The sequence below is a fragment of the Athene noctua genome, chromosome 12, assembly GCF_965140245.1.
Source record: "Athene noctua chromosome 12, bAthNoc1.hap1.1, whole genome shotgun sequence".
Classification (NCBI taxonomy): domain Eukaryota; kingdom Metazoa; phylum Chordata; class Aves; order Strigiformes; family Strigidae; genus Athene; species Athene noctua.
The window spans coordinates 11535062-11823419 of NC_134048.1; the positions used below are offsets into that span (position 1 = coordinate 11535062).

At 39.6% G+C, this 288358-nt stretch overlaps 6 protein-coding genes across 19 annotated transcripts in view; 3 read left to right on the forward strand and 3 right to left on the reverse strand.

Moving 5' to 3' along the window:
- The window catches only part of C1QTNF2 (C1q and TNF related 2), a 10419-nt gene extending 5997 nt beyond the window's left edge, over positions 1–4422 (forward strand). Inside the window, exons 2-3 of the mRNA XM_074916000.1 lie at positions 712–960; positions 2276–4422. Coding sequence (XP_074772101.1) covers positions 720–960; positions 2276–2889 — 855 coding nt within the window. The 5' untranslated portion in view covers positions 712–719 and the 3' untranslated portion in view covers positions 2890–4422. The remainder of the gene's footprint in view (positions 1–711; positions 961–2275) is intronic.
- Positions 4423–12569: 8147 nt separating this feature from the next.
- CCNJL (cyclin J like) lies at positions 12570–37523 on the forward strand. Its single transcript, XM_074916217.1, has 5 exons — positions 12570–12659; positions 23497–23707; positions 34812–35111; positions 35908–36067; positions 37076–37523. Exons 1-5 carry the CDS (start codon positions 12597–12599, stop codon positions 37521–37523), a joined length of 1182 nt encoding a protein of 393 aa, XP_074772318.1. The 5' UTR covers positions 12570–12596.
- A 4986-nt stretch (positions 37524–42509) lies between these two features.
- FABP6 (fatty acid binding protein 6) lies at positions 42510–87941 on the reverse strand. Of its 7 annotated transcripts, XM_074915957.1 has the most exons (9): positions 87420–87636; positions 86741–86819; positions 85970–86057; positions 71273–71391; positions 48934–49091; positions 46611–46715; positions 45582–45757; positions 43724–43813; positions 42510–42634 (listed from the first exon to the last, which is right to left on the reverse strand). In XM_074915957.1, exons 6-9 carry the CDS (start codon positions 46675–46677, stop codon positions 42581–42583), a joined length of 387 nt encoding a protein of 128 aa, XP_074772058.1. In that variant the 5' UTR covers positions 46678–46715; positions 48934–49091; positions 71273–71391; positions 85970–86057; positions 86741–86819; positions 87420–87636; the 3' UTR covers positions 42510–42580. The 7 variants fall into 7 exon arrangements, with proteins under 7 accessions (XP_074772058.1, XP_074772059.1, XP_074772060.1 ...); XM_074915958.1 differs by lacking the exon at positions 71273–71391; XM_074915959.1 differs by lacking the exon at positions 48934–49091.
- A 45-nt stretch (positions 87942–87986) lies between these two features.
- Positions 87987–129718, forward strand: PWWP2A (PWWP domain containing 2A). Of its 7 annotated transcripts, XM_074915950.1 has the most exons (6): positions 87987–88491; positions 88585–88754; positions 101504–102471; positions 103621–103633; positions 111726–111743; positions 114062–114249. In XM_074915950.1, exons 1-6 carry the CDS (start codon positions 88069–88071, stop codon positions 114234–114236), a joined length of 1767 nt encoding a protein of 588 aa, XP_074772051.1. In that variant the 5' UTR covers positions 87987–88068; the 3' UTR covers positions 114237–114249. The 7 variants fall into 7 exon arrangements, 5 of the variants coding, with proteins under 5 accessions (XP_074772051.1, XP_074772049.1, XP_074772048.1 ...); XR_012634408.1 differs by lacking the exons at positions 103621–103633; positions 111726–111743; positions 114062–114249 and adding exons at positions 126589–126691; positions 128767–128848; positions 129505–129718 and having other exon boundaries at positions 87987–88754; XR_012634409.1 differs by lacking the exons at positions 103621–103633; positions 111726–111743; positions 114062–114249 and adding exons at positions 126589–126685; positions 128767–128848; positions 129505–129718 and having other exon boundaries at positions 87987–88754.
- A 2156-nt stretch (positions 129719–131874) lies between these two features.
- Positions 131875–165804, reverse strand: TTC1 (tetratricopeptide repeat domain 1). 2 transcript variants are annotated; one of them, XM_074916326.1, is made up of 8 exons: positions 165767–165804; positions 164835–165167; positions 153404–153464; positions 151459–151571; positions 149456–149492; positions 147576–147724; positions 140539–140593; positions 131875–132524 (listed from the first exon to the last, which is right to left on the reverse strand). In XM_074916326.1, the coding sequence occupies exons 2-8, from the start codon at positions 165156–165158 to the stop codon at positions 132391–132393; spliced, it is 873 nt and encodes a 290-aa protein (XP_074772427.1). In that variant the 5' UTR covers positions 165159–165167; positions 165767–165804; the 3' UTR covers positions 131875–132390. The 2 variants fall into 2 exon arrangements, with proteins under 2 accessions (XP_074772427.1, XP_074772426.1); XM_074916325.1 differs by lacking the exon at positions 165767–165804 and adding an exon at positions 165281–165506.
- Positions 165805–180625: 14821 nt separating this feature from the next.
- On the reverse strand, positions 180626–199009 carry ADRA1B (adrenoceptor alpha 1B). The gene is made up of 2 exons (XM_074916106.1): positions 198037–199009; positions 180626–181423 (listed from the first exon to the last, which is right to left on the reverse strand). The coding sequence occupies exons 1-2, from the start codon at positions 199007–199009 to the stop codon at positions 180861–180863; spliced, it is 1536 nt and encodes a 511-aa protein (XP_074772207.1). The 3' UTR covers positions 180626–180860.
- Between the last annotated feature and the right edge of the window lie 89349 nt (positions 199010–288358).

Consider the following 288358-nt stretch of genomic DNA (forward strand, 5'->3'; position numbering starts at 1 on the left):
GTCAGCATGGCAAGAGGTTAGAAAACCACCAGTGGAGGTTGCAGGGGGGCTGATCATGGCTGCAGGGGCAGCTGCACCCCAACACTGAGCCAGAGACCTGGCAGGAGACAGGGTGCAGGTTGTGCAGTGCCATGCAGCCGAACTGCGATGGGGAACGGGACAGTCTCAGCCAGCCAAGGGGCTCAGTTCATACCGCCAGGCAAAACACAGTAAGGACTGCCTTGACCCAAAGCCTCCGCAAGCTCCTTCAGTCCTGCATCACACGAGGTTTTGTGCTTGGTAAGAACCCCCAGTACGCAGCCGCAGAGCAGGTCTCACTGGGGAAATTTACACCAAAACTCTTTCTCCTTCCTCCACTCTGGTAGTCCCAAGCAGCTGCCTGCTGCACCACTATGCCATTGCTACTTGTGATTCGGGGGAACGGAGGCCCAGGGAACAAAACAAAATGAGGGATGGTCACAGACACGGACTTGGAGAAGGGCAAGTTTGAAAACAAAAAGATTGATCAGACCTAGAAAACTCCATGAGCCAAATCCTTAAATTCATGTCACACCAAATCAAACAGTTCCCCCACCCTGCCAAATAAAAGCCCAGTTATTTCCCATTTTCACGCAAGTCTCTACAACACACCATCCTGGTGGAGAGGACACTGCTGCAGCCACACATGCTGGCTACCACACGTAACAGCCATGTCCCATCTCCTTCTTACAGGCTGCACCATGATCTCCGCTGTCCTCCTGCTCTGGACTGTGCCCTGTGTGGCAAACCACATTCTCGGGGGCTTTGCCAAGGGAGCGCTGCAGGAAGGTCCCCAGCTGGCGTGCAGCCTGCCGGGACCCCCCGGGCCACCCGGCCCGCCCGGCGCACCCGGGGCTCCGGGGACAGTCGGCAGGATGGGCTTCCCGGGCAAAGATGGCAAGGACGGCAAGGATGGGGATAAAGGCGAGCACGGCGATGAAGGTAGGAGAAAAATGCTTCTTACCACAAGGGTTAAAATGTAAAAGCAATAGTACAACAGCTGAGTTAACAACAACCTGTCACCCCAAATCTGAGCCCCAGGACAGACAACATCTCATTGGGAAACTCTTCTAGAAATTTCCACTCTCCCACCTTCAACATCTCATGCTTGTCAGCTCCTGCCAGGGTGGTTCAGACTCACATTATTCGCTGAGAGCATCTTAATGCTGTACGCAAATCCCGTTGGCTACATTTTAAGAAGTGAGATTTTCCCTGTTCTGATAGATGCTCTCTAGATGAGACAAAGCGGTGGGCTCTGATTCCTGCTCTCAAGCGAAAAAAAGTCAGGTGAAAAAATTAAGTACTTGCTCCCCAAAGTGCTCTAGCTGGATGACAGGCACTGCTCTGACCATGCTCAATCTAAATCAAAGCAAATAACAACCCCTCTTTAATCCTGAGTGAGACTCTGCTTTAGATCCAGCCTCACAGTCAGTAAGCATGGGGACCAGCTCTGTTGAAAGCAGCCATTTCCCATTGCCACACTAGAGTGCACTCCTGATTCAGCATAACGCCAGCTTGGCAAAGCTGCATCTTACTCTCTTCTCCCACACCCAAAAGAGGGAATCTGGAGAACAGGTTTCCACCCACAGCTGCATTTAAATCTAGCCTTGCTACAGCAGGTCAAGAGACAGGGTACGAAGCTCCATTAATTTGTCTTATATCAGACACTACCGCAATCAGCAACATGCAGGAGTTTCAGCATCACTGTGACGGTCCAACTGGCTTCCCACCTCAAGGCAGTCCCTGCACTGGGTGTCTTCTGGTTCATGACTGGTTCATCCACTAGCTAGGCTGGGCTTTTTACTACACCTAGGTTTTTTTTTCTTATAACAGTTTCATGTTAAGTGTAAAAACGAAAAAGAGAGAGAGGAGATTACAAGCACTCTATCATCTCAAACCTAGGTTCTAAAGTCTTCACAAACCCGTCCCACTTCTAAAAAACCCAAACATTTAAAGCTTGTTCTTGGCTAGGTTTATAATTAATTACTCTTTTTTCTCAAGTGAACCAGACAATTAAACAAGCCTTTAGATCCTTAAAAGGACTCTCCTGCTCCCTAGTCCCACTGTTATCATGCCAACTCCCTACTTAACATGCCTAGTCAGACCTGGTGTCCAGCTCCAGGTGGCATTTCATCAGGATTCTCACCAGCAAGGTTTTCCTCCTAAATGATAATATACTGCTACAACGATGCAACCCCTTTCCGCTTGCCATATCATCTCTTTCACTGAAAGATTTACAAGGTTATTTGTCTTCTAGGTCCACAAGGCAGAACAGGAAACCCTGGCAAACCAGGACCAAAGGGAAAAGCAGGAGCAATTGGCAAGGCAGGCCCACGAGGGCCCAAGGGTTTAAAGGGTAATCCTGGAAAAAACGGGGCACCGGGAAAGAAAGGGCCCAAAGGGAACAAGGGTGAGACCGGGATGCCAGGACCCTGCACCTGTAATGCTAACAAAGCCAAATCTGCCTTCTCTGTGGCAGTCTCAAAGAGCTACCCAAGGGAAAGACTGCCCATCAAATTTGACAGGATCCTGATGAATGAGGGAGGACACTACAATGCTTCCAGTGGGAAATTTATATGCAGCATCCCAGGTATTTACTACTTCACTTACGATATCACTTTGGCCAACAAACATTTGGCCATCGGCTTGGTCCACAACGGGCAGTACCGGATCAAGACTTTTGATGCTAACACTGGGAACCATGACGTTGCCTCTGGATCAACCATCCTTTCTCTGAAGCAGGAGGATGAAGTATGGCTGCAGATCTTTTACTCAGAACAAAATGGGCTCTTTTATGATCCCTACTGGACAGACAGCTTATTTACTGGTTTCCTGATATATCCTGATCAAGATTATTTCAATGAAATATAGGATGAGAAACAGTCCGTGAGAAAAAATAGGAAATGCGCAAGACCTCAGTCCAGCAAAGTGTAGCCTGTACGTGGATATGTGTGGGATTATCATACAATCCCACATTTTTGGCACTAACAGCCTGTATTGGCTATTTAGATATTTACTTGATGTCATCAACTAGTCCACAGGGTACCAGGACCAGTAGGACTCACCTTTAAGCAGCCTCATGAATCTCTAAGTCTCGAAGTTGCCCATTATGTTTTCCATGAGGATTCCAACATGCCATGGACATGTAATTCAAATACTGGTGTGGAATGCTTTGAATATTATAAAGCATGAAAACCAACAACCATTCCCTGAAAGCTGAGCGCAGAAGTGCCACTGATGCTGGAGACTATCACTGCACCTCCTCCCCCTACACCCCATAATAGTTATAATCCTATGCCAATTACCAGCTGTTTAAGAGTCAGGAAGTTGTCAGCTAAAGTTGTAAAAGTAAGAGTGGCTCTCTGCCTCATCAAAGCAGTACTAACAAGTAAAAGCCTCTGGTCTAAATAGCAGATGACACAAAAGAGAGATCTCATTTTTAAAGTTAAAGGTAAGACTCCTCATAAGACACAAGATGTTGCACTGAGCACCACTGGCGTTTCTCAGATTTCAGCTTCAATATACCAGCGCTGGTGTCCTGCATTTGGTTTCAGACAAGCATTGGTAAGCTGTGACCAGAACCTAAAGTGGACTGGGGAAGCCAAATACCTGTGGGCCTCGAGCTACGGTGGAGGCTGAACTTTACAGATAAGACTCAACTGGCAAAGACAGCATGAGCCTTCACTCCAGAAACAGGTTCATTAAAAACCCCCTGCCTTCATCCCCTCCAGTTTTTGCTGGAAAGAGATGCTTGTGGTGCTGCTGAGATCCTCCTTGAGGGCTTAATGCCACAACTAGACCCTATATCTTACTGCTGTTTTGCTTTTCTGATGTTGTATATCAAATATTAACGGATGCCACGAAATCAATGTTGCGATTCTAAACTGTATGGAAAAAAACCCAGAAAACTAAGAAGCTGAACTTTTGCTCAGCTGAGCCTTTTGCTTTTGCTAAACAGCTTTGCAACTTTTTGTTTTCTCCTCTGTATCAGCTAATACAGGGACATGCTCCAAAAGGGTTCACTATTACCAGAGCAAAGAGTTCTTCTATAAAGCCACTCAGTCTGGCTGCCGTGCCCCAGGGCATCCAACGTTCAGCAACACAGAGGCCTCTGTCGCAGTAGCCAGATGGAAGGAGTCTCTTCCCCACTATCAGCGGCATCTTCCTGGTTTCCAGTCATACTTCACATCTTCTTTATCACTTGGTGAAAACTCTCGTGAAATTCCAGCTCCTCTGATCCTCATATGTAGGCATTGAGAGGATAGCTCATAAGAACAATTTTTTTTTTAATCTTATTTTTACAAGTCAAAATACTTGCATGATTTTCATGAACTACAATAATTGTGTTATATCTTACAAAAATCCTTTCAAATACATTTTATAAAATAAAGCTGAACAAAAGTACTGCTGGAATAGTCTTGACATATATAAAAGTGGTTTCCCAGAAGGTATTTCAAAACTGCATTACAGATTCCACAGACACTGCTGGGTTAGCAATGGATTTTGTAGGGGATGGTGCAACAGGAGTATTTCTCCCCTCCCAGCCCAGCAGGCTGGGGAATGCAGAGAGTTTTCTGCTCTCTGTGCAAGAAAAGCTGCAAGGTGAAAGAATGGGATCCGTCCATCGCTGCTCGCCCAGACAGCAGGTGCCCTTTCCTTGACAGTGGTTGCTCAGAGAATACATCTCTTATTCCAAAGCTCCCTCATTTAGGGTGTCCTGGGGTGCATTTGCAGGCAGCTTCCCAAAGACAGCAGCAGTTCAAGAACTGCATTTCTCCCTCCTTGCCCAGCCCCACACTCCCACCCTGAAAGCCCCAGAGCCCCGAAGGGAAATAACCGCTCTGGGCTGGGCTCTGGGCAGGTCTCTACACCCACACAGCTCCCTCAGCAACCCTACACATTAGGGGCAGCTCAAGGGAGGCGGTGGGACACATGGGAGGCAGTGGCCTCTCCGCACCATCACCCAGCTGTGCTGCACCCAAGAGGGAAATTACGTAGTACAGCGTTAATTAATCCGGTAGCACTCACAGCCCACTCTGTCAAAACTCAGAGACCCTGCTTCCTCCTCAGTTCTTTCCTCTTGATTCAGTGCATTACCCATCCCCAGAAGTGAGTTTTTTGGGGGTGAGTTTTCCTATTGTTTGGGGTTTATTTGCAGTCAAGTTAGTTCTCCACTGATTTTATGAACTGAACCCACTTGGCACCAGGCAGGTACCAGAGCTGGGAGGGGATGGGAGAGCACCACAGGGAATAAAACCTGAGGAGTGTGGAGGGGAAGTAGCAGTGAGCAATTAGATCAGCTCAGTCACTTGCCTTCCCTTGTTATCTCCAGAGAAGGCCCCAGCAGGGAGCGTTTCCTCCCAGTGTCAGCCCTCTCAGGGGGACATGAGTTGGTTTCCCCAGATGAGAAGCAAGGGAAGTTATAACTGTCTGGCAAAGCGTCCTTTTTATTCTAGTGAAAGGAAAAACCTGCAAACGAGTCTTTTAAATCTGGAATATCAAAATGAAAATTATAAAGAGAACCACTGATGCCTGCTGAGTGCTCAGTGCGAGACTGTTTGATTTCAGTTTGGGGCTATGAGGTCCTTCCCTCGGGAGCAGCACTGTGTGCTGCACAGCTCAAACCTCAGCCCAGGCATCTGCTGCCATCAAGGACTCCAAGCAACAGAAAACCCAAACTAATAAAATATAGCAGGCAAGAGGGAGAGGAACAGATTCTCCAGATTGTTTAACCTCCCACTGGGCTGAAGTCATTTAAAGATACCACATACTGTAAGTATTTCTGTGAAAGAGGCATGAGCATTTAAAGTGATACATGTGGGTTCCTCTTGCACAGGTTCCTCTGAAAAAGATTAATTTCCTCTTATGATACCTTAAGAGCAACTTGCATGCTGAACAAAGTGTCTCCACTCAGCCCAATCCTGCAAGAAGCATCATCTCAAGGAGCTGGGGGCTTCCCTCCTCCTGCCTTACCCAGAAGAAGAGGGAGGGAAGGGCAGCTGGCGAAGTACAAGCATGCCTGGGTCACTACAGGGCCAATCACTGAAATACTAAAAGTGGGGGAAAACCCTGCACAAAATTCAAAATGACTGGCTCAGACTTTGGAGAATTTTAAAAGAAGAACACATTCTGGCTTGCTCCTGCATCTTCAAGCTGCATTTTGGTTCAGACTGCCATTGTCCTCCAGCCAAGCAGTTATTTACTTTGTTTTAAAACTAAGATTTACATAAGGTCTCTTTATTCAAGCAACACAAAGTTTCTGGAAAAATCACCAAATACAGAGCTGTGGTTTTCACAGCCAAGCTGTCCCAAGAGAGCACCCACTCCCACACAGTCTGCTCACCGCAGTGCAGGCAGCTGCCTGCACCTCGGGTATGGCAGGAGAAGAGCTGGGAATGGTGGTAGCTGGGCGAGTACATGGGTAAATGCCATCAGGGAGGAAGGACAAACATCCTGGCTGAACAGGATGCCATCCACATCTGCCACCCTCACGCAAGACCTGTTATGCTGCGGCATTCTCTATCACCGCAAGTGTCAGATCTGTCCCTTGCACCACATTTTGGCACAAGCAAGTCCCTTGGGCACATCCAGCATGCCAGGGCAGGGAGGCAAGGCAGGAGCACCCACCTTCAGTATTCTGTCAGCAACAGAGAAAAGGCTCAGCTGGTTCAGCTTGTGGCTCATTAGAGACCAGCATGGACATGGCTGTGAACACTTGTGCCTGCCCAGGTCCCCTCCAAGGCAGAGGAGGTTTTCTCTGCCGCAGGAGATTGTCTCCTCTCCATGGAGCCTTCTCCCTCCCACACCCATCCTCAATGCCACGCAGCGGTGCACTTCCAGCTTGGGTGAAGCTGTGATTTCACACTGTCTGAGCACTCTGCACAAACATCAGCAGGGTGGGAAGCGCTCAGCACTGGATAAGCCCAAGGACAACTCCTACTTCAGCCTCCTAAAGCGCTTTTCCTCCCCTTCAGGGCTGGTCTACACAAAAGGACCTCAAGGTTTTTTTGGTTTTTGCTTTTTTAAAGCATGCATTTCAATGCTAACAGTGAAAAGAAAAATATTTTTTTTTAATGTTTATTTTAACTGTGGAAAATTAACATAACCATGAACTCAATGTGCATGTAGCTCTGGAAAGTAACAATATCAGAGCTGGAAACAAAGGGAAGGCAGCAGAGCAAGGCAGCACCTCCCCTGTGCAGCCCTGGCCATGTGCTGACAGGCTCCCCGAGTGCCTCACCAAGCAGACCCAACAGACCGATGCCTTCAAGTCTTGACCACATCTTCCTTCTGGGAGACTAAGCAGGATCCAGGTCACTGGTTTGCCCTGCTCCCCAGGTGAGCCCACCCTCAGTTACACCAGTTAACATCCAGCAGTCAGGAACCCAATGCTAAAAAAAAAAAAACAAAAAAACAACAAAACCCCACAACAAAAAAGGGGCACAGGGAAAGTCTATTTTTCTCTTCTTCCAGGTTTTGCCAACGTTGCCTCACTAAGTAGCACCATGTCCCTCATGTCCCCGAAAAGCATGTTATGGCAGGCCCACAGTGACATCACACAGCCCTGGGGGCCACATGATTGCTGGCAGCTCTCTGCACTGTCCCCACTGTCCTGTCCCCTGGTAGCCATGTCCCTGCTCCCAGCCCCTTCCCACTGCCAAGGGCCATTTCTGCACTTGAAATGAGCCAGGTACAACAGTAGAAACCACAGAATTACATCAGGATGGCACAAGCCCATGACCCACAGCTCCCCACTCCATCACTGCTGTAACCCCCATAATGGCCCTGTGTTCCTCCCTGCATTTTTAGCAACTTTGTGCAGGAGAGGCTGAGTCCCCTGAGTCCTTGACAGTGGGCCAAGAAATGAAAGACTTCTACAAGGAAGGGTAGTACGTTCATAGAGTTTCTAGTTTCCACATAAATCACAGGCTGAGAGGAGGAACAAGGAAATTAGTGCACAGGCCAGGAAGAAACAGGGATGAGGGAATGGTGTGCTTGGAAGGGAAAACCAGGGGAGCTGACTCATGCATCATGCTAGTTCTCAGGCAGGAAGCTCAGATATATCAGGGTGCTGAGCAACAACAGGCCCACGAGCCTCCCCTGGGGGCTCTCGGTGCCCAAAGGCAAGGCATGAGCATCCCAGCTCAACTCACTCAGCATCAGCAGAAGACTAGGAACTGCAACCATTTTAAAGCCTTTGAATAAACAGACTCTTCAAGATACACAGAAGTGCAACATTATTTTCCTTAAACCCTAGAATACCACTTGTACTATCGTCCTTTCCTTGCACCATCACAGGCTTAGTCTGGCATGGATACACACCCAACAGCAGCTCACTAGGGCTAAAGCCCTTCAGACTAGCCAGTCAGGCTTAATGATTACAGCTCCTGAGAACAGTCCTGATCCTGTAACACTGTCTTAAAAAAAAAAAAAAAACAACCCAACAACAAAACAACAAACAACTAAAAAAACACAACAACAAAAGACCCCACAAACAATCCATAATCATTCATATCTTCTACCAACAGCAGAGCAAATAAGGTTGCAACTCTCCAGACTCATGAACCCCTCATGGAAAGGGACTACCCTGCTCTCTCACCTCTGCCACTGCAAGGGCACTAAGCTCCCGTGCCTCTGATCAGCTTGCTGATAGTTCTGTGTTAAGTCTGACCCAGCTAAGGCAGCAGAGTGAGGGCACAGCTTCACATAGCTTGTAAGATCTTTCCCTGGGCATTTTTTGCCCAGCTCCCTGAGTACTGGCTCTTGCAAGGAGTAGGACAAGCCAGATTTAGACACACCTCCAAAAATCACATCATCCCAGTTTAACACTACTGAAAGAAGAGGCCCTACTTACCTCTTGCTGCTCAGGTCTGTGGCTCCTTGCTGGCTTCAGATCCCTCTGTGAGCCAATATTACTCTCTAAAATTAGAAAAAAACCTAATCCAGTAGAAAAACTAGGTTCAGTATGGTAGATCAGATAACAAAAATGCATGAGGAGTGATAGAGAAACCATACCCAGGACAGTGAAAGGTATGGGTGAACACAGAGACCCAGAATTGATGAAGCTGTTCTTCCTCAGCAGCAGGAAAAAATCACAGGGTGTAAAAGCACTCAAATTGACTTAAATTAGTGCTCAAGCTGTTGCTGAGCTAGCTAATCTAGTTTTGGGATCCTGGTGAAATGGGAGGTACCTGGGCAGTAACAAGCTGGGCTGCTCACCTGGGGAAGGAGGAGCCTGGGGGGGGGGTGTTGGGGTGCTGGTGCGGGTGGTCCCTGTTTGCACTGGCATCCTTGCTGGGTACGAGGGAAGCTCCTCACCACATCCAGGAGCAGGTGGGGTTGAGGAGTGCACAAGTGGCCTCTCAGTGTCTTCTTGACATCAGCCTCCCTGGTAGGAGCACATGCATGAGCAGGTACTGGTCCTGCCTGTGTTATACTGAAACTTGACTAAAAAGCCTGTTTTTTCCACCCAGGCTCAGCCAAGAGAGGCTCAGCTCCTTGCTGACACAAGCACAGCCCCTCTCTGCACTTGGTGCTGTCTCTTTACCGCAGTATTTCTGCTGTGTCGCTTCCCCGGCTGAGCCCCTGCCTCTTCTGGGCCCTCCCCGCCGGCAGGCAAGATACAGGTTGCCAGAGCCACTTTTTGGTCACTATGCAGTTGGTGTCCTCAGTTATTCTCAGATAGCTTTGTTGCCTAAAAGCAGTTTTATTGCCCCAGCACTCAGAATAGTGGCACTAGTGGTAAAGATGTTCATTTGCTTAAACTGATTTTTAAGGGGACATGCCCCCCCCCCAGCATTAACAATCTCATTGACTTACAAAGTTAACTTGCACCAGTGAAGTTTTACTGGCTCTGCACCCAGCCATAATTTACTGATGAAAGAGTAGCATAAAACTTCTCAAAGTTAATATAAACTCTGTGCAAGCCTACGTTGGGAATCTCCATGGGATTTTACCTTTATCTCCCTCAGTGTTTTTTAAACACTTGAAAATTTAATCAACGCAGTCCTGTTGTGGCTAAAGCCTATATTTTAACCCAAACTTTACCCATCATGTAAGAACCTGATGAGGATTTGAATTATCCCATCTGGATGGAAAAATATATACTGTAGCTGCAGTCAATTTTTACACTATCAACAAGTTAATGATAATGTCTGTGTTTCATTCATTTGACTATCACATAAAGCAGTACTGGATTCCCTGTTTTATGTATGTGGCCCTGCTGGCACTCCCTCCTTCAAAATAAAGCAATTCCAAGGTTCAAGGCTAGTCTGAGCTCTTATCACGTCCAGAATTACTGCTCTCTCTAATATGTTACCGTGAATATTTTATTATATCAAATACACTGTTGGTTGGCCTTTTTAAAATCAAAGCAATCTCTTTGAGCCCTGCTAAGAGCCATGCCACAGAAAAGACAACCTTATTCATTATTTGTTTGCGTTTTCAATATCAATGCAGTTACTGAAGGAAATTTTCGCTACATCGTACTTGGAACAAAATGGAACAAGTGAAACATAAGGACCATATTCAGGAAAAATAAAATCTTTTGGCTACAGAATTAAAACCAACATTATATGGAACAGTTTTTGATTTCACATGGAAGCTCAATATTTTTTCAAGTAATTCAGATTTTAAAAATACAAGAGTTTTCAATCAATAGATGCTATGGACATGATCTTTAGAAATCCACACCATGTTCATATTAGTGAAACTTTATTTCAAAGAACTGATACTCTTTCTTTCAAATAATGCTATTGGTTTGATTTACACTGTAAAAAATTTGAGAACTTTATTGATATAATACATGAATGTAAAAACTGTTAAAGAAAATCAGTATATTACTGTATGAACCGTGAAGACTACTTGTGAAGAAACTTCTGGCTGTTATTCAACAAAATAGTTAAGCACATGCTCAGTTTTAAGCAAAAAGATAAGGTAGGTTTTTCTTTGCCTTAAGGCACTTAAGTACTTTGTTTAAGAGATACTGGGATGTACTTAAAAGAAAATAGCGGAAAATTATTTCTGATGGACACTTGGTGGCAGCTTTTATCTGTAGGCTTAATAGCTGTTGCCACTTCTTCTCTTTTATAGCAGGGGACAAGACAGAAGACATAGACTGTAAACAACTGGGGTATGTTTTCCCCAGAAGATTTGGTCAACAACTTTCTTTGATCACAAAAATATTTTCCCAGGAACACTAAAATCAACACAAATATTTATTTTGACTGAAGCAGGCAGATTTTTGTTGTTTCTCTACTCAACAACTCCTCTGTTGTTCTCCTCAACACAGGGACAAAAGTTTTGTGAGGCTCTGCTGGTAATTTGAGTGAAGAACGACCGGCAATTCTTTCGAAAAAAAATGTATTTTTAAAAATACAATTCTAAAAATGAAATTGTTCTTTACACGGGAAAGCTGTTGCTAGGCCTGGTAAACTTTCTCATGAAAAGTCCTGATCTTTAATGGATCAACGCTGAGATTTAGGTATAAAACATGTTGCGTGGTGATTTTTTTAGCTCCTGGAATTGACGAGGTGGAGCGATAGGACTTGTTGAAAGACTTCAGTCTGCTGAAATATCCACTGGAAGTATAAACATGTCCCTCAGAGGCCGGGGAATAAAGCTGTGTGGTGCCTGACAGTTTCCTGGGCTCCTCGGGAATAAAACTTGGGAAGGATGCGGGTCCTTGGGCTCCCAGTGTCTGACACCCAGCCTTGGCTCTGATGGCCAACCAGGCATCCCCCGCTCCTGGGGCACCGCGGCAGGGTCCCGCTGTAGCTGGTGCTGTGCAGGAGGGATGGGGCCCGTCCGAAGACGCGAGCGGCGGGAAGAGGGGCCGCGCAGGCTCCGCGCAGCCCCCGCTCAGGCTGCCCAGGGCAGCGCTGCCCTCCGGCACTGCGAGAGGGAAACCTTGACATGTGGCCCGAAAGGGAGCTGTGCTCCTGCCAAAGCTCACGCTCGCACATCCCCAAGCGCTTCTATCTACGGCTTTATGGCAGCTTAAAATAAGGCGTCTGGCACTGGGAATCACAAAACAAGGGAAAAGTCCATTTTTTGCCCGTCCCCCTTCCCGTGGCATCCCGCGGGGCAGGGGGCTGCAGGCGCCACAGCCGGCGGAGCGCAGGGGCGCGGAGGGGAAGGAACAGCCCCTGCCCGGGGCAGACAGCTCTCAATTAGCGCCAATTAACTCAAGAGCCGCACCGGCGGAGCGGGCAGCGGCATCCACCCGCCCGCCCTTGCCCGGCGGTCTGCGGGCTCAGCCGGGGCCGCCCCGCGGGCAGCGCTGCCCCTGGCACAAAGCGCCGAGCGGTGCCCCCCGCCGCCCCCCCTTCCCCCCCGGCTCCGAGGGGCGGCGGGAGCCCGCGGAGGGGCCGCGCAGCGGCCAGGGCGGCCGGCGGAGAGGTGAGGGCAGGGCAGGGCGGCGGGGCCGGCGGGCGGGAGCGCGGGGCCGGGCGGGGGCCGCGGGGGGGGCGGCCGGCGGAAACGGCCGCGGGGCGTCGGGCGACTTGTCCGGTTTGTTCTCCCTCCCCGCAGTGCCGGCCCGTCTCCTCCAGACCTTTGTCTGGGTGGGAAGAGAAAGGATGGAGGAGCAGTGGTGGAAGGGGGAGCTGGCAGCAGACATCCATCAGACCCTGAGGACGAAGGTTGGGTCCCACTTTGTTCCTTTCCCTCCTCCCTCCCCCCCCCCCCCCCCCCGCGCTCCCCGGCCCCCGGCGCAGGGCTGGGCGTCGGGAGATTCGGGTTTGCACAGAGCTCTGCCCTGTACTCTGCTTTCTGACCGAGACTTAGTCAGAACCAAACCCGTGAATACTACCTACAAATATCTGCCCGCGACTTCTCGGTAGCTTTAACTCAGCCGGGGCGTTGATGACTCGCTGTATTAAATGCTGAGAGGATGCTGATGTTAACCTGCAAAAACAAAAAAAAACAAGCGTATTGTAGGATTTTGAGAAAATGTGCTGCTTTCACAATAGATAAATGCTGAAGTTCGAGTAAAAGGTAGGATGCTGTTCCCTGGCAGACTGCGGATGTACAGACGCAGCTTGTAATGGTCTGTCTAGAAGCTGGTGTATCGCTTACACGTGGGTTGGAAGACTAGTAAAATGTCCTGCAATAAGCGAATAGCTGTTTGATTAGCTGGTGTGCTCGTAGGAGAGCAGGTAGAGCTAAGGCTGTTCGGTTACTTTTCACGTTTCCCAGCTTCGGAGAAGCTCTAGATGCAGCTCGCTGGGTAACATGAGAGCGTGTCCTCAGCAAACGCTGGCTACCTGCACTTGTCAGAGCTTTTAAGTCACTAAAGTTATGGCTCCCAAAGTTAATGCTTTGGACATTCTGTTCCCGTCGTTTTTTGTTTTGTTTTGTTTTGTTTTTACAGGCATTTCGCTATGAATTATGTCAGGTGAGTTAATTGTTATCAAGTTTCTGCAAGGGGCTGGTTTGTTCTCGCGTTCTCCAGCCCAGACAGGTGTTCCCGGCCCTACAGCCGAGGCAGGAATAGCTGAGAGAATCCCGTTGACAGGGTGTTCAAAGGTGGGAGAAAACCTTGATTTTTATTTTTTTAAAATTTGTTTACTCACTACTTTTTAATCCACGATTTAATTCTTCGGCCTGCTTTCTGGATGCTTCCGATGACTAGATTGCTAAAACTTCTTCTGTGGGGATGGCTACTAACCTAGGCCACCCGAAATGACAAGAGTTGTTTGAATTCAGAGAACCTGCGAAGAGGGAGAAGGGTCTCTGGGCTGCTCTGCTGCTTCTGCTCTGAGGAAGGTCTACAACTCCTGCTTGGACAATTTTAATCCTTATTCTGCCCACCTTGTAAGGATTCACTTTTTTGAGTGAAGTTCTACATGAGAATTCAGAGTGATTTTTTTTTTTTTTTTTCCAAAAAATGTTCAGCATAAACAACTCAAGTATATTGCTAAGGCTTACATTTTTGATGTCTGAAGCATCAGAATTTACCCTAGAGTGTTGTGGAACTTCTCAAAAGGATTCGTCAGCAAAGTTTGGGAAGATAAGTAGTTTTGAGGTACTGAAGTCAGTTTTATGAGCATGGACCAGTTTTAGGGATGCCTATGGCCACTACATAGAACAAAATAAGCTTCAAGGGTGGCATCCCCAGTAGAGTGTTGGTGTGTTAGTGCATTATTGGTGTATTGGCCTGTTAATACTGATATCCAGGAAGTCTGGGCAATGGTCCCCTCAAGCCAAAATGACCTCTCTGATTTAAGATACTTGCTGAAGAGTTCAGGTCTGGGAAAGCATGTGTCTCAGGTCTTGGGTGAGAATAAACAGGTCTTGGTTTTAGCATGTGAATCTGACAGGAAAGTTACTTAAAGATGCTTGTCCAGGAGGTTCAAGTGCATATTGCACACTATCCCACTTCTTTTGAAGAACACAGAGTCTGGCTTTAAGGTGAGGAATAACATGTACATTTTTAAATAACATAACTCTTTTCCTGAAACAACTGAAGGATCTTTAGAAACACTTTCCCAAAATAATTTAGACACACAAATACAGGAGATGTATGCCTACTCTAAAACAACCCAGGTCTTACGTTAACAACTGGAAAAATTGTTACGCCATCCCCTTCCCATCCCCCCAGTTGGATTTGGGAGTTCATCTTAACCTCATTGAAAGTTGGTGTCCTTTGTGACAGATGTTGAGTGCTGTATCTGATGGATATGTTCTGCATGACAGCAGATACTGAATGCGTGTGGTATACCTGGCTTCTAATTCAGAGAGAGCTGAAAGATGCTGTGAGGCTTTGTGACTTCCCAAAGGCTCCAGCTCAATGCGGAGGAAATTAATAGCCCCTGAATTGTCTGACTAGTAAAATATCTGTGCTGTGATTATTGGGATGTAGTGTTCAGCTTAGCAGGACTGTATTGTGTTAGTTATTGAGCGTGCTGACCTAGTGGAGCAAAACACTTAAATTCCAAAAGTGCTACGCACATCCTTAGACTTTAAATGAAAGGTGGAAGTATTCCCTTGGATTAGGCCAGAACATTAAATCTGAGACTGACCCAAGAAGGAAAATAAAAGTTGGAGCATGCTGTGTGTGTTTGTACTAAAAGAGTCTAACACACACCGAATGAGAAAAGTGCTGTGTGTATGCATTGATATTTTCTGGTACTTCAGCTCCTTCTGCGATGCCCCTGCGTTACTGCTGATGGAAGGGTACTGGTTGTGCCCAGCAGCTCAGTTTTGAGCCTTCCATCTCAAAAACCAGAGACCTCTCAGAATGCATGTGGAACTACTGCAACATCTGCTCAGAGCTCTTCTGTCTGCTTCAGTAGCCCTGAATACTCTACAAATGTGGCAAGCTGAATAACAAGTCAGTGTTGGGGTGTTTTTTTTGTTTGTTTGTTTAAAGTTGAGGAAATACTTTGCCTCAGAAGGCGGTCTGAGTGTCCCAGAAATAAGTGATGTCTGTTTGCGCTTCCCCATTTTTGTGCTTATGTTGGGTTGTTTCCTTCCAGGATATGTTCATTTCCTGCAATTAATGAGAATTACTAGATCTGCCTGCATTTCTCTTTTTATTTATCTTTTGCATAGCTTCTCAGAGCAGGGCCAAATTTTACAGGACTTGTAAATTTAAAAGGTTAATAATTGTAACTTGATTTTTTTAAAGGCTGTCCAAATTACTGTCTGCAGTTACTTTCAGCCAGGTGAGGAGAGCTCATCCTCTTTCTGCTGAAAGTAAACAGTGCTTTGCTCTTAAGTGGTAAAAATGTCCGAGTGATTTCTTCTAGGTGAAAGCTCCTCTACACCTGTCTCCCACCTCCTCTTGATTTAAAGATCTTAATGAGGAAATGCTGTTTACCACCACCATGTGTTTCATTCTGTTTTGACGTGCAGCATTTCCCTCAGCTTTGCCCATGGTGTCAGTTTGGACTGCACTCTCTGAAGCAGGAGTGTAATCCATACAGGGTTTGTTATGAGGGGCCCTTTTCTTCACTGGTCTTGAGTACTGTCATCATGCATTTCTTGAAGTTTCAAATCATCCTGTTAGAAGTAGTGCAGGACCCTGTTACTAACTTTGTTCGGTAAAAACTTCAATAAAAAAATCATGTCCCCTGCACCCAGTGTATGTCCCCATGTTTTCTGTAGTTGTGCCAAAGCACCTGGTTTACTTGACCTGTTGGTAGCATGAAAGTCTTGAGGTAACAGGTACTGTTTTAGCTTTTAGCCTGTAAGTCCACTCTTGTCCTTGTTATTTTAAAGAACTGGTCATTCCTTCAGTGCTTCATTAATTAAATGGTAAGTTTGATATGTTCAGATCAGCCTGGTCCAGCCTGAAATGCAGACTGGTGCAGACTAGACAGCTGCACTCTCAACAGAGGGAAGGCATTAGGGTGTTGTGTAGGTGCTGCTGCTGGGTTTTGTTTTTAAAACAAAATCTGGATGAGAACTTCGGGGGTCCTGGATACCTGTAGACATGTGAAAGGTTTTGTGCTCTTTTCCATTTTGTTTAACAGAGAGGATAAAACATTGACCTTTCATTCTGATGGACCTTTCCAGTTTGAATCAGCTGTGAAATAAAGTAGGTGTAACAAGCATTGGGGTATGTTAAAGGCAGTTTTTTATTCAAGACTGGCAGCCCAACAACAAAAGCATAATCTGTTCACTTAACAGAAAACACACACAAAAAATCCTAGCTTTTGGAAATCAGCAACAACAGCATTACTGCTTGCTGGCTGCAGTTTTCTTCTGTTCTAGATGGCAGCATGTGTATGAAGCTGAAAGGAACAGGTGTCCTAATAAAGTACATGGTTATTCATGATCACTCTTCTTTTTTTCCTTAAAATTGGAACTTCAATTTTCACACTCCTTTCTCTGATCCTTCTCAGATTAGCCACTGAAGTTCTGAATGCTTTGAAGTGTGTAAGAAGAATTTAATGAAATGCTTGATAAAATAGCACAGTGGAACATGTAAAGTAATGAATTTTCAAACACAATACTAGTTCATCTTTCCCACGAATTCAAAATGCCTGGGACTGTTGTGAGAATGTTGAAGGGAGGAGTGGATTCAAGCCCAAAAGAACTTTTACGTAGAGTTGAAATATTGTCGTGGTCCACCACAGTTTTTTTTGTGTGACATCTCAGTAGTATGCCTGAAAATTAAGTGTCTACTCCAAGCTCAGATCTCAATCTCGACAAATGGAGTTTGTGTTTATCTGTAGATATTTTGAAAGACAGAAGTGGGTAGTAGGGAAGATGCATCAAGAGCACAGTACTCTGAGATGGCCTTTAATCTAGGTAAAGGGGGGAAAACTTTTGAAGGGTCTTTGAAAAAGAGTAAGTGTAACAACACTGTGTAAGCCAAAGTCATTGAGTAGGTTGGAACTTGAGGTTCTGTTTTACGTGGCTGGAGTTCTCATTCTTTGTGGGAGTTGGACTTAAAAATGCTGCTCCGTTGGGGTGTGCAGGAACAGTGGTAACACAGAAGAAAATTGTAATTTATAGTGTCTCGTTCACGCATCAGTGGAATGTATTGTAAATCGGTAAGGGTAGCTGCTGGCAGCACTGATCTAGGCAGTGTAGAGTATGCTTAAGCTCTGCCTCAGTCTACCTGATTGGTCACTGTTGAATGAGGGGAAAAATAAAGGATATATTGCCCACATATCCTTCCTATTAGAAAATCCCTGGATTTTAAAATTTCACTGGAAATAATGAGAAGAACTGTCAGACATACTTTTTGAAACGTGATTCTGTCAGGTTCATCTCTTACTCCTACATACTGAATCCAGACGCTGTGCAAGACTGGCAGTTCTCCTAAAATCTGATTGTCTTGTCTAAAACAGCTGAAGGTTGCCTAAATAATTGGAAATATTTTAACTTCTGAGAGATATGGTTATGGCAGGGCTGAAAAGAGGAGTAAGAGATGATGCAGAGAATCCTAGGCTGTCCCTTATTGCTCTGTCTTCGAACAGGTATAATCACTGGTCTCTCTGTGTTGTGTGGCTTGTGCTTGCAGGCAAAACGAGCATGGCTGTTTCAGAGTTCCACCACGGATTTCTCCTCTGTGAGAAGATACATGCTGCTGGCCGTACCCAGAGCACTGCCCTGCCAGTTATCTTTGCCCTCCCCTTTGAGTTTGCATGGCCAGTTTGCATTTAGCTTTTACTAATCTCCATCAGCTGTGCTTTGCTGTGAGACTGTTCACAAACACTAACTCGTAACCTTTTTGAGCCATTAATTAAACTGCAGTCAGCTGCCTAAGCATAGAAACACTTCCCAGCGAGTTTTGTGAGTGATTTTGTTACTGGAAGGCAGAAGGACAGTTTCTGGAGAGTGGGAGAGAATAGCAAGATGTTAGTAGCAGCTTTAAATTGGTAACATGCTACATAGTCTACTGCTAAGAAGCATGCGGAGTGCTCTGAATTTTCAAGCTCCTATAAAAAAAGTATAGTCTAAATTTTTCTTTGTATGTGATCATCTTGCCTTCATAAATCATGTGTTACAGAGCAGTTAGCTTTTAGTGTTTTCTCATGTGTGGTGCAGTAATTGTATCTAAGAGATCAATTTGTCATCTTTCTTCCACAGCTGGAAAACTCTTTGGTTAGAACACAAAACAGGAAGGAGTTTGTCTCTTTCAAAGAACAACTGTTAATAGCCTGCTAGATAAGCTTTCCCTTTATTTTTCATCCACAGGCATTTCTTTTCCTGTTCTAATGCCAACAACTTTGTAGTATCTGTTATTCTTACTATAGGCATTCTTAAGAATCCAGTGGAGGTCACGTACGTGCTATTTTTCTGGAACATGCAACATACAGAGAGCTAAATTATTGCCGAAGTCACCGTGGTTTTTACTAGTTTTCTGACTTAAATACTTGGTAGGCTTCTCACTTTTTTTAAATTTGAGTGCCTTATATTGACACCACACAAGATGTGTCTTTGCGTTTATATAATTTCCCCCTGGATTAGTGAGAATCACGGAGAACGTGTTGAAATTTAAGTTATACTTCACTGGGTATCTTTGTTCATCACTTGGAACCTTTTTTTCAGATTTTGGGTTAAGGTCAGTGTTGAACATCTGTGAGCTGTGGTAGCAGGGGCCGCACACTGGATTCTGTTTACATATCCAGAAACAGAAGTAGATAATAAGATTAAAGAAGAATGATAATGAGGTAAGTATGAAGTTCATAGTGAATGAAGCCGGTGTTTCTGTAGGGGAGTATTGCATCAGCTGTTCCTAGACGTTTCTAGGCTTTACTGATCCTGAGTAGCTCTGGCTTAGGTGCCTCATTTTGCTCCGGCGAAGGGAAGGGGGGTTCCCTGGCTCTGGCCCTGCACAGGGGGTGCGGCGGCGGGCGGGCAGGAGGAGACACCGAGCTGCTGCAGGGGGACGGGGGATGCAGCATGTTTGACCTGTGGCACAGAACAGATCCTGACTGAAGTCCAAGTTCTCTGACATGGTAGAAAACCAGATTCAGTTAACATCTCCCTGAATTTCAGAACCCGAGGCGTATTTGTTACAGCGTTTCATTTCCTTGTCAAAAAGCCTGTGAGTTGTTCTAAAATACCTTGATGAATTCCATTTTTATTCCGAGAACAGATCATTATTAGTGTGACTTATTACCATAATGTCACATCACTTGCTAACTTTTCTACTGATAACTTTTTTTTTCCTGACTGCTTGTCAGTTCATTACTGGCTTTGTATCAGTGGGAGAACAGTTTTACTGAAAAGAAATTGGACAGGAAAAAAAAATGTATGCGTGGAATTTCTTGCCATGTTGAACACCAAACCATCTGGTGTGGTACTCTGATGAAGGTAAGTGCTGGCCTGGGCAGACTGACCCATACCAGCTGCTGCTTTAAGGCAGCTGGAGGAAGCGAGCCTGTTACATTTTCTTCCTCTTCAATCCCGGTTTGGCTGATTTAGTTCCAGTGGCCAGTGAAAGCCGAACTTTCGTGTGGCTGCTCAGCTTTGACGTAAATCTTATTGCCTGGTGGCTCCTTTAGGGATGGATTCTGAAATGCATTTGCTCAGCCCAGTTACAAAACCATCCAAACCAGACGAAATCTTGTCTCCTGAGCTCAGGTAATGAATGGTGCCAGCTGAAGTGCTCTGGTTACCGGTGACGAGCTGTGTCTGCAGTGAGGGAATGGCTCACGTCTGGAGCCTTTCAGATGTGATTGCTGAGGAAGATTTGTCGTCTTTAACACCACTTAAAAAGGTTTACAGAGGTTCTCTTCTTTTGGAAGGTCAGGTCTTGAAGCTGGTAGTAGGTGGCAGCTTAAAAATTGTCTTCACCCTTAACGCTGACACTCAGTCCCAGCCTTACTTTGCAAGTTTTGAGATTAAGTGCTGATCCATTTAAATGCTGCGCTCTGACTTTCTGGAGGCTTTTTGTGGAGAGACACTAATCAATATGTTGAGCAAAGCTTGTTAAGTATTTTCTAAGACACCTGTGAGCCTCTTCTGTGCTGCTGCTTTTAGCATTTCAATGTGGCAATTGCTCAGTAGCCCGGAGCAAAGTTGTTGAAGTAGGTACAGATGAACAGGTCAAAGATAAACAGAAGCAGCATATGAAAGGGTAATTCCAGCAGACATCAGGACTCCCCGTTTCTTCTCTGTTGCTTTACTGGAGATAAGAGGAAAAAAAATAAAGCAATGGAAACGATTTCTTTTATTCTTGATCCCCCAAAGTTCGTTTTTTTCTATAGAATTGTATTTGCTGATCCTGCATCACTATCACCAAAGCAGCAAAGGCATTTTTTGAATTCAGAGGAGTAATTTTTTTTTCTTGATGAACTTATGCTAAGAACCCTGTGGGGGGTTGATGGAAAGGGGTGCATACCCGCAGCCCTGTTGATAACTGTAAGCCTGCTATTTAGCTCTTGCATTGTTACACTATGTACCACTCCCTTTCCTTTAAAAGAAAATCTCATCATTTAAGGCTGATTTGTCAGTGTAAAAGCAGTCCTGTTGAACTACTTATTAGCTGCTTCATGCTATGTGGTGTAGGGCAAGGCTCTTGCCTACACACGGATAATTACCCTGGATCAATTAATACCTAGGAACTTGATCTTGCAAGAAACCACAGCTCTGTTCCTCCTAACATTAATCCTGAAGTTGAACCTTGTCTGTGCTGTCAAGTCTTGTTATACGAAAGCCCACGTGGGGTTTTTTGGCGAATAAGATGAGAATGCCTTTCGCTTATGCCCTTTATTAGTAATCGATTTTCAAAAAATAATTAAAAAATATATATATACACATATATAAAGCCGATGTCTTACAGGGGAGTGAATGTCTGTGTTAAACCAGTAGAAGAATAATGCTCTTGGCTTAAATTCAGTGCTTTGACCGGTCTTTGAATTTTCTAGCACAGTGGGCTGAGTATGAGTTGTTCTGGCTTCTGAGCATCTGAGGTTTGCATGCAAATCTCTGGATCTCTGCTTTCATTCTGAGCCTCTAATGCTCGCCCACTGAACTGTAACATTTAGACATGTCAAATTTTTTGACTAGATGTATAGCTGGAGTTATTGTTTATTTCTTGCATTTGTTGTTATGATCTAAAAAGCAAATTTCACATTAAATATGTATGCTGACCTCAGTATATAGTGTATACTCTGCCGAGACATAGGAAGGACATTTCAAAAAATAAAACCTGAAGATCCTACCAGTCATCTAGAAGAACAAAATATTTCAGAGGTAAACTTGCTACCTGAGCTTATGATAGCTTGAGCTTCATATAGACATATCTTTCTAAAATGTAGTTATTTTAACTGATGTAAGCACTGAGCTTGAAACCATTTCTGCCAGAACATTCGTGTTGTGGGTATGCTATGAATTCCTGCTCTGCACCTCTGTATGTCAGTTGTACTGATGGATTGAAATCTCTGTATGTAAGGCAATCGAAAAATCAAATTTATGGGGGTTTTCTGGGTATAAAACAATGGGGGGGGAACATGTTCCATTGTCTCTCTGCTTTATAAATTGTTACTGGTGGGCGATTTCTTTATAATCCCCCAGTGAAGGCTGTCCCAGGTTTCAAAGGGCTGTTTGCCTGTCCACAGCATGTGTCTGTTCAGTCCGGAATGTGTTTTTTCACTGACTTTCTTTAAAAAGGCCTGGGAAGCAATCATCCGTAACAGTGCTCGGCTTGCTGTCTTTGTAAGCTGCTTCTCGTTCTGGAGCCTCCCTGGTTTCCAGTTATGTGCTCCCCTCTGAGCCTGATTGTGTAGCTATTTTTTCCTGATAAGTTGAACCTCATCGTGGAATGTCTCCTTCCAGGGGATGAAAGGAGCGTGGGCAGCCACCGCACCGGCTGTGCAAGGTGGTGCCTCTTCTGTAAATGGGGAAGCCAGTGCAGATCTTTCTTCTGAACACTTTTTAAAAAAAAAAAAAATTCCCCATTTATTTAGTAGAATTAACTGCTATGTATTGCTTTGTATCGCACTATGAAACACATCTATCTTGCAGCACTGTACTACTTCTAATTTATTTTAAAATATATGTAATAGAAAAAATGACGTATTACCTCAACGAATTACTGAGAGAGTTACCTTGCTGAAACAGTGCTTTTCTAATCCATGCCTATCAACATGTAGTTGGCTCATTTTAATTCAGGTCTGACCATGGTAACTGCATTAGTGTATGACAGTCTCTAAAGTGATAAAGTGTCAGCTTTTAAGTGACGTTAGCTTGTTGCGGGTATTCCCAAGGATCTTCACTCCTTCCTTTAACCTGGTTTTTGCATAGTGGCTACAAACTTGTGTGTAAAAACCCTTGCAGGTGAAGATCTAGCATAGGTAGACCAAAAACTTATATAATTCTCCCTTTAAAATTTGTATATTACATGTGAAATACAGTCTGTCAGTTCCATAACTAGCTTTTATAATGCTGAAATAGGTTACTACAGAAAATACTGGAATGTGATGGAAAATAATTGGAAAAGTGTAAAAAGTCTTATCACTCTCCCGTGTTCTTTTTTTTGTTAATGTCTATTGTTGCTTGCTACAGCCATGCACCATGTGATTTTTTTATTTTAATCTTAGATAGATGTTATTTATGCTAAAGACCCATGCATTTTTTTGGCACAGGATGTAGTATCTTGGGCAACTGAGGAAAGGGCAATACAGAGAAACTTATCTTGCCCTTCTTGCTTATAAAATTCTGTTAAAACCTTACTTAGCAGTCCAGTTTGGGTGAACAAATTTAAAAAGGAGTCCTTCAGGAACAATTTTCATGGCCAGGAAGTCTGGTGTTCTGTAGAAAGCAACAGTGAGTTGTTCCTGGATTAAACTGTAGTTTACAGTGTTTGATGCTTGAAAGGAAAGTGTGTGGATGGCAGAACTTGCAAGGTAAGTGACTGTTAAAACATGCAGTAATGCAGCCCTGATTTCCGAGTCATTGTGCTAAACCTTTGCGATAGCAGGTGGTGGGTGTTGGTTTGGGATGCCAGACACTGAAATGGCATTTGTTTCAGTACCAATCTTTCCTCCCCCTTTTTTTTTTTTTTCTCCATAGGAACTCAAGCTGCCTATGTACAAGGCTCATTCACCACAGATTGGGATGCGCCGATACTTCATTGATCTTTTGACTGTTCTCAGCAACCATTGCAATCTCTGCCCTGTGGCCCGGCATCTTGCTATATATTTACTGGACCTCTTTATGGATCGCTATGATATCACTGTCAAGCAACTGCACATCATTTCATTTGCCTGTCTTCTCCTAGCAAGTAAGTTGGCTGCTGTCTATCAAGGCCTTTTTTTCTGAGCAGATGGTTGTTTTCCTTATATATCATGTGCTGTTTTCTCTGTGTTAACAGTTTCTACCTACTAAAGGTAAGGTGTAATGAAGTCCAAGTCAAGGCATAAAGCAGTCCGTAAATGCTGCTCAACTGTACAGCTTGCACTACACGTCTACGTGCTGGTGTTAATCTAGAGAAGAAATTTTGGGAGCTGAAACTGGGTCAGTGGAAGGGAACAATGAAGATTGGGGTTGATGGGGGCGGGGGAAGTGGCAAGACTGGGAGATGTTAGTTCCAGGGAAGAGTGAGTAGTAGGGAAAGACACCTGTGTAACATGCTGTGGGTGCGTATGCCAGATCATGAACTTTCTGCATACACTGACAATGTAAAAGTATCATCAGCATTCGGGTTAGAAGATTAATGACATCTAAATTAATGACGTGCTTGGGTTAGAAGATTAGCAGTGTCTAGATTAATGACGGCTAAAAGCAAAAGAATTTGTGCTTGTTAGGTAAGAAACAGATAAGAAGGGATTCTTTAAAATAACAAAGCAGAAACTTATCTACCGGCTGCGCGCGGTTAGTAGTATTTGTCGAAAGTGCTGAGAGGAAGTGTTTTTTTGAAATGAGTATGCGCAAGAGCAACATACGGATTTGTTGTTATTTTTAGAATGTATAAGGACTTGTTTTTCTAATAAACTTAGGAGCATGACTGTTAACCATATTGGTGTGTGTCTTGACTCTGGCCTCGTCCTGCAAAAAAGGGTTCCTGTTACAACATGCAGCCTCTCCTGGAGATCCATCCTTGGACAACCTGTGCCCCTGTTGTGATCACTGGGCATAATCAGTTCCTTGTAAATCAGAGCTTTCTTATACCGGGGACAAAGGAATATTGGCTTCTTGAGGCACTTAGTGGATGTGCTGATGCTGGAATGCATATTGCTTGTTCTGGGCTCCTATCAAATAGCTAGGCATTGCTGTGTAGTATTAAAGTTCCCATATTGGCATCCATTTAGCACATGAGCTTGAACATTTGTCATTAGTGCTTTCTCCAGATCTTCTCTGCAGCCAGTGCTGTGCAAGTGGAGGAAAGTGAGACTGGTGCCTCAAGAAATTGCAGTCTACCCCTGCAGACTTAAGAACTCTGTGTCTAGGTTACAGAAGAATTATCTTGCTGTATGCAGAGCAGCGCACTACTGTGGACAACAAAAGTTATGCAAACTCTAGCATTAATAGCTGAAAAGTGCAAGTAGTCATGTCAGTTAAGGTAAAAAACACTGGCAAGACAGAAGCTATTGAGGAAAGAAGGTGATGCTCTACATTTATCCCAATACCATTACCCCAATGGGATTGTTACTGCTTTTCCTTGCTGATTGTGTTCTGGAGAGCTTAATCTGCATTAAAATAATAATAAATAATTTGGTAAGATAATAATAAACCCCCCCATACACTTAATGTATTTAAGCACTGCTGTCTATATGACTTCAGAGAAGATGGTGAATTGTGTGGAGCAGTTACTGGTCCATGTTGCAAAAAAGGCTGATATTAAAATTGGAACAAAGAAAAACGTAGCTGGTTGCTGTAGGTGCAGTCTTACAGGAGCCCAAGGGACTCAGATATTCTAGTTCTGCCAACCTGAACTTTTGGCAAGATCCTTCAGAGCAGTAGGTTGGCAGAAAACTATTCTATCTGGGGAAGTGTTTTCTTTATTTACCAGAGAGGTATTTTTCTGAGGGCTCAGACAAGTTTCCACCTGGTGCAATGGAGGGGAGAGGGGCTAGGGCTGATTTGTAAATTGTTAGGAAACTCTACCCTTAGTTTTGAACACATTGGACTGAAATACCAGGTTCAGGTAGCCTGGAGATTGATGCCTGCTCAGAGGTATACTCCTTCAGCTTTCAGACCATCCCTTTTTCTTTTCTTGGGTAGCTTCATAACTGCAAGATGCCTTGCAGCATTGCTAGTTTTTTGGGTTTAGGTTTTTTATTATTTTGCCAATTGCATGGATGAATTTTACCTTCAGGAAAAGAGAACATAATTTTCTTTAGATAAATCTGACACATTCAATTACACTCCTCCTCCATTTTTCCCCAGCATAATTGATGCTTCAATAATTCTTCTAATAACTTCTCATTTGGATTTAGAGGAAGAAGTTATAGCTATAGTTCAGTGCTATGCAGATAGGATGAAAATGGTACCATCAAACTTCGTATGAATATGGTTTGCCAGCTGCATCAAGAGAAGTGTGGCCAGAAGGTTGAGGGAGGGGATTGTCCCTCTCTGCTCTGCTTTTGTGAGACCCCCCTGCAGTGCTGTGTCCAGCTCTGGGGGCACCAACAGCAGAAGCACACGGACCTGCTCGAGTGGGGCCAGAGGAGGCCACGAGGATGATCGGGGGCTGGAGCACCCCCCTGTGAGGACAGGCTGAGGGGGAGTTGGCATTGTTCAGCCTGGAGCAGAGAAGGCTCCGGGGAGACCTTAGAGTAGCCTCCCGGTACTTAAATGCGCTGCAGGAAAGCTGGGAAAGGACTCTTGATCGGGGCAGGTAGAGATAGGATGAGAGGTAACTGTTTTATCTGAAAGAGGGTAGATTTAGGTTAAGTATAAAGAAGAAATTCTTCCCTGTGAGGGTGGTGAGGCCCTGGCACAGGCTGCCCAGAGAAGCTGTGGCTGCCCCCTCCCTGGCAGGGTTCAAGGCCAGGTTGGACGGGGCTGTGAGCAACCTGGGCTGGTGGGAGGTGTCCCTGCCCATGGCAGGGGGGTGGGACTAGATCTTTAAGCTCCCTTCCAACTTCCAACTCAAACCACTCCATGAACTGTCAGAGTTGGTATACTGGTAAGATCTTGGGCAGAGGCTGTATGAGATTGGGAGAGCTGGACTGTTGACTTCTGTAGCTTCTAGTACTTAAAAAGTGAAAAGGCTTTCAAGATTTTTCTTTATGTAAATGACTGAAGTAAAATGCAACTTTAGGCCACCTCTTTGCAACTGTGAAGCAAAAGGAAGTTCACAAACTGCCCTATGATAGCTCTAGTGGGAAATGTCTTGCAACTTCTGCCTGCTTAACAAAAAAGCAATTTGCTTAAGAGCAGGCCTAAGTCTAGTGAGCTAATGAGGGTGAGAATCCTTCTAAAATTAAGATTACAGGACTGTACATCCTGATCTGGAATTAAATCATCCTTGACAGGAAGGGAAAAAGGCCTATTACTGTAAAGGCAGCTTTCCTACTAAGATGTGGAAACAAAAGATTGAATGCTGAACCAAAGCAGCTTTGCACAGAATGTCTAATTAAATTGTATAGATAAGGTTTAAAATGCTAGGGCTCAGTTTGGAGAGTTTGGGGAGCATAGTAAGCTCTGTTTACTGTCTGTGCCGTCCTAATGTGCAGTAAGGATATTTTTTTGGTACATGTAGTTCAAAGTGATGCAAGTCAAGTCAGGAAAAGCCACTTTACAGTAAGTGGGAATTCCTGTGTTTAGCTTGTTACTTTCAAAATTATATGAAATGGAAGAAAACTTGTACAATATATATTTTTTTAATGTTTTGAGTAAAAGACTCTGAATAAGTCAGAAGTATCAACCTGAAGTCACTTTAAAAGTTCTCATTGTGGCAAAGAATAATAAAACTTGTCTCTCGACTGTTACTGCAAATGTAGTAACTGGAACTTCCTGCAAACTGTTCAGTAACAGTTTGAAGTTGCATGGTTTTGCAGCAGAGGATTGCGGCAAAAGTGCTCTTCAGGCTGTGTTGCAAGACACTTGTACTTTTAAAAATGTATATACCTCTCATGTAGGGAGCAAAAACCGTCTCTTTTAAACTAGTTGTGGTGTTTACATCGTATCAGATGAATGTTTAATGCAGACTGTCTTTTAGTAATTGTTTAAAATGTATTTTGAAAAAACGCTGTTTTCTTCCTGATTGCTTGCTTAGAAAAGAGATTAAGGGTAGTGTGCAGACCACAAGGAAAGTGAGGTGTAGTTAGAGGCAAGATTACTTATTCCCACTAATTACTGTAAGTGTGGGCGTTTTCGGGGATGGGAGGGGCATAATAGAGAAGCTTTTAAACCCACAACTTTTGAAATGGAAGAAACAAACTTCTAAGCTAAATGCAAGTTGAGGAGAATTTTTAAGCTAAGATAAATTGTTAAAAACTTGAGTTTAGCTTTGAAGTTTGTTGCTTCTCTCTTGGATCTAAAGTATCATAAAAACCTCTCTCTCCTTTTCCTTTAACTACAAACATTGCCATGGCCTATTTTTGATAGCATCCAACAGCCATGCTCTCTTGCTGGAGAACATGGTGTTGTGCCGGATGTCCTTCACTTAGCTGGAGCTAATTTGCTGTGTTCTCAAATGCATTTGACTGGCTCATTTGTTTCCCTACTGGATGATGATAGTGCTTCCCACTTAGTTAATAACTGTGAAAGAGATGGAGTGAGTAGATAATACTGTTCCATAAATTGCATTAGCAGCCAAGTAGTGTTCATCCTGGACTTGCTGCAGCTGAAAGTGTCTGGGTGTGTCCCTCTAATCCTCCAGTTATCCGCTAGCCAGAAGATGTATGTTGCTTTGCAATGTATGTGTGACAACTGGGGATAGTTTAACTCCTCAGAACAGCTATAAAAGCTTTGACGTTTACTAATGTCATCAGTGGTTATTTCCTCTGAATCAGTTCTGTAAAAGAATGGTAAAAATTGTTCACAGTAATCTAGAGGTGAACTGAAAGCTACTGGGGGAGGGAAGGAAAAGTTGCTGGAAAAATTGATGTCACAGTTACTTTCAGAATGTATTTAGAATAGTCTGTCTCCCTTGCATTAAGGGGAACTTTATGATCTAAATCAGAATCATAAAATAAATACATGTCTGTAATACAGAAAGACCTGGTCCATATGGGTGTTTTGGCTAGGTACAACTGTTAGAGGACAGAGGACCTCCTTTTGAGGTCCAGCTGTGGTAATACAAGAGGTTATAAGTTCCTGCTGCTGAAAGATCATCAGTGAAGTCCAGTGGCTTTAATTGCTGAAGACAATCCATGTGTCCTGTGCTTGAAGTTAGTGATTGCTTAGGTTGACTGCTGTTAAGTTGGGAAGATGCTGGCTTTTGGTGAGAGGTAATGCTGGGCAGCTGGGACCGGTGGTCTTCAGGCAAGCCAGCAGGATCTCGAGCAGGATAGTTACCAGTTCAGCTGCACAGAAGCCAGGATTGCTCCCTCTGCACCAGGCTATAGGTGGGCTGTGTTCACTTGGCAAAGAGGTAAGTGACTGAAAATATTACTGCTTTCCTTTTCCCCCAGAGCACCCCAGTTGTTTGAGTAAGCTCTGATTTTTCTCCAGACAAAATCAGCTGGCTGATGCTCTCAGTAAGTGGATTGATCTAGTTTAACTAACACTTTGCTTGAAGGGAATTAAGGAACTTTCAGTTTGCCTCACCTGGCAGCTGAGGAGGCAGCCCCTTGTAGAGCAGCACTGTTGAGCAGCAGCAGGTTGTAATGTTCTAAACTGCATCTTCATCGGGCAGTTTATTACAGAAAATGATTTCTGATACTTTAAGGTACTCTATCCCTAAGTGCTTTGTTAGAAAAAAGGATTGTGTAAAGATACTCCATCTGCTTCAGTGTTAGATATTTGGCTCAAATTGCCTGCGGAAAGCTGTGCAAACCAGTTGCCCCGAAGTACCTGAGATGTGCTGATACAACCCATTCAAATGGTCCAGCTGCAAGAGCAGTAAACTCTGGGGAGAGAGCAAGCACCTGGGCAGTAAGTCTTAAATTGCTGCAACTGTCTTCTGTGAGTTTTGTAAATGATATACTGGGGCTGTACTAGGTGTATCAGTATAGTTAAAGCAGTGCAGGTTTTGCTTGTTGCTGTAAAATCCTAGCTGGGTCTTAAAAGCTGTTCCTCTCTTCCCTGAAGAGCTAACCCTCTTCTGTTGCAGGTGCTTCAGGACCTGATAAAACCAACATCTCTCAACCATTCAGTGGCATTGAATGTTCCAGCAATTCTAGTTCTTATGGACTCTCTTCCTCAGGAGGGTTCTGCTGCTATGGAGACATGATAACAGTTTTTAAATTTGTTTTAAGCAAAGCTAGCTTACTGTTCAGCACATCCAGTGATGCATTGCTTCAGAGTACTTGGGTGCTTCTTGTAGTTTTCCTGGCTTTATTTTGCCCAGCTCCTTAATTTGCCAGTGGATTCTCAGCAGTTGAGTTAACTCAGGACAATGAAAGAAATTAGAACAAGAAAAGATGTCTGTACTAAATGGGCCGAATTTAAAGCATGGGTGATCTGATACAGAGAAATGATTACTTGTTTTGAGATTTATTTACTTATAGAAAACTGTTTAGCTACTTATTTACTTACTTAGAGTGTTTTTAATATTGTTAAGAATCCTGCTTGCTCAGACTGTTCTGTGAAATTTTACCAAGGACTACAGTATTCATCAAAATAAAACAGTTTACTGTGAAAATCTACCAGGGGCTACAATGTTCAGCAAAATATTATGCTCTGTCCTTGAGAAACAGGTGGCTGACACTAACTCGTTGGAATTTTGCTAATGAGTAGAGATAGTCATAGATGCATGGTAGAAGTTCTATTGATTCCCTTAGATAAGATAGAAAAATAAATCAGCTGAAAACCACTTTTGTTATTCAAGAAATTGGCCAAGAGAATCTGCGCATGCTCCGTGGAAGAAACAGGGTGAGAAAGACTACGAGCCTTCCTCCCAAAGACCCCCAAAGACGACCACCAGGAGGCAATGCGCAGGTGCAAAGAGAACATAAACTGCTGACACCATGCTTTCTAACTAACCCAGCCCTACTCATGCATATGTATGTTTGTGTTATGTAGCCCAGTATGGATATCCACACTCTATAAGTTTTGGTAAAATGTGTGGTGGGTGTGCAAGCTTTGTGGAGAAATCTCCTTGCACCCCGGCTGGAGTAAACATACCTGCTGTATAACTCTATGTTGTAGAGTCTTTTTTCCACAAATCAGTTCCTTTATCACCTAATTCCCCACTGACTATGTGGAGCTGTTGTGAGACTTCAGGCAGCTTTTCTATTGGACTGTGCTTTGTGATCCATTCTCCATTTATTGTCCCACTTTCACAAGCAGGTAACTGTTCTAAGACAGTTGAGCTGTTTTCGGTGAAATATAATAGTGGGTTGCAGTCCAGGATATAGATTAGTGCAAAATTTAGTCTGTAGTCTTAAATTTATATTTTTAATTATTTCCCTGTTGCTGTAACACATGGAATATTTTCTTCAGTAATTAAATTTTACTATAGTAAGGCATTAAAAACTTGGGTGCCTTGAGCTAAGTGGTTTGCATGTTTGCTAGGTATTGTACAGACAGATGAAAGACACTGCAGAAAAAACAATTAAGCAGGCTACCTCTAAAATAGCCTCTTTCTTGCCTTGCTTAGAGGACAGTTCGAAGCTGTGTTTGTATCTGGGAGTGACATCAGAGTGAATCTCAGAAGTCTGTTGTACCACCTTCTGGAACAATGTAAGAATAAAAAAAAGTAGCCCTTCAGCTTTGTAAGCAGCTGTAGGTCTTTTCTTTATGCTGGGCTAGATGGGCTTGATAGGTTTATCCTTCTTTTGGACTGATTTTAATTGTTTGTAGGACAAAAAGTACTTACACTTTAATGACTCCTTAAATTGGCAGTCCTTTTTGTTCCTTGGTCTTCTCAAAGACTCTGAAAATGTAATAAAACAAATTGCCTGTATGTCCTGTTTTTGTTTTGCTACCCATGCAAAACCCCAGGAAGATCACATCACCTGCCCAAGCCCCAGCATGCTGCCTGGCTAGGTGTGCATAGTGACTCGTGCCTCCTACAGTGTCTGAATCGGTTCTTCAGGGTACATTTGATAGTAGTGATGCTTCTGAGACCTTTAGTTTTTCCAAATGAAAAGCTGGCATGGGTTGGTAGGCTGTTTTGATAATGTGATGAATGTACTAATGAAATGTATACTTTAACTTAAACCCGTTTCCCTTGACAACAGGACTTACTCTGGCTTTCATTCATCAAAACAGAAGTGAATGTGTAGCATAAAAAGCACTCATTTTTTTCCAGGGGAGCATCTGATTGTAGAATTCAGAGTATCAAGTAACTTGGAAAATCTTTGCATCGTTAATTGCAGTAATAGCACACACTCTCAGAAATGTCCCAGGATGCCCTCATCTCTTTAGAGTTTACATGAAATGTTGGTAACAAATGTAAAACTACATTATGTTCATCTTATTTTATTTATCCTTTTGACCTCAGTAGGCTTCCTTGTATAAAAATTTGCATCATCCGTATCTTAAATTAAGCATTGCTTTAAAGGCTGAGATTCTGTTACCTCAAAACAAAACTATTTTTGAGGGCAGTGGTGACAACTAAATGGTTTTATCAGTAACTGCAGCTCAGAACACAACAGCGAACTTTTAATCTGAAGTGTCTACAGTGGCATTTCAAGAGCATGTGAATGACTCATACACAGTTCTCATGAACTTCTAACTACAGGCTCCAGGTGATAATGTAGCTGAAACAGCTTTGGTTTTCTTCCCAAAGAGTGATGTTGATTAAATCAATCAGTATTATTTGTTTGATTAATACTAGACTTACAACTGTCTTGTCTGAGTCTTTAATATTCTTGCAGCAATTGTGTTGGAAGCCCTGGTTCTTTCAGCATAAATGTGCTTTGCATAGAATCTCAGTTTCTGGTGTAACTGGAGGAACAAAAATAATATATACCAATATCTTTAAATTAGGGAACTGGAAAAGGACACAGTGCATTTTAAAAACATCTTAAACTTGTTCTTTCCCAGCTTGCCTCTGATTTCTTTGGTCTGATGGAATTAATTAACTTTTGCTCTTTTGCAAGTTTCAATTTAAAAATAGGTGGGAAGTGCTTGATAAACTTGGAAGCAAAGGGTTTAGGTCAAGGTGGAATTGGGAAAGAAAATGTGGTCAAGGTGCTTGTATATTGCTTTGGAAAGTAGCTTATTCAAATTTTAGTTCATTTGAAGCAAAACTTCTGAGTTGATTTCTCTCCCTCCATTCCCAGCTCAGTTTTGGAGCCTTTTTTCAAATTAACTAGCTACATTTATACTCAGTGTCTCCAATCTGCTGCAGTGGCTGCTGTTATCTAACATTAAAGCTAGGAATTAGTGTGTTGAAAAGCAGTAGGGGAAAAAGAATAAATAACTAGTAATCTAAATCACTAAATTTAGCTGCTGTCAATTTTAACTTTAAAAGAAAAATTATCTTGATCCAGTCAAATAGCTTTGCCCTCTGGTATGATACCTTCCCAACACTCTGTGCAGCTAGTCTGCTCTCCAGACTATAGTCTAACCTCTTGAAGTTTCCAAGGTTGGGTGTGAAGAAGGAAGGAACTAAACTTGAGGAAGCCAGAATGACAGGTCTCATCCTTAGTATCTTGGGCATGCAGTGGTTTCTCCAACTTCTGCTAGCATACTCCTTAAATTCCTTATCAGGCTGTGACATCACCTTGGGAAAAAACCAAAAGGCTAGCTTTTCTCTCAAATTTGATTTTTCTTTAACAGTTCTAAATTCAGGTGACAAGGAGATTCATGACTGTGTATACAGACTCCTGAATTTTACAGGCTTTTTTACTGACAGTGTGCCCACAATCCTTTTCTGTTCTATTTCAAATGATGGATGAATTTTGTTTTAGATTGTTAACGTTACGCTCTTTCATGGTAGGGTGGCTTCTATATTACATTTTAATGCATTTCATATCTGTGATACCTGAACAGGCTCAAAGATGGAAAATCCATTTTTAAATGTGTTAAAAAGACACTTAAGCTGCTAACAGTACAGAAAATTGTCAGGCTTTTAATACACTGGAGACACTTTGGATGGAACTGCTGTCCTAAGTGGATAGCAAGATCTTCCTTTTAAAATAATTTTCTAGTACATTACTTGTTTTAATTGTTTTTAGATTTGAGAATGCTCTGCTAATATCCTGTCAATTGGTCTGTGTTGGTAAAGGAGGATTCTTACAGAGGCAATGGAAGGACAACAGAAGCAAGAATCAATTGTGGAAAATATGCCCTCAAGAACAAAGAGGAAAAATAACTACAATACTTCCAAGTAGCTATGGGTCTGGATTTTGCAGCAGAGATGTTCTTTAAGCTGTATTGGAAACTTATTACTCATGATTGTTTGTTGCTAGGTCTTGAACAAGGAGTGGCTGGTAGACAGGTCATTTTAAACGAACAGTGTGAATTTAAGAAGACTAAGTTCCTTTAAGTTTGCAGCAAAGTAATGCTGCTTTATTACTGATCCTGGGAATCAAATCTGGTATTGGATGCTTTTTATGAAAGAAGGGTAAGATCCTGTTTTTCTGTACAAAGTGACAGCACTTTGTAGCTACTGGTGAAAATTGAGTCATTCTAGAGACTACTGCTGTTCTAGTAGGCTTGTAAATAAAATTTAGAAAAAGGTGCAGCTTTGCTCAGCTATCTTGGCTCTGAAAATGTATGCTCTCTCCTAGCCCCATAGGAATTATTTATGTTAATCATTTGGTGACAGTGTACTTCTCAGCCTTTCAGTGACTTAGCTAATAAGGTTCTCCAAGACCGGAAGGAACGAAAAGAAATACTGAAGCAGCAAGGGCAAAGGTGGTGTTGCCCAAGGGTTTTTAATGTCTTCCTTTTTGTAGCATATGCATTTAGCTTCCAGATTCCTCAGTATTAGATCTTCCTTTGCCATATTTTTCCCATACTGCTTGCCTGGCACTTGATTGAATGCCCTTCAGCAAACCACTTCCACTTATTGTCAGAAAAACTATCTGTAATCCTAATGAGTTTATAATCTTGGCTTTGGCATCAATACTACACAAACAATAAAAAAACCAAACAAACCAAACAAAAACCCACCGAAAAACCCCAAACCATGAAAAGGATATAGGAATATGTTGACCAGTCTGTTGTCTTCTTTTCTACTTGCACTGTTGTACATCTGTTGTCCCATCCTTCTTTAAAAAGCACTTTTTATCATTAGACTTTCTGGTTTGGGGAGTGTTCTTTGGCTTTTGGGCACTCAGTCATAATGATAAATCTTATCTGAAAACCATCTCTTCTGGCAGGTAAATTTGAAGAAAAAGAAGATAAAGTTCCAAAGTTGGAGCAATTAAATAACCTGGCATACATGTGCAGTGTGAATGTGGTATTGAACAAGAAAGACTTGCTTAGAATGGAAATGCTGCTTCTGGAAAATTTCAACTGGAACCTCTATCTACCAACACCTGCACACTACATTGACTACTACCTCCATGTGTCCATTGGCGAGAATGACCTTCACAATGGCTGGCCAATCACCTCACTGACCAAAATCAAAGATTTCCTGGAGAAATATGCATATTATTTCCTTGATTTCTCAGTGCAAGGTAAGAGGCTTAGTTTTATGCTAGAATGATCTTACATTTGGCAAAATGCAAAACTGAAAGAGATAAGTGCTTTAAAACTTGTCATACTATGAATTGCCAGAATTTCTGTGCAGAATGGTTTCTTTGCATCTGTTTCAGATGGCAAATGGTACGGTGTCCTTTCCTTGTGCATAAGCCTCTTGTCTCTTCATAAATGTCTAGATGAGATCAAATTTTTTCTTCAGCATAGAACACTAATTGGTGAGACTGGCAGAAATGGGACCTAATTTTTGATCTGCCACAGTAAGTACTGTCAATTACAGACCTGATACTATGCAGTTCAGTATAGGAATCTTTTTTAATGAATTTTTTTGCGAGTCCTGTGCTGCAAGACATGACATATTTAGAGTGATGGGGCTTTTAATGATTTGGTTTGCAGCACTGCTTGCAATATCTGCCTGTGTGAGAGGCAGTGAAAGCATCCTCATAAGCTGGGTTGAACACTAATGTAAATAGGTGTGTAATTTTCAATACCTAACTTTAAGTTGAGACCAGTCTACAGATTTCAGCATAGTCCAATTCATGGCTTTTTCTGAAATGAAAGAAAATACAGTGAAGCTTTGATAGTAGTTATAAACAAGTAGTACAGAGATCTTCAGGTAAGCTTCATCCAGTTTTGAGAGGCTTTTTCTTGTTATGAGTTAATATTCTGCGTAGAACAAATTTGTGCATTTAATTTGGTCCTGTTTTGCCATGTAGTAAGCTCACTGCGGTGATTATTAAGAATATAATTCTTGCTCATGTTTTTCTTTTGTAGATCACACTTTCCTCCATTTTCGTCCATCTCTGATTGCTGCAGCTTGTGTATGTGCCTCACGTATCTGTATGCAGATTTCTCCTGCCTGGACAACACAGCTTGAATTGCTAACGTGTTATTCCTGGGAACATCTTGCCCAATGCATTGAAATGATGCTTATGTAAGATGAGAAAGAAACCTGTTTGTGCTCTTAGGAAGATGTTGATACTTTTTTTTTAGTTGTTTGTCTAGAATTAAGATAGTACAATATTACATCTTCAGTTTGGGGAGAGGAATAAAAGGGGAAGAATGCAGGTCCCTTTACTAAATACTGTCAACAATATTTGCAGTGCAGAATGGAGTGCACAATTTAGCGTTCATTATGTTTTCTTGTACTGATTGTCTGTCTGATTGGATGAAAACATTTTCAGATGGTTGACAAAAGTTTCTTCCCTTTGTTTTCTCATTGTACCTGCCATATACTTGCTGCAATGAGACACCAGTGTATCTCTAGCTTTGAGAATACAGTAGGGAGACATTTCAGAACTGTTTATTTTTTTTTTCTGGTAAAGGACGTGACTGTGATGCATCAATACTGGTCTGTTATGTGAGCACATACAGTCTTAATAGAAAATAAAAGAAGTTTAATAAAATGGTTTGGGAGTGATGGTGGAGCTTTCAAATTCCTACTTAAAGCAGGGCCAACGGAAGCTAAGTCAAGTCTAGTCAAGTTTTTACTATTTCCAAGGATGGAGACTTCCTAATCTCTCTGGGCAACTTGTTCCAGTGCATCATCATTCTCATGATAATCAAAAGCGTGAAAATGTTTCTTTCTAATACCTATCAGGAATTTGCCTTATTCCTTTATAGCTGTGCACTTCAATACTCTGGAAATACTTACACAGACTATTTCAAAATAGATTTGTGTTGTGGACTTAGGGTTCTAAGATAACCAGTCCATCAGTAAAAACATACTTGTGATGCAAAAGGATCCATAAACCTGTTGTTAGTGTGTGAAGATTGCAGCAGGATAATTCAAAATTAATTGTGAAAGCAGCTGAGGATTACCATATACAGCTAGGGCCAAAAATCTGATTATGTACCCTGACTGGTGAAGACTTTGGGATATATGCGTGCTCTGTGAAATTCTCTTTGATAAATCTTACTTAATTTTTTTTTTTTTTTTCAGATATTATGAGAATGACATTAAAGAAGCCAGTAACATAAAAAAGCAAGTAACAATCCAATATCAAGAACAGGAAGCAGTGGGGAATCTGAGCCATCAAGCCACTACTCAAGTTCTCTTCCAGCAATCCAGTTATCACCCTTTAGCCCAGCATTCAGCTGTGCTTTCCCAGTTCCAGTCGCCAGTGCAAGATTTGTGCTCTGCTTACCGTGACTCCTTGCAGGCCCCCAGGCCCAGCAGTGTGCTCGCTGGGCGCGCCGGCAGCCCGCTGCGCTCCTACGCAGCAATTCAGGGCAGCCTTCGGCCGCCTGCCCACACGCTGCCCATCCAAACGCCCGTTGCCGTGCAGGTGGCATTGGGAACAGAGCCCAGACACTGCATTTCCGTGGCTTATGGCAGTAGTTACTTCAGTGGTCATCACTCGTATGCAGCTGGGTGTTTTGACGGGTAAATACTCATGGGAGAAAAGGGTGATGTGAAGAGCTGAAGAAGATACCCTGTGAGTGATACAAGATGTCTATCTGAATGAAACCATGAAGGAACAGAATTCTTATGAGTCATTCAGAGGATGTTGATCTGGATCTACTGATCACTGGAACCTCGGTGCCTTTCTGCCAAGGGTTTTACCCTTGGCTCTTAATGAGAGAGAAATAGAAATTAATTAATATACCTCAGTCAGTGTCAGTTTCAGGAATCTGCGTAGAAACCCTGTGGAGATTATTTCCTTCCAGTCTTCACTTAGTGACTTGTCAGAGTTGGCTGAAAGCTTGTGTTGAAGAGTTACTGGCTGGAGTGTTTGAATTTCTGACAAAGCAGCAGTGTACCTAGGGGATGATGTTGGAAAACACGGAGTGCTCTCCTTCTCTCCCAGTGATGTGTGGCTTGAATGAACAGTGTCGGCTTATACTACTGGAACCTTCTATTAAAATATACTGAAATTGGTATCAGTTAAATATGAACTTTTATGCAGAAATCTGTGTAGAACACTTAATTTTCTTTGAGCAGAAGTGATAGTTCAGGAGTAAGACTTTAGAATAAAAGGAAAAAAATGAAGAACAGACCAGAAGACTATCAAATTATTTTTGACTTAAAATTCTCTTGGAAGCTAAATGTGGTGCTGCTGAGTGGAACATCACTCTGCCTTCAAATATTTTAGAAATAAAACCAAAACCTTAAATCATCTCTTCGATCTTTAATGTGCTGCTGCTTTTGAGACTGGAGATTATAGTTAGTAAGACTGTTCATGAGCTTTATCAGGGATTTAATGTTACTTGAAGAAATCCTCTTGGAAGAACTGAAAGGTTCACTGCCTTCAGTTATTTCATCTTTTGGTCTTGGTGACTTGTGGCAGTTCAGGCTTGGGACAGAGGAACTGGTGTTAATGGGGGCAAGAATAGGGAACTGGTTAACTCTACTGTGAAATTAGAGTTTGATTGCAGTGCTAGACAATGACTGACCTATTTTTTTTTTAAATACCATCTTATCATTCTCTTGAAAAATGTAACTGGTAAATTGAAGATCATGTCGCTTCTTCACAACTAGATGCACACCTACTGTCACATATCCAAAGGTTTTTTTCTTGACTGAAACCAGGGATGATTGTTCAAAAAACTCTGTAGGCTTTTTTATGTTAATGTAGATATTTGCAACAAATGGACTTCTGCAGATGTGAAACTTCAGTTTTGATATATGCAACCACTATTGTAAGTTTTTTTGAAGGCAGTACTCTTGGTTTGTCCTTTCTCTGAAGGTCCTCAGGACAGCAATACAAGTGATGTGCAATATGTATGCTTTTACTGACTTGGGGCAATTTTTTAAAGTCACATGTCACGGTGCTGTTTTAAATTATATTTTTAGAGAATTGTTTTTAAGGGTGTTTTAGGGTGGAGGGGAAAAACTAGCCTGCATGCTAATGTGTGCTTGTGTAACTGTGTCTGAGAATGCAACTTTTGGTATTCATTTCTTCCATTCAGCAGGTTAGAGGAATCTTCTTGTTATTTTCTAAAAAATGCAAACTTTTAAAATAAAGAGGCAGTACTAATTGGAAATTAGTCTAGAAGTTTAGAGAACTTAGAATAAAAGATGAACTGTTGGCTCTGTATTTATATTAAACTTTATTTTCCAAATACTTTAGTGTATTTTTATGTCATTCAACAGACATAAAGAACAACATATATGTGGCGGTACTGTTGTGTGGTTTTCCTTTATTTATCATCCTTATAATTTGTGTCATATGCAGTGTTATACTTTGGACTGCCATCATGCTTAATGGTGAAAATAGTTGGTACATTCCCAGTGAAAGCTTCCAATAAACAAGCACACAGCTGAAGTACCCTCTTTTTTTTTTTTTTTTTTTTTTAAAGTGGTTTCTCCTTAGCTTTTAAGAGCTAGCAAAGAATATATGTCTATACCTTAAAAATACACGATCTGAGCACTCATAACATTTTACAAAACAGAAGAGAGGTAGGACAAATGTGATGGAACAGCCTTGCCAGATAACAAATTATGAAATATATTAGGCAGATAAGGAATTCGGTCACTGCACAAAAAAAGCCGAAAATGTGCAGAGACATGGTAGGGACATAAAATAATAAAACAGGTTGTTCCAGTTCACAGGGCCAGTGTGTCTTGGGGATGCTGTCTTACCCCAGGAAACCGGGAAGGCTGAACAGAAGAACACAGCTGCATTTCTTCTGGTGTCTGGATCTTCTAAGCAGGAATCGTCCATCGACTTCTAGGTCCTGTTTGTGCTGCTGTATCACGGGTGGAGTTGGGGCAGATTAAGTCCAGCAGATTTTGAAAGGGAAAAGATTAGGAGAATTTGAGTTGGCCCAATGCTGCTTTGATTGACAGTTCTCTCTAGAATGCTTTAAATGTTGGTGGCAATTCCACAAATTTAATTTTTGTATAAATACTCTTTTATATGGCTAATTTTTTTCTTTTTTCTCTTGTGAAAACATACTTCCTCAGGAAGAAGAAATGTAGAAGAGTTCAGCCAACCCTAAAGATGCTTCTCTGAAGACTTTTTGCCACAAATGCTTTTGGAGGGCACTGCAGAGGTGCATGCAATGATGAGTTAATTTTTAAACAAATGGATGCAAAACTTACCACCCTGTGCTTGTGCTGTTTGCTGTCAGTTGCAGCATAGTCAGAGATCAGAATTTTTACATGCTGATTAACTCGTACTTCCCTGGCAGACTTTGAATTAAGAGAGGCTGCTGCCAAAGCAAATGCAGTGAAACATGGCAAGGAATACAAAATGGAGTATGGGACTAGTTACCTCCTCCCACGGGAGGACGTAGCAGATGTAACCAAACAAAGGAGAAAGCTGACATTAAAAGTAAAAAACTGTATTAGTGAGTCCTGACAAGAGCTGCCGCACAGATACAGGTGGAAAAAAGTCTGCTAATGTTGATCAGGCATCGGAGGTTAAAATGATTTTTTTTTTTATTCTTACAGCTGTAGCTTGTTGCTTTTTTTAAACAGGAAAGGGAAACTACTACCCTCTCCCTATTTGTGAGAAAAAGCCACCACTTGGTGTTTGTTAAGTTGTCAAAGCCACTGTTTGATCCTCTTGTTTTAGCAAGTTTTACACACTGTGGCAAACAATTTTAAGTTGATATAATGCTCTTTGATCCGTATAATCAACTCATCAGGGAAGCATACAGGTGTTGCTTAATAAAATTTAGCTTAGTGCTATTTTTTACTGAGAAGTCATGATACTAGCAAATGTGGGCCAAACACTGATGGATTCTTAGTGATAATTTTGCACAAGCTGTTTTGAGGTTTTTTAAGGAGTGTTTCTTTTGCTCTCTATACTGCCATTTCAAGACAAGCCTAAAGAATGTCCTCTGGTTGAAAAGGCAGCAGTGCTTTTTTCCCATGTGAAAGCACTCCTTGCATTCTTTCTAGAGAGCCTAGATAAAAATCCCACCCTTCCTTTCAAAGCATTGTTGTCTGTACAATGGGGAGCTACTTAATCACATGCAGAATGTGAAAATGTGCCCGTTGCACAACCCTAAATGTAGTTGCTTCTAGAACTGGAAGGGGTGGCTGGTTCCATTTTGCTTTCAAATCAGGGAATTATCAGGTATCAGCATCGTCTCCTTCACAGCAGGTTCTTGTAGGTGTGAATGGTTCAGACAAACTGCCACCATCCCTTAATTCTACTATGAGCTTTGGTTTCATAGAACACTTATGTAGGTGGTTAATTTTTTAATGTGATGGGCACACTCTAAATACAGATGTTCTAAGATGTCACATTATTATTTGCAGAGGAATGCACTAGCTGACTTGAACTCAAATGCGAAGTAAGCCTGAAGAGATCCCTTATTACTTCACAATGTGACCTCATATAACTGAAGAGGCTGAATTTCAACAAAATTCTATTAAAGCAGTAGATCCGTTTGTTGCAAGTACCAAAATACTGTCTCAAGGTTGAACAAGTTTCAGATTTGACCTGTACTTAGAGATAAACATTATACTCTGTCTTAGAAACAGAATAATTAATATATTGAGCAACATGTGGTCATAAGACACGTACATCCTATTCTGGGTAAACTGATGGGGTCTGGATGAAGTTGTGTTGCAGCTGAAAAGCTTAGTAACCTCTATGGAAGGAAAATACAGAAAGGAATTAAAAGGTTTTTTTTCTTAATGCAAGAGACTTGAAATAATTTGAATTATCAGTCATGTACATAAGGCCTATCAGAAAATGAACTTTTGTGTTCACAAGACACATGCCCTGGCTAGTTATTAGCTTGGAAAAATTTGTCTGAAAAGGGAAAAGTTTTGTGAACCAGGTATTGTCCAGAAGTGATTTGGAACAGTAAATCCAAAACCTGTTTTAATTCCTACTGTGTTCAAGAAAAGAGGTTTCCACATGTACTCTATGTAAATAACAGGATTGCAATGAGAAAATAAGACTCTATGTTTTCCTGCAGGAGTCTGTTTGTAAAACCTTAAATTTGGGTCAAGAGGAGATACTGATGAAAATGAGAAAACCATGATAGCAGTATTAAAGCATATCTTTTAATGTGATAAACTGACTTTCTCATGTTTACAAGCTCCTAAATTTCTGCCCTCCAACCATTATTGCTATAAGGCAAAAGACTTTCATCATCTTGCATTTTGATTTAAGCTTTGGGCAGAGTATTGTCTTATTGTCTTATACTTCTTTAGTCAGAAGCTGAACAGAGCTTCTGTTAAGTAGGTGGCAGACAACATTTGAATATGCCAAGTATGTATCCTATCCTGAAATATTTGAACTGGATGGCATTGTTAAATGCTTTGTTGCATCTTCTGATTTTTGTGTTCTGATTTTATGAGTATTTCTCAGATCTTCAGGAATGAGGTAGGCATTAATGCTGAAGATAACGCTCTGAAAAACAATTTTTCATGTTTGTAATACAAAGAAATAGAGAGGGGAAGACAATCAGCACTACTTATTTTATTTATTTGCACAGTTGTTTGTTTTTCAGTGCACTGGAAGAGACTAGCTTTACTGCCTTAAGCAATCCTTTTGCTGGTCCTTTTGTAGACTACACCAGAAGCAGTAGAAATCTGGAAAAAAGAACAAGCCAAAAATTTGGTTGAACAGTGTAATTAGAGCTTCACTGTCACACAAAGTAAAGAGACCTACTGAGTGACTCTCAGAACCTTTCCTTTACTGAAGCAACATTTACCCTTTGGTAGGAGACACATCTAGAAAATAAGCTGAATGTCCTTGTCAAGCCTGAAATCCACAGTGCAAAGATATTCTTACACATAAAGCACAACTTCTGAACAGGGATTTGGGGTAACTTAAATGTGTCTTATGTTAGATGTGACTTTACCAAATCCAAGTTATCAGATTTTTAGACAAGTGAGATAATTGTTCTCCCAAAGCAATAAAGATTGACAGTATTAGTTTCAGGGAGGGTGAGTGTCCTTTCTTGATTCTCAGAGTAACTTCCTCCTAGTTAGTCTCTCAGACATATGTAACTGGCACAAACATAAGTCAGTTAAAGAAAATTTGTGAGAATTTGACAATCCTATCTGTTTTACAAGGTTTACTATTAGTATTGTAGTTTCACTAATCTTCCAAAGCAGTGTTGCCATTTTGTTTGGTAACATAAGATACTACTTGAAATCCAACCTGTTTTGTTTTGTTTTTTCTTTTGGTAAGATCAAGGAAATAGGGTTCTACAGAAATTCTGTGAGGAGTTGCAGCTAGATTGTTTTCAAAGAATGAAACAAAGTTAATGACAACCTACTGCTTACATGTTTCTGTAAAAAGATATATATATATATATATATATATACAAAATTTTCTAGAGGTGTAGGCACAGTGAAGAGTCAAAAGACATGACAGTTTGGGAATATTTCAGTCTGAACATTCCAGTTTTACAGCTATAAAACTGTGTCTGTGCCTAAGATGCAAGATCTACATTTCAAGTTTTATCAAAAATAATCTGATGAAAAGTTTCATTTAATTTTTGGATTAAACCTGCACAAAACCATAGAAGATTATCTAGAGTGAAGGAGAAAGTTACTCAATAGTTTCGCTTTACCCTAAAGATTTTTTTTTTAAACTCAAAATTTTAAGCCTGCTACTCTTGAGCTTTTGTTTGTTTGCTCTTTATAAACTAACCTGGATATATGAGAACTCACCTCTACTAGCTTTCCTCCACAAATCTCTGCAGTATGACGATAGTTGGGAAAATCAGCCACTATTTTCCCATCCTCCATTTTAACAGTTGCCTGTAATGGAGAAAAGTTTAATGTTCCGTGGGGTTACCGACATTTATTATCAATCAGACATTGTAAACATCTGTATATCTGATGCTTAAAGTTTTTACTTTTTTAAAAAAGTAGCTTCAGGAACAGGCCTAAAATCCTTGTGCTTTAGTTCTTAAATGTTCACAGTTTAAATAGAAAGGTGTTCATGTAACAATACATGCAAGTTCCATCTCTACACAATCGTCACTCATAGCTCTAAAAATGATCTGACAAGACACTTCTCATTCAGTCCTCGGTGTTCTGTGGAGCTCTCTTGTTTTGGCATGATTGTATGTAAAAGGCATGATTGTATGAGTTAATTTTGAAGTAGCATTCTTAGATACTAATAACCTGCCTGCAAGCAGCACAAAAGTCACTGTGGACAAGTGATGTGAATCTTTACCCTAGATCCAGAGTTTCATACCTCTAACTACACTAGAATTCATCTCGCTCATTTAAGGATAGGTGAACATGACTGCACAGTCTGCAGTGACACCTTTATACTGTAATATGTGCCAACTGCTCTAAGAGCTGCTTCTGTATGGAAGATCACAGATACTACAGCAGCTCACCTGACCACCAAAACTAGGTATGTAGTTCCGTCACAAAGTCAGTCTTGCCTATGCTTTTAGTAATACAGAGAAATGAGCCAGTCATCTTTAGAGGAGAAAAAAGTAATTTGCAAAATGAAGAGATAAGTGGACATTTTTTACCAGATACAAAGAAACCATCTCACTACTGTATGTATTGTTTAGTGACTCTATACTAAAAGGCAGTGGTTTCTCTCCTGAGAATCATTTACTCTGCCTCCATCTTTGGCTACTTAATAGTCTTTGGAGTGCTGCAGTGCCCAGGGCCAAAAAGAAGAGAATAGAATTTAAAAATTAAGTTTGCAATAAATTGACCAAGTAGAATTGTTGTGTTATTCTATCTGTTAGGTTTCACAAAGATTTCTCAAAGCCAAAGACATGAGTTTTTTTCCTCTCATAATTAGAAAGGTATGACTAAAATAGCATTCTGGAAATCATGCAATGCTTGGTTTGTCACAGTTCCCTGATGCAATTGATGGTTTTCCTGTCTCTTTATTATGTATAAAGCATTTACCCACTCATCTATTGTAGGGTAGGATTCGGGACACCTCACAAATGCAGAGTTTAGCTGTCCCAAACTGTCTTATCCCTTTAAATAGATAAAAATTTAATAAGGTAAGTAAATCAACTATTTTATAGCAGGTTTTGTATCCAGATTTTGTCCGTGACAGTTGCAGATCGATATTGTGTAATCTTCCATCTTGCTAGAAGCTGCTTAAGTTGCAAGTTGCTCTGTACTTCCAAAAGGAAGGAGGCTACAGATATTTTTTTCCCCTTCATTTTACAGAGTCTTTCATTTAAGGTTCAGGCACAGGTAACTTCAGAAGGTGAGCACTGCTGACAGGCATGGGCAGAGCTAGACCATAGCACTCCCCTCAGTGTGCTGCAGTTGCTGCATGGTGCTGGATGATGACATAGGTGCCAACCAGCTCTTCGGAGTTTTAGTTTGCTTGAGCTGTGACACCAGTAGAGGCTTGACACTCATTCTTTATTAGTAAGTACAATTCTGAAGCTCTAGCTCTCTTTAAAATCAGGTATTTTGCTATGTTTCTAAGCTGTGACAGATGAAAAAACAGTTCAAGGAAGATGTCCCTGAGGCAGATTTTTCACCCTAAATTAAAAAATAACTGAGACAGTGTAGAACTTAAGAGCTAAATTACCTTGAACTTTTTACCACCCATTGTCTCCATGTCTGCTTCCTTGCCAATTGTGAATGTGTTGGTTGTGGTGCGGCCTCCTGGGAAGTGCTGTGTCCAGGTGAAGTCATTTCCATTCTGTGCCACCTCAGTGACTATTTTGCAATTCCTTCCCATTTCAACCTTGTCACTGGGGAGACCTTAACCAATAGAAACATACGGTTTATCAAATCTCATAGTCTACCAGCTGCATTTGAATTGAAGCATGCTAATGGTATGTTTCTTTTCAGACACCGATGTCTAAGTGCCTGCTTTAGTTTTGGGGGTTTTTTTGGTGTTGCGTTGCTTTTTGTTTTCTCACAGCAGTATCAAAGCTCCGAGTTTAAATTACTGGTATAAAGGAAGATACAGGTACATCAATGCATTTACTAAAATAATAAGTTTTGGTCTTGCATTCTTTTCCCTGAGAAACAATACACAGAATAAATGTATAGATACAAAGTAGATATAAATATCCCCTTCTATTTAATCTACACCTGCAGATATGTGGAATGTAAGGTATATGAGTTTATGCCTTTGCTATATAGCTGCACATACGTATTTACTACTTACCATTAGCTACTGCTTTTTAAAGAAATGAACCCAAGCACTGACCTAAGAGCTTTTGCAGGGTGATCTCTCAAACAGGTTTGCAGTCTTGTGAAAATGTTCACAGAAACCTGTTCCTGTGTAAGATTTTGACAAGCATTTTCATACTAAATTTATACTCCCACCAATGAATACTAAGGACGGAAAAAGTGACATTCACAATCACCATACTGCAAACATCTTGACCCTTCATTCTGCTGCCACTGAAAAGGAATACTACTTCTGTAGAGCAAGACTATTTCCTCTTGTAAGAATGAAAACTGAAGCTCCCTGCTGAAGTGCAGAGCACTCCTACCAGTCTTAGCCCACTGATATCAGCACATTTCAGTAAAAAAACTTCTTTTTAAAAAAAGTATTTTTAACTAATTTATAAACTTTAGGACTTCTACCCCAAGACATACTTACCAATCTTCTTCACAAAGTCATCGTAGTTCTCATCGCCTTCAAATTCGTATTTGCCTGCGAATGCCATGTTGCCCTGGTGATGTGGCTGGTAGAGCAGAATAGCAGCTGGAACAAAGAAGAATGGATAAGTGCAGATGGCTTGAGGCCCTCGTTTTTATAAACCAGCCCAAGCTGTTCAGCCCACCTATACCCACACCCCTTGGAAATTACTTTTATGATCTATGTGAGTCATTAACATGGATGCCATTGACCTGTAGGAAAATCAAGGTTATAATTCAATTATACATGCTTGACAATAATCTAGAGCAGAAATCAAGGACAAAAGCTCAGTTTTCATTTTAGTGCATATTTAAACAAAGTTATATATTTTTACTTTCAAGATTCCACTGATTTTACATTCAGGATGAAATAATGGTAAAATATATGTTATAATGAAACAGGGAGGAAATGGCTTCAAAGCAGTGTCTTGAGATCACAGCCTTGCTCTATTTGGAAGCATACCCTATATTAGTAAACATTTTAAAATAAGAAACAAGCTGCATAGATTCCTAAGTAATTCTGGTAGGATATGGGCAATGACAAGATTCTGGGTAAATTACTGCCTGCACCTGTTTTACCTTATCTCCACACAGAAAAAAATAATTATGAAATATTTTACACTACTTGGATGTAAAGTACATTAGATTAGTCCACCACATTCCCATACCCTATTTAATATCAAGAGACAATAGTGCTTTGTACTTGCAAGTGTTTGCACAAAGTAAAAAAAATATAGTCATTTTGGAAAAGCAGAGCTCTGATTTATATAAAATAACTGTAAGTTAAAAGTCAGGGAGTCTGCTGGGTAATTCAGAATATACACAGGAGATGTCCTATGCCTAATCAATCCATTCCCACACACAGATAGCAGGGTAGAAAGTTCTCAGCTGCTGTGTATTGGCATAACTCTACTGGCTGAGAATACAGACTAACAATTTTTAATCTGAACAAAAACATTCCTAGGATTTATGTGAAAACAGTGTCATAGATTGGAATTTTATTTTGGTAATACATTTGGGAAGGAACAGAAAATCTATTTTTCCCTGGTTTTATAAAAGTCTGGAGACATATGTAAGTGTTCAACAGGTTTTGCTGTATGCAAAGTGGGTTCCATTTCTTAGATGCAATTAATTTAATCCCACATGCTAATGCAAGAACATGTCTATCTAGAGTCAAGAAACTGATCAGAAGAACAGGAACATAGGCTGGGTGATGAAAAACATGGAAAACAAAGATCCACTAAACTTCACCATTGCTCTCCTTGGTATACTTTCAAATTAATATATTCTATGTAACCATTTCTGTATTTCTAATTAATAGACTTATCCATACTCCACTCTGTCAGAGAATAAGACAAACTTCAGTAATGGGATGAAACTTCAGTAAAATGTTAAATATCATAAATCAAGGTAAAGCATTACTGTAAAACTACATAAATTACTACATCTAACAGTTTTATTACCAGTAACATTGAGTTCACAGAGTCAGTTGTACACTCCCTCAGCCTGTGCTCTAAACGGTGCATGTAGGAGAGTGTAGTGTAGTTTGCAAGCTGTTCTACTGAGTTGAGACAGAACGGTGCCTCTGAGTGACTCCTGCCGCGTACCGTCACATACTGGTTGTGTCATGCTGTAGCCTCACAGATTCGGGACTGCATGTAGATTATGTCATATCAGCATTAAATTCAAGAGGAGCTAGAAATAAGACAGCCTGTACCCAACTGTTTCATCACAGCATTATCAGAGTACACAATAATTCATTAAATTAGTATCTGTCAGGGGGGTTTAAGGATTTATTACATTTAAATATATTTGCTATATATACATATATATTTAATGGCATATTGCTTGTCAGGGTGTGTTGCAACTCAATGAAAAAAATCCTCTCTAGTTTGTATTAATTTTTTATTTTACTTAGTAAGCTGCTTGCTTTTATGAAAAGACTCTGCTGTCTAAGTTCTACAGCCTTACAGAATACGCAAGGCATATGAGGTCTGAATAGGAAAAGATTTCCTATCTTAGGAGAATTTTTGCAGTTTCAAAACTATTCCTTACAGGGGAAAAATAAGAGGGATTCCAGAATAACACTGATGGGTGAAAAGTCTGAATCATGCAAGAAGGGGACTTCTAATGGAAAAGAATATTCTGACCAGAAAAAGCTTCAGAAAATTCCAAGTCAGTTTTGTGAGAGATTATACCTGTGAACTGGAAAAGAACTTACTTCATGTTTATTAGTTAGGAATTTACATGATTTCAGGTTTTTTAGGTTTGCTTTTTTTACTTACTTCTTCTTCTGAAGTCTGAGAGAAGGTAACTTCAAAAATCTTACATCTTCTTATGCAAGAAAATAAAACTTTCAAATGGAGATGCAATTTTTGAAGTTGACAACAGTCTTTTTAAAACTATTTGTTTGGGTGTATGTTCCTGGCAGGAAAGCAGTTTTCTAGAACAGATGCAGAAAGTGAACAAGAGTGAAGCAGAACAAAATTATGGTCAGTTTGTAAAATAAAAATGGAACAAACGTCCTAGGAATTACTGCCTTCCCACCCCTAACCCTTCACTCTCCCCATATTTACTCAGCTTTAAATTGTACCATGCTGTGCAGTGGCTGACTATATTGTGCTGGAGTTCATGACGCCACAAAAGCCATACCATCTGCTGTCTGCATGCAATTAAAAGGATGTCTCCATACTTGAAATAGAAGAGAACCATATACCTTCCCTCTGTGAACATCCTCTGTGTCCTGTGATTAGCATTCAAAACACAGGAGTGTGGGAGAAAAGTACAAAACTGAAGGTTTCTGTATCAATTATAAATACATTAGGTTCAGGGAAGGAACAGGGAAACTTGTTTCACTACCAGTGTTTCCTTTGCACTTTTCATTTAAAAGTGTAAAATGATTCTGACTGTCCCGCAATCATATTTAACACTTAGTTTTTTAATTAAAACTCCTTCAGCTTAATCCCAAGATTGTTGAACTCAGTGACCAACTGTGCAGAAGCAGACAACTGCAAAGGAAACTTTCTTTATCAGCTGGACCCAGATGCTTAGGCCCTATCTATATAAAGAAAAACACCATTAGCATGGAAAATACTAAAGTGGTTGCACATACATAAAAGCCTTCTTACTGCTACAGTAAAGCTAAGTAGATACAAGTTAAGCTACAAGAATGTAAACTCTGCTGATAATAGAGGCAAAACCCTAGTAGTTTCAGTCATACACTGATTTGAAAATACCATTTAGAGGAAAGTATCATCAAGCCTATTTCATACATGAGAAAGCTGAAACACTGAGGAAAAAGTGACCTATCAGAGCTTATGATACAGTGAATGGATGATGCAGCCAGTAAGAAATTCTAAGTCCAGGCACCAACCCAGTGTCCACAGGATGGCACATTTATTTAAACATTTTTATAATAAACAACCCCTTAAAAGCAAAGGAGAGCTCGGAGTGACTATTTACTTTCAGACACCCAGGAAGTTTTTACACTTGCTCCACTGATGGGCTGTGAGAATCTTGAGAGCTGCTTAGCACAACTGGCTGAGCCAGTCCCTAGTTAAGGTTCTTGCTATCTCCATGTGACCCTGTGTATACTGAAAGATAACCAGTGTCCAGCCCCAGCTGGGCTTTGGAGAGCGGGTCACCGGTGAGACTGCCCTCAGGCTAGCTGAGTGCTGAAGGCCTCTGTCTTGCACTAGGCTCTCAGTGTTCCAGAGAGACATGCACAACCCTGCGAAGAAGGTAAATGAACTCAAGCCACAGACTCTTCTGTTTACATACAATTTATTGGGGGATAATACCACTGGCATAGTAACATCACATGGACCTTGGATGATAGAACAAACTGGGTAAGAAATATGCCACAGTTCTGTCAAACAGGAAAAAGACAATCAGATTAAATGAACTTGAGCTTTTATGTTATCTCTCTTTCTATAAAGATCAAATGATATTGATAGCTTTCTTGTGATATGATATAAAAGTGCTGACATCTATACAACTATACAATACTTCGGGCTTCCCTGCAGTGGGAATGTGGTGGGCACAGAGCCAGTGTGTACTACAGTAAATTCTCAGTGAATAACTATTTGACTGGGTGGGTCACTCTTGTCACACACTAAATATGAGTTTATTCACCTCCAAGGAGTTGTATGCTACACTGTGCATGAGAGTTCCAGAGCAGGTTACAAGCATCCATCCAAACAATAAAGGTAAGGCTATGCAGTCTTAACAAATAAATGTGCTTGCTCTGCCTGGCTGCTCAGGATCAGCAGAATCATTTTTGAACAAGATTTGAACAAATATGCCGTCATCTGAACCTGTCTGTGCAGAGGAGTTTTTAATGTGCATTGTGAATTTCAGCCATGTTTCTGCTTACTTATTCTGAAATAAATCCTTATTTTCATTCCTGCATTTTTTGCTATAAAATGTAAAATTTGATAGTGTATTGGAAAATGAAGAATTTCATTAAGGAGTCTTCCAAATACTGAGTGAAGAAAATGTTTATTCCAAGAATAAAGGAATGGAGGCCCTCTGACTTTACTGAAGTTACGGTCACTTGGACAATTGCTAAGGTTAGTCATCCAAGAACTTACCTCTTCAGTTTCAGCTAAAACCAGTTTCCATTTAATGACCTTACACTTTGCATTTACAGTATTGTAGGGAGAGGCGCTCGGAAGATCTCGCGATGTACGGGAAGAATAGAGGTGCATGAAAGATCTCGCGATGTACGGAAAGAACAGGGAACTAAAGATCTCACGATGTACAGAAAGGCATATATAAAGCAAATGCACAGTTAATAAATTGAGCAAATAGCAACCACCATATTGGCATTTGTGCTTTTGTTCCCGCGAAGGTTTTAACCTCCTGCAACGGTTAGCTGTGATCTGAACGTCACATTTCCGTGGCTTGGCAGGTAGAAAAAGACAGCTAATACCTTACCACAACACAGTATTTGTGATTTTCCTACCTCCTCAGAGCTGTAAGGATGTGATATCGCTTTTGTATACCTCTACAGTAGTCCTTCATCCTTGGTGGGCTGGTCATTGAACTAAATGGTGCAGAGGACTCTATAATTACCCAGTAAAATAAAGAATAAATTAAACCAAAATTACCTACATATACATGTATTTTAAATGCATTATGTGTATTTAATCCATTCCAACTACTACAGTGTAGAGGCTGCACACTGCTGCAAACAACCTTGGTTATGTTATACTTCTGCTTAACAGAACTCAGTTCAAATCCAACTGAATTAGCAGCTATAACTGAGACCAGTGGAAAGAGAAAAGAGACTTCCCTGGCATAGGTTGAGAATCATAACCAGAGAAAGGCAAAAGAATAAAAAGCTTCCAGTGTGAAAACTGAAAGTCGCTTTCAGAAAGTGCCCATTATCTTCAGCGTTCTTTGAGCTATTTATCATTTTCAATGGAGAAAGATGCAGCTGTTCTTTATGTAGGTCAAAGAAAATATTACTCTACAGGAGACTGTCTGCCATCTGGTGGCCAACTGTCAGGGCCCATACACCAGGCAGCACGTCCTACACCAAGCGCCCACCTCACCCATGTAAACCCCTGGCTTCAGTTAGAGCGTGCCAGGGTTTGCAACCAGCCCCATCCCACAGCTGAACCTGCAAGATGAATCGCCCACCCCTCATTCTCTAACACTAAGAAAAAAAAAAAATTCCCCCTGATCTGGTTATAATCAGCTCAATAAGAGTCATGTTAAATGTATCATTTATATTTATGTAATATATAAAAATAGTATTTATACAAGAAATTATCTTAATATGTTTCATTTTGGGACATAGTTCTTAATGAAGATGATTTCCTAAGCACTATGGCATTGCTGACCTATCACACAGTGTTCGCCTTTGCTTGAACACAAATACATTTGTATTGCTATCTTGGCAATCAGCAAGACACAGGACTGCTTCATACAGATTTAATTAAACATTGTAGATCAGAGGCCCTCAATTCAGTGGGAATTATCTACTGTTGAACTAACACTTCAACACAATTTAATGAATCTAACTTTATGTGCAAATGTTATTTGCAGCACACTGGCATTTGTGAAACCCACTGAGTGGATTCAGCTGTCCCAGAGAAGCAGAAATAAGGGTGTGCACGCTTAGGCAGAGCAGCACTGTTTGCAGACAGAATGCAAGGAAATGGCATTACCTTATTCTGCAAGGTCTAAAGTGTACAGGCTTTTTACGCCGTCTCACTGAGTGGAGAAAAACAACCATAATAACATGCATTCACAGTTGTGCTCACCTAACTTTGAAACCTGAGTCAATGATCTAACATGGACACATAGTAAATCTCATATTTGAATGCATACTGTCAGGACCATGGGCAAGAGTCAAACTACTACTTGCAATGAGAAGTTAGAGCTCAACACTGTATTCGAATTTATCTGGATAATGGCAGTTGCAACAGTGTGGCTGTTATAGACAGCGTAAGTTGTCAAAAAAGTAAAACTCCTGTGGAAGCTTATACCCAAAGGAAAAGTTCATCTAAAGCGAGCAGTTAAGTCCCCCAGTCTCCCAAGACAGCTACCTATGATATGCAAAACAGCTGAATCTTCAAATACTGATAGGAACAGAGGGAACTTTCAGGAACCAAATCAAAGGCCTTGGATATCTTTACTTTCAGACGTTTACTTGCCACAAAGTCATAAATAAAACGCTTTTGCATTCTTTTTGTCATGTTGGAGTCACCCTGCCCTTGAATGTCTCCCAGCATGCTTTAAAGTTTATTAACCTTTCAGATGTGTTGTATAAAGCCAACTGAGCTACACTCAAAGACAAAATGGAGATAAGGAACGTAATTCCATTAGTGAATGAAGTAGGCTGAGTGACTACCTTTGAAGTGCTTTTAGAACTGGAATGCAATTGAACAAGGAGTACAGATTCACAATAAAAGTAGGAACTCTCCAGTGAAAAGAAAGTTACACTTAATGATTCTTTCAGAATGAAACTTGATCAGGAAAGCTTGTAAATTCTTAAAACAGCTGTATCTGGCAATTATTCAGCAACCCTCCATAGTAAGTGGCTAATGATTATTAATTCCTTTGGTATTCAGAGTAATCATTCATGATGAATTCAGAGTGAACTCGTCTGCTGTTAATGTAATGTGTAATTCCATGGGAGTTCTATTATAATGTTGCCTTATTAAGTATCCATTTAGTATAGTACTAGATGTTACTATTCTAAACCCATAAGCAGTAGAAAAGCAATTACCAACAAGACGTGGTTGAATTCTTGAAAAGCTAATGCTTGTACAGAGTCCAAATATTTAACAGAAATGCACCAGCCAGCTCTACAGGACTCCTACAGGTGACACAGTACAGACTCTGTCCTTGCCCCAGATGTGACATTCTGATGGGGATCTGCCTAACAAAAACAGGAAAGAAAGGATCCTACCAGAAGCTCAGAGATAGAAATATCTGCAGGGGAGGAAGGCACCTAAAGGATTCTAAAAATCCAGAATTTTTGGGACTCCCTAAAAAGGAAATTGGATTATTTCCTGCCAAAACACTCTACCAGGAAACGCTTTAGTCTGTTTGGATTTCCAGAAAGGTTGTTTCCAGAGAGCAAGATAACCAAGTGATTCATTCAAGCTGCACAAGCTGGCATAGCCTGTGTAAGAAGTATTTGGTTCTGCTGTCCCTGACTGATGTTCCTTATCTTTGAGTGCTACCTCAGTGGGACTGCTGAGGTCTGGTCTGGGCAACTGACAGACAGAAAACTAAACAAAAAGGAAAAAAAAAAAAAAAAGTGCTTAGTTTTCAGGTGGTTTCATCAGTTTTCAGCTGATTTGGTTCTCTGAACTGCCTCAGTTGCATGGTCAGGCCCTGCCAGTACAACAGGAGGTACAAGACAGAGGAGGGGAAGATGAATGGCACCATCATCATCATCATCGTGTAGCCCTTTCATTGCCTAGTGGCGACTGCAAATCACAGAGCAACTGAGAGCAGCCTGAGGGTATGACAATGCTGCTTAAATTGCTCAGGTGATTCCTAGCTGTTCATGAGCCACCTCCTGCTTTGTGCTGGCACAACCATTCATGCAGTAGTGTAGCCACCAGAGTGAGGGCCTGATTTGAATTAAAAATACCAAAGATAAAATGAAAATATATTTTTCAGCTGGTTCAGCTCTCTGATCCAGTTCTTTGCATGATCACATAAACAGCTGTACTGGCATAATGCAAGTATTGGCATGGAAACAGGAACAAGTGGAGTATCTGCACAAGGTGGCTATTGCCACTGAAAAATGCTCACTGTAACCATGGTGTGAGTTATACTTCATGACCTATATTAAAAGAATAAAGAAGTCCAAACTGATAATTGTAAACAAGGCTCTGGAGAGGAAAAGCAGAAATATGCTCATGCTAATTGAGCTAGCAGTGTGTGTCTAGTTCAGGTTCACTGAACAAATTTTCTGCAAGCAGAAGGCTCAGTACAAATTCTCTGAACTCATTATTTTCTATTGTCTCTTCAGAGTTCAACACCCAAGTAAATCAAATCAGCACTCCTGGACTCAGAAGAACCAAAACACAGAACTGGAAGGGACATCTGTTATCATTTCAGTCGCTTGCACTTTATACAATTTCTTGTCTTTGTTACTGTAGTAGGCAGTTTACTCCCTGGTATGTAAAAATCTTCTTTCAATTTCTAGTTTAAATTAATGCATGGTTATTCTAAGCCTGTTTGTACTTGTGCCAGCATTGCCTCTTCTCTTAAGTAGAACTTCTTTCTCTGAGTTTTCCTCAAAGTTGTTTAGAGAAAAGTTACATCCTTTTTTTTTTTTTTTTTTGCTAGGGTAAATAAATGGGGCATGTCAAACTCTACTAGACACTTCTGAAATGACAGACTTTTTCTTCCTCTTACCATCCAAGTATTCCACTTACTTCAGTTGCAGATAATTTTTTTGGAACAGAGGTGACTATGACCTATAACATTTTCCAGCTCAGAAAAAAGTTTCATAGGTACACTCCCCACCTTTTAAACTAAGATCATTAATAGACATACTAAAATGTTTTGGGTTTACAATAATACCAGCAATTTATTAATCTAATTGTTCTTTTCTTTCTCCAGGATTCTTCCCTTTAATTAGTTATCTTATACTAAATGTTATCAATTACATCCGATTCAATGGTTATAGGGACTAACAGCAGAAACAGGAAGCTATGTTGATTTTTAAGTTTTAGTAACTACTGCAACAGAAGACTTGAAGATTTTTGTTATGTCAGTTTTGACTCACGTAATCTGAAAATGCACAGTAAAACTAATTTTGGCTACTATCAATTTGGCTCACATAAAACTGTTAAAACTTCCTTGAAATATCATCTTTGGAATAAGAGCCACTATGGAACATGTTGAACCTCAATGGTTTCAGTCTAATACACAATTTTTAAAAAGTTACTAAAATGAAAGATATGATTCAACCTTATCTGCAGAGTATTTTGGTAAAAGTGATTTAAAGATACTACATCTATATATTTCTTTGTTCCATGTATTTATACCAGAGGTCCCTAACAGAAAGTAACTATAGTTCTAATAAAAGTTAGAAACTGACAACCCTAAAGATAAGAATCATTACAACTACTGTTTCGGACTTTTCTGACCAAAAATCAATAGTCATCTCCCCTTTATCTACATAGTTCATGTGATGTGTTGTAAAGATTTTATTATCTGATAGTATCTATATGACTGTACTTGCTGACACATCAGGACAACATAGCTCCAAATGGGAGTTTATCTTCAGCATAATCTAGTCTAATCTGACGACTTTTGTCACATGGCTGTGGTCTTCTAAGCAATCCTCAGTCATCACCAAAAGGGGGGGGAAAAGCTATGTACCAATATAAAATGAATGTGCATTGTACCTGCATTTCAAAATATTGGGAACTGATAGCAGGAAGCATAACTGAGTGCAATAGGCTGTCACCACCACACACCAGCACCAAGAAAAAAAATCAAATTCTTTCTTGGCCACAATGTATTTGGAAGGTATCGTGCTCTGGAACCCTCCTCTCTACAGCTAGAATTACCTCCAAATTTGTACAGTAATATATTCAAATTAGAAGGCAGCAGGATGAATATGGGATGAAACAAGCACTCAAGGTTTCAGGAACTTATCCTGCTTCTTCTACAGCATAAACTGGAGTTCTGCATGGGTTCTGGTGGCAGCAGGCTTCTCACGATAGCTGTACAACTTGATGAAACCAGGCCTAGAGCTTGCATTTTTATATGCACTGAACTGACTTGCTTATTTCAGTTATTCCTCTTCTCACATACCCCTTCTGCAGCACCCTACGACTGCATTCTTGCAGGTAGCATTCACTCCACTGTAATAAGCACAGAATGCTTTGCTCTACCTAAGAAACTAAGCAACTGATGATTTAGTGTACATTGTGTTGATTTACGCTCTTTTGGAGAAATGCTGCACAGAGCTTTCCTTTAACTAAGTTTACTTAAGTCAATAAAGAACAATACGTAACACCATGTTTTAACTTGTTTTACTGTAGGAATTCTACAGGCTAAGACCTGCCCTGTTCCCTCCCAAACAAATCATGTTATAAAACAATAAATCAATTTTTAAGTGCGATCTGCTATATTGAAGGGAGAGGTTTTCAAAGTCTACAGAGATACAAGGAACACTGAAAACTGGAAGTTCTTTAAAAAAAGTAAATTATAAAGAAATTCTTTGCCTTTCTCAATTTTACTCACATTATTGGCTTGTTAAGCATAGGCTACTGCTGTGTAGCCTACGGGTAACAATGAAGTGATGGACTTTTAAAAACAAACATTATCTACTTAGTAAAAATACCATTTAGTCTTGTGAGACAACATATTTTGTGGTATTAATTGAGAATCTAACAGGAATTGAAGTCGTTCAGGATTTTGCAGAACTTTGTATCATATTTAACACAAAAGATTTCTTCACATCGGTAAGGAGTCATTTAAAAAAATTTACATATCTTGAAGCACAGGGACATATGATTTTTCCACTTGTCTCTGTTTCTGCCTTATACTGTTTAAAGGAAAACTCATTTGTTTTAAGTACTGTTTCAAAGAAGAACAAAGACTTTAAGAGCTTCTGTCTTTTCCTTGTTTTTCCTTTATTTTATTTTAAGGAATCAATGTGCTGAACAAGAGTGATGGCAATCTAGAGAAACATGTAAGGGTCTCAAATAACCTCAGCACTATGTCGAGTCTAAATTGATCCCATATCCACAGCCAACCTAGTTTTATCAAATATATAACTAAAGCTGCCTCCTTAGAAAAGACTTTGAACTTTTGGTGTAGATGCTGAATTATATTATCTCTGTTCAACATGCAAGTTTATACATAGTTTAGTTATTAAAAGTTTATATTTTTTTGTTGGAATAATATTTTTACATACCATGCTGCTTCAGGATTTTTTTTTAACCGCAGTTAATACTGAGAAAACCCCAAATATTTATTTTTTCTTTGTTTTAAAACAAGGGCATTTTAAAAACACCTGAAATTTTGTTTTCAAATCCATTAATACATTATATACAAGTGCCTTTTAGTAACTGTACCTTGATAGCAGTCCTACTCCCTTCACCTCTTCCCTCTAGTTTGGGATACTTGGAGCATTTTCTTTAATATATTGCAGAGTTTACTCCATGACAGGTATGATGAAAAATGTAGGCTAGCAATGGGTGCTGAGCAAAGGGTTAACTTTCAGTTTCAATAAGACAATTCCCCATTTAGAAATACATGTATGTGTTTGGTATGTTTCAAAAGAAAACTTTCTAGGTCATTCCAATAAACTGAAATACATTTTTTGGTTTTGAAACAGGCTGTTTCTACTGAAAATGCCAACACAATGTTTTCTTATTTCCAACAAGGAAGATTTAATTTTTTTTCTTAAGATACTGCAATTTCACATCTTGTTTGTTTTCATGCATCTTTACTTCTGTCAACATATCTGTATCTGGATCATCAATGGTCACTGAAGCAAATACACAAAGCTGCAGAGCTAAAGAAAGGCCAAATTCCCTACTTGGCCTGCCAGGGGAACTCCTTCTACTGCAAGGGTTACTCAGAGTTCAGTATGCATGGAATAAACACAGCATACTTTATTATGCATCCTGCTTTCCAGACTGCTGCTCCCCAGCTCTCCATCATTAAAGCAATAGTACTGTATTTTAAATACAGATTATGCAATTTGCCCCAGGTCATATGAGATGGGATTAATAGCCAGAAATCCTGATCCACTGCTGTCTGTTAAAACAATAGACACCACTCTATCTTTTAGATACAAATGGTTCTCCTGCACATTGCCCTGCATTTCCACCGATTTTCCTGAAGTGTATTAACCTCCATCTATTGCACTTGTAAAGCCTGCTGCTTTATTGGAACACATAAACCCCCTGCACAGTTAAATTCTGCTATTCCAGAGGATTCCAACAGCTGCAGTTCCTGAAGCTCTGTTAAAGGGAATATTACATTTAGACTTTTTGTTTTGAAGGCACATCTGGTTTTCAGTTGACTTTTTTATATTTTAAAATCAAGTTTACTAGTTCCTTCCCATCACCTTCACTCTCTCAAGATTTTCCCCTATTCTCTTCTCCTGCAGCTCACCTGAAGAGCAGAGCTACAGCTGTCCAGTGATGGTGATATGCTATTTTCTACCCCAGTAATCCAAGGATTTTGTCTTATAGAATCTCAGAGGCAGACATGGGAAACCAGTATTTGAGTGATTTTTTTCTTACACTAGTGCCACACTGAAAATACTGATGCAGGTTAATTGTGCAAGAACAGGAAGAGTTTGAAAATATCTAAAGCAGAGAAGGATGTTTCTTTTCCTGAAGTATGAGAAAAGACAGTTTTCATTGCATATAAGTACTTTTTTGGGCTTCATCTATGCTTTGATGTCTATGATTCACAGTAACATCTCGCTGCATATTTTACAACAATCTAAAATTGTTTATATTTTCTTAGATACATTTAACGAGAAATAAACACACTTCTGTAGCAGAGAAAATACATACATCTCACATGCCATTTCTTCACTATCTCCAAAACCAGCTGATATTTGCATCTACTTGTTCTATTAACTGCTTTTATTACACCTAGCCTGTAGTGTCCCTCTTCAACGGGAGTTATTCTCGGGTTAGTCAGCAATAAATTTGCTGTTATTAATCAGGAAACACTGATGTAAAACTGAAAAAATAAGACTATGCTGTTAACAGCTGCGATTTTGTCTTAAACCCTGGAATAAACCATATTTTTCTTATGGCTTCCTCCTGGAATCAGAAGGAAAGTCTGGAAAACACTTCAAAATCTGAACTTCCAATTGGAAGCTTCTTTACTTCATAGTACCAAACAACAGCTGTTTCCTTCCTAAACGATGAGAAAGCAGCAGGGAACAAAAAAACTGAACAGTGACAATTCTGTTGTGAGGTTGTGGGGTTTTTTTTAAGCTTAATTTTTAACCTAAACTTGCATTTTTGAATGGCTCAGTTTGGTAACATATACAGATAATTTATCATTCTCAGGATGCTTAAAAATGTGGATGTTTGGTTCAGTGAATGGATAGAGTGCCTACTTCCCAATATTCTGGTTCCTCAGAGAGAAAATGCTTTGACAAAATTTGCACAAAGTTTAAAAACCGGTTGCATCCACCGTTAATGCAGGATTCTAGTTCCAGGATTATCTCTGTGACTCCCCTGGTGAGCATGCTGAGGTGGTTCTAAAATCAGTTTGAATTTCTCTGAATGTTTCTCCAGAGTAGGCACAGCCTTTCAGAGCATGTTGAAAATCAAGGTAGACACATCTGTGTCATAAACCATGCTGCCATCTAGTGATAAACCTTTAATTCTGCTTCTTTGCTGAATAAATGTTCAATATGCCACAAATGGACTTCTGTGCCAAAATGTGTGGCTTATAAGGCTAGCTGCAGCTTGTGTCATAAAAGACAGGAGATTTAAAGAAAAGAAAATACTTAAGCTCTTCCTGCATGATACTGGAATTTGTCGTATTTACAAAATTCGAGATATAGACAGATTATTAAATATATTGATTGAAAATGCTACTCTGTGCTTGCTTAACAGCAAGTCTTTCACCCACCTTCAAGCACCTGATGAGATTCTGTAAACAAGCCACAATCATCTTTGCTTGAGTTTACTCTCTGTTACCAGAAAGGGGCTCTGGCTTCAGGTTGCTAAGGACTGCCTTGCAACACAAAGTCGCCTTGGTTCAAGGTGGGCTGCCTTTTGCTTTCACTGTGCTTGGTTTCTTCATTTTGCTACTTGGTAGAATGCAGAATAAGTCATGATAATGATTCCTGCATGCAAAGACGGCAAGATCAGGCTTTATCATAAAAACCCCTCTCAACTTGCTAATGCAGAGAGAAGTGTGATGAGGACACGCCGGTATTGTTTTGAACTGCAATGTCCCTATTCCAGAATTGACGTGTAAATTTCTTCAGTCCTTTGTGATTATTAGTTACTAATTCTTACAGTTCTAGTACACTTTTCTCTTGAAGCTGTCAATGTTCTTTACAAATAATATGTTGCAAAGTCCAGAGGAATTGAGCTAGTACTTCTCTCAAGGTCAGAGAGTGATGCCTGTAGGTCCACTACTGCTTAGGACCTCTGAAAATGAGCTCTCACTGTCTCTTATGATTGTTGAGTTTGTTGTGATCCGTTGTGATTATGGCATAGCCTTCAAGGGTATGCTGGATATAAACCACTATCCTGCTGTATTCTGCAGCCTGTAAAATAGTCAGACTGAGACAATTGTTTGAAGAGAAATAAATACAATTTATCTTGCTCTATTTATCTCCTTTGAATGTTAGGCTCAGGCAAGTCTGTGACGCATTACATACTGATATCAACTATTTCATGACTTTCATTTTTGCAGACAGTATTGAGGAGAAAAAAACCTGCAGGAACAAGAGAAAAGAAGAAAAGATGGCTAACATACGGAAAAATAGAGCTAAGAGAAAACGGGAGCAGGTGTCCCACTGAGCAATACTGGAATCAGCAATAAAACACTTCATAATTAACAGCAACTAAAGCTATACTTAGAGGATTAAATCTCTGGTTTGCCTGTATTTTATGCCTAGCTTTCCTCTTGCCACCTGTGTAAACGCTAATACTTAAGGGTACTATGTGTGAGGAGAGGCTGAAAGAACTGGGTCTCTTCAGCTTGGGGAAATGATGACAAAGGGGAGACCTTATTACACTCTAGCACCACCTCACTGCAGGAAAGAGGGAAGATGGAGGTAGACACTTCTCAGAGGCATGATGATAAGAGGAGGAAGAACGGACACAACTGGGAATATGAGAAATTCTATTAGCTATTATGATATATTTTTTTAAAACCATAAGGTTGGTGAAATATTGTAACAGGTAATCCAGAGAGGATGTGGAATCTCTATCCTTGGCACTAGAGATGGCCTTGACCATCTAAACTTTAAGGCATTATGCCTTTAACTAGACATGTTTTGAGTGGGGGCTCAGACTAGATGACCTCTGGAGGCCTCTTCCAACATAAACTATGAGTCTACGACAATATAATCAATTATTTTTACCTTGGCCACTGAGCCAAATGAAAAATGTCTTTTGTCCACAAATGAAACTCACAACATAGTAGGAAAATACAAGCATGAGACAGATTCCACTTCTTTGCCCACCTCTCAAAAGTTATACTTGGCACAAACCTGGAAAATAATTTTCAGATGTTTTAAACCACTTATAAAGTTATTTCCTTTACCAAGGATTCAAAATAGTGTCAATCACCTGACTTTTTTGTTTACTACTATGCAAATAAACTTTGACAAAGTTAATTTACCAAAACTCTTAGCTTACTAGAAAATGTAGTAGTTAAATAATGGCTTTAAAATAGTAATTTGGTACAATGATAAAAATCAACAAAATCTTTTGAAAATATTGTAGAAAATTCAAAAAAATATTGGAAACCTTAAGAAAGTATCAAACAGACCAATAAGTCAAAATTTTTAAAACGTTTTTTTTTTTTGCAGAGGAAGATCATCCTCCAAGAGTGTATTTGTCTCAAAAGTCCTTATCTTTGTGGAAAGATGGTTCACTACAAAAATACACCTCCACTGCCACACAGTGCCTTAAAATTATTGCTATCTCTGGGGTCTGGCATAAAAAAAACCCCAAACAACAATTTGCTAATCACACATGCATGGACAAAATCTGGGTGCATAATCTTGATTCTAAAGCCAAAGGGAATCTATTGGTTTCCACTGTGGATATCTAAAACATCAATCTGCACTTCTATACAGCTTCTCTACAAGTGATTTGTACTCTTAGGCCCAGTTTATACCTTGGGTTTGTGTTTTTTTTTTTTTTTATATGCACTGTTTTTACACAGCATTACTATTTGTAACCCAGGTGTCACTAAGAGCTCTTTGGCCAAAGGCATTTAGACCTTCTGTGCCCTATCACTGCCTCCAGCTTCCTGTCCTAGAAGAAATGCTTATTAGATTATTGTTACAGGCTGCTGTTCTTGTGCTTGCACAAAGGTTGACCAGAGGGCTAGACAGAAGATCTGCTTTTCCCTCCAGTTTTTAGGCTCCTTAGAGCTGAAAAGTAGTTTGCTCAGAAAAGATGTATGGACTATATAGGTCCCTGCCTAAAGGAGTAATTTTTGCAAAGAAGCACAGAATCACTTGGGTGGCCATCGGCCACTGAGTGATGTTCATAAGGGTGAAAGCAGCAGGAGAGGGTTTTGTCCAGACCCTGTAATTAGGGACTGAAGGAAAACAGAAATGTAGACTGGTGTGGGGAGCTGCAGTGAGAGGTTTCATATCTTCTCTTTATCCCTGAGGAAGGATGATCAAGCTAGAATTTATTTATATGATGTCATCACAGCACAAAAAGTCAGGAGGAGAAATGGCTTGGAACCAGCTTCATAGCATCTTGCTGCCGTGCTCAAGCTTACAAGCAGGAGACAAGCAAGCTGAGAACACAACCACTACAGGTCCCCCTCTGCTCAGTCCCTGGTAACATAACTGAAATAGCAGTGAACAGGGACATCCTTTCACTACTAATGTTCAGTCTTCTGTTTGAGAAAGAATCCTCCTCCTACAACAGTGGTATTTTTTGGAAAGGTTTGGTTTTGTCTGGTCAGTGTCTTCTCTTTTAAATCATTGTGACCTACATACAGACATGATCCAAATAAAAAATTAAAGAGAGCTTTATGTGACATTGCTTGGCTGTTCCAGCTCTGGAATTGCTGCAGCCTCTGCATTATTTTTTCACACAGGGTCAGATATGAGTTTATATAATTTATTTTTGTTTTTTTCTTTACTATTATAATGACTGTTCAAATATCTCTCAAAAAAGCTATTCAGAGTTTACTTCACTGAAGGTGGCATTGACAGACACACCCTTGATAGTGTTGTTATCCTGATGCTAAAAAAAAAAAAAGCCTAGAGTTACGCCTCTATCTGAATAAAAGAGAGGATTGAGGTACACAATAGAGTTACGGTGAGTTAACACGTTACCACTGAGCCACAGTAACTGATACACAGGTTCCCTTAGCTGCTTGCCAACACGCGGTACAACGTGTTAGCTTAAATCATTTTCACCAAGACACTTTGATGAGGTTTGGATGGCACAAGAAATTACTCTAGGGATATGGAATCCAACCCCTGCTATAACTTACATTTAAATCAAGATTGGTAGGATCATTACTACCTGATGACTGTTCATTAAGCCTGGGTGAGATAAATTTGGTAGTCAGTTCAACTCCCAGTGGCTGGAGACTTGCTGCAAACTGATTTCATAGCACAAAGGTCTATTCCATTTGGAATAACTCAGGCTGTGAACTGATCTCTGGCTGGAAGCAGAGTTGTACTGCTGTTCCAGAACATGCAATTCACCACCACAGCTGGCACCATTTTGACAAATAAAAAAATAACCAAGAACTGAACTGCCCTGAAGTATCTCCTCTGTTCTGTGATTTCTCCCTGCAGGTCAGAGCTGTATCTCACCAGTACAGCAAGGGGCACTGTCAGGGCTCCTGACATATCTGCACTCTGCCTATAAACAAAGAAGTGCAGATCCCACTGCTGTCAGTCTGGCACCTTTCACTAGCCCTACATTACTCAGCAGTTAGCAGAAACACCAGGCATTTCAGCATAGTGAAGGAGAAGCAGCTGGCTAGAGGATGAAGGAATAGAAAGAAGCAGTTATACTATTATGGCTATCAAACAAGCCCACATCACTCTTACTTATACTTGGGGGTGCAAGGCCAGCTCATATCCACCTTTGCTGCTGATTGTTTTTTTGACAGAAATCGCTCCCTAAACAGTCATGTTCAGTGATTATTTGTCTCCTTCCTTCTTCCTCTGATTACAGCCAGACTGGGATATCCCTGATCCGCATAGAAATGAATATTTTAAAAGTCAGTGCTGTCCTCAAAGGGGCTTGTGCACCATTAGGTCTCTAGATTTACTGCACTAGCAAAGAACAGTGTAGTAATGAGGTAGCAGCAATAGGCTACAAATGAAAAGACCTAAAGGAAAATGATTTTGTCCTGGTACATACCTGACCGTAAATTAAAATTACATTGAGGTCGTGTCTTTATATAAGGAATTTTCACCAAATTTTGTAACTGCACTCGGAGAGTCAACTCTGTGTTACAGTAACTCTTCTTGATTCTTGACTCAGCACATGCACTGTATTTTTCCTATGATAATGAGCAGCCATGAAGCACTACTATCAAAAAATAAAGCACATTTAAACATGACTTTTGATGTGTTATTGTGTTGTGTCAAGTTCTCATTTTCTAGGTCTCTGTATGAGAAGTTTTCCCACAGCTAACAGCAGTTTGTGCAAAATAGTAACTATTCCCCATGGTATATGACAGTAGCACAGATTTTCCCAGAACTACTGAGAAAGCAGTTATTAATTGCAATATGTGTACCCAGGCCAATACAGTTGGCAACAAAAATGCTAATGAATGCAAGGAATTGTGTTCTCACTGTGTAGGATGCGTCACAGCCTCATCACCTGCCTTCAGAGTTTTAAGTCCGCTGCCTATTTGCATGTTGTTAATTATCCTTGTCTTCCCTCAGAAGAATGTTGAGGTCCAAGCCACAGCTGAAACCTATTCCCTTCTGGGTGTATTGCTTTACATTAATCTAAAATCAATTGCATAACACAGGTATTGGTCCATTTTTCCTCCCCATTCATAGCTCTCACAGCTCTCTGGCTGTTCACCAGCTCTGCTAACAGAAGAGCCCTGAAATCCAGTTGTATTCAACCTTGACTCACTGGGTGGACCTTCTCTCCCATTGAACCATATAAAGCTTTGTGGTTGCTTTATGCCTATAATGGCTGTCCCTACTTGTTTAGCTCTCTGAATTGACTCATTTTTTTCCATCATTTGGGAATGATTCAAGAGCTTATTTTGGCTTGACCAGATCTGACTCACCCTGGGTGACTTCAGAAATTAGAATCAAATTGATTGGTGTAGAAAAAGCAAAACTATGGTCAAACTGTAACTACAGTCTCTCTACCGATATGACAAAGAATTCCTGGTGTCCAATCTGAATGCAGAAACAGTATTGATCTGGTCTATCACTGGTCCAAGATTGCATCAATGAACCAGTTTGATTTTATTCTGATGGAAAATCTTAATGAGTATTATGAATCCTTTTATATTAAATTTATGCCATAGAGAAAAAGCCCTTACAATTACAAAAATTCCAGTGCACCACAGAGACAAAAATTTAAGAAACTCATTCATACATATAATACAAACCCATGATGAAAAAACAGAAATAGCATCAAATTTCCCAGTTACCATGTATTAAAATAGACATCAGTGTTTTGAACTATAAAATACTACTTTCTTTTAATATAGTGGCTTACATGAGCATTTAAAACTTTCATATTTCATACATGAGACAGTTGCAAAGTCTGTGCTATGCCAGACTTTAGAGTAGACCCATTAGGACATAGACAGAAAGGGACACTGCCAGGTGAAAAACATTGCGCAAAATTCCAAGGGCTTTACTGCCTACTTCTTTGCTGGGCAAACTCCTGTTGAAACTGATGGGAATTTTGCCTGAGCAGAGAACAAGTAATGTAATAGCCAAAATGAAGCAAACAAACATAAAATATACTACAAAACTCTTGGATTATTAAAAATACAAAATGCTACAATACTGAAGGCTAATTAATGTACTAATGATTATGTAGTTAATGAGACTTGTGTAATCTCTAGGTTTAGGTTGTGAAAATAAGTGTTTGGGTTTTTTCTGTGTTCAACATTTGATAAGATGCTACCATTGTGAGTGGGCTATCAAACGTTTCTTTATTAAAAAAATCAACCCAAAATTTCTCTTGAAAAAGTAGCAATGGATTGGAATTAGGTTTGGAAAAATTTACCATGCAAATCCTAAAGGAGCAGAATGTGATTGGAGCACTTCATCAGCTAAGGGTGGTAATGCCAAATGATTGCTGTCTTTACTCATTTCAAGGACCTTAAGAACTTTCCAACTTTTTGTATGAGGGCAACCCTTTGGAAAAAAAAAAAAAGAAGTTACTTAGAGTAATGCTGAAGTTTAGATGGGTAGGTTTTCTTCTGGAGCCATCAGTAGTTTAGCTATCTAAGCTAAAAAAAAATGTCTTTTTTTCAAGAGACCCTAATTTGATAGCACAAGGCAAATTAATAACTCTGTCAGTCATGTTATAAGATATCCTCCTTCCTTATTCTGTTCCTTCCTCTGTACAGCTAAGATATTTGGCTGCTTTAACTTTTACGCAGAATCCTAACTGCAACTTCTCCATTATCTTAAAGAGAGAGCATGATTCCATTCGGTTAATTCTTTTGGGACACAGATCCTTATATTGCATTGTGTGATTCACCGTATCTTATTTACTATAGAAGTGTGTCATTTGACAGGATGCATCATGAAATTCAGGTTGTATTTCAGAACATTTTTGTTATTCGAATGGATGCCAAATCAGAACAAACTGACCACCCCCAGACATATACTAGATTGAAGTACAAGAACTGGTGATGGGAACATTCAGTAAACATAACATCTAACTGACATAGTAATCAATGACAAGGGGGTGAAAGTAATACTAAATGCCAGTGGTGCTTGGACAGGAATTATCTAGACTACAGACCTCAAAACCACAAAGAATTAGCCTTGTATGAAGGGAAGATTGCTTCAAAGCAGTATTGGCATTTAAAATAATTCTCAATCTTTCTCCCATAATAAATAGAACTACACGGTACAGTTAATTTGTTTTTCTAACAGTTTTCCCTCTCATTTTATTCCATTAGTTAGGTAGAACCTAAACAGAGGAATCCTATAATCTTGCAAAAAAGCAGTCATTAATATGTCCTTCCTTTTCAGAATGTATATCTATTGTGGTTTAATTTCTATATTTTTCAAACTAGTATAAAGTATGCTGGGAAAAATGAATTTTTAAATCAGTTTTCAATGTTTTTGCAGCCTAACTATGCCTACTAGAAGCACAAAGAAAAACAACCACACTTCTAACTAATCATTCCAGTGAATAGAAATAAATCCAGGCTGTCAAAGGTATCTTTTCCTAGTAGATTATGCACTATGCAGCACAGTGGTTTAGGCTGTAAGTGGGGAAGGAACTCCATCTGTTAAAAAAAAAAAAAAAAGGGCTATACAGCTACCTCAGCATATCCTTGGTACTGTGAACTTGGCCCTTATTCTGTGACAAGCCACTACATGGGGAATTAGATTGGTAAAACTATAGAGAAATGCAGCATAGTTACACCAACATATTTCCTCACAAGGATGGTGAAGGCTTGAATTCTTTTTATTATTTGCTGGGGGGTAGGAGGGGCGAGTTTCAGTTAGATAATTCTAGAAATAAGAGAATTTGTGCTATAAAAGATACTGCATTGTCCTTCATGTGTAATTCAAGATCAGACATTACTGATACTACCTCTGTGAAATAACGTAGTGTGCTTAAACATTCTGCACTATTTTCATGCATCCTACTACCATTTAAGAATCTGTGTACCTACTGAGCACCGCTGCTCAAGTTTCCTTCCCCAAGGCAGACACATTACTTCACAACTTACTCTCTAGTATTTAAATTAGACAGTAACAAAAAAAAAAAAAGTAAAAAAAAGTGTGGTGACATTGAGCATTTGCCTAGAAAATACAATGTTATATACTTTAATTACAGGATTGAAACTCCTGGCCTATAGATACCACAAGACAATTTTGTAGAAAACACTGTAACAGCCTCAGTAGATTCCACACGAAGAGTTGATAGTAACCAGACGGACAAAGACAGAACTTTGGTAAATGACAAAAATGCAAGCATCCTGATAATCTCAACTGTATAAAAACTGGCCTTTTGCAGTTTTAGAAGTCACTTGGCCAATGGAAGAATTGCAAAAAACTGAACCACCTCATTCCAGCTTTCTGACAGAGGTACATTCACAAAGTCCTGAATTCAGCCTTGCTGTCAGACTCCGTGGGCTATGAACGCTTGAGAACTGCTTGAGGTGGGTAAAAACATTCTATGATACAACACAGCCTTCCTCCTTAGGTCTCTGTAATTCCCACCCCTACATGCAGCAGTTCAAAATTCATTGAAACGTTCTAATATTCCAAATTGTCTGCTCAATGTTCCCAAATTGCCTGTCAAAACTCTTCACGGATTCCTACTAACAAAACTCTCTGAATATAAACAAGAATCTAGTTCTGCTTATTGTACTTTGGCAAAACTTCCATTGACTTCAACTGTCAAGTAGAACACAGACAATAACCATGACAAACAACAAATGCAGGAGCTCAAAGGCAAGATCCAGCCAATCTTATCTTACAGAATGCACTTAAAAGGACAAAACAATGTTTTGCAAATTATCAAGATTAGTTCTAATTACATGAATCTTCTGTCCTTAGAGTTGCCAACAGATAGACATGCAGAAATCACAACTAAACACAGGCTGAATGACAGTGACAGAGGTGTCATTATACCTTGGCATTTGTAATTTTACAGACTTGTCTGTGACAGGAGCAAGGAAAAGGACTTCTCAGAGTTTCCATTTTAACTGAATCACCCCAACTCTACATTCCCAAAACTTCTGGACAAGCAACATTCACCATCTTGCAATTTTTTCCACTGATCACCATGTGTCCTTATTACTGACAGGATAATCAAGTCTCTTGTGTTAATCATCTCTGATACGGTTTTGTGGACCAGCTTCCAATTACTTGCCCTGACAGGGCAACACAATTTCCCAACAACTGACAATCCAGCACACTCTTAGAATATAACAGAGCAAGCTTTTAGCTTGAAGGATTCTTTCTCTTGATGTGCAAACCAACTTCAAATAGTGTTTTCTCAGACTTAGAAGTTACAAGATAGCTGGGTAAGACCAATTAAAAGGTGACCTGACTTTATGAAAGGAAGTGAATTGCCAAGGACCATGCCGGGTATTGCTGATGAGCTCTGACAGGAAGACAGGCTGAGCCTGAATACTCCATAAATTAATCCTACCTAGAATTAGATTAGGTAGCAGTAAGAAAACATGCATATCAGATATGCATAAAATACAGGTGATACACTTTTCCTTGTTTTGAAACACACTTAGCACAACAGGTTCTACAACTTAAAGTCCACAAGAAAACAGAACATGAGACACTGACAAGAATAAAGATTTGTTAGAGAAGACAATGTGATATATTGAAAAGAGCAAGATGGTTTAAAATCTAGCATGAATTAGAGTGGTCAGAAGTGCAGATATCTTAGTAATCAGGACATAATGTTCACATTGTCATTTCACTGGGTTAACAACTGAACTCTGCAGTCTTGTGGCCAGACTGTGTCTTTTGAGTGCTCTTATTTCAGGCAGGACTGAACGTCACTGCATTCCAAGCATATTTTGCTGTCAATGTGCAGGGGAATGTTTGTGTCCTGAAAGCAGTACAGCATTTTCTCCCTTGCATACTTAACGCTCATAGGGTTTTAGCAAAGAAAGGTGTCTACAGCTTTAGTCAAACCAAACCTGGTTAGACAGTGGCACAAATACAAAATTGCTGATGGAATGAAGGCATGTGACAACACAGTGTTATAACATAGCTATCCTTTATTAGTGAAGTAAGGTATTTCCTACCTGTACTCCACACATTTCTTGATCCAAACAAAAAGTTATTCAGCACATGGCAGAGAAATTAAGAGATTTTGCTAGACTAACTTCACTGTTACAGATAAGGTGGGATGATAGCACTCAGCTCCAGCTGCTAAGTGGTATATCCATATCCCTAGGCTACTGCCAAGAAGGCAACAATGTCCTCTGCTAGTCCTCACTTTGAGGAGGGAAGTGAAAGGGGGAGAAGAACTTTAATTTGAATAGCTAAAAATCTGTACTGTCTTCCAAAGAAAGTAGGGACATAAGGACACAACAACTCTCCCCTTCCACCCCACTCCTCAAAAGGCTGACTGAGAGCTACTCTGTAGTTTATTTCCCTACATATTCCCCCTCAATACATGTGATATTTTAAAATTAATATCTTATTTTCATCAAACATTCATTATTTTTAGCAAGAATGCAAAAATACATAGAGTAGACAGGGACACATATAGTCTGAAGTACCTTTTCAAGATCAGAATAGCTGAAAATACTTGTCTGTGATGATAGCATTTCTCGACTTTGTAAATCATGCACATCAGATGAGGCCTGAGGAAGTAAGAGGGTGAATAAAAGGGAACTCTCTGGAAAGACAGAAAGAAAAGAGAAACAGATAGACAAAGAAGGAATGACAACCAGTCGTCTAGCAAAATGTTATAAAAAAGAATTCCAGGAAAAAAAAAGTCTGGCATTGAAAATTGCTAACTGCAAGTTTTTATTCTAATTTTAGTCAGAGAACAGAGCATCTGATAAAGAGATGAAATGTGCACATCAGGCAGAGAAACATTAGCATACAGAAATGGGCCATGACCTCTCCCACTGCTGTTGGTGCTTTTTTGTGTGTGTGTTTGCAGACACCATGAGGGACAAGTTCATCCTCAGTGTAACTGGATTAAAAAGTCAGTAGAATTATATCAGAAATTAATATTAGCCTGAATATCTTTATACTAATGTGATTACATGGTATGAAGATTCCAGCCAGAGTGCCTTTTTGCCTCCCTCACATGAGAAATGCAGAACTCGGTTCCAGCTGGTTTGGTTGTTGGGTTTTGTTTTGTTTTTTTTTTTTTGGGGGGGGGGGGCAGTTGGGTTGGTTTTTTGGGGGTTTGTTTGTTTGATTTTTCCTTTGGTTTCTTTTGGTGTGGGGTTTTTTTTGTTTTTTGTTGTTGTTGTTTTTGGTGGGTTTTTTTAAACTAACAGCTTAACTGGACGGCTAACCAGTATGCTACAGCTTTCAGTACTTTTGTTTGACCTTTTTAAGCGATAGGGAAAAGCTCGAAAAACTTGGATACATTGTCATTTATGCCACACCCCTCTGCTTTGAACAGTTTCTAAAGTGTATCACAAGAGAGGCAGAATGAAGCAAGTTAGTGTGGAATCCTAGGCTCCACAGTGTCTCCACTTCATGACTTCGAAAACATCTGATAAATAGTAGATAACAAACTCAAAGGAAGATCCAATTACAAAACACAGCAGTTATGAATGGCATGTGACAGTAAGACAAGGATGCGAGACAAAAGTTACTCTTACTAAGGTAAGCTGAAGTCAAGGTGACTTTAAGAAGGACTGCTACATATAAACACACTTTTTAAATCTACCTAGAAAATCCCAATACAAATTTGTTCCATTTTGTTGACCTTACTGCAGTGCTTACCTCTGATTTGTAGCCAACCCATATATAATTGTTGCATTTAAGGCAAGATCTAGCCTCCACCAGTCATTTTACTGAAATACATCCAATTGGTCAGGTAAACCAATTAGCAAGAAAGCCAAATCTGTCAATAGCCTAAGGAGAGAAATTAATTTGTAATTTATGGGATAACTGGATGCATCTGGAAGACTTAACTACCTGGTTACTGTGTCTTTGTCAAGGATAACATTCAGCACTTACACAGCACTTTTCATTCTCAAGTTGTTTTTAAGCATTCACTGTAATTAAACCACGTTACACTTCAGTGAACAAAAAGTTATAGTCCATAATTCACAGCCAGCAAAGCTGAGGCTACAAATAAGTGACAAAGAGAAGGACACAGTGTCAGAGAGGTGCTGGCAGCTGCTTGCTTCAGCTCAGGAAATTTACAATGGCTTCCAAATGATTACTAGTCAATTCTATTTCCTCTATTGTCCCATCTTCTTAAGCTCTGTCAGCACAAAAACCTCAGTAAGAACAGACTATGTAGGATTCAATTTCTGTAAGTAATTAAGGTCAGTATTTTACCATTCCTGTTATTCCTACTTGACATGAGACTTATCTCCAAGGCACCACAGGTAAGGAAAAGCCACACCTCAACAGCTGTAAGTTAATTTGATCTTGGAGTCAACAGAGCTTGTCTACAGATGTAGAAGAGCTTCAGAAACACTACTGTGTTTCCACAACCAAAGAATAAAAGAGTTGCTTTGACATGTTATTTAAGACAAAGGAGACTTTTGTAATTTGCTCAGAAGACTTCTGTGAGAAATTCTAAATTAATTACCATGCTAACTTAGCTATACTTGAGCTTAGGCCTCACAATTTACCCTAGCTCCAGTGCTAATGTCACCATCACATCACAGACATGTCAGTATCATATGCATTTCAACCCACAACCTACGCCAAACCAACTAATTCTTGAACAATATAGCCATGCATTTGAGATGGGTATTTTTGCGTGGAGGCAGGCAGGGATCAGGATAGGAACAACACTGTAGTTATGAGCTGGAGGATAAAATGCAACACATTTCTATGTGATACAAATAGTCCTCCTGGTACCGCACAAAAAGCTGCACAGTTATTTGCATTACAGTGGCAGGTAAAGGTTGCAACCAGGGTTGGGCCCAACTGTTTTGTGTTCCATGTAAACATATAGAGATCTTCATGTACCTTTGCCGTCTGTGCATTTTTTAAAGTACTTTAATCAGAAGGACAATTAAAAAATAAACAAACCAACCAAAAAACTCCAACCTTGGGCAAAATACTGCCCCAATACAGGTTTCCGTCTCTGTACCCCTGTTTGGGAGCTTGTGTCAAAATGAGAGTGAAATGCCTTTGTGGAGCAGCCCTTGATCTCAAGGGACAGGTGCCATACAGGAAGAGAGCAATACTGCTGCCTGTTTGTGTCATGCGCTTCCATGGAAAACAAGAGCTAGTAAAGTTCATTTAATTCATATACAAGTACAGAGAAAATACTGCAGAAAACACAAAACTCAGGAACAATTTTACAGAGAAAACAAAGACTGGTGCATAAGTTTCTTCTCATTCAAACAGTGGTAATATTAACTAGTTAGCATGTTCCTAAAAATAAGGGAACAAGGGAACAGGTCAGAAAAAACAAACAAAACTGGGAAATAGAATCCCCAGCAGGCTCTTCAAATTGCAGTCCTGCCTCGGGCATTTTTTTGTCCTTTCAATTTTTGAAACACTACACACATAAGCTATTTCTTATAAAGACGCTGCAGTAACCAAGAGGTGTCTTGAATCAAGCAAGAAATGATTTCCAGAATAATTTCCAGAAGAGGGTTTGGGAGTTCATACTGTTGGGAACAACTTTACAGTATGAAAGCTCACATATCTATTTATACTGAACTCACTGCTGTGGTAAGTCAACTCATAGTAACAGGTATCTGATCCTAAAGAACATGCATGTATCTATAATTTTATCTCTTGTGCACTTATGATCTGATAAAATATTCTAATTTCACAGTCCCACAAAGCAAATCATCTGTACATCCACAAAATAAGTTTCTTTACAGCATTACATAAATGCAAGATAGTTTCTCCCTGCCAGAGGATTGCCACAGAGGATCTGTGGACCTGTCCATACATTGAGGTGGATGCAGCTGCATGTTTGTCCTGCTTTCCTGAACTGGACAATGGTCGGCCATAAATAAATGTCAATCTACAGCCTTTTAGACACCTTAATATAGAACTGCCTTTGCAGGAAATGAGCTGTCCCCCTGCAAGGCCCTTAATTAACATAGGCTAAGCTAATGAAACAGCATATGAGCACACCTATATAGACATGTTCTGTCAACAGTCACCTACTGACCAGCTCTGTACCCTGAAGAAGAGGTACCTTTTCAGATGCAGTTATCTTAAAAGAAATAGATGGCAATCTTCAACTCATTTTCTGTAATCATGCACTGTTCATAATCTTGTTCTATGATAAACAGTTCTAGGCTGAATTCAGAACCATCATGAGACGCATACTCCCATGTAAAATTTTCCACTCGCATGTAAAATTTTCCTGCACTGATGCTACTGCAGCTACCCACTGATCATTTTGCTTTGATCTTAGCTCTAACTGAAGACTAGTGGACAGGTCAGTGTGGCAGAGTGAATCGAGAGTTAATTTAAAGACAATAATCCTACTCTTCCCTCCTTCTTTCTCTCTCTCTTTGAAAGAATGTAGATTATGTAAGTCAATGTTCTGTAAAGCACTTTAAGAGCCAGTGATTGTATCAAGCAATTTCATTGCCAGCTTAATGCAATATTTAAAGGAGGAAAGATAATTACTAATAGGACTAAAAATTAAAAAGAATTGTATTAAAGGGAGAGTGTGAATAAACAGCTCAAGAATTAAGCAGAAGAACTAAATACACTTGAGAGACCTTGGTCAAATTATTTTCATTTAGAAAAAGGTTATCTTTAATGATTTTCCTGTATATTATTCATACATGGCTAAGAGAAATATTTATGACAAAAGGAACAAGATAGAACAAAAGCCTAGATGAAATAAGAGCTATTAATAAGGAAGAGGTACAACTGCAGATATGAAAGGATTCCATTTAATTGTCAGAAACGAAGTGGGTCTTCAATGCTCAGCAGACCGGACCTGAAGTGATCAGTGTAAGGGAGGTACTCTTAGGCCTGCTGAGCAGCTGCTTCTAGCAGTTACAGGAACATGGTGCTGTTTACACCACTGTCCATGATCTGCCATGTGACTATGGAGGAAATACAGTTCTAAATTTTCAAAATTATCATTTGCTTTGGACATTGAGGATTTCCACCAATTGATTTAAGGGTCTGTTTTCAAAGGCCCTAAATGCCTACAAAGACATTCTAGTAAATGGGTTTAATTCCTATCCTGAAGGAAGGAGGAGTTTGTCCATCACACCTTATGATACATTTTGTATTTTGATGTCAGTTGCTTTAACAGAGGGACAAAGTGTTTCTTCTCTGCTCTGTACCCAATGCACTAACATTTATGAAGGGGACATAATTAGAGAATTTATTAATTTGTTTTTAAAGTAATTAAAAAACCAACACTCATCTTTAAGGAAAGGTGTATCCTGTTTCATTCGGCAAACAAGCACACTGCATATAATTTAAAGGTAAATGTTCATGTATTTTACACTAACTACATAATACTATACACAGCAACACACGTGTTCAACACCAAAAATATTTCTGGGGAAAGGTTTAGGAATGGCACTGAAAATCCTGAGAAACTTTTCAACAGTACTTTCACTTACTGCAGTTTGGTCCCTTCCAAACAAAAACATTTAAAAATGGTTATGATCAAACACAAAACTTCCAGCAGTTTTCAGATTGCAACTAGTCAGCTGAACCACTGCATGAGGGATTGGGTCTCAGTCCTTCTCTGTCACAAAATTATTAATAATAGCTTACACAACAGCAAAATACACCCCCTTGTGAGGACTTGTAAAAGGACTTTCTGTTGTAGAAGAGGAACAATGTTTAAAAGTAAGAGTGTTCTACCTCACCCTTGGAGTGGAGTCATATAGGCTGCTACAGTAACTTGGGTTACACTGGGCAATGCATTAAAGCAGTGTTACTTAAAATGTATGTCCACATAATTTACAAGTTAATTTACAGGTCCCAGATGAATTAGGTAGTATATGGGTTTAGTACAAGAAAGAAATGGAAATCAAAAGGGGCAAGTAAAACTCTCAATCTTCTTTTCAACTTGTTTATCAAGATGGGGTTTTCTCCCCCTAGTTCAGTCGTAATACAGAAGAAAATTTCTTCAATACTCAGTCTTACATCAGCTAAGAAAGAAAAACAAAGTGACAGTTATGTCCTTTTGAAAACATTTCTTTCCACTTCCACAGGAGTAATTTCCCTCCCCAACATGTATGCAACATTAAGTAATTGACTGATTGACTATTCTCTCACAAAATCAAATGGAATCCAACTTGTAAGTAACAGTTCTGGCTACCTTATCCAAACAGGACATATTTTGTCCCTATCTTTGCCCCTTTACTATTTCTCTAAACACAAACTTGAATATAGATGGACTGTGTATTTCAAAAGGACAGTAAATCTCCTAGATATTTCTTTAACAGCAGCACCATAGACATCTTCAGCAACAAAGAATTAACGTCTAATCAACACACTGCAAACAACTAATATTAAACCAAAATACTCTGGGAATAATCCTAAGTACAGCTATGATGTCAAATATTTTAAAACAAGGTTAGTATAATAATGTGCAGAATCTTCTGTTAAATAATAAGATTTAGCACTTTAATTCTAAGTCTAATGTTTCAGTCACATACCAACTATTATTTGATTTTTGCTTTTTCCAGGTACCCTGACATTCAGTACAATTTCTTCCTCAAAAACACAGGTGACAACCAGTAAATATGATTTTCAAAGGTGCTGCCCCAATACTTCCAGCTCCCATTTTCTGGTGCAAAGAAATACAGTTGTTGTGCTCATCCCATAAGAAAAATCAAACTGGATATGATCTGCTAGAGACAGTCAAACCTACAAACTGTTAATAAACTATTGAAAGATTTGGTTTACTTGGAAATTTCCAGGAAATATATGTATACTGCATTTTCTTGCTGTCCTCTTTATATAAGACTTTAAAAATCTCATCTTTCATATTTCTAACATTTTAAATTAATATTAAACATATCCTTGCCACATATCTACTAATACTTGTTGCCTTGTTTATTAGACACAAACATACGAAGGAGCTTTTCCACAAACAGTATTCTTAAATAAAGGAGACTGAACAGAAATTAATGGATCAAGTTGATGTATTCATAGATAAAACAATTGTATTTGTAACAATTCAAAAGCAAAAAACCAAGTAGGTGCATGGGTCAGAATAGAAGAGTCAGGCAAAGCCAAAAGTAAGTCTGCACACACATCTTTTGTCCCTTAATATGTATTTGTTTAGATAGTGTTGAAGTACCTGCTGCACTTTTCAGTACCATATCTCTCATTTTTCACACCTTTAGCCATACAAATTTCTCCATTCCAAGGAGATATTCTGAAACTCACTTACATACCAAGTACTCATAAGATACATTACATTACTTAAAATACATTTTGTGATGATTTAATCGCACTGCAATTTTATTTTGCCAACTGGAATGACTAAGACAGAACTACAGAGTGTTTGGCTTTTGATAAATGAACCATTCTTTCATTTCCATTTATCCCCTCAATACTTTTCAGACAGAAATCTAGAAATCTCTCCCATAGGTGTCCCAAAGTAATGAGAGAAAACTAGAGCTTAGAATGTAAATTCTTACACAATCTTAGTTACAAACAGCACTTTTCATTCTAAAGAATACCTAAATGTCCATGCATAACACACAGAATTCATTACATTAGACATTCTTGACTGGAATTCAGAAGCTAAGGAAGACAGACATAGATCCTAAGAAGCCGGTTTATATTGCTCGAGGTATAAAGCGACATCAAATCCTGCAGAACCTGCCATTTTTACAAATGAATCTCTGTGTGAATCAGAAGTATCCTAGTGATTCTAAAAAACATCATTATCATGACTTAAAGCAGTACTTGTCATAAGATAAAAGAGGCATGATGGCAGGGAACTGAAGGCAAAAAGAAGCTTCTAAACCTGTGTCAGATGGGAAAGTCATTAAAACCCAACCCTGTTCCAGAGCAAAACTTAACACATTTCAACCACAATCTAAGGTTACTGCATTCAATTTAACAGGAAAAAAAAAACCAAACAACCAAAAACCCCAACACACAAACCACACCACACCACCACAGAAAAGAAAATATCCAAGTCATCAAGACTAATATCCTAACTCTTAGGAACAGTACCAGGAGAACTTTAGCTGCTTGTTCTGCGTTTCAAGTCAAAGACTTGAAACACTGGGCTATTCCTCAATCCCTATTCTGGAAAGGCATCCTTGAAGGAATAATTTTCTTCATTTCTTGGACAATTACTTTAAAAATACAGAGAGACAAAAGTGAGTTTAGTCCTAGTGCAGATCTTCAGTTTCAGAGACATTCAAAGGATGACATCTCAAGCTAAAAGGCTACATAAGATACTGGTATTAGCAACGACTGGCCCTTACAACAAATCCTGGAGTTGTTTCTTCTGCTATGCAAAGTGAAAGAAATAACTCAGGTAGCAATTAGAACTGGCACAACCACAGGGCTCTCCACACTGACAGGTCTGGCACCAATAAGCATCAAAAGCATTTCTACTGGTGCTAGGGCATCTTGAAGAGATTATGCCACAGCAGCGAGGGTATCTGTAAACCACAGTCACAGTTAAAAACTGCACTACAAAAATTACAAGTTGGATGCCAAGGCCTCACTTTGGAAAGCCTTATTCAATCAGAACAGAGTATCCATAACGGGAATTGTTCTGTAACAGTTTCTGGGAGCAAACTCTTCTGCTGTGTGAGCCATTACTCAGTGTAGGATGCTGATTTAGCACTGATTCAGGGAAAGACTTACTGATTCAATTAGTAAATCGCTTGAGTGTTTTGTTGGGATCTCCTACTGAAATTCAGGTGAGGCCCAGTCCTGCTTGCCATGTCAGAACTGTATCTCAATGGTGCCATAAACTTCACTGCAAAACCTATACATAAGGAATGAAAAGACATACTCAGAAAGTTTTCTCTTCAGTCTACAGTCGAAAGGGTAAAGATTTAGAGAATACAGAACAGGTATCTATTAACTAATTACTAGTAGAATGTACTAGGAGGTGGTATCATTACAGATCATTAAGGAAGAAAGCAGATAGAATTTAACAGCCACAGGGGAGATCTTTAAAAGACTGACAGTGTAAATTCTTAAATTAACATGGGAGACAAAACTAAACAATCTCTCTGCTAAATCAAGCTTTCGGCAAGGACTCTGAAGGCCATGACTGTGCTTTAGAGCAGTTAGTTATACCTAAAGAGAAAGAAATCTTAAGAACTACAGCAGAATTTCACAACTAACTGTCTACATAAGACACAACTAAGTGCCTGGCAAGACACGGTTGCTTTTCCATCAAACCTAGAGAGATTGGTTAGAAATATTTAGACACTTTGAGAACATGCATGACTTTCCTATCAATTCATCATCTTGAAACTGAAATGTAAGTTTTTACTTGCGGAAATCCACAATTGTGAAAGGATATGTGAATCAAGGTCCAAAAGCAGCAGCCAGATATGGTAGAAAGGAGCATATACAAATATTTAGGACAAATCAGAAAAATTAAAATATGTACATTATTATGTCACAAATTAGAAATAACTGACTATCCAAATATACAAAGACTGGGATTCCCACAGCAAAGAACACTGTATAGACAACTTGAAGAAAATGGTTTCCTTTACATTAGATTTTTTTATACAACCTTTTATTTATGCTAAAAGACTGTGAGAGTCTGGCTAAAAGATCATTTAAAACTTGACTAAAAATATATCCTATTCTGTTCACTACAAATCATACACAGGCAAATCTTTAAACAGGCAGAAAGAAAAAAAATCTGAAGAAAACCAGTTTTCAGTTTCCCTATATCTTAATTCAGTAACACAGCCCCCAGGTGTGCTGCTCTTGGCACTAACAGAGTCACCCAAACAGAATACACTAGCTACAGTTCTGCTCTTTGCAAAACATGGAAAATGTAAACCACATTATTTTAGAGCAGGAAAATTAAACTCTCCTAAAACCATGAAGGAAATTAATCAAAAATGGTTGAGGAAGAACACTTCTGTAAGTAATACTCAAGTCTGTTTAAAGAGTGTATATAAGTAATTTGATTCCTGAATCAAGTCAGAAATTGTATTATGTTTCATGTAAGCCCTGAAAACATAAATATTGCTTTAGCTATAAAATTAGTCAGAGAGCCTAAGGCCTTTATGCTTTCAAAAATACTTAGCCTTAGCACTCCAAATTAAGAATAAATTAAGCTAGACGTCTCAATAGATGGGCCACTTACTGCCCAAACAGACTCTTGTTAATATTTGTAGAACCTTCCTTACTTCTTGAGAAAATGGCAGTACAGGTGAAAATCTCAACTTCAGTGTTTGAACTGTGAAACTGGAGCACCTGTATAGTCAGAAGGTCTTCTAAGATCACTCCAGAGCCAGCTTAGCATCCCTTTATGAACCACTGTCCTAAGAGTGATTCCTTTCTTTACTATCAGGGCTCCTAAACTGGCCATTGAATCTGGGTACTTAAATTAGGTCTGGTAAATATCTTCCTCTATACCCAAACCACTATTGAAAAGGAACCTTTTTAGTCATTTAGGCCCATGTTAACCAATTAGCATCTCCCAGACGGAATCCACCTGCTGTGTCAGAGCAGGGAAATGGAAGAAGTACATCCCTGCCTGCCATGCTTGATGAAGCAGTGATCAGCCCATCATGAGGTTTGTAGCTCCAGCAAGAAGGACCTGGAGTATTTCATACCTGACTCAGACAGAAGGCAGCTCATGTGCTGACAGAGTGCTGTTTCAGCCCAGCAGCCTCTTGTAGGTACACAGATATATATATCTCTGGCTCACAGCACTATGAAGGCTGATTTGTCCTGACAATACTTTTGAAAAGGATACCCTGAAAACTTTGCTCTTTGACATCTTGGTCACATTTTAGACTGATTTTGATTTACTGAGTCTCCAAGACTCAATAAAATTGATCTAGCTGAGCAGTACAAAATTGTATCATATAAATAAATTAATTAATTCCACATCCACAACTTTTAATACTGATAATAAGTAACTGTAGAAGAGGACTACCATGTATGTGTGGGAAAAGAACTGGCATTTGAACTACTAAGAATTAGTCATAATCAATAAATTAATAATTTAATAACAATGGTCACAGTTTGAGAGATACAATAGACCTAGTTTTAGTGCATGATGAATTTTTTTATTTATACAAAAATAATGAAAGATCTTTTATTAAAACACAGTTATAATGTATGCATGCAAAATAGAGATAAGGTTTTAGATGCCAAAATATGAAACAATAATAGTATTAGCAATTTTGCACCTTCAAAGCTATTTTATCTGAATGAAAAAATTTGCGGAGATACAATATGGATATCACCAGTTACTTACAGATACACTAATTACAAAAGATAGCAGAAATCAGACAGATTACAAAATAAGACACGAAGCAGTTTCAGACTCACGTTTCTTTAAAATTATAAAATAAGTGTGAGACATGTCAGCAGTGAGCTAATGCCAGTGCCCTACCTCAAGGGCTCACTTCTAGTTGCAATTTTTTGTAGAGCAACCCCAACTATGGTAATTGATTTAAATCAATTCTCCATACAGACATTAGGTAAAGCCCCAACCATTGACTTCATCTCTTGCTCACAAGAAATTTTGCATATAATTAACTTTTCAAATTGCAGGGTAGACTTCTGGGGCATGTGTGCATGCAGTGAGATTTTACAAATCTTTTAATAATCATTCATAGATGTAAGACAATGAGCTCTACATTCATATGGCTACAAAAATCAGTTACTAAATATTACAGGAATGACTGATTATTTTCTCCTCCCATAGCAATTTTCTGTAATAAATCAATAATGAAGTTTCAAAACAGCTTAAATGTAATTAACAACTGTTTCAAGAGCATTACTTTCCAACTTCTTATAGAAGCAGTAAGTCTGCAGCACACAACCAAGACCCAATCTTTACTTCCTGCTCGTTTGCTTATATTCCTCTGCATTGCTTACATACATTGGCTTTCATTGGTTACACTTTTTAAATAGGAAAGCCTTGACAATTTCACAATAGCAGATCATGCCTTACAAACACTGAACAATGTTAAAATTAATTTGTTAACACAGCATAAAACTGTGGTCCCTAAACCCTGACTTGTGAGGGGTTTTGAGACCCTCAGACCTTCTCTGGGTCACAGGAAATTGTCACTATAGCAGTCACAGGAAGCTACTGCCACTATGATTCAGATTGACGCAGGGAGAAAAGTATGATGTTTCCTGTAGCACACTATTTCTCATTGTTGTTGCTGCTGAAGAGCCAGCAAAGACAGGAGCTTTTTTTATGTATATAAACCACAATCCCTTTAATGTGTGGAGTCACAAAGTCTCAGCAAGGTTGTTAGAACTTCATATTGTAAGCCTCTAATCTAATATTCTCATGCCCCAGTCTAGATGTTAGGAAAAATATCTACTATCCTACCAAAACACTACAAACCTCCCTATAAATCCAAACACATATGCCTACCCTAAGATAGATCAGTTGCAGCGTGAACAAAGTGAACTTACACATACCCAGCTGGCTTGGATAGCAGTAACACCACAAATTCTAGCTACTAGGCAATTACCAGGGTGCAGCCCTTTCTGGAGACTGCTATCACAGTTTCACTGTTATTGGTAGCTAAATTAGCTTCAAGGAAACTGAGTATTTGTAGATATGCTGTAATCATGCACTTTGGCTTCACTGCAACCCTGATTATACACTGTTTATGTATATTGTTCCAATACAACATAGCATTTTGTGTTGGCTCTTCTGTGGTAATGCACTTTTATGGAACCTGATGTACTACTATACATCATCTTAAGCTACAGACGCCCTAACCTAATGCACTTCTTAACTGAAACACACATACATGCTGTGACTACTCACAGACTTCAAGATTTTCTATTCAGTTCGGTCACTGCAATAATACATTTGGGTCACGACAGAACAAATCAGTATCACTAACGCTGAGCAGCACAAGCCTTTAAACAGTCAAGTCTGCCAGACCCAGATCCTTATCGCATTCCAGCTTACTCACACAGAAACAATTCTTTCACCCATGTATACCCGTGCATACAATAGACACGCTCGTATCTACTTCTTACAGGCATCATGCAACCACATCTCATCCGCTCACTCCCTCAACACAAACTTACTACAACTTCTTCAGCTACCCAGCCTGCTGCTAACGTATCTTCATAGAGCTTTGTTTTTTTCCTGCCATCAAAATACTAATTTTATTCCCTCCTATTTTACAGTTTCTCTCTCAAATTCATAGTTTCTTCTTTCTACTTCTGTCCTTTCTGCCACTTTCTGAATAGATGGCGACTAATTTTAATCTCAAGAAAGTATATTAGTGCAATTTGTTTCATTAACTTAATTCAATTTATGTTGGCAGTTTCTAAGCGTTCCAGGACAGAAACAAGGCCTCAACTATGCCAATCACTATGCAACCCAGCCACAGAAACACAAACCCTATCCTGAAGAGATTACAGGCTAGATTTTAAATAAACAGAAATTAAATGGTGATCAAAGGAATTTGGGATGGAAAAAAAATATATATAGTGAGCGCTTTTTTGTTAAACTTACAGGTTTCATCCTGCATCTACAGGCCTACTGTTAGTATACTTTCATTTAAGGGTTACCTATGGTATCATATTTCTGTTGACCATTAGAGTGGCATATAAATGTCCATATTTACCTCTTTTGAAAGCACATATAGCACCTCTAACATGCAAAAGAGCTGTTTACATTCTATTTAATACCCACCCCCCCAGTAGTTTAAACTGCTCTGTTATTGCAAAGAAACAGTTAAGAGTGTTAACACCCCGATTTGTTTCCTATGCTTAGCATACGGATTGTTGGGGACTCCAGGAGATGTAAAAGCTGACAGATCGCTTTTTAATGGTAACTGCCATAAGCAACATCTGCTGAAAAACAAGGTGGATTTCAGTAAGCATTAACCTCGCTGAAGTTTTGCAAGAGGAAATCTTCCATTTTACGGCCATCCTCTACATAAATCTGATCTTAACATAACAAAAAGCCTGCTGGGCTGAGCTATTGGATCTTAATGTCCCATCAGCTCGAGGGCTAAATAATCTCTTTGTATTAGTTGGTAATTTCTTGTAGGCTCAGAATTTACTGCCATCCTTCCATACCATGGCACAGCAGCACCCGAGAAATGAACTGTGGCTAACTGAACTGACCGGCTAGTACAATTAAAATCATCAACCGTACAAAGTATCTACACAAGCCATGCTGTTTTATAGTAAGGACCGTGAGCGCTCTGGCATGAGAACTGTCTGGCAACTTTGCTTTTGCAAACTTCCGAGTGCAAGTGCTAATAAACTTTTGAAATATAGTACTATGGCTCCTGAGTAAAAAGTAAAAAATAATTTAAAACCACATATCCCTGTACCCTGCCAGCCCTTATAACTAACGTGACGCATTATTTTCATCACAGTATTATTCTTGAAATGAAGAAATAGATTACTACCAGTGTAAAACAGTAATAAGGAAAACAGCATTCAAACAGATGATCATATCTCTATGTGCAGAACAGTCCTGTGCATGCAGTGCATGGTTTGGTCTATTGCTGAAATACAGTTGGAGTACCTCCAAGTACAGTTAAATTCTTTGCATAGGAGAGTAATGTAAAAACAGTTCTGGTGTTACATATGAGCTATCTTCACTAATATAGCTCTTTAATCTGTCCTAGGACTCATCTGAATAAGGTAAAGTTTCTAGGAAACAAATTTTCATTTTCTACATGTCATATGTTGTCAGAATTGCACAAAACAAAAATAATGAGCAGAAAGAACAGCAGAGTCCTTCTTCCACTCCTATAACCTTTTCTTTTATACATGGCTTCTTCAACATGAGAACTCATTACAAACCATTTGCTACTTCTGTGAACCTTCCAGAGCCACTATTGTATTCTCCTTGGGAAAATATACACAAACCCCTGAAATCTCAGATCTGAATTAAAACTGAAATCCTTGCACACAGATAGCTTTGAAATGAAGGTAACTCAGTAGCAACACAAATCTTCTCATTATTTTCCAGAATTCTGGCAAAGAACATATTCAGCCTTAGGGGTGCCTAGACAGTTGCCATCTTTCAAAGCATTATGGCCTCAGGATATGGAATACAGATCTTTTACAAATATGGTCTAACTAAACTGTTTCAAAATGTTTTGGAAGTAATATTAATGGTAGGTAGTTTTGGAAAAGCTTACCAAATCTGATTTCTTTTAAGCCACAGATCATACGCTGAATCCATCTGCTGTTTCTCTGTGATACAGACTGACAAAGCTGCAAGCATGGCTGGAAAGAAAAAGAAAAAAAAGAAAAAAAAGAAATTCTGTATCTATTACTCCTTCCCCCAATAAACATATTCTATTCTACTCACCCACACTACCAAACCATTGATTTAACAGATATGGTGGTAAAACATACAAAAATTTATTAAGCAGTTTTATCTTTAGCACATTTTTTATTTCCAATGTATGTCTCCAGAAATGTGTCTGGCTGTTCTTCCTGATGTTCCCATATGTTTCTTACACACTTTACACCACCAGTAATGCAAACATGTTCACCATGCAAAGTAAACCACTATCAGATACGAAAGGAGGAGTCTTTATGTCAGTTACATAAGTCAAACCACTATGATCGGGACAACAGAGTACGTTAATCATGCCTTTATTACTTACTAAAATCCTATAGCTAGCAGCTTGGAAGATGATGTTTTACTTGCATACAGTTATACATAGCTTTTTTACTGTTACAGAAGGCTATTTTTTCTATGTCCTCATTTATTATTACTAAAAAAATTTCTTTGTATTACTGTAGTCCTTTAACTACATATAACTCATTTTTCCTACAATGAAGGGAAAAAAGGTAAGTGTAGCACCAGGCCTTAAATCTGATCAAGGATTTTTTTTCCCCTCATACCCCTTGCAAAATTTCGTTAGTTCTTAATGCCCATTTTATAAAAATAAGTTTTTTACCTGACAACCCGGGGTGTAGCTCTGTTTCTATTGTAAGCATATGGTTGGTAGCAACTTTGAAGTCTGCCAATAAATGTCACTAACATGAAAGAAAAGGAATACTTTACTTTTAAAGAAAATCTTACAGATTTGACTTCTTACTTTTCAGAAAATTTCATTTGGTGTTGAACAATGTATCTCTCATAATAGAACCAGGAGGAATAAAACCATTCATGCTTTAAGATCACTTTTGTCTTTCTGTTTCCAGTTGCTCCCACTTTTCTTTCTCATCCATTCTTCTAACAAATCCCTCCTTTCTACAAAGGACCCAGCTTCCCAAAACGTAAAATCATGTACATGACAGAGTTAAAACCTTTCCTTTTTCATTAATTTCTGTTTAGAAAATACAAGATTTCCTACGGCGGGGGAGGGGGGGGGGGGGGGGGCGCAAAATGCCCACACGGTAGCAACTATTGATCCCACAGGAAGAAAGATCACTGATTCAGAACATCTTAAGGGAAAGTGTTAACCCTTTGTCTCCCCTTTTCAACAGTGCGCCTTTCACCTTTATCCGGTGTACCTAAACCATGCTACATACATCTTCTAAAGTGTCGGTTTACCTCACAAAAGACACCAGGCCCACTGCCTTCCTCACATTTTCCCTCTCCCCAGCGACCGCTCACCACTGTCTTTCACTCACCCCCCTCCCCTCAGTAAGGGGCCCGCTCTCCCCCACAGCGCAGGGGCAGGTAGCGCCACAGACCAGCAGCACCCCCGCCTCCACAGGCGCGGCAGCGGGCGCGGCGCTGTACAAGCTGGGAGGCAGAGACGACCTCCCCGCGGCAGGGGTGCCGCTCCAGGGCGAGCTAACCCCGCCGAGGGCCGCCCCCCGCCCTCGCCATCTTCCCTCGCGCCCTCTCCCGGCCACCCGCCCGCAGCGCGCATGCCAGCCACCACGCACACCCTGCCTCGCGCCCCCCTGACGGACGTCTGGCACTGCCAATTACCAGCCTCCCGCGGGAGAGGCTCCTCCCTCCACCAATGAGATGGCGGAGCAGCCCTAGAGGCTCAACCCCCCTAATCTGTAACGGCCTGTAAAGCATCGAGCCACACCCCTTCTTCCTCTTCCCGACTCTCCATTGAATGAAGTCGCCGCTGGCCAACGAGAAGTTCCCGCTGGGCTTGACGGACTACTCTGATCTCCAGTAGAAGCAGAAAGTTGCACCGCGCCCACCAATAGACTGCCGGACACGAGCCTAGGGGGAGGGTTCTCCCTCTCAGGCGGGCGGGGAAGGCCGTGGTTATCGATCCCGCTGCTGGAGGGAGGCGGCGGTGAAGCAGCAGAGAAAATGGCGGCCATGGCTGCGGAGGCGGCAGCGACTGCAGCGGTGCCGGGCGATGGGGGAGCTGGTGAAGCTGAGCCCGAGATGGAGCCTATCCCGGGCAGTGAGGCCGGTGCGGACCCTCTCCCTGCCGTCACCGAGGCCGTGGAGTCGGTGGTGCCTGATGGGGAGGAGGCCGATGGGGGGAAGATTGCTCCCGGCGAGGCCGAGGAGCCGCCGCCTGTGCAGCTCGCCCGGAGCCCGGCCGGGACTCGGGAGCCGGAAGCTGAGAGGACGGAGACGTTGCCGCCCTCCACCCCGGAGGTGGGCTCGCCCCAGGCCGAGCACCGGGGAGCACCCAGCCCGGAGTCCGAGGAGGAGCCGCAGCCCTGCCCGCCGCCTGCTGGGCACCCTGAACTTCCCGAGGAGGAGCCGCAGCCCTGCCCGCCGGCTACTGGGGGCTCCGCGGAGCCGGAGCCCGGGGAGGAGCCGTCCCGGCCGGAGGAGGAGGAGCCGGATGCTGCTGATGCCGCCGCTGTCGAGCCCAAGTCCCCGGTGCCCGTGGCTCCGGCCGGAGGGGAGGTGGAGGCTCCGCTGCTGCCGGGCTCCGAGGTGCGGGTCACCCTGGATCACATCATCGAGGACGCCCTGGTGGTCTCGTTCCGGCTGGGAGAGAAGCTTTTTTCTGGGGTCCTCATGGACCTCTCGAAAAGGTGAGATCTCACGGAGGAGCCGTCCCGAGAACCCCCACCCAGCGACGGGGGCAGCCAGCGCGCCCAGAGCCGCCTGCCCGCGCCGCCCTGCGCCTCTCCTGCCCTCCGGGAGGTGGGGCTGCCCCCGCCGAGGCCCTCGTGGGCTCCCCCCGCGGCGGAGAGCGGCCTGGGCAGGGGCCGAGGGGCGCGACGGCACCAGCCTCGCCTCCCCTCTTTCGTCCTGGGAGACCGGAGCCGTGGGTCGGGGGGCAAGCGGCTCCTGCCCCCGCGTCCTCCCCTGGGGGTCAGAGGCAGTAGCTCACGGGCATCCTTCTCGACCCTTCTAGCAGGGGCTGGAGGGAGCGCGGCGGGCAGGGCTCCCCTCCCGCCCGGGGCCGAGCCCCGCGCCCCCCACCCGCCCCCGGCCTCAACGCACGGAACGGGGAGCGGGCCCTTCCCGGGGCGCGGGCTGTGAGCCGTGCCCGGCGGCTGTTCGGCCACCCGTTTTACGGTGCTGTCCTTACAGAAGTAGTGGGAATAAGAAAATGGGGGAGCCGGGAGCGGGGTGAGCACATAAGTACATCCTTTTGACTCGGTTGGGATTCGCGTCGGGCCTCTAGCATCCCTGTCTGCCGGGGAAAACGGACCTGAGCTACAGATGTTGGCATTTCTTCCAGTCTTTGTACAAGCGTACAGACCCAGACGTGTGTTTTTTCTGGTGGCTTGTGTTTTACATTGCCTAGGTAACGTTATTTTTCAGTGCATACTGTTTTTCAGAATAATGGTTTTCAAGCCAGGCTATTAACAGTCCTGAAGTACAGTTATTAGTACTGATTGCTCCTTGTACCCAATGAATGGGGTGAAGTTTAATGGTTCTTAAATATCCTTTCTTCTGGGCTGTTACTTGTCACGAAATAACTTCAAGCCTTATTACACTGTGAGGGTTGGGGTTTGTTTTTTTCATTGCTTTCCTCTAGCAAAGGGTTCTTGGGAGGACAGAAGTCATCAGTGATACTGTATTATCTTATAAACAATCTAGCAGGTATTTACAGGTGACAATAACTTCTTCCTCTTAGTGTTTGTTTTCTAGATTTAAGAACTATGCAACTACATGAGAGAGAACTGAAATTTGACCAGGGTTGTTATTTAAAATAATTGGTCTGCAAAAAATGCAGCACTTTTTCCCCCTAAACTTAAACTGCATGTGTGGTCTGGTCTTTTATCACTCCTTTACGTTACTTGTAGCTGTTTAATAACTTCCTGTAATACCAGTATTGCCAATACGTTCTAAAAGGAAAGGTACTTCTGTCCTGGGTGTAGCTTTTTGGTTGTTTTTTGAAACAGAAGGCCTTTACTGAAACCCAGGTTCTGGATGTCATGGAAGTAAGTTTCAAATTTTTCAGTTGTGGTTTGAAGTGCTAAGTTACAAATTTGACTTTTGAAGCCAAGTACTAAAATGTGATCTGCAAACTCTATTCGCTTCTAGTGTGAAATATTAAAGGTCTCAAAGCAGGCCAGAAGGCATTACAACTTGAAAGTGTAATCTAGTTAACATCGATTCTTTTGTAGGTCTGAAGTTATACCCACAAAGTTATATTGTTGCCCTGGTTAGCAGGGTGACAGAGCAGGTGGTGCTGTATTTCTAAGGGTCTGTATGTGTGAAGAAAGAAAATACCAGCTTCTCCCTTACTCCTGAGAGAGATCATATCTTACTAAACGCACATTGACCACACATCCCCTCATTTGCCTGAGGTTTTCTTATGCACTGAAGATCCTTCTCTCATGCAGCGGATCTACTGCAGCCCTTTTCAGTAAAGGTCATCTGCAGCAGGAGGGCTGTCTGCTTCTTTTGCATTGTGGCTGCAGTGGAAGCATGCATCTCAATTTCCCTTGTTTTTAAGCACAGGCCCTGGGGCAAGTCTTCACAGCAAGAACTGTGGAAAAGTGATCCATGAAGGCTTGTGCTATTACTCCCAGATTCTCTTTTGCAGTGAACCCCTTACTCCTTTCTCTTCATTTCTCTTGGAGTTTCTTCAGAGGTGCTTGTTACATGGGAACCCAGAAGGTGAAATTTCAGTTCTGAAAGACAAGCTCTTTGGAGTGCCTGGACAAGAATAATTGAGTTTCTAGATATAAAGTCTATAGTATTTGGCTGATTACAAGTCATTTGTAGATGAATATGAGTCTCTGTTCTAATGTTTCAAAGGAGCAAATGCAGTGGTAGGCAAACTCTAGAAATAGTCCAAGTTGTTACCTGTAAGAAATTTAAGCATTATCAGAAAACAGGTGTTACACGAATGCCCAAGATTTAAATGTTATTCTAGACTTTGACTTTGGAGGTTAAGTGGCTGAGTGGTAGTACCGTTTAGGTAGTAGCTTTTCTTTAAATCTGTTTATTTTTGGTTTGTGTAGCAGCATGTGGACTTGTAGAATATTAACATTTTTCATTAACTTCCATCTATATCTGTGGCAGGCCCTGGAATTCTTATAGCAAGTTTTTCTACTGGACAAAAAAAAAAAAAAAGGAAGGGTAGGGTTAAATTAAAACCACCTAAATTCCAGCAGGCATTTGCATGAAAACACTGGGATTTCTAGTATGGAAGATGGGTGGTTACTGAAAGCTGTCTCCACTAGCTCATTCAAGTGGATGGGAATAATCTTACAAACTTTCCTAATGCAAAGGGGATCAATACCTTAAGAGTACTAGTTCTTATTAAATACAAGTGAAATTTTGTATTAGAATTTACTCATTGAGTAGCTTCGAACAGTGACTGATGTGTTCACTGCCCATGTTAATACTGTTTTCATCGTATGCTTGGAAGAAGTAAATTCCTGGTCCTCTTTGGATCTTAATTTCTGCTTTCCCCTCCAGGAAAATGAAGGTACTACTTCCATACAGTACTAAGGAGAGCAAGTTTTAATGACTGTTTTAAAAACCTGTCCACTGGACTTTTCTTAGTCTTTTGAAGTTATGTTCTGAATTACTTCAAGGTGAAAGAAAAGCAAAAACGTCCCCATATATTTCTGGTTTTAAAGTGGTTTTTGATTGGGTTTATTTTTTCTTTTTTCTTAATTCTGTTTCTATTGTTGAAATGATGCATTGCCTGCATTTTATTTTTGTGGGCTTTATCAAAGTCAGTGATGTTTATATTAAAGGCCTAGTTCCCTCTTCCTCTCCTACCCCTTGTAAATAGGGTTTCCATTTAGGAGTTTATAACAAACGAACACGAGCACCTCAGTGTTCAATGGACTTCATTCCTACATTTCCTTGAGGTAAGGAAGTATTTTCTCTGCCTGTACTAATGGCAGACTTGTGTGCTTCTCAGCATCTGCACAAGAAGTTTTGAAAATGAGCAGAAAATAGGAACTCACATCTACTGAGTTCCAAATCAATTTCTTATGCAGTAAATCATCATTTAAAGAGGGACATGTCCCCACTTTTGTTACTCTTAAAGGCTTATTGCACAAATTCAAAATGTGCTCCCACTGTTAAACTTTATTACCACTGTTGCTATTACCTTTTAAGTGTCTTATTGCATGCTAGGATAAGGTTCTGATGCAAGTTCCTCAGTGTATACCTAACAGAGTCTTGCTGGTAGGAGAGATGGGAAATGCAGCCAACCATCAGGCAGGCTGGTGCAGGCAAGTCTGTCTTTTGTCAGAGTGGATAGTGGAATGCTTCATGCACGACTGTAGTTAATTTTCCATGCTATTGTACAAATTGTCATTGAAAACTACTCATTAGGTATGGGGCTTAAACAGGGCTTGTAAGCTTGCCTGTGTCCAGTGTCTGCCTAACACTGTGTTGGGTTAGGGTAGATGAGATGTTAATGCCACCTGCTGGCTCAGAATTAGTGTGAGTCTTGCTCTGCACCCGGAGGAAGTAGACAGTAAGGAAATACCCGATGAGCCTAGCATTTGTACATCTTAAAACATAGGATTAAGAAGTCCTGGTTCTAGTTTGCTCTTCTGGAGAGAGGATCATTATTTCTGCATTCTTTTTCCCTTCCCAAAGATTAAGGAGAGGAGGGGGATTAAATTTATGTTCTGTTGTTTTGCCAGCCGTCAGGACTTGGACTTCCTATCGCTTTATCATTTGGCTAAAATTTTCCTTCTAATCCTACAGATGTGATGGGCATGTGTATTCCTACTGTCTTTCTCTAAGCTATTTCCCTTCTGTCCTGTGTGTGATCATAATAGTTCTTGAAGGGGAAAGGGAGAGCAAAAAGTTGTTTTGTGACTTAAAAGTGTTAGATATGCAAAAGATGCCCAGTGTATTATTGGTACAGGTGTTTGAAATGATCTTGATTGGGGTTTGGTTGTGGAAGATAAGGAAGGACTTCTTGCAGCAAGGTATACATGAACTACGTGATTAAAAAACTTTTATAGACAGATTCAAATTCTTATAATCCTAGTAGCTGTTTTCAGTTAGCATTCTTTCTTGGCAACTCTTGAATCCTGTGCTTTTCCTAATATTTTCACTAAATTTCTACTGCAAAAGAATAAGGATAAAACTCTTGCATCCATTCCCTAGATCGTGTTGTCTCATTCTGCAGGACATCTGTTAGATTTTTAAATCATTTATATTTAGCACTTTTTGAAACTTGTGGTCTATATATGCTCACGTTTTGTTGTTAGAAACTCCACAGGGTGGACCTGGTGTGTTGTAACCATATACACCAAGAAAGGTGGGAGGGGGAAAGGTACTCCCAAGATGAGAAATTCAAGATCTGCTGTGAGAAGGAAACAGCAGAAGTCCTGAAAAAAATGTGCCATGTTTATCCCTGCTCTGAAGTTCTTTTTTACTAATAACTTCATTTAATAAATAGGGACAACATTTGGTCGTCTTTGTCTCTGGAAGGTTTAAGTTCTGTAGAAGTACTGATGTTCTATGATACATGTTCTCAACAGTAAAGAGATGTCTGTTACTTGGGGTTGTGTGTGGGTTGTGGTGGCTTTTTTTTTTTTAAACACTTGGTTTTCAAGGTGTTCCTGCAATTCATCACCTGTTCTCGTTTGTTGTTTCTCAGATGTGTAAAGGAGCTTGGTGAAATTCTAGCATTTAAGGAACAGCCATAACACTTCTCTGATACTTGCTTTTATGCCTAGAACACTGGAAGTATAGGTGTGGTGTGAGTGTGTGTTAAATTACATGCACTTTTGACTGAGAGAAGTTATATTGAATGGTGTAGTGTCAAATTTAGCCTCACTTAGAGGATAGGGTTGGATCAGAAGATCTTGTGATACTGCTGTCAGCCTAAATTTTTCTGTTGATATGTAACATTTCAGCTTCTATATGAAAATAGTTCCTCTTGTGTCTCTCTACATCCAAAACTTTATTGAATGTTATTTGTGGTCATTTATCAAATGCTTTTTTGAAAAAACATACTCATTTCCAAGTTTCCACCTGGAAAGTGAAAATGGCTTAAACCAGACTACCTTTTAGGATTTAGCTACTGTAAGTATAAAGCATGTTAAAGCTACTGCTTCTACTGAAAACACTTGCCAATCTGCTGCTTGATTTTGAGCCAGTAGGAGTGCAACTTTTCCCTTTCTCAAACTAGTGAGCCCTAATTTTGCTGGTAAATAGAGCATCTGTGGATAATGCCTCAAACTTGCTTTTCCTAAAGTAGCTGTAGTCTTCTCCTGTTCTTTGTTGGACTGTGATGCAACAGATGATGGTTGAACTGTCATTTCTTATGGTATGCTTTTCTGTATTCCAACAGTGTGGGATGCCATTGCTTTCTAAAAGTAGCTTGACTTGACTTGGCTTGAAGTGTTGAGAGACAGGGTGGAGGTGAAATTTTCAGTATGCTTTAAATCTTTTTTTTTTTCTGTACACCATTATGGGACTGATGAAACTTGTACATCTTGACACTGAATTGGCTTAAAGTTCATCCATTAATAAATGGTATCATTCACTTCCATGTGTCTTGGTTCTGACTGGTATGTGGATGACTTGAAGTGTATATTCAAAGTGTTTTATCTTAATCATGAGGTTTTGCAAATGTATAATGCTTCTGAATATATCAGCAAAGTATCTTCTTTAAAAAGCAACTGACACTTGAAAACTAATAATGCCAGCAGATGTAAAAATTAAAAAATATTTCCAGTTTATATAGAGCTTCAGCTTTATAAGCACACCAGTGAAATTGTGGTAGTTAGCGGGAAGCCTAAACTTAAAGCATTCTGTATTTTAAAGCTTACTTTTATATCCTTGATAGAACTCCAGGTTACAGAAAACTGAAGGATATTTTGCAAATTCACTTGTAAATCCTTTCTGATGAAAGGTGAAGGGTACCTTCCCACTTCTGTGGAGGGAAGGCAGTGATTAGGGGATGGCCTGTGTACTCTTCAGGCTTATCAATTTAGAGATTCTTCTGTCTCTGCAGTGGATAATTCTTCAAAGTCTGCATCAGCATCCTGACTACATGGGCTTCTGTGATTCAGTTTCCTGGAAGCTGAAGTCTTTCAAAGGGCTTCAGACTTCATGGAGAAGTGTACTGTAAGCTAATACAGCCTTTGGTATATTTGCATATTGTGTGGTATCTGTTAGTTGGTTTCCCCTTGGGTAGTGATTGCAGTTGGAGACCTGGGTGACAGTGGTGCTGCCTTGGATACTTCTAACCAGCTCTGAGATACTCTTCCAAACTCAATTCTGCACGTACCCTGCTCCTGTCTTTCTCTGCATTGAAAGTGTGTCAGAAAAAGAGCTTGGATTTCGGGCATGTTCACCTTCTTGAAAAACACTAAGCTTAACATTGATTAGTAAAAGTCTGAGTATGTAATTGTCTGGATTGTCGTGTGTTACTTAATTTGAATTATCTTATCTTTAACAAAATTTTTATTGGTGCTGAGAGTTTGTGATGGTGAGGCAGCATTTATTCTTGAAGATGTGTTATTTCCAAAGAGTCACTTTACACTGCAGTCCTTTGCCATGTTTTTAGAGCTCTAAGTGAAATATGCATTTTCTAGTCTATTTATCCTAGTGTTACATTGCTCAGGAGGCAAGTAAACCATTGAGTTAATAGTTTGGGTTCTGTGTATGCTTTTTTCAGTAAGGTGCCTGCAGCTTAAAGCAATGTGTTCCATATTGCACTTTATCACACCAGGTAAATCATATATTAAAATATTCCATAACTTGTTTTGAATAGAGGTTATTTTGGGGAGTTCTGAAATACTTTGTGTTCAAATAGCTATGATCTAATTGTAGATTACATTGAATATTATAATTTAAACTCTCAGTTTAGATAGATGCATGACTTACGTATACTTAGCTCTGCATTATTTCAGCATATTATTATACTCCAAGCATTCAGAGTCTTTGAACTTTTATTCAGGCAATAAAAATTGCTTCACTTGTTGCTTGCCTTGGCTTTTGCAAAACACCAAGGATGATACTGAGTGCAAGAGCATAAATGCATAAAAAGGTAATTGGAGATTACGGTAGTCTTAGTGGTGAAGATGAGGTTTGATCATAGTCATTTACAACAGACTTGATTTAACACTTATCAAGAAACTAGAAGTTATTGTGCTTTGACGTTAATTCCGTGTGTTTGCAGACAAATGTGAAATACTTCTCAGCTGGTTCAGTGGGTTCTCCTTTGGCTCTTCTTGGTGGAACAAGGTGCTTTTTCATTTTGGTTTCTGTTAGTAGAGAAGTAAAAGGTAGACATTGGAGGCTAAAGATGAGAGCTTAAGACTTTACATAGTAATGTAAAAACACTTTGCCCCGGGGCATATTGTTAGATGCTTATGTATATGTAGTTAGGAATTTAAATGGCATTTGTTCCTTATCTTATGCTTATTTGATAAAAAATACTCTTTATGCTGTGTTTTGCATACAAATGGAGTAGCAGTATGTATTAATTGTAGTAATTCTGCTAGAAAATTTTTATTTCAAAAAAGTGAGGTTTTTTACTTTGTTCGAATTTGTATTACATATCTGTAATACAAATTACGTGGCTCTAAGTGACAGACTTCTAGGTTTTATACCCAAACAGGATTTTATTGAATTAAAAAAGATGCTATGGCTACTTATTCATTAGCTTGCAGATGATAAACTGTGGAAATAAAACCTGACTGTTTTTACCACATTTCTGTCTCTGCATACATATTAAAAGCTCTCTCAGTGTAAGATCTGGATTATCAGAATTGATCTCGTCTACCCCATTAGTCTCTTAAGTATAGTTCCCAGTGTTCCTGTTGCTATTTGTTTTTATTGCATTTCTATATTTAAGTGATATGTATAGCAGAAATAGCCTACTGATTGCTGTTTGTTTGTAAAGCTTCTTGGAGATGTTTTGTACAATGGGTCTCAACTCTCTTTTGTTTAGAGGTGCCTTTTCAAAGCAAAAAAGAGCCAGGACACCTTTACAGAAGAGGAAGTTGGCAACGTGGAAAACTGATCCTTAATTTTGAGTAGGTATGAAGCAGCAGTGCACTGCTTTCCAGAACTGCTGTAAATTAGGTTGAAATACCTATTTCTTACTTTGGTTTTCCTAAGACGTCAATTTTAGATCCCACATCAACAAATCCTCCTATTCTTTCAAGTCTGAGATAGAGCTGAGTTATGTTATGCATGAACGGGCTGTACAATGAACAGCTGGAACTTATGCACAATTGGATTTTTTTTTTTAAGCAAACAGTAATTGTAGTACGTCTTTCCAAGAATAGCTTCTTCTGGAGGAAAGTAATATAGTAGAGACAGGTGATACTCGGGATCAATATATGATAAAAAAAAGTAGTTTGTTGTTAGAATAAAGACAAGGCAATTTCTTGTAGTATTTAAATGTTCAATGTGACAAACAAAATATGTAGGTAGTTCTTCCTGATGCAGCATAACTGAAATGGTTTCTTTTAAGAGGTGATCTTCTACTGCCCAGTCATTGACTGATATGTGGATCAGTAAATGTCATGATAGAACTGAGTAATGTTGCTTGGATTTTTAAACCTTTTTTTATATGGTAGCCTTTTAGTCTGTCTTCATCTCTGTAGTAGATGAACCAAATGCTGTCTTTTGCAACTTCTGTATCTAACCTACATACGCATGGCACTCCTAGCTATTTCAAACATGTAGTTGGTATAATAAAAATTGTTACTGTTGTTGTATGAGAAGCACTTGTCTTTAAGATCCACCAACTAGATGTATGAAAATAGGGTTTGAAATTCTAGTATATGCAATAAATACTTTTGTTCACTGTTGAACTAATTAGATGCTGTGTCATGCCTTGTCTTGAATAAATTTAAGATCACATCTTCATTCTGCTGTTTCTTTTAAGAAAATTAGGCCATTCTTTGTTTTGCCTTCACTCCCTTACCTTGTTCTTTGTTTTCATTCTCTTCTGTATAATTTACTGTTTCATTCCTAAGTTTTTCTGCCATTGTTCTCTCTTCTTAATTTTGATATCATTCTTCCAAGTTGCATAGTTGGAGAATTTCATTCACCAAGGAGAAAAGAAAGATCGTCTAAGAACTGAATGTTTATGGACACAACCTGCTATTGGATGAAGCCAGAGAGAAGGTACCATACACTCAGCTGTTGAAAGTAATATTCAGTCTCTGGGCTTACCAAATTTACCTCGTACTTCAGGTGAACTGTGTCTTGACTAGTCAAGTCTTTCTGTATTGACATATTGTTTACAGGAATGGTGTCTTCATTTGCTCTTACATAACTGGCACTAGATGGTATTAATAAATGTTCTCTAACTCTATGTTTTAGGTAGATGGGGTGGGAGATACTAGTTCATTTGTTAAAACAGTATCTTTTATGAGAGACTCAGTCTTCAGAGGTTCAGTCAGTATTGGTTTTGTGTCTTACTGAAGTAGGTTTACATCTTAAAAATTCCACTTCGGCTGTCCTGTTCTTCAGCTCTTTGGCCTGTGTGTTATGCAGATGCTTGAAGGAAAGGATAGTTTTAACATGCAGTGTTTATTTTTGATGCCTTCATAGTATCAGTCATATGCTGAGCTTTCCATTAGGCTTTTTTCTGCATTTACAGTGCTAATTGTGCTGACTTTGCTTGTGAGGCAGTAGAATGAAAATCTTGGAAAAGAGATTAAGTACTTAAACGGGATCTTTCTGGAGAATCTTGCAGTCTACTTCTTCCTTGGTCACTGCTAATAATGCTTAATTTCCTAACATGGAATCAGCATAAATGTCTTCTGGAGGAACGGCTTGTGCTTTGGACTATGGAAATATCTTGTGAGAGGCTAGGAAATACAACTCTTTTTCACTGTCTCAGGAAGTGAAAGTGGTGTTCTTCTGCATGGGTTTGTCTGTTTGATATCACACTCCTGTCTAGTTCTACTTTTGTAGTTTTGGGATTGAAATTTGCACAGTAGAGATCTTGTCCTGTTTTATTCTCAATGCTTATGGTAAACTTCCCAAATCCTGTAATCTTTATCAGGGGGTGAAAGATGGGATCTGGATCTTACTGCTTTTAAAGAAGCTGAAGTTCTTGATGCAAGTAACACTGAAAATACTGTTAAAATAATTATTATCAGCTGATACGTTTTTTAAAGTCCTACTTGGAATTGAGTAACTCATAATCCTTAGTGGAAGGAAGAGTGTTTGGAAAAGCAATTTGTTTACACTTGGTGGACTTCTGGGACTTTAGGGAACTTAAAACTTAGTTACGAGTGAGTCCCTTGTGGTTTAATGCCAGACTGTAGGCTGGAGCAATGCCTGTATCAGCTGCTAAATGTTTATAATTCACTGTAGCCTTCACTAGTTGCAGTAGACTTCATTCAGTTGTGCCGCTCATTTCTGGAGGGACATTGTGGAATTCAACTGGAGTGGATCCGAACCTCAGAAATGAACTTCTGTGGGGTGATGGGATATTTTGCGGAGAAGAGCACTCATCAGCCCATGGATGAGGACAGAGCTGCTCTAGCTGCCCACCTGGGCTCCTGCCTCAGCAGAGTTCAAAGTTATGAATGTAGCAGTACCTAGGATTAGGGCAACAACAGTGCTCATACTGATACTAAACTGTAAACTGTTTTGTGTTCAACTTCCCTTCTTTCCTATGATGACAAAATTGTTTGGTTGCCCCTTGCTTAGGTTGTCTGCTATTTCTGTTCTCCTTTTGTAATGAAGTGCAAACTGGATAGATAATTTAATCTTGGATGAGTTGTTTGCTTCAGTTTCAACTTTTAAGTGTAAAAAGAGGCTTAACAGATAAGCAAAAGGACAACAAGTGATAGTTTTGTTTGCTGACAGTGTAAAGAATCTTCTAACACATGATGACTTTTTTCAAAACCAGTTTTGAAGAAATAAAGGCAACCTGTAGACAGCTGTATAAACTGAGTGTTTCTTTCAGGAGTACGAATGGAAAATAGACCGGTATTCAGCATTTACCTCCAGTTGAAAGGCAACCATAGATTGTGAAGAAACTTCATTTCAGTCAGTTAAGAGGATGTTGCAGTTGAGCAGCTGCAGTGCAACATGAACTAGTGTTGAGGACAAATCTTGGGCAATTACTTCATTCTCCTGTCAGGTGGGGTAGGATAAACATAATAGTGTTTGTTTAGTGATTCAAAAATGGATGATTTGGCATTTGAATTGCAACCTTGTCTATCATGTTGTTACTGCGTTAAGGTCAAACTATTAAAATACCAACTAATATAAGTCGAACACGTGTATGTATGGGAGCTGGAGTCAGGCAGAGCTCAAGAGCAGTGAGCAGCCTGATGACAGCTCTGTATAAGGCTGGTACCACAGCTGGTAGATTGTGCAGTGGAACAGAAGGAAGGTTAAACAAGCTTTTATAATCCCTCCTGCCCTGTTCTGGGGATTGAAAGGTACATTGTTGTGAAATGAATGTATTTATAATTTGATTTCCTCTCAGGAGAAGACAAGCATAATGCCTTGCAAACTGATAAAATGGGTCCTTTAGCAAGTCTTTTGCAGAAAGTATTGGTTACCTGTTAGGCAACATGCTACTTCTGTTACTACAGGAAATTTGAGCTAATGCCGAAGTCATACTGGGATTTTTTTGTTCTCTTTGAGCTGATTGAGCTGTGAGAAGTCCTGTGTGTGTCAAATAGGGAAGCAGAGATCTAGAGCTGTCTGGAGAAAAGTAGGGGGAGGTTTAAAATACTGTTTGCTCACAAAACAGGGAGGAATGGTTTGTACTGTGATGAAGTAAGGGTAGTTTTGTTGGAAGAAACTCAGACTAATAGGCTAGCACGTTTTGGGCTGTAATGCATCAGATGATCAAGTGCTAATCTTTTGTAGATGAAGAATGATGGCATGCTCTGTTCAGCGCAAGTATTTATGCAGTGCATATTTGCCTTGATTAAATCTGAAACATACTCGGCCTTTTGTGCTATACCAAAAGGAAGAAATTTTGTTAACATTGCTGGAGATGCCTTCTTCACATAAGTTGATTTTAGTATAGAAGTTAATCTTAGGTGGATTTGCAGTTGATGGGATGAGTGTGTAGTTTGTATATTTATAAGCATTTTCTAAAAGAACAAAGTTACTGCTGTCACTAGGTGATATGATTTTGTTACATTTTCAGGGCATCTTGTTGATGCAAGAGAAACTGATAATAAGTGAAGTTGTGTATATCATGTTCTCTACTGACTTTGATTTGGTGTTCGGCTTTTTCAAAGCTTATCATAAGGCTAGATGTGAAGCTTAATTTTCCTGGAACTCATGTCTTTCAAATGGTGTCTACATAATGTGGACAGGTTTTCAAATGCCTTTTAATAAACACAGTCAAAGCTCCCTCAAAACATTTATTTTTTGTTTTTTTCTCTTTAAGGTTTGGACCCCATGGAATCCCTGTGACCATATTTCCTAAAAGGGAATACAAGGATAAACCTGAAGCCATGCAGCTCCAAAGTAAACCATTCCAAGATGAGGCACAGGTGAAGTGTGAATCTAATGCTGCAGTCCCTGATGACTCTTCTCTCACGCAGCCATCAGAACCTAGCATAGCTAAAAGCCTATGGACTTCTAAACCACCTCCTCTCTTTCATGAGGGAGCGCCATATCCTCCTCCTTTGTTTATCAGGGACACGTATAACCAGTCAATACCTCAGCCTCCACCCCGGAAAATTAAGCGGCCCAAGCGTAAAATGTACAGGGAGGAACCCACTTCTATCATGAATGCTATCAAACTACGACCCCGACAGGTCTTATGTGACAAGTGCAAAAACAGTGTTGTCGCAGAAAAAAAGGAAATAAAAAAAGGTGGCAATGCAAGTGACTCTTCAAAATATGAGGATAATAAAAAACGAAGAAATGAGAGTGTGACTACTGTGAATAAAAAACTTAAAACTGACCATAAAGTGGATGGAAAAAGCCAAAATGAAAGTCAGAAAAGGAATGCTGTGGTCAAGGTTTCAAATATTGCCCACAGCAGAAGCAGAGTAGTTAAAGTTTCCGCACAAGCAAATACTTCAAAAGCGCAGTTAAATACAAAAAAAGTTCTCCAGAGCAAAAACATGGATCATGCGAAAGCTCGGGAAGTCTTGAAAATGGCCAAAGAAAAGGCACAAAAGAAGCAGAGTGCAACCTCCTCTTCCAAAAATGCACATTCAAAGGTCCACTTCACACGGCGTCTTCAGAACACCAGCTCAGGTTCCCTTCCACCCCGATTGCGTTTAAAGCCACAAAGGTATCGGAATGAAGAAAATGACTCTTCTCTCAAGACAGGACTTGAGAAAATACGGAGTGGCAAGATGGCAACTAAGCCCCAGTCTCGCTGCTCCTCCACCCGCTCAGCAGGTGAGGCCCCTTCAGAAAATCAGAGCCCCTCAGAAGGCCCTGAAGAGGCCAGCAGTGAGGTTCAGGACACGAGTGAAGTGCATGTAACTGTTGATCAGGATGAACACCAGACATTGGGCAAAAGAGGCAGCAAAAGCAATATAACGGTTTACATGACCCTTAATCAAAAGAAATCTGACTCTTCCAGTGCATCAGTTTGTAGTAGTGATAGCACAGATGATTTGAAATCTACCAACTCTGAGTGTAGCTCTACTGAAAGCTTTGATTTTCCTCCAGGCAGCATGCATGCACCTTCCTCCTCCTCCTCTTCAAAGGAAGAGAAAAAGCTCAGTAATTCCTTGAAAACGGAAGTCTTTTCCAAAAACGTCTCTAAATGTGTCACACCAGATGGCAGGACCGTATGTGTAGGGGACATTGTTTGGGCCAAGATTTATGGCTTCCCTTGGTGGCCAGCCCGTATTCTTACCATAACTGTGAGCCGAAAAGATAATGGCCTTTTAGTTCGACAGGAGGCTCGTATCTCGTGGTTTGGCTCCACAACAACATCTTTTCTTGCTCTTGCACAACTATCCCCCTTTTTAGAAAGCTTCCAGTTGCGCTTTAATAAGAAGAGAAAGGGTCTTTACCGCAAGGCCGTCACAGAGGCAGCTAAGGCTGCTAAGCAGCTGACTCCCGAAGTTCGGGCCCTGCTGACGCAGTTTGAAACGTGAACATGGAAAGTAAGGTAGGCAAGAAATCTGGAGGCTCCACAAAATTCATAGCCTAGTTAGAAAACTACCATGAAGGACTTGCCAAGTCAGAAGTTGCACTCGGTTGACTGCTCTTTTTATACTAAAGTTCCATTTGTAGCGGTTTCTTGACAGTTAAAGCAAATTGAACATGCAATCAAAATTAGCCTAAAGCGAGAACTTCAGTATTTTTAAGTGAGAATTTTTTTAAAGAAAGAAAAAAAAAAAACCTCCTCAAACACCCAATGCATAGGAGCCATAGCCTCAGCTGAAAGGCAGCTTATTTGCAGGGAATTTTTTAGTAGTTTCTACCCAGTATATAGTAGTTGCTGTGTGGCGAAGGGTTAACACAAGGGATGAAAGTAGTAGCTGTGACTTTTTTTTTTTTAGGTGGCCCATCAGGGAAGTGTAGAACTGTAAGCCTTGTCTAAATGGTCTTTAAAGATTATTTTAAATAGTCTCTAATGTATTTAGTCTGGCCAGTGCAAATTGGTTCAAAGCATGCTTAAACATCTTCAGGAGGCATGCCCCAATCCATATAGGCCAGTTTAAATATCATTAGAAGACTTGCTGAAATTTTTAAGGAAGAAGAATTCACGTAACTTAAAGACCAGATTAAATGGGGTTTTATTGTAGTGACCACTTAAACACTCAGCCTTTCTATGCACATGGGGGCACAAATATAACACTTCAGGGTCTGAGAAGCTGAGAGGGATGCCTGTAGCTCTAAGACAAAGCTGAGAAGTCGCTCAGTATTTGGGATCAAGGGCTGTTAATGCTGCATAGGTGTGAATCATAACTTCTGGTCTTTCTTCCTGAAGAAATCTTTCAGGCCATTTGCCTGGAGGTTTAGATTAAGAGAGGCTTTGTTTTGAATGTGTAAATAATTGATTGATGAAATTGGTCAGATTTTCTCCTGACTGGTTGTTCCTAAATTCTTAGGATACGTCCTAGTAAATTACACTTTGTGAATTGTCAGATGTGTAATTGTTGCATTTTGGATGTATCTAACTTCATTTTTTTTTAATATTTCCGTTTAAGGTATCTGTTTGCAGGTCAGAAAATGAGAATATGTAATTGTGTAATGCTCTGAAATGTAAAAAAACAAACTGTAAATAAAATTGACTAAATCTGAATTATTTGTGTGTGTTTCTCAAAAAGCTTTGAAAAAAATCCAGGATGTTAGAGTACTTCATATGTATGCCGTATTTAGAGGACACCTTTTTAAAAACCAAATTGTCCTTTTTCACGCATTCTTAAAGATAACTGCTTGATGTAAAGTACTATTGGTATACTTCAGTCTTAATTTTGAGATTAAGCAATTATCTGTCCCTTTTGTTTCAAAACTAGCTCTGTAGAGGGCTTTCTGTAAAGTTTATAAAATTTCTCCCTTAATTAGATTTTGTTCCATATATTTGAATAGACTGTGGATAATGTTACTTACACAGTGGGGAAATGTTTTCAGTTTTCTCCATCTATCAAAACCTAATCAGACCCACTCTCCACTGCTACTTCAGCTTTTCTTGCATGTCTTTTGCTCAATGTTGGGGCATTTTCATGCAACTGACTTCACTTTTTTTTTCTTCTAGTTTTGGTCCTTACCTGACCATGTGAATTACTCTCTCTTCTCTAACCCACTACTGTTTCAGCCTTGCAATACCTTGTGAAGAATCTCAACGTTCATCCCAAAGCAGTTTTCATCCTGTTTTTTTCATAATTGCCCATGTAGGCAACAATGACAGATGTAAAAATTTAAGCTTAGACTGAAATTAGACTTTAAACAGACATGAAAATGGGGATAAGGATTTAATTGTCAAACCCTTAATCTTTCTAACTTCAGATTAAATTTTGTATGTTCGTGACACTGTCTGGTCTTTCCAAAGCATTCAGTCTCTTTTTACCTTTTTTAATTCTTCTGTTCTGTCCACAGAACTACTAGAAGTCTAAAGTGTTAAATACATGGCTGTTCAAATTTTCCTCAATTTTACGGTCATCTGTTAGGTGCTAATTAAGCTTCCAAATATACCAGCTTTACCTTGGCATTCTAACAGTTACCAAAAAACCCCACTGGTCAATGCTTTTTGAATGTGATAAACACACAATAAATTTCATAATATTGAAAAAAAAAAATTGGAAAAAAAAAAAATCCTGTTTCACTTCTATGTATTCTTTCCTGCAAACAGAAACAGTTACTCTTAAGTAAAGCTGTACTTTGTTACTAAAGCAGACTGCTTTTTGAAGTCAAGAACACACAACATGGTTTATATGCCTACGCTCGTTCCTTGACGTTTAGAAGCTCAAACGGGTTATAAGTTAGTTCTGAGCCAAGTAGTGGTGAAATCAATAATTATGTTGTTATTTTTCTTTAAAAGACCTGGAAGCTTTGTACTCTATCAATTTATATCAAGTTAGAATAGTATTAAAGCATACATAGTCAAAGTTTGCTCAGGTGTTCATGGTAAGATGGGAGAGCAACAACTATGAGAGGGGTTTCTAGATTGTTTTGTGTTCAAAAGAACTGTTTATGAAAGGCATTTAAAGAGTCTTAGTTTCAATGTGTAATTGATCAGTCTTAAGAAGTCTTTCCTAAGTCTTATAGTGAATGTGCATTATTACTTCAGACTTAACAGGTCTCAAAACAAATAGAACACCACCACGTTACATTAGGTTGAAAATACCTTGTTTGTACCCATCCATGATTTTCCTTTCACTCTGAAGTAGCTAACACTCTAGATATATCTCAACAGACTTCACAGTGGAGAAAATGTTGGGCTTAATGTAAGTCTGGTTACAGTAAGTAACATTGGTTATGGCAGTATGAATGCTGCATGTAGATTAACTTTGAAGACTTAGATTTCTAAGTTTAGTGCTGTTTTACCTATAAACTGCAAAACCCCTCCACTTTTCTGTGCCTATCTACTCCCAGCAGTGCCTACACTTTGAGCGTGGACTACTGTTCTTGCAGTTGGGTACACAGCTACCAGCTTCCATCTCCGAGTTAGCCTGAGAGTTTAAGTGACTTCTTAAATAACTCATGACAGGAGCAGACCTGTACAAGTGCCATGATAGTGCATATGTGTAATTAAGCTGTGCAACTGTTGCAAGCAGCCTGTGTCTTGGGAAGACCAACATCAGTAGAAAGAGTTAGTTTTCTGTTAGCTTAATATAATAAATTTCAAATTATGTCTTTTTGAGTTAATTAAATTCCTCAGTGTAGTTGTTGAATATGTATGGTCTTTCAGTTTAGGGGGAAGACATGACAGGAAATGATGAGGTTTCTAGTACAAGCCTACTTTTCCTTTGAAGATCTTTTGCTTCAGTTAAAATGTTTGAGAGAGTAGTTATTCCAAAACTCATAAAGATTTCCTTTAACTGGAGTGTTTGAAGGTGTGATTGCTCCGTGAGTAAATGTGAAATCTTTGTATGTCTCTGAAGTGGAGTTCTACAGGAAACTGAACAAATACTTGTTATTTTTCTAATCAGAGTTGTAATTTTATGTCAACACTTAAATGAGATAATCACCTCTGATTATATGGTATTTTCTTTTAGTGCTATCTTCAGTTTGAAACCTACATAACTAGCAGCTACCTCACCAGGAGGGGTGTGTTTAGTTGGGGTAATTTAGGTCAGCTGTGCAAGGTTGGGAAGTCTTATTTCTATCAGCATCTTGTAAAATGCCTTTTTTTTAACAGTAGTTTCTAAATGAGATTAGGTTTAAGAAATAGCATATCAATAGAAGTGAGGAAGGGGTAAGAGTTCCTTTTTGGCATTGCTAGTCTTAGGTTTGTTTCTAGTTAACTCTTGAGTCTTGAAACTGATTTCTATTCATGTCTTCTATAAGCTCTTGCTAAAGTTGTCACAATAGAATAGGAACATGAATTTTGGAAAATAAATCTTAGTAGCTAGTTCTCAGTAGCATTATCATCTGTCCTCGTACATGTTCTGTGGAGTACGGTGAAAAAATAGAGCTGCCTTCTTGGCTGAAGAGTTCTGGAAAGGAGGAGGCTGACAATCAGTAAAAGGCTATTTCAGTTCATTTCTTTATGATTGTATTTTAATAAATGCCTACAGGAATAAGAAAATTCAGTCAATGCAGTGGGATCACTATGCTAACCTGTAGATAAAGACTATGAACTGGAAGTTGAGTAGAATGAGCTCATAATTAGAAGTGCAGTAAGGTGACAGTATTTTGTGTCATAAGCCATTTGGTAAAACTGTAGGTATACTATTTAAAAACAAACTTCAAAGTGATCTTATGGTAGAGTTTTTAGTGGTTAAAAGCTGAGGTGCTTTCTGTTCTTACTTTCAGTCTCCTTTTTAAGACCTTTAAATAGAAAGGTAATAGGGGAACCTGAAGGAAGAGAGGAACTTGGTGTAGTCAACTAGATGTGCTACTGGGAGGAGAGCTACAAGTTGGCAGTTTGAGTATAATACGTTACTCCACAGGTTCAGTAGAAGGGAGTAGTGCTCTCCTATTTTAGAGAGCCTGTAGGAGAATTTTGGTGAAACGTATGTTATTGTCCTATGGTCAACTGTTTGAACTTTATCTAGAATCTACTCCATTCCTGTGGAAATGGAGTGTCTTGCTACAGGATTTTGTCAGTTTAAGCTGTGCTTATATTAAGTGTGTGTGTGTGTGTCTCCTTAGGATAGGATATAGTAGCGTAGCTTTTGGGTGTATAGACAGGCTATACTGGCAATAATATAGTAAAATTATCCCTATAAATAAAGTATCAATAGCAACAGAGGTTTTGCATAATTAACTTCCTTAAAGCTTCTTCTGATGTCACTATAGTGATCAGAGATCATCGACGTTTAACATCAGAACAGACAGAGGTCTGTAGCATTGAAAACTTTCGTAGTAGCTGTCAAGCTATCTGAAGATCCATTAGAGCCAAGCTTGTGAGGTGTGGATGTAAGTATTCATCTCCAAATTACTCTTAATCTGTAATGAGAAGAACCTCTGTTTTGATACATGCCCTTAACAATTATGATGGTAATCAAGTTCCTATTCAACATTTAATATATCTCAACTACTGTTCTTTGCGACAACTTCATATTTGAGTTTAAAAAGTTACCTCCTATGGTGTCATCCTGTTAGTGTATTTATAGAGTGTGGCCATTTAACTAGATAAAATAAGATCTCCTTGTAAGATGACTTTTCTATTTCCTGCTCATCTTACTGGCATTTCTGTGCAGCTGTTGTAGTTTGAACTCATCTTTCTCTGACATTGATGTCAAGAACTGTTTATGATCATTTAGACACGGTTTTACAAAACTCCTATCTAATGGCAGTGATATCTTCCCTAAGTCAGAAATCTCTCTGATTATTGGTTTTTGATTGTTAGATCCTAATAGCAGTTTATGGTTTCCTATGATTTACTCATACATTTCTGTCTTTCTTCTGTAGTACCTGGGATGTGTATACCAATGCAGACTGTAATTTAGATTAATTTGTGATTTTTTTTCTTAAATTCCATCATGACACAACTGCCCTTCTGTGAACAGAAGGCAAAATAGCAGTTTCAAGGCACGGCTGTGGAGACAGTGATACGGTGACTGGTTTGCTGTCATGCTGTTTGCCCTGCACGGTTTTGTTGTTGTTGCTACCCGATTCAGCAGTGGGAGATAACTCTCCCTGGGGCAGCACTGGCAACAGGTGCTTGTTGCTGAAGGGAACTCGGATCCATGGCCCCTTCTTTTCCCCAAGAACAATCAGTGTTCTTGGCATGAAGTGTAAGGTAAGCAGCAGCATGGAAAATGAGTGTCATCGATAAGACCAGAGCTTTTATACCTTAGAAGACTTAAGCCACCTTGTACATCCAATAGGGAGGCAAATGGGAGTAAGAGCTGTGTGCCTGCATAACCTTCCCAGGTAGTTTCTGTATGCATGGGGGTGAAAACTGATTTCCTGTGCCGATGGAGATGCATAGTCTTTGATGTTCTCTACCTACCTACCTATGGTCCAAGGAGATAATGTTAACAAAGGCTGCAGGTATAAGTTGGTGCAGGATCCCCTGTTGCAAGTTTAAATTCAGGGTTTGCTCATTCAGTGCATGAAGAAAAACAGATCTGTGGGATTTATTTGGGCTACATCTTTGAGAAATTATTTTCAAAATCAGGACCATGCATATTTTGAACAACTGTAATGCAGTTTCTATGCCAATGATTTTATTCCTCAGTCCAGAGAAGGAAGAAAGGACTATTGGATATTTGAGGTCTGCGAATACTTGCAGGATAGGTGCGGAGGCAAAGTGGTTCTGTTTGGTTGCAACTAGGACAAGAAATAATATTTAAAATTACAAGACAGGAAGTTAAGATTAGGCACTAGAAAATTTATTCCAGTTGTTATAATGAAACCCTAGGTGTTGTTTGGAGAGTTGCATAGTTTTTGTAATTACAAGTTTTTAAAAACAATAGATTAGGCTAACTTCTGTCAGGAATGGGTTAAATTCATCCTGCATTTGGGTATGGGATAGAACAGATGATCTATCCTGACCCCATTTTATTACTAACAATTCTGATTTTGGAAAAACAGAATCTATGTAGATTCTGCCTCATGCATCCTGTTCCCAGTCTTGCAGGAATCACGCTTGGTATAATGGAATTATGGCCTCCTAACAGTAGAGTCTGAGCTTCCAGTTCAGGAGAGCTGCACTGCATCTCCTGCCAGGGGCCTCTTCTATGCAAAATCGTGTTTGGATGACATCAATTATATAACATGTCAACTTTAAATGAGGGTTTGGGGTTTTTTTTAAATAGGTCTAGGTCAGTTTTCATGTTTGCTTACTAACGATTTTGATGTCAAATATGTAATATGAATAAGAAATATTCTTATACGTGCCAGCCATGTGCTATGAATCTATGACTTGGAAGGCAAGCTGTGTTCTCACTAGTTTGTTACCATCACTAAAAGATTCCGTAACAGAAACGCAGCATAATTCTGCTGATACAATTATTCTTGCCTGGTTTTAACAAGTGAATAAAGAGGGAACTTGCTTTGTCAGTAAGGTAAGCAGATACAATTCCAAGAAAATATTTACTTAAATGCTAATCTTACATAATTTTTTATTTAGTAACATTTAGGATTTTTGTTTGGCTTTAGGAAACACTGGTGTTTAATTGTCCTTCTGCAGTGGTTCAGAATTTTAAAGCATGTGGTGCCAGTTTTGATAATTAGCTCTGGTGAAAAGGAACTGAATCTGGACTTTTCAAGGACATTTATTTAGGGTTAGAATCTCAAGCTGCTCTGTATGACCTGATTAAATGCTTCAATTGACACATCATATCTGTATGAATGGCATTTCATAAATAATTGTGGACTGTTTCATGTAATCTGGTTCTTTAGTCATCTAAAGTCATCTTGATACTGATTTTAGTAAGGGGCATATTGTGTCAGCTTTTCTTCAGATGTCACCACTAAAGTCAGCCCTAAAATCAGTTAGTGCTTCATACAGGAACGCAGATGAATGTGGTAAGCAATGGGTCTTTACGTTTGCTAGCACTAGGAATGGTCTGGTTAGTTTTGCTCTTTTGTTGGTTACTTGTAGAACCTCGATTGGAAGGTGATTAACAACAAAGTTGTCTTCTGCCATCTGTAGTGGTTTTTTAGTAGGTAGATATTTTGATTCTGACACACAAACTTTTTTTGTTTTGGTAAAAATACTAAGAAATGTGTCTGCTAGTGGTTGTGGCAGAAGTCTGAGCAGTAGGAGAAGGAAATTATCAGGTTACTGGTTTCATGATGCTCATTTAACTTGGATGTCATGAAAGACATTGGGAATGTGTTTGTGAAAGCTCCCAAATCACTCCTGATTTCTGAGACCTTCAAGAAAAACAAGAGAGAGAAGGCTTAGTACTAAAAATATCTTCTGCCCTCTACCTTAGCTTCCAAAAAAAGAAGAAAAGCAAGCCTGTTTTCCTGTATTTGTGCTAGGGAAAATAACAAATCAAACCAAACCCCAATTTATTTATTTTTTTTTCTCCCTACAAGTTGCTGTTAAAAATCATAGCTGAAGATTTTGAACATTGAATGTTTTTTGGTTGGAGTATCACATTAGCAATATTTCATTATTTTTTGGGGGAAAAAAAAAATCTTGAGATTTTTCAAGTGTTGAGGGATTTAGGGACCTAATCTTTTTTGATTCTTATTTATATGAAAAAGCTGGTTTTGGCTGAGTTTTAGAAATTCTTGATACTGTGTTATATATATGTATTTCAGGGAATTACACATGCAAACTAAAGTATGTTACGGCTCTTGGTTTTCCCTGTAGTTGAGGCCCTGCTGCTGAAGACTGTCTTGGGCTGTAGAGCAAGGCAAAAGTTCTGCTTGATTTTTAGTAATTCATCATCTGGAAGAGAAGCTGATTTTAGCTCTTCCTTACTAGTTAAAATTTGAATCTGTAGCAGTAAGATAACATGTGCTGTTACGTAGATTTTCATGTAGACAAAGTATTAGCCCCCTAAAGAAGTTGCATATATGTTACTGTAACTATTTAAATTTGGGCTTGTTACTTTAAGAGCTAGGTATCTTCTTCACAGTCTGTGATTGGAGGTACTGCTATTTTTACCTTCCCTGTCCTTCTGGGCTGCCTTTTCTTCCTCTTGATGGCTGCCTGTTTTCTGCTGTCTTTCTACTTTTCCTTTGAAGAGAAAACCAAATTATTTCAAAGGTAGTGCTCCTCTTTGGACATTAGTAAATAAGCAGGATTGTGAAAATTTTCACAATAAAAAAATCAGAATCCACATTACTGTGATAACTCCCAGGAAAAACGCTGTGTAAAATGCAGCTGAGTTGGGGCAGACGTTCACAACATCAGTGGTGAAAGGCCGTAAGCCGCATCAGTGCTTGTCCTAATACACATGCACGTTTATTACTGGTGGTAATTTTTATGATGGCTCCATAGTCTCTAGCATTTGAATGAAACTGCTTCAAAACAGAGTCCAGACTGCTGTGAGCATACTGTACATCAGTGGAGAGCCATACCCTCAGAATTAGGTTTTGTTATCACTCGCGTACAAATCATGGATTACACGATAAAGTGAATTAACTCACTGAATGACTGATAAAACAGACAACTTGCTGCGTTCATGAGGGTCGGGGAATTTAATGACATGGATATTGAGCCGACGCAGGCGGCTTGCAAGTGTAGACGTGCTGTCTGTGAGGACCCAGGGACACTTCATCCTTTGTGGCAATTCTGCTCTTTGTACCTTTTGTTCTCTGGGTTGCCAGCCCCTGCTCCGCATGGTTCACACCAGGGAAATCTGCAGGGTAAGAGACATTCGTCCACAATACAAGGAGAATAATATATGTGACTGCACGTGTGTGGCTTTATTTTTCAGTCACTGCATCTCAGAGGCCTAATCTTGTACACTCCTTCCTTAAACCTTTTCTATACTAAACACTGCTATTGATCCAAATAAAATGGTATAAACCCAACTATATTTTAACTGAGCAGATCAGACATCCCCTAATCAGTTTTCGTACCTTGTATCAATCCAGCCCAAGGTTATTTCTCACTGTTCTGGGCTACATCCACATGCAGCACTCTGAAGGTAGCTTCACTGTGACAATACAAAATGTTTCATGTTCATTAATTTTGCCAAACATGCAGGTAACAAGTGTATGGTTAGTGTGTATTGGCATAACGAGATTCTGTGGTAGTTGAATGCACTCTCTTAAAATTAATAAACCTTTATTTTTCTGATCTACGTTTTACCCTGGATTTTGCCTCTGAATTGTAGCATCTACGAGAGCAACTGGTCCATTTGGTCTTTCACCTTCTGTTGCCTCAGTTTTCTTCCATCCTATAATCATTTCAATTGAGATTATAATGTGACTGGCAAGGATTTGAATTTCAAGTTTGAAGACTGTGAGCAACCAAATGGGGACAGTTTATAATACTTTTAATAAAGAATGGGAAGCAAAATACAAAGAAACTCCAATATACTCCACAATTGTGACATCTGCTTCTCTTTTAAGCAAATTTAATTACTATAATAAAGAAATGCTTGGTAGTTTGACCATAAAGAAAGCAGTGTATACACACAGTTTTGTGTGTGGATACAAAGCCAAAAGAAGGTACAATCTCATCTTTATGGTTTTTACCTGAAGGGGAAAGCTGGTGTGTCATTTGAGGCATGCCCTAAAAAGGGGAGAAATAGTTGTTGGTTTTCACATTTTAGAAAGCAAGACAAATTTAAGGTGTGGAAGAAAGTAATGATTAACTGGATTTGGCTACCAGTTTACTGTCGCAATGGCAAGTTGTCTGCCTCACTGTGACATGTGTTTGCATTTTTCAGTATATGAAAAAATCTGTTTTTTCACAGGCTGCATTGCACAATGGATGTAATGGTATCAATATTGAATAGATAGTGCCCTAAGTTTGTATTTTAGAGCAAAAAAAGCAGAAAGGTCATGGTCACCATGAATTATGATCCATCGCTTCAGTTTTCACTTATTCTAAGTAGTTACTTTGTCCAGCAAAATGTTGTAGTATCACTCTGGCTTTGAGCACCAAGTTCTTCAGTGGGCAGTACCGTGTTTGCATAGGTGTTTGTATAGGTAGATATTTTGTTTTGCTGTCTGCTAGTTTGTTTGCTAAATTATGTGTAATTTCCCTTTAACTCTGCTGGTAAAGTCCAGTTTAAGCTCAAAAAAGTTGATACCTGATTTTTCTGTGAGTTTTTAGCATCTTTCCATGGTGTGCTGTTTTCTGGAAAGCAAAAGCTATACACCCAGTAAGAATTCAGGCAGGCAAGGAGGTTATTTTATTTTTTAAACCTTCATCAATTCTTTTCTCCTGTTAACTGGATTTTTTCTACCATAGGTCTCAACAAGTGGCAGCATTTTGCACCAGACTGACGAGTCCTGTTGCTCCTTTACAGTATCTGACAGACCACTGTGGATTCAGGTTGGGGGCACTGAAGTTATCAGTGAAATTGGCAGGTCTGTCTGGTTTAAGCCCTGCCTTAAGTGAAGGGTGCACTATGCTATCAACTAATCATATGCAAAGCAGGTTAGGACAGAGGTAATGAGCCACCTGTTATTTTATTTCCCTCTTCTATTTGAACACTTCAGATACAGCTGTTCTCCCTGACCTAATCTGATGTCAGTATTGATATATGTTTTATTGAAAAGATCCACACTGTTTCTCTCTAGGGCTTGTGTCCTGAAGTTTGCATCATGTGATCAGATTAGATAACTTGACAGGTATAATGTAAAGGTTAAAAAAAAAAAAAAAAAAAAAAAAAAAGATTTTTGTCTTCTAAACCAACAGTCCTCAAACAGCGAGGTACATCTAGGATGTACCTTGTGGGGAGTTCATCTGCTGCTTGTGACTGTAGGCACAGCTTCCTGCCCGGGCTGGTGTGTAAAAGTAAAACCAGGAAAGACTTTTTAATAACATTTTAGTTTTTTAAAGTAAGTTTAGTACCTAAAACAAGAAAAAAAATTGAAAACACAAGCAGGAACATCTCGGTGAGAAACTTGCAGATGACATACGGACCAGAGTTGGGGAGCCACTCTTCTAGGAAAATGAAGTTTGTTTTCTTTGTTCTTTTTTTTTTTTTTCTTTTCCAAAGCCCTGCTCTGAGGCAGTAACACTTAACAGGCATGCTTAACTTCCAGTGCATGCCTAAGTTCGTAAGGAAATTTAAGGTACATATTTAAAGCCAAGCGGATACTGAACATTACTGGGAATTCTAGCCCAAATATGTGTTTACTACTTAGATGTGTCATAGATGTATGCATGTCTCATATCTTTTTTTGACATGGAAAGGAAATAGGGCAGTGAGGAGAACATAAGTTGCTGTAAAGGGAGCTTGATTTACATGAAGAAGTAATGATTTTTTACTTTATTAATATTAAAAAGTTTGATCTGGTACTATATTATTGCATTAGGTCTGAGATTAGATATTGGATATCCATTGGTTTCACATTTTATAAACTTGAGATTTGCTGCTGGTAAAACAGATGACTGGACTATAATAGAGGATAAGACTAGTAATGTTTCTGGAGCGATGGCGTGTAAATGTCGGTGGGGGAAGCGAAGCTCCTGGTGTTTGCTCAAGCTGTTCTGGGATCTCTCAACTGTAAGAATCAGAGAGCTGTAGGTACTGCCTTGGGCAGGAACACGAGTGCCAGGTTTGCAATGAGCAGACTTTGCCAAGTATTGATTCTGAAAATCACTGCAACTGCATTGGTTGCTAAGTTGGTAGATGGGATGTGAAAAGTAAAACTCCCTGTCATCAGAATGAGGGAACACCCGTGTCAGAGTGAACTGGCCATTTCCATAGACCTGGTAATAGTGGTATGCCTGCTAAGATAATGGAACCAAATTTGTCTTGTTTATTCCTTTGTAGATTACAGAAGTTTGCTGGCTAGTAATGGTGTCCCTGAGGCTTGAATGTGGAAGTGCGTGTGTTGGGACATACTAGCTGAATGGTCACCCGATTTTTTAATGGGATTTTTGGTATTTCTGAGTAGAGTCTGGTTCTCTGACATACTATAAAAGCTTCTCTTTGCAAGACTTCATGGACACATGATACTGATTTAATATTAACCTTATTTTGGATAATTTCTTACTGGTCGTATGCTTTAATACCCAATATTGGTTGTTTTGCAGCCTGGAATACTGTGGTTTTTAGTAACCTGCACCAACAGTAAGTACTATTGAACACAGTGGAACTTTGTCTAGCATCCTTGTCTTTGCAGAGGCTCTTCTAGTTTATTTCTTGCATCTTGGACTGGTTCATAGCTAAAATAGGTTTAATTATATATCAGTTCTGAGTATCATACCCAAATGAGGACATAGTAGATACTGGAATGAATGACTGCTAGTCCACTGTCAGCATATAGCAGCCCAGTGCATTTTTGCCTGGATCTGTTAAATTTCATAATTAGCCCTGATTGCTTCTGTTTCAACTTTCCAAAATTTCCTTCCTATTTTAATTCTACTGCATTGTATAGGATATAAAATGAATTATTTTTGTGTGTTTTATGTTGTCGTTTTGTGGCACAGTGAGCAACTGAGCAATTGAGAAACTCCATAGTTATCCCCTTTGTCTTCCCTGCCTCCTCCTGTGGTAGGACCATTTTCACAAACTCTTCTTTCCTACTTCTCATTTTTTATATTTCTTTTGGATATTATTCAGAAGAGTTGTCTGTTTAGGAAGAACTTTAGGATTTTCCACTCCATGCTATGAGTCTTTTTTAAAATTCAGTTGTGTTATTCACCATGCTGTTGTCAGTACCAAAAATTGTATACAGACTTCTCCAATAATCCTAGCAGTCAAAAGCTCAACAGAATGGTAAAAGAAACCAACAAGACTGGCCTGTTGGAACCTTTTTTGTTCTCCTGTGTGTTTTTTGAGCAAAGGGGTCTGAGCAGATGATCTCCAGAGGTCTCCTCCAACTTAGGTTATTCTAGAATAATCTTTTCCCCATGCTACAAGGGAGGCCGGTCAGTGCAGACTGTGCTGACTCTGCACTACCTTAAATGGTTACTGACTGGTGGTGGTCTCATGCAGGAGTGGTTACTTGGACTGCTTCTATCTGCTTTATCATAATTAATATTTCAGTTCTGTGGAGCAAATAGGCAAACATAAGCAATAATGAAAAAGAAACATGATCAGCAGGTTTATACTAAAGTGCTCCCATGCACACTTAGGTCTTGCATTTAGATGGCATTTTAGTGTCAGATTTAGCTTTGTGTTGTGAACTACACATCATTGTATAGACTTTGTATATTAATCTCCCTTCTTCGTTAGCTATCTTTAAACATCTTTAAAAATTGAAATTCTCTCTGGATGCTGAAACGGGGTGAGATATAACATAGATTGGTACAGTAGCTCCTCTTAAAACTCCAGTCAACTGAGGAGTTTGTTCACTTGTGTATGTCTTGTGAAAATGTAAATTTCTTTTTTTTTGTCTTCTGCACACAATGCACAAAGCAGGTGAACTGGTAACCTTTCTGGCCACCTCAGATTTTGCTTACCTACTTTTGCAATATATACTGGAAGACATTTAACCATTTTCCCTTTCTCTCCCCTTTTCAGCTCAGAGACACTAGTCAACTGCTGTTTTTATGGAACCTCACTACACTGCCATGAAGAGCACCAGCTCATCAGGACTGAAAGAAATCTGAGACTGAATTGTCCTATTTTTCCTCTGATATCTTCACCAAGTAGTAAACATTTTTTGAAGGGGAAAGGGAGTAAATATGTTAAAGCTCCCCCTTGCACCCTGTTAGGGCACCTGTACCTAATGTACATTTTCTTTAAAATTTAAAAAGATGTTAGGAAATATTTTATAAAACTTTTTTGCAATAATTGACGCATGAAATTATTAAAGACTATATGACACTTACATGCAAGGAACCACTTGAATTATTAGTATGAAGAATCACTGCAAATAACTGGGTTTTTTTGTAATGTGACAGTCACGTTTGTATGTTTTGATAGGTGCCAGTGATGGAGCCAATTGCCTGGGAAGTTGACTGTAACTTTTGAACTTTTATTTTAATTCTTAACTTTAGCATTGCAATTTTCCATTCTATGAGGCTTAGTTAGTATTTAGTGCAGGTGTTAGCAGAGCTGTGATCTGTGATCAAAAGCATGTCCAAAACCAATTGTATTGTAAAATATGAACAGTCCTGCTATATGAGACCAATATTTCCCATAGAGGTGATGGAAAGGACAGTGACCACAACTCCATGTATCTCTTATTATGGGAAAGCTCCTTCTGTGTGAATATGGTTGCATTTTATTTATGCTATTGTAACACTTAGGGAATTGAGGATTGTGGAATAACATTAAGAAGGGCTACAACGCAGAGAGCAGCGTTTTGCTTATAATACTATAACACGATGGGAATCATGAATGGAGAGTGATTAAATGGAATGGCATTTCTATTGCAAATCATGTGTTAATTTTTCCTTTTGACATAAATATTTTTCAGATAGGTAACTAGTAGAGCAAAGGTTTTATTAGTGTTACTGATGGTTGTTGATCTGAGTTGCATTGACTTATTTGAATAGCTGTAAATCAAAAAAAAAAAGAAACCCAGTGGGCTTTATCCATTTTATTCCCCTCCCCCAAAGGTGCTTGGTAAGACTTATTTCAGTAGAACTTGTGAATGCTGGACACGCTGCTGAAATATTGAGTTATTAATTATTAATTTATTTGTCACTAATTATTTGACATTGTGTGCACACTTTCTCAGCAGTATCATTTCTTACAAAGTGCTTAGCAGGGGATTTATTATGTAACCTGGGAAAATAAATATTTGTTTTGAAGAAATGAAAATGTGCACATAATCTACTAGGCAAATTTTTGTTTCTATAGAAGTGAAAAGACTTGTAAACTTTTCCTCCTTACTAATATTCTGATTTGATTGGAGAAAATAGAGTGTCTTTGTCTAGGTCATTTAAAAACTGAGATACCTTTCTGAGAGGCCTCTGTATCAGCACTAAGGCAGTTTCACAGCCTTCGTGTATGGAGCCTGAATTAATCACATAGAATTTGAAGCTAGGACAACTCTACTGTTTGGCTTTGATATTGGCACCAGGTTTATACTTGTTAAACAATCGGAGAGCGGGGAAGTGAGAGGCTGGGACAGGCATCCAAACCCAGGATAGGCCTATCGGTGATACACGCATACTGAGGCAGTTCATGCTTTGTGCTGGCTCAGTTTCTATTTATCAGAGGTAAATTCCTTATTTACACTAGAAATTGCATACTTACTGCCCAGTTCTTAAAAACTAGCTGTATAATGCTGTACAGTAGGTTCAAATTGTGCCATTTTTTCATAATAAACTACAAATACTTTTTAAAATTTGAGACTAATCTTTGTTATACACTGCTTTTCATTTTTTACCAGCTGAAGAGGATCAGCAGTCTGGTCCTGCTTGTGACCTGAGATTTGACTACAACTTAATTTAAGACATGCAATTTGAGGAAAGGGGGGGCGATTGATGTCGTGTATGTGCTAGCCTTTCACCTCCAGAAACCAAACCCCGATTGTATTGACAATGAATTGAGGGTCTTGGCCTAATAAATTACATTTTTACCCACACAGACAAAAAAATCTAAACAAAAAAGAAGCCACCAAACAACATGGCACAGAACAGTTTCTGCTCAGGTAAAAGGCCCAGGACTGTAATAGCAGGGTTATTGCACATTGGATTGAAAACTGATTGATGTTGTAAGTAGAAGCCAGTAGTGCCTGCCTGTGTGACATCTGACTCGTAACCAGTGCTCTTATTTCCTCACCTTCATGAGCACTTGTACACAGCAGCTGAAATATAGAAAATACACTTAAGAGAGATGCAGGTATCTGCATTGGAGAATATGGGTATATAAGCAAATAGCATAAAAATAGACAAGGTAGCTATCTGTATTTGCATTTGTTTTCACAGAAAGTATTGCAGCCATTTTGTTTGAAAGCAGATTTTCATTTTGAAATGAAATTGTCAGGGATATTCTAATGTTAGACAATTACAGTAATGTATTGCTTTTCACTTTTTTGCTTTAGTTGCTTAATATTTAAGCTTTGCTCCGTGCTACCTTCTTGTCTGTATATTGAATGGTCACTATGCCTCTTTCATTTTGTAGACTTGAATGAGGAAAATATGATTCACCCTTTAAGGTTTGCTGAGAAGTAAATGATAAAGAATGTTGTGTAACATTTATTCAAATAAAGCCTTGATTTTTTTTCAGTGCTCTTTTAAAGGGAAATAATGTTGAATAATGTTTTGATGTCTTAACTTTCTTCTTTTATTAGTCCTTGTCCCAAAAGCCTTTGCTTTATGTTAAAATTTTTTTCTGAATTAAACAAAGATTAAATGTAGGTTACTAGTCCACTGTTGGAAGTCTATGATGTGGACAAGTCTCTCTCCAACCTTACCTTTCATCATGTGGCTAAAAGATACTGAGTCATGCTCAACCAGCTGGATGCTTCCCACAAGCAATAGGGAAAAAATTTTCATTTTCTTGTGTAATTAGCAAGAAAAGATTATGTGTACATTGTAGAGACAGATACAAAGAAGCCCTGATGGCTCTGTTCCATGACTGCGACTGAGATACACTAAGTCCTGGTTAAAGGAGGAAGGTGGATGTCATGGGAAGAGGTTGCTGCCCCTTGCAGATGTGACTCCAGCGCAGTTGGTGAGTGCAGAGCTGGGGGCCAGCTCAGGGCTGGGCAGAGCAAATCTCACTGCGAGCGGACGAGTCTGTGCTGTTGCAGCAGCAGCAAGGCACAAAGCAGCTGAAGCACAGAACAAGTGCTGGGCCTTTGAATACCTGTGTGCTGCCTGCTGATCTTTTATTTGGCTGGTTTTTACTGCAGTACTAACAGTTTCAGACAAGTCTGGCCATTACAGGTAAGTGTAATTGGGTGTTTATCTATTTAGGGAAGAAATGCTTTGTGCTGAGTTGCATTATTGTGCCATGGTGCCCTACTGGAGAGGGAACAAGTTGTTCTGTAACAGCTCACTCGTGTACCAGAGCTCTCCATCACTCACACTGTCATCAGAGGTGGGCCACATAGGCAAATATTTCTTCAAATGGCGGAATCTGTAGAGTTGCAGTCTCCCGTTAAATCAAAGGTAGCATTTATACAGATTTTTTTTTCCACTTGCATTTTTATTACTGTAAAGAAAAGATGCCCTAATTTTAGTTAAGCTTCTACGTTAAACAAAAAATAAGCTGCTCAGTTAAATTAGGTTTCTAGAAGTTCTTATTTCAAGGAAGCATTATTTTTTTTGTGGCGCACAGTATGCCAGGAGCTGACGGCTGATACAGAAGTACTAAACCTTTTCTAAGTAAGGTGTTTTGTTGCACTGACCTGTTGTCGATAGTCAAGTCTTTCCCAAAAATTGAATTAACTTCTGGAGTGATCATGTACAACTGTCTGTAGTGACTGTTGTTTGGCCCTGGGCCTCTGTGATGCTTTTGAAACCAGTTGGTGTCTCCTGTAACTGTGAGCAAACGTCCACATCTGTCTTGCTTGGAGCAGAGCTCCAACATACGTGTTTTTCTTTTCCTTCACGGGGTTGTTTCTTATTCTGTCCAGATTACAGGAACTCCCATCCTCTTTCTCTCGTTATTCATTCATTCTTGTGGCAGTTTCTCTTGAATTGGTTATCCTCATTAGGCTGTGGTGGAGAGGGGAAATCCTGCTGAAATGTAATTGCTCACTAATGGCTTTTCCTTTGTGACATTGTGTTGGTAGCGTCTCGCTGTGGGAGTCTGCCGCATTTGCTGCGTGACTGTGAAGCCCACAAGAGAGGTTAGCCAGACAGATTTCAGAGTTCTGCAATTACTCCGTTGATTAATCTTCACTCCAGTAGTTCGGTGACAAAAGTATAAAAGTAACCCAACCTTCAGCAATGAAGCCAGTCCTACACAATGCCGCTCAGTTATAGTGTTTACTGCTGCCCTGAAGCATCAAAAGGGTGATACTTAATGAGGGCAAAAGTGCACGGAGCAGCTGCTCAGTGCAGCTCCTGGCGCAGGAGGGTTTTGTGATAGCTTGCCAGCTAAAATGGGAGGGATCGGCACGGAGAAATAAGATTTCTTTTAGGGCAAGACCAATGGGTGGATTTCTCAAGGAAATCAGGTAGATCAGTAACAGATGATGCAGTAAATTCAGACACTGTCACATACTTGTTATTTTTAAGCATTATGTAGTGAGGAGTGCATTGTGAGGGTGCAAGCAGTTGCCTGCCTGAAGCCTCATCTGCAGCTGAGGAAATCACTCAAGGGATACTCTCTTGTTACCTTTGTGCTCCCTGGGCTAATCTCCCTGAGTGAGAGTATCCTCCAAGGCTGCTAAGAGTGTAAGGGGCTGCTGAGATGGGCATGATGAAGCCCTTCTCATGCTTTTGCTCTTGCTGGTAAGTTAGGACTGCCACCAGTCTGGAACGATTCTCTGACACGTGAGGTGTGGTTGATTGTTGTGAGGAGCACCCATGGCATGGCAGAGAACCAGAGCCGTTTTGAAAAGCAGCTCATCCCTCTGCTCAATGAAAGGTAAAGCAATGCTCAAAATGCTAATGAGCGTGCAAAGAGACTGTCCGCGGCACAAGACAGCAGTACCAGCAGGCCTCTAAGCAACTGCTGGGGCAGAAAGAAGCCAGCGTGTGTACGGCCTTGGTATGAACGGCTGCTCACTGTCGTCATTTCTTTTCTCTTGTTCACTTGTCCTTGCTCAGGTCTTCGTAGGTGGATTTGTCATTCTCCCTCTTCATGCAGGGAGAGTGAGTGGAGTCAGGGCTTTCCGAAGGCGGCGTGCAATGAGCTTCAGCATGTGCTTCAGGGTGTCAGTAGGAAAAGGATCATGTTGTTTGCTGGTTCATACAGTGCTGGCAGCTGGTTTTTATTTGCATTCTGTAGCCTGTTTTTATGATTCTGCTCCTGTTTTTCCCTTGAGTGTTTCTGTGGTCTTTATTTTTCCTCCCTTGCTGGGTTTGGAGCACAAACCATGGGCACTCCATGCTGGGCAGGCTGAAGACCCCTGCAGATGTTTTTGGGGTGTTCTGAATTTGGGCTAAATATACAGAGCCCAGGAGGGGTAGTTCTAATTTTGAAATCGAGATAGTCAGCTAAGAGCTCTGCATCTTAAGAGCTTAGGGACTGGAATTTCCAAATGTGGCTGTATTGGTCATTAAATATTAAACTAAGGCTGTGCCTGCTGGAGGGCTCATTCAAACCCTGAAGCACTCTGAGCCGCCAGAGGAAGGGGCTGGGGGCTGCAAAGTGTAAAAGGATGAATACTGGACCATGCCCAATATAAGATCCCAGAAATACTAATACTGCACAGATAGATATGGATAATCCTCTTGTGATTCACTCAGTTTGCTCTGTTTGCCTTTAGAAAGACGACACTGTGAATGCGCTGTGAGAACAGGGGCTGGGGTAGCTGTATGTTGTACACCTTTTCGTTAATACTGCAAAATCATATCGGAAGCCATCAATCCTATCTTGGCTTAGTAAACTTGCTGCTGGCTGCAAGTACCGTGGCCTCAGCTGTATTTGAGTGTGGAGCAGGGATACACAAGTACATTTGGGCACAGAGAGAACTGTCACTTCAAGGGCAGGTTAGGGGCTGTAGTCATAGGCAGTAAATCCATCAGCTTCCAGCCTCCTCCTTTCCCATATCTTCCAAATACTTCAATTCCTCCTTCCTCAGGTGGAAAAGTGCCCCACAATGGAGCACCACAGCCAAATGAGCTAATGGAAATGTGTCAGTCTTCACTGAGATAAAGAAAGATGCTCTTGTGAGAAGCTGTGCTCAGATGCAATTAGGCAAGCTGAGCCCACAGCCCTGCTGCCTCTCCAGGGGCCCATTTTATCGCTTGGCACTCGCCAGCACCACTCCAGGAATACATTTAGGAAGCTATTCTGGCAGCCAGGCACACAGCTACCGCCTAGACTAGATAATACCATTTCCCCCCCTCTTCCTGACATCTCACTTCACGGATGCATCAGTCAGCGGGGAGGGTGTAGCTGAGGAACACCTGCACTGCTGTGCTTGGGGTTGGCCAGGCCTGGGCTGCATTTCACATTCCAGAGCTAGAAACAACAGAAAAAAACCTGCCAGCCAGTCTGTGTTTATCCCAGAAGAATGGGCACAACTAATGCCTGAGCACTTAAAAGTCTCATTTACTGTGGCTGGTGGAGGGTCATGTTCTTGGTCGGCAGCCACGGGGAACCCACAGTTGTGCACCCAGAGACCAGTGCCCACCCAGTCACTGCAGGGAGCTGATGGACGCGGTGCCGGCAGTACTGGGAGCCAGGAGCAGAGTGTCGTGATCTCAGTCAGACTAGGAAAGGTAAACCTGTATCTGCTGCATCCACTTGGGGAATACCAGCTTTGTAAATCACCTTCTCGAGAATCAGCAGATGAGGAATGGGCAGCTAAGGGGACTCCGGGCTGGAGTTGTAGCTGCAGATGGTGAAGTTTCCAACTGGGGGGGATTACCACTGAACATGCAGAATCAGAAAAATGTGGTTAATAGCTTTCAGTTGGTTTAGGACCTTTAATCTATAAAGGCCTTTGCTTTGTCAGGGTAGGCTGTAATGGCTCTGGCTTAATGCCACAGCAGCCAAGAGCCTGCCAATTTACCGTGCCTTAGCAGACAAACGGGCTGACCAGAGCCTCTGCTGATAAAAGATACTCCCCAGCAATTACATCCTTTTGAGCAGGAGGCTGCACAGGTTTTTAAAAAAATAAGCTGCTGAACAAGAAAATTCTGGGATTCTTCCAAACAGGGAAAGCTTGTGAATGAGAAATGTATTAATGCTGCACATTAAATGTGCCCCTACACATCTTTACCTACTGTTAAAAAGAGGTGGCACTTTGATATAATTGGTTCTTGGCTGCAGCAGCCAGCAACAGAGCTTTGCTGTTGCTATAATCCCTTGGGAATAACACAGCTAATTAAAGCCTAGGAACTGGTGACCAGCAGCTTCTTTCTCTCCGGCTATGTCTGTGTTAATCAGAGGTAGGTAGATCTCAAGGAATTTTTGTGCTGAAATTTGCTAATCAGGGAAGGAAGGATTCAGCTTCAAAACTTGGTGCTTTATCACATCCTAAATATCCCAACACAACAAGCTGAAAGAGATTTCGGATCCCTGCTTAATAGCTGGGCAGGAGGGGATTGGCATCGCTGTGCTTATGGTAAGTCATGGGTATGGCATACATCAGTCCCATGGACTCTTTTCTGAATACCAGAGTGTTGCCTCCTGCAGCCTCGCTTGGGGCTGGTGTTTTGGGAGACAGATCTGATGATATGAATGGAGAACTTTTTTTTTCTTTTTAAAGATGCTAAATCCCCCAAATCTTTGATGGGGTTGAGGGAACTACAGGTGTTCAGCTGCTCTGAAGGCCAGGCCTTAGGACTCTTGCAGTCAGAATCTTGCACTGCACTCCTGGGGGTTTGGCAGAGCCCCTGTGGGTCCAGGCACTGGTGTTTTATGCCCCTTAGGGTGCTGCATTCATCTTTTGGACCTGATTTTATTCTTTTCCTGGGGGAAACTGATGGACCTTGCTTTGCTGGTTACTTCTGTTTTGCAATGTGTTGGGCTGTCCTGCATTTTATAGCATGTGCCTCAGAGCTGGGCACTCTGGTAATGCCAGTTAAGGGCAGGCAGCTGTGCTGGACGCGGTGCAGCTGAACAGCCTGCCAGTCTGCCACTGAGGGCAGCGGCCCTGGTCTGGTGGTCACAGCTGGGACAGTGACAGTTTGTTACTTGATGGAGCCGGGTTAATTAGCTAGTGGAGGTGCTGGTCCTGGAGGAGACCTGGGAGGAGAAGTGAGAAGCGAGCTGGGATGTGGTGCCTGGGATGCTCGGTGATGGCAGCAGAGCAGCAGGGTGTGGAGCTGGCACGGCCCCTGCGGGGTGGCAGCCACAGCTGAGGGAGCCCACCTGGGATTGTGGTTTAATGCTGGGGGTCGAGGGGAGGCAAGAGCGCGCAGAGGTGGGCAGCAGTGTGGCCGTGCCATGTACACGGCGGGAAGGGAAAGATCCACTGCATCTCCTCACCAAAAGTCCAGAGCAGGCGGAAGAAGCAAGGTGGTGGTAGAAAGAGGGGACGGAGCCTTGCACACTGCCAAGGGCAGAAAGAGCAAAAAGCAAAAGGGCGTCCACTGCACAGTAACAGGAACAACCCTGGGTTTGTTCCTCTGCTGACTTGGTCATGATGCTGCATTGGGTTTGCTCACGAGGGTATGTGGCAAGGTGTGGCAGAGTGAGTGTCTGGGGGAGGAGACCTCCGGGCATCCCACCTCCCGCTGCAGCAGAGGGGCATCAAATAAAAACAAACAGGATTTTGACAAGTTTTGCGGAGCCCTTCTCTGTAGCCGAGTGGAGAGCTGTGCTTTGCTGAGGAGATGGTAAGACAAGGCTTTTTCTGGGGCTGTTTGTTTTCTCAAGAACCTGTGTATAGACCTTAGAGCTTTGTGAAATGTCAGTTTTGGAAGCCCTGTGGGTTGGCCACTGCCGAGCGTGGTGCTTCAAGGGCAGAAATGCAAGCTGCAGCTACAAGGCTGGGTGTGTTACAGAGACCCAGCAAGTGTCTGCTGCCAGGGACAACCACAGCCAAGGAGAACAGATTGAATCACTGAGTATGGGACACTGCAGGGACAAGTTATTTATAAAACATCAGCGATTCTTCCAACCCCTTGCATAAATGAGGTCGGATGCTGGAATGGCCATACTTCACCGCACATCCTGGATTTATGGCATGGAAAGCTCCATCATGGGGAAGGTAGTCTTGAGTGGGCTGAGTCCAACTCTGTTGGGGCAGCTCACTTGCTGGGTTTTTAGTAATTTAGGTTTTGTGCTAACCCAAACACCCATTCTGAACTTCCTCTGTGTCCAGGTTTGATTCAGGAGGTGGAGCTGACTTGAGTGGTGGCAGAGAAGTGGAGGGTGAAGACGTCTCTCTTGGGTATCCCACTCCCATCACGAATGAAGAGGTAGAGGTAACAGGAGTGATATAATCTTAAATTTAGTGTTATAAACAACCCATACTGAAATATCAGAGAGTGCATAGATGTTTCTTGTTCCTCATTCTTACTCTTAATATTCATGTACAATAAGATGGTTTGCAGTCTCACAAATGAGAAAAAATAATGATACAAGCTTTAGAATATGGTGATGTAGTAGAATGACTTAAATGACCGGACTGGCAATTACTGCCTATTACCTATTTAGGAAGAGTAGAGGAAGAAGCAGCCGCAATTTTAAATACCGTAGACTAAAACAGCTACTGAGCACATATCAATGAGTGTGATGATAAAGCTCAGGAAACAGGACTAATGGGCCCACTAGAAAACAGATGAGCTACTTTTCAAGTGCCCTTGTAATGAAAAGATAAACTGCTGGAGACGTATGTGGCACTCTGAGTTTCCTAAAATTATTTCTAGAAAGGCTTTCTAATATGAGATCCTGGGTATGTTACTTTGAGCCATATTATAATGTCTAGAGACAAAAATCAGTGTCCTGGAAGTTGGTGGTTATAGACAGTCTGGTATTGCCCACAGATCTATGCACATCTACCCACATATAAATGTACACATTTTTTCCATTTCTACCCCTGAAACAGGGTAAAAAATGTAAAACTAGAAGGAAAAATTGGGTAAACTTGACTCAAAATAAGAAAATTAGAAAGAAAAATGTAAATTCCTAAGATGCTAGACAAAGGAAGTATAGTATTTTTTAAAAACTACAAAATGAGGCAATCTTTGGCTATATGACCGGGAGGCTCAATAGTGATACAAAGGCAGCAATTAAAAAACAATGCATTTGGGAAGACAAGATAGGTAGTTGCTCTAAACTTGATGAAAGAGAATACATTCTTGATAAGGAAAGCTTAAAAAAGAAATTACTAACAAAGATAAGGATGATGCAAAATAAATTTTGATCTGTTAAGAACAAAAGCAGTGCTGAAAATGCAGTGAGGGCGTGTTGCAGACCATAAAAGTGCTGGTGTTCAGTATTTCTCGATTTAAAGCAAGTGGGATGATGTATTTGCCATTCTGTTAGCAACCAGGCAGAACAGTAACAGGACTGGAAATATGCCCAGATATTTCACCTAAAATGGCCAACTGTCTCACCCACCTTGCCTTTAATGTGTGCTGGATACAGAGACAGGTCAGTGGAGCAACAGAGGGCAAAGATGACAACCCAGGTAAATATAGGCTGGTTAATCTGATATCAGGGATAGGAATCTGAAAACAGGATCAGAAATCCATTAATAAAGAATTTAAGGCAAATTTACAATTAAAATCCATCAAAAATAGACCTTGTCATTCAACCAGGCTTAGTAAGTCTAATTATAAAGATGCATCACCTGGCATGGCAGTCTACAGTATACTCGGTATGTACAGATAACTGTCTACAGGATAAAATAAATGATGCACACATGGAGTGAGATTGTCTCCCTAACAGATCCCAAACAAACAGGGATGCATCCATGAGATTCGGCTCAAATCACTGCTAGACCTCATACTATCTGACACTTTTATCAGTGACTGAGGAGCAAATCTAAAGTCACTTCTGAAAATGCTGGTGAGCAAGAGCATGGCGAGAAAACACACAGAGCAACATATATTGCTCAGTAATCCAGGCCTGCCAAACAAAGTGTGACTTAATTTTGCATTTAGCTACATTAACACAAGGAAGAAAGTGTCATCCACAGCTGCAGGAAAGGGGTGTACCCCAGGTATCCCAGAAAAAGCTGAGGGGAGGTCTAAAACTTAGCACATCTGCTGCCAAAAAGGGTTAAGACAGTCTTTGAGGGTTATAAACAAGAAGTAAGTATGTCATGCCTTCTGTATAGAGCAGAAGGGAGACAAATCTCAGTGTCAGTTCTGATGTCAGAAAATCGAAGGTCTGAGGCACAAACATGGAAATCCTGGAGAAAGTTCTTTGTAGGGAGAGACTTAAAGCAGCCCTGTCTCTTCAGTTTATGGAGAAGACCAACAGGCCCCTTCATTACTGTGCAAACATGTTCAGGGAGAAAAGGCCAGATACTGAGAAGTTTTTTATTCTGCAGGCCGAGTGAGAAGGAACAAAGGCTGGAAGCTGAGGACAGACAACTCAAAATGGAAAAAAGGCACATGCTTGTTACAATGAGGGTGAGTAACTATTGGAACAAATTAGCACTTAAACTTGTTGGTTTAAGAGCACTTATATTTAAAAGACTGTTTCATAAAACATTTTTTTTTTCCCATTAGAGGTTATAAGCCCAACGCGTGTGACTCAAAAGACCCTGGCACTGTAGTGGAATTGTGGCCAATTACACCAGGAGGAAGTACCAATTACCTTTCTGGTGGCAGCTATGATGACTAGTTTAGACATGAAAAAAACCCTCTTGAAAATGTAAAGCAAAATGAATGCGATTGTTCAGGATTTAGACAATGCAAAAAGACTTATTTCAGGCAATTAACTTTAATTTTACCTAGAGGAGAGCTTGCTGTAATGGCAGAGGACACATTTCAGAGGTTTCTGGTTTAGCTGGAGAGTGGCACTGACCTATAGATTCGAGTCCTCAGTAACAGTGTGCCCAATTCCAGTGACACTAACCTGCCTCTTTCGCACAAAGCAATTAAATTACAAACACAAGTGTGGAAAGCAGATCAGCTGCAATCCTTCAGCTTCATTTGTTCTTGCCTTCACTTTAAAACTGCAGGTACATATCAGGCATCCAGCAGGGAAGTTGCACACTTATTTGATGTTGTCTTTGCATGGCAGGTAGTAATTTCAAAAGTTTTGTTGTGCTCTCATTTTCCAGAGTAAGTTAACCAGCCTCCACCCAAGAAGGCGTATTTGCAGCCCTCCAGCCATTTAAAGATGCGGAGCAGGAACAGAATGGAAGAAAATCTGTCACTGAACTCATTTGTAAGATAAGCAGCAAGTTGCTAAAAGCCACTGCTTGTAACTTTGCACAACAGCCACACACTAGTAACAAATAGATATGCATATACTGCATGTGTATAGCAATTAATTGGTCATAACAAAGATATATAGAAAATTTAAAAGTACCCACAGTAGCTTCAGAGTGGTTCCTTTTATGTGTGTTCTAAGGGTGTGTATGTATGGTGTGGCTGAGTGAAACCCAGGGCCCAGACCCATTCTGCTTCCCATTCCGTGGTGCAGGACGAGCGGGATGTCGGTAAATGAGACAGAAGCCTGGATGAACTCCTTCCCCCGGGCAAAGTGAGCTCCTGTAAGGCAGCGGTCAGGGCCCTGCCTGGCTCCCGGTGCAGGTCACACTGCTTCCCCAGCCAGCAGCATTTGCCACTCTCAGGCAGCACGGAGCGTTCTGCACCAAGAACTGATGTCTCCACGCTGCCCACGCTGAACTCGGAGCTCTAAGGAAGCAGGATTTACATCTACTCGACTGCCTCAGTTTGGGCAAAAGCCAAGCTCATGAGCTTCAGCCCAGCACTGCCTCTGCCCAGGGCTCTTCAGAAGCAGCTTGGACAGCCTTTGCTCTGCAGCATTCCATGTTTCAGGAAAGATTATTAACATACGAGTCCCAGCACTCTGCCCAACCCGATAAGCCTTCCCTGAATCTGAAGAGCTCAGATCAGAAAGCAGAATGGTTTTACAGCTAATTAGCCGATCTGGACCTGCAGAGCCTCTCAGGTGGGAGCACACTCGTGTCCCAGCACATTCCCTCATGCTCCGTTACCTGGGTAAGCTCAGCCCTCTGCCTCGACGCTGGAGGCTGACACACCCAGCCTCCAAATGACAACCCCCCTTCAGCAGCACAATCTTTCTTTAAACCCTCCCATCCACACACCTACCTCTTTGCCCAGACTTTGTTAGTAAAGGAAATTCAGCCTTGCACATTAGAAACTTAACCCCAGTAAAGCATGGCATAGTTACAGTTTTAGCACATGGAAATCCTAGAGGCTGTTTGGTTATTTTAAGTGACATTTTAATTATGCAGAAGATGTTAAAGGCTGTACAGGCCCCATTCTAAATTAGGGCTTCTCTCTTGACATGACATTTTAATTCCCATAGATTTAATACGCACTCACTGAAGACTTGAGAGTTTACAAACAGGTAACCACAAAGTCAAAACTAAAAATGCAGCTGGACCAAGTTAGACAACAATCAAAAAAACACCCTACAGCTGCAGAGACAAAAATGAACATAAAGCACCAAAGAGACCTTAGCTCGAGAGACTATTCCTCTCAGGCATGTTAGTGTAAAAATTAAAGCTCTATAATTTCAGTCCTTAAGTATATGCAAAGAGACAACCTGAAATAAATTCAAGATGACAACCAGTAGCCAACAGACAGCCACCACTAATTATTTAATTAAATCATGTATTGAAATCTGCATGGAAACAACTGAAAATGACTCCAATGTAAACATTTCAGTATCAATATAAAAAAATCAGTATTAATTACAAGACACCCCTTCCACAAAATCTGAATGAACTACTACAGCAGCACCTGTAGAACTAGATACTTGAAAGCCTTCAAGGTCTAATGTACTATGAAGATCTTTTGCAAGCAACTTTACCACTAATTTGTTTGCCATTATGAGTATCTGTAATATGAATCTTAGACAAGCAAATTTAACTAACTTTATTTTACCATTACAAAGAGTGTGTGTGTAGATACATATATAGGCACAGAATTTCCTTGTGCCTTCAGAAAAAATGAATAAAAAGTAAACAAACTGTGGTGTAAGGGTGGCCTGAAGTTAATTTATCAATATTGCTGTAAGACAAAAAAAAAAGAGGAATGGTTTGGGTTGGAAGGGACCTTAAAGATCATCCAGTCCCACCCCCCTGCCATGGGCAGGGACACCTCCCACCAGCCCAGGTCACTCACAGCCCCGTCCAACCTGGCCTTGAACCCTGCCAGGGAGGGGGCAGCCACAGCTTCTCTGGGCAGCCTGTGCCAGTGTCTCACCACCCTCATAGGGAAGAATTTTTTCCTTACATCTAATCTAAATCTACCTTCTTTCAGTTTAAAACCATTACCCCTTATCCTATCACTCCATGCCCTTGTAAAAAAAAAAAACCAAAACCAAATGCTTCAAATGAATGTCTTGCAAGTATGTTTTCTGGGCTATAAGCACTTTTAACAATGATACCACCATGGAAAGAACTCAAATAAGGCAAGAACTTCACAAACCAAACCAACAGAAATAACAAGCCTTTATTACAAAGAAAAATTATTCCACAGAAGAGGCTGGCTTGCTTCCATGCATACTGTCAGTCATATCCACCTGCTCAGTGTGGAGAAGTGCTTCTGTTAGATTCATTAATTCCCCAAGACACAATTAGGCTTTGTTCTTGGCTACAGGTGCGTGAGCATTTTGATTCAATTGCATCGCTTGCTAGAATTTTGTTGCCAGCATTGAATGGGCCAAAATAATGAACCTGAATCAAGTGGGATAAAGCCAAACACCACAAGGGAAGAAGAAAAAAAAAATTTAAAAAAAAAAATCACACACTGGACATAGTTATCACTAAGAAGTCAAATGACTTGCTTTACATCCACATTGTAAGTAATGTCACAAGCAGGGAAATGAATGTGCTTGACTCTTATCTTCACTTGGGGAGTGTGAAGAATGTTTGCTGAATCCTTTGATTGGTACGTGCAAGCACACGGTCAGAAAGCCTGAAAGCCAGCAGAACTAGATTGAATTCATGTTATCTATTGTTGTTTGGATTTTGAACAAAATTGATGGAGTATGAGCCAGTTGATGAATCCTGTTTTATCTGGAAATTTTCTGTTGACAGGCCAAAGGGGCGGAGAACCAAATTCCCAAAATCCTTCAGTTTGCCTACAATGAAAAGGAGAGATAATACGTTAAGTATTAAGCAGAGGGAAAACTCCCACTGAATTATGCCTGACTACACAGTCCAGCTCTACTAATTTATCCACTGATTTAAGGTAAACGCTGTGGAAATCACTGCAGTTTGTTGAACATTTAGGCTCTTATCATGAATTTAAAAAAATCCCAGTTGTGATGTAGTTACTGTCAGCTTTGGGGTTTTGGGAAAACAGCCCACCATGCTGGTCGGAACAGTTCATCAGGCAGCCCTGACGACGAGCCAGTGGCTGCAGACTGTCACGGCTGTGTGGTTACAGCTATCTAGGAGCACCTTATTTCCTCAGTTGTAAGCTCTTGAGGCACGAGAGTTTAAGAGCTCACAACAAAGCACTGGTCTCCCCTATACTTATGCCTGGCTGTAACTCTGATAGCTGCCAACATTCAATTTTCTAACACAAAGGTTTCAGTTCTGGACATTTTTGATGCTGCTGCAGCTCTCTAAACAATCAAGAATGTCAGTTTCCTCGACTACTGAAAGACGCCATGAAAGGCAGTGTTCAAACTGCTTATTTGTGATTATTAACAATCCCTTTCTAAATCCGTGTATTGATATAAAAAGAAACCCAACTAATTTATCCTTGCAACTGTGTTTGCACCTTCAAACTAAGCAGTTCCATCTGAAGCATACACATTTACAGCCATTTTGCCTGCAAAACACTTCAGCATGATGTCATGTCACATGACATCATTAACTCACTTTCAAACTACAGTTCTCCAGGACTCACCACTGCTAAGAGCTCTAAACAACTATTATTTAACAAGCTTTGTTAAATATACATAGGTTATGTCAGTTAATAAAATCTAAAGTCTTCTATCAATGTACATGTATCATACGTGCTTTCTGACCCTAGAAAATGAATCTTGCTACCACTTATAAAAGGGAAGGGCAACAAAAGGACAGCCTTTTAAAAAAATTGTATCTATAGAGATGATAGAATAGATAAAAGTAATCAAGACGCAGAGGTAACAACTTCAACGTTGCCTAAACACAAGCTAACTGAGCCCCTGGCATGACAAGACAAAGGAGGAAGATCATCAGTTTTCCAAGGAAAACATTATTTTCCTCCTGACTTCAATGCAGAATTGTAGACTAATTTCCCAAAGAGCAAACAGGAGAAGTTTGGACAAGTTGAAGCCTACCCTAGGTTTGCATCCACAGGCTACACACCACTGTTCAAAAAGCCTTCTACCTTTACTACATTCTTCAAGGCAATGGATTTTGTTTTGCTAGGAGTTTTGTGCATGCAAATGGTGGGGAAAAAGTGACAACAACAACAGGAGATCCAGCTGAGCAACTGAAGTAGTCACAATCACGTAACTAAAACATGCAAACGCCACAGCTATTCCTACTTGCATGTGTGTGCTTTCAGCAAGCCATCTTAAGTCAAGAGAACCATCTGTTACTCTAGTCATCTTCATCTGTATTTCTATTTCTAAACTAACATATTAGAATCTAACTGAAAAGTCATATCAACACTTATCATTTAGTTTCTTTGCTTTTCCAAAGTTCTTTTGTTTGTTTGAAAACCCTGTTTCTGCCCAGCAGTGGAATCATCACTCCTGCTATTAAGTTCCCTCACTACAGTGCACCAGCCAGAATTTAGTTCAGGCTTTGTTGCTAAGCCATACTGAAGCAGTAACTTCCCAGCAGCGATAAAAAAGTACAGAAACATAAGGAGCAAAGCCCTATGTAAGTTCTTTACAGAAAGAGACAAGCAGTATTTATGCTGCACAACTGGAGTACAAACAGATCAAGAGATTTGCCTCGCATGACACTGCAGGCCTGTGACTGTGCTCAAAACAGAAATCATATCCAAGCCTGAACTTAGCCCGTGGAAGTATGTCCCTTATCTCTTACAATGCAGCAACAGTTCAAGACAGGTTAAACACCATCACCCTAAACCAAAAGATGCTATTTTTTCAATCGCATTTCCAAAATTGAATTGCAGAAGGGGGTGCTTTTGAACATGCTCACAGAAAATACAAAAAGAAACAACAGCTTGGGAAAAATATTGTAAACTTTTTATTCTAAGGAGCAACTCGGTTTGGCATAAAGAATCTAACAGCATTACTACTGTACTTCTAAATATGCCAAAGTAATTAAGATCTTGCATCAAAGTGCAGGTTCACAACTGGGTATCCTTCAGAGATCTGTGTGATTATTTTAAAGCAAGATTGATCTTTGAGAGTCAACATGGAAATTCCATGGCCTTACACAAGAAAAAAGACAACTTAAGCCTACAAAAGCAGCTAGTTAGAGAGACAGAATTTTTATTCTTTTTTTTTTTTTTCCTGTGTGGATTAACAAATGCAGTGGTTGAGTGATCTGGCCAAAGTCATTCTAGTGAGTGTCTCAGCTAGGATTAGCTTCTTTGTACTGGTGGTGTTTGGGGGTTTTCTTAAGCTACACCCTGTTTATGCTAAGTTAATTATTAAATTCATAATTTCATACTGCATCCTAAAAGCATTTTGGTTATAAAACTATGAAGTTGTTCATAGGATCTTCATGACTGGGATGAATACTTGCTATTGTACTTCTAGACAAACATTTGGTCATTGCTTAGTTTCAGGTTGGGGTGAGAATTGTCTTTGTCTACTGGTGGAAGAATCCCAGCATTGCTAGAGCCAGTTGTAAACAGTTCACAAGTTATCCAGGCACTGCAGCTGGCTCAGGAGCAGACAGACCAGTTTGCCTGTTTCAGGCAACTGTGAAAGGTCTTTTCTAATTGGAGTTAGTACGATGGCTCTTTTCCGGTCATACTAGAGCCAATAAACACAGAACAACTGCCTCGGTATTCTTGCTTGTAGCTAGGCCAGCTCTTTGGGAAAAGCTAAAGACTATATGATATGTTTAATACTTTATTCTTCATCTCACTGGGACTGAATAATTAAAACAATGGAGTTATAGGTCACCTTCCTGTTCTATCACTTAAATCCACATACAGCAATGCCTTTTGGTGCAGCCACATTTAATAAATTGTTAATGAAGCAGAAGAAAGCCTTGCCTTTTCCGGGAACTCAAGCCCAAAGCATTGCTCCTGCTGTCTTGGCACACATAAACCCATCATTGTAGGAAAGCACTATTTCCTCCTCCCCCACTCTCCTTTCATCCCTAAATTAAGATCTGTAGTTAAGCCCAACCTCCCCCTCCCCCCAAAGAAAAGCTCTCTTAAAACAGAGACTGTGCTTGAAGGAAGGAAAAAGGCATGTGGAGCTGTGACTCAGCTGCAAAGAGTTCTCAGTAGTCAAACACTCACTTGTCCCCGAGCAGGGTCACGTTCTCCTCTCTGAGACTTTTTTCATAAGATTTTCATAGATCTTGTTCTTTGTATTTTAGAGACTGTATGTCTACTTTTCACTGGGAACTCCAGCATGTTAAGGTTCTTCAGCAGAGCAATATTTGGAGGTTAACAAGAAAACTAACTGGTAAAAATCAATTTGGGGCTCATAAGTCTATGATTCATTATTCAAACTGCAGTGTAACATCCTGTTGCAAAAGGCAGATGCATGAAAAGATTTCTCACAATTTATATTAAGATGTAACAGCCAAAATTAATTGCTATTCAGTCTTTCTGGCAATAATTCTAGTATAGTTGCTAGTGCTAATATGGTGTTTGGAAGTTGAAAAGCTAGATATTTGTGTTAATAGGTTTTTTTGGATAAAAGACAAGTTTCCTGATGAGGTCTCATCCTTGTGTAACTTTCTGTATTACAACAAGATTTCTTAAGCAATTAAAAGAGCAAGGGCAAATACTTTTCCCTTCCCTAAATGGTGAGGACTGGACTGAAAGTAACTACATATTAGCTCTCATTTGAACTATTTAACTTGACCTCCCTATATACAGTATTGGGATTTAGCAGATTAATTGCAAATACAGGATACCCTTCCGTATATAAAAAAAAAAAAAAAAAGCCCAAACTAATTCTTTAGGCACTACTTTGTTGATCTCAAGTAGCTTGAAAAATCTCTTACTGACAGAAAGGCCCAGGTGGTACACTCTGATAGTCTTTCCCATTAATCACATAGATGATCAAATACATTTAACTATTTTCTGGAATGCACTCATTTATAACTTAAGCTGAAACTCCCAGTAGTTTTTAATTAGATTTGATGAACTCTGTGTGTATAAGATGGGTAACAAAGATGGGCATATGTTCCATCCTGTTTTTTAATATCCAATATACTTGGCTCCCCTGCAGCTATGAAGAAAACTGTATTAATATCACAGTCCTCAAGCTGGTAAATGTTGCTAAAATTCCAAACTTCCCCTCTTCTCACACCCTCTCCCCAAAGGAGCTGGTCCTAGTTATCACAGTAATTATAGTTTCTCTAAACAAGATTAGCTTGTTGTACAATAGCTGGAAATCTTTGGCTTTAAAGTCAAAAGAGAAATAAAAAAGAACACAGAAAATGGTCAGTATATGGTCATGTCCTGGGCAATTACTAAGGCAGAGGACACTCATGTTATGAAAGCATCAAGAGTAAGAGCCACATGGATTTAAAAGCTCCTTTCAAACCGTGCTATAAGTTAGGCTTTCATTAATGTGACACTCAGAGTTTAGTTTGTACTGCGCAAACTTCAGTGGCAAGTGGCAACACTAATCTGCAGAGGCTGAATGGCAAATATGAAAATAATTTAAATACAAGTGTCAGCTTTGGGAAAGTTAGGCCCTTGCAGAACATACAACAGAAATGGACTAGGTTTGGCAATAAAATATGCTTTTTCTAGTGACATCAACTTCATCAAATCACATGCACTACCACTTGCACACAAGAATTCATAATTAGGCAGTCTGGAAGAAAAATCCAGTCAGGAATGTGTACTCTGATTTATTTACACACAATCACTTAAGAAGTGGTTTCAGCTTCTGACAAACTATGTGGTAATGAGCTGTAGCACTGGAAAACAGGAAACACACTTGGGAAAGGAAGAAGATGCACTCCATTTATTTTGCTTTGTTTGTACACAGCTCCAGTTTTCATGACAGTGTCAGTTGGGTATACTAGGACTTGGTTTTATTTGAAAGAATAAAGGCTTCAAAAAATGATGTTACTGGCCAAATCACTGACTAAAATAAGAGTTCAATTCAATATCCAAACTTCAAAGGAGCCAAAGCACGAATTGTGACATTTTCTAAAGATTTTGTTCGTGATTAATTTTAGTGTCAGTGCTCCTGGACCAGGCCTAACCTGGAACTATGAGGATGCATCTGAATTGCTCTCCTGGAGCCAAAAAATCTGGGGTACAAGCCACACACTCGAGCTGACACCCCTGTGAGAAGACAAGAATGAATCCTTGCACACCTGGCACTGTTTAACCAGTAGTCAGATAATCTCCTAACAGACTACCACAAGGAATGGTTTATTCTGACACAGTACCCAGTTGGTAAATACATTAACAAAGTTCTTGAAAAAGAAAAGCTGAAACAACTTCAAACAAATACATTGTACAAGAAAAACAATCCGAACAAATCTCTTAACCACCACACTGTATCAAGTTTGTCATCTGTCACTCTTTCCAGAACTCCTATCTAATCCCCCTTCTTCAATTGTGTTTTTCCTTGACCTCAGACAAAACAGCAGCATTTTGTGAACCTTGGGAAGTATTTCCTTCCCAGGCCTCCACTGTCAGATCCATGACTTCACTGTTATCTCTCTTACTGACAAGACACAGGGCATTTTACAACACTTAAAAAAAATTAGTCTGGTTACTGCCCATATTCCTAACTTACTTTCAGCGTTGTATTAGAAGAATGTCTTATCGAACAATCCTCAATTTCTGTTACACTGGTGATCACAAGCAGTGCTAAGAAAAAAGTATCACCTGCCCAACTGACACCATATAATTTTAATGAAACATGAAAATTTATGTGAATCCTGTCACATGCAAAGCTTCTAGATGAACATAGGGTTATACACTGTACTACCCCACTCTTAGTCTGGTTTTCCTGGCTGTTTAAACCAGTAAACATCAATGTATCTCCTTGCATGTATGTAACATCACTGAGAAGGGATTCCTTTCTCTAGAATCCCAATATAAACAGCCTGAACTGGTTCCCAAAAGACCAGTTCACTTCTGAAGTCCTAACTACCACTGGATTAACACTTTCTAAAAAGATCACATCTAGTCCGAACTCTAGGGAAAAATTAGCAGTATAGAACTAGGTTTGTAATGACAGTTTATCAGTCTGGATTTATTGTTTCAGAATCACAGAATCATCTAGGTTGGAAAAAGACCCTGAAGATCATCTAGTCCAACCATTAATTTCAGATAGTCCCTTGTGATTAGTGAGGCCCTTTAGAGACTGGTAACAATGGTACAAAGGGAGAGTTCAGAATACTTTGTGTTAAAAACCATCCCACGTCCTACAAATGGGCATGATCCTTCTGGAGATTTTCTGCATTTGTCATTTATTTATAGCACTATTGCATTTAACCTTCTTTATTTATGGCTTGTTCTAAGTACAATGGTGGAAACAGAACCTGATGATGTAAAGCTCTAGAAAGCCTCACTGCAGCTTTACTAGGTCAAAACAGGTACAAAACAAGAGCAAATCAAACTCCCTGCACAAAAAAAAAAAAAAAATCAGCTTCAGCATAAGCCCTTGAAACAGCCTTTTCTTCCCAAATATTTTAAGAATTAGTGTTCCAGTATGCAAGACAGACTGAGTTTATTTGACCTGATTCTCTGCAGAACAGCAAAACACTGTCTTCCCCTTTCCCATCCCAAACCCTCAAAACCTACTCATCTGAAAATAGTATTTCATCTACTACTTGTTTACTCATTCTAGGTGTGACAGGTAACTACTGAAAGCTATTTCTGAAACAGACTAGGTACAGTTAGTTTATCTTATACTGTCATTTGTCCTTGATCTTTTGTGGGGATTTTCTAAACAGTACAAATGAAAAGATTATATAAAAACTCATTTAAAAAAGCACCAGAACGTCACATTGGCTTATGTAGCATCTGAACCTATAAGAATTAACAAACCCTGTTAACTAGGAGACAGTAGACAATGTTGACAGCAGTCTTCTTTGGGCAGGAGGTTCCCCCCAAACCTGTTTAACCATAACACTGAGTAGTGCAAGGGAGTGCTTTATACTCAATGTCGCACATGAAAACCAGTCTTGCTTGGACAATCTTATTTAAGTAGTTATCTTTTTGAAAGACATCAATCCACTTAAGATATTAACCAAGCAATATCATACAACACTATGATGGGGGCACATACTTTCAAATGAGTTATATTAATTACATTTTCTTCTCTACAAACAAGTAGAGTCAGTAGTATCCTTTGGTATAGAATTGTAAAACGTCAAGAGACAATGAACTATGCAGTTAGTAAATCTAATTCTTCTCCTAGCAAGGCCAGATGCCTGTCTGCAACACTGGGTAGGTCCAGTTCAGCCTCCAACCAAACAGAGCTGAAATACTACATAATCAAGGTAAACACGAAGACTTGGAGGTCTCTAGGTTGGAAGTGCTACAAGAAGAACTGAATTTATTTCTTCAGACACAAGATCAAACATGCTCAGTTATTACAGCTGGTTGACTTTTTAAGTAAAGGTTTAGTGAAAACCCTGTTTTATCCCTTTCATGAGAATCTTTCCTTTGAAGGTTTACTTGCAGAGAGAAAGGGCAGCTGGTCTGTTTCAAACCATATTCCCCAGCATTTACATGCATCAATATTAAATTGTTGTAGAAGGTCTTGAGTGTTCTCTCTTTAAATTTAACTAATAGCCTTTTCTGTATGGGAGAATTATTTGGCTAGGACTTACTGGGGGGGAAACCAAGTAATAGAGAACTATGAAGAAATTAGGAGTTTTGTTTAACACAGAACAAGTACTTGCTTTAAGATTTACCTTCTTTAAATTTTATACAAGAGATTCTACTCATGCATTTTTACTTTTTCCAGTAGACTATGAAGATTACTATGTAAGTTATATATACACACTACTTACCTAACATTTCTTTCTTTAATTTTTCATTCCGCTCTTCAATTTGTCTAGGTAATCGCTGTGGAGAGAGAAAAACTGGGATCAGACCTATGCTTTCAATAATACTCTAGGTTAAGCTGATGGAATTTTCACACACATACCCAGCATACACTGTTTATGTCTTAAAAGGAATCCTTATGTCAAACCACACTTTCATTCTGGACACCTGTAATTCATCCTATGACATCAGTTCACATCAACAGTAAGTCGTAACTTCTAAGTGCAGGTTTCACAGTCATACATTTTTACTGCTGAAAACCAGATCCAATCTGTTTGCTTGGAATTTTAACTGAAAAGCTTATAGAATTTAAGAGACTTACAAATAAACTATATTTTAGCCCTATTTCCTCTGCTGTATGTGTTAAATTTGGTAAAAGAGGCTAGAGGAACGAAGCAAGCACAGCATTTGACTTCTGAACATAAACAGGTGTCATGAGGAAAACATCCCTAAAGTCAGTTCTCAGTGGCATGGCACGGCAGGGAAATCTGCACTGTGAAAACATGAAGATCTTCTAAATACAAGTATTTTATTAGAAGATCACTGAATTAACTATCTATGAACTTCAGTTTACATAGTTTACTGTGCAGCATCTTGGTATAGGTCTAAGGAGGAGAGGGTATTATAAATAAGAGGGCCTTGATTTGGCAGTTTGTCACAGGGAGGGAACTCCAACAGTTCATCCTGAGCAAGGTACCAGTCCAGTAAGAGTTCATTAATGTGCTTTTTCCCTTCTCTGACAGAACTGACACCAGTGTTAAAATCTGTTGCACCATCACAAACAAATTTATCACATTTTTCTAATGAGCATGATGTAACTGCATGGTCTACGTATTCCTAACGGCCTGAGATTCCCATTTAAGCCTAGAGCAGCTGTGATACATCTTCCATCCTTTCACAGTGCTGGTGTTTTGCCATATGATTGTAATGATCATTTTTAATTGAACTTTACATTCACTACAACTAAGTTTACCATTGCATCATTTAAATTTTGCATTTTTTATACATCAGTTAAAAACAATATTAAAATATATTACAAACGACAGTCACTTTTTATACTTTTTTATTTTTCAGAAGTACTGTTTCAAGCTTTTATACTATGCTTATTACTGTATAATTCTGGCAGTTCAGCATGCAATTATATGCACAACTATGCTGTCTCTTCTTGTGGAGGTTATAGCAAGTAAGACAGATCTGCTGTAATGCTATAGTGGTAACTGTTAGGTATTGGAAGCGGGAGGAAGGCAAAACATCAAATCAGTGAGAAATCTGCAAAGCATACATTTTCCTTGACACCAGTGCCCAGAATAAACACAGCACCAGACAGTGGTCCAGTGATTTGTGTTGATGTGGTGCCAAAGCAGAATGCGAGGTGGGGTGCAGGCCGTGTGGTCCCATTCTTTCCCTGCAAGGACAGACTTATCTCCTGTTCTGCTTGATTCCCTTGAAATATGATTTTTTTTGTAGCAACCTGCCAACTCTGTGCCTCGTCCTCCCTTCCTTCCTACACAATCCAGCTGCACCTACCATACCAAGTCAACCTTGCTTCCCATCCTCCCTCTCTTTTCCCAGAAAAATCCAGTTGTACCCCTTGGCACCTTGAAACCAATTGTGTATGAACGATAGAATAATGGACTGACTACAGTCCCACCCACTCACCATACCTACTACAATAAATAGTACCCCAAGTTTGTACCTAACTTGGAGGGACGGATCAATGGGTTTGTGCTCTTGCCCGCCCCCGAAGGGACGCCTTTTGGTAAGGCTTCCTCAGCTACGCCGAGTGTATACCCAGGAACTGTGTGTGTGTGTGATGGCAATCCTTTTTTTTTTTTTTTATAGTGCTATATAGCCAACCTGCAGTTTGTGCATTTATTGTAGGCAATCTTAAAGTATCTGTAAACGTTGCATGGAAAATAAACTGTACTATTCGTGAATCTGACAGCTTCCCTTGAATGCCACCAGACTTACAGTATAGGGGCTGTTTGGGCTGGGTCAGACTTACAGTCACGGTCTCAACTGGCATACCTATTAAGGGGTAAGTCCAGCCGCCCCTAGCCCCTCTGATCTCTGAGGACCAGCTAGAATGCAAGGGGATTTTTCTCCTACGAAATTTATCTCTTAACCTAAACGCAACAGTAACTTAATTCCAGTTGCAAACTATGGTAACAGGTGTGGAATTCACTCCTGATACACTTCCCTTGTGATAACTGGCTTCTCAACACAGTTCAAGAATTCGTTTCCTAATCTTGTTCCTTCCTGTCATTTACAGCTCCAATCATCATCGATAGGTTTGTCATCCTGATATCATTGCCACAGTGAAATAAGATGTTCACCTCAAGAAAAAGCCCATTGATAAGGCTGCCTGGCTATTGCTCTCTCCAATGCAGGATACACTGGTGAGCACAGGCAAATACAGTTAATTTTCTGGAGTAATGGGGAAGAAAGATGGTATACCCCAGAAAAACAAGTATTAAGGAATAGAACGCAGATAAAAATGGATGGCTAAGCTTGAAACCAGCCCAGGCCCAGCATCACCACCAGTGACCCAGATCTAATTAGCCCAGTCAGACATCATCTGACTCCTGCTGACCCAGAGGGGCTTATTAAGTTGGGTGCAGATCTGGACCTAAGCTGCCTGCATGAAAACATGTGTGGATATCCCCAGGCTCTAAATTCAGTCTGCATTGTGGCTGAGAGATTTGCTGAATCTTGGACGAGTTTGGCATATATAGCATGTGTGTCTCACATCTGAACATTAGGCTTTATCAGGACGTATGAAGACACAAATCCTTGATCTGAAATACATATTCCATGTTTTGTTTGTCTGCATATCGCTATTTCAAAGACTCAGCATTTCTCACTCCAGAAATGTATTTGCAAGGTTAGTTATTTATAGAAAGGTATCTGTAAGGACAGCTATTTATCTGGTGTCTATGATACTTATCTCAAAGTACAGCTTCTTTTGGTAAATAAGTTTATCTGGGCTGCCAGTCTCTCAAAAACTGTGTTGAAGCTAAAACTCACACAACACTTACACACCTGCTAAAAACAAAAACTTAAGATTGATACCATATAATTAAACACTTTCTGGGAAAGCATCAATAGGGATTATTTGACCACAAAACATTAGGATTTCAAACTGCTTGATTTAACATTGAAGATGTCAAAAGTGTGCAACACTAGGATTTAAAGCAAAACACTAGCACTGTACTCCTGAAATATAAACAGTACTGACATTTTTGAGCACCTATGAAATCAAGAATCAAAGCAAAGAACCACTGTGTATTTAATGTTTTTAAACTGCCATTTATCAAGTTCATGACATTCCCTAAATCAGTATGTGAAATATTTTCTGTGTACAGGAAGAAATATTTGTTCGAACAGTGAATGAAACTAATTTGCAGATTCTCCTGATGCATCATTTTCATTACCAGCAAGGGTGAAAATTACTGCAATATTTCTGCAAAGAGCAATGCACTTTACCTTAAAATAAAGCAAAGCATCTTAGCCTCCTATATATTAGATATGATAACCATGTATGTGGAGTCAACATTACAGCTGGAATTGTTTTTTTTTTATTATGGTATTTAAAGATTTAATATGAATATTTTAAAAAGTGTAAAATTTCCTTAACAATTTTTCAAGAAGGCAATTTTAAGCTTCAGTTTCAAAAGATTGCTTCTACTCTGAAACTTGACAAAGAACAGGACCAACTCAGGGCAGAATGTCCTAAATCCCACTTGCAGTGTAAATTGAGGGCATTTTGTACAAAGTGTTCTGCACCACATGTGAGCCTAAAGCCTCTGCCTAGTAAAATGAGGTCAAGGAGCAGAAGGTATATGTAACAATCAACCTCTGTACTTCCCAGCTACAAAAATTAAGAAATTACCAATCGTTCTGAAACATTCCTGAAAGATGGCCAGGAAGAACAGCAACGCTGTTTATGATTCTCTTATAGCCCAAATCTCCACTGGTTACTGAGCAAGGGCTCTTTTGTGAGATTAATAAGAGGCATACTTACTGAAAGAAAAGTGGTTTTGCAAGAAGTACAAAGGACATTATCTATACTTTCAGGGGATTCCAATCAGCCAAAATATGTATATTAAACCCCTTACATTTTGTACCAACTATGACAGTGTTCCCAAGTCCTAATCTGTGGAGTCCTGACTGGTGGTTCATAACAATCTGTCTGATCTTCTCAGTTGTTCTTTGTGTGATAAACTGCTAAAATACACACCTTGTACACGATTTTACCAAGTAATTGACTAGATTACACTAGGCCTAACTCTGGAGCTGGTCTAATGCTAAAAGATTACAAGCTACAGAAACTAAACCCCATCGTTTCCTTTAGAAATGTCAGCAGACTCCTTGGCTGAATTCCTGGATCAAATAAGCCATAGTCTCAGCTAGGAGACTATAAACAAGGCTGACACAAATACTCTTTTCTAGACTGTGATGGACATGCACTACCCATGCAGTAATGATGTTTGACAAGCTTGTCATTTATTAAGCCATTGCCAAGAGCTAGGTGATAAAGTGCTCTCCTGCTCTCAACTAGATGCATGCAACAAGCATCGGGGGGTTGTTTCACACTACAGCAACCTGACCCTGTCAGTGGTGCTGCCAAAAGGGATGGCCCCAATTCCTGCACTGCCTTGACCACGTCTTCTTTCCCTCTCCCTAGCGTTTGCAGCAGGATTTGTCTGACTGCAAAAAGCCAAGGCAATATAAAAGTATTTACTTTGGGGCTTTTTGGTTGCTGGCTTTTTTTGCTTGCCTGTTGCTGTTTTTCCCTTTAGCAGAGTTAGCTGTCTGCCAGACTTGTAGATAGACCCAGCCATCCCCTAGGGTCAGACATGAGCTAATACCAGTGCTAGCACAAGGAAAGCAACTGGACAGCTTTGTAAGCAGCAGGTAGTTAGCAGATCAGTTTAGCTGTTTTGTGAAACCCTACCCTTACCACTAACAGGAGTTACACAGTTACGCAGAATATTTTTTTGACATCAGTGCAACTGATACAGTCCCAAAGGAAGTAATTTCAGGCAAGGCTTCTTATTTAATATGCTATAAAAGCTATAAAATGTGTCACTTACAACACCATAGTATGGGGAAAGGGGGGAGGGGAAATCACTACTAATAATTTATTTTACCAAATGGATATTTAAAACCTTTCAAAAATAACTGCATTGACATATTAAAAGTGGTTTTAGAGATAATTTTGCAGGTGAAGCAAATGATTTTTCTTCCTCTATGGGGCAGAATATGTTGCAGGTTCACTGATGAACTAAAGCTGAAGTTGAAGCTGAACTAAAATAATTATGCCTTTTGAAGATTTAACCAGATATAAAGTCAAGCACTGGCATATGGATTTGGGCGCCCAATAAAGAATTATGTTTTAAAATTACATCCATTAAATGGAAGTAAAGAATAGTTTGCCTGTTGTTTTCCCTGCAGAAAATGGTCAGCTCTTTCCAGGCTCTTTGGTGCTTGCAAACCATTTACCTACCATGACCTGAAGCTCTCACTTTGATAAAAAGTGACCACCACTGTACTTTTTATAGTGGCTACCTTCCATCAGCACATGTTCCTTCAAAACCACAGGCTGTCTGGCTACATGTCTACCACATTTGTCCTTTCAAACAGCCTTCATAACCTCTTTTCAGAAATGAGAACAGCAAGCAGCCTGTAAGAGAAGGTTTCTGTACAAAATAAATTTTCCTTCTTGCTACCCTTGTGAAAAGACCCTCTGAACTTATCCACAGCTCTTTTCCACACCGAGCAGTAACATACTAAATATCACTAAAAAAATAATTTCCTGCTGTTATTTTACACAAAGAGTTACCTAAAAACCCCAAATCAGCAGGCTGTAGCAGTGACTTTAAATCCCCATTGAGTAGGGATTATTTACATGTTAGATTGGGGTTTCAGGAAGTGCTAGGGGTTTATCTTTTTTTATCCAAGCTGACACATCCTAAGGGCCAAGGAAGCTTTTAAAACATTGCCATATCTCTAAGTGTAAGGAAAAGATTCTGCAAGAAATGTTTAATCCTGAAGTATTTGTAATTTGACTGAAAGTGGTGAAAGTGGACGTTGGAACACAGTACTACACTGCAGAATTCTTTTTATTTTTAAGAACGAAGAAAGTAACTGAATCAGGAGAGTTCGCTGTTTGCAACCACAAGGTGCCTTTTTCTTCAAATGAAAGACTGTTTTTGAAGATTAATAGCAGACTTCAGACACTATTAGTAAAGTAAGTTGAAGTGGCCAGTATACACAAGGCATAGCAAAGAACAAGAACAGAAAATAGCTAAATCAAGAAACACAAGTATCAACATTTTAAAGTAGATACTAACATAGATACGGGCAGATAGAATCCTGTCTCTGCCATTCTCAAAGTTATATAATCAAGTCATCAAAAAAAGTAATTTTTTTATAATTATGCCATAAAGGCACTCGACTGCAAATTTACCAATCAGAAAAATAATGCTACTGAAAGAAAACCAGACTCCCACTAATTAAACAGCTAGCAAGAACTGTATTACTGGGTGCTTGTATTCTGATCTCCAAACTGCAGATTCGTATTGAAATGATGGCTACTAAAATGCAGCCGAGGTTCAGGCATCCTCTTCTAGCACATGCATAAATACAATTAACAGCCTCAATCAGAAACACTAGGGGGGTGTGTGCGCATGCACGCTATTCAACAGCTAAACATGTAATTAGATGCTTACAGCTCAGAACACACATTTACTTTCACTCAATTTACCAAGGTAAAAAGACTATGCTTTATGGACCTGGAGACCTGTCATGGAAGTTGTGGCAGTTCATGTAATCTTCCCTTATGTGAAACCAGATAAGAAAAAGACTACAATTTCAGACTTGAAAAAAAAGATATCATCACTGCATATGAAGCTGCTTGCATAAACAGCATGGAATATTTAGAATAGGAAAAAAAAGACTTTGGTTTAAAGTTAGGCTAAAGTATACTAAAAATGCTTACCATGCAAGCTTCTCTGGCTTGATGAACTGATGGGTCTTTTTCTAGGACTGCCTTATAATCTTCCAGAGCTTCATCTAGTTTTTCTGTTTTTTCATATAGTTCTGCTCTTCTCAGCAAAGCTCTTATGTAGTTAGGATTTAATTCCACTGCTAGAAAACAAAACCAAAGCACAGTACACTTGAAACATTTTTATACCCCTCAAATGAATTCTTAAGTGTGTATTAAATTCTTAATAGTTATCTTTATAATGTAGCTTAAAATCAAGCAGAGTCACAGTTTAAAAGCAGTCATAATTCAGAAGAGACATACATCTAACTGAAAGTCTCATGCAAATGATATTTCACTTAATGACTACAATCTATCACTGATAGACGTGATTTACAATGCACGTTTAAAACTGCAATACTGTATGTGCAGAGATTCTAAGTGACAATTCAGAAATTTTAAGAATCTGTAAGATTTTTTCAACTTTTGTATATTTAATGTTTATTACTAGATTACAGCTGAAGTTAAATATACCTAAAGATACACATAGCAGGGAAAATAAGCATTTCCCTGTTTATCTCAGTTCAAGTTGAGACAAACTCTAGGAGAACTTCTGAATCTAATATCAAACAGTCAAAATTGGGTTGGGAATCCACAAACAGTTATATTAGCTCTACAAGTTAGCAGAGGGGCATACTGACTGAATTTAAGCTTTTCCTTTCCTTTTTTCTTGGCAGCCATGACCATGTTTACAGATGCAGTTAAGACTGAATGCTAAACTTAACAGTAACCTGCAAATGGTCATTTCTCAATAATTTCTTCATTTTTCATCATAGAAAGAAGGATTATGGAAGACTACCCCTTTTATAATTACCAACCCATTAAAATGGTTCTCAGGCCAATTATATCTAGGTTAATCTAGCTAAATATTCTAGGGTTTTTTTTTTCTGGAAGGACAAAGACAATGCTACAGTCAGCAAGTTGCAGGTTAGTGTGAATTCTCTGCTGTGCTCCAAGTGTTGCATTGCAGTTTGTAAGCCAAATCCCTGGGGAGTGTGAAGCAATGGTAGGTTTAAGTCTGGCTGCTGCAAAGCAGACCTACTCCCTCCCTTTCAGCTACTACAAAATTAGCAGAAGTGTTTTTCAGAATGCACCACCACCAAAACAAGGCAAACCCCCAAAGCGACAGAGGCCAGCTAGAATTTGTTACCTTCAAGAATATTTCACAGCATGTACAAACTCATATTTACTGTACAAGCAGTACTGGCATGCAGCCATTGGATTAGTTTTCTGATTGGTAATTTGGATTTTTTTCCCCAGCTGTCATGGGGAGTTTAACAAATATTCAAGCATGGGTGAGTGGGTGGAAGCAATAAAGCAATGCACAGCTGAAATGGTTTCACTAGAAGTTGCAGAGAGAAAACTATGCAGGACAAGAACAGGAGAGCATAAGCCCTTGTGACAAAGCAAAAGCCTTGCATAAAAGGGACTTGATAATGCTTTTAATTCTGTAAGGCCTCACAGTTCTTTGGAATCTGGCATTAAACCAAGATTTGGGGAGGAATGGCAGGTGGAAGTGGGTTTAAAATAGTAGGTGTAAGGAAACAGCTTCCATAATAAAAGGACTTTCCTATTAGAAAGAAGTACAAACAACAGCCTTATTGGCACAAGACAGTAGAAAGTAAATTACGGACAGGAAAAATTTGACAGATGTTTTACAAAATAAATAAGATAAATACTTCTCGATTCAGGTGTCTTCCATCATAGCTTTTCTTTAAATTCTTTAAAGACCCTTATGCCCAAAATTACAGCTCAGCAGTAAGGCCCTAAATGGTGTGATTTACGCATGAAAGATCTGGCACAAGAGCAGCGCACAGGAAAAAAAAAAGTCATACCTTTGCTGCAGTCACTTAGGGCAGCTTCTGTCTTGTCCTAGAACACAAAACAGTTTTGCTATATTTAAGTCACATTTCTTGGGAAACAGATTTATTACTATTGCAAGCAAAAAGGTTTGTCTGGCATTCCATGAACTGGGATGTTCACGTAATCAAGGCTTTTCATACCGTTGCTTCTGATATAAAGCTCTTTAGCAGTGATTAGCTTCCTCTCTGTGAAGGCTGCCAGCGTTCACATTGCACGGCTGCCCCACTAATCGGTCTGCACTGAACAGCCAGAAGCAAACTACAGTCAAAAGGCTGAGTCACATCTGCAGGCTTTGGCTTAACCCAGCTACAGCTTTTCTACCTTTGTCAATTAATTAAGGGTTTGGAATAGACGGTTCCCAAGAGTCCCAGATAAATTCTTGTCTGTATGAGCTAAGACATTTGGAAAACAGATACTGCCTTTAGCACTAATACAGCTTTCTCTACAAGAGATAATGCATGAGACTTCCAGAAGTGGTAGGGACAAGATTTTAGCACACCCTGACAACCATAGTTAGAAGATGAGCCAGGCAATCTGCTTATAATGAAACAAGAAAAAAAGCAAAAATATCCAAGACAGAGATTATATTTTCATCCAAACTAAAAGGGCTTACAAAAAGCCAAACAAACAACCAGGCTGTTCTGTGCTTATATTGCTGATATAAGTAGTACTAATCTTTCTACATCAAGAAACTTTCTTCTCCGTAAGACAGAAGCTGCCTCAGAGAAGAACATCTCACAAGCTTTCATTGTAGTACAAAGTACATGGTTGCAACAGGTATGGAAGAACAAACTTAATGGATAAATTATTAATAACATTAATCTATTTTCAGAGTCATCTATTGATCTATACTGTTTGTGCACAGTTCTTTCTCATCTTGGGCTCCTTTGGGGACTATAGGATTAGTTTCCCAGTGATATGATTAGCTAACATCTGGATTATGAGGAGGTTTTCCAGTTTACGGCTTTCATATTTGAAAGGTTCCAGCATGTTTTTACAGATTTTCTTCCATTTTTTCCTCACGTGCTCAAGCAATTCAGTATCCCAACAGCAAGTTAGATAATTCTAGCTGAACAAAAACACTCTATGCTGAGTAAGAATTTATTTATGCTTAAATATAGCTTCAAGGTACATTTCTAAATAGAGCTGCATCTGTCTCAACACTGGAGCAAAACTGCAAGAAAGTTCCCTTTGGAGAAGGGTAAACTGAGGATAGGAGTTACTGTGGGTTTTTTTCTATAATTTAATCTTAAAAACAAAACTAGGGAGTAGTATGTTCTGAATTATTAGTATCTCCTCTTTCTAAAGAAGTGAAAGGTTCTGTTCAGACAGATTGTGGTCTATGCCTTCCATGCTACTTAAGTGTATTGCTGATTCTTGTAACATCTGGGCACCTGTCCCTGGTCAGGGAACAGAATACATATGAAGGAAACTGCAGACACTCTACCCAGACTGTGTCCTACTATATAGGTCTGTCCTACTATAGAGTAACTGTGAAGGAAAGACTAACTGAATTAATAAAGTCATAGTTAGGCAGTCCTGTTTATGCCTCAAAGCATTTGAGCCAATTAAATGAAGACAAGTATATGATAATCCAGGCTTTTAGAAAAAAATACTATAACTAGCCACAATTCTAAACAATCTAATACATGATCTGCATACACTAAACATGCTTAAAGACATCTGTTCCATATGAACTTTGAATTTCATTAAAACAGAATGAAAGAAAAATCAGTGTTTTGAACACAACGAAGCAGAGCAACTTTGAACAGCTGTTCCAATTGCAATTCTCAGGTTTGTATTCATCCTCTGTAAACCAAACATACCAGCATTTCTACTGGGAGGCTGACAGACTGAGCAAGCAGTAAACCTTCAACTTTATTCCTTTGCCCTCCTTTATGCACCCCTAATGACTTTATAATTGCATGCCATATAATCAATACATGGTATTTAATAAAATAAAAAGAATATTCACCTGTTTCATTTTTGCAGCAGCTCTGTTTGAAAATAAAACAGCCCTATCTTTTTGGAAGCAGGCTGGACAAATCTGCAGAGCCTTCGTATAAGAGTCTTCTGCTTCTCCATAGTCTGCAGACACAATAGCAAAAAAACCAGAACAGACCATTTATTTCAAATGCCAGTAGAGTCAGTGAACCACATGGCTAAGACTCATTTGGAAACATTTCTCAATGCATGATGCAATATTAAACCAAAATCAGTAGCTGCTCTCAGACAAAGTACATTGCTAAGTAGTACATAGATCAATGACAATTTAAAATCAACACCCTTGTAAAAGCAGAAATATAGTCCTAAGCTTAATGTAACAAGTGCAGCATGAGGTGCACATAATTCTCATCCCTGAAATTGTTTCATTCTATTTGAGTATCAGCCTTAGAGGTAGAATCTCTTTAGATTAAACATATCCTTGATCTGAAAGGAAGTATGTGCTGAAAGATGTCACGGCACTGATACCTGTTCAAAGCAGCTATGGAGGTATTTTACTTGCCGCATCATCTTCAATGACTGACTTAAAGCTCAGTCACCACAAACCCATTATCACTCGAAGGTCATCTGTCATCAAGTCTGGTCTAAAGCAAGGACCAGTGGTAAACCACACAGGATTATCAAGTTACTCATTTTCTAATCAAGGTAGAATCAAGAGTGAAAAGGCCCTATACGGACACTGAACAACACCCTGTCAGCTGACAAGTGCACTGTCCTCAAAACAGAGCAATTATTTCTGTGCACATTAGCTGGTGACCATCTAGGTGCTTAAAAGGGTGTGTATTTCTGATCAGTAAGCACTTTGGCAGGCACAGGCACACTGAAAAGATCTGCCAAAGAATTTGTCAAGAAAAGGCTATGGATGAGACTTCACAAGATGACTCAGCCAACATTATAGGCTTCTTGCTTTCATGGCCCAAGCAATTCCCCTCTGCCTGCTCTGATAAAACATTCCCCAGGAATTTTGCTCTCCTAACACAGTAAGAGACCTCCAACAGGAAGGTCACTGTCTGGTTGTCAGGGTATGCTTCTGGGAAGGGGTAGTTACTTGTTTGTGTCCCTCTGACTGAGGAAAGTATGATCTGCATTTCCTGGTGTCTTTGTGAAACCTCTAGCTACTAGAACATTAAATAAAAGGTAGATGTCAAAAAATCACTTCCCTCTTTATGTTTTTTAATTAAAAGCACTTGGTACAGTTATTTATTACAAACCTCAACTCAGTTATTATGCATTAACTATGTTCAAAAGATGTCCACTTCTGGCATAAGCTAGAAATTTACATACCTCTAGATTTTTTAAAAAAATCTATCTATGTGTGTGTACATTTATATCTCTCCATATACACACACAGACATTGTGTACATCTCTACACACATATATGTATATAGGGGTATGTATATATGCATATAGATGTACATGTAAGTACACATAGCTATATGTACATATAGATGTCTATACATACACAAATAAAATGCATAACAGATGTCAGTGGATAAAAAGAAACATGCAAATGTACAAATATATGAGAGGGCTACTGAGCCACTGAGTCCTACAACAATTCTAATCACATGCATTAGCAAAACTCAGAGCCTAGTGGAAGCCTTTTTTGATTAGTAAAAGAAACCATGGCACTTGGAAGGCAGTCAATTCTGTTCATGTTTTTGGATTGAAACACTTAGCTTTCATGAGAATCCTGCGTTAGTAACCCTAATCTTCGTGATTTAAACTTAACTCTTAAGGAGGTCTGCTATCTCCTTCTGTTCTCTAGAACTGGATGAAAAATGATGTAGATGATAAATTTGAACAATGATAGGTGTGAGATCTTCCTATGGGTTTTCTGCAACATCACCACGATGGCTAAGTATTAATTTAAGATTCTCTAACATCCATAGGGTGTTAAAAGATTATCAACCCACCTCCTTTCTTGAACTGATCATTTCCTTTCTCCTTCAGTGTTGTGCTCTCCTTTCTTCTTTTCTACAAAAGAAAAGACAATGTCTTAAAGTATTTAATTGAAATGAACAACTAGGTCAGCTGCAGTTCCAAATAAAGTATGAATGGAAATCAGAATAAAACACAACCTGAAGAATTTTAACTACTACCAAGCTTGCTTGCAGTCATTGTGGCACTGATATACTTTACATATCCATGAAACACTGTAGTATAACAACAAGGCAATTAAAAATCTTTAGTTCATGGACAACAGTATGCAGAAAGAGCATTCATCATGAATTACACTGTTTAAATTATGATGTTAGCTTTTTAGCTGGCTGTTCACTTCTCCAACTCAATTTGATTCAGTCAGTGCAGGTCAACCACATAGAATATAATTTAGATGTAAAGTCTCAAAAGTTTTGTTCGAAATAACTCTACCTCAAAAATTCACAGTTAACTTTCAGAGATGTACAAAGCACATCGAGCTGACTGCATTAGAAACAGGTCCATGGATAATACTGCCCTGAAAGATTGCTTATGCAGAGAGTGACTAAACCATCAGACCCAGAGACAGGAAAATTGTTCTGTTATACAGTGAAAATTGTACATGCTGAGCAGAGTTGTGTTTTCAGCCATGAATATCTTAACAGTACTCTCGGTACAAGTGAAGTTGACATGAATGTTCCTAGCCTTTGACACAGAAAACACAGGATGTCACCAAGACATCTCTTCAACCTATTTACAATGGAAGTCTTTCACATGCAGGCATACCTCACACAAGTGAAAACAAAGCAGTGTAAGTAAGACAGTAATATCAAGAAGCAATGCTCATGTTCATGAATCATTTCTATGGTAGAAAAATTATCATTTAACCACTGATTTTGCCCACAACACACATGCATACACAAAGGACTTAAGGTGTTTATAAATTACAGATCATCAAGCAATTAAAAAGCCAGCACTAGGAAAAGGAGCAGTTTCCTTTCCTGCAGATTGTGTAAATCAAGGATTAATGCAATTATCAATATCGCACAGAACATCTCCTTGGAAACAGCTAAATATAGTACTCTTTGTGGAGCGCTGCACCATCTCACAGCTATGCCAAGTAGCTGACAAACAATACAAAATCAGAGGTTCTGTCCTCTTGCTTTTATTGGTTTTGGAAAGTAATCCACCTGACCATTGTCACCATCTTAGTAATAAAATATCACAATGCTCCAAAAACTAGGCTCAAGGGAATGGCATTCAGTTGTGACACACAAAATTACATGGTAAAATATCATCTGACCCTTTTGATACATGCCTAATTCACTAAAATTTTTTCTATCACCTATTAAATGTTTTCTAATACTCCTTGATCCTCACATTAAAAAAAAAACAAGACAAAACATAGGTAAAACAAAACAAAGGTCAGACAAAACATGCACCACTGTTTAGAAACTGGTTTTCCTCCAGGGTGGACTGACAGACCTACTCAGGTCCTTCCACAATGTCACTTACACCAATGTACACAAGCCAGTTGGTGCTTTCTAAATATGACCATACAAACAGATCTAAGCACTTAAGGCACAAACTGCATTGAAAGCACAAATTCTTTGTATATATGCAGGATTCTGCTGTTCAGCACAGGGAGTATGTAACTATATTTGAAAGCTGTACCCAAATTTTTGAAGTGCCACACAGAACAGCTCCAGCAAGGTCAATGGCACATGTGCAGTCAGCCCTCCACAGAAATTTTTAAAACATCCCGAATGCATATAGGGTGGATGCACAACAGAAGTAATTTTCATACCAGTGAACAAAGCAGCCAGAGAACAGGTTTGGAGATGATGATCCTACTGGAAAACATGGAAGATCTACATAGACAATCCTCTTTCAAGAAAAGAAATGCCTGAAACACTAGTCCTACTGACTTCACTGCTCACGGCCTATTTAGAATTGGCCTTTAAGTGCCATTAACTGATTCACTGTTGCATAAGGTAGAGTACAACTCTACAATAATGAAATAATTTTTTTCATATAAAGTGAGAACTACAGCATGGTCACAGGACTGATGCAAAAACCCTAAAATCAAGAAATACTGGACGGAAACCTTTACCTGTATTATTATTATTTTGTTTCATTTTATTAAAATTATTATAACATTATTATATGTTTACCCCAGTTAAGTATTAAATACTAAAAGTGATTTGCAGCAAGACAGCTTCTGATGAATAAGCTTTATATTTGAAAAAAAAGTAAGAGCAACAAAACCCCAATTCTTCAGTTGTGGAATTCTTTCTCAGGTAGCCAAGACAATTGTGACAGAGTCTCAACAGCACATAAGAAAGACCAAGGTGGCTGTATGGCCATATTCACTCCAGAAACATGGGCAGATGAAAGTTCTGAGCAAGTGAAGAGTTTAAGGACACACTGGGAAGCTGATGATTCATACCACTCTCCTCCTCCAAAAGCCTGTTCCTTGCTATGTTCTCTTGCCTGTGAATGTAACTGCACAAACTTGAAGGATGGAGGACTATTAGTCACGTAACTGTTACAGACATACAAATGTCAGGCACAGTCTTGTGGTCTTCTGACTATTTGACCAGAAAAGTTGTCTATACATGTTTGAGAAGCCATCAGCATTTTAAGAACACTGTATACGGTTTTGCAGCTTACTCACCTCCCTAGAAAGCAGCAATGCAGTCCTGGTTCAAAACGAGTATTTCTGTTATAGCTTGACCAACATTTTCAAGATATCCCTGTGTTACAGGTTTCAGACAGTCCCTTGAGTTCCAAACTGTACAAGTTTGCACAGTATTTTTCAAAAAGATAAAGTCTAATTGCGTACTTCATGCATCATTCTTGATTTGCATTTGAAGCATGACCCATAAACAATACACAGGAGCAGACTATCCCTAAAACCAAATTCCTCTGGCTTCTCCACAAAATGTGAAAGCATGCGTATTAGCACATCACATCCTTAACACACTGCCCTCTAAAGCACAGTTCCTATTTGTGAAATAAATACATTATTTATTCCTCCATATGTACATTTCTTTAACGGAAAATCCTAGCACAAAAGCAGTGGAAAGTCAACCATTTCGGATGAATTCACGTTTAACCTGAAAGGACTGCTCAAAGGGACATTGTTAGTCTCTGTCTTCTATTCAAATTCAGGGTATCAAGAAAAACCAACAGAAAACTAAACCACTGTTAGAAGACAAAACCTTTTCACTCAGTATGCTAAATTTCCAGCTTCAACGGACAATTGCAAATTGACCGGTCATCATTTTATTGTGATCATATCAGCCCAGAGTGAAAAAATTGCAAGTGACTTGTCCTTGGGACAAATTTTGCACAATGTCATTTCAGTGCCCCCACCCACTCATTTTCAGAAGATTTAAGTAGCTGCAGGGCAGGCTACCCTTTCCTCAGCGAGGGATGTAGGTCAGACTGAACTCCTAGAATGCTCTGTCTAAAGAAAAGATATCTTGACCTACTACTACATGTCCTGAGACTACTCATACATGACATTGCATCAAGCACAACTTCCTCAACTTACACTCCATTATGATTTTCTGCTATTCGAAGTCAGCAAAATCTTAAGGTTTGTTTTTGGCAAATTTTATTAACACAAAGATGACAAATTCCAAGTGGCAGGCATTAGTTTCTGATATGCAAACTCAAGAAATTATTTTTTAAATTCCAGAAAAAATAACTGCAATAACATGATTCTTAAAGGATCTGATTAGAAATGTTTACAGATTTGGATGCTGAATTACAATCATCCATATTCTGAAGAAATCAGGATTTTAACATAAACCCGCCTGGCAAACAAGAAGTACTGAAGATCAAGGCCTGATCTGAAGTAATGAGAAGAGACAGCCTGGCCTTCTGACAATAAAGTACAGCATTCAAAAGAAAGGACATCAAATACAGTCCCTGGACCTCAGCTACTCTGCCAAAAAACTCAGGGTTAAAAATGAAAGCACTAAAGCATTATTCAACTATTAGAGAAGAGAGCAACCTGCAAATTTTCACTATATGTTTTGGAAGTACTTGCTATAATAAAAGTGCTGGAAGTGAAATCCTTAAATATAGCTGGTGAGAGTTGAAGGACGAACACCCTTAGTTTGCAATGCTTCCACCTCTGGCTGTTCCTATGCATTTTATTTGATCAATTGATTTAACTTTGCTAGGGAACTGTTCTTGGCTCCAGTTTTGCTAAGAGCAGCAAATGCATACTCTCTCTGTAAAGCTATTTATACCGTGTGACAATGTACATCTGCATCTCACATACCCTTTTGTAAGGTCACCAAGTAGCACTCAATTTAAAATTACTGGAGTTCAAAGGGTGCACAGAAGCAAGGAATTTAAACAGATAAAGAATATATTTTTAAGCTTCAAATACCAATTTAGTTCTAAATCATCCATTAGTAGTCATGTGCTTCCCCCTGCAGTTTTGTGAAGCTATTGCTGTTATCATGAATTCAAGGATTTGAATTTCAATTTAAGATTCAATTTAGTCACTCAGAAAATAATTTTTCAAACCTCACTAGAAATGTCACTTGAAAACTGTGCCAAATCTACCCTCTACACTCAAGGGGCAGAGTAACAAGCATTGCTAGACTCTGGCCGACCCCTGCCCATTGCAATTCCATGATAAAGACACATCATCCTTTCTACTACCAAATCCCTACTTTTTCCTGAAATCTTAAGCAGCGCTTCCAGAGACAATAGGCCACATCCATCTCTGACAGTCAGTTTAAGTTAACATGCCAGACTAACTGTGAATATTCCTGAGTGACAATACAGGACGTTCAGTCGTTCCTATTCCAGAGGCGATGGCCTCAGGCAAAAAAAGTGGAGCTGACCACTTAATCCATCACCACAAGTCAAAAAGATCTCAATTTGACAGTATCAGCATCTTCCAGAGAAATGCAAAAATGAATATAAGATTGAAATAAGATAGCATCATGGAAAGAAAGATGAAGGTGTATTTTTTCACTCTATTAAAATGCTATCTAGCAAAAGACTTTTATGTTTGTTTAAAAATTTAACTCAAAGAACTGTAAATCACACAGGGAGATTATAACTCCAGATTTTGTTCATGTTCTTCTCACCAACACTTGCAATTAAATTACTCTAGCAGATACAGATACACTTTTCAAATATACTTGTCCAAGATTTCTAACTCAGAAAAATTAAAAGGATATTTTGTTCTACTTTGCAAGTGATAAGACAGGGAAGTTTTAGTCTAGCAACCCATCTCTGCCTCCAATTTGACCAAAACAATGGCATATTTAGCATTGGTGCTGCACTGTATACAGGATTCAGGTTATTACAGGTAGGTCATTTGAATAAGGGGATCACCTTTTATTATATTTCACAAGATTGCATTGACACCTTCAAAACCCAGTTGTCTTTCAAGTTTTAATGCTATATAAATGAATTTTGAATGCTGATGAGAATTGTTAACAAAATATATATTCCTTATTGTTATTTGTCAGTAATTTATGTAATAAATTTTACTGCTGTGCAGTCAGTTGGATTGTCTCATGTATTAATACAATCTGGTTGGTTTGGTCCAACCACATAATTCTTCCAGAAAAGAGTTCTGAGACCATCTCCAAGTGATCAACACCTGAGGACTGCTCCAAAATACCCACGCACTTCACTATATCCCACCTTCCATTTTGTACCTTAGCTTTTATTTTGTAAATACTATAGAAAAAACAGCAACTCTAAAGAGTCAAGGTTACTGTACTATATTGGTCAGACCCAAACTAGGAAAACACCAAATGCTGAAATGAATGACCACACCTGAGAAGCCATCTCAGATCAGTTCTTCAACCTCTGGAAAAGCAAATTCTGTGGGGAAGTTATAATTTATGGAAGAACAATGTGATCAACCTGAAGCATGGGGAAGAAAGGGTGAGGAGGGGAGCAGTTTAAAGGAAATTTCTTGATTAAGACAGTGTTTTCTAACACATCCTAGAACTTCTAGAGAAAACAGGGGTGGGAGGTGGAAGAAGTTTTACTGTTTAGACCAGAACTGAAAAGATCTCAGTGTAATTTAAAAATACTATTTCTCAAAGACTGGTTTCACTTAATGCTTACAGAGTTGCTAACAAGATACTAATCAAGAATCTCCTCTACTAGAGCTGTTCCTCATCTTGCTGACACATTTCCTAGTGTTAAAATAGATGTTCAGCATGATTACAGCCAGCTGTAGCTCTAATGCACATACAACAGCCCAAAGATGGGAATTGCTTTTGAGGAATATGAGATATTTATTTCAGGATCTTAGAGCAGCTAGAAAGGAGTGTTCTATATCCAAAATAAGAGTTTACTAGGCCAGGTGCTGAAGTCTTTGCCAGACAGGGCCCAAAGAACAAGACAACATCTGTCACAATGGAAGAGCATGAGGGATTCAGAATTTTGCTGCTGGATAAACTCGTAATTAATGGGTGTCCCTCCAGAAGAAGACTGGGTCAGCCTGAAACAATTACCATGTAACAGCTGTTGGGTGTCTTCTGATTAATTCTGTAGACTAGACCAACGTCAAAGCCATCACTGTCAGTGACAACTAACCAGAAAAATCCATTTGTAATGCATCAAAAGCAATTTACTGCTCAGTGCCTCTGCTGAGGCAGCAATCAGCATGCTTTTGACACAACAACAACAAAAATCTTATAAAAGTGAATTTTGTTTCAGGCTGCTTAATTCTTAAGCTCAAGAGATGCAAGTCCAGCCAAATAACCAGGCTCTATGCTACATCTGTTTTTAAGAATACTTCCTGAAGGTTTGTGTCTTCATATACCTGCAAGTTCGTATTTTGCTTCATTCTGCAGACACAACTTCTTACGGTATCGGTACTTTTTCCTGGAAGTAATTCCTGTATCTTAAAATTAGAAATCTCACTGTATGGGTTCTTGAAATATAATTGAGAGAAAATACACAACCACTTGCTCCTTCAGTCTGATCTCTGCAGCAGCTTGTACATGGATGAGAATTTTTACTCCGAGCTGCTACCATGAAAGCTTGCACATAGGATATGCATAAACACACAGAGCAAGGGCTAGAATCTGTCTTTGGATCTCCAGAATAAATTCTTTTCTACAGCCTAGTTACTGGAAACATCGCTCAAAAGAACTCTTTTATTAAAGCTGCTAAAACATAACAGTGGGCTTAGTTTAAAAAAAAAAAACAACAAAACAACAAACTACCAAGGTGTAGCTCCATAAATTTGATTTGAGCAGAGCTAACATCCAGCTCTCCTCATGACTTGAGTATATAGTCTGTGGTTGGTGTTGCAACCACATAGTAAGTTTTTCTTATTTAAGCAAGTATTCCAATTGAAGAAAATCCATCTACCCCTGTATGCCATCATGAGGCTGTCATTTGATGTCTACTTTTAACAGCACTGCCCTTGATCTAAAAATACAGCATTATTTTTCATCTGAATCATTCCCCCTAACTGGTTCACTGCACATTCACACTGAGAGGTGTGCTAGCACAATGAAGGAGGCAGCAGGGGGCTGAGAATAACTGATCAAGGACTGCCTAAGTAGCAAACAGCACTGCTGCCGAGTGTATGGTCACAACCTAAACAGTCAAATAAACAAGTTCTGAATATTTCTGCTTCATTTTCTCCATCTGAAAAAAAAAATAAAAATCACATTGCCCTGTTCTCAAAAACGACCTTTTGAGTAACAGGAAGGAGGTTTAAAACGTTTGAAAAACTCAGAATAAATGGATGTACAGCATCTGTTTTCAGATTGTAACTGCAGTATTTTTTCTTAAAAGCTGCATCTTTTAACAGATTCTTTTCATAATCAAAATAATGTTTCACTTTTAAAAATAAAAAAAAAATTTGTAACCATCAATTCCAAGTAGTATGAGGAAAGCTGGAGTGGCGATTCAGGAATGACCCACTCCCATGGTTTTACTACACAGAGAATGTAAGGTGATGCAGGGCAAGATCACGCAAATCAGCTACTTCAGTAGTTATCACAACTGTTGTAAGCTTCTGATTCCTCTCTAGTTTCTGGATTTCTCAAGCTCTGCTTATAAGAGATACCAACACTATTTTGTTAGAGAAAAAATAGCTATATTTTAAAGACTGCTTATATAATCCACTCAGAAAGCTATCTATGGAACATAAACAGTAATCCACCCAGAAAGCTCTCTATGGAACATAAACAAAGGTCACAATGTAGTATTGCCAGTCTAATAGTTATGGTGATACTAAGAGATGGAATCCCTCCATTTCATTAGGTATAATCATAAGCCAAGCTGAACGGCACAGGAAGATGAGAACAGCAGCTGTCTCTATAATGAAATCGTTCCATCTTTGAACAGTTATTTTGTACTCCCATAGCACCTTTCAGTGGAGTTCCACAAAGCTAAATGCAAGTATCCAACATGCACGATTCTTCCGCTCATTTTACAGAAGGCAAAAATTGATGTGCAGAATTATTACCTAACAATACAACAGGAACAAGAGCAGCACAAAAACCAAGACACTCGATTTCCAGTCCTGCTGCTCTTTCTAGAGTTTAATTCTATTACATAATTTTCCACAGTTTTTAGCACTTTGTCTACAAAACTCTGAACCTGCCTTCAAGTTATAGGTTGCTGCAGAAGCCTCATCATGACTCACAATGACAATGTTCCTGGTTGTACAAGCAATAAATGGAAGTAGAAAAAAAGGGACTGTTTAGTCTAAACTGTAAAGACACAAGGACAATGTGTTTTTTCTGCGTAGTGAGTAGGCCAAGGAATGCAATTACTACCCTCTGTTCAGCACCTGAAGGAATGCATTTGATGTCTCACGCCCCCCACCCCGGCAAAAAGACATCGACTTCCCGGAGGCAGACCAGCCGAGGCCCCTCAATATGGTCAGGGCACCGGAGATCATGACCTAAGCAGACAGCCTACAAGAACTGAGTTTCTTCAGCCTTGGGAAAAGGTGGCTCAGAGAAAATGGAGACAGACTCTTCCTGTAGGCATGCAAGAAGAAGGGGAGCCAGAGGTCACAAGTTACAACATACAAAAAAAAAAGTTTCTACCATGAGGGTAGTTAAACACTGGAACAGGGGCCCTGCGAGGCTGTGCAGTCTCCAGGCTCTGAGACGTCTGTGCAGCTCTGGGCAGGCTGCTCTGTTTGATCTATTTTTGAGCAAGGGGGTTAGACTACATGACCTCCAGAGCCCCTTTTGGGGCAAAGGCTGCACCAGATGATCTCTTGAGATCCCCTCCACCCCATATTATTCATTATTAGATCTCAAAGTATTACAACTGGCAAGCATCACCATGCCCATTTTACAGATAGCAAAACTGAGGCACACAGAGAGGTATGAAGTGACTTCCACAAGGTCAAGCAGCTGACAAGCATCACATTTAGTCTCATTCCTACTTCAACGAGATTATATTCCATGATCCCCTTCCCCACTAGTCCCATACTGCTTTTCCACCTCAAGAAACTGCTATATTAACATAACGATCGGTACTACAGATGAAAAACTACCTTTTTATCTTCACTGATGTCTTTGGCCAGAAATCTCATCCTACCACAAAGGAAGCTGAGACACAACTTGATTAAATTTCTGTATACTGGTTTGTAACAAACAATTTAGATGTTTGGTTGCCTCTGGCATCTTAGCTCTGCATATTTCTGCCCCTCATTCTCTATTTACAGTAGCTGACAGTAAGACCATGGCATAGTCAAGTTACTGCCAAGCCACTTTCGCTTTCCAACTTTTTTGGGCAAGGTATAGTCAGCACTCATTTACTTATACAACACAGAGAGGGCTAGGCAACAGTTAAGAAAGTGTGGTCAAGCTTTACCAAGACAGCTGAATTAGCAAAGATCAACCTGCCTGTACAAAAGAGTATTAAGCCACAATAAATTCACTGAAACATTCACAATATTTTAAGCATGTTTTAAAAAAATTAATTTCATGTAACCCTTAATTTCTTCTTTTTCATCAAATGCCTCATTTTAGTACTACTTGTCCATTACAGTAGTAACTGCTGCTGCTGCTCCTAGTGATTTGGGAGTTTCTATAATAAAAACTATACAGCTGTACAATACACTATCTTCCCCTATGAAGTAATGCTTTCCTAAGATACTGCCTATTTTCTCTTGTCAGCTGCCACTCCCTACTCTGCTCTCTCCTTCCCTCATTATTAGTTGTTCAATGTCACCAATGCTCCAAATTGTGCAGTCAGCCTTCCAGTAAGGACTCTATCTCCTTTATTAAAATAAGATCTAATTCATGCCTACAGGACTATAAAATAAAGTTTGCTGGTCTTCACGTAAGTTACAATATGCCAGAATTCCACCTTTTTCCCAACTGCCAAAGAATATAGTAGTACTTTTCATCACCATTTCAGTACAAGTAACTGCTCATTTGGATAAATCAATCAGATTTAAAGAGGCTGGATCAGTTCTTTGAAACACGATCTGTTCAAGAGGCCAAGCTATATAACTTTTTAAAAATACAAAGTTAAAAAAAAAACATCATAGGAGTTGTATGCTGGGACACAGATTTTAGTTTAGTATCTTTACTTCCCCAGCATCTGCGAACCAAAGTTGAAAAAAATTAGGAAAAAAAAAATTCCGTATATCAGTAGAAAGCCTTCCATTTGCTATGAGAACATAATTATCAACAGAAATTTACTGCATTACTCAAGTCTAATCCTGAAAGTGATTTTCTCAAAGTTAGAAAACTACTTGATGACCATCAAATCTTAGAACCCTGAAAACTAACTGTTGTCAAGTGACATCGCTGACTGAGGGTCAAAAAAACCTGATTCACAGACTTACAGGGGAGTAAACACCATCACAGAGGATGTTGGACTTCCCCTAAGACATACTTCACTATCCCCCACATTATCCAGTTTTGTTACCCAAATATTTTGTCCAATGTAATGCACTGAAAGCAAACAAAACCACATTTAATGTGTTTTGTTTGATTAAATCTTAAGTAATCTACAAAGATACTTTCAAATTTAATCCCAACTAGTTGTATTACACAAACTAGCCTTTCAAATATGAAAACTATCTTGAAAACTGCTTTGAGTTCTGGAAAGGTACCTTGCAGCTCATCAGGTGAAAACAACAAGGGCACACAAACTAGAAGAACATGAAACAGGAATATTTTTGTTTCATATAATCCCTCTGGGTCACAGTAACCTTACACACTGGTGAAAGTAGAAAAAAAATCTGCACTGGAATGTGATGATTAAGAACACCAAAGAAAGTTAACAGAAACATCTGTTACCTAAAAGAAGAAATTAAGAACAGTAAAACTAGACACATGAAGAGTTTTAAAGGTATATTTCCATGCCAGTCACAGACCGTTCAGAAACATGAGACTGAAAATGTATCTTTTTAGATTCAACATTGGTACTTCAGATTACCTGTTTTTCCTCCTCTGGCATATCTTTTTCTAGTTCTAGTAAGTATTCTTCATCTAGTTCTGTCTGCTTCCTTGAGCTATTCTCATCATTCTGTAAATTTCCTTCATCATCCAGCACAGGTTCTTTTGCCTCAAAGGAGTCGTGACAGTCATGGAAACACTCATCTGCTGTTGTGGGATCTTTAGCTGAAGATGGTATATATCCACTTTCAATGTTTTTGGGATTCTGTGCATCTTTAGGGCCAGTCTCTGAAGACTTCTGATCAGAAAGCTTTAAGTGATCAAGCAATTCTTCAGGTGAACTTGCATCTTTACACTCTTCCATGCTGGACTCCTTGGAGGGGTTAGGTTTTTAGAAATAGAAAGAAATAACCCTCAATCAGCATAATTTAAATGTCTTGTCTGCAGACTAATCTCTAAAATACTTAAAAGTACTCCTGACATTACCTGAGGGGAACTATCATCCCTCCGAGGAGGGAGCAACTTATACATGCTTCTTCTATGCACTACACAGCGACATGGGACCAGCACACCGCTCCCATAATAAGTTAATTCACGAGCTCAGCTCCCCAGGACCGGCACGGCACAGCGCTACGCTACGGCTTTTCCTCTGCAGTGGGACTCTAAGTCACACACACTTGCCTTCCCACAGGCCTCAGCACCCCCTCGCCCATACCGGCCCCCGGCGGGCTGCGTACAGCGAGCCTCCGCCGCCGCCCCAGGCCTCGCCTGCACCGCGCTCCCCTCCAGCCCCATCACTGCCACCCACCCCCACGCCCCCCCGAGCCAGGCCACAGGCAGCTGGTCCCAGCTCCGTCATCTCAGCCCCATCCCACCCCCTGAGGCGAGGCGCCGGAGTGCGGCCAGCGCCCCCATGACGCCCCCATGACACCCCCGCCTCCCCCCGGGCCGGGCCGGGCCCCGGGCAGAGACCTGCGCGTTCCCTTCCGGCCGCCGCTCGCCTCCCGCCCCGCCCCTCACCCCGCAGGCCGCTTCCGGCCGGCGCCAGCCAATAGGAAGGGCCGCGCGGAGGCTGCCGGGATTTGCAGTCTTGCGGCGGCGCGTGGGGCGGGGCCGGGGCCGGGGCCGGGGCCGGGGCCGGGGCCGGGGCCGGGGCCGGGGCCGGGGCCGGGGCGCTTAGCGGCTGTCTCAGCAGGGGCGGGCGCTGCGCCGAGCCGAGCCGAGCCGCGCCGAGCCGGGCCGGGCCGGGCCGGGCCGGGCCGCGGTGTGTTCCCCTCGGCCTCTTTCTTCCCAGGGTCTCACTCGCGTGTACGTGGGGCACTGAGATTGATTTTTTTGACCATGGGCTGCTTGCACAGCCCTTTTGCACACCGGGAAGGGGGTCTCTTGTGGTTGGTTGGGCTCCCTGCAAGGTTAGAATTTCCACCTTGAACCTGCGCCTGTGAGCAGGCCCCTGTTAGGCTGGGTGCAGGGCAGCTCTCAGGACATGAGCCTGGGGGCTGTTGGCCCAGAGGATCCCCAAGGGATCAGGCGCAGTTAAAGCTGTGGGAAGTCCTTGGGGTGGTAAAGCTCTGCTCCAGTTCTCCACATCCACGGTGAGGGCCTCCTCTGGCTCACCAGGAGGTGGTTGAGGGATGGGATGTGTGTGGGAGATGAAGAGACACAGGGCATGGCTATGGATGATATGGGTGGGCGGTGGGAGAGGCATGGTCTTGGGCAAGTAACCTGGCTTGGAAGGATAAATCAGGGTGCAAACATGATCAGCTGAAAAAAAAAGTTTTGGTAGACAGACAAAAAGAGGGATTATATCTACAGCAGCAGATCAGTGTTACTGATCCAGGTTCTGTTGCCTGCACTACTTTAGCCTAGAGGTGAGTTTATCTAGTGAGTGACTAGCAGCATGTGATAGCTGTATCCCTTCTAAGGCACCATGAACTGGTGGTTTCCAGTGCAGACTCCAGTTTTGGGTTTTTTGTGCCAGTGACATGTGAAGACTTAAATTCTATCTAATCAAGCACTGGCATAAAACTCCCTTTCATCCTGTTTTGCATGCATTCATTGAGTACCCTGAAAATGGTTATCCCAAAATTTTGAAACAAAACTGAATTTTCACAGATTTTGAAGTCAAAGGCATGTGAAACAATGTCTTTTTATTGAAAATCACTATGTCAAGCCATGACGTGGCTAAGGCATATTCTTATGAGGTTTTCCATGCTTTAAGGAGCTTTTCAGAAAGCAAGTTCCGATGAAAGATAAAGTTTAAAATGTTCCTCTAAATTAAAGCTCTTAAATGCTCTAATTTAAGAAGAAATCCTGATATTAAAACCCAACAGCAACAGAAAAGCCCCTGCAATATATATGCTGTTCCAGATTTGGATTAGGTAGAATCTGTTCTGATCAGTGGGTCATGGTTGCGGATTATCCTCAGAGAACACAGGTTCTTACAAATGAGGTAATCGATCTTTTATTGAGAGGATGATTCTCATTCTTCTGTCTCCTCATACTGTGGGGAAGTATGCTGACTACTAGAGCCATATCAGCGCTTTTGGAGTTACCAACCACCATTGCTAAAATACCAAGAAAGTACTAAATGTGGCTGAACTCCGTTAGTTGTCTGAAGTGTATCTATCCCATATGAGAGTGCTGAGGAGGAGGTGCATCTTTAGAAATATTTTGAGAGGTGTCCTGACTTCTGACCTTTTAACTGACATCACCAGACTTTGGTTGAAGCCTGAAGGGCCTGTGGGATGTTTGACATTTCAAAGTTGAGGTAGAAATTGAAGATTTGGATGCCAGATTCATTTTTGGTCTTAATTTGTTTGATTGCTCTGCTAAATGAACATGTCTGATGACTGAGTCTGTTGGTGCCAGTGATGGATGTGGGTATTAACAGAAGATTGGAACACTTTTCAGTAAGTTGGCAAGAGTGTGGCTAGTTACAATGAAAGCAAACAGGAGCTCTATGGCTGATTTTTCTCCCTCTCTCTCTTGATAAAAAAAGTAGATTCAGCATTCTGCAATAGCCCAGCTGCAATGATTTAGCCCACAAAAATTTGCCTTTCTGCTGTTCTGCTAGCACTATGTAATTTGTTCTGACACAGAAAATATTTCTGAACCTTCACACTGTCCTGTTAAATATCATGTAATTTGAAAAGAGAGAAGGAAATTACAGCTGTGGTACAAAATCAATCCATGCAGTTTTGAATTTGCGGAAATGCTATTTAAATCTCCTCTGGTTGTGCAAAGAGCACAAGGGGTTGCATAAGTCATGGTGTTTCATCCCCAGAAGGAATTGAACTGATAAGAATACTGGACATCAGGGGTCAGCAACCCATCCAAGGTGGTGTGCTAGCCTTTATTTTAACTTTTCCAAAAAAGAGTTTATTTGCTAGTAAAAACTCTACAGGAATTGGATCTCCTTGGAAGTTTTGAGCTGCTGCTGCTCAGTGGCAAGATACTACCTTGCCTCCGTGTGAGGCAGGGCCTTCTGTCTTCCACAGAGCTCTGAACTTAGTAGGAGCCTGGACTAGGAACGTTTGCTTTTCAGGTATGCTGTGACTCCCAATTCCAGTCCCTGGCCAGGCCTGTTGCAGACCATCCAAAAGTCTATCTGCTGCCTTTGGCTTCTATCCCATGGGGTGACTATTCCAAAATGACTGACAATTTTTCCTTATCATCACATTTTTAAATAGATTTCCTCAACTTTGATGAAACATACTGTCTTACTGACTTCATAGGAAGAAATGTGAGAAAAACTAGCAAATTTTACCATATAAATTTTCTGCCTGCACCTCCTCTGATCTGGAGATGCTTTGGGTCTCCCTGAACTTTATAACTGGGGGGTATTCAGCATTTTTGTTTTTTCCAACACAACAAGGGGGAAAAGGTTCAACACCCCAGAACCCCAGTTCCCTGCTCTCATTAGGGATGATTTTCCTTTATGAATCTTTACCCGAGATGTAACAAGAAGGGCAAGCTTTCCCATGGTCTTACTTTATTAAAGACAGGGTTGTCCCCAGGAGTCCTTATCAGCAGAGTGACCTTTGAGCCTCATGGCCACTGTTTAGGGTTGTTGGTTGCCCCAGGGCTGAGCCCTGAACAAGCTGCAGCTCAGTGGAAGTCTCTGAATCTCTCCCCTGTGGAAATGCTCCTCAGTGCCACTGTGAAGTGAAATCCCAAAGGCCTCACTGGTATTCAGGGAATTGACACCTGCCAGGAGAACTGGGGGCTCTCCGCCCTCCGTTGGGGGATTCATCCTCCACCTAGCAAATGAAGAGGCAGAGGCTTTCTGTCCCCTCATCAGGTATCAATGTTAGTCAGTGCCTATGACTTTCTGTCTTTAAGGTTCCCATGTCTGTATGTCTCACTTTCTCTTCTTTACACTTTAACTTTCCTCACAGGAGTGTTGTGTTCAGAGGTTACTTTATGTTTGAAAAACACAAGAACAAGTTGTCTTACAATATTTTCAAACATATGCATTTTAGTAAGAAACACTTACCCTGGAGGTTATAGGGCAGTTGCCAGTTGTACCACTAAATCTTACTTGTTTAAACACAGAACATGTTACTGCTTTAATCAGTCTAGGATTAGAACTTCTGATTCATTGCTGTAAGTGGAAGTGTATGAACAGCTGAAGATTGTATATATACAAAGAATGAAGACTTGGTATCATTTGTTTAATCTTCTTGGTGCTAAGGGATTTTTCAGAGCATTGGTGTTTGCTTAAGTGAACACCTGTTGAAAAAATCAAGAACATATAATCCTGAATAAGTAGATATGTTTGGATAAGAGTTCAGTGATGGAAGCCTTAGCTTGTATTGTTGAGATTTACTCTGTGTTTTGAATGGGTTTACCTCTCTGGGTGAGATGCAGCAGAATCCAGGGTCACAGAGCACCTCAAGTGGAACGCTTTCATACTATAACACAGGCATAAATTGAAGAGGTAAAGTCAGAGAAGGAGTCTGTATCTCAATACTTTCCTCCAGCAAAAACTTCCTTACCCTTCCAAATTTTTTTTCCCGCTTCTTCCCAAACCCACAGCGTGATGATAGCAGTGTTATCTGGCACGATCAACAGACTCAAGTATACAATGTAGTGTGCCAAAAGAAAAGCGGCAGAAAGCGAAGAATATTGTGTGACTCTAGCTTTCTCAGTAATGCTGAAAGAAATACAGAGGACCAATGTGAAAGAAGATTTATATTTTGTTTTCAACACAAAAGTTTTTTACTACATTGTATACAAATACTTTTTTCTTACTGCTTTCAAGATAAACTTAGGTTTTGCCTACCTCTTGTAACTATTAATACTATTATAGAAGACAAGAGGGCAACTGGGAGGAGTGGAGCATTTTATTCATATTGTTAATATCACATTTTAAAAATGCTTAATAGTTCCTATTTTACAGCAATGCCTGATTGGCAGTTGGTGAAATGACTCTGCTCTTTTAATAGTTATGGAAATTCATAGCCTAATATCTTTGAGTTCACTAAAACATCTTCTAGCAAGACTGAAGACAGTGAGAATTTCTCGTATTTCCAAGAATAAAATGTTCATAAAATGTAACAATAGACACACAGTAGTTTAAATATTACAGGCCAGCTGATTTTATGCTGAACAAACTCCTGGGAACAATACCTGGCAACTAAATCTCACACTGGGAGTTTGTAGCTCTAGTATTTATGGCCACATTTTCAAGACGGCTCTGCACACAATTAGGCATCTAATCTGCGAGCATAACTACAGTGATTTCAGGGACACATTGGTTGACACTTTACTGTTGAATTTCATTGTTTGCTCATTTGCTTGATTTATGTAAAAAAGCAAGAAAGCTGAGCATAACAAAAAAGATGTACCTGCATTTTGAAAAAATAATTTTGAAAACATTCTAGGTCTTGTGATAAGTAAAAGCAGCTCTTTGCTAAAGCTTGCACTCCCTCCTGCAGACCTGTGATACCCACATATTTCATTTGTCTTTGTGGATAACAATTATTTAATATTTAATTCCAGAAAGTTGCATTGTTTTTCTAAATGTTTCCATGAACTGTGAATTATTCCAGTTCTGAGCTCCTCTGATGAACATTTCATGTTTATATAACTCAGGAATATGTGGATTTTCCCATGTAACTTTGAGATGATCCTAAACTTGTTTAGTCTCACATACCATTCTGGTTTCAGATGATATTAAAGGTGTTAAGGTGTTTCAAATCGGAGCCTGAAGGGAGCTTTAAATTTTCCCAGTAGAACCAAACCCCTGGATTCAAACAGCCAGAGACTATGAGGATATGCATTTGAATCTTGCTGTCTTTAGGCATTCTTAAATACTAATATTTACAGCAGAGGATTCACGCGGTAGAGCCAATGTGAGGCCCACAAACTGAGCAATGTGTATTGCATGCTTCTTGTTTTTCACACAATGTCTAAACCTTGCAGGAGGACCACAGCAAGGCTAGAGCAAATCGGGGTTATGAATTCTGTATATCAAAAGGATCTTTTCTCTGTAGCCTGTTTCGGGCTTGCTCTGTTGCCCGAGTGCAGCTCCTCTCAGTCAAGTATTGCACTACAATCCCTATGCTGGACTCTATTTTTACCCAGTCATGGAGGCAGGAGCCTTTGTTGTTGGGTGAAAATGGCTAATTTACACTCGAACTCATAAAGTATCTACTGCTGTTAACTCCTGATGTATTTTAAAAGTATGCATTCCTTGAGAAAAATAACAGGCTTGTGCTGCTTAAGACAGGAATGATGTAAATAAACAGGCATACAACAAGAGTTTGTGAATGTGGACATTAAGGCACTTCAAGCCACGTTGGGTGCAATACTGGTACAGTACCAGCTCTGCAAAGATGCATATAAATCATTGCACTCACGGCTAGGGTACAGACAGGCCGTCTGGTGTGTACTGCAGCAGAGTGCAATTTGTGCTGCTAAAACTCAGCATTCTGGAAAATCGCTTCTATTTTATTTTTTATTATTATAGTAAACTTGTGTGTTTTGCACAGGAGGTGAATTATTTTAGAAATGAAGATTGAACGAAAGAGCTCCTACTTGAAGAATGTATGTTATATCTGGAAGCTTTCAATCAAAGGAAGAGGTGCTTTTCACAGCTTTCCTTTTTTTATAGGTTCTAGAGCCAAGTTGCTTCAACAGCATTCTCTCTTTTTAAAAATAAAACAGAATAAAACTTCAAGACACAGGAATTTCTGTGGAAACCAAATTGCCACTTCATGTACTTAAAGTTTAAGGAGGGGAGTTCTGAAGGTATCTGCAGTATTTAGTTAACTTTTTTTCCTGTAAACTTGTCAATCAACTTTACTTCATGGATTTTTCTGTAAAAAAACCCCAACACATTTTGATGAAACAAACTGAGCTTTGGGAAGCCATCACTTCTGGAGGAGACTCAATTGAAACTGAAGACAGGATATCTAAGTCCTTTTGCTGCCCTAAGAAAAAGTCTTCCTGATTTACGTTAAAGAGGCTGAATTTGTGGTATGGGAAACGGGAATTTTAGCTGGATTAGAGTATTTGTGAATCTCACCGGGAATAGAAATCCAATAGGTGGCGATGTTGGATTTTCAAAGCCAGGTCCCCATTCCTTTCCTTTCCTTGTAAAACCGATCCAGTTCTTACTGAAATCACGGCTGAAGCTCCCCTGTCTTGCAGTAGTGCAGGACTGGACTCGAAGCTAACTGTAAGAGGGCTGAACTGTTCCACAATTACCTCGGGCTCCAGAGCATATGATAAATTTACTTTTTGGGACAGCTTTTTTGATCTTCATTGTGAAGAAACCAAAGCTCAACAAATCAAGCAAAGAAAAAATAATCACCATTTTCCAGAGGTCATATAAAGTTCAGGTTCTTTGCTAGAATTAAACATTTGCACACAAGTCTCAGTGGAGTCAAATTATTGTTCTTCCCAACGAACATTTTAAAGGAAATTGTGAAATAGGCAATTAAAGGCTTCTTAATCACAGCTATAAATTAAAGTTTTACTAAATCTGCTTTTTAGGTTGACTTATTAAAGAAATTGTGAACCATTCTTATTAATTTTGAACATCCATTCTGTCTTTTTCCATGTCTTGGCTGGAGTCCTATAAAGATTATGGGAATTACTAGATAAAGAGCATGTTCTTCATTGGTCAAGCTAATATATTTTGACATAAGAAATTTCCAGTAACACCAGATTTCCTTTCCCTGTCACCTTCCACTTATCTGAATGACCCTATCCCAGTATTTTTTCAAGTCTTCCATTGCTTTCATCAAGTTCACAGGGTATAAAATAAGGGCCCAACCTGTTAATTAAGACTATTTGCCTTCATCACTCTTTACATGTTTGGTAGAGGAAGGATGCTGCTTGTTCAGTCAGTGTGAATATGTCTCATTTGAGCTCAAGACGATGTCAATTCACATCGTTAGAGTATCTAAAGCAGGGTTTGCCATAGTGAAGTCACTGACTCATTTGGTGGGATAGCATGCCCTAGCAATGACTTTGATTTGGGGCATGCTCCTTCTTACACTGGTTTCAGACTTACACCCTCAGCAATGCTAATGGAAAAGTGAAGTGACTGAGACAAGTTTATAATCTCTGTGGTATTCACTAGTTACAGGAATAAATAAAAAATGCAACTTTAACATTAAGCCGGTGCTTGATTAAAATCAGCAATAAGTGCATAATTGTGAATGACTAAAAAGCAGAAAAAACTTGTTTCAGATTAGTCATTAGAACTGTGTACTCAAATTTGAATGTGATATTCCTAAAATTATGGATATTCTAGGAAAAAGCTCAACCATAGATTACAACTGAGTATAAATTGTGCTTTACAATTATGCTTTTACAACCAAGGCAAGAGAACAGAGGAATGCAGATTCATCTGTCCATGTCAGTGACATAAATTGACATAATATCCTTGCTTTACTCTACAGACTTTGCTCATCTCCTCATTTTAGTTACAAACCAATCAGATAAACATGGTATAACAAGTTGTCCTGTGACCATAATGATGAATAAAGGCTGATTTATGGATTTGCAGCCTTTATCTCTTAACTCTGCTCCATTGGTATTTTCAGCACCCTCTTTGTCTTCCATGTTGTCCTCCCACATGCCCTGTTCCACATTGCCCTATCTTATCGGGCAAATGGGAGCATGTGCCTTAGCTGCCTCTGGACGATGTGACTAGCTAGTCACAGAATCACGCAGAATCACACAATCACCTAGGTTGGAAAGGACCTTGAAGATCATCTAGTCCAACTGTTAACCTAGCACTGACAGTTCCCAACTACACCGTATCCCTATGTCAACATGTACAAACTTAGTAGTCGGCAGGCTTTGAAATGGGTCAAGGGACAGACTTATAAAGGTCTCCTCCTGAGAGGAGGCATTCATTTGGGTCTCTTCCCTTTATTCAGCCACAAATTTTTGTAATACAGAATTGATTACCTTTCTTAATTTAACTTCTTGTTCAATTTGGTAGAAATCAATGAAGTTCAAAGCCTAATAAGAAGAGGATGAGAAAGAAAGTTGACAGATGGATGGACAGACAGAATGATAGTGTGAGTCTCATTTCTTTAAAATACCAGGGTAAGGATTCATGCAAGTTAATGAGCAATATGTTATTTGTAAACTTTTATATGTATTCATATGTTTATCTACAATTAAAGGTGAAAGCAGTTTTCCAGTAATATATTGGAATAAAGTCTCTGTTCCCGAGTCCAGAATTTTCTATGAATAGGCTAAACCACATCTATTTTTATATATAGATTTCATTCTCTGTTTCCCAGAAGATGTTACACACTGTCCAATATATATGAATTTCGTTGATGCCTTCAGACGTCATGCTTGTTCTCAGCTGGCTGGCACAAATATCTCTATGCAGAAGGGAGAATGCAGTAAAAAAATGTTGTGCACTTTACCACAGAAAGCATGGTTAATGATGCTTTGATTACTGTGTGTTCAGAGAGAAATTTCTCTTCCATTTTATAGACAAACCAATAATTACATATCCCAAGAGAATAATGAGGGAGTTTAGAGGTGTTTGTGTGTATAAGTATACAAACCTAAAATAGTAATGGATAGAGGGAGCTTAAGAAGATATATCGTTTCTGTCTGCTTGTAATGTCAGCTGAGCAGATGGCTCCAATGAGCCACTTTACATGTAAAAGAGCTGTTCCCTTTTCTTCTGTGAGTCTTTGGAGGTTTTCTTTCGTACTTAACGTATTTGCTGAATGCTATACATAGGCCTGTTAGAAAGTATTAAACTCTTGTAAGACAAATATGTGAAAAAATAGTTGCTAAAAGAAAAAATATGCTTCATAAATAAGGGTTATCTAGGATGATAATACAAGACAACAAAATACTGTTGCCTGTGAACTGTGTGCAATGCAGAGTTAGGTGTTTGACAGTGGGATCTAATACAGACTACCTGGGAGAACCTGAGCTAAAAGCTGCCTGCTGGCATGTACTAGGACATTGCTGGGAGGAGAGAAGGCATTCTGAAACCAAGGACCTCCCCAAAACCTTGCTGTATGCTGCAGGAAGGTATCCCCAAACACTTGGGATCCGCAGTCTAGATATATCTGCTGAGAGTAGGCACTTTCAACGGTACTTTGGAGGGAAGAGCAAAGTTCATTCTTTTAAAAAATACAGTTAGAGGAGACTCAAGAGTTACAGATCAGCAACTGGCATAGCACTCATTGTGTACAACAGACTCATAGGTTCAAATTTCTCTTCACTCTAGGGACTGCCTTAAACCATAGAGAAAAAGTTTTTCTTGTAGAAGCCATGCCACTGTATAGGTGTGACCTCAAGATGCGTTGTGCAAGGGGGAGGGAATGTCATGCCACAGTGCTGTGTGCAGGCCCCTGAAAGGGAGGAGTACTGTTCTCTGCTGCTTGCACTGTCTGTGCAGATTATTAGACAGCCTGGAGATGAAACACAAAACTGTTGTTAAGGCAGAGGCTGGAATTTTCCTAGGTTAGTGCCCTGACCCCTGTGTTACTGCTTCAGGTGATTTACTGATCTTGGGATTCATGACTTAGCTTTTGCACAAATGACATGCTTCATGAGAAAGGTAACTAGTACCCCTTCAGTCCCAAAAAATTCATAGTGGGTGGAAACATTTTTTCATTCCATTAAAGTGACTTAAACTAGCATGATGTGTCTTCATATTCTGAAGGGGTTTTTTTTGACCATTTCAGGATGAAAATGGTATTTCTTTGTCTGATGCATCATCCCTGCAATACCATGTTCTGTCCTACAAAGTGTGTGACCCACAGCGCTGCCAGCATGGTTTGGGAAAAAGGTAAGCATATCTGTTGTTAAGTGTATCAAAAGAGAATCCAGTTTATTCTTATGGGAATGAGCTGGTTAGTTTGTGGCCACTAACGGGAAGAAGCAGTTGTTAGTTATACTGATAACTTCATAGCATAGCTGCTGTGGATTATCATCTCCTGTCTTGTGCAGTTTTATGCTCATTTGTATCAGGTGAAAGTCAAGCACAGAAACTGAGAGCAGAGTGCACATCTGTTGAATAGGAAGTTTCTATTTTTACATTTTCCAAACTAGAACTGCACTTTATAATATTAATGTCCCCTCTTCTCTCCCTGTCACATTTAGAAAGATAATAGAAAACTGCACTTCCAAAGAGTAAAGGATGTAGAATGGTCTAGAGTTTCAGTCTCATTCAGCTGGATTGATTTTACCATAACTCTTTTATAAATAAGAAGCACTTTTGTGATAGCTGAGTGCATAGAAGCTTAATGGGTTTAATTTATGTGCAGCTGGGCTGTAACAATACTCCGTGAGCCATTACAGCTGTGCCTCTCAACTGAATGGCCTTGTACAAGCCCCTAGTTAGTGATTAAGCTCCACACAGTAGCTTAACCTGGAGAAATTCACAGTGTTTTATGAACACCTTCTGTGCTAAATGGCAGCAAGACCTCTTTGGAGGCAAATCTATTTGCTCACAAAATGGGTTAATCAGAAGGTCTGTTAATATGCATAAAAAATATGCATGATGGAGTATAGTTGCATCTGACAGACCACCATCATGTGCCAATTGTCATTTCACTAGCTTGTGGATGTTCTGCTTGTCAAACTAATTTTGGCTGCACTAAAAAAATGGGCTAATGTGGGCTTGTCCCACAAGGTTTGATGATGATGCCCTGACCCAAATAGGTTTTAATTTAAAGGAAAACATTGCAACAAGTGAAGGACTAACAAAGGGAAGAGGGTGATTTGCATGGCCTCATTTGGGCTGGCTTTGCCCACTGGAGGTTGTAGAAGATTCCAGTTGTAAAAATAAAGGTATGTAGAATAGATTTGTTCTAGAGAAGTCAGGTGACCTTGCAAGGGTTTAATATTTTAAGGTGGTGTATCAGACTTTCTTCTCTGTAATCTTTGTGGTCCCTCCTTCAGATCCATGTATTTTTTTCCATTTTTACTATCAGTTTTATTGCCTTTATCTTCATTGAAGCTGTGACTAGAGGTGAAGCAGGTGTTGTTGACAGCTTATGAGTAGATGTGACATGACTCTTTTGAGCTCTTAGGTAGTTTAGCTTATTTGCATGGATGGGACCCCACTGGTACAGTGTTCCTGAGTATGAGAACAGGCTGTATGGGACCCTACAAAAATAGGAATTCATGAGGCAAAAAGTAAAGAGCTTAGAAGAAGAGCAGTCACCTACTTGGTTTTGGGCAGTCATGTAATATCATGCATAGCTATGAAGAGCCCAGCATGGCAAGATATGTACATGACCTGGAAAAAAGCTTGGAGAAGAGAAATGTATTTTTGAGAAATATTGGGAATCCTTCCATTTTATATTTGTTACAGCTACAAGTTCCAGGCTCTCCAAATTTAATTGGGTAGTGATGAGACACAGTTTGTTAAAATTCTGGCTAAAGTATATATCAGGTATTGCCTGAACTTGTTCTCACTTCTTTCTGTTATGACTGGCTGCTCGGCTGGAGCCTACAGTTTGGCATTCCTTCCTCTTTCCGATGCTAGGGATTGTATGACATGATCCCTTAGGATGTGACCTGATGAATATAAAAAAGGGGCCTGATATAAATGTCTGTGTTAGAAATGACAGAGTGTATTTGTTCTGATTGTCTGTGATTATTTCCAAATTCTTGATTTCCAACTTCAACTTGGTGAATAAACTTTTTTACCCTTCTTGTTTTCCCTAGTATCTGAAATTCCAAAGCAAAGCTTCTCTTAGTTTCCTGTTTTCTTGGCAAAGCAGCAGAACCTAGTCATGTCCCCAGGGAGGTTGCCCTTAACATACTTGCAGGACTTGGGCTTGAGGAAGGGTAGAGATCTTGTGGCTCTTGAGCCACATATGTTTTGCATGCAGTTCAGATGTGCCTCCCACGCTAGGTAGGATGCAGGAAGAGCAGCAGTGCTCTGGCTGGCTGTGAGCGAAAGCAAGCTGGCAGGGGTGGATGAGCCTGTGTCCCTGCCCCTGCACAGTCCAGCAGCCTTCCCAGCTCAAGCTTGCAGAAGGGCAGTGTAACTCTTGAGGAAAAATATCACTGTCTGCCTGTGGAATGCCTTCTCTTCTCTACTCTTTAAGGCTCATGGGACATGCATCTTGGTGTTTTTGGCTCTCTGAAGATTTTGGTATATGATTCATAACGTCAGAGGCACCAGATATTCTAAATGGCATGGACCAGCATGATGTTAATGCACACCTTCCCCTGATCAATTACAGTGTTTAGAGAAAGCTGATTTTCAGTACTAAAATGGCTGAAATTCTTATTTTACAGATTTTTAAAAAAAGCAGTAAGGGAAGTTTCCTTGTCATTTCTGTGACATTACATGTAAAAATATACAAAGATAATAAACACTTTATTATCACTTAAGTATGGGATAAAAGCCTACCTGATTTCTTAGGCAATTAGAAAATTATGTCATTGTTTAATGAGCTTAAATGATAATCAGAGATCACACAGCCTTTGTTAAGATTAGAAACGAATTAAGAGAATTATCAGACTCTGAGAGCTACATAGTTAAAAGCTTTAGAGTAATGCAGTGCTATTTATTCTGAAACCTTGCAGTCTCACTTAGAAATTCTCAAATATGGATAGCATTACTTCGGTGTACTTTACACTATACAAGTCATGTGTGACTCAAAATTTAGCTGAAGTGTGCTGCCAGGTGGTTACACAAATTTATTTCCAATTAACAGTAATTTTGAAGAAGCTTTACAAAACCCAGATGTATTTGACAGGCTATTGTAGGTCCGCCCCCCCCCAAATTATAAGAATAGGTTAGAAATACAGTTCTCTGCCATTCGGAGGCCCAAAGAGAATAGCTTCATACTAGTATATCATAGTTAGATAGAATATTCTTTATGACAACCTCAATCTATGAGCAACAAGAGTTTATCTGTTTTATAATACTTATAAATTTTATAAGCATTGTCCTTTTAACAAGGAATTACAGCTTTCCCCACAATCAAAATGGAATTATTGAAATAGGAGATTGACCACAACTTCAGTCAGGATAAGACCTAAATTATACTTACGTGGTTGTTACTATAACATAGGACCATGGGAGGACCTTGGAACATGATTTTCCTATCATTGCTCACTGAGCTGCGGGATATTGCATCTAACAACAAGCCACATCCATCCCTGTCAATGAGAGGCTACACATTTAAAGCAACAAAAGGAAATGGCTCTCCCTTGGGACCTAGCATTGTTAAATTGTCCCTAAGTGTTTTTAGTACATCTGTTTATGGTTCATTCTCTGTTTCAAGCTTTAAAAATATATCTCCAAAATTCCTAATAAGGAAAGTCTCGGTTTGAGGAAGCAGTAAATACCAATTTTCACAGTTTGTACCACTTCATGTAAAAAAGGCGGTCATTTGTTTCATGATTCACACTTAATTGCAAGAGATGAAAATAACTCCCAAACATGACCTAAAATGTCCTAGAAGATATTCTCAGGAATTCTGTTACAGTACTATATTAAGCTGAAAATATTAATGACAGTGAAACATACACTACTCCATTGTTTTGACTCTTCTCTGAGTGGCAAAGTAAAAGCTGCTAAACGTGCAATGCTATTTTCAAAGTGTGCTGAAAGCACCAGGCCTTCAGTGTATTTGTCCTAAGGCTGGGTTTTGGGCCTCAAGCGGTCAGTGCTCTTTTGTGCTGTGTCCACGACACTGTTTATGAGGTATCTGGAGTGATTTATGAGTGTTGCTTTTAGAAATCATATCCTCTGGTAGCCTGTATGTTTACAGGACACTTATTAATGTGCTGAAATGTAGATTCTGAGCTCTCATCATTGCCGGTCTTTTCAAACTTTCAAAAATGAACATGGTGAAGGATAGAGAGGTCACATGTTGGTGATAAGGGAATCATGGAAGGGAAGCAACTGCAGAAAGATTCAAGAGCATCCTAGGAGATACAGTGGCAAACTTAACTGCTATGAGTGTTTTATTTTGAAGGGAAAATCGTGATGAGGGATCCTGGCTGAATTGCAGTCCTACAGTAATAGGTGCAAGTGTTTAAATTGTTGCGAAATTACTTTAATTAATGTTTGACATTGTTTTCCATTTCTAAAGTGCTAATGTACAGTGAAGTACAACAATAAGAATTTACAGGCAAAATCAGCGGCAATGAGTACCCTGGAGGGGTACAAATAACACTGCATTGCTCACTTCCACTCTCAGGCATCCATACATGCGGCTGGCACACATGTGCACACACACGTTCATACACATTTCCCCTGCCCGCCCCCACATTTTTACATTCTTTCTATATACATATGTGTTTTGCTGTTCCACAGCACTTCCACAACAGCTGAATAGTTAGATGTGCACTTCCCTGGGTTTATGTGGCACCTTCCCTGCATTCTGTTTTTGCTTCAGTAGCCTCTCTGGCAATTGTCTGGGAATATGGTTAGCCCCTGCCCCTACACTTTGCCACTCTTGTGACAGAAATCTGCCTGTTCCTCACTGACTGACCTCTAGGGCTATACTGAGAAAGTGGGCAAAGGTTCCTTCACCTGGGCTAAACGTCAAACAGGTTGGTGTACAAAGAGAACAGACAGTTTAGAATCTGTTCATTCCAGCGTCATGTTTGCTCTACAGTCAGTTTTTCCATTCAGTGTGTCACAGATGGCCTCATGGTCCCCACTCCTGGAGATCTGGCTGCCAGCAGGAACACGTCCATTGTGTTCTGTTAAGAGGTTGAAAGTAAAGAACTGGCATGGGTCCTTTTGTCTGCTGCCTTCCTGTAAGGGGCTTAGGAAAGAGCTGGAGTTTTTCCATTCCTGGAATGTGCACATCTCCATATGTGGGTGAGTGATTTTGCTCAGGTAGCCAGGACTGGGAGATGCTGAAGATAACGTCCTCTGACTGCCACTTAGGAAACTCCCGCAGTCTTCCAGGGAGTCTTTCCTAGGGTGTTCAAAGGAGCACCGATTCCAGTTTCTGTAGCTGTAGGCCCACCACCCCAACTGCTTTCGACGGTGGCACTGGCATTTTAGGATCTGTATAAAAGCCCTCTTGAATTCTTTGCTTGAGCAGGGGTAGATGATTGGATTCAAGCAGCTGTTAAAGTAGCCAAGCCAAAATATCACCTTGAAGATCGTTTCAGGGGGCTTCAGAGCCGAAAACAGAGATCCTGTCCAGAAGAAACAAGCAGAGACAATAACTGAGATAATTGGTTTATCTGCCTTTAGGAAGGGCAAATGTCCCAGTTAAAATCTGTTTATCTTTAATGCATGTTGCTTTAATTTTTGGTCTTTTGGTAATAAAATGTTATTTTTGTTATTGTAAAAGCTAATAAGGAAATGTTTTCTACAATATGAAAGCTAAAGGATCACATAATTAATGTAGAATTAAAAAATAAAAAGCAGTTCTTGCGTTTATATGTACACATCTGTTGCACTAACATCGTTGATCTCAATGAAAGACCAAACCTCCATTGTCTATGCTGCTGGTACAATGCACACATGTAATAAGGTTGTGCCTTCTTCAAAGAACTTTGCTTGTCATTTTTGAAGAAAAAGATCTAACTGTTCTCAGGCTTCTCAGGAGTATGTTCAGACATATAACTTCTAATACATTCTTTGGCAGCTCTTAAATATCACCCCATTTATCTAGATTATTATGGTAGTACAAACCTCTTGAAACTTGAAGTTAATTATGACACTTCCCATATCTCAGGCATTCATAAAAATGGTGTAACCCAAACAAAGAGGTTATTTTATGAATACTTCCTTTTCCGTTCACAACCAAATAATTACCCTAAAGAGGCTGCCCAAATGAAAAATTCATGCTGGGAAATCCATTTCATATACTTTTAATATTAAAAACATGCAATTTAGCAAATGGGGCTTTATAAAAGAATGTATGACATTTTTAAAGCAAAACAGGCATTCAGCAGTTATCCAGCTGGGAAAACACCTTAGTGTCTGGCTCAAGTAATCAAAGAACAGGTATTCAGGAGAGAATTCTTATGTCAAGAACTGGAATTAGATTTGAAGAGTTTTTCAAATAGAAGGTGACACTCAAGACTGAATGTCATGTCTCTGAGAAGAGCGACCTTTTACAGTTGGAGTGGTTTCAGATCCTCTGGGCTGTGAAAGCAGCTGAGTCAGTCGTGACTGTCAGGATGCCTTAGAGGGGAGGGATATGATTCTAGGCATATTTCCCATCTCATAGCAATGTAGAGGCCATGACTTGGGCCTCAAAACTATGCAAAAGCACTTCCTATCTTCTTGGATAAATAGCTCTTGTGTGCCACAGCAGATACTGCTGATTATCTATATGACATTGCTGGCCTGGTGCTGACTATAGGGGCTCTGAGTCTCAGCTCACAGGAAAACCAAAGGGAGGTAAGTGTCATTCCTCACACATCCACTGCCCTCCTCAGTGTGTCAGCTAGTCCCTGGCTCAGAAGAGGAAATAAGATCCTGAGATGGCATCAGCTATCTGGAAAGACTCTTCCTCCCCCTCACTTGGGCAATAGGAGTCAGGAAAGATCCTGTGAATGCAGAGTAGTAATTTTTTCCCTGACAGTGTTCTGGTGCCAGCTAGCACTAGCTCTAGCTATTGCCTCAGAGCTAAGCAATATGCTTTCCCTTAAGGTTAACGTGAAGTTTTTTTAAATTACAAGGTTCATAGTATTTCTTTCATGACTCCTGCACTTTACTGACTTTTACTCCATGTGCAAGACTCTTGTAAGTTGAACCCATGTCCTTTATTGCTTTGCTGCTGCTATTGCTTTGCAGGGTTTGACCAATGCCTCTTCTGTCCATCTGATGGAGATGCTACATCTGTCCTGATTGATACTGCAGAAAGTACAGAGTACAACATGTCTATCATTAGAGAAATTATGAATTATATTTGATAAATTTCCAACAGATAAATCAAATCAATGCAAGCACTTAAAACTGTGTCTTGTGAGTGTTACATACTCTTTGATGAAAGACTCAGCAACAATTCATGAGGTTCTATGGAATAAGCTGTTAAACAGGTGTCAAATTCTTATAAAGCTTTAGGAAAAGTTGACCTAGGTTTATAACTGCAGCCAAGATGGGGAAGATGCTCCAAAATCTCCCACATGCACAGTTGCAAACCTTTTCAGGATTCATTCTGTAAACAAGAATTGCTAATATTTTCCAATTTAGGCAAAACAGACATTTTGTGACTTTACAAACCAAGTACAAAGCATTATTATGTACAGCAAGGAACTTTTTGGAGCCCATAATGGTAAATTTCTTACATTGTTTTCTGGAACTCCTTTAAAATATGTATGATTTTTAGCTCTTAAAGCCCAGTAAACCTCATGAAGGGGCTAAAGAGCTCCCATTTTTTTCTTATGTTTGAATGTTGAGTGAGCAGGGGTGAATTTTTCCAGATCAGTTGGTTTGCTTTTCTCTCATACTGTAACAACTGAAAATCTACAGGACATTACCAGATTTAAATATTTTTAGGCAGATTAAATATGGACAGAGTAAATGCTATGGTATAGTTTTCAATAAAATTAAAAAACACATTAAGGAAGTTTACTGACAAATTTGGGAAATGCCCTAAGGACAGATAAAATGAGCTAAGCTAGAGAGAAGAAAACTGGGAACCAATGCAGATAAATTAACTTGTGTTTGTATAATTTATATTGCAATATTTATATTTATATAACTGAATACAACTATATACAGTAGACTGAGACCAAACAAGGAAAAAGGTAGAAAGCTGAGTGCTGAAAAATGGTGAATCTTTGTAAACTGCTTCAAGAAATATGTGTTCCTTAAGGAAAAAAAGGTAAGGAGCTTATGCTTATCTCATGATAATCTGTTTTTCAAATGCCATTTGAAAAAAATGACAAAAAGCCATTTTCAGCAGCTGCAGAAGCATTTTCAAAGCTCTTTCGTTTTAAAGGCCAGTAACACAAAAGAGCAGAGAATTTCCTCATAGCAACCCTGACTGACAGAGGCACCTTGTGTTCAGGCCTGATTCTAGAAAAATCACTGAGCGCCAATCAATCATTTGAAAGCTGTTACGACCCTAGCTGAGTCATTAACAGAAAATTTGGTAATAGATCTGTTTGGAAAGCTATGTGGTGTTGTGATTTAAAAATAAAGATCAGCATTTAGCTACAGTAGTAGAAACATTTTGAAACTAAGAAATCCAGGAATAAGTGTCAAAGAGTTAAAGAAAACACTGATTATTAAACAGTACTTCATTCCCCACTTTTTCCTGGTCCTGCAGACAGCACAACGCAAGTGTTGCTTCACTCTTAAATTATACACAAAGTAGTAGATTAAGTTTTCACAAGAAGGCAAAGAAGTATGCTTTTCTGAACAAGGAATATTTATTATTTTGATAAATAAGCCACTGATTTATAGACTGGTGTGTTAGTTGCTCTTATTTTAGACTGATGTATTAAAACTGGATAGAATTCTTCTTAACTCCTCTACCCTTTTGCATATATATATATATATGCACTATTGTTTCCTAGTTTTTTTCAAAAGTCAGGTAGTAGATGATTATTCCAAGCAGGCCCTAGCAATAAAGGAGGACACTGCACTCCCAGTGAGAATAAGTTCATCTATAAGAGCACGACTCATTTGCTCTCAGATAGCACTTTTCATCTGTCATCCTGACTTTGCGCCATCCTCCTGATTTTACCAGTGGGCAATCTGAGCTAGGGCAAGGTAAAAGCAATCAGCTGAAGGTCATGTGCTAAATCATTTTCACCAGTAAGAAAGTTTTTGTTTTACCAGGAAGAGAAACATGACTCTCTTAACCACTAGAATTCACAGTGGATAGTACAGTGCATTCAAGTGGTGTATTTGGTGGGTCTTGCTACCTTTGCCACCACCAAAGAAAAAACAGAAGTCAAGAATGTTTCCTGAGATTAGCAGAAACTGGTTGATGCATGTGATCAGCTATACTGCTGGCCCTGCAGAGACTGTATGCAGTGACTACATGATTGTACCAAAACTCCACCTATGAAGGAATCCATGGCTAATGAAGGGATCCTCTACCACCAAAAGCTACAGATGCTCTGAAATGTAGTCGTTTTGTAACACCGCTTTCATCATGGTGAAGGGAAAAGGACTGAGATCAGACATGACAATTTATCTTTAAAAACATAAAAGCTACCTGCAAAGAAGAAGGAAATTAAATTGTTTTCCATGTCCACAGGGGCATATATATGAAGCACGGGGTTTTGAATTGCAGGAAGATAAACTGAGATTATGAATTGGGAAACACTTTCTGTCTTCCAAGATAGAAATATTCTGGAACATATGGCCCAAGAAGGGTGTAAAAAATCTAACCCTGGAGCCTCTTCAAAACAGAGTAGACAGATCTACTGATTTATGTATAGCTGATCCAGCCTTTGGGTTGGAGGATGCCCTGAATGACCTCTTCAGATCCCTTCTAGTCCTTCTTTGATTAACTCTGCAGAATATAACTGTGTTCATCAGGAAAACTTTATGGCTTAAATTTTGGCAGCCTAGCAGAGTTTTACATTTGCAGTACTGGAATCCCACTGACACTGTGGGTTTAGATCCCTTTGGTAAATATATCCATTATTTAGGTTGAGGATTAACTGTTAGAAAAATGGAATGTCCAAGACAGATACTTATTTGAGCACTTATTCTCTTCAGGGCTTTGGAAAGTTACTGAGTTTTTGTGTTCAGTCCCTCCTCACTGGGTGGAAGCCCAGCCTGAGTTTTCTACAAGGAGAGAAGAAAAGCTGTTCTTTATTATCCAGAAGGTGGTTTAGATGTATTTCTAAGTATAGTTTAATTTGGTGACTATTGTGCAAAGCCTCACTGCCTTTCACCATATAAAGATATGAAAAATATTTTGATTAGCTTGTATATTTTTAACATTACCCTTTTCCCTACCTTGTTCTGGGAATTAACAACAATACCTTTTATTTAGCTGCACACATGCTTTACCTCATAATTAACCTGTCAGGAGCAAACAACTGTGGGCTATTTTGGTACCTTGATAAAATGATAAAGCTAAGCCTACTAGACACACTCTCTAAACATCAGACTAATATTTCTTCCCCTAATCTCCAACTACTTTCCCATCACAGTCTGATAAACAGATTAAATATTTCCCTGTACTGATTTAGATTGCTTTTCAAAATGGCTGGAAAATTTTGCATATGATTATCTCCTCAGTGATTTATTTGTGATGGAGGTAGCCAGAGTGACTTCCCTACTCAAACTGATTGCTCTCCTGATGCTTCATGTTTAACGGCTTCACTCAAAGGGAATGTGTATTTTCTATTCTCTTTTATTTTTCTGCACTAAACCCTATGATTTATTGAACATAGCACCACATTCTTACCTCTGATTGCACCGTTGACACCAATGAAGTTTTTGCAAAGCCTGCATCCAGCACAAATTAAGAACAGGAAACGGAAACTCAATCAACTAGATCAATTTTGATTGTTTTTTGACCATGCTCACCGGACTTGATAGAGCTATTCAGTTTGGAAATACACTGAGCAGCAGCAAACATCATAAAAAGGAATTAAGAAGTATTTTATTTAGTAAAGGTAATTTCATTTAGGGTCTGACTGGTTCTTTATAACAAATGCTTTAGTACACAGAAAGTAAGTAAAACACCCTCAGTGAAATTAAGGATCACCGTGGGAAACAATTTGCCATATTAATTGTCTTCACATATTCTGCAGAATATCTGGCCAGAACACCACTGAGACATTAAAATTCAGAGTCCACTGGAGTCAGTGGGAGTCTTCAAAAGCCTTTGTAAAGGCTCATAAGGACTTCAACGGACTTTGGAAGAATCCTTAAAATAGCAGGGTGAGCAGCAGGAAAATCTTCTGGACTGGCTTAATCCCAATACTCTCAATTAACAAAACCTCTTCACTGAAGGAGGTTTGGATGTAGCCTTCTGCAGAGGAGAAACACACACGCATGCCCGTGCATACACACACCACTCTCTCATATCCTTTCCTGCTCTGTTATTTTTCTTCCATCTAAATATCTGCTCCTTCACTACTTCTCACAACTGACTGCTGTATTTGTAGAGAAAGGAAGAGGGAAAGTTAAGGCCTTCTATTTAAGGATCCTTAATGTAATAGTTGGCGAACTTCTTGACAAAAGTGTAATACATGGGACATGTTTGAGTTTCCACTTCCATTTTATGAAAGAAGGAAACTTAGCATCAAAATTACACCTGCCAATGCAACCAACCAACCAGACAACCTCCCCCAAACTACTTCCAGTAGAAAGGAAAAAATTTACTACTCCAGTTGTGTATGTATGCAAAGTGATCAGATACTATAGTGATTAGCTGGAGTTTAAATCTGAAAAATAACATGTAAGATAATGTTTATGAGCTAAAACTTTTGAAATTGAACTTTGATATTTCTGTGCCAACCTACTCTGTGTGGCACTTCCAGTCACACAGAGGAAATAAACAACTAGGTATAAGTGACCAACAGTTGTTTGTGACAACCGTCTTTTGTGAAACATCACTGGGTGCCATTGTGTGGTTATACTTCCTCCCTTCATCCTTCACACAAGGAATATTTCTATGTATTTATACATGATGGGCCTGAAAGCCAAGTACTTAATAGAATTACAGAATTATTGCAGGGTCAACCATTAGACCCCTGAAGCCTTCCCTTCTCCAGGCTGAAGAAGCCCAGTTCCTTCACCCTCTCCTCACACAACGTGCTCCTCCACTGGACTTACTCCAGTTTATTATTGTCTTCCCCTACATGGATGCAGTACTCCAGACATGGTCTAATGACTGTTGAACAAAAGGGCTTAAATCACTTCGTTCCATCTACTGGCTCCATTCCTGTCATACAGCCCAATATGCTGCAGCTTGCATCTGATAGGGGCATCTGAAAAATTCTACATCTTGTGTTAGTTTGTGTGAGTCATCTTCATGGGAGAGGGTACTCTGTGTGTGTGTATTTTCAAGAATGCCATATATTTATTATTTGTACCCAGTGGGAGGAAAATTTTAAACTATTAATGTTTTCTTAATCTAAAATTAACTGCATTCTCATTTACTGTCTGCCTTCTCTTTAATATCTGCTTTTTTTTTTTTTCTGTCCAGGCATGTTCACTTTCCAGTTACTTACTTCTTTTCTTCCTCTTAATGTTTAATTATTTATTTCTACTCTCCTTATGTCTTGTTTAATTTTTAACTTCAACTGCTAATCTCCTTTCTAATCACTTTATATTATGATAGTTGACTTCCTATTAATTAAACAACCATTTTAAATAATTTGTGTATTTGATATCAATTAAGTATCTAAATTACTCAGAGAATCATCAGTTCTGTTCAGAATCAAGTACATGACACTTAGATTAGATAATAGTTGGGCAGGAGTACTGTGAAGTTCCTGGATTTAAGGAGAAAAGGTTTCTATGGGTGAGTTTTGGGTGATCAGGTGCAGTTTTCTGCCTGTTACAAAAAAATGACATTTCAGAATGTTCTAAATCCAGTTTTTCTTAGATGAGAGCCAACCTAGGGTGAGTGTATGTTCCTGTTTACTGGAACAAATACAACATTTGTTTTTATTGAAACAAAATGGTCTGGAGTTGTTTAAGAATTTCACTGTGTGTCTGTTGATATCCCAGTAATAGCAAACTAGCTTCAATAAAACATGTTGTGAAGCAATAATGAGGTCGAACGAGACCTTCAATGCACAGGTTTTTGTCATTGTCTTAATATTAAAGAAAAGCCATACAATTTTAAACTACTTGGCTTTATTCGTAACAAGTAGAAACTGAAGTGTTTCAAAACTTGAAACACTGAGTGGGTATTATGGAGAGAAACCCACCTTCTTGTTTGAGTATCAGAAATATTTAGACAATTGGTAAAAAGTATTTGGAAGCTTTGTTATAGAGTCTGGTCAAATTTAAACAGTTAAGGTACCCTGGGAAGGCAGATTTATCCTCCTTCATTCAGAGTAGAGAATTATTCCATTTTGGTGCAGCTTGGAGTAATTCTGACTGGATTTAAATCTGAATTTTTCAACATTCCAGACAAGAGAAAATGTCAGTGTTTTAAAAACTGCTGTAATGATGAAAAGGCATTGCAAAATACAAAATGATAACAAATGAGTTCTGAAACATGAAGACCAGGAAACTTTAACAATATCAAGTCTCTGTCTCTCAATCTGTTCTTGAGAAGAAACTTTTTGCAAAAATGAGAATTGTTTTGCAAGAAATTTGTTTTATGATGGAACTCAGCCTTCCTATGAAAAGTGACTTGATCAGATTGGTGATGTGATCAGTGAGAGACTTTCCAGGTGCCAGGCAGTAGCTGGCTGCTGCTGATGCCTGGCTGGGAAGCTCTGCTTCTCCCCGGCAGTTCACGCTGTCATTCCTGCTGCAGCCGTAGTGCCGGTAGCTGCTAATGGCTGAGTTACAGCCACTTCCTAATGAACAGGGAAAGCTCAAATGCCACATGCCTATAGCCAGTAAAATTCTCCCTGTAAAAGTAATAAGCTGCCTCTGACTAGAGTTGTTATGAGTATGAGTTTAGAGAATGTGGAAAGGATGTGTTCGTCTTTTATTTAAGCTTTCTGTGGGCCTTTCTACCACATGCTTAGGCAAGTCAGCATGCCAGGGTTTTAAAGCTAATTGGATTTCTAAAGCTCCTGATTTCTTTCCTTCCAGCATTCAGTGTTTGTTTACATTCCCCTGGACTTATTTAGTATAGGAAAAAACCCCACAGTTTACAAACAGTAGAGGATGAAATAGAGAGTATGGTTATAAAATTAAGAGTTGATCAAGCTGGGAGGGGCTGCAGGCCTTCTGGAGAAGAGGGTTAGGATAACAGTGAAAAAAGATCTTGAGAAATAGGAAAAGCATCCAAAATCAACAGAATAAAATTCAATAAAGAAAATGAAATGAAAGATGGTTAAATTATAACTACTACAAACAAGTAATGATGGCTAGCATTTGGGTTTTGTTTTTGAGAATGTTGGTGTCTCAGTGGGATGCCTTGGGCTGCATATCCCAGCAGTGCCTGGGCTGCCGGGCTGGGGGACACCATGGGAATCACAGTAACCCCAGAGTCACCAACACGGTGCAGAGCTGCACACCATTTGTGGGCAACTTGTGTGTGTGTTGAGGGAGAGCATTTGGCTGTTGAGGAGAGAGAAACATCACAAGGAATAACTAAGTGACATTGTAGAAGATAATGTGGGAGATCTAGAAATACAAAGATGATGCTGTTGCAGGTACAGCAGTTCTCATTCTTCATTTTATTAACAGGTACTTTAGGTATATGTCCAAGGATCTAGGACAGCTATTAAGAAAAGTGACCTGGTTATGAGGAGTTTATGTCCTAGAGCTGACTAACTGTACCAGTTGTGAGATTCTCTTTGCTGGAGCCTTCTGGCCCTACAGTGAGCAAATACTTGTGAAGGGTGGTGAAGGTATTGTTCAACCAGCCCTTCATTTATCTGTTTTACAGTTGAGTCAAGGATGTCACACAGAGAAATTTCCCCTAACTGTCCTGATGGGGTTAAAGTGTTTAATACGGATTCCTCCATCCCATTCAAAGAGGGAAATAAATGTCTGCAAACGAACACATTATTGGCATTAAATAAATGCAGTAACTCCTACCAATCTAAGGCCTGATCCTGTGTAGACAAGTTCTTAAGCAGGCAAATGAAAGTGGCAGACATACATAAATGAAGAATCTGACCATTAGAGTCATCCTCCTATGGATACGTTCATGATTAGGAGCAAAACCTAGGGAAAATATTTTCCTTGCTGTCTCATAGGCTGAGAAAGGTTATTGTTTCTATTTTCCTATCCTAATTAACATTCACAATTTCTTATCACCCACACTATCTATCTATGATAAAGGATGCCTCATATTTCAGATAAACGAATCACTTCTACGAGACCTGCATGAACTTCAGTCACATTGGCTCAAATTTGAAAGCCTTTTAAAGGCTCCAAAAATAGACACTTCTCTAGGATGGCCAAAATAAAACCAGGACTTTATCTCCCTGGAAGCTTTGCTGATGGAAGTTGTACTACAAATAGTGATCAGATCTTTTTACTAAACCCCAGAGTTGCTACACCTTACATTACAAACAATCACAAAGCAGAGTAACTATATTTGCATTTTTAAAGGGACAGTGCATATGTATTTAACCGCAGAGCTGCTAACAATGGCACTCCCGGCATGGTAAGATTGTCCCTGATTGCTAAGCAGAAGTTAAGAGATAAACTGTCATTTCCAGAGATCTTGTTCTGGTCTGCAGTCCATGACTGTCCTTCTTACAGTGTCATACAAAAGATGGTGTTGATGCTTAAAGCATTGAGAGTTGAAAATTATTTTTATAAACTTATGGTGCAACAGACCATTTTCAAGTTGGTATTTAGGAGAGCAACAGAAAAGACAAACAGGAGCTTTATTTGCCCAGCACAGAAAGACAATGAAAGGGGAAAGCTGTACTTCAGAAAAGAACAACAACAAAAAAGCAACAAGATTAAGGTTTTTCATGCCTCATCTATAGTTGTCATATTATCAGAAATATTCAATAACAGATTATTGAGATACAAGATATGGAAAAATGGAGATAAGGAAAAATTCCATCGAGCACTTACATTTTTTACACAAACCCTAAATATCCTATATACTAGTCTATCATCTCTCAGTCCAGGATAGCTATGATGGCTTACACTATGGAGAGAATTCACTTATATTTAAATTGTGTTGCCCTCATATATAAATATGATAAAATCAAGATCAATTTTAGTAAGAATCTTGTTCAGTGTGTTAAAACTGGCAGTAGATAGGGACAGAAATATTACATTATTTTGTCCAAAAGAGTTACAGACCTTTGCAGCTTGCTAACTAGAAAGAATATGGGCCAAGCTTATGCTTGTTTTGTAAAAGATTATCTGATTAAGGGAGTCTAGAAAAGCTAATCTAAGTCTGCTGACATTTCATTTATTATACTTAAATATCTAAATATCTTCAATTACTGGGCATGCTTTTGTGTCTTTTTCTCCCCTTCTTGTTCTGACTTGTAACTGAGGCAATCTGTCTTGGACATTGTTGGTAAATAATAGGATTCTAGCATGGACTTGCGTAACACGGCTGAAAGATATTGTATGAACTTCCATTATATTTTTTCTCTTTTGTTACTTAGAGACTGATAGTTATTGCTTTTCAGTTTCTAGGTGTCACTTGAAAGACCATCAAAATAGCTCAAAATCTTGCAATGGGCTATGGAGGACTTTAGTGAAGATACCATAAAACTCATCACTTTTTGTTCATGTCTGTATTTCACAGATAGGTACACTAAAGAACATGCAGCTAGATCCTGAGGTATGGCCTCAATGCTTTAGGACCACATGCACATGTATAACTACTCAGTGCTTTCATCATGACTGCCAACCTGAGCAGTAGCACATGTTTGCAAATACTTTTGACATAAGTACGTTGAGCCTGCTGCCTTGATGGATGCTGAAAGCAGTTTCCTCTGAAATGATCACTTCTCTCCTGTCTTTGATTTCAGTAGTTTTGAGATTTCGTATTGCTGCCCAGTGTCTCAGTCCCGATTTTTTTTATTCCTCGGAGCTTTCTCATTACCTGACACAGGAATTGCTGCAATCCCTCAGGCTGAATAGTCAACATGAGTTGATTTCTTTGATTTTTTTTCTGTATTGCTTTGCATATTTGTTTTTGTAACACTGTACACTTGAAGATTTCTCTTTGTTCCTCTGACTGGTAAATCAAAAGCCTACATAGGAAGTACCCCAGAATTTGTACAGTTTTATCTGCTTTGATAACAAAAACTATGTTCCAAAAAACAGAAGTCTGTAAGTAATTGATAATTGTCATCCTTTGCAAACCAAAAGGCTTAAACTAGGGCTTAAGGGAGGCTATTTTACTAGTAAAATGGGTGATCCTGAAATAATCTAGTCCTCCACATGTGACAAAACATGCTGTACTGGTCAAGAAATGCCCTTATGATGTTTAGTTTTACAGGAATTGGCTAGAAAATAGGAGGAGCAGGTTCCTGCTGTCACCTGTGTAATTGAACATTGCACCAAAGATTGATCTGCAAGTGGGCAGAGGGTCAGATTGCCACATATATATTTAATTTGTCCAAATTCTGTATAACTATTAACTTGAGAACATCAAATCTAGAGAGCTAGGCTAGTTGGAGAGGGGAAGAGGGGACAAGACCAAAATGAGATGAAAAACAAAACCAGGCCTAAAGCCTTGCAGAAAGCAGAACCCAGTAGCATTGACAGCACTGAACCTAATGCCTTGAAGTGTTTCCCATGGAAAACTAAGTAGCCTAATTTGGTATTTTTGGTGCAGAGATGCAGAGGTTGGGCTGATGTAACATAAATCTACATACTCTACTTGAATAACATTTTATTTTGAGAATAATTTTGTATTGGCTGACCTGCAGCATGCAGAATATTTTTATGTTCTTTTTTATTATTTTATAGAGAGGTTTCAAAAGCTTAATATATAAGGATAGTCAAAACAGTTGTATCTTCATTATGAGACTCTTGGGACCTTATCCCACTGCCAGTTAAGTTACAAGAACTTTGTTTCTGACTTCAGTGGATAAGATCACAGTTTTTTTGCGAGCAGGGGTAGTTGGGCTCTGAAATGGGAAGTGAATAATGCTCCACTGATCTCCACTGGTGTTAAGCAATAGTCTGGAGAAGTTAATATGCTGGAGGTAGTAAGTTTTCCATTTGGGAGGGGGGGTGTGTGTCTGGGAGAAGACTGGAAAGCCCACTCTGATATGTCAATTAACAGAAATGAGACCAAACTTTTACCTAGTAGGCAGGAGAAAACATATGATCTTTCATTTTGTATTAATTTTTAAAATAAAGGTATTGGCTTAAAATTGGATATTCCTTTGTTTAAAGGAGGGGATTTTAATGAGTGTTACCTTATTTCTGAAGAGCTCTAGTCTTTAGATAAAAATAATCTATTTTACCTAGCATTTTTCAGCAGTGCATATTTAATAGAGTCCTAATGCCTAAAAAAGGATTTGTATTAGGGGAAAGAAAAGAAACATTTGTTTTAAAGAAGCAAGATATTTACTTTTCAAAGCTGAGTCATTGAATTTATGGCACAAGAAGTTGTCTCAAAGACACATGTCTTCATTTTGTTTTTTTATGCTGTACCACAAATAATTTTGAGTGGCAACACAATTGTTACCAAGCCATGGAGTGTTTCTGATTGTGCACAATAAGGGTATTTTGTATCTCTATTGCTATCTGGAAAGAATATCTGGTAGCTACTGGAACAAAAACAAATTTCTGACATGATTCTCTTTGATACCAGTTTTGCTGCATCATCAGGTGCTTAACACTAAAGGCAGCATAGTTCAGTCCTACAAAAAGAGATTGTAGGTCATTCTGTGTGATGATCATTTCATGATGCTCCATACATCATAGTGCCAGTGCTGTAATTCCTCTCCATAGCTGTATACAGAGCTCTGTCAGAGAGCTTTCCTTGCAAAGCCTTTTGACACTTGCTTGAAAAACACTCTGTAAGTGTTAATATTATTTATTTTCCTTTGTCGTGGAATATTTATTCAAGCAATATCCCTGCTTTCAGCACCGCATCAGTTCCCAGTATATATCTGCCACCAATGCAATAATCCTTTATCTAGGATATAAAAGTGGGTAGCTGTGGAATATATTGAAATTCCAGAGTGGAAGAATTATAATTTTCTGGGAAACTAGTAGAAGAGCTGAGAACACTTTTAACATGAAAGAAACTACGTACAAGCAGATTGGTTAAGACATGGGTTTGGGGTGTTGCAGAAATAATGTTTATTGACTTGTCAAATGTTTTGTGGTTGGATCCCCAGAAATCCAGAGCTGCTCTACTAACACCATTCTGCAGAGTCATGGCATTACTGAGTGAAACATGGAGCAAAAACCATAGTAAGTATGTGGATGTGAGGGTAGGATCTGGGTTAATGGTGCAAATACAAGGTGTGAAAAAATACAGGCTAAGGAAGAAGCCTATCCTTCCCATATAGCGAAGGTAAGTATCTAGTCTGCACTCAGTAGCAGAAATGGTATTGTAGTTTGCAGTCCTGCACTGATGAGCAAGTGGGTTGTGATTAAAGCATCCCAGGGCACCTATGGAGAGTTTTGTAAATCACTGGTACCTTTTGGATTCTATGATTTGACTACCACTGAAACTGGTTTCATACCATTGTGTGCTTTTTGTAAGTGTTTTTAATAGCAATAATTTAATTTTGTGACTTCAAGACACAAAGCAAAAGATTTCTGGTATGAAGAATACAGCACACAGCAAGCTCCTTAAGAAGTCTTTCTCCAGCACTCACCCTCTTCTTGTTTAAGAATGGCTGCATTATGCATGTCAGGAAAAGGTCTTTTCCCCTGTTTTAGTGAGCAATGCTTTAGTCATGCCTAACACCATTAATTAACTTTGTACTGATACACAGAGATGAAAAGTACAAGCTTCTGAAGTGTGCCGAATAAATTAAAAAAAAGAGATCAGGGACAAGGAACAAAGCCAGCCCTATTCCTAGTCAGCAAAACAAAGTACGCCCTATTTAAAAGCATTTGGATGCTATGTTGGATACTATGTGTACCTTTTTCCCCGTTCTTAGACTAAAGGCTATCAGTTCAGAGTTGGGCCCCCAAAACGATTTCTAGGCAGAGGACTGGAGAGTCAGCAGTCTATATTGCAATGCCAAGATGCTGATTTTTTCACTCTTCTAACTAACACAACGGCAACTCTTTCTGAACCTCAGCTCCGTGGAGCAGCAAGTGCTCACAGCGCTGAAGTGAGCGTGTTGGGGGTTACAGGCAAGCAGTCTGTGTGGGGTCAGAGCCCACAGCAGTGGGCTTGGACCTTCAGCCCACCCAGCACCTCTGCCAGCACACAGTGTGCTGTGGTGGAGGCTCTCAGCTTGTCACCTCACTGATGCCTTGGGCACAATTTATATGGGAGATGAAATCATATTGTGACAAGCAATAAATTCTCCTCTCAGGTGTCTTAAGCAATGAGTCATTAAGCCTCCCAAGAAAGACCAGGAGTTTTGAAATAACTTCTCAAAGGGAAAACTGCCACTCTTTAAAGAAACTTGTTTCTCACGCTGCTTCTGCCCTGTAACCATAAAGTTTTTAATGGACTAATCTGCATCTGTGTTCCTTGAACAGTGTCAGTAGCTATAGTGGCTTCTGCTAGCTAAGGATATGTTCTGCTGCATTCACGTTCGCTTTTTTTTTCCCCAAAGTCCCTTCAACAATTCAAAATCAAGGAGGGAATCTATCTTATCAGGGAATCATGAACTACTAGCTACATCTCTAGTAGTACTACTAGTATTGTATGGTGAAAATATATTTCTATCCACAGGTGTGTATTTTTGCAATAGCTGGAAACTTGCTCTATGTTATAAACTTTCTTTAAGAGCCAGCACAAGGACTTAAACTTCCGTAGCCAAAGAGAACGTTGCTCACCATTTTCTTGCATTTGGAGTTTTTCACATCCTTAACATTAGCTTTATGTAGATCTTGAATCATAGAGGTTTTTAAGTTTATGATACAATAAACTAGAGATTATAAAGTTGCCCTACAATAGGTTGTCTTGCAGTAAAGATTCTAGTCTAAATGATACTACACATTCACTGAAATTATAATTTATAACACTTCACCAGAACCAGGTTGCTGAACTCAGTTTAGTTTTCTACAACAGTTTCTAAAAATATTCGCTTACCACTCAATAAGAAATGCTTTGGTAGGGTAACTAAGTAAACATGAATACAGAACATTAATAAAGGCTTTTTCTCTCTTTTCTTTTTCCACCTCTTTCCATATTTAGGCTGTCAGACTCTCTGTGTCTCAGAGAAATTAATTTTAGACAGATATTTTTGAAAGCTTAGTAATTCAGTGTCTTGAGATACTCCACTTCAGAGGTAATGCTAATATTAAAAACAATACAGGCAAATTTCACAAGGACTTGGGAACACAGAACAAATCAAAAAAAGCAAACAAAGAGCTGCATAAAATGCTTTAATAATGTTTTAAAGTTGAAAGTGAGCAAAGTGGCTGCCAAAATTTCACATGGCAGTCTCCTGAAATGCTTGAAGTAAGACCTATTGAAACCAGTGAGAACCTTTCTGTGGGGATCAGTGGGTTTTGTGTGTTTGCTTTGGGGATTTGATCAGTTGGAACTGAGAACTAGAACTTTTTCAGCTTCCCAAAGTTTGGGAATTTTACACCTCATCATTAGATCAGGTTCATTTCCATTTAAGACACCTAACAATGCCACAAGACCTACTGTGTTATAGTCCAAACATGTAATAGTAAACTAAAACAAGAACGTTTCAGTGCTGAAACTCTTTTTTGTTCTTATCTAGGATTTTTGTCAAAGCACCCTGTAAAATATAGGTTTCTGAAAGCTAATTCAATTCAAACAAAGACCATAAAGGGGGATTTAATATATAAACTCTGAAGATATTGTCCCCTGATTTGACATCTGCCCCATCAGGGAAGGATTAACAGATGAGCAGACTTTGTGCAGGCTGCACACTTCACAGAGTTTCAGCATGAGCCTTTGAAAAGCCAACATCAGAAGTAAATTACTTTCACTTCGCTTCCTTTCATCTGTTCACAGCAGTTCTCAAAATGCTATCTACTTATAATTTGTCTGATGTTTTCTAAGATATTTTTGTAATAAACAACTAACCCTCTTCCTCCCCCTCCCCTCACAAGCCCTTGATTACCAACTTACCTAGTGGCAGAACGATGAAGAAAGGTAGCCAGCACAAAATAAACATGCCAACCACAATTCCCAATGTCTTGGCTGCTTTCTTTTCTCTAGAGAATTTAAAAAGTTTGAAAGCTAAGGTGTTCCTGGGATTGTGACCCTTGGATTTTGTGCTGTTTAATGCGTCCTCGTGAATGTTCCTGTAATGAATCCGTAAAGTCAGCTCCTTGGAGTTGGACATTTCTTTCATAACCCCAGCTTCCAGGTTTTTAGTAGTCCTTTTTGCCACTATGTAGACCCGACAATACATCACGAGGATGACGATTAAAGGAATGTAAAATGACCCCAAGGAGGAAAACAAAGCATAGAATGGTTCTTCAGTGATACGGCACTCTTTATCGTCCTTGGGTGCTGGCTCTTTCCAGCCCAAAAGAGGCCCAATAGAAATCACCATGGAAAGAACCCAGACACCTAGGAGAGCTAAAATTGCCCTTCTTCTTGTTACCAAAGTTGGATACTGGAGAGAATAACGTACCCCTATATATCTGTCTATAGAAATTGCACACAGACTTAAAATAGAAGCTGTACAGCATAGCACATCAACTGCTGCCCAGATATCACAAAATATCCTCCCCAAAACCCAGTAGCCAAGGATTTCCAGTGTAGCAGAGAATGGAAGGACAGTAAAACTCAGCAACAAATCTGCTATTGCAAGGTTAATTATGAAATAGTTTGTAGGGATTCTTAAATGTCTATTGCAAGCAACAGAGAGAATTACCAAGATATTACCTATAATAGCAAAGAGTATAAAGGCACCTAGGATAAGCCCCACAATTATCGCCCTACGGATATCCAAGGCAGGTGAATCCAGATTGCTTGCTGTCTCATTGGAGTTGTTTGCAGAAAGATTGCCATTATTTAGTGCAGACACTTTCAGATATCCAGGTACCGATGAATTGGATTTATCGCCGAGGTAGGTATTCATCTTAAAAATCATCCTCCATAGCAAATTATGATTGGGTCCCTTGCACAACACGCAGGTGGTTTGAGTTCAGTTGAAAGTTATCTCTCTACCCAAGAAGTTGCTGCAAAGCCCCCGCCGGTTTTAGATTGAGAACTCATCTCCTCAGCAAGCTGTCAGCTATGAGCACGTAAAACTTGCACAGCGTGAAGTCCTCTGAAGCCTGTCAGAAATAATAGGCTGTTCAAACTTGCCTAATTTCTCATACGAACTCGTTTAAACAGAAATTAGCCGGCAGAAGTCTTGGCTGGAGCTCGAAAGTAGCTGTTTCGATCATGACGTCCCTGAAATAAAAGATAGGTTTACTGTTCTCCCTTGTGGATCTGTGGTTCTGTTGGAAGGATGCCCCTGTCTAGCTGCTGTGACATGCGTCTCCGAGGAGTTTGTCAGCATTTAGGCAGCTCTGCATGAACTGCCCGTCTGTGCTCACCCTGCATGTGCTGGTGACATCACTGTGGCCGGCCCGGCACAGCGCTAGGGGGCAATGCAGTGCAACTTAAAACTTCCGTATCAAAGTCTGAAAGCTAAACAAATGGAATATATCAATCTTAATTAAAGCATTTGCCACATAAATCTGGAATGGAAACCTTCAAAAAACCAGTTTCATTATCTGAGAAAAATATACTCGGTGGGATGTGGTGAAAAAAGCAATTTCAGTACAAAATGATCTAGTGCCCTTTGCCTTTTGCTCACCGAGGAAATGTATTTGAGTTTATTTTGTAATCGAAGTGAATCACATGCCATTTTAGAGAACAAATCATCTCCCACCTGCTAAGGACAAATAGGCAGGTTCCAAAAATCCCAAGTCTATTCATAGATTCAGTATTTAATGATGGCATAAAAATATACATGAAGTAGTTTGTTTCTAATTGTAAACTTTCTGTTAATAAAGCAAAACTCACAGATGATCAAACCCAGTATCTCTATTAAGATCCTTATGTTTGTTCTGTATTCCTGTGTATCAGGCGCATCTGTGGCTTCATCTCCTCTTTTTTACCTAGATAACTTTTCTAAGCATAGGTGCATTATGAATCCCAGCCTTGAACAGAGCTGAGCACCCTCACCCACAGCCAAAGTGAAGGCAATGAAAAGTATTTAGCAGCCTTTTCAAGGTAGTCTTTATGCTTAAATTTCTTCCTATATCTTTGCTAAGGGCTGTGAGATCACTGAAACTGTTATTAACTGGTAGCTCTCCAAAGAGCTATCCTCTTACAGTATTCTATAAAGGAAAAAATAAGTAACAACTGATTTATTTTCTTAGGTAATAGCCTTTAACGTTGAAAACGGTGGTTTCTTGGTTTCTTCATTTTGTGTAGCTTTAGATCACCAGGTGGGGAGAAATCTCAGATCTTTATAGCTCGGTGCCATTAAAAACAAAAAGCGAAAGATTAGCTGAACATATAACTGCCAAGACACTGTTCTCAACTTTCTGTCATCATATTATGTCCTACAGCTGTTGTCTGCAGTACTCTGGATTACTGTATATTGATCGTCCTGTTACAAAATGTACCGTGTTTAAAATAAAAGGTTCATTTTTAATAAGGCAGCTATGGCTGAAAGTTGCAGCTGAGTGCTGGTTTTAAGGACAAACCATATAAACAAAAGCTCTGGTTGAATTTTCTTTGAGGAGTGTATGGCAGATGTTTGTATAGCCCTTCCCAATCTCAGGGACTATAGCAAAGCAGTATCATTCAAAAACTTTGAAACATTTACAAGAATGACATAACATGTCATGGAGTCACTGAAGGGAAGAGGAACAAACAGTCTATGAGCTCAGCCTCAGCTTTTCTGCCTCTGCTCTCTCGAAAGCAGAGCTTTCGCTGCTAATAAAAGCAGTTAGCAGCCTTTGATTTTGGACATGTATCCTTCACACCATTCTTGCTGGACTCCACACAACCACTCTGAGTTTTGTTTGTGATTTCTAATTTTGTTTTTCTGCCTTGTCTGTTTATACCATTAATTCCTCAGGCTAGGGGCTCTCTGCTGTTGTGAAGGTGCAGGCACAGGTGCCAGGAGGTGTGATTACAGCTGTGTGCACCCAGGGCGACTGACTCAGCACCACTCGCAGTGGAGCTGTGGTAGCACAGGGGGCAGCAGGAGCAGCTGCTTGCCTGGGCATCCTGGTGGGACTGCATAGCCTACAGTGAAGCCTGCATCTTCCCACTCTCGGTGCTTGATCTAAATTGATTAAAGCTAGTTTTATTAGATAATTAAGTCAGGGCATAACAATGTTTCAGCCTCTGGCATGTAAGAAAATACGATCACTGCAAAACGTGGAGAGGTTGGGTAAGAAGAGGGAGTACACTGGTCTACTTCAGTTTTTTATCTGGCAACACGTGGGACACGCCCAGCCTGCAAATAACAGAGTGGCCTGTAACTCCTCCCTGGTTTTGGCCACACTACATTAAGATTTGTAGCCCGGAGGAACCCGGTCTTTCATAGCCTTTCAACAGTCACTCCAGGAGTCAGCTGGTTCCAGCTTGCTGGCAAGGTCCAGGACACGGTGCCAACAGCGGTGGCAGGCAAGGGCAGAAGGGCAGGGAACAGGGATTCTAACTGGTAGCAGTTGGACACATTTCTTTGCTCAGTATCTTTTGCTTGCAGGGGTACTGGGACCAGGCTGCTTCCCTTATTACTGCTGCTTTCTGTGCCCCTCTAGATGAAACAACATAAAAGTCCTATTCTAGCGGACAAAGAGGAAGACAAAGCTACTGCTCATCGCTTAACAGCCCTACTGAGAAGTCTGATGTGATTTTACATCTCTGTTTACCAGTCTGTGTAATAATATACTGGCTGAATAGTCATGAGACTCAGCTGATTAATGTTCACAAATTGCTTTGAGATCTGCAGTGGCAGGTGCTATAATAAGGCAGAGTGTATTGAAACCCAGACATGAACATTAACTATTTACCTACCCTAAGATGAATGATAGAATAGGTATTGTGAAAAGTATGCTACTTGTTCTGCAAAGTTCAAGCTAGTGCAATCGAAAACAACTGATCAGAGAAGTGCAGATAGTATTCATTGCAGAGTTGCTTTCATTCAGATGAGTCATAGTTTTCAATGAAAAAGTAAATTTAATAGCCTGGAGATTCTACTCAATATTATTTCAATAATGATGAACAGCAAGACAGGATGCCCTTTAGCTATTCATTGTACTTCTGCTGAGAGTTTGCTGAAGCAGCAAAAGACTGGATACAGAGCATACATTTGAGGAAACATGGAGAACATTTTCATATGTTCTTAGACTAGTTCAAAATTTGAAATATGCTGAACTTTTAAAATGTATTTTCTTGTACCAGATAAATGATGCAAAAGGAGTCCTATTGTCATGGATCCATTTTCTAAAGAGCTGTGTTCCTTCTATGCTTCTTTTACAAAGTGACGTTAAAAATATGTACTGGCATTTTGATCTGATTTCAGAAACACAGAAGAAGCACTTGCAGAGTACTTTTGCAACACCAGGGAATAACAATACATCCTGCTCCTAATTGAGCATGGGAGTGCGAGCTGATACAGAATTTAAATGAGTGTACCTAGATATAGTTTCTTAATTCTTTGATTTAATTAGAAACCCTGATAACTCACAGAAATATACAGATATGACTGAAGAAAAACAAGCCTATAGTGTCCAAAATAGTTTAGCTTATTCACTCTGACTCAAACAGTATTATGAACTTGCTATCACGTTTGATACAAGTGTTCTTGTCATACCAGCACAAACCAGAAAGCCTTCCTCCCCTGAAAGAAGTATGAAAGCAAGAAGCAATGAGGAAGGCATTGGATGCAGCTGTAGAAATATCTCACTTCTCTGCCACTGTCTCTGATACTAACACATTCCCAAGAAGTGGAGTGAAGAGGTGGGCTTGGGGAAGGTTTTCTGTATGATTGTGGGTGAGTATTTAGACTCATGTGATGCACAGAATGTATCTGCAGCTCAGAGAAAATGTGAGACTGATTGTTTGGTACTAGATTATTTTCTTCATAATGCAGCTTCTTTATAGATGGTGTCAGTCATTAAAAATATAATGATAAAAATGAAACTCTTGTCTGTTTTTGTTAGAAACTTCAGTGTTAGTTACATAGATACATTTATTTTATTGCTTGTTTTATTAATTACAGATGGTGCACAATGTTACTACTGTTTTGGTACAAGTGTTCTTTCTGAAGTCTTCTTTCTTGTTCTAAGGACCACTGGACAACACTTAAAATCCACAGACAGGGTGATCCACAAAATTTCTTTCTTTCATTTCTATTACTGCTGATTAACAGATCTTTGTCCTTCATAGAAAACCTCTTTGGCTTAGCCAGAGTTGTAAAAAATTTCCAGACTTTGGAAATCCTTTAAATGTGTGCACACAAACTCTGAACCTCAGGAAAGGGTCAATTTCCATGATGAAAAGAGAAAAAACGCATTTAAATGCTAATTTTCAGTTGTCCAGCAATGATATGTAAAAACCTGGGGTTTTATTTTCAGACTAAGAATAATGTCTAATAAGACTGTTTTAAAGGTAAGGTTATTAGCTTGAACTTGTAAAAGAAGATTGCAAACATTTGCAATTTTGAATAATCTTTTTTTCTGTGGTGAATCTGTGCTTGTGATTTTTATGTAAATAGAATTTAGAGATCATTTTCTAAGTAAAATGTAGTCAAATAACTAAAATACTATGCTTTATGTTGTCACTGGCTCTTAAATCCTCTTCCAGATTTAGGTTTTGTGGGCCCATTTCCCACACTACAACATGTTTTTTCTCACACTCCTTTGGCTGAGCATTTCTGCTAGAGTTGTGCTAAAGACTCACAAAATTAGAAACCATCTCAGAAACAGACTTCATGAGGATGATGTCAGTTCAGCTCTTTGGGGCAGAGGGTAATGGACTATGTATTTAGGTCTGGTAAAAAATCAGTATTTGGAAGTCTGGAAAAAAGTATGTTCCTGCCTTAAAGAGAGAGAAGATAACACAGGCTTTCTCTCTCCAGCAGCAAGAGGAATGAGTGCACATCTGTGTGTAGTTTTCATCTTAAAAATGCTTAGGAAGCTGATGGACCCACTTAATGCTGTTAGTCTTTGCAAAAATGTCACTAAGTAATTGAATTTTTTTTAAAAAAACCACACCGATGTGGAATTCACGGTGCTGCAAATTACATCCTCTCTAAAGACAAACCTAGGTGTCTCAGGTCTCTGAGATAGTTTTGGGGGTTGCTGCTCTTTTAATGCAAACTGCGCTTTATCAGAAACTGTGGGGCCAGTTTGGTGCACAGGTTCCCCTCAGGCTCCATTCCGCAAGTTCACAGAAGGGAGGAGCTTTAGATGGACAGATGCTGTTTTGTGTCTTCTGCTGTGAGATTCTTACCTGACTTTCACAAAGTACACAGTCTGCAACCAAACACTGCACTAAACAGACCCACAAAGAGCAGAGACAGGGGGAGGACCTGCTAATCCCAGCAAGCTCCAGGGTCTCTTTCTTTCTCTGTGTATCACAGCATAGTATGACTGTAGCATCCAGTAAGCACAGGTGACTGCAAGCAGCTTCATCCTCCCCAAAACAAGAGGGAACAAGAGTAAAAAGATGCTACATATGAGTCTCTCTGCTTTTTCTTTATGTTTTATCTAAACTGTGTATTTTTTCCATTTATCTACCTCCATGTTTTGATCATGTGGTCCATGACCATTTGCTCTCTTTTGCCACCTGCCCTCTGCTCCCTGGAGCTGGGGAGAAAGGAGAGGGCAGAGCACTACTACTCATAAGACGGTCTCTTGTCATCTCACTGAAGCTCTGGTAGCAACTCCAGCTGGCACACACTCCTGCTACAAGAACAAAGCATCACTTAGCCAGTAGAACCAATGAACAGCTATAAACAGACTCCTTCACACTCCTTGAACTAGGTCACTGGGTTGCTGATCTTCAAAAAAAACCCCTCAACACTTCTCCCTGCTCCAAGGTAATATTATTGACATCTTCCCAGGAGAGAACTAAAACTGCTGGAGAAGTAACTATCACAGAGTTAGATAAATATCAGACAAATGTCACCAGAGGATGAGGAAAAAAGTGAGAACTCATGAAGTCCTGACTTTTCTTTGTGGTCTGCTGGCAGGCTGGTGGACAGGATACAATTTTTTTTATTATTTATGACCCTCTTATCAATTCATGCAGACAACTTATTTTGTGCATGTGGTTGCATTGTGACTATTACTGAAACAAAACACATGGTTCTATCTTGTAACATCTCCTGTTGCCAAAAAAAATAATAAGTGTTTCTACAATCACTCATATGGTTCTTTTATAAACTGCAGGTCTCTTCTTAAGTGTTTCCACCTACTGACATTGAACAATAGCACATTCTGGGAGGATAAAAAGAAATTCTTGTGGTGGAAGAAAATTTCATTTTATTGAGTCTCCTTTGACTTTTTCCAGGAAGTCACGCTGGCTTGGAGCTGACTGCAAACTATTGGGAGATCACAGAGCTATTGGAAGTTAATATTAGCCGACAAGATGTTCTGACAAACCATAATGCAGTAAAAAAATCAATCTTACTAAGTTACTCATATAAAGTGTAGGATATCTTTACTGAAAGTAAGAAAAAGCCATGAAGCTGTGCTTGACACACGTGCAGGATTATAGTGTTGTAGTCATGTTTGTATGAATGCAAAATAGTGAAAATCTGTCATAGACTATCAATGTAAAGATGCTTGCAAAAACGCCCTGTGCTTGGTGAGCTGCTGTGACAGAACTGGCCCTGCACTGTATGTGCTGCTGCTCTGGTTGTGCAATGTGCAGTCTTGATTGGTTTCCTCTTTTCTTCTCTGTCTAGAAATTTGGTCACTTAGTTGCTATTGCACTGCAGTGTGGCTAGTAAGAACAACATGGATTAAAGTCATAAATGCAGGAGGAGAAAGGGAAACTTTTCAAATGCTTTTCCTGTGCCCTCTCAATTATTGCTTAAAATATATATGCTTTGTAGAAAAAACAGTCTCCACCCCAAAATAAAGACCATAGTCCTTATTAACTACACCTTGAAATTAAAAGGGATGAAAGGAAAATGTGTGTTAGATTCAGGAATCTCTCTCTAATTCCACGAGACTTTATTATTTAGTTAGGAGCTCATTCCCTTTCTCAAACCACTAAGATAAGCTAAGAATTCTCGAATGGGCAGTGGGAGGTAAAAACGAGTTAACTTAGTCTTCAGGAGCCATTTTCACAGTTTATGTATGGGTACATAAACTAAATTGCTTTATTTAAGGCTGTAGATTTGCCATGGTGAACACTGGCTAAATGGCAGTGCAGGGTACACAATGCTCCCTGCAATGAATTTCTAATAATGGTTGATGCTTTGGCTGATCAGAACTCCCTTCTATCTTCCATCCTTCCTTAATAGTCAGATTTTCCCTCAGTCCTACCTATGACCTTTTAAAATATGTTTAGATTCTTTCATAAACCTATTGATTTGTAAGCTAAGAATGAATCTAAGCTCTGGCAGTCTAACCATCATATACTACAAAGTTTGGCATGACTCGGGTGCCTGAAAAAAACCCTGACTGTAAGTCAGTTGCCAGCTCATGGCAGACATCTCTTGGCATGCATTTGAATGGGCCATTTGAAGGACTCATACTTTAAATAAAACACAGCAGAATGCAGAATAAGTATTCTATGTGAAAGTTATTACAAAAAGAATTATTTTGGTGAGTGTAATAAAATAGACCTGTAGCAAAAGTGTGGTGGTTAGTCATGGTTGGCACGTATCCCATCTGCAGTGATAACCTGGGCAGAAGCTGTCAAAAGAAAGTGTAAATCCCTTGTGGTGCTGTGCTAAACTACACTGAGGAAAGAGGATTTCTTCCTGATCTCAGCTGAAGATGAGTCCAAAACCTTGGCAAAATGTTTGACATGTGCAATCTTTCAGAATTTTAATCCAATAAGGGGACATTTATGGGAACCAGATGAGTTTCAATGCAGACTGTTAGCCTGCTCAACAGCAGTGATAGCTGAACTAGGCCACTGCTTCTCCCAGACAGGCTTTTTAGCCTGAACACTCACCTCAGGGAGATGGCTATGTGGCTTCTTGGCCAGAGGTAGCTAAAGCCTGGCCAAGGTGAAGTATGACTGAAGTGAGACAGGTCTGCCCATGCCTGCCCAGAAGTCACCATGTTAAATGCCACCATGATTTATTTAGAAAGTTGCCACACTTTATTTGAACTGTTTTGCAAGACTCTGTGCACCTTTACCTCTCATTAGGATCTTACAGTGTAGCCTTGCAGTGACACTGGACAGTTCCCTCAGCACCACCTTGATCTCAGAAGTTTATTTTAAAAAAATTCTTCATAGAATAAAATAGAATAGAATCACAGAATGGTTTGGGTTGGAAGGGACCTTAAAGATCATCCAGTCCCACCCCCCTGCCATGGGCAGGGACACCTCCCACCAGCCCAGGTTACTCACAGCCCCGTCCAACCTGGCCTTGAACCCTGCCAGGGAGGGGGCAGCCACAGCTTCTCTGGGCAGCCTGTGCCAGGGCCTCACCACCCTCACAGGGAAGAATTTCTTCCTTATATCTAATCCAAATCTACCTTCTTTCAGTTTGAAACCATTACTCGTCATCCTATTCCTATACTCCCTGATAAAGAGTCCCTTCCCCCTTTCCTGTAGCCCCCTTTAAGCACTGGAAGGCCACTACAAGGTTTCCCTGGAGCCTTCTCTTCTCCAGCTGAACCCCCCCAACTCTCCCAGCCTGTCCTCACAGGGGGTGCTCCAGCCCCTGATCATCTTCATGGCCTCCTCTGGACCTGCTTGAGCAGGTCCGTGTCCTTCTGATGTTGGAGGGCCCCAGAGCTGGACACAGCACTGCAGGGGGGTCTCACAAGAGTGGAGCAGAGGGGGAGAATCCCCTCCCACGCGCTACTGGCCACACTTCTTTTGATGCAACCCAGGACATGGTTGGTTTTCTGGTCTGCAAGCACACATTGCTTTTTCATACTCACTTTTCCATCCACTAATGCCTCCAAGTCCTTTTCTGCAGAGCTGCTCTCAATCCCCTCTGCCCTGACCTTGGGATTGCCCCGACCCATGCACAGGACCTTGCACTTGGCCTTGTTGAACTTCATGAGATTTGCACAGGCCCACCTCTCCAGCCTGTCCAATTCCCCCTGGATGACACAGCCCTTTCCTCCAGTGTGCCGACCGCACCACACAGCTCGGTGTTGTTGGTGAACTTGCTGAGGGTGCCTCGAGCCCACTGTCCATGTCACCAACAAAGATGTTAAACAGCGCCAGTCCTGACACTGACCCCTGAGGATGCCACTTGTCACTGCTCTCCACTTGGACATCAAGCTGTTGACCAAAAGTCTTTGAGTGAGACCATCCAGCCAGTGCCTTATCCAGTGAGTGGTCCATCCATCAAATCCATATCTCTCCAATTTAGAGACAAGGATGCAGTGTCAAAAGCTTTGCACAAGTTCAGGTAGATGATGTCAGTTGTTCTTCCCTTATCCACCAGTGCCGTAACCATCAGCAAGTCCTACTGGTGCACAAGAGGGCTTGTCGGATGTTGAGCTGGGATTCCTAGGTAAAGCAGTTGAACTGCAGTAGTGAGGCAGGAAAGGGATACCTGGCTCTCCCAAAGGAATCCTTTCCTTTCCTATGCATTTAAGCTATCTCATAACTTGACTTTTTTAGAATAGAATTACAATGGAATGAACTTGAAGTTTTAATCATATTATAGTCTGTTCTAGATCATAAAAATGAAAATTAATACAGATCGCACAATCATTTTTAAAAAAGGCATATGGCTGGATATAGTTATTTACATTAAATAAGCTAGTAATTTAAAATATTTAATGTGACATTAAAAGAACAGTAATTAAATGTTGAAAAAAGAACATTTTAAACACAACACATAACTCATGTTACTCACTGTCATAAAATAACATTGTGTCAAGAGCTGTGCAAGATCAGAAGGAGATTAGACATTTATGTAGCTAACAAAACAATCACTCAGACTAGCTAAAATGACTGCAGTGTTATAAATCTCCATGCCTCAAGAAATAAACTAGAAGGTAGATTCAGGCCGGATAGAAGCTTCTTGTACTGGCAGATTATGTCATAAGTAATTAGTCTCATTTCTGTGCCTTCTTCTGAACCATTTATTCATTCTAATAATCAGGTGCTGAGCCTAGAGTAATATTTTTAACAACAGAAATGTGGCCAGGGAAGAGATTTTTCAAAGATATCTAGGCTGGCTCAATGCTGTCATTGCACTCAGTGTAAATTGTGCTGTCTTGATATTTTTTACCTTTATCTTTAAGCACCAGAATACCTTATTGGCCCTTAGAAACTTCTGAAAACTTCCCCCTTATCTGTGCACAATATCCAGGATTACTTCAGGGCCTGATGATAGCCTTCCCTTTGTTTTTAACTATCCAGATGATTTATTCTGCCCCTAGCAGGTTGTAGTAATTTGGGTCCCAAAGTGCTAGGGCATTTAAGATCTGAACTTGGACTTTATAAGTTGGGACATTTTTGTGAAAGACCAGTATTTCCTTTTTTACAAAAATAACATAAACTTATTTTTCATCTCTCTCCATTTCATTAAGTTCTGATGATGGTGTGCACAGTACTTCATTACATCTTTATGACATTCAGAATTTGCAATTGCAGCATAAATATCTTATTGCCAGTAAGTGGATGGGGACTCACTACTGATAAACACTGAAATTCATCTTGCTGTGGAGATATACCAACCCATTCTGATGTTTTGCCTTGATGAAAATGCATGGGAGAGTCGGTGACTGAGTTTTATGTGTGCAATAATATAGGACATAAAATATAGACCCTAGATCTTCATTCAAAGAAATTGATGTCAGTTTATCATCCAATTTGATCTGTTCCTTTTAATATCTTTATTGGAATCAAGTATTTTTGACTTCAGGTTTTGTTAAAATATAGGTATCTCTGAGAAAAGGAAGCAAATCTAGGCTTCCTGTCTTATTTGTTCCCTGCTTCAGCCAAAGATCTTAGAGAAGCTGGAAACTTATATTTCTCCTCCATATCTCAGTAATTATCCGGTCTTTGCTGAAATTGCAGTAAAAAATAATGTTAAATGAAAGAGTTGTTTGGGGAAGGACTGCAAATGGATAGAAAGTTTCTTTGGTCCAGTGTTGAAAACATTAAGATAATAAAGAAGTGAAGTACAAAGAGGACCTCCTTTACGAGGGAGTAAATAAAAGAAGTGCATGCTACTCTTTCTTTTAGAGATGGGTGTAAGAAGAGATAGTAAATTTACCTAGTGCATCAGTGACAGTTGAGCACTCAGTAGCTAGAACATATACTTAGAGGTGGAACTGTGAGAAATTCCAAGAAAAGGATTGGAGTTTGGTTTGTATTTCCTGTTAAAATGAACACTGAACTCTTCTTTGAATTAATGTTAAACAGTCATGAATCTGCTGCTTTTTTCATATTTTGTTCTTGTGAGAAACCATAAAAATCTACAACCACTATTTATTTCTTCAGAGAAGAATAAGGTGAAAGGAAACATTTGTTTCATATTTTTTTCCTGTAAAGATATGGAATAATTGTATCTACTGTTAAAGCAACCAGGAAAGACCTAATTCTATTTGACTCTAATTAAGTGTGCATTAGATATAAAAGTGAACTGCATTGTGTGTTGTCTAATACACATTGTGTAGTGTAAAAGAACAATGAGAACAGCTTTATTTTGTAGAGTTAAAATAATCTCTGCTGCTTTCGTATTCCTGTGGTTTAACAGAGGGATGGACACACGAGATCTGTCTGCTGCTTATCCACACATGTCCTGTGGCAGTGCAAATCAGAGTGCAGATGGTTTTGGAATCATTGCATAAATGGGTTCAAGCCAGGGAAATCACCTGATCCCTCCATATTGCAAAAGAGAGAAAGAAGAAAACCCACAAACCACCTTGCAGGTCTCGCTTTGATTATTTAATTACTTTGACAGGTGCCTAAGCAGTCTAAATGTTTATTATGGATTGCATAGGCATGTTGTGCCTACCAGTGCAGTGCCCAGATTTGTTATACATAATTTGGAGTCAGAAACGTTCACCATTACATGGAGTTTATGCTTTATAATCTTTTTTATCGTCAACAACTAAAACCAGACAGCTACAAGAAATACTCTCCAATAGGAGAAAAACAATCTGATCATTATCAAGAAGCATGAACGACGCTCCAATTGCCAACACTGGCTAATGCCACAAGGCAGGAGGGCTGGCTCCTGGGACCAGCCTGATCCTATGTCCTAGACTGTCTGAAGTCTCATCACTGGGACAGTTGCCTGAGCATTCTACTGCTAAATGCAGATTATGCAGCAGGACAGGTAAGGCAAACTGGTGGAATTCAAACTATTACGAACTATATAGTCTAACCTGCACCTTAGCTATAACCTGGAGGTTTACTGGCAGCAGTGTAGAGCTTAGTGTAGAGCAGAGATTGGATAGTTCAGTAGCATTCTACTTCAGATTCCTCACAGAGCTATCAATAATTTATTAAAGGTAAACACAGTTATTGATTTGTCATTTTCTTACATAAACAATATAGCTGTAACACCAGGCATACAAGATAAGTGCCTTTTCCTGAAAAGGCCTATAACCTCACGAGTATCTACTCTTGGATTCATTTACCAAAAGCAAAGCAGTGTGGCGCTGCAGAATGCAGCTGCTTCAAACTGTTATTGAATTGAGATAATAAATAAGATTTTGATGGAATTCACATTTTTTACATGCTCATTGCAAGATATATTCTTGAAAGTGTCAGAAGTTACTGTAAGTCAGAAATAAAAGTGAGCTAAAGGCAGCAGTTTTGACCCATCAGGGATAGTGTCACTTTCAGGGAGATTTTGCATGATCATTCTACAAGCTGTCACCCACCGACATCGGGCAGTACATGACCCGCAGATAGTCGTAACCACCTGTCCTGGAGAACATCTCATTATCTTGCTAGTGTTTGGTGTAAATAACTAGTGTGTGGTGTAAAGAACTAAATGACAAAGGAGTACTATGAATAACTGTGTCTGGGGAAAGACCTGAGAGCTCTGTGAGTAAAACTGTCTGCCTGAATCTGTCAGAAGTATGTGGAGGGACAATGGGAATCTTTTGGAAAAGCTGAATGCACCAATGGGTATGGCACATTGCAGTATATAAAAAAGGACTAGGCACTTGATAGCATACTCAGAAATTCATGTTTTGAGATATTGCCAATGACTTCTGGTCCCTGAGTTTTTTAATTATAGAAAATACATGTTGTGAACAAATAGGAAATTATCCTTTAGAAATAATCTGTTAATGAGCTGATATATGGAGTATCATTGGGATAATTTATGTCCTAACCAGGCAGTGCTTCTGCAGATTTTGTCCATTCCAAGTCTGTTACCCAAGTTAGTATTTGTTGTAATTAAGAATGACATTCTTGACTCCATCACTGTACATATCCTTTAGAAAAAACAATTCAATAAGGCGTCGACTAGCTTACAAGTTAGTGATGCCAAATGAAGTCATTAGACTTGTCAGTCAGTCTGGCACCACTCTTCTGATTAGCAATTTTCCTTATTTGGGTAGGAATCACCGAACATCTCTGTGGCTTAAGGAGGTTTAGTTGTAACCAGAAACTATTCCAACAGCCTCTGGTTAAAAAACTAACTCACCTTTGTTTAAGGACATCTAAGGAAAGAGCGTTCTTGACCTACTTCTGATAGGAAACTAGTCACAGCTTTTTTCCTTCTGACCTTTTGGAATGAGCATGAACGTTTGCCCGTGATGAAGATAATGGAAGAAAGTGTGTATGAGAATGATTCATTGAAATTTTTGTTCAGAAGGCAAGATCCAGGATCCCAAGAGATCTTTATTTATAGCCTAAGCAAACTCAATGGAGAGTTTCAGGAGGACAAACTAAACTACAGAAGAAGTGAAAGTAATTCATAATGAACATGCTATTTCCATCACAAATTAGATGAGCACATTATGGTAGTAAAACTGCAAAAAAGCTAAAATGGTTTTAATTCTGTGGAGCCCTTCAAGCCTTTTTGGAATCTATGTTGGAGAAAAGGTTGCATTTCACTTGTTGCCTTTATCTCTATCTAAGCAGTGCAGTAGATGTCTAGAACAGAAACAGCTACAAATCTGGAGAATATTCAGAATAATACTATGGTCTGTATCTCATCTTTGTGTCTGTGTGTCTTCAGTCCTACCACCTCAGAGTGTAATATTACCATAAATGTATTGAAATGTATTCAGGAACAAAAAGTATTTACAGTTGCAAGGATAAAATCAGAATGCTTCAATGTGACATGTCTGTCACTCCTGACAGTCATAATAAAGTAACTGCAGACAGAAAATAGATCCTGGACTTCTCCAGAGCTGATGAAGGAGAGAAAAGGTCCTGTTATGCCTGTTATTTAATGAAAACAAAGATCCTCATTATTTTACATGAATGAGTTGCCTGCGTATACATGTAACAGAAAGGCACCATCAAGTTAACAGCAGTACAGTGCACATCAAGAATATCCAAATGTCACAACACTGTTCCTCAACCTGTGGGCTGCAATCTTTTCTGATCAGGCTGATTCTCTGATACATACAGCCTACCTCCAGGGTCTGGTGTGGAGAGCTGTGTTGCTATTAGGTAGGGAGCTGGCCTGAGCATGAGGAAATGGTAATTGTAGACTGAGTTCTTCTAATGGGTTGCTGAGTGAATTTAGACAATTCATACACTCTCCCAGTGCCTCAGTTTCTCTACCTTTCACAAGATAAGGATGATGCCTGTCTTTAAGTATAATACCTTCAGACATTTCTCTGAAAAATGATCTATCAGAAAGATACTATTTCTACCTGGGAGGAAAATACAATTCTGTGAACACCCAAGCTTTCCCCCTTCCCACATGCATATATATAGATATATAGTTATATATCTATTTATATCTATCTATATATAGATAGATATTCAGACCCACTTTAGTACAAGTGTAATTTCATTCTGTTTATACTTACAATCATGATTCCTGTGTCTCGGCTTCTGCTAGAGTGAATTTTTCACAGAGCCTCTGTAGCCTTTTACGCATACTAACAGGGTGAGTGCCTGTTCATCTATTGTGTGACTCTGAGGCTATTACAGAGAGAAATAACATCAATGTTTAAAAACAAATGAGCAGCTGAGAACTTTAGTGATGTACCTGTCTCTGTGACATCCTTCGGTCTTGGGGAAATGGAGCAGTTGGAAATACAACTTGGGTCTTTTTGGTGGTGGATGTATCGGCTGCAGCGCGTGCTCTTGCTGGCTGTAACAGGATTATTTTTGGAATGGATGAAGGGGTGATTCTCTTGCCTTGCTTTGCACGTCACTATGATCTCAGTGCTGCCGAATATATGATGCGTCTCAAACTGCAAGTCTCTCTTGCAGCAGCTGCATGATGAATGTAAACTGCTACCAGAAGAAATGAAGGTAACTCCCAAGTAGGGGATAATAGCTATTTTTTTCACTGTTTATTTCTGGATTGTACTGTAAGAAGTTTCCATATGTTTGAAATTTAAACTGTGTCTCCAGTAAGCAAACATTTGAGATACTGATTAGAATTTTCCAGTGAAACAGATTTTCATCAGAAATTCTTGAAAATCAGTATAAATTCTTTAAAATTCTTTGTAATCCAAACTTTCCATAAGAACATGGAGATTTTGCTAAACTTTCACTTACTGTTATGTGGCAGGGTGGAAGTTCTGATCAGTATCAGAGAGATAAAGGCCCATCATGACATATCTCCGTGACAAAGTTATTAATCTGAATTATGGGTAGGCCAGCATTCAGATTCCTCTTCTGTGTGTCTCAAAGTGGGACATCCAACTGCTCACCCATATGGCTCTTATATTTCCCTTCTTTCCCATGGTTGTCAAGAGATTTTTCCTTCCATCAGTTTTCTCCTTTTTGCCTGCCCGTTCCTGCCTGGCACTGTTCTTTGAATGCTCTCAGCTGGGTGCCTGGCTAGCAGATGCACTCTCCAGCATGCTTGCAGAAGGACGGGATAAATGTTGGAGTGGCAAGTAAATAAGGGATAGCTGTACCTAGAGCTTTTTTTTTTCGTTTTAGACTGAAGAAATTGTAGAGGTTGGTTAATAGCTAGCCCCAGGAATATGGAAAGGTGTGTACTGGAAGGGAGCTGCTGGGGATTTCCAGAGATGGTGGAGGCTGCTGATCTGTGATCATGGCAGGGGTTGGAGTGGAGGTCACTGCTAGGGCACAGACAGGTTTGCCACAAGGTTGCCAAGGCTGTCTTGATGTGTCTGCTGTATTTTGAGAAGGAGCTGCTGTCTACAAGTGAGGCAAAGTCGTTGGCTGTGGAGGGCGTTAAAGGGAAGCGACAGAGTGGAGGGACTGTAATGGGCAATGCCTACTGGGAGGGAGGCCTAGAAACTCCCACTGCAGGGTGGTGTTTGACAATAATCCTTACTTCTCTGGTGGGAAACTTCAGATGGATAGTGAATGAGTTTTGCTGTTGCTGAATATCTAACAACTATGTTTCTAATATCTCCAGTGTGGTCTTCTATCATCTATTAAACCATGGCCCAGACACCTTTCCTGTAGCAGTAAGGGAAGTCCTAGAGGAAGTAACTGTGATCATGTGTTCAGCAAATTAAAAGGAGCGGGTTATTTGTCTAAAAATTCCTTATGATAAATGGGGAAGTAAAAAGCAGAAACCCTGTATAATTTGCAGATCCATGTCTGAACTTACATTAAAAAAAAAAAGTAACATGAAAGACCATTAAATATTGTACAATGAATCTGACTGATTTTGAGATTTTGGTAAATGGTAATAACAAACCTCATGACATTTGCATGACAATATTCTAATTTTCTGAAGCTTTACATCTCTCAGATTCTTATTTGTCATTATTAGTCAAGAGTGTGAAAGTATTTTGCAAACAGTAGTAAGAATATACTCAGAAAACATACATCTTTATTAAATATCTTTGAGAGTGGGTTTTCTTATTCATGAAAGTGAAAAAAGCCAAATTAAACATATTCTGAATACAAAGGACTGCATTAGCCTGGTTATTACAGATTTAGAAAGGAAGTGATATGCAGGAACCCAGACAGGAGCAGAGGCTCATAGGATAGCATTATGGACTTATTTTGATTGGCTTGTTATTTATTCTATTCAAGTGAAATTAAAAGTAACAATAATTTGGTAAAATTCTCCTTGTTGGCATTTGTTCAGAGTTGGACTAATTAAACTGCTAAGTGATAGAGTTCTCCAGTCTAGTTATAATTTACTCCTCTTCCCTGTCTGGTAGGTGAGTGAAAGTTTAGCTGAAAGGCTGGTGCTCTCTGCTTAGCTGCTCTCCACGTGGACATGGAGGTCCAGAGCTAGCTGTGGCAGTGATGATTTAGAGCAGTCTGACCCAAAATGATCTTCCAAAAATGACAAGATATGGCTTCAGCTCCTGGCATTCTCACAAATAGCAGTACAATTCCATAGTATTAATTTTGCTTTGAGATGTTGAGTTGTATTTAGAGAATTTATGTCAGAGTCTGCATATTCTTTAATCTTGGGGTTATGGACACTCATAAAATACATTCTTTGTCTTTCTTAAGACTTTTATAACTGCGTAATCTAACTCCAGTTTTCCAGGTAAAATCTTGGCCCTCTAGGTAAATGGAAATTTAATGGAATTAATGTTTTAATTTATGGAACAAAAAGAACTAAAGGTGACAGAAATAAAATGTTTCACTGCAGAGCTTTTTTTTATCAGCTATTTAATTTTTGCTGTGATGCTGTCATTACACTAATTTCAGTGGGTTTTTTCCTTTTATATATAGCCACATTTTTCATAAATCAGATTCAACTTTCATTTCAGAAAACACACTTATGCATCTTTGATCTTTTGTATGTTTAATAGGAAAAATTGATCTTATTAGTGTACTTGCATGTCTTAGAAAATTTTTAATGGTAAATGGATTTTGCCTGTTTATTGAAAATAATGGATTTAGTCCTGGATATATGAAATTAGTTAATTTAATACACTATTTCAACTAAATAATTGGCCTGCATTTTAAGGAGAAAGGCATGATTGTTACTTGTTAACTGCTTCTCTTTTTGTCTTATCTAGAAAAAACAAGTTTAGTTAGTAGAATAAAGGTAAGCTCCATGAAATTAATAATCATAAATGTCAGAGTCTTTTAACAACTGGTAATAAATAATGAAGTTATTTTCTTATGACTATCATTCATGTGATACCAAAGTCTGCTTTATTGATTTATTCTTTATTGCCACCTATGTGAGTGCAATTGGCTAGCTGGAGACGTGTTTATTAAATATAGCATGTACAGGTCCTACCAGTAAAATCTTTTAGAAAACTGTATTAAACAAATTAAAGAACATGATGATAGAATTTTTTTTTTATATACAAACCTCACATTCTGACTTCTCTACAACTTCCTTAATAGGAAACATGCTTAATCAGAGAATGGTTTTGGAAACTGGGTTGTTCATCTCTCTGTGCCCATCAGTAATCAAATGCAGTGTTTTATTTGCATATGACGTATCAATATTGCTTCTAAATACCGCATAGGTAGGTTACAAGCAAAAAAGAACCTGTGTGAGTGAATGAACCAATGCTCCTCGGTGCTCCTGTTCTTTTCTTATAGATGTCAAGGAAATGGGATTACTCTATGTGAAATTAGGTATAGTAAGAAGTGTAAAGAATTACAAGCAATGTTCAGATGTAACATTGTACTACACCATATATATGGTAGCTTCTTTTCTGTATTTCAGAATGCTTTCAGTTTGATTTTGTAGTACAGCATTTAATGAATACTGAAAGTCTGTTCCCTATCCTGTCCCTCTCCTCCATCATCTCTGCTAAGTTTTTGTTACTTGATCCTTTCATCCTCTAACAGATATATATTTCCTGCCTCCTAGACTTGGATGAATATATGCAAAGCATTATTAATGTTCTTAGACAAGGAGCAATGTTAGCATTTCATGTCATAATATTTATTTTTGTTAAGCATTATGCCAGCTGTCCCATGTTTTATGGAGGTTTAAGCAATGATAACATGCTGTGTCATCTGTAGTCATGCTGTTGACATGTTTGACAGAAACAGAATATGCTAGACTGGCTATCTCCAAAATGGTCTGCTTCATTTGTGTTCATCCAAAGGATACGATGCAAACTGTCTTTTGCTTGTTTTGCTTATAAGCCATCCCATATTTCAGAGGGTTTTGCTAAGCATGCTGCTTGAATCTAGGTGGGGATTTCACCTGATCGACCCACAGAGCTGCTGAAAAAGGCCAGCCAAAAATGAGAAGTATTTTCAAGAGCTTTGCCAGTGCTGCTGGGTGACGTGCCCTGCAAAGGCATTCAAATTTCTGATTCACAGGCTTATAAGATATAAATGTAGCCCTTCTGATACAGAACATCTGAATGGGGAAGAGCTTGGCATCTGGATAGATCAGTGCCCCAAAGGACATGGTGCTCTGAAAAGACACCTGTGTCTCATCCTGAGTAGTACCCATTCCCATGGCCTCCTGTATATGTCTAGGCCAGATCAGGGTGTGACAAATTCCACAGCTACAGAGGAAAAAATAGGAGCCCTGGGCCTCTCAGTCTGAGTCTGTGAGAACACTGATGTTGTGGCAGCCAACAAAATCAGATACACTTAGAACGAAATCATCAAAGAGACTCAACATGTCCTAGCACCAGGAGAGCTAGAAGGGCTGGCATTAGAGTTTGGAGTCGTGAGGCCATGACAGCTTTCTGAGCTCATGTGGAAAGGCTGGCAGAAACTGAGGTTATTTAAGAACTGGTGCCAGAAAAAAACCCCAATGGTGTCATTTCAACCCTCTGTTCTTGTAACTTATAAACTGTCTCTTGCTTCCTTTCCTAAAGCTTCAAACTCTAATGAAATTAGTTCAAGTTTATTACCCCCCTGAGGTTGAACTTCTCCAGACGTTGTTTCATTTGTGTGTTTTACCCTTTCTCTTCTGTAATGACTACTGTTTTCCTTCGTATTACTTCAGTCAAGTCATGGCTACATCAAGCTGGTTTAACACAGCAGTGATTTACGTTTGATGAGGAGACTGCTGGTGCAACTCACAGCTTGAGCACTGCTATTTCTACAGGCTTCTGGTTTTGATTCATCATTCTCCTCCACTTTTTATTCAGACATTTATGGACTCAATAATGAGTATGATGGGTTTTTACTTAGATGAGTTTTCAGCAGACTTATTTTTACAGAGATATGGAAATTCTGGGTTATATTTAATAGCAATTTAATGAACATTTTATTAAATAAACTTAGTTAATGTTTTGTGGTTGCATGGAGCAGTAACCATCTACAAATTTGTGGTCAGGATAGCTTAAATTTCATTGCAAATTTCCTCTTCCTAGAATAGGATCTTCTTTCTCAGCACCATGGCATAAGGCCAGAAAGATACAAATGCAGTTAAATGCTTGTTTTATAAGTGAGACTATAGTGCAGAATTTTAGCCTATTGTGAGGAAAAACATTTGGTGTCTACTGTTGATCAGTTAAGGATGATACATGAAATTTCAGCACTGAAATCTTGTGCTGATGCCAAGACAGTATCTGGGAAAAATGAGAAAGATTCCAAGATTTTGGGACTTTCAGAAAATGACACAGTGTTACAGGCAGACAGTGTATTGGTGATGCAGGACCACAGTCTGGAGAAGAGGGTGTATTTTTCTCTCTCTAAACAGAGGTGCCTGGGTTAGACTCTGCCCAGTGTCTGATCTGGACTGGATATTGCAGAGCAACTGAGCCAAGTGACAGTTATGCTGCTGGCTGCCCTTCGTCTTGAGGACTCTCCAGAGCAGGCCTGTGATGGGGGCATGGGAAAGAGTAACACATGGAAAGTCCTTTGGTGTTCTACGAGTTTTTCAGTGGTGCCTTCTTTGCTGAGGGCCCAAGGTGCTGCCTCTAGCACATAACTAGATCTGTATCTGTCAGCGGAGTGGATTACACTGTCCACTGTCACATGTGTTCATGTGCATCCCCAGGTACCTTCAGGATAGGCTGGGTGACCAATCCTTGCCGTACAGTTGTTCATCAGTACTCTCCAGCCATCTTCCTGAGGCAGTGCTACAGCATGCTGTCAGCATCTGAGTGTCTGACAGTCTTGATTGTAGAAGGATTCTTGCAAACTGCTTTCTTTTTAAAAGGTTTTCTAACACCTCCATTGTTTACTGAAGAGGCTTGACATTCAGCAGGGTGAAAAGCCCTTGCATCTTTCCACCTTCTAGGCAGTTCTGGTTTGGCTGTGTTACTAACAGTAAAAACCCCACAAATTCCCTTCTCTCACTTAAGATTTCCAGGACATTATTGGCAAGCTGGTAACTACAAACACTGAAACTAGACACAGACTTGGGTCCCCCTCCCCTGACATCAGCAGCAGTACAAATTGCAGTGAGGGGTGTAAGGACAAAGCCCAGACCTGACTGAGAAAGTTGTAGCAGCGGTATACACTCACTATATTCCCAGCCTCCCACTTTTGCACTTTGGCACAACACCTGAAGCAGGGGTTCATAAGAAGAACAAATTAAGGACGGTGAGGTGGGATGAATTTTCCCTTTAATGTATCTGTATCACATATGCAGTTCCAGCAGTCATGGTAGGAGTTATCAGTCTGTGTGGCAGGATCTTACTTTTAGCATATACCCTTGTCTACTTCAATTTTCAAAATGAATAAATAAATAAATAAAAAGTTAGCTCTAGCTTCAATACATATGCCCTTTGTGACCTTTAGGACTTTGACTTTGCAATTGAAATTAATTTAAATTTGATTTTCATTGTGCATATAAGCTGAGGAAAAGTAGACTACTAATTATCATGAAGGACTTGCAGTCAGGTCAGGGATCAGACTTGTAGCCTAAACTCTGAGTCTGTTTGCAGCGGTGAGGAAAGTCACGACATTTCTCTGTACTTCAGTTTAGTAGACATTAAGCTTTTCATAGTGGTACAATAGCATCCATGTCAAAGGATGTGAAGCTCTCAGAGTGTGAGAACATCCTCATGTTTTGTGCTGACACTGTTGGCAACTAAAATAAGGGGCTGAGAATGACAGCAAGAAACGGGATTCTATTCTACATGAAACAAGAAACTGAGGAGGGGGCTGAGAGCAGGCACTCGCTGTTGTTCCCACATTCAGTTTTCACATCTTCAAAATGGAGAAGAGTAGCATATATGAGACTTTAGCCAATGTTTATAAATGGAGTATAATGAAAATAGGAAATGAGAAAGTGATAGTAAACACTAGAAGGAAAAATCAGAGATTTGAAAGACTACAAACCCTCCTGGCTCACACCACATCCTAGTGATCAGGGATTAGGAAAGATTTTCTTCAGATTCACTCCACCTGAGGAGTCAGTTAACAGTCTAGCACCTGAGGTGGTGATAGGTGTTGTCAGGCTGGATTTGGGGCTGGGTGGACGTGGTCTCTCCTGAGGAAGGGTAAATCTTGGAGGTTTTTTGATATTCTGATTTGAGAGCACTGTGTGTACTCAAAGTATTTTAGTTGTTACAGATGTAGGTTTCACAAAGCTAATCTCACTTTATGTAGGTGCTGTGTTCAGAAAGACTCTTCTGTGGGATAATGGATGTTGGTGATGATGATTAGAAGTTATTGTAATGCTTACTGCAGGCAGCAGAGAGGCTTGGTGGGCCTGAGCCGGCATGGATAGGGCAGTTTTGCTGCAGGAAGCTTGCTTTCAAAGCTATTAATGAATGTGTTTTCAAGGTTATCAAGAAATGTAACCAGGGGTTTGTTTTTTGTTTGTTTGTTTGGTTTTTTTTTTTTTGTTTTTAACTAATTTGTTGCTACTCTGCTAGAAACTTTTATGTAGTGTCTGCCTTTCCTCTGTGTGTTTGCCATGAATCTCAAAAACTATGTCTAAAATGCCAAAATCCCAGAGACCAGCAGTGCCTAGGTTTTTAAAAGAAATTTAAGTTCAAGAAAGTAAAACTCCTAACTGTCCATGGTTGTGGCTAAGAGTTACAGGATATTTCTTCCTTATCCAGCAGAGCTGTCTGTCCTCAGGCTGGCTTTATTTGAATGAATGAAATCCTTAGGGATTAAAATACTATAAAAATTATGTATAAAATTGGGAGGCTATGTGGGAGAAAGGGTACAACTAGAGGTGGATTAATAGTACAAGTAAATAGCTCCAGGCAGCACATGTCAGTCATTTCCTTTGGGATCTGCTTGACCCTTGTTGAATAGAAGGAGAAGCTGGCTTTGGTCAGTAAACCCACAGATATCTCATGACCTTTGTGGAAGTTCATTTGCCTAAATGCTATTTCTTGGACCCAGTGGCATCAAGGGACCCAAGAAGCTTTGCTGATGATGTGGTTCTATGGACTGCTGCTTCCAAACCTTCACCTCTTGGCAGAGAGAGGGCTCACTGCTTGTGATAGGGAACATAATTTCATTTTAACTGTCATGTTATTGTGCTTTTGACAGAGCTGAACAGGAAAATCATCTGTTAGCTTGGTAAAACAACTAGATTTCATGCAAATGTTGCTAAGAGAGAAACTTTGCAGTTTTTACCACATGCATAAAAATATATTCTCTCCAAAAAATAAGCTAAAGAGCGAAATACCTGCTTTTAAAACTTAACTGTATTTGAAAGACTTCTGGTCATTACAAGGAAATAGTGAGTAATCTTAGCCTTTTCTTTACCCAAACTTGAATAAGATATCAGAGGCTTAGCTGCCAGAAGTAATTCTGGGAATATAAGAAAGTCACCTGAAGAGTCAAAAGCTTTTTTTAAACCATCACTTCACTAGGTGTTTCCCTATTGCTGTATCTGCTGCTAGCTAACCTAAGGTATGAGTTTGCATTTGTTCTTCCAACAGCTGAAAATAGCTAGAGCGTCTTTACTTTGTTTTAGTGATCAGTGCAAACATCTGTTGGAGCACGTCTCTAAAGTGAGGTATAGTCATTGAAATGGTTTCAACTTGCGTCTGTGGAAATATATTTATTTTTGTATCCCCTGACCTGTGGGAAAATATTATTTTGAATATCAGGATGAGGTCATGGAACTGGATGGAGGAAAACATCACAGAAAGAATTAGTTTGGTTTTCAAGCTAATCAAGACATATTATTCAATATTCTGAGTCAGATGTATTATGACTATGCTAGATTTTTTAAATAAGATGCTTAAATACAAAATCTAGTAGAAAAGATTTATTGGCAAAGTACCACTTGAACATCTATTTGCATTTGTCTTCGTTGACACTTATTTATCTTCTCCAAAGAACGAAACAGTTTAAGCCAACAGGAACAATGTAAATGAATAGGCTCAAAACAAAACATGAGCCGATTACTAGTAAGACTGCTTTTTAATGCCATTGTTACATCAGCTTTAATCTGTGGTAGGAGTATATTATCACTCAGACATGTCTTGTTTCAAGCAAAGATGCTTCTACAGCTATAAGAGCCGCCGAGTTTCACTGAAGATCTTCTCCATAAACTAACTGAGTTACACATAATTTTTCAAAAGGGAAGAATATAAGGTAATCAACAGCACAGGTAGTAGAATCTCTCTTCTTCCAGGAGAGAAAGGATCCTACTGAAATATTTGTAATAGCACTAGAAATAATTTGGTTCCTGTGGCTAAGCTGTTTTCAGTATCAGACTATAGGAAATCCATCTTTAACATTGATGAAAGAGTTTTCCACAATAGTTTAGCATTAAGGGTGGCACTGTCATCTGCCACTTGAAACTATTAAATGCATTTTACTGACTTGAAAGCAAAAACAGTTGAGTTGCAACATATGCCAGTCACAGTAAAAGCTTTTCTGAAGTCTGCTGTGTGCATTTAGCTGTTCTTCACAGCCTAAGCAGCAGAGTACACTACAAAGTGATCAGAATCCAGTTTCAGTAAAGGAGTATGAGGACAATCTATCTTTCTTCCAAAACAATAAGATGGCAGCTGAGCTTCCAAAGGACTTGGATTAGCATGCAGAAGCCAAGAAAACATCTCACTGTGTTTTGTTCTTTGAGCTGATATTCCAGGGAAAGGTAACCAACAGCTACCTATAGCATTTGAATACCTTTTCATTGACTGCAAGGGAATAATTACTGTGAAGAGGGGACATACTTTCAGACACATAATTTCAGGTTTATGTCAGGCTGATTTGCTGGTGAAAAACTGTGAACATGGACATGTTAACTCAATCAGTATAGCAGTCCTGCCTGGAAAACTGTTAGGGATTTCTGGTTTCAAAGGGAGAAATTTCTGCCTTCTTCCCCGTAAAATTTCATGGTTAATCTGTCCAACACAGGGTTGATTTTCCTTCTTGATATTTTTTTCTGAAATTATAGCTTTGCTAAAAAGAGAGGGCCAGTCTTGGGAAAATGTTCAAAACGAGCTGAAGAAAGAAAGTTTAAAAGACAGCTAGACGTATTGAAGAAATCACAACAAAGCAAACATAATTTAGTCAGCACTGGGCCTCTTTTAGAGGGCTTTGTAGACATAAACACTACTGAAATTAATTCCTTCTCAACAGGGTTAGCCTTAGCATTTATTCCAGGCTTTTAGGAGCCATTGGTTAGCTGGTAAGTTATGCAGGAATAATGGTTGTGTGTGTCACAATAATTCCCAGGACAGCTATATAATCTGTTATGGTTTGGCTTGGGCTTCTCCTTGCCGGCACTGTATGCACAGGTTGGTTGTGCCTGATTTTTCCAAGGCAGCAGATCTCTGCTTTGCTTCCACCTTGCTCTAAGTGAAGGGATGCTGGACAGAAAGACAGCATTGCTTTTTGGGGGGAGCGGGGGATGAGGAAGGAGAAAACCCTGGAAGACAAGGAGCAGTGAGAAGATCTGAGTGCAAAATCTAAAGCTTGAGTGAGGGGACAAGTTGGAGATAAGGAACAGATAAGGATGTGAGCACAGAATAGATAAAGCTGTTCTGCAAACTTCTCCATAGCTCTCCAAACCTGCTGGTTGGTACTCATCGGCCCAGCCTCAATTTTACTGTTTTTGCCTGTGCATTTACCAATAAGGCTGAGAAACAAAATCAGATATACTGTGCTCTTACTTAATTAAGAAGGCCAGCCACTCGTGAAGGGCTCCAGTGAATGTCTTTGATTCTTTGATGAGTCAGGTTCTGCCTTAGCTGTGTGCACTTCTGGATCAGTAGAACTGTGACGCACGTAGTGCCAATGTGGGGCAATACTTTCTACCCACTCCCAGTGGCTTTTGGACCATGTAGCACTCCTCATGTTCTCACTGGTGAAGAAATTAAAGGTGCTGATATGCCATGTCCCCCTTAAGACGTTTATGGACTCAATGAGGACTTCAGACGAGTTTGTATTAGTTTATTCCAAAAGTGGTATCACTCAAAATAATTTTATTCCTCAAGAAGTTGCAACAAAACTCTTCAAAACAGACCTGTGTGAACTTCTCTACCAATGCTAATTTTTGTTGTCTCTTTGGTGTGTTTTCTAGATTCTGAATGATCCATAGCACAGACCAGACCTTCTAGTGTATTGACACAGGAGCTAAACACAAATCCTAAGCTTTGTTGTGCAGCACAGTTAATTGGGGGTTGTATTACTTATTATAATTTCCTTTCATTCATGGCTGAGAAAGAGGTTGGAGTGGGGGAAGTTTTTTTTTCTCCCCTGAACATGAATGTTTTTCCAAAGTATTTAACAATGGACAGTGAATCAGTATTTCCATCAGTAGTCACAAGAATAACATTAAAGTCATTTTGTTACTCAGAAAGATACACTTTGTCTTCCGTGACCCTGCAGCATAATGAGTTTCACATTTTTGTGTTTATATTACAAGTAGTAAGCATCAGTGTAGAGTCTTAGAAGACAGTTAATTCCTGTTTTTATATTAAATTTACCATTAGTCTATGCAACTATGGGATGACTTTTCTTGAGAAATGACAAACTGTTATAACCAGGAAAATATTTTACTTAGCTTCTATATATGCACTTCTTTCTTCTCAGAGGTTCAGATTGGAGCACTGAGTTTTCAGATAGCTAGGATTAATTTATCAGTTGGAAACAGAAACAAGGATGCACTTCATGTTTTATAAAAGTAGTGATATAAAATTCCTTTTCATACATATGGGACTGAATCTTCCATTGAGCAGATTCAATTTGAAATGCAACCGTTTCCTGGAAAAACATTCAAGAAAGCAGATGGTGCCTGATGTGGAGGAGAACATGAGAGATCTACTCTACTGAGTTTATTCACTAAGAGCCAGCAAATTTAACTTGCTTTCTCAGCAAAGCAGAGAAATTTAGCTCTAGTTGTTCTCGCACCTGGGAGCTGCCTTTGGATTTCCTTCCATCAAAACTGCCTGCTCTTCCTGCCCTTTAGCATGGAAAGACACTCAGTTCACTGCTGCAGCCTGAGCTTTTGTAAATAAATTAAAAAAGAAGTATTTACTGAACCAGAGGGAGACTGGCAAAGATAGCCTATTACTGTGAGTGTTTACTGGGGAAATGAAAACAGATTTTGCTGCAGTAAATCTGGCGAGATGAAGATAAGGAAGAGTATTAGTCTTTACCACTTACATTTGGAAAAAGGAGCAGTTCACTGAGAAATTGCTTTGCTTTCGGCATTAAGTCTACCACTGTGTTGTTATTTTTTGCAGCCAGTGGTAAGACCACGGAGTTTTACCAGGTGTGCTAATGCAGTGGTCCCTCTTGTAAAGGAAAGACTTGAACAATATGTATTTCACAGAAAAGATAGCAGGATAATCATCCTAGAAAAGCTTTGTTGGGTACAAAATTTTATTCAAGTATTTTTATTAAAGGAAAAAAAACCTTACCACAAAAATTAGCTTAAATTTTGAATAACTATAAGGAAAGAAATGTTACCAACATTCCCCTTTCTGGAGGAGCCATCCATATTATTTAATTTCAGAGCAGTTTTATATTCCAACAACTGGGATTTAATTACTATCTCCTTTTCTAATTCATTTTAATAACTTTAATTATAATTTCCTTCAATGGTCAATGCTTTGGACACTTCACATAATTATAAGGAATTGCGATATGATTTTGCATTAATGAATATTCACTGATTATATGACTCTCAATATCTTTTATTATTAAAATGTTCCAACCAGAATAAAATTCAATGATAGCTTAAAGACAGTGCAGGGCCATAATTTTTTGGATGACTGAATAAATAAGAAGATCATATTGTTTTTCAGCTTCATATCTGTTTCAGGAAGAAGATGGACATATCAGTGGTCTGTTTTGCTCAGTGAAATGGAAAACATGAAAACAGTAAAACATACATTAATTAGAAATGGGCTGAGACACAAGAATGAGACTTGAATTTTAAACATCAAATTGTAGGGAAATTAATAGTTTTTATTAATCTTCTGGTTTTGGATAAAGAGGGGGAGGAAAAAGGGGAGTGAGGAATTCAAGTTTGCGTTTGGATCAGCGGTACTTGGCAATGAGAGCTTGGCTCAGACCCCCTGTGTTTATTTCTGAATAGAAACAATAATTGATGTTTCTACAGTTGCACAGCTGTTCTGCATCACTATGCCATGTGAATCAGGGTAGCATAACACAGCTATATGTACTTAAGTGTACAAAAGTACACTCAACATAATTCTTGAATATCTTCGAGATCTTGACTATCACCATGGCTTCTTTTCCTTTTGGTGCTATGAAGTGACCTAAAACTATATTTAGAAAGAACTCTGAAATGGCAAACTAAACCTCTAGTAAAATCTCTGGAAGTTGCTGGGGTTTGTTTTGGTTTGTGGTTGATTTTTTTCTTTTTTTTTTTTAAATGTATGGGAGGTCAGGAATGATATATTGGTTAGATTTGCTTATCTTAATCACTAGCCTCAAGTATATCTCATGGGTATTGCATATTGTATGGATGAAGTTTTGTTTGTTTAAAATCTGTAAAAAAGTAAAAAGAGTAAATTCATCAAACTGAAAAGAGAAGTACCAAGAACACTGGGGCGAATAGTGAAAACAGGCTTTCAGAGATTCCTTCTCAGTATTTGGTCTTGGGAGTGTTGATAATGGTGCTCTTCATACTAACTTATAGAATTTTCTTTTTGGAAATCATCAGCTAGGTTTCAACCCTTTTTCTCCCAAAGCACATCTTTTTAGTGGTGGTTCCATGAAAGAATGTCTGTTCTAATTGGTATAAATTGTTAATACAAATATATCTGTTCTAAGTTACAAACATGAGTTTACCTGGTTACTGCATTTTATAAAAATAGAAGGTCTGCACTGTGAGAAAATGATTATGAATCTGAGGTTGTTTCCCTGTCTAAATATGGAAGATTTTCTGATAACAGTAAATGTGTGCTTTGTGTGTGTTAGTTTCATCAGTGGTTGTTTTTCCAACGATCAGAAGCTCGGTTAACTCTGTAACGGATCCTACAGATAACTTGTTGGCATTGCGATCATCTTGTGGTAAAGTTTATGGGTCCCTCATGTCATTCAGTAACTACTTTTTCCAAGTTGTAGTGGAATCCCAACAAAACTAAATATGTCAGAAACAAAGTTTGGCATGTACTGCGAAAGGGTGTGAGAACAAAGTTATGTTTTCATGAGAACAAGTGTTCTGTTATGAAATGAAGATAAATAATGAGAACAAACATTGCATTAAAAAAAATGAGGATTTAATGAGCTGGAATTGTGGTCAGACTCAGGGAAAACTCTCCCCCCCCCCCCCCCCCCCCCCCTTTTTATATTCTATTCATTGCTAGTAAATGACTACTTGAAAGCATTACCCAAATTCATAATTCATATCTGATTTCTTGCAAATATGTACCGAATTGACATTTGTTAGATCACATACTGCACTTTGCTTAAAATAGATCTCAGGTTTGTGTTGAAATTTATGGCTAATTTCCAGCCAGAATGGGTCATCTTTATAAAGCATTATGATTATAATTGCAGACATGTATTTATAAAGTCATGATGCACATTCTTTCTGATGAGTAAGGAGGTTAACATCCCACTAATGGAAACTCAGTTACTCAATTATTATCAACTTTTCCCATTCCATTCTCAAGTGTATACCAGTTTGCTCACAAGAGTATTCAGGGAGGAGATCACCATTCCTGGTTGGACCCCAGTTCCTGGGACACAGACTATTGGACTTTCATGAGGAAGCCTCATTTTGTAACGCTTCTGGATCTGTGCTAACCTAGGAGCATCCACCATTCAGGGTGAATTACTGCAATGAACTGCTGAAGATTGTTGCAATTTGTATTTTATTATCAACAAACACTATTCTTATGCTCTGGTTTAAAACAAAACCAGAGAACTTTAGGGTCCAGTTCTTGTATCTCTGAAATGAAGAGTAGATTATCTTCAGAAGAGTTAGCTCTGGATGCTTCTTCACCAAGGGAGGTGTTTGGGATGCAGCATCAAAGGTGGTCTCTTGTCCCCTTTGTTTGTTTGATCTCTTCAGAGTGATAGGAGGAGAGCCCTTTACAGCTGTTCTCAAACAGTTCTTTCTTTGAAAAACATCTTGTGTTTCATAGAATCATAGTTTTAATGGGTAGATGGACAATTAGGTCATTTAGTCCAACCTTCAGCCTAACACTGGCCATAGAAATTCATCTGGTTTCAGATCATCAATTCCTTAAACAATAAAATGCTTGTTTTACAACTTGGAGAAGGAAACAAAATGCACTTTGCTTTAGAGAAAACATCTGTGTGACTGGTTTATTTGTGAGACTGGTTTATGGAGCCTATTCACACTTACCACCATCTCCCAGACATAAGCCTTCTAGCTCCTGAGACTATGGAGAGGCATAAATTTGTCATAAATCATCCCGGTCCACTGAAAAAACACCACTTTGGTCAGGAAGGTTTCTTTTATCTCAGCCGGTGAGAGTATGTTTGGCTGTTACATGAAAACCTATGGGTAAGAAGTTTCAGCTTTGAGAGCCTCAGCTGGGACTGCAGCAAGTGAGCTCCAAGCAGAGCTCTACAAGCAGAGCTCTGCTTTCCCTGACTCGGGCACCGACACACAGAAGCTGCGGTGCAGGCTGGCAGTCACAGTGCTTTTAACACCCAGCTCTCCCTGCAGGAGGATATTAGCAGTTGTTCACAAGTTGAAGCAACAGAAAGCATGTGCACGAAGTCTGGAAATTCAACACTAGAAGAAAAATTTGAAGCTGTTAAGGAGGAAAATCTGCTTCAGCCAAACTGAAATTCTTTATTGAACTAACAAACACTGCTACAAATTAGAGTCCTAGCACAAGGAGAGCCCGTGGTATAATTGCATGCCACTAGTCACTGAAAGACTATCTTGGCATTGAAGCAAGCTGATAATTTTCTTTTTCAGATAAATATAAATATTTCTGCCAAAGTAAGACTTACTCATCATTCATAAATTTACAGTATCTTAGCAAAGGGACGGAATGTACTGCAGTGGCTGACGAGAAAATAGTTTCATAAATAACCTTCTTGACACATGTAAGTTGTTATACATTTTTTGAAGTTTAGGCAGGGGTTTGGGCAGCAGAGAATTTATTTGCTTGTTTCAGTTTTAAGGCAACTTTTATTTTACCTCTTACCAATGGGTAGAATATTTCTGTTGGCTTCTCTGGTCTTTCCCTCTTCCAAGCAAGCATTCCACAGTGACTGATATTTAGCTATAGGTGAGAGTTTCCAAAAACTTGTATTATTTAATTTCAGTAAGACAGCTATTATTTGATTGCTAATGTAATGATGAAGCAGGGAATATGCCATGAGTTATAATTAAAATTTTTAGTTCAGTATCTTTGTGCCATGAATCTATACATACAGTATATACATAGGAATCTATAATGGATGAAGTAGAGCAAAAGTGTTCTTTAACAGAAAAAAATGCATCAGTCCCAGCTCTAAAAAACTCATGATCTAAAAGGCATGGAGACGAAGCAAGTATTTGTAGTAGAAGACCTGGAATGAACTGTCAAGAAAATGTCTGTAGCAAAAGACTAATAAAACAAGGTGTATCGGACTGAAGCAGCATCCTCAGTCAGACAAGAAACTGAAGGTTATTCCAAGGGCTCTATTTTCTAAAAAAATAGACAAGACGAAAGAGCTGAAAGGACAGAATGACAAATGCCAAGGAATTTGCACAAGGAATACACACATGTATGGTGCAAAAGGAAAATACTAGCTTCAACAGGCTTTCAAAGGCTACCTTTCTCCTTTTTTATTTAACAATCACATGAGACTTAGAGCCCCTTCTAATCATTAGTTATTACACAGAAGTGCCTGGCAGTGATCTGTCTTTTGCTTCAGGCCAGTGACTATTTCTTTCATTGAAGAAATGTATAATGAATACAGTTCAGTGAAGCAGTAGTAATATGTCCATCAATGCCAGAGAAAAATCCCACTTTTTAGATTAAAAAGAAATATCTGAACAGATGTTGCACATCCAGTGCCCACAAGGTACAGAAATTATAGGAAGGGAGTTGGCTTTAAATGGTGCCTCTGTACCCACAGTGGATATACACGGATATATGGTCTCCCCAGCCAGATTTCCCTTTCCCCAGCAGCTACTCTGCAGACAGGTGAAGATTTTATTCTGTTCGTGTTGTTGTGCACTTCTGACTTCACAATCCCTTGCAACTCTCTTCAGTGAGACCTTACAACTTTTTTTTTTTTTTTTTTTTTTTCCCCTCAGTCTTTGCTTGGGTTTTTTGATTGTTTGGGAGGTTTATTTGAATTTTTTTGGGTGTGTGTTGTTTTTACTTCTCAGCTAGGTTTATCTACTGTTTACTTTACTTTTTTATCTTTTAAGGCACTCTTGTTTTCTTCTCAGCTATTTTTAGAATGTCTGTTGTAGTCTGATTCAAAAGAAATAATCCATGTCTCTCTATTAAGAGCTTTCTCAACATCTTTTAATGACAGAATAGTGCATATCAACAATTTTTGAATGATCATGTGATCATCCCAGGAGAACTGGAATAGAACAAAATGTCTTAGTGAAATGAATTTTTTTGAATTTAATCACCAGCTGCATACTGTAGATCAGTGAGGGTGCATGTTCTTTTAAGATACAAAAGTTAATTACACTAACAAGAGTGGCTCTGCTTCCCACTGCAGGAACTGGTTCAGCTGACAGTGGCTGTTTGGCCAGTTGTACTGCTGTTTTTACGAGAGGGAATGTCCATCAAAAGGCAAAGCATAGTTCAGTGACTCTGTACTAAACAACATAAATAAGAAACAGGAAATGAAATTACATGATAAAAATTATAAGACCACAATCCAGGAACCAAATGGACAAAGCAATTAAAAAAAAGAAAAAGAAAAAAGTGTGTGCCTCTGTACACATTGTCTGTAACACATAGCCAGTTTTTTTAAGGGAGCATGTTACACTTACTAAACAACTGCAGCCTTGCAGAGTGAAAAGAGAGGTAATAGTCCAGTTAGGAAACACAAGGAGCTACTAACTATTTAAAGCTAAAACCACACAGTGGTTACTAGAAGGAGCAGGAAAAGCTTTATCCTGATGTGTGATGTATACAGTATGGTACATATGGGCATGGTGACAAGAGGTATTTATCCCATTCAGTGTTGATGAGACAAGAAAACCTCCCCATTTCACTTCAAATAAAGGGTAAAGTAAAACCTGTTCCTCCTCCTATCCATGTAGGCTGATGCAAGTAGTAACAGTCTTCCTTAGGGCTGCAGTTGGGCATGAGATGCAGTCAAATTGGGAGCAGGTGGAGCTTTTACACTAAACTGACCTTCCCTCTGGCTACAGCACTGTCCATGCAGTGGTCCATAATGAAGGTGATTTTGCCTGATGCTTGCCCTGTTTACAGGCTGCTGGGGAAGTCTCTGCAAGAGAAGACCTTGTTCAAGCACCTGCCCTATTGCTGCTTTTCCTTTGGTGAGTGTGTGCACAGAGCCCCTCTGCTGTGGGGCTTCCCCACAGGGATGGCAACAGCAGCTCCTCTTCCATAGCACTGGAGCAGAAGAGGGATGGCAAATTTGTCCTGTCCTCTGTCATGTTCTCCCAAAACACACATAATGGCTTCAGTCATTGGAACCTGTCTCTTCTGTCTCTGTAAACATATTAAGATTTGGTCTGGGCTTTGAGAATAGTAGCTGTATTTATGAAGCTTTTTTTACTAGATCACAATGTTCATGATGTAATAGGAAGCTACCCTGCCACAATTTGTTTCTAATCCCACTTGTACTAAAATATATTGAAATAAGTACATGTGTACCTACACATGAGCCAAAGACATGCTGATAGTTCTCCTGGGACTGGAAGAGTCTTCCTCTGCCCATCCTGCTACTAATATTGCTTTCCTAAGCATCTGCTATGGGCTGTTGCTGGGAAATGCTGAATGTGTTGGACCTTTGGTCTTGCTTGTGATCACAGTCCTTCTAGAGAAGTCATCTGTGTCCCTGTTACAGATATATTTTGTGGTCCTGGACAGCATCCTAATAGCAGAGTGAATGACGGCCTAAAAAGGACAGGTGGAAGAGAAGGGGAATGGAGTTAGGAGCTGCAGGTGGAGGCTGAAGCACATTGGCAGAGCTGCTCTGAAGTAGGGCTGGATAGCACAGGGGTCCAGATCAGAGCCTCAGCAGGGAAGCATGTGGGCATTTGCCCACCACCTTCAGCACTGGCCACTGCTGTCAACTACTGCGAAGCAAATTCTAAGAGAAAAGGAGCAAGACAAGAAGTTTCCTCGAGTCACTCTAAAAGAGCTTGATTAACAAAATATGCATGAAATCTTACTATTTCTTCAGATAAATTCTTAGGTTTCAGAGTTTATATTTAAAGTCATGAGGTCACCAATTATAGGCAGTTCCAAGAACACATAACATATTTTCCAAACCGATTACCTTTTTTGGTATTGTCCTTCTAAATCCTTGACAACTAGAATAACAACAATGTCATTTGAACTGAGTGACAGCTGGACATAGGGAAGAAGGGAGGGTGCTTTGGAGTAGAGGACTCTTGGAAATGAGTGGAATATTTTACTGTCATTGGCATACAGCAGAGAGATGATGTACGTCTGTAAATGAAAAAACTTTAGAGACAGTCTTGAGCCTGTCTGCTTGTATGTACCCCATCTTGTAATGCGGAGAAAGCTGTTTACAACAACATAAATTGGCTTCTTTAAGTGATGCAAATTGCTTTGAAACTGCTGAGTGTTGTTATGCCACACTGTGCAGAAGACCTTCACCAACCCTTCCTGACAGCTTATCATTTTACATTTCAGAAAACGTCTTGGAATTACCTAGTGACTTGTAAATACCATAAATATACATAGGGTCACATTTTGGTTTTGGATGACTGTCAGAATCATAATTTCATTAAGAAGCAGAAGATAGAAAGTAGTGTGCTTTTGTACATTTAGATGGGCGCATGTTCTCCTTTCTATAAATTCTAGGGAGCCAGGCAAGAAATTGCCAGCAATAAAGGTCAAGAACTGAAGCCTTACTGTTCATATATACATACTATAAATAGGTTTCTTCCATAAGTTCCTGTATTGATCGTGGTAACTTTTACAAGTGCCTTGACAGAATAAAAGATGTTTCTCCTGGCACACTAACTATCCACATCTGAGTTCAGTATGCTTAGGTAAACTTTCTCCTCTGTGCTTTCCTGCATTCTGCAATTAACGTAACTTTTAACTCTATCACTATGGCTGGATCCATATCAACATGTTGAAATGTCCTGGAAGAGCTTTTAGTGCCCTCACCTGAGACAGTTTGTCCCACCTCTTTATCATCTTGCCCAGGCCTCCATCTGGACTGTGCCAGCTAGGGCATCTTAGTGAAAGACACCTGTAGGAGGGAAATAGCTGGTGAACATGTAATAGGATGTCAGTGGATTAAATGAAATCCACTGGCAAAGGAATCTTCTTATCAGCTTTCAGTTGCAGCTTTTAATTCAACTTGATATCTGTGGAAGCATGGTAATTTCAATTTCAGTATGAAGTGCTATACTGAACCCAAATTAGTGTCTCAGCTGAAATGGCTGGTATTTGTACTCTCATTTAAAATTCCGTTTTATGTTTTTGTGTGCAAGAAATTGACACTACCACAATTTTTTTTTTTTTTTTTAAGTGAACAGAGTTAAACTGAAGTCAGAGTGACCTCTCGATGTGGCTGAAGTCACCCATGTGCAGTCAATAGCATTTGCCTTGGGAGCAATCCCACCAAAGAGCCACATTCAGAGACCAGGCACCATGGTGAGAGTCACCCCATCTTGGCCTGCAGGAGCAGAGGTGTCCTTTACAGAGTCTCCTCATTGCTTGTAGAGAGTGCCCAGACAATGAACTAATTGTATAATTTGAGGTAATCAACATTAAGTGGATAAATCTGACTTCCAAACTATAAAGCTGTAGCTCACTGTTAACCATTCCTGTTTTCTGTTGTTGGTCACTCATGTTGCAGAAGCTACCCTTAAATTTCAACACAACAATAGATTTTATAGGAAGGCCTGTATTACAGCCATAATTAGCTGTATCTTAGGAGAGAAATAGTAAACAAATGGATAATTAGTCAAGACAGTCTAAGGTGGTAGCTGCTAAAATCTTTCATTGTTATGTGCAACATGATGAACATCTCCTGAGCATGACCAGGATGTGCTGTACATAGCAAGGTGATGTAAATCTTGGGTGCTATGTGGAAATTCCTAGGGACAAAAGAATTTATCCAGTGTCTTCAGCATGCTCCTATGTATCACATCAGGCTGTTTTGATGTCGTAACTTTCAAGCTGTGTTTAACATCCTTGGTCTTCTATAATTTCAGAAACATGTAATTAGCATTCAGACAGGCCAAAGCATTAATTTTTCACATCAGTCAGATGTGTGTTAGTGGGATCTCATTTGTTATGGTTTATGATTCAGAGTACCTGGTTAAAAAGGTACTGACAGTGTTCAATATACTTGCATCTCTACCTATGCTTAATCACAAAGTTCAGTGATACAAGAATGGTGGTTATGTAGAAAGGAACCGATATGATCAAATGCAGTAAACCAGGTTCAGTTTTGGAGACTGCCAGATTCCCAGTCAGTGCAGTGTCCACCAACTGGAGGGAAACTTCTAGACAGAAATATGCACATAGGGTTGAATTTTTTGATCAAATACATATACAAAATTATGTACCCAGCACCAAAAGTCAGCCTCAATTTTTTTGTGAATTATTATGCATTTTTCAGGGGAATTCCGGGAAGGATGATGTTGGAAGATGTAAGATAATGTGGACTATAAACCGAGAGAATTTTCTCTAAGGCTTCACTTGTATGGTATCACCTAGTAGGCAGAAGAGAATAGAATGATTAAAAAGCTGGGTCTTGCTAAATAACTGCAGAAGTATTCGTCCTACCATGCAGAGGAGATTAAGTAAAGAAACACCTTTTTCAGCTTAAAAGAGACTAGCCTAAACAGAATCAGTTCAGTTATTTCAGCTCAGTATACAATAAAAAGCAATTCATATATTAGAATTACAATTACATGGTAATGTGAATTGTAATTTCTCTCCTTATTAATGCAATATACCAAAAAAATATGAAAACCCACAATGTTTCAGTGTTTGAGACTAGTTTATAGGAATTTGAAAAAACACTTAGACACTATGGATCTTTAAGTTATCTGGCTTGACTTTGTTATTATAATATAGTGCCTTGAAATGATAATTTATAAGATTGATCTTGTTATTTGAGAGCCTGCAATACTGGCATAGTGTCTAGTACTATAATACACAGACTCTTTCACATTGGGAAATACTTCTCATAACTAAGTGACTTACTGGATCCCAAAATAAAGGGACACTTTGTGCTAATTACTGAGTATTTACATTAGCAATGCCAAACCCATGCACTGAAAAGTGAGTTCAGAGTCCAGGAAATTCACGAAATGAACTTCTAAGTAATGAAAAAAAAGAAAACAACATAGGATTTTTTTTTGCTTTGCCTTTTTTGGAGCCTAAGGGTATAAGGCTCCTTGTGTTTTCAAACCTTTCGCCACAAACATGTAGCCTAGAAACTTTCTTTTCAATTGCTGCTGGCTTTCTCACATAATTACACAACTGGGGCCTTAAGGAGGTACTATGAAACTTGCAAGAAAATAACTAGATTTGGCACCATAGTCAAGGCAGACACATACATCATTAATCCAAGGTAGTCGAGAACTGGTTGTGTCAATAACATCCAGAGGCCAACTGTATTATTTTTAGTTGCCTTTTAAACATCATGGGGCCAGAGCAGAAAGGGGGTGGGATAAGGAGACAAGACAGCTGCAAAATCAGCCTTCTAAGTGATAGCCTGCTGCCAAGCTGGGAGACAGCCCAGTCCACAGCGTTAGCTAACTGGGCGTAGTCAGGGTCTGAGTACAGGCTGCAGGTTGCCAGGACAGGGCAGAGGGGGAGGCTGGAGAGAGCACAAATATGGATGTAAGGATGATGAAAAATAACCCATGAAGTACTTGGACAGGTGCTTTGAATGTCAGTTTGGCCTAGAGATACAACAAGAACAGTAGTATGTGCCATCAGTCAACACACCATTCCTTCTGATCACCATTCTGATCAAACGGTGGCAATGTATTCTCATCCAGTTAGAGCGGTCTTACCCGACAGCCACCCCAGAATTTCATTTTCGTTCCTCAAACTTATGTCAAGGTTTGTGAGAGTGATAGTATAGATACAATAATTATTGATAAGTAGTTGGAGTTTTTGAACATGTGGATTGATTTCTTCCCTCCCCTTACTGTGTTTTCCTGTTTGTGCTTCTAAGGTACTGGGTTTTTTCAGGGAAAAAATGTTCTTGTCGTACTGTGAGCCTGCCTGGAAGCAGGAGTAGAAAACATCAAAACATGACTGCAGAGTCAAGGGCCAGGAGAGCAAAGGGACACCTGAACTACAAGGCACTTGAGAAAGACCTGGCAAATATCAGGTTTAATAATACATGAATCTGAGGCTGAACACGGATATAAAAATTATAGGAAATTCTCTCTCTTTTCTTTCATATTCTTTCAGGAGAAAACAAACACTCCAAAAACCTAGGAGAAAATGCACATTTTCCAGCAGATTGTTGTATGTAAACAAACATGTCATTAAAATTTCATACTGAGCAAGTGTTAGGTATGGCACATATAAAGTCATCAAAGATAGCAGAAGTTTATCAGGAAATGTAACTATTAAAATTTCCATAGTTGTATAATTATCCAGTCATCTTTGCTAGTATTAGGTCATGGATAAACAATTAATTTAGGTGTCTGTAATTTTTTATTGTACTGTGTACATGTGCATGAATTTTTAATATCAGGGAAAAAAAAGCACCTTTAAACATAAATTGTACAGTCAGTAAAGTGTAATTAGTAACCACTTCTGAACCACCAGCACATTTTGTCAAAGAGCAGCATGCTTTTGTTTTGCTGACAATCACTGCTTTAGAAGTTTATCTCAGTTAGGTAGGTGTTAGGCTGATTTCTTTTTTTCTTTCCTGTCCTTTGAATACATTTTTGAGAAGTGTGCTGGTAGTTGGTTGCTGACTTGCTTGTCCTCAGGCCCCATAGGCATAGCTTGGGAGCAAGGGGCCAGCCCTTCGCGAGCCTGACAGTGTGACCTTTGGAATCAGTGTCACGACAGAGAACTACATATTCAAAATGAGCTTTTGGTAGCTCTTCTGCAGTTTGCCTAAAAGTTATTTTGGAAAATATTCCTTTAACTAAGTGAGTTCATCTCAGCTATGATGGACGGATGATGTATTTTGAAAGGATATATAAGATATATTCGATCTTCTTAATTTAAAAATTAAGGTTACACAAAGGAGTTTGTGCACATCCACAGCAGGATGTACAGAATGGGGACACTGATCAAATTAACTCACTCCAGAAAATGAAATTTTACAAACTGGAATTTTGAAAACCTGCAAACATAAAGGTAGGGAAATAACTAAATTGTATTTAATAATGAAAATAATTTGAGGGCCTAATTAGAATAGAAAATGTACTTTAATTGCATGCTATTGCATACTTGTGTTCCACTCAACTTACATACCACACAGGAGTCTGCTAGGAAGTTTGACATTACGTGTTTTTGGCACATGCTCGGGGGAGTTGCCTGTAAGAACCACGGATGTTTCAAGAAGAAAATTTTAAGTACATTGGCCTTTTCCAGAGAAGAATTAGTGACTTCTGGTCATTACAGTTTAGCAGCTTAAGTCAAGCACATAAGCTATCAAACATTTGCAGGAAATCCAGAAAATGCAGTTCTAGCATCAATATTAAATACATGTATTTGTATGTCAAGGTACAATATTTTTAAGTCCAATATGTAAGATGCTCATAATGGCAAATTCAGTCTACATTTGAAAGAAAATTGTGTGTATAAGTGATGAAACAGCAGCAACAAAAAGCAGTAAAGCCTAACCTTGCCATGCAAATTTCTTTCAAGACAGCACCATAATGGGTAATAATTATTACATTTATTGTATGATGATGTCTGGGAATCTGTGTCATTTTTAAAAATCCTGGACAAATTGAGTTCTGTGACTTGGGAAGTGGAAGCTATGCACTGGAAATATGATGACTCCTATACACTTAGATACTGTAATTTCTTTCTTGTTTTATAATAAATCTGTCATAACACCTGGAAAATTCCATTAAAGCAGAAATACTTTGATGTGTAACTGGTGGCAGACTGAAACTTGTTCCTGCTGAATCAATAGTAAGATCAGGCTTCTGTTGTATGTTTTTTGCAACGGACTAGTTAAATCAAGGCCAAGCTAAACTCTCTGTTTCTGTGGCAGCTTTCCCTCAGTTAATGGAATTTGGAAAGGGGAATTCATCAGTTGGATGCACTGATACTCTCCTGAGTGATATTTAAAGGTGTCTCTTCAAAATGAGATAGCATGATGTGAGTTTTCTGAAGTGTCTTTTACAGTACACTTTAATTATTGAATCTGTTACCTATTAAATATCCAGTGCAAGCAAACAGGAATGCTGCTCAGTCACAAAACATCTTAAAAAAGAGAAAAAAAGAGCGATGTCTGCTTGTTTCCCCTTTTGTGACGGGTTGCTAAAAAAATACCAATAGTACAACTTTCAAGTTAATTAGTTTATATACCAAGCCAATGAACTGTGTAAACTGAGTTAATAGTAATGTACAAGATAGTATGGACAGTAGCTTAACTTTGGTGTGGATTTTTTTCAGTTCATGTGGCACAACTTTGTTTTGCAGCCATATGGGCGACAGGTTTTTTTCCAGAAACTCCTTGTTTAGGCAGTGTTTTAGAAAATAGTACTGCTTCTCATCTGATGGAAGGAAAAAGGTTGCAACATTGAATGGCAGATAGCTTGTGACCCGTGATAAGAGTCAACACAAAGAAATAATGATAGAAAACCTACTTCTGCCATTTTCAATCTTTACTGCTTAGTGAGCAGCAAGAAACTGACTGGAAGTAATACTTTATGGTCACAGAAGAGAGAAATGTTCTTAAAATGCTTTACTAGGAATTATACAGTGATTGTGTCTTGTTGGACCCCTGCTCAGAGAAACGTTTGCTGGATTGGCTGCACTTCAGAGCACAAACTGGCCTCAACTTCAGTCCAGTGACTCAGAAAAGAAATGTGTCCTTCATAAGTGCCCCAGATGTTATTTCAAATAAGGAGAAGCTTCCTCACTGCTACTGATTTTATCTTGTACTTCTATCACTAATACTAAATGAAATACCACTGCTGCAGAGGTACAGCGCAGGGCGTGCTGTAGAACTTAAATTACACATGGGTGTTGCTGGGTCATGCCCCAATCAGGCAGTAGTCAACTATGTTTGTGCTTTTTTAAGTGAGGACATTTATTAGCTGAAGTGCTAAGGCTTGGACAACCGGCCCAAGCCAGAGTTGACCTAAAGATGAATCCTGTACATTTTATAACTGATAACCATTGTGCTAGTAGGTATTGTACTGAGTTATAACGACCCACCTATGCTGATGTAAAAAGTGTTAAAGAATTGGAATACTGCAGCCTGAACAACAGACCCCAAGCTGAAGCTGCTAACTTAGTGTGTAGGCATTAATAAAGTATGTAAAATCGCTAGTGAGAGACGCAGCTGAGACAAAATATAGTCAGTAGTGAGGAGAGAATGTTTCCAACTTTCCTTTCTCAGCCTTGTTCAAGGCTGAGAACCCAGGTATCTGGCCTTGTTAGAAACTCCCTTGGTTTCTCCCCCCGAGCCCTGGCCAGGCTTTGGGTGGAATCCAACAGGAGAATGAAACCAGAAATTTTCCGCTCAGAACAAATGTGCCAGCTGTTCTGGCCTGTCGATCTCTGGTACATAAGGCTCGGCCCGTTTGCAGCGACTTTGGGTGCCTCACCTACGGGTGGAGGCACCGCGTAGGATTTCCCCCTTGCTGGGACAGGCTCTCCAGACCCTCGCTGTGACCGGGGCTGCCCAGCCACTGCGGGGCTGGGTGATGGTAATATATGCAAGTGGTGATGTATTTTTCTTAATCTCCATTCTCTCTCTCGTGTAGTAACGATTTAATGCATTACCCTGTTTTTCCCTGTTAGCTGCTGTAAGTGCACTATTCTGCTTTTTCTTACTGCATGTTTTCTGTATTACACTGTTATCACTAGTAAAATACGCCTGCTCTTTTCACTCTGGTGTCTGAGTTTAATTGGTATCCTTAATTAGCAGAACATTAGCAAGTTTTCCTCTTTGCCTGCCCACCACAGATTTTGTTCAATCTACATTTCACAGTCCTTCAGAAAAGCTCCCTGATGAAGGTGACGATGGCCATTATCAAACCTTGGCAGTGTTTCATTTTACAACTGCAAATACTGGCAAGTGGCTTGACCCTTCAGTCTGGACCTGATGGCACTATGGAAGCTACAGACTTGGGCATGAAAAAGAACTTTCTTGCCTCAGAAAGGCATCAGTTAGGTTACTGAAGTCAGCAGCTATTAGAAAGAAATGAAATCAAGAACTGAAAGGGATCAGAAAAAAATGAAATTGAGGCTCATCCTCTAAAGGTATTTGATAATAAATCACATTTTCTTAGGTTTACAAAGGTTGTCAAGTAAATCCATAGCTATTCTTCACTAAATGTAGTTCCTATAATGCAAGTGAAATACAGTTTCCTGATAATGTATGAACTCTGCTTTCCTGCTCATTGGGTTTTAATTCCATCCCTGCTTACAGTTCCTGAATTTTTACTTGTTTAAACATCTTCACTGCTTGCAAAATCTGCCTGTACCTCTGTCTCTGGGGGAGCAATCCAACACTTCAAAGCTATTTCTCTGTAGCCAGTGTTTCTTCTCATGGGTTCTTGTGGCAGTCCTTTCTGCTCTGTCAGCCTGAGCAAGTGGGGGGTAGGATTTTGGCCAGAGAAGGGTTAGTCTGGATTCTTGGAAGAAACTTGATATCCTTAATCTGTAATTTTCAAAAGAAAAAGGGTGGATCCAATTTCCTGTGCAGTTCTGCAACAGCCTATCTTGGCCCTTGCATTGTGTTTAGCTTCAGACCCTTTAGTTGGAAAGGAACATAACACGCTCTCCTGTTAAGTGATGTAAAAGCTGAGTATACACAACAAGGGTAAAAGTACAAAATAGTGGTTTGTATCTGATTTTGCTTAGGAATTGTTCATGGGGACAAGAAATGAAATCACAGCTCATGTGTTGTTAATGGTTTTAATCCCAGGAGTTTTTCAATGACATTTCAATGTATGCAAACTTCTGGCATGTAGCATCCCATGGCAAGGAATTCAAGCTTTCATAGCTTGAATCTGCTATCTGCTAGTTTTGCTAGATGCGCCCTCATTCCTGTCTTGGAAGATCCAGCGTGTAATCATTCCTGCTTTGCTCCCTCCATGCCACTCATGGTGACCAGCTCTTTGTAACACATTCCTTGAGCTTTTCCAAGCTGAGGACTCCTTGGCTGTGTAAATGTTCCTTCTCCAGAGGAAGATCAGTAACTTTCAGCAGCAGTTGTCTTGCCAAAGGGGCAAGAGTGGGATTTCTCATGTACATTTAGTCCATAACAAAATCCCAGCCAAGGGACAGATTTTGAGTCCCTACATAAAAATCTTTACACTTGATTCTTCAATGCGTACACTCACCCGACCTTCAGTTTTAAGTTGCCCCAGTTCAGGGCAATTGGTCTTATTTTCCTGGTTGAAAAATAACTGGCAAAAGTGACAGAGTCTATGAGAAAGTGCAAGTCTGTTAAAATGCACAGTACTCAAAATGATAAAAAAAATCAATTTTGATGTAAAATTTGCAGGAAAAAGAATCAATCCAAATTCAGTGGCTTCATACAGTTAAACACCTTGAGGATTTCATAGGCTAGTGCCAACTGAGTCTTAGCTACAGCTATGCACTGGTACTGTTAACAAAATTACTGAGGAAAAAAGAATTGCTTCAACTTATTAACATTTCCATAAAGCTACAGCTTAATTTAACAATATGTCCAAATTCACAACCTAATTTTGCGAAGTAAAGCTGTATTTTGTCAGGCTGGATTTTTTTTTTTTTTTTTTCATTAAAATTAGTGTCACTAGTCATCTCAGCTATTGAGGTGGCTTTGGAAATTTTAGATGTCTTTTTCTAATAAATTATTAATAAAATTTAGCCAAAAAACGTTTACAGTCAAAATTGACTATACTAATACAAATGAACTATATTTAAAACGATGCAAAAGATAAACTATAAAAATGAAATAACACCATTGCTAAACATGAAATATTTTTATTTCATGGTAAATGAATACCCTTTTAATTCCCAGGTTTTTTAATGTTAATAAGTGTTTTTTCCACTCTGATTTCAGTGTACTGGTATTTAAATTTATAGTCTTAATAATGTATTTTTTAAATAGTTATCCCTTTGCTCTATTTTCACCCTGCCATAGCCCAATCCCAGCACATTGTCTAGTGCTAAAATACTGATGAGTGGGTTTTTGCTTTTAAAACAAGGTCATTTGCAATTAAATGCTGAGGTGAAAGAAGGTTAAATATTTCTGGAACATGGTTTTTTTTTTTTTCACTGCTGTTTTCAGACAAATCTATGCTGGCGTGGTAATACCAGGAACTTGAGAGCTCGTGTCCTGCAGAACAGCTGGGACCATATGCTGCCCTCCGCCCTGGGTAAGCCCTTCTTGTGCTGATACAGCAGCTCACTGACAACTTGCGAACATGTAGTACCAAACACCACTTTTTGCTTCTTAATCAGTTTCTTTCAACACCTCTTCAGTCAGTCTTGTATCTAGAGAATAGACTGCCTAGCAAATCATATTGTTCAATGTTTTACCAACATGCTTCAAGCATCTATCAGTGATTTATGAAACAATCCTCTATTTAAAGTCGAGTGAGTGACCAAAATATAAAACACGAAGCATCTCAGTGATGCAAGTAGTTGACATGGAAACTTGCTCAGGCCAACAATTGTTATTTTCCGGCAAACGTTTCAACTGTCATAAATATTTAGTGTCGTGAACAGGAAATACTTGAGCGCTGCACTTGAGAAAGCATCCGGCATTTTTCATTCCTATGAAGATGTTTTTGAGTATTTGGAGCTTGGTCCTTTGCTGGTGACAGGGAAGGGGGTTTCTGCCATTAAAATCAACTTGATCTTTATGAAGCCCTAACACTGCTTTATTGAATGCATCTTCTGCTGTAGTCACAGAAATACATAGAATTTGCAAATTGCAGTCTAAACTATGTTTTCTAAGGAAAATTAGAAGCACCAATTTTTGTGGCATTTATGGCAAACTAAACAGTGTATATGTGGATTTCAAATTAAAAAGCCACAAGAGAAAACTAGTATTGTGAAGACTCTGTAATCCATGCATCAGTTTTTACTGTGAAGCTAAACGTTACAGAGAGTCAGTAATATATAATCTGATCTGATAGGAACTGCTTGTGCTAAACATGCCTCTGTGTGCAGGTAAGGACCCTGTTATTTACTGACTATTTACAAGGGAACTGATAAATGTAGTTTTTCCAGTTCTGTGCTCAAAGCACCCTGTGAACTTTCCCACATTATTTAGGTGGTGACCTCCAGCACATAGTTTACCACATTTCTAAGCCATTTTGGAGTGCCATTTCCTAATGTCAGCTGTAGCATAAGAGATCCCATGACCCTGAATGGGATGTGTGATGCACTGAGCTACACCTGTTCATTGGCAGTGTGAAGAAGGTGGATTCCTGCACCCTCTGTTTTTGAAGCTGTCTCCCTCCATCCTGCCTGCAGTCACAAACCTGTTTCTGTTAGGCCCCATGCCGACACCAGACAAAAGTAAGTTTGGCTCGTGGAATACCAGCCTCACCTGAGCTTGGGTGTTTGATCTAATAGAAATATTCTGTATTTAAATATTGGATGCTGGCACTAACTAAATCCTAGTCTAATTCTTCCCATTTTCACTTCTTTTATTTTCCAGCTACCCACCCATATAAGACAATATTGGCCAAAACATCCTTTGAATATGCTGCTTTGCTCAGCGTGATTGCCAGTGTGCAGAGTCTGCACTGGATTAGCTTCAGTGTTCCACTGAGCACTAGATACAAACAAGTAATATTCCTTTCAGGAGCACAGAACAAACATGGAAAAATGATCTACAGAAGTAGATCAAAGGCGTAAGAATAAATCAACTTTTAGTGAAGACTTGTGCTTCCTGGCAAAGGAAGACTTGGAGAGTATATAGAATATACATGAGAATATTCCAGATTGCTGCCCTAAAACAATCAATGAGGGAGAAAGAACACACATTATGAAAGCAAAAAGAGTTGCTGTGTGAGCACAAACTGAATTACATGCATCCTATCAAATTAATCTGATTGTACCTTGAACTGTTTACAAAATCGCAGGGGAAGAGACTCAAATATGACCACTTTCTATAAAAATTCCTATGTAAATTAAGCATTATGGAATATTTATTGTGGTTCTTACCAACTTTTAGTGATTCTAAATGCTAACAGTAAGCATCATGGAACCCTCTGTCACCTCATCATGGTCATTTCTAATAAAATTTTTTTCAAAGAGAAGCTCCACCTCTTCTAACTCCCCCACTTTTTCAGGACTGAGGAGCTCTTTTGGGTCACTATGCTGCATTGTTTTGGTTGAGTGTCACACAGAAAACATGCCAGGCACAGGTTAAGAGAAACGGGTATATCTCATTACAGAAGTGTACAGATCCCAAGCACATTTCTGACATATCTTATATACATAGCTGCATAGGCTGCTCATTCAGAAGTTATTTTCAGGATAAATCTGAGAAACAGGTAACTTAATTTAAACTGAAACTCAGTGAATTCTAATTAGGACAGCTTGTTGGGGGGTACAGCTATTTTTTACAGGCTAGTAAAACCAAAATAAGCTACTATCCAGTAAACAACTGAATTCTGTGAATTTCAGGATGTCTGATGATGTTTGTATCTTCATTACCCCTGGGATGGCATCACTCAATTAGATGCAAAGCAGAGCTCATAAAAGGGAACATCAAGAGTTTTCCATACAATCCGTTATTGTGTGCTCACATCTGGGTCAGCGCAGAATTAAAAACAAGATCATTATGTCATCTTTTTTGATAAAGGAGGCATATTCTGCACATATTGTTCTTGTTATCTAATGGAAAAGGTTTGGAGTTGATGGTTTTTTTATTCCCCACAGCCCATACAGCTGTCTCAGAATTTTAGCACTATCAGATACAACATCCAAAGATGTGACTTAATAATATATTTGATATGAATAATGATATCATCATACTAAAACAAATTAATAAGAGTTTCACAAAGCAGTTAACCCTCAAGCTGCACAGTATAAATTACGTCTTGGGAAGAAGAAAATTGTCCGTTTTAAGATTTCTTGCTCCTTTCTCTATAGTAACATGAGAGTTTTATCAGCTCATGTATTATTAAAAAAAATGATTAAAATTAAGCATTCTTCCTCATTTTTTTTGATTGCTCTGTCAGATAGTAAGTAAAATCTAATTGAAGGCTTACAGTCCATGATTCACTACAAGAGTGACAGAAAGTTGAGATACAATTTTGCTAATGATTCCAGAATGACTTCTGTAACCTTTAGCTCAAATAAAATGTTTTTTCCTCCTCAATTGTGTAATAAATAAAGGTTCAAGAAGTGAAGAAATGCAAATAACGTTATCAGTGACAGTAGAGACTCTGAAACAGCTTCTGAGAGATCTAGTAGTTTCTTCATCTTAAAAAGCTAATAATTACAAATTGATACCTGTCTATAATCTTGAGTTCAGCTCCATTCTGTTGAGCTCTGTTCAGCAATTACTGGATAAAATACAATGAACTGAATAGTATTTCCTATTTTTAAAATTTCTGAGGCAATATGTACCCAAAGGAGGTTTACATATTAACAAAACTACCACTGGAGGTGTTTCACAACCACTGAGCAGTAACCCTCAGTGGGGGGAATAAATGGTAATTGGCACTGGAAGAAGGAGTCACCATAAATTGTGTTTCACTCTAAAGCAGAAAAAAATCTCACCCTCCTCCATCCTCCCACCATATGTGTCAAGGTTAACTATTTTCTGTTAACCTCTAAAGTCAAGCACGGAAATTAAATGCTGCTACTTTATAATTGTTCTCAGTTGCACATGAGCTTATTCTTTCTTTTATAGTAAATGTTAGGGCATAGGGTCACCAGAAAACTTGACTTTAAAAAAGTTCAGTCAACAAAAGAGATACACGAACATTGCCTTAAAGGAGAGCCCTCAAGAAAACAACTGGGACAGAAGCCAAAAATCTTTACATTCTTCCTGGCATATTTGCTCACAGTCTTAATTTAATTGAATCTAATGGGATTCATGAATGATTCCAGTGCATTTGTCTCTGCTGTCTTAATCAGATAAGCCTCCACATACCTATAGTCTCATTTGAAAGTGATTTTTGTAATTAATTTTCTAAAATAAATGTACTTAATTTACACACCATTTACTCCACTTCCCTAGTGTCTAATGAAGTAAAAAATGTAACTTGAATTGAAATGATCTTGCCAGTTATTGTAACTATTTCTTTACCTGCTCTTCTGATAAAAGATTTTATTTGGCTTGTCTTTATAAATCTTCCCATTTGCTCTTTGGATTAACCTTGTTGGTTTTCAGCACAGGGGGAGCAGAAAATGACAACTATTCTGTTGTACCTGGAACTGGAAGCACCTGTTGTTTTAGAGATACTGCAGAGAGCTCTCCCTTTGTTTAACATTAGCCTTCAAGGACTGAATAGACTGTATAATACAAGATTATTTATATGCACAAGCCGATTAAGTTTTATTTAGATTTTATTCTGTTAAGCAGTTGGCTAATTTGCATATTAGCATTACATTAATTAAAAGAAGGTTGCTGCCCGCCAAACCCCTTGTTAAATGCTAAGTCTGCTCATCTGATGTCAATTTTTCCCAGGTCTCCTAACACAGATACATCTGGAACATGCAGTGCTCTTGGGAAAGGCAAAAGACTGAATAAAGCCAGAGACTTTCATTGCCAAGGTAAGCCACAGCTGGCAATTCAGCTTCCTACAGATGCCTGCCAAGATATCCCAGCGCTTGAGCTTCTCCCTTGCATTTTCTCTTTTACTGAGGTGTGTACATACACACAACTTCACATAGTTGACATTTAACATAGAACTGTTTGCCCAGAGAGGAAGGAGAATTCACAACTGAAACAGGCATGGTCCTGAGAAATGTGTTCTGTCTGACCTTGAAGCCAGATCTAACATTAAGGCTGGTCCTGCTTATAGTGGAGGGATTGGACCAGAGACATCCAGATCTTCTTTCCAACCGAAGTCATGCAGTGATTCTCTAACAGTAGCACAAATACTAACAGTATTTGTCCTGGGCACAGAGATTCCACTTCTATCATATGAACCACTGTTGCTTTAAACAATGTATTTTCTTCTAGGTAGTCACATCTCTCTTTGAAATACATTATTTGTGTTCTGGAAGAAAGGCCTTTTATAGGTTTTGAGGAGCCTGGATTTACTACGAGCAATGTCATGTGTTACCTTTTAGAAAATATATCACTGGCACAAAATTCACAGTTGATTGTATTTGCCAAATATCAGATGAACTATGTGTCTGCATACTGAAGAGTTTTTTTCCACTCTTTACAACTTTGCATTTTCTGCGGCTTTAGTTATTAGTAGACATGGTTTATAGATGCTTTCTTCTAGGAAATGTTCAAGAGCAAGAACCCCCCTGCTCTCCCCTGTCTTTGTCCTCAGATGCCTTAGTTCATAATAGAACTATTTCCTTTTCCCTGAAGCACATACATTTTTCATCCCCCATTACTGCCAGCGAAATAATTTCCCCTCCCACTCTGAGTGATTTTGAGTATTCACAAATGACAGTTATAAAGTGTTTTGTATAAAAGCAAATTATGTCCTGCTATTCTTTAGATGCTTCAAATGTTTCTGATGAAATTATGTATTAATCTGCATACAGAGAAAGGCTGAAAATAATTTTTGTGTTCGAATTAGTTCTGTGTGTGTGCATGTGCATTTAACATGAAATAATCTACTATGTCAGAAGCACCCTACTTTAAAGCTGATGAAGGCAATCTATGATAATTAAGGAAGCATTTTTTTTTTTTAATTGCCAAAACTATTTCCAGAACTGCTTCTCAGAGATATGGCATTTTCTTAATATGTGTGGTTAAAACTGGAATACTCTACAATAGTTTAGTTTCTTCATTTAACATAATACTTAAACAACCAGAAGCATTATTAATGATGACTTTTAAACATAAACATAATTACATTGGCAAAATAGGCAAACATATGTTTTCCAGTTATTTTCAGAGACATTTACTGGTTAAGTAGTTAGAGATTGTTTTAAGGGACTAAGAAATAAAACAATTCTGAATATCATAGGGATCTAACTATTTTTCTGATATTACTGTCTCTGAGGCAACAGGAGTTGCTATGAAAAATGCTTTGGCCACAGTCCTGTCACAATGGGATTAATGTTATAAACATATACAATGTTTCAGAAAATATAACTTTATTTTTTTTCATTTTAGTTTTGCTGCTGACTAATATTCTGAATTGAATTTCGCATCTCAAAACTGTCCTATTCTGTAATGTCACGATGGACAGTGCTGCTCCAGACTCCGTTAGGTAACAAATGTCACCACTCAAAGATTTGCTATCAGAAAACTTACTTTCATCTTCCAAGCAGTGAGATGAAATGAAACATAAATATAGCATGTCCTTTGTTGTTCAACAGTGTGGAATATTCCATCTTCTTGGTTGTAGTGTTTAGCTCTACATTTGTACAGTCCTTTGGAGCACAACTTGCGCAGCCTCTGGAGGGAAAATCTACTCCTCCACTCCTCACGAATGTGCTACCTCTATTTTGTGGAGATCAAGGTCAGCATAGAGAAATTAGAGTTGCGGCTACTGGCTTCTCTTCTGTCATCTACCACGAGTTCCTGAGTGGTCCAGCTCAGTAAGTGCATCCATCTGTAAAATAACCATTCTGGTAGAAAAAGACTGCAACACATGAGACAAGTGTCCTTTTCTATATAAATTGTTTCAAAATCAACAGCTTCAGTATTTTCTACTGCCTTCCTATATATATTTTTTATTATTATTATTTTTTTTTTTTTTTCCTCTGGAGGATTGTGTTGCAAAGATAAAGACTGTAACAAAGGGCTTGTACCATACTCATCCCTTGTACTTCAGGTGAGGTTTACAAAGATCCCAAGTCTTCAGCTGTGCTCACAAAGCACTTCTTTATTTTATTAGCACTTTCTAGAGCAGTATGAGCTCTCCCCTCACAGTGCGGGAAACTGGCCACGTGATTGCAGGAATATTTTATATTCAGTTTAGTGCTGCCTATATCCCATATTTACACAGAAGAAAAGCACTGACTGATGCCTGCTTTCTGAAACTATGTGAGGCAAAGTTGAGGCTGAGATTTGGGACCTCCCTTTACTACAGCCTGATTTGTCTGTCACCCTTATTCTAAATTTAAGATACAAGTTTACAGAATGCAAAAGAAAGAATCAGAAATGCTGGCAGTTAAATTAAGCAGTGGAACATCTCGTGTTTATTTTTAGTTTGAAAAAGTGGATTTTCTTTTCCATATGCTGAAGTTCTGCTGTCAGAGCCTGGCTGGTAATGTACATGTTTTTGAAAACTTTGTGAACAAGTAAATGTTAGCTGTTCTTGGATGGACCTCTGGCTTAGCTTCTCACCCTTTTGTGGTTATTTTTGGCAAGAAAGTTCCACAGAATAATAAGCAGTGGAATTGAGACTTAAGGAAGAGCCATGCTCTGTCTTGATGAAAGCTCTCTCTGAAGGCTTTTCCCAAAGGAGGCCTTTCTCTTTTTACACTGCACTTCACTGCCTGTCACCTCCTGTAAGCTGAACCCAAGAGGCAGCTCTACCGCACCTGTGAAACTCTGCCTGTCAAAGCCAGCAGGCTCTCAGCATTTTTTTTTAGTTTCCTTCATGAGTGACACCTGCCAGATTCAGAAGGCAATGATGTATCAGCATCCCAGAACTCTGGTGCTTCTGAGTCAAAGCATATATTTGCTGAAAGTCACAGATGCCTCCTATCTTTATTGAACAGCTATTTCAGTTCAAAATGAAGGCTGTAGTCCCAGAAGACCTTGAAAGAAGTTTTGTGAAATGTTAGATAGGAATAGCACAGCACAGTGAAATGTGTAATGCACATAGCTGATCTTTGGCCTGCTTACTTTCTCTCACTGTGAGAATAATATCTGTACAGAAACTGTTGACTTCTTGCCAGCTGCAAATGTTCCCCTTAAGAATTAATCATGAGCCTCCTGTGCTAAGGAGATGTTAGACATAGAGGTTTTTGGTGGAATTCATCTCCTCTAACTTGAGATATCTGTCAGGTACACATCAGCTCTGAGCTCTTTGTCCAGGTTGTTCTCACTGGCAAAGCAGCACATTTATGGGATGATTCCTCTTCTCCTAAAGTTGAAGTCTAAAATATTGAATGAATTGCCCTTTAGGAATGACAGTTTCTCCCCCCTCATACTGAAGGGAGTCTCTATAACTAACTCAGATGTTGACATTTGTTGTTAGCTTCCAAATATGGACCAGATGAATGGGCTTTCAGTGTGGAGATATACCTGCTGTTACTGACAGAACTAAAGACACCCAAGAATTTAACCTTCCATTAAATTTAGAGGTCTGTTATACCCCTCTGTAGGCTATATATTTAAAAAATAATCAGAAAAAGCATTATCACATGTGGACATCAAATGTTCATTAACTGACTGTCTGAAAAAAAAATCCAGTATATGTTTTTGTGATATCTTCCCAGCATGATCAAATGTGTTTAGTCTCTGCTACATCTCATTTTTAGAGGTTAAGTGATAAGCTAGACATACTATATTTCAATGAGAAGTAGATGCCAGTCTAGTGATTAGTTATACTGTATTCTTCCTTTTACCTGAAAACCCCAGAAATATAGGATTTTTTTTTTTTAATTTTCAAAAAAGCAAACCTACTCCTCCTATTTAATACTGTATCTTCAAAATTTAGCTGTTGACCCACAATCCTGTAAATGTCTTTTGAAAGTTGCATTAGTGAAGGTACTTTTTAATACAATGACTGTATGTTGGTTCTCCTGTTTCCTTAATTGTAATTTTGATGTTAGCCTGGTAATGCCTCTGACAATATAAAGCCTGATCTACAGCTTTTTCAGTTCTTTACTATGTTATTAGTATCAAAAGCTGCCCATTTTCACTCTTTCAGTACAGGAGACTTTTGTAGATTGGCTAACAAAGCCTCTGAAGTGTAGAGAAATAGCTATATGGTTGCTGAGAATGTGATTAGAAGAAATTAATTCTGGATACAATGCAGGTTTAAGTTCTGAGACCTTAAGTCCTCCCCATCTTATCTGGTCCAGCACTATGCAAATATCACTCATTAATGACATAGCTTTGAATTTCTGCACTGTTTCCATCATTTCATATCTTGGGACTTAATCACATTTATATTGTAATTTTATTAGAAAGGACTGATGTCCAGATCTGGTTAAAGAAACAGAGGTGATAAATATACCTCCTTGTTTATTGTATCTGCTCCTGATGCATTTATAGGAAAGGTGAAAGGAAAGTAGAATAAAGCCATCCTGATAAAATTTTAATACATAGTTTTATGATTCTGCAATAGCAACTATATAATGAGGCTTGTGAAATAGTCTCTGTTACGTTCCCAGCCTGTACCTCCCCAATTATACGGGTTTGTGGCCAACAAGGACATTTTTGCTACTTTGAAAGTTATCTAATTTCAGGTGATGCTATTTATTAAGCAGTATCCAACTCCACAAACAGTTTTGTGGATTTCAGCGAACTTCAGCAGAGTAACTTCTGTGGTGGGGCATTATCGAAATTATTAAGGAGGGTTTCATACAGCCAAGTACTTGCAGTAATTTCATTAGAAAAAAGAAAGGAAAAAAGCAGTGAAGTTTTCTGCATAATTTCCACTTGTTGGCTGTACTATAGTACAAACATTTCCATTAATAACGGTTTTAGAGATTTTGAAATTAAAATGTTGAATCTGAACTTTAGTCCCTACTAAAAGGAAATCCCCAGCCCTACTAGACATTGTTCTGCATATGCCTGTGTGAAGGACGGCTGTTTTGGGACTGATGCAGTAGGGCAGCACAGACTCATGTGCTCTTCGCTTTGTCACAGAATAGGAGAGCTTTCCATGGAGAGAGAGCACTTGTTTTGCTCTTCCCATCCCATCCATCTTACACCCGTGATCACCAGCACCTAGCCCATAGCACACCACAGATGATACAGTGTTTTTCTCTTTCTCTCAGCCTCAATTTCAATACCTAATTTCCCATGGCATGAGCAAGCCTGGAGGGTCTCCCAGGATGCTCTCTGCAAACTGTATGCTAGTAATTACTGCCTTAAGTGATCTGAAGGCAACCCAACCTGCTGAGGAATGGGTTGCATGCAGTGGATCTCCAGCCAGAAATGTTCATCTGTCTCAAGGGGAATGCTTGTGTTAGGGGACATGGTTTTATCATATGGCTTGCAGCTGTTGATTTATTGTGTCTATACTAGGGATTTAGAGTGAATAAACCTCTCTATCTGGCTAATGCCAAATCATACTGGTGTGAGAGCTGAAGAAGGGAACAAGAAAAATGCTGGACCCTTGTTCAATCATATTCCTGCTCTTATCTGCTTTTCATCCATTGGTCTTCAAGCAGTTAATGAAATAGGCCAGTAATACTACCTCAACTTCCATGTGTTCCAGTGACAAAACAGTGTTTTGAGTAGATGCAAAACACAGAATCTCTGAGTCCCAGACAACTACCCTATTTGTGACAGTGTTTTGAGAAGGTCTTATTAGTCAGCGTTTTTTCTATTTTTTCAGTGTTTGGTAGTACATACAGATTCTTTTTTGGTGGTTTGTTTTAAATACAGATGTCACTTTAAATTAGAGTAAGAGTAAATAAGAGCAAGGCAGTAGAATTCCCATATAAAAGAAAAAATAAACAAAAGAGCATTGTTTTATCTTTAAAACTGTTTCCTTCTCCCCTCCTTCCTCTCTCCTGAACTTAAAATATCCAGCTATAATTAAATATCCTCCTTTTAAAGTAGAGAAGTATATTCACAGGATTGGAGAGGCCAAGAGGCAAAGTCAGGGTGGGAGAGCATAGCTTCCTCCAAGGCCTGTGGTGGGAACCACGATATTGCCTTTGTTCCAATCTCATCAGACAGTTTCCCAGCACAATCCTGAGCTATTTGTACATGCCCTGATGCACAACTAGAGTTTATATGCTCAATTATTTTAATGTATTCTACAAACTTAATTTAAAGGCACATATATGCAACTAAAGATGTCTTCACCATCTTGGACTTCTTTTATGACCCATATTGACTATCCACCTCCTTCTTTTTTTTTTTTTTTTTCCCTAAATCCCCTGCTATTTTCTCTTGCATCTGTTTTATAAAGAGGAAGGGTTAAAATAGTATCTCCTGTGACTATTGTACATTGAGAATTCTGACAGGGCTGGCACTTTTTTCCCTGAACAAGAAGGGAATGGTTTCTGCAGAGATCTCTGCTCCCTCATGGTATGCAGTAGGCACCTCAGAATTCCTCCTTTGGCTGCCATCCTGCTGGTGGTCTCTGCTGCTCTCTGACAGGGGAGGCAGGGTGCAGCCCTCTTGCAGCAAATCTTTACAATTTGATTTGTTGAAGGATGAAGGCTCTTGCAATGGGACCTTGAGCCAGGCTGATGCTTCAGGTCTGTTATGTGTATGTCAATCTCTCAAAAACTTCACAAGCATCCTGGTGAGAAGCAGATAACCTGTTAGAAATGTATAGTTTAGATACCACTCTATTTTCTCTCCATGGACTGTACTGTTCTCATGACTTTAGATCCTATAGTTGCACCTAAATTAGGGGTGAGACGTAAGAGGTCAAACTACAGCTCATAACCTCTTACCCCTCCTAGCTAGAGGTTGTCAGATTCTGGAATAATGCAGGAAAGATCTGAGTAAATCATGATTGTAGCACCTAGGCAAAACCTCTTCCTGCTCAGCACCAGATACCCAAGCAGCCCAAAGGCAGAGTGGGCACCTGTGTATGTTACAGCCTGTTTGGGGCAGGAATACTGGTCTGCTACCCAGGGCAAGAATTCCTTCAGAGTGAGCGGTGGTGAGAGCAGCCAGGTCAACCTGCTGGGCTCATCCTGCCGGGTCCCAGCCTTACCTTCTGGCTTTTTCAACAACAGGGTGCTAAGCAGTACTAACAGCATATGACGGTAGGATTCAGATATCCCTCTGATTGTGTTGAAAGAAGCAGCAGCTGCTTCCAACTCTCCTTAATCCCCTCCCAGATACATATAAAGGAGTGTTTGCATAGTAGCACTGCAACAGTGGGACTTCTGGACTTCCAGGTCTGTACTTTGTAGCTGCCTCACAGCATAATAACACTCAAGCTTCGGTGTCTTTTGGCTGTGGCTGTGTTTCTGTAAGACATGAAAGAACAGCCCACAAAATATTTGCAAATGTGCAACTACAACTGTGTAAACACATAGCTATGCATGTAACCAGCAAATAAACAAGATGGGTGAAAATAAACCTGATAAACTAGAACAGAAAATTTATTTTTACTTGCTTATAAATGAACCATGATACTGATGCTGCACAAGACAAGTGATAGATTTTTTTTTTCCTTTGGAGAGGTTTTTTATAGGAAGAGGTCGAGAAACATTTCTTTTTGGCAGGCTTTAAGGAATTCTAGCTCCAGCTTCTGAGGTACACCCAGGAGTCCTCTTACTACTTGGTTGTACAGCCTTTTTTTGAGAAAATATCCTAATTTCAGAGCACACAATGTAATCATTAATAAAATAAATAAGTGTATACATTCTTGGGGCACTCAGCTAGAATAATATAATTGTCCTAAAAGGATACAAACACCAGTCTGAATATTAAAACATGCTGCTACTTTTTATTAATTCTGGTTCTTCTATATTTTTCCTTTTTATTTGTATTTACAAAAAGCTAGTAATTTGAGGGCAGTAACATCAATTAACAGTTTAGCTGGAGTTGCAAAGGTTGTCTAGTTGGAAAGTCTATAGTCCAATGATATGCAAATTAATAAGTTCAATTTCAAATTCATTCCAACCAGCAGGAATTTGTGTGGAAGATTTATTTTTCAGCATGACAGAGTCTCTAAATACAAAATGTATACATATCTCTCTGACAGAAAAGGAAAATGAAGACCCAGATAGTTATGCTGGTGTAGCAATCAGAGTAATTGCAATGAAATCACAAGAGTTACTGTTCATTTACAAAGTGTGGCTCAGAACAGACTTTTCCCTGGAGTGCTTTCCTCCTTGGCCATTTATCATCTCCTTTGAAGCCATTTGATGGAATTTGAAGTGGGCTGAAGTGGTAGTTCAAAAAACATATGGTATATCAACAAGATAAAATCGAAGTAGCATGTTGTGGAGACCTGCATGAATCAGTCATGCTTGTAAGAACTATATATAGAGAGAAATCTCCATCCCAGGACATTTCTGTGGGGACCATACAAAGTACTTAACAGACTGTCTGAAAATAAATCCTGACGCTATAACCTGCAGAGAGAAAGGCTTCGGTTCAGGTTCCTTGAGCCAAAATAATTCTGCGGATTTGAACTGAGAGTGAGCTGAATGTTTTTCCTCTGGTCAACATACTTCATGTGTCCAGGTGCTGGTTGATATTCCAGATTTATATGTTTATTATTTTGTTGTGATGGCGCTTATTTTCTAGGCATCCAGATTTTGTAATGTGTAAGATACCATGGAATGCTGAGAGCATCATTGTTATTATATGTTTCGGTTTATAAGACACAGTACTGCCAAGTCACAAAGACCAAACTGAAGACATAATTCACACCTCTTAACATTGTAAGCTGAAGGACATTGAATACAGAATACTGATAGGAGAAACAAGATCTAAACGAGGCTCTCCCTCTGGAAAACAGTCCTCCATTGATACTGGAAAACTGAACTGCACTTACAGAAGCAAGGTGGTCTCCGGCATGACTAGATCCTCAGCAGTGCTGTATATACTAGAGATTTTGTTAACACCTTAAGCATTATCTGGAAAAAGCACCGAGTAAAAGTTCAGATTTGTGTTTGCCAGCTATGTTGTGATGGGGCTGGCTACACAAAAATGGATGGTATTCTCCAGTCAACTGGGAAATTTTAGGAGATAACTGAATGAATACAAAAGCTTCTCAAACACCAGAAAATGTCGTAATTACTTCACATGAAAATGCTTTTCAAGACATGATATTTTATCATGAAAGCATATTATTTTGGTTACCTTTGGGCATGTGTATTGCATTTTTACATGAAATCATAGGCTAATAATGATAATACCTAAGTTGATCTCCAGGAAAGATATGTGATTTTAGAGCATTAACAAAGAGTGATCAAAACCCTCAATATGCCTCACTAAGAAATAAGAGAGACAGTATGAAAAGTATCCATTGTGACCCTCTGTGATGGAGCCAGAGACAGGCTGGCTCTTCCAGCTGTGTTTAAACCAGAAGATCTTTATCTGAACATTAGGGCTGGGAGGCAGCAGAGCACCCCCTGAGGCACAGACCTGGTAAAAGTGCCTGAAGTTACCGTAAGTATTGCTTTGGTCCGCAATTGCAAGAGTGAACCACCAACCACCTGGGGAAAATCTGAACAGAAACAGAGGGGACGCTGCAACTCTGCACTTTCCACTCTGTCGGGATTATTTTGGTCTCCTCAAGCTTCCATCAGTTGTCTGTTTTTGACTGAACACTCATTCACCATTTTATTACTCTGTGAAATCAATGAACCTCAATATAAAACCTTATCAACTTTAAATGGTCCGAAATTAGTATCTGCAGCAGACAGAGGCCAATCAATCAATCAACAAAAATTAATCTGTCTTGTACAGAGTAGCCTGCAGATCAATTTCTTATGTGAGCTGAGCCACAGTATTGACTGAGCTGTGGGAACAGCTGATGGGCCTAAAAGTTCTGCAAATTAAGTGATTTAAATTAGTACTGCAAGTATTAAATCAATGCTAGGCAGAACAAGAGATGATGTGTTCTACTGTTTATCCTAAAATTAAATCTGGACAGATGTTGAACAATACTATTTTTCATAGATTTGTAGTTTTCTGGGCCTGCATTCTGTCCTGTTCCAGTCCTTGTATTGTTTTTTATTCACTAATGTGGAACTGAATTATAATCAGTGTGATTAGGGATAGATGGCTTCAAGGATTTTTCTGTAGGTGACAGAGAAAGAAGAGGTGATTTGAGTTGTGTGATTCGGTCCATGAAAAGCAGCCAAAGTTAGTACCTCTCGTGGGAATGTCAGCAGAGTAGCACTCAAGGATCTTAAAGTCTTTATTTGCATGAACTCATAGACCAGGGTGAAACATTTTATTCACTCAAGGTGCATATATGACCTTGAGTGCTGTTGTTACATGTGTAGCTTTTGGAGGATGCACAAGGGTTTGGTTTCCACTGTGATTGATCTAAAACTTTAAATCTATTCTAAAATTGAGGAAAAAAAAGTTAGTATTGCTAGAGAAGTCTTTCAGCTTTGGTTATTTTTCAGGTGCAAACCATCAGTTTTCAATATCTAGAATTGGACCAACAATTGAAAAAATGTTACGTTATTTGACTCTTTACAGCTGTAAGGCTGTCACCAAACACATCTCCTTCCCCGCCTAATGGCATCTTTGCATTCATGTTTTGTATGAAATAATTCAGCTGATGAAAAATATTGTTTTCTGGGCTGAGAAACAGGGTCATGCTCCAACAGAGGTTTGATTGGGCCTTTTGATTGGTGATGCTGAAATGTTCAGGTTGCTCTTAACAGAATTACAGTTTCATAATAGTATTTGTGACTTTTCTGCTGGTGCCTTTTTCAACAGTAACTGTTGCACTTGTACCTGAAGTTACACAGCAAAAAAGTGTCAGAACAGATGGAAAATGTGGAGAGTCGAGGTCAGGCAGTGAGCAGGGAAGCTGGTTCAGGGAGGCACCATGCAGGGGAGCCTGTTCAGACTGTCTCTGAGACCATGGCGAGTGCCTGAGGTCCTTCAGTTCATGACGGGCACTATGATTTCTGTTGCAGATGGTAGTCACACCCTGAATAAGACAGGAAGCAGGAAAAACAACCTGGTTGAATACTAAAGTACTGCAAGGAAGTGGAGACTCTTGGTCTCTTCTTTAATCTTTTTCTCTGGGGCACTGTGTTCTGGGTTGGGTGGGCTCCTGATTTCACCCTGTGCCCTGGTTCCTAATAGAGCACTAGCATCCCATAAACACATATGGAAAGATGAGTGAAAAGTGTCCTGGGTAATACAGTAAACATCTTTTCACCCATTATTTTCTCCCTTAAATAAATGTTCCTTTTCTCCAGCAGCTGGAAGTTGGCTGTCTTCTTGAAATAGCCACACTTAGTTTAGCAGATAACCCTGCATTTTTTCAGATACAAAGATATTTTCTAAATACATCCTGGAGATATGTTACTGTTTCATCTCTCCTATCTGTTTTCTTAAGAGCGTGCAAAGTAGATAAGTTGAAGAGCAGCAATTTAAAAACACACATTTAAAACATGTGTGTGCATTTATGTGTATTTTTATGTGCACTCCAGTTCACCTTGATCTAGTTAAACATATATAGTGTGGTCATTTTCTGGCACTAGCTGTAGATGCTGAAGTGATTTTGATTTGGGCTGAAATTTGTTGCTGAATCCTACTATCGCTATCACAACCCTAACTTTAAACCACATGGAAGCTTTTAAGATCAATAAAAAATTCCAGACTCTCTTGTCAGGGCAACGTATCATGTTTACAGCTGCGCCATTGCTGTAATTCAGGTACTCTACTTTCAAGTGTTACTGAAAAACACATCTAATTTTATGATGTTTAATCTAAGAGCATTAATGAAAAGGCTTGTATAATACAAATATATTTGCAAGCAAGAACAATTAGCCTAGCAGTAGCAGCTAGGTGAGGAGAGCTATGGACTGAGAGCAGAAAGAGCTGTTATGTTTATTACAATGCCCAATAAATCATTTACAGCAAGAACCAATTACCTGGTTATTTCCAGTGTCTGCTTTTCAATTAACAGAGTGAATACGCACTTTTAAATAAAAAAAGATGTGATTTGTCTTGATGCTTTAGATTTTTATTTCAGCCTAGAGATGAGATAATATGTACATATTTATTCTTAGTCATTAGACTGGAGTCCATTGCTGAGAGCCCAGCTAGCTCTGGCATCTTTCACCCTGCTTTACTGGGGGCTGGGATTACCTGTACTCTGCAACCAGTGACATTTTGTAGCACATTTAATATAGTATTAAAACTTTAAAGCTTTCAAGCATGAGACGGAAGGGACCATGGAACAGACTGGGCTAATACTCTCTCTGTGAAGCTCCACTGCAGGTCTACCAAGAAAATTACTGGTAATGTGGCAATAAACTTGTCTTCATAAAGGAAACTTGGTCACTCAATTCAATACACTGGGTCAATACAACAAAAATAATACAATTCAGCTCTTTTTGTTGGTGGTTCTGATCTTTTCATTGCCAGCAAGATTCTTATATATATGGATGCTCACAAAAAGCAAACCTGACACTAACATTACTCAAGTTATGAATTATGAGAGAATAGACATAGAGATGAGCTCTTTTCATTTCATGTGCAGTATGTTTATGTATAAATTATACATGGAAAGTAAATTACATGTGGAAAGTAAAAAAGATTCATGTTCATAAACCTTGGGACAGCCAATACTGGGGGGCTTAGCTGCCCAGTGTGAGGTCTTGTTTCAGAGCACTGAGGACCTGGTGAGGGGTGTGCTGGGAATGCTGATCCGAGGGGCTCCCCTCCTGGCACTGACACAGAAACTGCTCAGCACTGCGCGGCAGGCTCTCAGGGAAGCCTCTGAACCGGGTATCTCGGAGTGCGATCGCAGTGAGTGGTGAGGAAGCTTCTACATGAAGCAAAGAATCATAGGAGATTTGGACAGAAAAAATTGATACAGATCAGTCGTTAATCTCCATGGTGATCTGCAGATGGAAATTGCTGTGCAATTGCTAAGAATAGCTGTATGAACTCTAAAAGCTTCTTGCCTTGCAATCAAAGTGAGATTTTTACTGGAGAATTTCAAGGTAACATATTGCTCATGCACTGAGTCCATTCATTTCCTAAAGTGGTGCAATGAAAAAGATAGATGAGCTATTGTGGAACCACCAAGTCAGGAGTTCTCATCCTGAGCTCCAAAGTCAAATGGAGAAACCCCATGGAGTGTATGTTCCTGACAGAAACTTGCAAAAAAAAAAAAAAAAAAGAGAACTGGTTTGTATTTATCTGAACAAGTATATTTGGTATCTTTTTTATGTTATTCCTATATGCTTCAACAGGTTCTATTTTCTATTAACCAAAGATAATGTGCAACAACTTTTAACTAGTTTTAAACTATTTACTCAACTTACCTTAATTTTTATTTGGTGTGATATTAATGATAAAAATATATAAATTACAAAAAAGCAGGAGTGATATAAAAGTTAAATATTCAGGTTTATAGATCTTTTTTATGCCTGGAGCACTACAGAAATGAATATACAAAATACAAAATGTGAATTTTAAAAGATGCTCTCTAATATCAGTACTGAATCCAGGATCTAATCAACGTGACTGTGGAACAGTTCATCAGACACTTGGTGCCAATTAGTGTTAGCTGTGCTTTAATAGTCAAGATTATAACTGACCAAATTTTAAATTTTTATTATTTTATTGACTAAAAGAAAAGGTATCATCTACTTTGAAATATCAGCAAATAAATGAGTTTTTACTAACTAGAGCGATGGTTTAAATTTCCTGGCTTTGAAATAATCCTGGGTTTATGTGAGCTAGTAATGACTTATCTCATTTAGTGCAAAAGAGGACAAGTGGTTATTAGAATTTTTGCCTTATTTTTCTACTTCTACATGCGTAGATGTTCCCAGATTTAACACTTGTGAAGATCCTGTATATGAAACCTGAGTACAGACCATAAGTATAGTTCATTTCATGTTGAGGAAAACCTGAAAATATATTAATCCTCAGAAAAATAAGTTTAACAGAAGAATTTATGTTAACAAACCACACTTCAGAGCATTGCCTGGAACTATTAGAGCAAAACAACACTGTTATTAAATAGCACAGTGTGGGTGGAGAGCTACGAGCTGAAAGGACCTGTTGATTATTGATTATGCATTTCACTCAAACATAAAAATGTGCTTTCTTCTAGAGTGGTGTAATTACACATTATATGTTATGATGATCCTTACATTTCCATGGGCCTCTGTTCAGTGCTCTGGTGGTGTCACTGTGTTGCCAGGACAGCAGTGAGGAGATCTTTGTCTCAGAGGTTGTTTCCTGCTTCAGTGAGATGAAACCAAACTGCCCTGAAACCTGTAAACAATATCCATCAGGAAGTCCCCTTTCAAGCCCCAGCTTTCCATCGGTCCGGGCCTCTGTCTGATAGCTCTCTTGCTACTTCAATAGAAAGAGATAAAACTTGAGGTTTTAGCAGCTTAGCAAAGAGTAAAGGTAGGCCAGATGTGTCAGTTTGGATGCATGTGTGACGGGGAGCCTTCTCCCTTCAGGGGTGACTGTGTAGTTCAGGTTGAGTACAATCTTCTGAAGTTACTGTAGGTCTTCTGATAAAGAGTCAGTCGATTATTCCTCAGCCACAAGTCTGCTGAGGATCTGACAGGAGAAGCTCAGAGCAGCAGCAATGTGGGCCATGCTGTGTTTTCAGGGTGAAGCAAAGCCCTGAAGGTCATTCATGTTTAGAAATGGCTGTAGTAAGAATTTAGCATTCATAGTAAGTGCAATTGTAATCATAGCACAGGGATGACAAGACAAGTAAAAGGAATAATCTGTGTGTTTTAGTGCATTTTAGATGGATAACAAAATAAAACAGCACACAAATTTTTCTACAAAAGAAAATTTGGTTTTCTGTGGAATCGTCTTCATCTACCTTTCTGCTAAAGGATTTACTCTTCCAGTTTTGTTTGGTAAAAAACAAAGGTTTTAAATGGATCAGTAAGAAATATACTTTGTTGTAGTTTTCACAAACCAGTCTTCTGCTTTTTTCTAACTTTTGTTTTCTGCTAAATATTTCTCCCTCAGGTTTTTTTTTTTTTTCCTCTATTTTAGGCTGGATCAGTAAGGAGTTCTTGTACACTGCAACTTACAATAGAGTGTTCAGATATTAAGATCATAACCAGAAATCAAATGGTCTTTTAAAGTCTCGGGCTTGTTTGTTTTGCATACAATAAGGAAATCTAATACATTTACTGCTGATCTGGACAGGGAGAAGCTAGCAGTGAGTGGGAAGGCTGATTATCAGACTGAGAACTTACCAACAAGAAAAGACTAAATATGTGCAGTGAAAGCCAGGGGAGCTACAGAAGCACAGGCTAATATGAAACAACTAAGTGCAAGATTAACTAATAAGTGTCAAGGGCCAATCTCCTTTTGAAAGAGTTTCGATATGGGAATGTCTCACTCAAATAATTTGCTAGTACTTGCATCTGTATCTGTTTTTTCATCTACTAAAGAAGGGGTTTTTTTAGTTTGCACTCCTGCTATGGTTACAGGGGTAGAGTGCATAAGAGTGGATAAACAAAATTTTTTTTGATTTCTTGGGTTTCTCAAAGATAATTGCTTATGAGACTCTATCAGGCACACCCATGTGTGCACAACCCAAATGAAGAATTGAATAAGAGAAATAACTAGAGGGAACAGGATAAATTAAAAGATAAAGGGGGTGAAACAGCAGCATATTCCAGTGGATTGAATTCAGAGAGTGAGAAGGCTGAAATCCTGGGCAGATGATATCCTGATCCCATGGAAGCTAGTAGCCAAAATCCCACTGATGCCTTTCGGTCTAAAATTTTCTCTGTATTCTCTTCCAAACTATGCTGTTACCTTGGTTTGAAACTGCAGGTAGCCCCCACTGAGGTAACTCAGAAGCCAAGTTACCACGCACATGTGCAGATCTGCCTGGTTGTATGCTCTGAACATGACAGTCAGTTTTCTGACTGCCCCTCCAGGACCCTATAGCTGCCACCTGGTCCACTGAATCCTGCACCCTGGGCAGTGTGATGGTGTAAGCACTGTGGCCCTCGCCCATCTTCCATACTGACAGGCTGCACACCATTCAGTCCCAAATGCTGGTGCCGCTCCATCACATCACCCTGCTCTGTGCTATACATCACGATGCCAATGCTGAAAATGATCTGTAAGTGTATCCATAATATGAAGATGATAATGAACAAAGCATAAAAGGTGCTAGCAACGTGAAAAGCCAGCTGTCCTGGGTCTCTGTAAGCCCTTTACTAAGAGAGACAGCACCTCTATATGTGTCACAGAGCTATTGGGTGGGAGCACTGTGAGACATAACAACCGCCAAGTGACTGTGGAAGAATCAGTGCCTGTAAAATAGTTTGATCTCAATTCATTGGCAGTATCAACAGAAATAGTAAAAGAAGGATAAAAGCTTGCCTGATATTTTTCTATTTCTAGTATTTGCCATTGTGATTAACAATTAATAGCACAGACATTTCGGCAGAGTATCTGTGAAAAGCTTTCCAACAATAGGAGACTTCAGAAATTATCCGCCAGACTAAGTGCTAGAACCTTGTAATTTATGATGTCTTTATCTCATTTTGGATGAAATGGTAGTAAATATAATGTAGAAAAAATCTTGCAAGGGCAAGAGTCTAGATTAACTGATGTAAAAGAGAGAAGCTCATTGGCTTGAAAATCCTTTCCAACTTCCAATTCTATGCACCAAGGAAAGTAACAGATAACACTTCGTGCAAACTGCATTTTTACTGTCTTTGTTCAAAATTGTTCAAAGTAATCCTTATATTCCGTGGATATGCTTAGCTGTATAGTAGCAAAACACCTATAAGCAATAGAAAACATATAACTACTCTGACTCCTGTGCTGAATGAAAAACGGAGGGTAAATTCTTTAAGTCATGGATGTTTATCTTGTAAAACGAATCATAAGGATGAGCCAACATGTGTAATATGTTAATCATTCTGCCTTTGGCAGAACTCAGTGCATTTATGTGCTATATTCTGTTCAATAGCTTTAACCAAACCCTTTCACTGTTGATCGGAAGAGGAATGTGATAATTTAACAAATGGTCTTTTTTTAAAATTTTTAAAATGATTGTGGAATTCTCCTAATGTGTAGGATATGTCTATGCTGATAGATGGGCAGTCATATATTGATAAGGCTGGATGTCTGAACTGTCATGTGCTTCACCTATCCAAATGGCTTTTCCATGAGAGGTCCCAGACCCTAAGTACCTGTGTCCACCTCATACCTCTTAAAAATTGTGTGGTGTTTATCTTTCAGAGCTTTAGACTTTGAAAACAGACTTTTATGAATTGCTTTCTGATGCGTTTTGGGACAGCCTGCCTGTCCTCATATAATTTTGTCAGCCCAAAATACTGACAGCTGTCATCAGCAGCATCATGAGAAAGTTGTAAGGTAGCCAAGAAGGGATGGAGACAGAAAGGTCTGCTAGAGATAGTCAAGCTGAGGGTCAGCACTGTTTCAGAGTTGGAGACAGGCTTGACTCATGGCAGAGTGGAAGAGATGTGTCACATTCTGCTGGCAACTCTAGGGTAAGAAAAATAGTCTAATGTGATTCAGTTGTAGCCTTTTTCAGGCACAGCATGAGCAATACTGGCTGCAGAGTGTATTCACAAGTTATCTGGCCTGCATGGACCTGTGCCAGAAGCTTGTTCCCACCTTTTGCTACCAGGGACTACAGTTCCCACATAGAAGTAGCTTGTTTTTTCATGACCATGTCCTCAGTGTGGTAGAGATCAGGAAAGCTATTGATAAGTGGTCACAATTCGAATAGAAATGATAAACTCAGCTCACCCAGACTGGTTCTGAACCTTTCTAAGAAGAAGAAATAAGAAAAATACTGGACTTTGCTAGAGAGAACTTTGCAGCTTTACTGCTTTTGAAACTGCAGTCTGCCACTGACAATTCTGCCAAAAGAGCCCCTTGTAACACAGGTCCTGCAGCAAAGATCAGCACAAGATTTTGGTGACCTTTCACTTCAGCAAATGTTGCTCAACCAGAAGGTCCAAGTAACTCATAACTAATTAGTCATTGCATTCAGAAGTGCTTTAGTCCATTAACACAATGTTTATGTGGAAAATAAAAGACTATTAGGAAGCAAAGCATTTTAAATCTTAATCTCCTGGGAACTGTGTTACTGTATAAAGTTAGTAAGAATTGCTAAGGCAATAAGCAAACCAGATGCTTACTCTTTGGCTAAGGCTCATTTTTCCCCTTCTTCCTGCCTTTCATTAACACATGAGTGAGCAGGTTCCTGAGGTTAGGGAGGTAGAAGTAAGGGACAACTGGATGTATGAGCCTCTGATATGGTATCTGCCTATAAGCAAAGCTGCTCATTCCATTCTGGAAGGTCTCTGCTTTATCATTGAAACAGATCTGAAATAGGCTTTTAAATACATACTTACACATGCAAGTATGGATTTTCCAGCCTAACTTTCCAGAAGTTTTTAGGTTTTACTTACAAAATATATAGGTCAATATTTTCAATGCTAGAAGCCTACATATAAATTATTTTTTAAAAATAATAAATTCAGATTAATTCTTTGGTCCAATATATGGAGTCAAATATTTTGGCTTTTAGCCAGACCAGTGTTTTCAAATTCAAAAGATTTTGCCAGATTCATCCAGATGGTTCTGGAATTACCCCTCCCACTACCAAAATCTAAGGCAAAACATCTGTGATTTGTGAAAAAAAAATCAACAAGACCAAGACAGTTGGTTAGGAACCTGGAAAATTAGATTTGGATGTGCTAATTTGTTCAATTTGTGTAGTGATAACAGTCATTAGGATTGGGTGGGACAGTAGGGGCATGAATGGTACTATAATTTTGATAATACACTAGCATTAATATCACTTCCTCATTGCAAAAAGAAGGTCTCAGGTCTGTTTCCATTGTAGTTCATAACAAAAGTGATACTGAGGTTTGTCCTTTGGCTGGAACAGACGTTTTCTTTTTAACTCCAGATTATGAGTCATCAAGGATCTGCCTTGAATTAGACAAACTCAGATTGGAGCAGTTCTGTATAACTTCACACACTGTGTTGCGTTCTTGGTAGTTTTTCTACCCTGTAAGTACTGTGATCAGTGGGTTCAAGTCCACATTTGGTTTTCTGCGTATCACAACTGAATACAAAAGTCACTTTGCGCAGTGGGGTGAAGGGCAGGAGGGAAGTAGAGTACTGTGGTCAGCTGTCTCCCTTCATGCTATTCTGCTGTGCTCAAGTTTTGCCAGGTTAAAGCCGTGTTTATATGCCTGCACCAGTTCCATGGCAATGCCATTGCTTGTTTTCTGTGTTGAAATGCACTAAATAGTTTCGATAAGATACAGCACGACTGCAAAAGCTATACACAATTTGACGATTGCACCTTGGCAGGTTGGTCATTTTGGGCAAGTGGTTTTGCATTTTCAGTGGTATCAGGTAGCACAGACAAGTTATTTTTGCTGGGGAACATACTAATAATATTCTCTCGAAGGGCAGATGGAAAAGGCAAAACAGTGATGAGGTTTTCAGTCAGTTTTGATAGTTTATAAAGGAGGTAGGATCATGAAGTACAAAGCAACATAACAAGTTTTTACTTCAGTCATTAAGATTATTTTATTTGTATCTGTTAAAGGTAGCTTGAAAATATTAAATGAAATATGAGATAATATGCACACACCTGTCATTGACATGTGCCACAACCAGAATTAAGCATGGAAAAGTTCTGCTGTTTCTTTCCTTTTGTAACTGCCCTTACCCTATAGGCTGTACACAGAAGCAGGTGTATACAGAACCACATGCTGGAGCAGTTTCTGTGCACTACAGTTTTTGTGATGCTTTTGAAACACACTAGTAATGTCTTTAAAAATTACTTTGTAATACATTTCCTACGGTAGAACATTTCTCAAACAGGGTTTTCTAGTGCATTTGTAGTATTTGTTCTGGTTTGGGATATTTTTTTTTTTTAGTTTTCTGACTCTAGAAAAGAAGAAAAGAATATTGGGGAATCAATACTGTTCAAATGTTGTCAAACCTCAAAATGTCAATGAAGATGATCAGAACTGCCAAATAAAACTTATAAAAATACTGTTCTCCCTCCCTAGACCTCATTACATCTTACCAAGGGACTAGGTTGTAGTGGGAAAGTGCTTTACAGTCATTTCATAAGTTTTTCCTCACAACATCCTCTGAACAGACATCCTTACATCATCCATCTTTAAAAAAGATGATCACAGTGAGCTTGTGCAATCTGTATGGTTTATCTATAGCACACCATTCCATACCTAGGATTAGAATTCAGGGCTTTCTTGTTTCTAGTCCCAGACAATTAGGACATATAAAGTGAAAAACAAATAGTTGCACAATACTAACCAAGTTTTGCTTGAACCTCAACAGGTTTTATTTTTATGTTCCAATGCTTCACGCTTTGGGTAACATTCAACAGCATTTTTTACTTCCTGAGAATGGAGTTCATCCCTCATTCTTTATATCTGCTCCATGTTGCCTCCTTCTGTCAGAACTCTTGAATATGCTTTAGTAATGCTGAGGAGGGATGACTACATATCAGAGTATGCTGCAGACTGCTTAGCCGTGTGGAGCTGGAGCTCAGTCTAGGTTTTTCTGAGTCAGTCATTGACTATGGTTTGTTTCTTTGACAGTTACAGCTGAGGGTAATCCTTGTGTGATATAAATGAAATCTTACCAGCTGACATTAGGTTTTGCATTGAGCCCTGTTTTTCCAAACGTTTGTGTTTCTGTTGGTGGTCATTATAGCATTCAGGTTCACTGAGAAGCCAGATGAGTAATTTGCAGAACTGGCAGGAATTTATTCTTCTCTGTGATCTATTAACTCGATAGAAGTTTGTGTTGAGTATCCCACCAACTTCAGTGGGCTTGCATTGAGAGATATATGGAGTTTGCTGATATTCATCCCTCATTTTATTGGTATAATGTTGGCTTTTTCCATTCCAATAAATAAAACTTACACTGAGCCATCATTTATTGTACCTTGTAAAATTTCATGAGATAATATGTTCTGGTCAAGGATCAAATCAGATCTTGAAAAAGCAGGATGTCAAGTATATCCTTTCCAACCACATGTTAAGGTCATAGGCTGTATTAGAAAACAAGGAAAGTATGTTTTCAGTGAATAACACAAAGGAACACCAGCTTTATTTTTTTTGGAAATTCCACAAACAATTACACACCAAATACTGTGCAAAACCATGATCAGTATTTTGAGCCCCAAAAGATGGAGAGGACGCCAGCTTACTAAAGAGAAATAACATCTGTATAGCACTGTCATAAAGCAACCACAGGTTGACACGGTGGTCCCTAGCGGCACAGACCTTAACCATGGCCTTTCTGTGTCCAAAGCTCTTCCCGAAATAGGAGTTTCTCCTGCATTAGCAACCCTCTTAATCCCCAAAGTGAGCAGAGAGCAGTTATGTGGCAAAAGCCCAGCATGTAACAAGTAACCCTTTCTAGAAGAGTCTTATCTTGTACAGAAAAATGCTTTGGAATTCTCCAGAATGATTAAATCATAAAACCTAACAAGCTATACAATTAGAATTAAAGAGTTGTATGAAATACATTCTCAGGAACACTCTCAGAGATCCACAGAACCATATAACAAAGGGGTAGTAAATCAGAGAAAACCACTTGGAGATGTCATCTGCTCCCCTAGGAGTTACTCTTCTCTCAGCCCCAGTGCGCTGTAGTAACATGGGTTCCACAAAATCAGATTTGAAGCTATCTGGGTCAAAGTTGAACCAAGACCTGGAAAAATGACACATACAGAATATTAGCTCTAATAAATTATGTGGATCAAAATGAGTTACTTAGAAGAATATTGCTCCCTGTGTCTGTCTCTTGAAAACTTTGCAGAAGGGATGAACAGAAATGAGCACTTTTGTCTCTCACTGTTAATGTCAAGAACAAGATAGAGCATTACCTTTACCAGGAGTATCCAGCAGCTAATGTAATTGTCTCTTCATCCTATACCTAGCTGGGTTTTGGGGTAAGTGGGACAGTGACAGTGGGTGCAAAAGGCTTTGATCACAGGTTTTAGCACAGATAAGACATGACTGATACTTTTACATTGCAAATGCTGTGAATGAGCAGTAGTAATAACGTTAAATACAGGATTTAGTAAGGAGGTTTTAAGGATGATGAGAGAAGATAGGGATGTTGCAAATAATAGATAATCTTCTTTGAAGCCTGAGAAGATAACAGTGAAGAGCCAGCCCTGAATGCTGCATAGTAGAAAGGACACAATATTTGAGTGAAAGAGCTGATACCAAAGGGCTGTCAGGGGAACTCTACAGCTACAGTGGTACAAATCATGGAATCATAGAATGGTTTGAGTTGGAAGGGACCTTTACAGGTCATCTAGTCCAATCTCCCTGCAATGAGCAGGGGATTAGAAGCAGTTCTATTCCAGATCTAACTAACACTGTAACCAAGATCAAGTCATGCTTAAAATTGATAGTAATGTATACCAGGTATTGGATGAGAATGGAGTCAGGTTTCCCGGTGGCGTGAGCAATATAGGATCAGCTGAGATTAATGCCAGCTGAGAATCTTTCCAATGAGGTACAAGCCATCTCCACCTGAAGTCAGTCTATTGCCAGCTGTGAAAGCTGTACTGGCCCAAAAGAGAGGATCCTGGATCTTAAATAATTCCATTGAGGTTGATGATAAAACTGTGACTGACAGCAGATGTGGTCATACTCTTAATTTAACTGGTATGTGACAAGGAACTTGTTCTTGCTGCGTTATTCTCAGCTCTCTCCTGTTTTACAAACTAATTTCTTTAAATGCACAGAAACAAAGAAGCTAGTTGTCAGAAGTTATTACAGGTAAGACAACTGATGTTAAATTTAAAAGAATTGGCATTAAAGTTAAAGGTCTTTTGCCTTCAAACATCTTTTCTTAAATGTATAGTTCTTTGAGGACAGATGACCTCCCTCAGTAATCCCTGTACTGAACGAGTCAACAGATTCACAGTGCTTGAGTTCCTGACTGTGTACATCTTGCACTGACATGAGAAATGCAGACAAAGGGCATCTAAGCTCTTGCTAAGTCAAATGGTACTTTCATTTGTATAAACGTAAGCTGTATAAGCCTGTGGATAGTCCATGATGAATTCCAAAGCTCTTTAACATTTCTTCTTTCTGCCATGTGGTAGATCACCTTAAGGGCTACATGTTGGCAGAGACATTTGCCTCAAGGCATAATAAATTGTTTAAGCAGCAGGCAAGTTCATAAACATGTGTTCAAAGGTGAATTGCAAACCAACCCTACCAGGAACCTCTACACAGGAACAGCAAAAATCATCAAAGTCAGAAAGTTCAAGATGATCCATGCAAAAAATGAAAAGGCCTAAAAAAAATCCCTTATCATTCCTAAAAGAGTAAATAAAACCCCAGTCTTTACTAATGAGTGTGTCAAAGTGACTTGATCGTATGCTACAAACAGAAATTTCAAGAAAAAAATATCGACAACAGACAAAACCAACTTTGATATTTTCTTTCTGTAGGAAAACACAGGTATTCCATGTTCTGTTACCTAGAAGATGAAGCTTAATAAATTCCAGCTGAAAGTAACAGATGTATCTGTAAAGTGAGGAAAACATTTATTGATGACTATAGCAGGTTTTATATCCTTAGCAATTATCAAATATGCATTTATTTTTATAAAGAAACATTATATTCAGAGAAAGAAAAATTCACATCTGTGATATGAATTTTTACTGAGGCTCTACAATGCTGGTTTTGGCTTTATGATGTAGGAAGACATAAGTGAATTGTGATGGCAGACTTTTTAGGTCACTACATAAATGACATAAATGCAAATGCTTGCTTCACATAGTTCCCTGTGCAAGGGCTAGGCTTAGCTTGGATCAGGATATGCAGGCATTAATACTATTTTTTAGTACTTTGAAGAGAAGAATCACATACACCTTTTCTGAGTAGCTGCAGTGCATGAGAAGCAAAACCAAGGAAAAATGTAGCATCTGGTTTATTGTGTTTATCCAGCCACTACTTGGTTATTGTTTCAGGGTAGTGAATTTCCTTCATATGCTGTTTTTCACAGGGAGCAGGAAAACATAATTTTCTCAGCTCTGCAGCCTAATCCACTTTGAATTTTTAGCCCACCTGTAACGCCCACTTTCCCACAAAGCTCCACAGTCTGCCAACTGCAATTTAAGATGATTCAAGCACCAATGGTACTTCACTTGATCAAAACTGACAAAAGTGATTAGGCAGATAATACTAGATACAGTTTACAGTGGTGAAGTCAGCAACTGGGATTTTCTAAGCATTACCCTAAAAAACTGTGGAAAAAATGATACTATAATGTCTGACATTTCCCTTCTATCATGAAAAGACAGTTCTGGCAATGGAATGGTGTACTTACGCTATTTGTGAACCACACACTGTCCACGGTAAGTGACAGAGACTTTAACAATAAGCTATAAAGGTATTACAAAGTTGGAGCACTGAGGGCTCACAGAATTGAAAAAGCACTTCACTGTACAGCACTAGGTTTCAAAGAGAAAAAAAGAGCAGGCACTGTTGCCAGAAATGTCTTTAAATGTGAGTAATTAGTATCTTCAGCTTAATTAAGCTGTTATGCATTATAATTTTTGATAAAATTGGTTTGATTTGTTCTGAGGACAGACTCTGCTGCTGACAGACTAAGACACATAAGCCCTTTACTGTACAACACACCTTCAGTGGTGTTGATACCTGTAGTTAGAAGCTGTGAATTTTCTCACCTTAGCAGGTATACTCTGCAAGGAAAGCTGTTGGACCAGCAAAGCAGATTTTCTTTTTTTTTTTTTTTTTGTTCACAGTTTTCTAATAAATTAAATGCCTAGAGCAAATTTTATTTCTGCTGTTGATAAAAGTTCTATTTGGCATTTAGAAGAGCAGTTGGGCAGCAGAGCTGGGTTTGAACTGCTTTAACATCACCTGCATCCCTAAACCAGTAATCAGGTTTATTCTCTCAGGGTAGAAGAGAGCAGGCTCAGGTCTACTCTGCATACTGTTGTTTTCTGACAGTATCTGAAGAACTTTCTAGCAACCAAAGAGTTGAATAAATTCATACTCAATATCATAACTGCTCCCTGGGTGGACTGTGCCTAGTAGACTTATGAAAAGTTTGTGTTAGCCAAAAATCGTATCTTATGAGCAGTTCCCATGGAAACTGGATTATAGCATTTTAGCACTTGTGAGGCTGGTGCAGTCTCTCCATAAATCTGTGAAAAGAGGATATTATCTTCTTCATTCCCCAACACTGAGTCCTTATAGTTGCTCCTATGGTAGAAGGAACTGTGCCTTCTCTTGCACAGAAAATGTTGAAAGCTGCTAGAGGGAGAAAAGTTGTTGAGGACCTAAGGGAGCTTGGTCAATATCATATGCTGCTTTATCCTTTTGGTCCTCTCTACCTAAGCAAAGGACTGATAAAATAACTCTGATCACTAGCTGGGCAGCAGCATGGCTTTATACTCATGGCTGAGAGAACAATCTAGACCAAAAGTCCTCTTTTTTTTTTTTTTTTTTTAAATTTTAAACCTTATTAAGGAGAGTCCAGAAATATCATGCTGGTCCCTTGTCTGCTTGTCCTTGTAGGTAGTGCAGGCTGGAGGGACTGTTGGTAATGTGGTTGTTGTTTCACTCATTTCTGTGAAAGCTTTTCTCATTGATTTCTCAGAGAAACAAACACATAAATGCAGGCCAGCTGTTTTTTTGTCATGCTTGGGCAGCTTCGAAGTTGGTCTTGTCAGCACAGTTGCTGGTTGGTGACTGTTAACCTGGAGCCTCCCCCTCCTTCTTCTCCTCCCAGCTCCATTGCAGGTTTTACATGTGCGACTTGTAATAGATTAGAGCTGTTGTTATGAAGTGCAGAAAGTTCTTAAAACAGATACATATTCTCTGAAACAATGCTGCATTTGGTTTGCTACGTGTTTCAGGGTTCTGATTTTTAGAAGGAAAACTTTTGGAATTAATAATAGTATTCAAATAGAAAATGGTAACTCTGACTTAACTATGATCCCAGTCTGACCTACCCAGACATATTCAACACCTGTAGCAACTGTAGCATCATGTTAATAAGCAACAACTTTCAAGACCAGTCTCAGGCTAAATAGAGTTTATTTCCATAGAGTTCAGTTTACTCCTCCTTCCCCCCTTCCTCAAGTTACTCCATGAGAAACTTGAAAATGACATTAAAATGAGTTATAAAGGTGGGGACACAGATGTGACTGCCTTTGGAAAATCAGTCAAATCCTTCATGAAAACTGTAAGATTTGTTATGACTGGAGAAAATCCTTCCACAGCTCTCAGATCAATGCCCATAATATGTGGGATTTCATTATTAGTATGGTCATGGCAGGAACTAAAGGTGAATTCATGACAAGTTCTGTCTTCCAGCAGCTGTGGGATGAGAAATAAAATCTCAAGCAACTTCAGCAGTTAGTAAATGGTACAAAGTTCAGGTTGGGAACCCAAATTCCTGTTCTGATTGCCTGGCATTAGTTTTCACTGCTGTGGAAAGGAATATAATAATGATCTGTATTTGCTTTGCGTTTATTGGTATTAAAACACTGGAATTGACAAAAGCTTAGTAATTCCCTTCAAAATCCAGTTATGATGGAATGACCTTCCAGGAATGTTACTTTGGAGAAAAACAGTGTAAGATCTGACAGAAGAGCATAGTTGCTGCTCTGGGGCATATTACTGTTAAACTAGAAGCATGAATGAAGATAAGCAAAGATTTGGCATGTGGCAGGGTGATTGCCAGTTTACTGACCAATAAAACCAAAGGTTTAGGTGAATATCCTCCTGAGTGATATTGTATTTCAATAGCACTTTCTGTTTAAGCTTTTGCAGCACTTTACAAACATTAATGAATTTATAGTCTCACCAGGCTCTACATTTTGCTTATATAACAAGGTATCATAAAGCAGGCATTCTGCACACACTCTTACTTAAATCTTCCAGACCTACAATGAGCCTTTCCTGGAGATAGCCCTTATAGTGCAACATCTATGTCCTCCATATGACAAAGAGGGAAAATGTGGCATGAAAAGTCAAGTCCTGGTATTGTTTTAATCACCAATAGAGGTACCCTTTTCTTTTCAGAGAAACAAAGCCAAATAGATTGAAAATTTAACTCTCTAATGGTCAACACAGGGAAGACAGTTCCCACCCCTAGAAAATTACTTGCAATGGCTCTTGCTGATTTCAGCCTACATTTTAGAAAACAAAGGAAAAAGGTAGCTCAGCACAGCCATTTTTGACATTTTATCCTCAGAAACTATCCCCAGAGTCCAGCTCTTCTGACAGAGGTCTGTTCCCTGGCATTTAATCACAGGCCATCCCCCTTCCCATCTTTGTCTGAGCTCCACAGCAGTTGGAAGGAGAGGACAGAACAAATTTCTTTAGGAGAAGGAATTCAAAATCATAGAAGTGTACATTTTTACAGAAACCATTAACATAAGAATGGCCAGACAGTCACAGGACAGTCAATGGAATTAAACATTAACTGAATTTAAAATGGAAGCATAAAAATAAATGCTTGTTGCACAACATGTGATTAACTCTGGGAACTCACTGCCACAAATATTTATTGGAGAACACTGCAAAGTACAGTTCTATAAATAAAAAAAACCCATGCTGCATTAACAAGAGAAATATGCTATATATAATAGCATAAACTGTAGAATTCATGCCAGAAGAACATAAAATAATTAGAAGTAAGGAAATGTCTGCCCATCCAAACTGTTGTTGGTTTTAAACGACAGAGGCATTTTTATGCCTCTTCAAGCTGCCCACTGGGACTTATCTAAGATCCTCTCCCATGAAGCAAGTTGTTGAAAGTTGGTGAGCTCATAGTTATCAGAGGAGCCAGAACAAAGATGGTCCTAGTCCGCTCGCAGCCAGTCCACACATGCATGCAGATCTTGTGGGTTCCTTCTCACTAAAGCAGAAGTTCTCCCTGAGTCGGAGTGAGAGAGTGAAAATGATAGCTTTAACATTTCCCAGGAGATACATAGCTTGGAGACTGTACTTCCAAAACATACTCTGGTGACCTGAATAATATGACTAGCTAAAACATACTCCTTGCTCCTACAAATAGATGTTTTCTGTGGCATTTTACAAGCAGCGATAGTTGTGTGTGGCCTTTCACAAAGGAGGATACAAAACCAGAGCCAGGTCACACATTAGCACTGCACTCAGACAACTTATTCATCAAATATTTGGCTGGGCTGTAAAATCCTCTTCATTACATACATAGATTAATACTGGGAAGTGATGTGAAGACTGAGTTCAGGTCTCTCTGTCTAGCCACCACTTATCTGGCCATCTTTCAGCGTGAAAACTAACACAAACATGCTATTCTTTGCCAGAGGCCACAGAAGCTTCACTTTTACTGAAAATATGAAATGCGCCCATATTGTGAATCAACATCTTGAAGAGGAATTGAAGTGTTTCTTCCTAGGGGTTAGACACTGCTTATTCTACCCTGGCTCTTTAGAGAGTGCTTTGAGATCTCTAGGAGAAGATGATGTGGAAAGCACACTGCTGATTTTAAAATCACTAGGTATCGAAGTTGAAAGGCCTAAACCATGAGTGTAAGGAGTCCAGTAATGTTTGATATCACAGGATTTCGCAGATGGGCAAAATATTCAGGAAATCATCTCAGAAAACTTCATCATCTTAATAGCTGACCCTTTGCCTTAGTTTGGTTTCAATCTGCTGCTTTCCAGCTATTAAAGCTAAGGGGAATTCAAACCTCATCTACCCTGATCTTTTACTTACCCTGTGTTTTGTATCAGGTCCACTCTGAAGGACATGGAAAGGAGACTGAATATGTATTTTGAGAGTCTGTAATTATAATAGAAATACTACTCAATATTCACAAGGCTATGCATGGGAAAGGATATTTGCCCTTTAAATGGATGATGTTGAATTAACGGCATCAAGCTGTATGTGCTAGCTTAGCATGCCTGTACTCTTTCTGGATTTCATTGGTGCTTTCATACTGCAAGTATCACACACACACACACACACAAAGGCAGATGTCTGTGCCTTGCCCTGACTGTAGAGAGTATCAGTGTGAGAAGGATGCTGCCAAAATGTGTGATGAAACCACAGTATGCAATTTCTCACACATCAACACTATAGTTAATTACGCCAACTTGCAGATCTGCATGGGGACTGGTTTTTTTGGCTGTACTCTGCATAAAGGAAGAAAAAAAGGCATGTGTGGAGTTCTGTTTTCCTGAAAGAACAGTTTATCTGACTGCTGATATTCAACTTTCAATCTGAGAATAGTAGTGGTGGAACAGGAGAGTCAGGCAGTTTGAGTGGTCAACTACTGGGAGTTCTTTTCTCTTATTCTTCTTGAAATAATAAGATTTCTCATATTCTCCAATTCTGAGGCATGCTGCTATTTTCTTGGACCCAGATTGATTGGTGTGTGCTGTTAAATCGAAGTACATGCTGCTTGGTTAGTGCCCAAGTTCACTTCCAAGAGACTGACTTCAATCTTGATCAAATTATGACTCAGTGAACTTTCAAGCTGTAGCAAATCTGTTTCCGAGCTAAGGACAACAGAAGGACAGCTTGTGTTCAGCTGATCTTCTTATTTGCACCCCATGCAACACTAACGCCTTCAGAGTGATATTTGCTCTGGATATAGACTGTGGACTACAATAAGATGGTCTTTCTTATTTTGTTCTTAAGTGCTGAGAGAGCAGCAGCCTGGGGTGCTTGTGATCTGCTTGCTCCCCTTTGCTCACCAAGTGATGGACATATTATTGCCCAGTTAGTACCACATGTAGGAAAGAGAAAAAGAACAAATAAAGCAGGTAATGTACTTGCTTTCACTCAGGAAGCAAAATAAAATGGAACTGCGTCCACAGCACTGGTGTGGAGAAATACTGCAAAGTGTACTAGGAAGTGTTAGTTGAACAACCTTACACTTAGTGGAGAGCTTTATTAGATGGAGAAAAACTTAGACTTTTATAGGCCTATTAGTGAAAGCTTTCAAAGAAAGAATTTAAAATAGAATAAAGTAGGTTTGGAAAAGAAAAATTTTAAAGGTTTGAAAACAAAACATCAATTTCTAAACCTAATTGAAGACCTAAAAGAACACACGTTGTTGAACACTATAGAATAAAATTGCACTGTGTAATCAGAGAACAAGAAAGCCAGAAACACCATTTCTCAGGAACAACTGCAGAGGAAGCTAGCACTCCAGGTTAACCGGAGTAGTTCGGGGAAGATCAAAGCCTGTACTGAGAGAGAGGGAAGACGTTTGCACAAAAGGCTGCTCTGAGATACTCTGTGTGCAGGGACACTGATCAATGCTCGCAACCCCACTTACATTTTATATTTGTCAAATAGCTTCATATTTATGTTAATTGATTATTTCATTGCACATTTTTGTTTTTTGTTTTTTTTTTTTTTTTGTCCTGCTTACCCCTCCTTCCCCTTTCATTCTGCTTTTTACTGTGAAAGCCTGATATTTTATGAAGAAGCAGCTATTTACTTATGGAAGATAATTGCAAAAACTTCAATATTCTTTGCAGTTGAAGAATGTTTCAAATGCCAACTTGTGAGTTTTCAGTCTTCTGAGGTGGTAGGACCCCTGGATAGATGAAAGGAAACAAGAAATTTAACTGACTCATGCAAAGACACCCTGCTTATTCCCTGAGGATTTCTGGCTTATGTCTGAAGTGTTTTAGAGTTGTAGGACAGTACTTGTGTGCAAAATCCCAAATGAATAAAAATGAGGCTTACAAATATCCTTTTGTTTCAAACTGTCTCCCATTTTTTTTTGTCTCTAGTATAAATGAAGGTGAAATATGATAGAACTGTGTACAAGATACACAGTATAAGATAGTAGTAAATGCTGGTTGTGAAACAATTGCTAAATACAAGTAATACCAATATCAACACTTTCACAAATGAAAGTCAAAAGTGCAAAGGGAAAGGTGGTTTGAATGCAGGCAGCAGGATGAAAATTTCCAGTCTCCATATCCACAGTTAAAATTAGTATCATCACTGAATTTTCTCTGCTTTCTTTTTACTTTATGCAAATAAATGGTGACTTGTTCTTTATTTGGCACAGTAATGAACATAAAACCAGGAGAGACCAAAATTCAAGAAACATGGGAGTTTGCAGAAGATTTGAAATAGGAGAAAATCATGAAGAAATGTCAAAGGCAATAGAGCAAGACATCTTCCTCCATGGAGCCAATGCCTGGTTCAAACCCTGCTCAAGTCTTAGAGTGTGAAAATACTCATGATTTTTTTTTTTTTTTTAAATTTTTAATTTGTTGCTCTTTGATGGGCATGCACTGGGATAAGAAACAGAAGCATAAAAAAATTCTGAGGGACACTGGAAGAAAATCTGGCTCAAGAAAATCCACTTTCAAAAAATGTTTATCTCAGGATTTTCAGTCATAGAAGTCTCACGGCAGTGTCTGACTTCTGTAAACTGAGACCTTGAGCACGTGACTTCTGAAGGCCATGTCCTCAAAGAGAAACTTTAGAAATTAAAACCTATTTAGCACTTTTTGACATTTTTTCTCAATAATACTCCAAAGAACTATAAATTCCAAATTATGGAACAATTTAAATTATTTATTTATTGTCTCCTGGGCTGCTTAGAATAAATGCTTTCCCCTTAAAATTGTTTCTTAATTTCCCTCTTTCTATCCTTCCTGCAGTAGGTACTGCTGCAAAATCATCAATCTGAATAACTGGCTAACAATCTCATTCACTGACAAGTGAACTGATGGATATTTCAAGCTAATGTATCCTAATTTCAATCTAACATATGCTGTGCTTTAATTGTGCTCAGGGAAAAAAAAAAAACAACAAACCATCGAACTAGAACAAGGACATTTCTTCTGGCTAGAATAAGTAAATATTTATGTCTATATTGTCTCTAGAATTCCTTGTCTCTGACTTGTTTCATTAACCTGTATTTAATTTTCATCTGTTGAGACATTTTTACTGGGTTAGAACTAAAGAAAATAAGTACATTTTAAGAACAGTTTGAAATTATTTTTAGTCTGTTTTCATAGGGGTCCAAAACACCTATAAAAGTTTTATATGCTTTTTTATGTTTATATTGAACATTTTTTGTTTTTAGAATGAATGCGTTCTGCAGCATTCTGCCTCACATAAGGCATTAAGGCTGCTGCTTTTTCTACTGTCATGTTATACTTCAGCTAGGAGAGTTATAGCTCAGCATTGCCTAGGACAGACCCTTAGGTGTTTATCAGATGCACAGATAGCCTAAGGAAGACTTCAGAAACGTGTTATTTCATGTCAGTACCTTCACATTCAGGTTCACCTGGTATCAGGCTGTGGTGAAATCAAGACCATACAGACACAGAATTCTTACAATATCAGGGGTGACTTTTCCCACGATGGTGCTCTGTTCCCAGGGGGGACGGAGCTGCAGGTGCACTGCAGCCTGTCCTCACCTGCCCTGTGGGACACGAGCCTTCCTCTGTCACTCAAGCTGCAAAATTTATTGGTGCATTTTAACGGATAACTAGAACATTCTAGTCATTTATAATGGGCAAACCCTGGATCTAAATATTCCAATTCCGGTTTGCAATCTTCCTTCAACCCACCTACGTTCACATCCAGATTTTGGGCACAAACCTCTATATCTTTGAACTGAACCACGCAGCTGAGTAAACCTACAATTTCCAGGACATTTGGTGGTTCCTCTCAGGATTTCACAGCCCAGAGCCCTGTCTGGTTCCTGCACAGCAAAGCACAGAGAGCAAAATTTGTATGTTGACATTTAATTTGCTTTTTCTAAAATATTCCTTTCTGCTTAAAACTTTGGAAAAAACAATCTCCTACAACATTTGCTTTGTTAAGCAAAATTGGGAAATAAATATGATTTTTCAGTCTGTTTTCTTTCAGAAAGTATTCTTAACTGGAATGGAACAGTTTGTGCTAAAATACCCAATTATAGCAGAATCTTGCCATGACACCATTTGACATTGTTTCTTTCTCTCCTGCAAACGACATGATAGAAACTAAAAGCTTGACAAAATTTACATAAATGTATTTTATTCTTTTCTTGTACAGCAGGTAAATATGTGAGACACCGTTGTCAAGGAGATTTATTACATCTATTCAAGTGTAGTGGTAGCATGGATTGTAGCACAAATTGTTTTAAAGACCAAGGAGGTTACTGAGCTGTCATAACATTTACCCTACCAGGCTGCTCACTTAACAGTAATGAATAAGTGCTTACTGGGGAATCTCTTCTTCTGATCCCAGTTTACTCATTTTTGATTGTTAAGTCTTCATGCATGACATCTCACTGATCCTGCACTTTTGTTCATGTTAGTAAAGAAATATCTTTACTAACTACGAGATATCTGAGCTATTAGTGAATGAAGGGTAGTGGCATTGTAATAGGGCTTTGTTTTGGGCTAACTGGTTTTGTTTCTGTTAACCTCACTGGCCTTGAGTTTAGGATTTATCTTCAGGGCAGACCCCTAGTTTTTAAGAGGCTTCATGTGAAGAGGCAACACAGCATTAAAAAGTAAGGTAGAGATAGCGGTTACTGAGATATATATAGAAATGCTAAAAATCTGAGGATGCTCTTGGGTACCTCCAATGTGGCCAGGGACCATCTCAGATTGGAGAGAACCTCAGGTGGTGCAGCACATTGTAGGCTGGAGTCCCCACCTGGTAGGGGAAGCAGATAAGTGTGGGTATGGCATTAAAAAGCACAAGCAACAGGGAAGAAGGGAGAGGTGAAAAATGCATTAGACATTCTGTTTTCCATCCTGGCCAAAGTGGGCTTCAAAAAGGCATTTTTACCTAATCAGTCTTTCCACATCCTCCATTAAATTGTTCAGAAGCAGATGACAATTATAAAAAAAGGCAGTGGCATTAACAAGTGCTTGCTCTCTGATTCCTAGGCTGGCCACAGAGGTGACAGAGGGGACTCCTAAAATGAGATTTTGGGCAGGGCTGTGGCTTGAGGTAAGGAACTGCCTTCGGCTTCTGCTGAGTGTTACTGTCATCTTGGCAACTTGACTTCCACTTGAATACAGAAAGCTATGACTTTCAGCCTACTTTTATAGGATGGAAAAATAGCTATTCACAGAATCACAGAATCATCTAGGTTGGAAAGGACCCTGGAGATCATCTAGTCCAACCGTTCCCACCTACAGCATATCCCTAAGCTCTAAATCGACCCTACCCTTGAACACCTCCAGGGATGGGGACTCCACCACCTCCCTGGGCAGCCCATTCCAACACCTAACAACCCCTTCTGTAAAGAAATGCTTCCTAATATCCAGTCTAAACCTGCTCTGGCGCAACTTGAGGCCATTTCCTCTTGTTCTGTCACTTTCTACCAGGCTAAAGAGGCTCGTCCCCAGCTCTCTGCACCCTCCCTTCGGGCAGCTGTAGAGGGCGATGAGGTCTCCCCTCAGCCTCCTCTTCTCCAGACTAAACACCCCCAGTTCCCTCAGCCGCTCCTCACAGGACATGTGTTCCAGACCCTTGACCAGCTTTGTAGCCCTTCTCTCAACATGTTCAAGTAACTCTATGTCCTTTTTGTAGTGAGGGGCCCAAAACTGAACACAGGAATCAAGGTGAAGCCTCACCAGCACCAAGTACAGGGGTAAGATCCCTTCCCTGTCCCTGCTGGCCACGCTATTGCTGACACAAGCCAGGATGCCATTGGCCTTCTTGGCCCCCTGGGCACGCTGCTGGCTCCTGTTCAGTCGGCTGTCAATCACCCCCCAGGTCCCTCTCTGACTGGCAGCTCTCCAGCCACTCCTCCCCAAGCCTGTAGCGCTGCTGGGGGTTGTTGTGGCCCAAGGGCAGCCCCCGGTATTTGGCCTTATTGAAACTCCTCCAGTTGGGCTCAGCCCATGGCTCCAGCCTGTCCAGGTCTCTCTGCAGAGCCTCCCTGCCCTCGAGCAGATCAACACTCCCACCCAGCTGGGTGTCATCTGCAAACTGACTGAGGGTGCCCTCGATCCCCTCGTCTAGATCATCAATAAAGATGTTAAACAGGAGTGGCCCCAAAACCGAGCCCTGGGGGACACCACTCGTGACCGGCCGCCAGCTGGATTTAACTCCATTTACCACAAGTCTCTGGGCCCGGTCGTCCAGCCAGTTTTTTACCCAGCAAAGTGTGCGATTGTCCAAACCTCGAGCAGTCATTTTTGCCAGGAGAATGCTGTGGGAAACAGTGTCAAAAGCCTTGCTGAAGACAAGGTAAATTACATCCACAGTCTTTCCCTCATCCAATAAGCAGGTCTCTGTCATAGAAGGAGCTCCGGTTTGTCAGGCAGGACCTGCCTTTCATAAGCCCATGCTGACTGGGCCTGAGCATCTGGTTGTCCCTCATGTGTTGCATGATGGTGTTTAGGATGAGCTGCTCCATCAGCTTCCTGGGTACTGAAGTCAAGCTGACAGGCCTGTAATTTCCCAGATCATCCTTCTGACCCTTTTTATAGATGGGCGTCACATTGGCCAATTTCCAATCAGTCGGGACCTCCCTGGTCACCCAGGACTGCTGGGAAATGATGGAAAGTGGCCTGGCGAGCACCCCAGCCAGCTCCTGCAGCACCCTCGGGTGTATCCCATCTGGTCCCATAGACTTGTGTATGCCTATGTGATGCAGGAGGTCACTGACTGTCTCCTGGATTGCAGGGGGGTCATTCTCCCAGTCTCTGTATGCTGGCTGTGGAGGCTGGATTTCATCAGTACAACTAATCTTGTTATTAAAGACTGAGGCAAAGAAGGCATTAAGGACCTCAGCCTTCTCCTCATCACTTGTTACCATATTTCCTCCTGCATCTAGCAGGGGATGGAGACTCTCCCTGGACTTTCTTTTGCTACTGACATACTTATAGAAACTTTTCTTGTTATCCTTGATTGCAGAGGCCAAATTAATTTCCAGTTGGGCTTTAGCCCTTCTGATTTCCACCCTGCATAGCTCACAGCCTCTTTGTAATCACTGTGTGTGGCTAGCCCCTTCTTCCGAAGGCTGTAAACTCTCCTTTTCTCCCTGAGTTGCAGCCAAAGCTCCCTGTTTAGCCAGGGTGGTCTTCTCTGGCATCGGCTTCTCTTAGAGCACCTGGGGACCGCCTGCTCCTGAGCCATTAACACTTCCTTCTTAAAGAGCGCCCATCCTTCCTGGGCCCCTATACCCTTCAGGACAGTCTCCCAGGGGATCCTTTCAAGCAGGTGCCTAAACGAGACAAAGTCAGCCCTTCTGAAGTCCAGGATGTCAGTCCTGCTTAGTTCTCTCCTGACCTCTCTAAGAATAGAGAACTCTATTATTTCATGATCGCTGTGCCCTAGTCGGCGTCCAACCTCCACGTCGTCCACCAGCCCTTCTTGTTCACAAATTGGAGATCCAGCAGGGCACCTTCTTTGGTCGGTTTACTCACCAGCTGCGTCAGGAAGTTGTCTCCCACACATTCTAGGAATCTCCGGGACTGGTCTCGTTCTGCTGTGTTGTATTTCCAGCAGATGTCTGGGAAGTTAAAGTCGCCCACAAGAACAAGGGCAAGTGATCGTGAGATTTCACCTAAGTGCCTATAAAACATCTCGTCCATCTCTCTGTCCTGGTTGGGTGGCCTGTAGTAGACTCCTACTACAACATCTGCCCTGTTGGCCTTCCCCCTGATTCTAATACAAAGACACTCAACCCTGTCTTCACTACACCTGTGCTCGAAGCAATCATAACAGTCCTTAACATACAGAGCCACCCCACCACCTCTCCTTCCCTGTTTGTCCCTCCTAAAGAGCTTGTAACCATCAGTTGGCACACTCCAGTCATGGCAGACATCCGACCATGTTTCTGTAATAGCAACAACTTCGTAATTTTCCTGTTTCATCACGGCTGTTGTGTCTGAGGTTTTGTTTTCTCTTATTATCCCTTACATTTTTAAAGCACTCTTTCTCAATTTCTTTATAGGACAGATAATTTAATCTGAGAGTTGAGTAAATGTGCTGAAATACAGCCTACACTGCACTCATATGAAAACTTACATTGTTTTGTTTTCATTTATTCCTTCCCTTGAAAGAAAATAGTAACTTTCACTGAAAGTACATGAGGAGATTTTTATACAGAATGAGATAATATTTAATGTGTTATTTTTTTAGAAAGTGAATATGAAAAATTCTTTTAACACTTTTAGGAAATGTCTCTATTTTCAAGTGCCATGTGGTCTCAAACTATGGAAAGGTCTTACAGTCACATATCTTTTTTGTTTTCAGTGCGGACTGCTAGAAAAGAAGACAGAAGATCAGAAAATAGTAAACTCAATCTACATAATTGACAGAATATTGCCTAACTCTCTCTGGAGAGAATTTATAACTTTATCATTTATATCAGTTACCATATTTATAAGCGATGGGAATATAAAGTGGATGGTATTCACTTGAATATACTTACAGTATTTAATGTTTGGATACTTATAGCACCCCTCTGAGGTAGGGAAGTGCTATTGTGTTCTACTGACAAATGGAAACAAAGAAATTACAAGTTGTTTGCCGAAGGTCAGAGAAGGAGTCTTTTACAGCAAGAAATTATGTCTCTAATTAGAGGTTAAGGCTCACATTGTAACCACTAGCCTTCTCTTACTGGATTGTTTCAGTGCAGTAATAATTGTCTGTTTCAAAGGATCAACACCTTAGTGGAACTTATATTCATTATTTAGTAATGAAAAACTATCCAGTCAGTTGGCCCCATCCCTAAGGGGCTGTGAGTAATCTTTGAAAGTTCTCCATGGTATTTTCTCCATGGAACTGAAAACAATCTCACCCCTTTTTCATTAGCAGGGCATGTAGTAGGGTAAGCAGAGTTAAGAGTGACTGTAAAGGTTTCATAATGTTACCTGAAAAAAGGTGTGTTGGGGCCCCAGAGCCTGACACAGCATTCAAGGGGGTATCTTACAAGAGTGGCGTAGAGGGGGAAGAGTCCCCTCCCTCGCCCTGCTGCCCACACTTCTCTTGATGCAGCCCAGGACGCGGTTGGTTTTCTGGTCTGCAAGCACACATTGCTGATTTATAGTCAGTTTTCCATCCGCTAATACCCCCAAGTCCTTCTCCGCAGGGCTGCTCTCAATCCCGTCATTGCCCAGCCTGTGTTTGTGCTTGGGATTGCCCCGACCCATGCACAGGACCTTGCACTTGGCCTTGTTGAACTTCATGAGATTTGCACAGGCCCACCTCTCCAGCCTGTCCAGTTCCCCCTGGATGACACAGCCCTTCCCTCCAGTGTGTCGACCGCACCACACAGCTCAGTGTTGTTGGTGAACTTGCTGAAGGTGCCTCGAGCCCACTGTCCATGTCACCAACAAAGATGTTAAACAGTGCTGGTCCCAACACCGGCCTGTGAGGATGCCACTCATCACTGCTCTCCACTTGGACATTGAGCTGTTGACCAAAAGCCTTTGAGTGAGACCATCCAGCCAGTTCCTTATCCAGTGAGTGGTCCATCCATCAAACCCATGTCTCTCCAATTTAGAGACAAGGATGTCAAGTGGGAAGAAGTGATATCTGTATCCTGTCTGGAACTTTATAATTGCTGCAACTGGCTTTGGTTGGTTGGTCCCATAGGTGGACAGAAGTAAACATCTTCCAGCAATATGGAGGCAGATACTTGCTTTTCTGAGGAGAGCAGCATTAGAAAATGGTTTATGATGAGTAAATATTTAAAATGCAAATGTATTAGCAATTTCTCTATAAACTTGGTTCCTTCTCAAACTCTGTCACAAGTTCTTGTCTTTTAATTTCTTTTTGCATGTCCAGCCTGATGTCCCACATGCTTTAGCTGAGTTACATCCATGGCCAATGGACTCAGCAAAGACTGGCCACTTTGGTTTAGCTGCTCTGTGGACAGCCCGTATCAAACATGGAATGTGATGTCACCACCCTGTGGTCGTAAGAACCAGCTACCACAGACTCTGAGCCAAAAGAAAAGATAAGAGAGTAGCAGAAGCAGACAAAAAAAGTTGAAATTAAAGTCAGACAAAGATAATTGACTGCGTTAATGCAGATCTGCTGTCCTAGAAGAGAACAGCTTATAGACAGCTTCACTATCATGCCTGAAACTGTCACTAATCCTGGAACTATCCTAAACATTTGGAGCTAAGTGGTTGGTATTTATTAGGCTTTAAAGATCTGTTGTAATTGTCATCCAGCAAGAGCTTTTTGGAAGTGAGGGCCTGTGCTGCTATGTCTGTGGTTTGTGAGTATAATTCTCCTGCAGATGGTTTCATTCATACAAATAGCTTAGAATGAATTAAAATGGTTTAATAACTTCCTAACTGATCTATGCAATTTGTCTACTCTTGTGCTTTGACCTGAGGCATCCCAGCCCTGAAGTGATGCTAACTTTGAGCAGCTCACCTGGGGAACAAAACTTAGCCCCTTCTGAACAAAGTATGTCTCATGTAGCTACCTTATGATAGCCATGAAGGGGGCATGGAGGAATACATGCTATTTATAAGCATATGGCCACACATAGATTTCTAAAATTGATGTTACTTGTGATAAACTTAGTGTAAAAGAGAATAAAATAAAAACTGACTATTTGAGAGAATTAGCAGCACAGTATCAGTAGAGAAAGCAGGTAAATGGAAGAATAGGGACAAAGACAGAGCCAAGGGCACTGCTCAGTTCCCCAC

Coding starts and splice junctions, on each gene's coding strand:
- CCNJL (XM_074916217.1), top strand. CDS start 12,597: ATGGAGGAGCAGTGGTGGAAGGGGGAGCTGGCAGCAGACATCCATCAG. Junction 12,660..23,496: donor ATCAGACCCTGAGGACGAAG/GTTGGGTCCCAC, acceptor TTTTCTCCATAG/GAACTCAAGCTGCCTATGTA. Junction 23,708..34,811: donor TGCCTGTCTTCTCCTAGCAA/GTAAGTTGGCTG, acceptor CTCTTCTGGCAG/GTAAATTTGAAGAAAAAGAA.
- FABP6 (XM_074915955.1), bottom strand. CDS start 86,000: ATGATCTGTGGCTTAAAAGAAATCAGATTTG. Junction 46,716..85,969: donor CTTAAAAGAAATCAGATTTG/GTAAGCTTTTCC, acceptor TCTTTGTTCCAG/CTGCTATTCTGCTCTACCAG. Junction 42,635..43,723: donor GTGGAGGAAAGCTAGTAGAG/GTGAGTTCTCAT, acceptor TCTTTTTTCCAG/ATTTCTACTGCTTCTGGTGT.
- PWWP2A (XM_074915948.1), top strand. CDS start 88,069: ATGGCGGCCATGGCTGCGGAGGCGGCAGCGACTGCAGCGGTGCCGGGC. Junction 88,755..101,503: donor CTCATGGACCTCTCGAAAAG/GTGAGATCTCAC, acceptor TTTCTCTTTAAG/GTTTGGACCCCATGGAATCC.
- TTC1 (XM_074916325.1), bottom strand. CDS start 165,325: ATGTATAAGTTGCTCCCTCCTCGGAGGGATGATAGTTCCCCTCAG. Junction 147,725..149,455: donor CCTAAGTGACTGCAGCAAAG/GTATGACTTTTT, acceptor TTTGTTTTCTAG/CAGTGGAATTAAATCCTAAC. Junction 132,525..140,538: donor ATTAAAGAAAGAAATGTTAG/GTAAGTAGTGTG, acceptor TTTTCATTGTAG/GCAAACTGAAGGATTTTGGG.
- ADRA1B (XM_074916106.1), bottom strand. CDS start 199,009: ATGATTTTTAAGATGAATACCTACCTCGGCGATAAATCCAATTCATCG. Junction 181,424..198,036: donor CTTCATCGTTCTGCCACTAG/GTAAGTTGGTAA, acceptor TCTTCTGGACAG/GATCTCTGTTTTCGGCTCTG.